This window comes from Accipiter gentilis, chromosome 15 (assembly GCF_929443795.1).
Source record: "Accipiter gentilis chromosome 15, bAccGen1.1, whole genome shotgun sequence".
NCBI lineage: Eukaryota > Metazoa > Chordata > Aves > Accipitriformes > Accipitridae > Astur > Astur gentilis.
The window spans coordinates 31,573,386-31,861,743 of NC_064894.1; the positions used below are offsets into that span (position 1 = coordinate 31,573,386).

Here is a 288,358-nt window from a genome sequence, read left to right on the forward strand (position 1 = left end):
CAGTAAGTTGTAACAGAAAGCCGCAAAGCTGGAGTAACACCTACAACGAATAATCCCATCACAGAGAACAACACAGTTAAAAGATGCTATTTTGTGTTCCCTACTGTACATATACCTTTCTTGTCTTCTACTCCATACAGTTCCTATGCTCACAAGCTATCGCGTCTTTTAATATTTTACTATCCTGAGAAAAACCTACATCTATAGCAGACTCATGATTATTCTTAATGTAAAGCACACAGTATTTAAGCTTAAGGAAGCCAGTCTCAGACTACAAGGACTTTCAGTGTATCTTACATATTCAAAAGTATACACTTCTGGGATACATAAAGCTTTTTTTTTTTCTTTTTTTTTTTCTTTTTTAGAACATATCTTTTAATGCCAAAAGGTAACAGCCACTATTAAATTTTCACTTAAATGCAACCTGAATAGCACTGCAGACACGGCATACAAAGATCACCTACAGACAGTTATGTACACAGGTCATCAGATGTACCAGCTAAAGTTTACCACTTCTCTATTTTTTTATTTTACTTTATTTATTTATTTATTTACAACTGGACTGACATAGCTTTTAACATTTACTCATTTTGGCAAGTAACCATGCCATGAAACAAAGGCAAATGTACACATGTACTGGAACAAACTTATTGGAACCTAAAATTTGTTGTTTTTTTTTTTCCCACAAATAAAAAAAGGCTTATTCCAAAATATATTAAAACAAATTTGTTCAAAGCAATTCCAACAACATGCACCCGATTGTCTACCTTCTACCCTTCTTTTTAAAAATATTACGGATGTTCTTTGATAAAAGGCACATTTGGCAGCTACTAAAATTATGCATCTGTCATATGTTTTTATATTTTATTTTATTTTTCCCTTTCAACTTTTCAGCCACCCAGTACAGGATTTCACATTTGCTGGCTAGAAAGTAAAAGGGGGGGGGGGGGGGTGTAAAAAAAAAAGTTACTTACTCTTTACTTTGTTTGCCTTACAATGCTGCAGCAGTTACCTACTTAATGAACTATTTTCCACTGAAGGCAAAAGGGAACTTTGCTCACAGTTGACAGAAAAATGCAGTTAAGGGTGTTTTTTTAATGGAAAATAAGGCATGGAATTTACAAAGTAAGTTAAAAGTGCTTTTGTTTTTACAACTACATTGAGCCATAGGTTTCTCTCCTTAATGAATAAGAGCTACAAAGACTTCAGCCCATGCATCATCTAGGTCTTGAAATGACAATTCAACTAAAAAAGGGTATTTTGAGGTGGGGGGACAACCCATAAGAATCTGCAAACTTTTAATATAATCTTAAAACAGTCTTTCTGAAAAAGTCCATCCTTGCTGGCTGGAAAATGCAGCAAGGAGAAAGCCAAGGAGGGACTTTTACTGCAGCAAATGGCACTCCTCACAGCAGCAAAGCATTAAGAAACATTTAACTTTCATACAGTTTGTAAGACAAATATTAATGAACAAGGGGCTCTTTCTAGTTGAGCTTAAATTGCAGCAATGCTAGAAATACCAGTAGCAGAGGCTGCCTCTGTAAAATGCCACACTAGGTTGAGACAACAGCCACAAAGAAGGGAACTGATGTTTATTATAATGCACTGGTGTTGCCACAGAGCCTGCTGTGATGCAAATTTGTTCCAGCACCTCTTCAGGCTGAAAAGAAACTTCCTTGTATATAAGAAAATAAAGCCTTCTCCCTGAAGCACAATAATCTACCACCTTCAATGGTGGTACCTCCAGTGACATGACCGAGCTTGAATCAGACCCAATTCAACAGAAAGTCTCATTTAAGATACACACAGAAGAAAAACAATTAAACATCCCACAATGTCAATCTAAATCTTGAAGAATCTAAATCCAGTGCACTAGCATAAACATACTCTTGAGACAGACACTCCCTCCCTGATTTAAGAGGGGGCATATTAGAGAAACAGGTTAGCCCATACTGGAGATGGCTTCTTGAGGATGGAACACTCAAATGCTTCCACCGTATCAATGCTAAAGCAGGATAATGTTCTCCGTTAGCAGACAGTTACAGAAAAGCTCCACAGGGGCTGCTGAATGTCATGACAACAGCATGTACCTTGGGGTACATGTACCAGGCAGCGCCAATAGCTGATTTTCCATACAGCATGCTGAACAGAAGTAAATGCATGGCACTTGCAAAGTCATAGAATAGTTTGGGTTGGAAGAGACCTTTAAAGGTCATCTAGTCCAACCCCCCCCCTGCCATGAGTAGGGACATCTTCACCTAGATCAATTTGCTCAGAGCCACGTCCAATCTGACCCTGAATGTTTCCAGGGATGGGGCATCTACCACCTCTCTGGGCAACCTGGGCCGGTGCATCACTACCCTCATTGTAAGATTTCTTCCTTGTGTCTAGTCTGAATCTACCCTTTTTTGCTTTAAAACCATTACCCCCTGTCCTATCACTGCAGGCCCTACTAAAAAGTCTGTCCCCATCTTTCTTACAAGGCCCCTTTAAGTATTGAAAGGCAGCAATAAGGTCTCCCCGGAGCCTTCTCTTCTCCAGGCTGAACAACCCCAACTCTCAGCCTTTCCTCACAGGAGAGGTGTTCCAGCCCTCTGATCATTTTTGTGTCCCTCCTCTGGACCCGCTCCAACAGGTCCATGCCTTTCCTGTGCTGAGGACTCCAGAGCTGGACACAGTACTGCAGGTAGGGTCTCACCAGAGTGGAGCAGAGGGGCAGAATCACCTCTCTGGACTTGCTGGCCACACTTCTTTTGATGCAGCCCAGGATACGGTTGGCTTTCTGGGCTGTGCATATTGCCGGCTCATGTCCAGCTTTTCATCCACCCATGCCCCCAAGTCCTTCTCAGCAGGGCTGCTCTCAACGCCTTCATCCCCCAGCCTGTATCGATACCAGGGGTTGCTCCGATCCAGGTGCAGGACCTTGCACTTGGAATCCTAGCACTTCCGAATTCGCAGAGGGCTTTTCTGAGCTAACACACAACCATGACACTCTGGAAGAAAATGAACAAACCCAAGTTAGACTCCATTGTTGCACTAGACTATATATAAAGTAGAGGTGAAAAAGCACAAATTGTTACATACTGCACCTATGAAGTTCTGACCTCTGTAACCCTGCCTACACAGTCTGCAGTTGTTCAGGCTGACTTTTAGCCATACATCAGCACTGTAGAGTAATACAGCAACTCACCTAGCTTCTACCTAGCATGTTTCATTGTCCAGGCCACATCATCATCCCAGGCCACACCAGACCATTCAGTGTCATTTTACTAAGGAGACAGATAGCATCATTAAAATTATTTCATTTTCTATGTGAAAAATATTGTCACTAATGTAAGCATAGTCCAAAGAAGAAGTCATTCCAGATTAAATAATTATTAACACAAATAAAGCTGTCATTAGACAAATCAGTGGCTTAGCAGTTGTACTCAAAAACTCCTATGCTAAATGCAACAGGTTTGATTCTTAACCTGTCTTCCCCATTTGCAGCTGAGTCAACGCTGTGATTTGTACACTCTATGACTGACCCATTCTGCTGTGCTCCAAAGCACATTTAAGTTAGGTTCTTCCATGGTGACCATTATCACCTGTTTTCTGAGTACCCGACCAGTATCCTCAATCACAAAGATGTGAAACAGCATTCCCCATTTCACAAAGGGGAACAGAGACCTATTGACATTCAAGAGATCTGTTCATTAGCAGGATCCATGTGAGGTCTCTCCTAGCTGAGCAACCTAACCAGTGATTCAGTTATCATTCCTTCTGCCTCGTCTGCCTTGGCTGCAAAATAGCACAGACAGGAACATACAGAAGAAGGGATACATATCAGGAAGTCTAAATTCAAGGAGTTTTCCCTGGTAATCCACTGACAAGCTACTAATTTAGAAGACATTGCCAACAGTATGCCCATCACTGTGTTTACATCCAAAGAACTGACAACCTAAACCATGCCTCCTGTAGCTTGAGGGTTTTTACAAAGCTCCCATACAATATTTTCCTCTGAACCCAAAGTTTAGAGATCTTCACTTTTTTCTTCTTCTGCCAGGAAAATGTTTCAAAACAAGGTTGTTAAAGACATCAGAGAAGGAATACAACAGAAAAATTTCAACATTTGACTATGATGAAAACTGCTGTTCTTGTTGATGAAATCAGAACACTTTCTGAAATGTAATGACCACACTAAAGGAACAAGGGGCACTGATCAACGGCATTGCAGAAAGCATTAAAAAAGGTGATTTCCATCATCATTCAACTAACAGCATCTCTAATGACACAGCTTTCTAAGACACTGAAAGGTATTCTTCTTCCAAAGAAGAAATGTGATAGTATTTTACTGTGACCTGTGAGCCATATTAAGTGAAGACGAGATACTTTATGCTTCACATACATACTGTAGTGGAGATTATAGAGCTTCTTTTCTCCAATAACTGCCACGCATTACTGTCACAGTATTGTCTCAAGTTGAAGAGCAGTACATGGTTTTATAGATAATCCGTGTCATGATACTTATACCAGTGCATGTTCCATCATGTGTATTTTGGACAAAGAAAACTACCGTAGAGATTAATACAAGTTTGAATTTTTATAACAAGTGTCATACAGGAGGTATGTGAGAAGTTTTATAATGTATAATAATTCACTTTGGGAGTAACCTGGCTTCTCAAGTATTACTAAATTATTACTTTGTAACACATGCCAAAACAGACTTCTCTTTAGACTCTTTATTACTAAAATACCTACACTGAACTAGGAAAAATATATACCACAACACGTGCTTTTATCCCCTTCAGTGCTTAACTGAAAAACTGAGTTGTACATTTGTCTGTGTAATAATTTAACGTATGTCAGCCAAACATATCTGTATCTTTATTTCAATTAAATTAAAAACAATCTGCAAGTATATTTATGCAACGTTCACTATATACACATGATTTATGCAACTGCAAGGCAATTCTATGTATGCTGATTAATCTATTGTTAGTAAAACATGACAATAGCTATGGAAGTTGACCAGTGAGTGCTCCTTTTCACAAGTGAGTGTTTTCATGGCATGACTGAAAAAGAATAGCTACTAGCCATGAAATGGATTATCAGTAAACCTTAAAAAGAACGTGACATAACTTAGCAGAGATTAACAGTCTTTTAAATGTAGCAGTATATTTACTTCAGATGATAGTGCTGCCTTTTAAAAAAAATTCGCTGTTATCTTAATGATGTAAGACTTTCATCTGCTCTATCTAAAGAAAGCAATAATTAGACATTATGCTTCCTGGCAAAAATTTATTTTTGAACTGGCACCATAATATTTCAGAAAATAATAATAAAGTACCTCTTTGGTGAAGCCTAGGTACCCCCTACTACTCATTGTAACAACTTGTAAACAGGACCGTAATACAGTGCTTTGCCTTAATTCTAGCTCGGTTAGGTACCACAGATCTTCCTCACAGTCCTTCTCGTAATTTTAGGAAGGTATTTTAAAGCAGGGAGTAAAGCAAAGGAAAATTAAGAAGGATATAAAGTTCCCTGTTTGAGATTTAAAAAAAGTGCATAATGTTTTCATTCCAAAAACTGTGCCTCTGTATGGAACTGATGGATACAAGACTGTTTTCCTTCCTGTACTGGACATTATTGATCATCACACAAACACAGTCTCTGCGCATTGGCCAAAGAAGTCTCTCAAGTCTGTTTTCTGGTACAATCAGTTGTCCAATTACTTTAAAACAATGTCCTGCATACTAAAACAAGAATAGCAAGTTAACCGGTTTTTCCACTAGAATGTCTGTTTTTGCAATTCCATTTCTGTACACTGCATTTCCAATCTACTAGAGAGTCTTTAGTGTTTGGCATACACATCCCAACTCCTTGGCACCACCAGGTTCAGTGCATCCATTGCCAGCAACAGACGTAGCACCTCGAAAATGCGACTCCCAGTGCAAGGCACAGTTCAGGAGGAGTGGGCATTCTCCAGCAACGGTGGTCCGTCTCGATGCATCGATGGGTGTGTGTGCTCCCTTTTGTAAGTTTTTGGAGGAAGCTTTGGGATATGTTGAGAAGTGCTTTGTCGTGGAGGAACAGGTGGTCCAGCAACAGAATGGAGGTCCATGTCCTGCGGTATCAAAGGTGGTGATGGAAGATGCCTCCGTGCTACATGTGGAGAAGGTGTCTGAGGGGGAGGGGGAGTAAACGGAGATGGACTGTTTGGGAAAAAGGTGTTACCAAGTTCGCTTTTTCTCCCCAGCGGTGGGGGTTGGAGGTGTAGTGGTGAGCTAGAGAAAACATCTGGAGTTCGCACAGGTTCTCGCGGTGGTAACACAGGAGGGCTTTCAGGAGGGTCAGAGATGCAGGTCCGGTCAGGCACTGAGTACCTTGGTGAATACACTTTAGACGTTGGTTGCCTAGGAGGGATTGCTGGTGGGCTGTCCAGGTGCGCAGAAGTAATCTGAGGTATACAAACATTTCATTCAATAAAATTTTAGAGTGGCAGTAAAGAACAGGACCCTGCTGTGAAATGGAAGCAGAGCTCCTGCCCCACAGATTGCTCTTATCCAGTTAAAGAGGAGGCACAGCAAGCAGGTGCAGAATGAAAATGGGGAGTAGGGAAGCAAAAGGGAGTGGCGGCACCTGAAAAACATGTTTCTCACAGATGTGCAGGGGGAGAGCAGGGGTGTATCAATACATGAGTTAACAGCCAAGGATGGAAGGAATGAAGATGCAGAGTGGGACAAAGGCAAGGCAAAGAATGGTCAAAGCAACAATTTCCATGCTAGTTCCAGGTCTGCTGGCTGCATAGGTCTGGATATCTTCCACCACCTCCCCAGTAACAAGTACCTGGGGTGGGTAATAACACCAGATATTTCTCCAAGAAAATGAGGAAAAGGGACAGGCAGGTGATGCTGAACAGGGAAAAAAATAAACTACACTCAGTAGATGGAATTCAGTAGCCAGAATTATTGAAGCGAACAGTTCCCAGGCTGCAGACCACAGTGACAGAGTAATTAGTCTCCAACACCCTATCACGTATACGATGTTTTCAATTACATTTTGATAGGAACGTGATGTGTTAAACTCTGCTGGCTGACAGCAGTCACCTGTAGTCTGAAAACAACAACTTGCTGAAGAGCCACATACAAGCCCTCTTCAAAGACATACATGCTCCAAAGTAATTTTGAGTGGGATTTTCAAATCCACCCAGTTCTCTGAAGTCACAAACCAGCTCCCACTGAAATAAAGAGACATTTGACACTGTCTGCAACAAAGGCTGGATCAGATCCCAAATGCCAGACAAATACAAAAGGAAAATGTAGCAATGGCTCAAGCAGGCAGGCAGACAGGACAGGTAATCAAGAAGAGAAAGAAAGCACTGAGTGCCACAGCATCAGGGTCAAATATTCCAATGAACCTTTTCAAGAAGACTGAGGTGTGTACGTCACTTTCCATCATTACTTTTCTTCAGTTCTTCACCCCCACTCATATACCCCAAATTGATACCCTGGGACAATTATCACAGACGGAAACATCTGCCTGAAGCCTCAAGTTCTCACAGGCAATGTAAGGGCCTGAGCATAGCAGATTGGTAGACAAGAGACATTTCTAACCCTAAATTTAGGTCCCATTTTTTAATTTTCATTTGTTTGGTATCAGGACATAGTGAGGCAGAGCTGTGAAGGCCTGAAATACATGGCTGCTTACTATTTCACAACAGTTCTTCAAAAATACCTGTACTATCTTTAAGAGTTACTTTTCTATCATACCCTGGCCTTTGCTCCCAGAAAAAAATGCCCTTTTTTCTCCTTACTTACTTTTGATGGGGAGGATTCAGCTGGGGCAGACTCTGGTCTTCTTCGTGGAGGAACTGGAGGGGGAACATGAGCTTCATCTGAATTTTTGGTAAAGTTTATGGATGACACAGAAGCAGATCCTAGCGGATGTAGAAAAATAAAAGAAAAAAAAAGTCCTGATAATGATGAACTTTCATTTGACTTGGTGTATTTCCTTTATTGCTGCCAATAAAGGTGTCATATATAATAATCGCTCATAAAAAGCAGCATGAGTCAAGAAGGTGTTAAAGAAAGACAATGAAACAGCCCTCTAACTTTCAGCTTCCATACAAATTGCTTTTCTGAACTGCAATCATCTCTGTGGCCATCAGTTCCTGCACATGACCAGCCTGATCTTCTTTATGACCAGGTGACCCACCTAGTGCATGAGGGAAAGGCTGTGGACGTTATCTACCTTGACTTCAGCAAGGCCTTTGACACTGTCTCTCGTGGCATACTCCTTGAGAAGCTGGTGTCTCATGGCTTGGACACATGTACTCTTCGCTGGGTGAAAAACTGGCTGGCTGGATTAGCCCAGAGGGTTGTGGTGAATGGGGTGAAATCCAGTTGGTGGCAGGTCACAAGTGGTGTTCCCCAGGGCTCGGTGTTGGGCCCCGTTCTGTTTAATATCTTTATCAATGATTTGGATGAGGGGATTGAGTGCACCCTCAGCAAGTTTGCAGATGACACCAAGTTGGGAGGCAGGGTCGATCTGCTTGAGGGTAGGGAGGCTCTACAGAGAGATCTGGACAGGCTGGATCGATGGTCTGAGGCCAATTGCATGAAGTTCAACAAGGCTCAGTGCTGGGGCCTGCACTTAGGTCACAACAACCCCATGCAGTGCTACAGGCTTGGGGAAGAGTGTCTGGAAAGCTGCCCAGCGGAAAAGGACCCAGGGGTGTTGGTTGACAGCCAGCTGAATTTGAGCCAGCAGTGTGCCCAGGTGGCCAAGAAGGCCAACGGCATCCTGGCCTGTATCAGAAATAGTGTGGCCAGCAGGAACGGGGAGGTGGTTGTTCCCTTGTACTCAGCACTGGTGAGGCCGCACCTCGAGTCCTGTGTTCAGTTTTGGGCCCCTCACTACAAGAAAGACATTGAGGTGCTGGAGCGTGTCCAGAGAAGGGCAACCCAGTTGCTGTGGGGCCTGGAGCACAAGTCTTATGAGGAGCAGCTGAGGGAGCTGGGGCTGTTTAGTCTAGAAAAGAGGAGGCTGAGGGGAGAGAGACCTTATCGCTCTCTACAACTACCTGAAAGGGGTTGTAGTGAGGTGGGTGCTGGTCTCTTCTGTCAGGTGGCTGGTGATAGGATGAGAGGAAATGGCCTCAAGTTGCAGCAAAGGAGATTTAGGTTGGATATTAGGAAAAATTTCTTTACTGAGAGGGTTGTCAGACACTGGAACAGGCTGCGCAGGGAAGTGGTTGAGTCACCATCCCTGGAGGTATTCAAAAAGCATGTAGACAAGGTACTCCAGAACATGGTTTAGTGGGCATGGATGATGGTTGGACTAAATGATCCTAAGGGTCTTTTCCAACCTAAATGATTCTATGATTCTACATTCTTAAGTAATCCTCAAGACCAAAACCACACCACAAAGTTGTTCTTGTATCACAACAGCACTAAAACAGTATCCTGAACCTGCAGTTGATGGGCCAACCCAACAATGAAGAAATATCTTCTGAAGAGGTATTCCAGAGACCTGGCTTAGACACTGCAATGTCACTGCTCTGCTAAGCAACTTCTGCTTTTAGCAAGTTATTTCACCTCCTAGTGGCAACCAGCTGAACACAGGACTAACCTTGTACTTCCTTTGAAAGTCCTCATCCATGAAAGGAGGCTAATATCCACTATCAGTTACTGAAAGCACACCATAAAATATGAGCTACCTTGTATGTTGATGAAGACAGAAGAAAAATAGGCGTGGTGGGTTCCAACAGATTTAAAGCAGGGCAATACTGATTTTAAGTTCTGCAGGAAAACCATCCATGTGCACTGAAACCAACTGGGAATGGCAGACAGCAGAATAAGGCACCCATAAAACATTCACTTTTATTCTCATTGTTCACTAAACAGATACTCACCAAATACATTCACCACACACACACATATATATATATATGTGACAGCAAATCCCACAAGTGTTTGTTTGGGACATATATAGGCACTAGTGATATATCTCTGCCTTCTGTTTTGACAGTTTCTCCAAAGACAGGTAATGCTATCTATGTAACACACCTAATTCTGTTCCCTTTCTCCCTTTACAATAAAACCTTAGTTAAAAAAAAAAAAAGCAATAAAACACACTGAAAGTTTTTGCTGCCGCAAGGGGACAAAAGCAACTATTCCTATACTCACTAAGACTAAACATGATTTCAGCTGTTTAACGCCACAAAAGCTAATATGCACATTCTTGGTAGACTATCTATTAACACCTACTTGCATGAAAAGGACTTGAAGGATCTGAGTCAAACACACTGCAGGCATCTGTAGTACTTGAAGTAGCAGAAGCAGGGGGGGGTGTCAACGGTGTTCGGGGAGAATTTGGTGCAGATGCTGTTGTTTCAGTCTCGCTCTCTGGGATGCGGCTGTAACTAATTTTCCTTGGCTCCTGTTGCAGGGGTGTAGGATGTCTCATGGTACCTGGCCTTGGGTTAGAGGGACGAACACCTGGGGACTTGAGAGGATAGCTGTATTTTTTGGGCTGAAATGACAAAAAAAGATCATATCAAACAAAATCAAAAGGCCACAAGATCACCTAAATGTAGCTTCATGTTTATGAAGTTAGAGATCTAAAATGACTTCTGCTATCTGTGAAAGACAAACGTAAGCATTCTTATAAAAAATTAAAAAAAAAAAACCTTGAATACTAACAAATCTTGGTGGAGGCTTGACGTTTCGTGGCTCTATCTCTAGTGACTTGTTGAACAGATAATCTGTAAATTCTGTCTCCATGCTGTTTCCCATTGGATTCAGGTTTTCAAAAAATCTCTGAAATACAAGAAGGAAGTAGCTTAGCACTGTTTGTTTCTACTGCACAAACGATCCCAACTGTTCCAGAGAAGAGAGAAAATGCTGGAGTCAGAAGTAATGATAGATTTTTAAGTTATTAAGTCTGTTTGTTGCCAGCCCTTTGCTGGGCATTGCTACTGCTATGCTTGGCCTGAAAACCAACTGTGCAACTACCGAAAATACTTTCTGCAGTGCAAAAATCAGACCAGGTTAGCTCAAACACCTTCAGAAGCAGCTGTATGTAGTCCATCTTTACACTGACGCAGGGAAGACTGCTAAAAAAAAGAAAGACTAAAAGAAGATGGAAAAAAAAAAGAAAAGAAAGAAGAAAGGAAAGCAAACAGAGAGAGGACTGCTTAGAATACACCACAGACCAAGGAGAACAAATGCCAGAAGAAAGAAAAATGTGAGCATCATCACTGCCAACACATGATGTAAACACAGTGCTATCAGGTAAACCTGGAAACATAAAGGCAGTGTAACAGAGGAGGAAAAAGACAACTGGGCTCGCTGGACAAATTAACGCAACTTGAGTGAAGGACGGTGAGAATCTGGTAGTTTTGTTTCTGTTTAACACTGGTAAGATCTATCTACCAACATCCCAATAGCTGGGGGAAAAAGAAGCCCCCAAAACCCACCAAACTGCAAGCATTGAGCTTTCTGCCCTTTCCTACAGTGAGGCCTGAGAGCGATTTTATGACAGGCCTTCTGCTCATCTCTGATTCTGTCCAACTGAATCTGTGTGAATTCAGTCTATCCTTATGGTCTATTAGCTTACAGTCACCACAAAAGCAGCTCAGTGCATGGACTCAAGGAAATAATGCCACTTACCCTGATGTCAAATTCCACTCTTAAACAATATGGCTGGTTCTGGTACTGCTGTATCTCTCCTGTTATTTCAGCTACTTTTCTTCTCTTGCTGAAGTTTATAAGTTCTTTCCCATGTCGCTTTAGAAATTCAGGGTTGCCTTCTTCAGTTTTCAAAATGTTAGTTAAGTAAATCCCTACAGAGCATACAGAACAGGTTCTCAGCATATAGTACAAAACAAGGAGGAAGCCACATGACTGGAACACAAAGAATTCTTAAAGAATTTAATTTGTGCACTCTAATTATTTAGAAAAACTGTTAGGGTCAATAAGAGAATTTCACCTAATTTTCAAATATGGGCAACAATTTAAATATTTTAATATGCCTCTTCCAGAAAGCTTTCTTTTTTGCCTCAAAATCTCAAAGTTTATGCATCTTCCTACTGTTTAGGAAGCTCAAGCAACTGAACACTATCTGCATTTTGCAAGACAAGAGTATGCTGAACTCAAGTGCTTTCTCTCAACTGTTCTGCCTCATTCAGCTCTACTCCATTAGAGACCCCTGCTAAGCTCAAAAAAATTATTTTCAGGTTTTATTCTTCTGTTCCACTCTCCACTCCTGGCTTCATAATTGCACTGAATCATTTGAAGATTAGAGAGAAAAGAGTGCTCTCGAGTCCACAGATAATATATCAGAACTGTCATTATGACTCTTCTAAGTACAACTTGAGAGAAATAACTGAAGCTATTCACATGTGATCCTGCTAACCTCTATTCATCTCTGAAGCAGGACAGAAGGTTTCTTAGTTGATTTTATCTTTCTTTGCAGAGCTCTGGAGTATATCTTTCCCCAATCTGTAAAAGGCCAAAAAAGCCATCACACTATTTTCTTTCAGTTTTGGCCTAAAGCTCATGCTGGGCAAGTGTAATGTCCAGAGTTAGAACTGATCTTCAGCAAACTTCCAAGTAGCTTGCTGAAGAACAGGAATGCCATGTGCTTAACTTCAGTTTGCTAAACATCAGAAATTCCAAGCAATCTACTTGAAAGAAGAACTGTTAAGTCTGATGATAAAGAAGAAACTTTCTTCCCAAACCCTGTTTTTATAGAAATAAGACTTTTTAATAGAAATAAGACTCTAGTTATAAGAAACTATAAAAATGAAAACTCTAGTTTTAGTTCTTGGATGAGGAAGGGGTTCCTTCTTTCTCTACTAATCAGTGGCAATAATATTTCTATTGTGAACACCTTCCATTTAAGGCATTTATGGTCACAACACAGTTCAAACCACATTCAAAGTAAAAATGAGTAAATATGTAAATAAGATATCACAGATATACTTTTTTTACTGCAAATAGCATCTGCAATTAATAGTAACTTAATTTTTCTTTCACATACATGCAATTAATGTCTGGGCACCTGAAATTCAAACCCAACTGTCCTTTTAAAACTGACTTCTCATACTCTGTTTAGTGCCCTAACTCAATACTTTCCAAACGTTTATGCATGACACAGCTCATTCAAACCAAATGTACTTACCAAAAAAAGGCACACAAGGAGGATTAATGGACCTGAGTTTTGCCAAGTATTTCTTATAATGATCCTCACTCAGCTCATAAGCTTCTTCTAGTATCTTCTTCTGGCGACTTGGAATTTGCTAAAAAGATATGAAACAGGTTGTTTGGAAAGACAGAGTAAAGGTGTAGCCCAACAACAATACTGAGAGTAACGGTCTCCCACTGATATATTTAAGTCAGTGACCACGAGGACAGTGCCCCACCACCTCAGGATCTTGCTACCTTTTTCTGCCTTTCTTAAGTGAGGATGATTTCTTGCTTCTGAAACTAAGAAAAACCCCCTCTCTGTTACACCCCAATTGATTCATTTGTTGGGGGATTTACCTTCCTTGCTCCTTCTTTGAAGGACACGCTTATTGAACAGACAGGCTTTTAGTGTAGCTAAGGTGCACTGCATTATACTTCCATACCAAAAATGGGAAACATTTCACTGTACCTCAAATGTGTGATCCAACCTATATACTGCTGCGGAGTTCATAGCACTGACAATCTCAAGGACACCATTAAAGTTGTTTAGCTCTTGAAAAACTTGCAGGATCTCAATTATCCGGCTCACTACAATTACTCTTTCCTCTAGGTTTTCTGTTTCTACAATGCATCTAAATACACAAGAACATTTGATTTTGTATTAAAGCGTTCGTGAGTTTTCCAAAATCAAATATTAATTCGTAACACAAACAAGTATGAAAAGTTTATCAAATTACTTGACATGGTTTTGCAAATGTTTAGAGAATAAACATTTGAAAATATTCTAAGAATAAAAAGCTGAGACCATTATGGTAAAATTCTCACAGGGACCAGTTGTAGCATCTAAATGTGACTTAGAACTGGAATTTTCCCAGAACAGAATTTTTCACACTATACTTCTGAATGGACTGTAAATGTCCAGAAATGGAGTAGGTGCAGATTCATGAAAGTCACTTACTTTTCAAACCACAAAGTGAGGTTAGTTGTATGCCTTATCATTTTGAGAAGGTTGGGAGAATTAATTTCTTTATCTTCCTTTGTCCACACACTTCCAACTAGTTCAGATGGCTGCACAGCTCTAGAAAAAGATGCATATATCAAAAATAATTAAAAGCAGGAAAGAAGATATTATTCTCCCTAAACCTCTTTATTTCCAGTGAATTTGGAATTAATATTTGGAAATATATTCTTAAGGTATCACTTCTCTTCTGTAATGTTAGGCTCCCCACACGACTAAGTGACTGGTATTTCTACGCTTATTCTTTAGTGTGTAAATATTTCTTAATTTATGTGACTATTAACCATCTCTGTTTATCTAAATGAAGAATGAAGTCTACATCTCATTCACCATAATAAAATGTGAGCTTCCAACGCCTGAACAACCTCTCACAGACAGCTGGTAAGATCTGACACGGTCCATAATTTGCTTCACAAACTAGGATATGAAGAAAACTCATCTGATTAATGTTCATACTTCTCAAAGGTTGACCTACTCGGAAAATATCAAGAGAAACCTGCAGCACAATGCAATTAACAGTATGCATCAGTCACATGTACTGCATGTTAACTTGGGGAGGATAAGAGAAATACTGTTTTTTAAATTTTTTTCTGAAAAAATAGCAATTAGTATACAGCATTGGTAAAGTCCCTTGACCTACCGTGGGGCTTCACAGCAGGGGCCCGCAGAAACAATTTCATGCTGGAGAATATTTTGGTTTGTGTCATGTGTTTTTCAATGGAGGAAAGTTACCTGTAAAAATCTGACTCAAGTAAAGTGAGCTGCCGAGCAATTTCTATTGGATGCAAAGTGAGCAAGTCAAAAGTGTCTGTGTGTCCTGGTTTGCTTATGTGCCACTCAATCGCCGGAGGTGGGCTCTCAAAAGTAATGTTGTGACTTGGCCCAATGGCTTGTGCCTGCTTTTTCCGGTTGATTATCTTTGTGATTGATTCAACCCATTTCTTCATCGCTTTGCCTGGCACACAGAGAGAAAATTACTATTTAGTTAGTCTTAATACTGTTTCTTCAAAGAGGTCAGTATAACTGAGAAATCTTTGGATTTAAACCCCAAACCTACTAAATTAAAGCAAGCATATATTCTTTAGAAGTGCTTACTTAAGTGGTGTTCTCACACAAGCCTCAAAGCATTTGAACATATAAAGAATTCCTCAACAGCCAATGCTGAGCATGCCAAGTTCAGAATAACTGAATTTGAGCAAGCACAATTCAGAACACTCAAATTAGGTTCCTGCTCCGAATCAGGTGTTTTCCTTTCTTTTCTGACTTCGCAGTGAGTTTATGGGAACTCTTGACTAAAATGCACTTCTGTAAACACCCTGAACTTTATACTTTGGGCAAAAGTACACTCTTACCATAGAACCACAGAAGGGCAAAATAAAAAACAGGGAAAAGCTTCTCCCTCTACTGCATTTAGCATCAAAGCTCACAATAAAACCCAAAGGCCAAATGCCTGTTTAGCTCTACACCATAAGAATTTCAGGCACAAGACAGCAAATCCACTGAAAATTTACCAGTAATCCACATTAAACTAATTCTCCCCCTCTTCTTAATTGCTAAATAACCATTAAATACTTCTCTAACATAATATTTTCCTATGAACTGCTCCTGTAGCTGTCTCAGTTTTTCTTACAAGGGAACAGGAAAGAGCTGTAGAATCACAACTGGAAGGTGTCCTACAGGTCTAACATGCACTGTGAAACAGCTAGAAAACCCTTGCTTCAAAGAAATAGTGGTTTCCACCATCAAACTTTTACAAAAATTACCCCTGTGTATAGTTTAGGAGGGCAATCAAAGCAGTTACTCTGTCCTGATCATTACTCAGTTCTTACTCTTTTGCATTATTTCAGTCCCTTTGCAACAAACCCAATACTGATTTATCAGGATGTAAATAACATTCTTTGTTCTGAACAGGGGCCAGACTTCCAATAATAGTTTGTTGTGGTTTTTTTTTTAAATTAAAGTTTATTTTATGTTCTTTGTGAACTATTTAATAGGCAGTCAGTCCTGTTTTTCTTTATCTGCTCAGTGAAAGGAAAAGTGATCCTATTCCATACCTTTGAAAAGGGATGCTTTATGATAAATGCCAGCATTTAAGAAACCATAAGTACCTCTTACTGTTCCAATGAATTCCTCCAAACGTTGCAGAAGATCCGCATCTCTTTCAAAGTCATAGAAGTGGTGTTCTACCCAGTGTCGACATACATTTAATACTCTGCAAAAGTAAAGGATAAGTAAGCACTCTACAATATGGTGTATCTTCATGTCTAGCATTTCAAGGCTTTTACTAGGTGAGGGCTCACAGGAGTATCAGAATCAGCACACCAAATGCAATTATTCTACTGTTTGCATTTAACCAGCAACCAGCTAGAAGCATTTTTCTACTTTGAATTTAAAGAAGTCATAATAATGCTATTGTTCATAAAAAGAACATTATCTAAAATGTTCTCTGCCTACACCTTTGTGGCACGCTTACACTGTATAGCCTTGCAGAAACATGAATTTAAAAAAAATGGCTAGTGGAAGAAAGTAATTTGCACACCATAGTCTAAAACTCAGCACAAGCCTTTCCCAAGACTTTTCATGCCATGAGTTCGAATTTCCACCAGGTTTTCAAGTAGCAAGGTCAAAATGGCTGACTGCCGATGCACACTCTCTATCAAGGCATCTACAAGAAAGGCTGCTGGTATCGAAGAGCCACTGGATCCAAAAGATAGTACTTGAAAAGACTTAAAGGAAGTCAGTTTGGCTCACACTGATGAAATACTCACCGTAACTGCACAGGCTGAATGTACTCTTTCCTAAATCTTTTTAGCTCTGCACTAAGAGGCTGGTCTCCGTTCTCCATAGCAATACGATCAGCTTCTGTTGGCTCAGGCTCTGGAATTTCAAATCTAGCACAGAAGATGGGTATAAGCACTAGGCTCCTATTAACACTAATCTTGCTCACAGCATGCATGAATAAGATGTTGATTAAAGATAGCTAGAAATTCAGAACATTTCCGCATGTCAGAATCTTGGTAAGCACATATGAAGATTTGCTAAATTCAATAATAATACAGATTTCAAAGACAAAACCATGGGATGCTGGAAGTTACTGCAGCTACCTGAACAGTCCTAAAGCTTCTGGATAGAACTTGCACATTTCACTTGCAATCCTTGAATTTGACAACTTTTTAAAAAGTGTTTGGAGTGAATCTAAACCAACTGGAAAACAAGAATCTTACAAACTCTACTCCAAGTAAAATTTTGTTTTTTAAAAAAATAATTAAAATTGCACTTTGTATGAACAATATTTTTAACGGTGGCATACCTTTCTATTAGCAGACTCAGCAACTCTTGAGGTTTACAGAAGGATCTATATGTTGTGAGAAAAGTCCGAACAAAGTTGGGATCTAAGACAAAGAATAATTTTATGCTCAAGTCAGCAATTACCTGATTTTTTTTATACTTTAAAATAACTTTAAATATCCTTTAAAATTAAGGATGCCAGCCTATCAATTTACAGAGAAGATGATGTAAACCAAAACTGCTTTGGTAACAATTCAGAACCTCTTAAAATAGCACTACAAATCAAAATTCAAAACAATTTTTATTCTGTTGAAAATTCAAAACAATGACTTTTTCTTCTGCTTCAATTATTAAAAGACTGGATTTTTTTTCAAGAACTTTGAAAATAATGAATAGATGATTTTATTTATGAGCCATCTAGTAAACAAGTTTGGTTTTGACAATGATTGGGACAAGATAACTCAAAAGACACAGTGAGTAACTTTGCATTGGATAGAAATAGCCTCTTCAAGGGAAGAAGGTTTTCCCTAAAGTGGTACAACTGATAACAAGTCGTGGTTGAAGGCAGGCTAGGTATTTTTTCAGCTAACTGACAGCTATACTTTGAGGTTATATTTAGTTCACTTCAAGAAAATCAACAGATTACATATCAGTTCATTAAAAATACTCAAGTGAGTTTTAAAAACAAGCAAATATTCAAAACAGAAAACCAAAGTGCCTCCCTTAATTACAAAAGCAAAACCATTTGTTTTCAAGTATGAGGAAATGCAGCGACAGCACGCTGGCACTGCACAGAACTGACTAGAAACAAGGTTAACACTGTTATGACTGAACAAAATTAATGAGCGGGTTGCAATGGCTTTGCATATTAAATCCATATACAGATTTTAAAAACAAACCCCAAATGGTAATTTTTCTAACACAGAGTGGCTGAAGAGGAGCACACAGGACTTGAAGCAAGAGTTTCTATAGGCTGTAATGAATAAAAAAACCCCGCCTGCATTATTTGACCTAACACTTATTAAGCCATTAGACTTGTTTCCTGGAATAGGGGGGTTTAAGAGCTTTTTTAAAATCCTCCTTAACTATTTACCAGCTTCTTTTCCATTTGAATGAACATTCTACCTTTCTTAGATCCTACTAAGCTCTTCATTTGGGCAACAGTTTACTGTAATGGGTCACACAGATTAACCCGATTAACCGTGTATTGCATAACACAGCATTTCCTTGCATTTCTGTTCTATGCGAATTCCCATTTCTTAAACAATTGACTATCTGCTTTACCATCCCTCTGTCCTTCATTACTCCCTTTTTCTTATCATAACGCCTCTCCCGCCTCTCCTTGAAACTGTACAGACAAAAATCCTTTTCAAAGGCAAAACTCCACATCCTTTTGCACAAAGCATGTCATCCCTGTCCCCATCAACCTCATCACAAAAATACACAATTTTTGTTTTCCTAAAAAACAAGTATAGAAGTAAGCACAGTAACTCTGTTTTCACAGCTTGTATTCTGTACACAGCATCCACCCTAAATAGATTTTTTTTCTACATGAAAAAGAAAGCCTCCATGGCAATTAACATTTTCAGATCACTGCAAGCTCTGAGTCATAGCTATTGTTATTTACAGGTAGGGTCAGTGTTCAAATCCACAATACATATTGAATTTCAAATAGAGTAGATCAGAAAACCAAATCTAACCTTGTTATCTTACTAGCAAAATCTGTAACTCAAAATAGTGTACAATATACGAGTGTTAAAAAAAATACAGACAACACTAGTTAGTCAGGATGTCTGCTCGTGTGATAATTCTCTCTTCAATACAGCCAATTTGAAAGCTAAAAAAGAACAATAACTTGTTCTACAAGGATTTATAAATAATCACCCTTGAATTCCTTAAGAAAGGAAACGGACACTATGATGACGCACAAGCACTCTTAACATATCAAAGCTTTAAAAATAGAAGAGCACTGCCCTATAGATAAAAAAAAAATTGCCACGACTTTCAAATCTTGGTACCACCTAACCCAGCTGCCTTTAAACAAGAGTTGCGCAAAGGAGATCATGAACGCAGAAACACATTCAAACAAGTGAAACCCACCAGAATATGTAAATAGGGTCAGAACCTGAATTTCTAATCGAAGGGCAGTTTCTCTCATGTAAAAAATATATGGAAAGCTGCTTTTACAGAGGAGATTTCTCCGTTTTACTGCTCCGCAGCAGGATGGTTTGGACAGTCTCCCGCGCCTTGCAGCCAGGTGGCCGTCAGGGCCGTCCTCCTGCCCCAGCAATCACAGTGGCTGGACACCTCCTACTCCCGGCTTCGTTAGAGCTAGGCTACCAGGCTGTCCCTGTTCCACATTGAAAGAGAAGTATTTCAGCTGATAAGCTGGTTTGTGCATTGTCAGGACGTGAGGGAAGAAAATTAAAAGGTCCAACACCCCTATCTACAAATGAGACAGACTGTGTGGATCTTCACAGATGACCAAAATGTCGAGACCCGATTTGACCACTGCCTGAACACAGCCCATATACTCCTCAATTTGCAACTAACTGAACTGCTCCTCGGCTACTTGCAACAAATTGGTACTACCTCTGCAATTATATCCGTTCATTGTACCTTATATTATTTGACCTACAAAGATAAACAAGAGAATAGTCACAGCTATGGTAAATACTGTCTTTAGACTGTCAGATCAAGGGCTGCCATAACCAGCCACACCATATTTGAGAAAAGTCACCTCAGAAAAGTGAGGGCTTGCTATTCTGACATATGAATATAAAGTCAGTAAGTTCTTTTAAGATTACAATCACGCATACACAGTCCTACATGGGGCAAGAAAAACACTTCTACAGTCTGTAGCTGTTGGGCTAGACATCACCAGAGTACTCATCCTCCCATGTCTCCAAGCAAAACAGAAGCCTTGAACTCAGCTGCTAAGTGTACAAAAGGAGCTAAAGGGTTACATGGAAAGTTGTTGCCCTACTCACTGCATCTCATAAAATGCAACAAAACACTGAATGATTTACATAGTAAATGGACCTTGTTTCCTGTACAACAGAGTGTTTTTTGGCTGAGTCACTATATCCCTACTTCTTTGTTTCCCTGGAAAATACAGTACAGAATAGTTAGAACGATGACATTTTTCCTCACAGAAAACCAATTATCAAACAGAAGGTATAGAATGAAAGAGTGTTGAGAAAAGACATGCAAGCTAGCAATTCGGCATCAGGTCCATGTATGTTACACTAACATCTTTAAGGCTACACAGACAGGCTAAATATATCACAAGACAAATATTTTTATTCTTTTGGTCAAAGACTCTCTGCCTATCTCACAGTACCCATGGTCTCAGTTTTGCCATACAATAGTTTGGTCAATGTCACACATACCTACAACATTAGGCTTCAGGCAACCTACTTCAAGCTTTACCAAATAGGGGCTGTTACAAGCAGGGATTTAAATGACTGTGAAAGAAGGTGGATCTTATCAGTTGATCTGAATTCTTCCTTAATGTCCTATGTGCTAGAAAGGCCAAAAAGACATGCAGATGCAAAAAAACAATACAAGACACTTATTTCAACAAGCCACAGTTCTTTAAGAACAGCCCTTTCTGGTTTATGGAACTGGAGAATGTAGTTTGTGGGTCCATGGACAGAGCCGATGCATGGAGAGCACTGCTAGCACCTGGAGCAACACCAAGGCTACGGAACCTAAGTCCCAGTGCGTATGGAAAGGGCAATTCTTGAAGGCGTGTAAGTTAGCCAAAGCAAAGCAAATGTTCACAAGGGCACTAATGAAGTACTATTTTTGCTAATCCTCTGCCAAATACAATGCTAGCTTTCAAAAAAAAAAGAAAAAAGTATCTTCCTTTCTCTAAGGCTGAATTGTTTTATTTTAACTTCCAAAACCCTAAGATTATGTCATAAATCATGTGTGTTAAAATTCAAAGCCAAGAGCTAAAAGTTTATAAAATTACAAGAAAATGAAGACAGGCACAAAACTGCTTTGGTAAAAGCTGCCAGCACGATATTGCATTTGGGTTTCTAATAAATGTCAGGAAAGCTCAACTGAAGGAAATGTGGAAAGAGCAATAAAAGTAACGGAGTAAAGAGACGTATTTACAAGCATTTTAAAAACAAACAAAAGCAGTAAACTGCACTAATTATATTCTGCTTACTCCCCACTTCTTCCAAGCAAATATTCCTGGTCTATGCAGCGTACCCAGGAGTGTGCTGCAGAACAATAATTTAGGATAATCAGAGTATAAAGAGTAAAAAGAAAGGGGGGGGGGTGGAGAAAAGAATCTATAGCTGAATATGAGAAGCACTAATACCAAGATGCATGACGTTTTAGAATAACTGACATACAGGTAGAATCAAAAAAATAACAACAATTCCAAACCCAAAACCCAAGCCCACACTTTTCAGCACAGCTTATGAAAATCCTGGAAAATTATCAATAAAAACTCCACACACTGAAGTTGGACTGGATGGTCACATAAATGCCTTCGATGTCTTCAACACAGAAACCTGAAGTCAAAAGTCCTTAAATCAAGTTCCCACTGATATTCTGATTAAGGTGAAGTTCCAAGGCCAAATTATGCAAGTGACTGCTTCTGGCAAGCTGATATTTGGTCTTTTCATTACATGCCTCCATGGACACAGGTAATAGTTGATAAGAGTACAACTGGAAACACTGGACCCATAAATCTCCCCCACAATGCTGGTGGTCCATGTGCCACCCAGCTTTGGAAGTCTCGAGGGACGGCAATTCCTGTAGCTTGGGGCATACAGGAAAAATATTGTCTAGAGCACAATTCCTGCAGGCCCCCACCTCCTCAGGTCCCTTGCATGAGAATAACGTTATGCACATGCATACCCCACTACATTCAGCAAAACAGGAGTCGTATTTTTAACTGCTACAGCGATACATATTTAGATCTCAAAACCTTAACTCAAAAAGCATGTTAGAATATGTGCACTGCAAAGCACAGTTGCTTTCCACACGCTTTATGTATTTTGCTGCATGTATTTAACACAGAAAGAGAAGCACAAACTAGTCACCACCTTGAATTTTGGCTATATAAATGCAGTGCCTCACCTGCATACATGTGGTAAGTCAGCCTCTCAATGAGCTTGACAACAGTTCCTGCCTTGATGATGGGGATTCCAGATTTGGGCTGCATGTTTTCTTCAAACACAATATTCTCTTCAGAGTCGGGTTCTGCAAATCTATAAAGCTCAGGATTTGGAAATCTCATCTGCTCCTCTTTTTCTTCCTGCAACATTGTTACATCCAACATCCTTTCCAGCGTGCTTCTATACTGCAAAGATATCAGTGCTGCCATCCAGTTGTTTTTCTCTTCAGCTGATTTAGCAGCAAAAATAACACTGTTCTCATCTTTTAAGATTATTTCAAAAGCATGTCTGTACTCATTAGTGTCGTCTTTATCGTTGATTTGTACCTTTCGCATGAAGAACTTTTCTTTTAGACGATATTCTGCATTGCTAGCACCAGGAAGTCTTGGCTGGCCGTGATTTGACTTACAGCAAATCATCAAGCCATCAAATAGAAATATGTGTCTCTCATGCTTTGCTCCTACACGTGTGAGTGTTCCTTCCATGATGAACTCATTACAGCATTGTCCAATGTCCTTACCCTCCCAACCATCAATATTTTTCTGGATTTCATTCATTTTCTTAATTGCTAGCTGCTTCCCCTTCATCTGCTGAGTATAGAACCGGCATGCAGATTCACTTCAGTGAAGGATGGGAGAAAGGGAGCCTGTTAGTATACATGTGTTTAAAAACCACAACCACCAGTAACAGCAAAAACACAAGATCATCTTTCTGAGTGACAAGAATTCCACTGAGAATGCAGTTTCAGCACTCAGTATCAGCACCATTGCAAGCCTTGACTGTTTCTCTTAAGTACCTCATCTGATGAATTTTCTACTTATCTTCTATGCAATAAATGTTTTACCTAAACACAGGCAATCAGAAGCAGGCAAACTGTTAGTGCTTCTTTGCCTAACAAATCACTCATTTCCATAGCCAACAAAACAATTTTAGACCACATTAATTTGAAAGAAGCACATTCAGAGAAAATAAGCTGTTAAATACATTCATGTCCAAGTCTAAAGATTACACTTTGCAGCACAGAATTTGTTTGGCAAAGGAAATACTGAAACAATTTTAAGAGCAAAAGCAAAGTTTTAACATGTTTAAATAACTGCACAAATATTAACATTAAATCAAACAGCAGATAGTATAATCCAAGGATTTGCTATAATAGTGCAATCAAGTACTAGTTATCTATGCATCTATTTCTGTTACCCAGTGATAATTTTAAATAGCCATTGCACAAAAAACTCTTCAGATTAATTAGTTTCAAAATCAAGAACATTCCCTTTCTAATCACACAGAAATGTACTTCTACAATATTTTTAGGTGGATATTTATTATCTGAGCATAATTTACCCACAAATGCTATAACTTTCTTCTTACCAGCGAATTCTCAGAACATCTCAACTACCACCAGTATGCAAGGACACATAGAAATTAGAACGCTTTTAAAACAATAACAAATTATCTTGGCTTTGATGTCACTTCCTCTGAAAAAGCAGGCTTGTCACAAACTATTTTGTTCATTGTTTACTAAAAGAGGAAACTGGGAGCCCTGGATTTATAGCAAAGCATTAAGAGCAGAGAGCAGGAAAAATGGAAACATGTTTACCTAAGCCTTCGTTTTGCAAGACTTTTGGAGCATATCCGTTCCATACTGCTTTGAAGATTTAGTAGGGCAGTTATTGCTTGCTTTAAGCACTCTTTATCCTCTTCATCCTCACTTTTTTCTTCCAATTGCTGTGAACATTGAAAGTCAAATACAAAAAGTGTTACAAGCCTTTTGGTATGTGCAAAGCCAGGAGTTTGACCTAGGAAGAAGAAATACAACCATCTGCTGATTTTGCATGCTCCTGCTTGTTATTAAAGTTAATGAAATAACCAGGTGCATTACTGACACAAGTGAGACAGACAACTGTCGGCTAAGAGCTTAATCTCAGTAAAATTAAGAGCAGCAGTCACTAGTTCCCCAGATACAGACGCACCCAGGCACACATTATTTACCTCAAAACTAGTTTGATTTACCTTACATCTCCAAAAAAAAAGAACCCATCAAAGATGTTAAATCTTAAGAGAAACAAGTGAGGAAGGAGATCCCCATACATATAATTTTACAGCACAAGATCAAATCTGTGGGATGTCTGTATGTTTGTAAAACGTACAAACGCTCCTGTAACAGGCAAGCAGGACCAAAAGCTAAGCAAAATTCCTTGATCGCATTTATAAATATAAGATTACAAAGGCTCACACCTCACTAACAACAGCCTAATCAGTAATTCAGGTTGGGAGGGATCTTGGAGATTATTTTATCCAACCTCCAGCTCAACTGCAGGGCCAACAGAGACCAGGTTGCCTAGGGCCATATTGAGTTTTGAATTGCTGTAGGGATGGAGAGGCCACAACCTTTCTGGACAATGTGTTCCAATGTCTGAAATACCTCATGGTGAAAATTTTTTTTCCTGATAGCTTATCCAGGATTTCCCTTATTGACTTTTCATAGGGGAATATGTGGAAGCACTATGCAGCTGAGAGAAGTATTTCTCTGCCCTCCCCACCCCACAGTCAAAAACAGCAGGAAGGTTTCCCCTCCTCCTTAGCCTCCTTTTCTCCAGAATGAATAAGCCCACTCCCCCAGCTTCTCCTTCATCACGTGCTCCGTTCCTCACGTCGCATTGACAAGCCCTTCCAGCTCCAGTACACCAACATCAACAGGAAGCCTGAGCTGGCTGCAGCTCTCCCAGTACTGAACAGGTAGGAACTGCCACTTCCCTCAACACGATGGCTGCACGCTTGCTAATGCAGCAGTACAGGCCTTCGCTGCTGTAAGGGTGTTCTGCTGGCTTGTGTTCAGCTTATCATCCACAAGGACTGTGATTTTTTTCACATAAAAAAAGTCAAAGAGGAAAAGCAACAACCAGAGGGAGGATGGGGAGAAGTAAATGTTCTTCCTCCATGGAGAGGTTGCTTGGCTGTTCATCAGAAAATATGGGGGCATCTAACGATGGCCAGCTTGTAAAACCAGATAGGGGCTTATGCACCCTGAATACACAGATACCTTAATGCCTTCACATACTAACTCAGCTTTTCTTAAAGGACAAAAAAAATATAATAGTTATAACCTAAAACTGGACAAGAAGGGTTAATACTAGTATTCTGTGCCTAACTATCCCTGTGACAGATAAGTTTTATAAAACAAGATCTGCCACGTTTTTAGCCTAGATGTTTAAGATTTTCATCTTAAATCTTTGTTTCACATTATAGTTAGTGAAAAAAATTGTACAGCTGTGGCTTACACATAAAACTGAGATAATTATTTACAGGATTATTAAGAGACAAGCATTTCAGACTATTACACAGACTATTACACACCAAGAACTGGTTCCACACAATTGAAAGATTGGTTTTGATGGAAGTAGTACAAATGAAGCAACAGGCTGTGTGGACCAGAATAAGACACCCCTGGAAACAGTGTAAATGTGCTGTTTGCTTCCAGTGTGAAATGGAAGTATTGTCCTCCAAAATCCAACTGAACACAACATATTCATATTTAACATTTGAATGGGTCACAGAATAGCATTAATTTTTTCCCTGATAAGAGTTGATAATTCACTGCAATAGCTATCAATGCCAAGAACTACTTTATTTGCATTCTTAGCCATAAGGATGACAACAAGGTTTATCTATCTAGGCAGCTTTGGTTCACGTAGTGTAATCTGTCATACTCTTGACCTAAGCAGCATTAGACATGAGTGCCTACTCATGAGACAACCACTGAAATAGGCCTGACAATGCACCACAACAGGAGTTACTTCCCCAAAGGTCTCAGGGAGAATATATCACTCCAAGAAGGAACAGATGACCCTCGTTTTATATTCCTCTACTCTCTAGATTTAACACAGAGGTATCATCTTCCCTTTGCTTCAGTCGTGCAGATCATCTAGGTTTAGAGAAGACTTCAGACAAATGAGGCAGGCGCAGCACCACTGGCAGGAGTCCTGAAAGCAAGCTAAGAAAAACATTTAACTACCTCTAAGATTTTGCATCTTTCCCGCACAAGAGTTCAAAGGAGGCTCTTTGCCTTGTGCACTGCCTCTTTGCCAACTTCCATCAAAAGAGTTTAGCTTTCCTGTTATCTCTGGGTAGCTACTCTTCAATAACAAACAAGATTGTTTTAGCCTAGTCTTGAAAACAAGCCTTATTAGATCCTACAATATTCTGCCATTTGCTTGTAAAGGTACCACAGGAGACATGGTAAGGAGAAAAAGGCATGTAAAAGACAGGACAAAATTGGTGGAAACTAGGCTCAACATACAATAAAGCTTATGAAATTATTTCCTTATTTTTAATGCTGTCTGTATAACCTAAATGCTCCACACTAACACAGATGCATGATGCCTAGCATAAGGCAGAACAAAAATGGCCCATATCCCAAAAGAAGAAAGTTTTTGAAATTCAGAAAAATCTCAAAAGAAACCCACACAAGTGTAGGCTAACATGTATAAGGGGAGCACTAAACCAAACAGATAAATAAGCCCCTATAATCAGGAATATTCTCAATGTAGCACCATATCAACTCGAATACCTGGAAAAAAATTACTCCCTGTACACTCTCTTCAGAAACATATTGGTGCAGATTAATGTTCATTACTGCAAATCATTCTGCACCATTGTTGTTTACAAAATGCCTTTTACAGTAATTTCCCTCTAGTTAGAAAAATTTTGGTATTCATCACAGAAAAGTCCATGTCCAAAAGCAAAACATGTTTGTGTACAGGGCTGGAGAGCAAGAAACTGTTTGAGGCTAACATTTCCCCACCAGGACCCACTGGAAGCAACCCATATTTCCAACTGTATATACAAACTAAATCAATGTCCAGTGAGTGTAATTAAGCTCCACATTTAACATTTAGAAAGTAGTGTGTAGAATTACGTCTCTTCTCAAGTGTACGACCAACACAAATGGCAAATCAGACAGTGCTGTGAACTACTATGGAGACACTTTTTCTGCACACAGAAAAGGAATTTGAAAGTTTATATTCTAGCATTCTATAATTACCATAAACTGCTATCAAAAACAGTCTTAGTCAGAACCGAGCTTAAATTACAGCAATGACTTTCATCTTACACTGGCCCCAGACAGTTTGGAAGAGGAGTTTATGGAAAGTGAAATGGCAACACTGGAAACACAGCCAAGTTTCTCTGCAAATCCCACTGATTCTTCTATAGCTGTGCAGTGCCCCCTAATGAACAAATCACATAGATACTAAATAAAAGTGTGCCTTTTTTTTATTTTTAAAATAAAGTGTCCTGTGAAGAATACTGTATTATTATGGGAAGGAGATGCAGATTTCTGATTATCAATAGTATTAATTGTTGTGTTTATTAAAAAACTTATGAGAAAATATTGGTTTGTAATGACTGCAATGATTCACAATACTATAGGCACGGTATGCTGGCCATTCCAGGAAAACAAACTTGGAAAATAAGACTGCTAAGGCAAGTTTCTAACAAAAAAAGTACTCTACATTCTAGGCTACACGCTCTGAAGAGATATCAAGAAGTGGAAGACAAGGTATTTTGTTCTACCTGTTGCATAAGATAAGGATTAGAGATTTATAAAATCAGGAAATTCCAAATGGATACAAAAGAAATCCTCCTCAATTGGTACAAAATTAGACTATGTTATTCCTTCTCTTATACTGTCAGGGAAACATCTATCTAGAAAGACAATGACAGAAAAAACATTTATACTTATGATGAGAATATGCAGGTATAACAATACTAGTAGGTGTCATGCATGATGCATATAAAATCTTGTACTTCAGGGCTTATATCACAATCTAGACTTCTGCCTTCCTAGAATATTATTCTAAATCTAACCACTGAAATTTGTGAACTGCAGGTTCCCCAATTAATCTGGGAGGAGAGATCACAAATCAGCTTCTATACACAAAAGACAAAACAGCATATGGGAGGCAGGGAAATCACAGTTGAATTTTCTTAATTTAAGCTTAACCCAAGATCATTTGATTGTAGGTGCTAACAATACTTAGTGCCCTCAAAACATTAATCCACGAAGTTTAGCGCATAAGTGGTCCCATGTTACAAGTGGAAGCTGCACACTGCAGTACTCAGAACAATAAGCTCGAACTAGTGCTGCTTCAGAGAAACCTCTTCAAAACCCAGTACGTAATTTCTTCAGACATGCTGAAGCCCAAAGCAAGGCAACAAAACACTTGCATGGCTGGTAAAGCAAGCCTGATCTGTAGTGTGACCTAGCTATCAGCTCTGTAGGGAAATGACATGTAAGTAAGCAACATTCGCAACAACTTGAAGTGCACCAACACTAGTTACTCCAGCTTCTGTTCTAATGCATCATCATTTTCTTCAACATGTTTCTAAGAACGGGGTACCTACCAAGAGGTAATGCTGAAACGGGCTATTTTATGATCAAGAATAAAAATGAACAGAGTTTCTCGACTTGACAAATGCAGGCAGGCAGGTCTGCTGGCCTTTTGCCATAAAACAATCCTGGAAGCTGGCTCAATAGCATTGAGTTGCCCAAGAGCTCTTTCCAACTTTTTGCAATTCCTCCAAATAACAAAAAGCCTCAGCCCAAACCAGTAGTATGCTGTGAAAAAAGTGCTCTCATACCCAGAAACTTTGATTTTTAGAAAGCATCAGGAAATCATCTGGAACAGCAAATGGGGACAACTGCAGGGAACACGATACACTTCTGGAAAATGCTAGCAGTCTAAAAGGCACTTCACACCTGAAGCTTAAAGGAAACTCCATGTGCCATAATTCTGGACATACTTACATGGCTTTAATGCTTTGACACTTCAAAAATCATTTTGTTTTCATAGAAACTCAGTCAATCTTGAGCACAGTGCAGTAAAAAAATGCATACATTTATATAACTGTTTATTTAGATGTACATTACAGCAGCAGTGTTATTTGCATTAAGAGTGGAACAGAACTTAATTTATTACTGAAGTAATGGTAAAACCTTTTTCTCCACTCAAAGTTTAACTATGCCTTCTCAGTTTAGTTTTAAGAAGTTACATTAAATCACATAATCTTACATAAACATGTCAGATATCAAACCTCAGATATCAGATAAATAGTTACAAAAAGCTTCCAGCATTCTCTCAGAAGTACATTTTAAAAGGGAAGCAAAAAAAGCCCTCATCTTTTATTTCACATTAAGTTTTAACTCACATGATGTAAATATGGTCAGCCCATTAGGAAGCATACTGTACAAGTAAAGCATTAAAACTGAGGAAAATAAGAAGCATTTCAACTTTTAGTACAAGCTTCACAGTTCTTTCACAGCTTGACTATGTGACTTAAAATAGATCTCAAAGATATGTGAAAATTTAAGTACATCAAACTTCACCTGAGCCCAAAAAAGTGAAACCACTTGGACTAAAGAAACATGAATTATGGAATTGCTACTTTGATTACTCAATGTGGATGCTCTTATTTGGGGAAATGAAATTAAAATAAGTGTTTCAGAAATAAATTACACTACTCAAAGTGCCACTTTTCAAATCAGGATGGACACTGAGGAAAAATCAGGAAGAGCTATTCAGAAATGTGTACCACAAAGAAGTCTGTCAGTTGATGTTTCACCAATTCAACAGTTCAAAGTTTTCTGTAACAGGTTTCTTATGTGGCCAATTTACCACTAGCATTCCCATGAATTCCCAGCCTGTCAGCAGACCGTATTTCAGATTAGGTCTGCTCAAGTGCTACTGCAGCCTGCTAGGTATTTCAACTGGTGTCTGCTCAGCAGGAAGTGTATTTTTGCTCTCAGTTTCTGCAACTGGGAAGGGATTCATGTATGTGAGCAATTCTCATTGAGCTTACACAACCAACATTTCCTTCATCAAGGAACAGATACAAAAACAAAGTCTTGCTTTCAAGTAAGTTCCTTGATGTTCTCATAAAACCATTTCCTAAACATTCAGACTTTTTGTAGGCTACTAGCTGCCATATACACATTTTATATGCCCAGACTCCATTACTAGTGAAATGGCTACTTTGTTCACAGGAGGCCTTGTCTTCTCAGAGTATGGAAAACCCATTTGGTCTGCATTCTTCAAAAATATGGTTTGGCTTGGTTTTTTTTGCATATGCTGATGTCTCTTCCACAGTGGATTCATTACCTTTCTGCAACAAATGTACAAGTTCACACAGATCCTTCCAGAGCCTTCATGCTCTGAAATTCTCTTCTTTCTTACTGTCACTTTGGTTTGTCTCATCATTATTAGCAGACCTGCAGAATACATTAGAAATTTAAAATTCATAATTAAGTTCATAACATTTAGTTAGATCAGTATTCGAAATATCACAAAATATTTACCTATGTGCTTCCACACTTGTAATTGAGGTCTTCCATTTTCTTCCCCCAAATTTTCCATCATAGTAAAGACAAATTCAATTTGAAAACATCTTCCCTTTCTCTTTTATAATTCCAAAGTAGATTAAAATCCACTTTCACTGCTTCGACACAATTCAAGTCTGATCTTTCCCAGCCAAGATTGGAAGGCTGTAAGCTCAACTGGATGGCACCTCTATGTGTGGATAGAAATGTATGAATTTTTGAACGCTACGTAAGATGAATTCACGATTTCAGAGATCATTCTGGGAAGCAACAGTAGAACCCTGTTGATTTTAAGAGGAACCCTGCTTAAGGAAAAAACAGCAGAGGAAATGAGGAATGACAAGCAGAATCCCATCTGTAGACTTGGTCTACAGAAACCATGAATACAGCTTGTTTTACTTGCGTTTGTTACTTCCTACATCCTTCCATCAGTTTCCACTGAAGATATCAAAGTATTGACAGAAAACACAGACCTCCACTGCTATAAGAGCAAACAGAGAAAGCATGCTGGTAGTGGGACTAAATCCACAACTCCACATCCAGAAACATTTCCAATGAAGAAATCAAGTATATGAAAGTCTCAACCGTAGTGCTACCTCTCTCCAAGGATCCCCCTTTTGCACAGAAGGTGACAGGAATGGAGGCAGGAGATGAGGACAGGGAAATATACTACTGCTATTAAAAGACTATACAGCAATACAAGTGTATCAAGGACTATATCATAACTGCCAGTCACAAAAACTAATGTCATCCTATAGGAGTTGCAAATCTCAGCTACAATAAGCTTCTTAACATTCAATTCTTGATGGATTGTGTCAAAACTTTTATTTGGGGGGGGGGGGGGGGGGGGGGAAGGATCAAAATTTGTCCAAGTTCCTGTAACAACCATCTATTTTCATGAGAGCTTGGCCTTGGGTGTTCAGCATAAACTGCTGCCATGTAAGCTAAAGAGCTATCTACCATCATTAGCAGCAGTCATTGAAAACCAGAACAGACCACCAGCCCCAGAGAATAGCCTGCCCCAGTACAGCTCTCTTAATTCCCACAGTACCAGGGAGAATTTGCCTTGCAGGTATTCCTAGAAAATGGATCAGAAAGCAGGACTCTGGAACCCTACAGTTAAGCACATAAGTGAAGTCAAAAGTTGGAGTTCAGTTAGTGCTTCATTTGACTCCCCAAAGAGGGCATCATCTAGGTAAGAACAGTCTGGCGCTGTGCCATCCTACTCCCTGCTTCAAGATATCAAAGTACAGCATTTGTTGGTCTGGCAGCAGATTGACAATAACACAGCTCAAGTGTCACTGAGGTCTGTAAGCAAAGTGGAAGGAGGAATTTTTTACTTTTGCTTTTGTTAGACTTTATCCACCTTTTGCAGAAAAGCAATTTTGGCAGGATAATGGAAAGAGATATTCTCCAAGGTAATTACTTCTCATTAGAAAATTCCCTGGAAAGACAACTGCTTCTCAAAAGCCCAGATACATCCTGTGTAAAAAGAAAAAAGCTATACAACAGAACATACAGCCCCATCACAACTCCATAACAGATGACATAAGTCATGTTGTCAAGTTGACAAATAAAGTGATACACATGCGCATATATGTATCTCTGATACAAACACATAGGAAATCCATCAATGAGCACCACAGCTAGAAAGAAAAAATTCAACAGATTAAGTAACTTTTTCAATTAAAGAGTTACCTCAGAGAGCCTAATTAGTTAGATTAACAATAACCAAGTTTGTGGAAAAAGTGCACACACACGTGTGACCAAGTTTTATTCTCCCCTATCATCTTCCCTCTGGCTGCCAAACACACAGCTGACTTAGAGCATAAACTCACCAGCATTTAAAGGAGAAAAGCAAGAGAATTGTCAATGAAACCACACAAGCAAGAAAGAAGTATGGAACCTCATTTACCTGGCTTATCACCTCCAACTTCTACTATAAGGCACAACTTCTGCTCCTTTACAATACTGAAGTTGCAATATAAGTCTTCATAGCTTAACCACATGAAGAAGTTGCTTAAATTTTTCACCTACTGACATATTCTAGGAAATCTCTTCTTAGACTTGAGACCAATTTTACATCACCCCAGCTTTTTCTCCCAAGAAACACTCAAACACTTTGCAGTCCTTATCATGCACTAGCAACAGTTTGGTCAAGCTACATTTCCTCCAGCAGATAGGCCTTCATCTGTCACAGAGACATAAAATTGCACATTATCTCCAGTGGATTTAAAAAAAAGTCATCCTCATCTGCAGTTACAAATAGAAATGCATGTATAACAGTAATACTTCTGCTTTTACATTTATTTCAAAACAGTATTGTACATACAAGTTACTGTGTTTGGAAAGAAACACACCAAAGTGATTTCAGAAAATAAAATCCTTTGCTAGCACCAAGTAAATACTTTCTTAAAATAATTCATAGCTAGTCTGAATTTGTGATTTTTTGTTTTTAATTGAAGACTTTAAGAATCAACTAAAGCAAGAGAATCTGTTAATTACAGTGCCTGTACCAAATACAAGCAATGCAGACAGTGTTTTGAGACAATGATCTACAATTGCAGATATTGTAAAAACTTTGCAGACTGCCAAAGTTCAACTAATTGAGAGTCAGTGGTTCTCCATGCTGGCCTGGGTTACATGAGTTACAGATGGGATTGCAAACCAACTTCATTATATTTGTTACACTCTGGACCATGAGCCTGGCTGAAAGAAGGCTGAGAATCAAAGTGAAGTGAAAGCCCAAAATAGTTTGACATGTGTTACCCAACACAACACACACAGCAAGAGACTTACAGAATCAACCTAAAGATACTCCAGTCCTAACCTACTAACATTTCACCACCCCATGCCTTCTCCAACAACATGTAACAAATTCAATACCTTCAGGTTGGGAAAGTGTGGTTTCTCATCTTGGAAGACCTTGTCAAACCAGATTTTTTTTTTTAAGTTACATTAGCACAGTGAAAGAAAGACAAAAAAAGTTTAATTGAGGAGTATTTCTACTTGAGCTGAATTGCCAGTCAGTAAAGACTAGCAAGTTATTTACCATCTAAGAACAAAGTTTGAAAAAATAAATAAAACACACTAGATGCTGTTGCAAAATGAAAGCATCCTGAGAATTTAACATCATTATAGGTAGAATTCCAACTAAAAAGTATTTGCAAAGAGACAAGAAGTTTCCATTCAGAAGTCATGGAAGCCAAGTCTGCACTTGGTTTAAAAAAAATTAAAAAATTAAGAAGATCAAATCTGCCTAGCTCTCCTGTTTTTCAGAACATATTATTTTATCTAAGCAAAGTTTATATATGCTTTGAGCCATTCCTACTTGGAAAAAAAGGAATTTTAAAGTAAATTTCTATTTACCCAAAGAAATGAAAGAGTATCACACATGCACACAAATTTACAGCATCTGAAACAGTGCCCAATTCAATTTAAATATCTTGTAAACTTCTTTCTTCAATCACCCAAGGTGGTAAGTAACCGCACTATTTGTACCACCCCACCTTTCACTTAAGAGTCCACGTTTCTATTCACAGAATTCTATGATTCTATGATTTAGAAAAGCCCATTCCCACTATCTGCAAATCTGCAGAAAAGCACAGTCTCATATGAAGCTGATATTTTATATAGTTAGTTTCTTATATAAAAGTTTGGGGACTTTCATGTTGGTTGAAGGAAAACACAGCCCTTAGTCATATGCTAGCAACAAAGTTACAGCGAGGAGCTTCAGCTAAAAATAGAATATGTATTTGTGCATTCCTGGTGCCCTGCCAAACTTCAGGAGGGCTTTAGTTTCTAAATAGGATAACCATCAGTGGATAGAAATTTATTTTTTTTGTAATCTGCATAGTTAGAAGGTAACTTTGAGAAGCATTTTAAATAGATAACTTCAAAGTACGCAAGATTACACAACATAGCTTAAAGAAAAATGCTAACCCCTTTATCCTTAAGTATATCTACATTCAACAGAAATAAAGTGGGTTATTCCACATACTAGTTTGCCAACATTTTGTCTCTTGGTATAAAGAGATCCATTTTCATAGCATTTTAAACTTGATTATTCATAGATATGCCTGCAATCACTAAATCAGGTCTCTCACCATACAAAAGAATTCAATACAACCTTGCATCAGTGAAATTGTCAAGATTATATGGCTAAATTCTACCAATACCCTTCTGTGGCAAATACCCTTCCATAAGGCCATTTTTAAGTATAACCAAGCTGGAATCTGTTTGAAGATTCCAGATATAAGGAAGAAAATGTTACTGCCATCAGAGACTACTTGAGGGAGGAATTCATATGCTGTGTGCACATATATGTACTAATTGACAGATGAAGCTACTGCCATGAGAGCTACTATCTTTCTCTTCATGTGCTCCTATTATCCATCATAGCCTATTACACGTATCGCATCTGACAAACCACAGTGATGGGTGTCTCACTAAAATGTGAGATGAGCCACACAGCGGGAAGAAAACCTGGAAGGTTATCATATACAGAACAAAATCCAACCCAACAGTATCAGATTTACACAGGGTGGAGGGTGTGTGTGTAGAGCATGAATAAGAAAAGACAAGAATTTTACATGAAGCGTCGGTAAGGAAGGAGTTACAAAAAAGATTGATAACCTTGGGCAGTTGGGCTTAGCTTAGACTCCAGTTTGCCCTAAAATAGGCAAACATGAGCTGCTCCCTACTTCTGTAAGCACACACGCTCTCTTTCCCCCACTAAAATTACCAATGACAAGAAGCAACCCAGGATGCCCGTGCGTCAGACGACATTAATCCTTCATGCTTTGCCTATTACATAAGACAATACCATGTTCACATGCAAGTATGCAAAGCCACTAGGTACTGCATTTTGAGACTGTGTGATAAAAGTATGAGCAGAGAAACCTTATGTCTGTGCAAGTCTTTATCATACAAAATGCAGACAAGCTGCACCCGCACCTCCCTTCCAATGGACTGTCATGAAAGGAAATGCTAAATGTCTGAAAAGTCAGACCAAACCCATGAGCTAGACAAACAGATCAAGCATACATTTCAAAATTTTACAAAAGCATGTTAAACTAGATAAGCTACGTGCCCAAGCTGTATGTGTAGATCTAAATCAGTAAAAATGGTGTTAAAACTGTAGACTCTTAGACTCAAAGATGACCTAACTACTGGGTTATCCTGAGACAACTAACCAACCATTCAAGAAAAACACACCCCAGATTTCTTCAAACGAGATTTTTTTTTTTTTTTTTTTTTTTTTTTTACTTCTGATCCAAATTTCCCAAAGTAATTAAGTTTGGAACATTGTATCCCTTATAAGTTTCCATTAAGTACAAATGAAGATTCTATTAGAAAGTTTTCCTCAAAATGCTCTACACTCCTTAAAGATTATTATTCAGTGCTGACTGGTAAATGCCCCAGAAAAATATTCGGTAGCAATTTTCTTTACATGTGTATGTTAGAGTCTTTACTGTTACCCTATCAATGTGAGGTCTCATCACAAAAAGCCCAAGAAGTGTATATATCAACCAAACCTTCCCTTTGAAGGAAGGATAGCACCTTTACAACCACCATGGGATGTGCATTGCAAGAACGCTGAAGCTTTTATGAAAATAAAATTAAGTTTGAAGGGAAATCTTACTGTTATTTTAAATTTACAAAGTAACAGTTTGAGAAAGCCTTGGACATTTTCTGTAATACAGCCATTTGCCATTATCTCTTACCGCTGTTGAAGCAACCACTCCAAGAATATGAGTACCTAGATCTCCATTGCTTTCTAAATTAATAGAAACTTAATTATTCAACACAAATCATTAGCTGCTGTAAAACTTCCATGAAATTACAAGCTGATATTCAGTTAGTTACAGCATGCACCAGAGCATATAGCCTTTTCTTTCATCATAGCAGTTTTATTACTCACATTCTAGTAAGAAGTTTTACACCTAACAGAGCACACAAAGCTCTGGTATCAAACACTGAGAACTGTGAAAAAAACATCAGGTTGACACAATGTTCTTACTTTTAGCAGTTCAAAATAATGAAGACAGTGGTAAACAGGGGCAAGGAGCAGCCGGGGTAGAACATACTGAACAGCTTCTTTAAAGCCTTCACCTATTGACTAGAAACAAAATAAGTTTCAGTCTTAAAACAATAAACATAATGAAGCAACAATATAATGTAATTAAAGTATTATCAATAATATGGCTCACTTAAAAGAAAGTTACCTGTAAATAAAATGCTGCTCCTGGCTTTGATAACTGACTTAGAAAATGATCATGAAAACCAGGGCGCAAAATATCTTGTGCATATGATTCATACGGATCAAATGCTAGCTCCTAAGAAGAAATACAGAACAATTTTATAAAACCGATTTAATATCTAAACTTCGTATTTCTTAAAGAGAATACATACACTACATAGCAGAGATTTTTCTGCATACTTTTTCCAAAACACCTATAGAGAAGAATCAATACTTGTACGTGCACAGAGTCATGGAGTAGTTCAGTCTAGAAGAGATCTCTGGAGGTCAAGTGGTGCAATTTCCTCTTTGAAGCAGGGCCCACCTCAGGGTCAAAGCCAGACTGAATGTCAAAGCTAGCTAAGGTTGCCCAGGGTCTCATCCAGTTGAGTTCTGAGTACCTCTAAGAACAGAGGCACCAAAGCCTCTCTAGGCAGCCTATTCCAATGTTCAGTTGTTCTCATTGCAGATTTTTTCCCCCAGTATCTAATCAGGATTACTCTTTTTACCATTCACATGCTCTCTCTCATCTCACCTCACAGTTCTCTACTGTGAACCTCCAATTAGATCCTGCCTCAGTCTTTTCTATGCCTTCCACTCAGGTAACTGAAGGCAGCAATAAGATCTCCTTCCTCAGACTTCTCTTTTTCCGACTGAATAAACCCAGCAATCTTAACCTTCTTTGTATATCACGGGCCTCAACTCCTTAATCATCATGGCAACCCTCATGTATAAGTGTGTCTTGTACTAGGAAGACCAAAACTAGACACAGTATGCCAGATGTGGTGTCAAGTGCTACACAAAAATGATCCCTCAACGTGCCAGCTGCACTTTTCCTAATATAACCTAGTAGGCAGTTCGCCTTCACTGCTGATTCCTGAGGATCTCCACAAGCCCTGTCACAGTACTGTGCCTCAGCCTGGCAGCTGGACCATTGCATGGGGTTGTTTGGTCCCAGGTGCAGAACTTCATGTTAGCCTTTACTCAACTCTGTGAGGTTCTTGTAGGTCTATTTCTCCAGCCTGTCAGGTCCCCCGAGAAGTCCTGTCCTCCTGTGTGTCTCCCCACAATTTGGCATCACCTACCAACTTGATGAGGCAGACCTTCTCCCACAACACTAATACAGACATTAAACAGTATCAGTCCCAGTATCAAACCCTGAGGAATGCCACTAACCACTGGCCACCAGATGGACTTTGTACTGCTGATGACAGTCCTTTAAGCCTGTCAGTCCTGCCAATTTCCCCACCCACTCTAACTCAACTAGCTAGTCTACATCTCACCAAGCTGACTATAAGGATAAAATGAGAGACTGTGCTGAAGGCCTTGGTTAAGTTCAGATGCTCTTCACTTTGTCCATGGAGCCAGCCATCTCCTCTTAGAAAGCAGTCAAGTTGGTCAGGTAGTTTGTCCTTTGGAAATCTGTGCTGCCTGTTGCCAATCACCTTCTAGTCCTTCACATTGCTGGATGTGAATTCCAGAAAGATTTGCTAATCTTCTTAAGGACTGAGAAGCTGACCAGTTTCTAGTTTCCAGGATCCTCCTCATCAGTCTTTTTGAGATTGAGAATAACGCTTTATCTCCGGTCACTGGACACCTCCATAGATCACCACTAAATTTCAAGAATTCTAGACAGTGGCCTTGCAATGACATCAGCCAGCTGCCTCAGCATCCTGTCCTGCCCCAGACTTGCAAATATCCACCTTAGATCAACAGTCCCTAACTTGATCTTTGACTTTCACCTCTCTCCCTCAATCTTTAGTAGCAGGCCTAACTGGGAAACCTAGAAGTACATCTTTCCACTAAAGACCAAGCAAAGGAGACTTGAGTACCTTAGTCCATTCCATGTCCTCCAGCACAGGGTCTCTCACCCCATGAGCAAAATAGCTGCATTTTCTACCATCTTCTTTTTCACACTATTTTACCTATACAAGCCCTTCTTGCCTTGCTTCACATTCCTCAAGTTTAACTCCAGCTGAGCTGCAGCCCTCTTAATACCATTTCCACCTGCCTAGACAATGCTTCTACATTACACCGGGGAAGCTCATTTCTTTTTGAATCATAGAATCATTTAGGTGGGAAAAGACCCTTAGGATCATTTGAGTCCAACCATAAACCTAACACTGCCAAGTCTACCACTAAACCATGTCCCCAAGCACCACGTCTACAAGTCTTTTAAATACCTCCAGAGATGGTGACTCAACTACTTCCCCGGGCAGCCTGTGCCAGTGCCTGATAACCCTTTCAGTGAACAAATTTTTCCTAATGTCCAATCTAAATCTTCCCTGGTGCAACTTGAGGCCATTTCCTCTTGTCTTATCGCTTGTTACTTGGGAGAAGAGACCAACACCTACCTCGCTACAACCTCCTTTCAGGTAGTTGTAAAGAGCGATAAGGTCTCCCCTCAGCCTCCTTTTCTCCAGACTAAACAACCCCAGTTCCCTCAGCCACTCCTCACAGGACTTGTTCTCTAGACCCTTCACCAGCTTTGTTGCCCTTCTTTGGACATGCTCCAGCACCTCAATGTCTTTCTTGTAGCGAGGGGCCCAAGTTTGGTTAAACAGGAAATTCCAAACTGCATTTGTCCTTGCTTCCTGACACACCTACCCTTTTTCTTAAGGGCTGGTGCTTTGAACACACTGCCTTTGAAAATAAACCAGCTCTCCTGAGCCCTTTCTACCCTCAAGACAGCCACCAATGTCGTCCTGCCTCCCAATTCCCTGAATAAGCTAAGTCTGCTCTCCCAAAGCTCAGGTTCTTCAGTCTGCTCATCTCCCGCACTTTTCTCAGGACCTTTAACTCTACCATCTCTACCACCTGCAGCCAAGCCTCCCATTAGCTACGATGTTCCTACCAGTTCTTCCTTGTTCATGAGGAAGAGATCAAGTGCAGCACCTTTCTTAGTCGGCCCATCAGCATGTGCCACAAAAAACTGTCCCCAGTGTTCTCCAGAAATCTTCTGGATTACTTGAAACACAGTCAGTTGTCCACCCAGCAGACATCAGAAAGGTTATTCTCCCAAGAGAACCAGGGCCTGTGATAAGGAGAGGTCTCCCACTTGTTTTGAGGTGGTTTTGACCACTTGTCAACTGAGCAGTCTTTGCAGGAGAAGCTTGACCACAACATGCCCTTTGGTGGCCTTCTCTGATCCTGATCCTTAAGCATTCAGCCAGCTCATCATTCATTCTGTAACAGAGCTCCATGAATTTGAGCTCATCATTTGTTAAGCATCCTGGTCTCATCTTCCCCACCTGTCCTTCTTGAGTGCCTGTATTCATTCATACAGCCCTCCATCATGCAACCCTTCCAGCCATGTCCCTAATTCCAGTCACATGACAGCTCTGCAACTGTGCACAGACTCCCAGATCCTCTGATCTGTACATGGGCACATGCACCCCAGGGAAACAGACACTTCAGATGAGCCTTTGGTCATTCCACCTTCTCAGGAGGAAGGTTAAAGAGCCTTTGTTGTCATGCTTTCCGTTGTGCATGTCCCCTTCTCCTCTTAATTCTTCTATTTGCAAGCTTTTGTCTCCATTGAATAACAAGCCTAGTTCAAAAGCCCTCCTCACCAGCTTAGCAAGTCTGTTGGCAAAGAAGCCCTTGTTCCACTTTGTCTTTCCACAGCAATCCTGATCTGCAGCCGATTTACAGGATACCTCCATTTCTGTTGAAGTCTAGTCACAGGTGTTTTGTTTCAGGGTTCCACCCCCACCCCCAGCTCTCTAAAGTTTAAACAGCCCTATAAAAACTGAGGTTTAGAGACTAAAAAAGGTAAAAGCACTCTCAAAAATGGGCAGTCTGTTCATTATGGTGGGGCTGGAAGAAGAGATCTCAACCTAATCAAAGGCAGCTAGAACAGAGATGCACTTAGCATCTTAGTGCAAGTCATTAAAATATATATGAATAGCAAAAAAAACCCCAAGTATTTTCTTACCTCCGCCATGTCTTCAAAACAGCTGCCTACTAGCGGATGAGGACTACCTTCATCTGTCATTTCAACAGTGTCTTCTATATGACCCAATAACTTCACACTGAGTTCATGAATGTCTGATATACGACTAAATATATTTTCCACATCCTGCAAAAAGCGACAGAACCAGACAAAAATCAACTGGGAATTGGACACAATTCTAAGAGGAAGAATGTTATGTGCAAAGCTACTCTGTTATGTTATGAAAGTCAAGCACTTCCTTAAATAGAACAATATTTTTAAATGTATTTTATTATATATTTTCTGTATAATTTATATAAGATCATAGAATTTATTTTTAAAAGTATTACTATATATATATGTATAAATATGTAAAAATTTACAATGATTCAAACATGGCAAAGAACAACAGTGACAAATCTTAAATTACAGGCCTGCAAGTGAATATAGTAAACTGCGTGGTTTCTTCCACAGTTCTACAAAACCCATGTTTCCCCACAAGTGCTCCTTTACTATTTCCATTTCAGTACTCAAGACAAGTGCTTCCTCTGCTATTGACATGTTAAACTGGACAACAGTGAAGTTCTAGAAGTGTTCACCTAGATTTACAGGAGGGTTTTTTTTGTTTGTGGTTTGTACAATACTTACATGAGATGAAAATAGTTTGGAGTTGGAGGCATATGGTTCCCTAAAAACTCTGATAATGAGATTTAGTTCCCTTATATATTGTCGAACCTCTGCCATAAATGACTTCACTAGGTCATAATAGGTTTGCTCCCCTGAGGTGGAGGGTTCCTCATCAGATAAAGTTAGTGCACTTAAATCTTCTACATCTTGATGGAACATATCCATTAATACCTAGGTGGCAAAGAGGGGGAAATCCACAAAGTGAGAACTTCTTTCCAAGATCTACCAGTAAGTTACCAGTAAAGGAAATCCATTATTCCCACAAAATCAGACTGATCAGCAGTTAAGTATTATCATTCTGCAATTGGTTAAGCATTACAAAATCAATATACATTGCTATGAATTTGCAAGTCATTATTTGCATTGGCAATTTTTGAAGAATTCCCAGTCATTTAGACCAATCCAGGCATCTCGCCAAGAACGCGGTCCTAAAATCACTTCCAATTTTAAGAGGTCTATGAAGTATACAGACACATTTAGCTGCATTCTATTACTCTGAATTAGCTGTGCATAATCTAAGTTTCTGCAGATAGTACATTATCTGAAGTAAAAAAGTGTGTGCATTTTGGCTTTTCAGCTTTAGCTTTAACAGGAAGTCACACATGACCGTGCTCAGAACCCTGTAATCTATCTGCAATGAATACTGGCTTGCCCATACACTGTATGTGGCCTGGTTTCTGTCCTTAACTCCTGAGTTCTCTTGTTAAAACAGACCCTTGAGGAAGGGCACCAGCTTCAGAAAAGCTGGCAGTCACATTGCAGAACTACACAGACAGAAGGACCTCTAAATGACTACCAGTGGTCTCAATTCATACCCAAGCAAGGCTTACCAAACACAAGCAGTTAATAACTTTAACTTCCCAAGAAAAGTGGATCATGGAACACTTCTGCCAAATGTGGTATCTGAGCCAGGAGTCGTTACAATGACTTAGCAAGTGGCAAACAGAAATCACACTTTGGGTTGTTTCTGTAATACTCAAAGAACTTCTTAAAGGTAAACTAAGTAAGTTGACCGCAAATTAGTAAGAGGCATCCTAATTTGAAATATCTTCAGCAGAAAGAAAACCTAGAGTGTCCACAATCTACAATGATGTAGCAAATCTTAACAAGCCAGCATAAGATGTAGTTCAACATACAAGATGACTTTGTCCTGGGATAGACAGATGGGACAGTATTTATAAACAAACCTGCAACCCTTCCAGGAAGCCACAAAGTGTATCAAGCAATACAAAATAAATGAGAACTTAAGTGCTGCTTGCTAGCCTCCCTTCCGAACAGACAGAGGTAAAGCCATGGCAACCTAAGCCTGTTACTGCAGAGACTGACATGACTGCTGTCAATCACTGAAAAGACTGAGGAAAAGACTGCAGGATCAAAGCTGTAAATACCCCTCTGAGAACCACAGGAGGGAAGGCTAACACATTAAACATGAGCTAGAGTTTTAAAATGGCAGAAAACAGAATGAAAAAAGTGTTTTTCAAAATAATTACAGAACTGGAGATCAAGAATTAAACTTCTGAATGAGCCACAACAAACATGACATTTACCCTGGTATTTACAGTAGAAGTCTTCTTTCTTTAAAGCATGTTACAGACAGCACTCCAGAAGACGTCAGTTAACCAAGCTGTTGACTACCGATACTAGACAAAGGAACTATTCTGCAAGAGAATACTTGGGGATCTATAAGTTCAAGAGATGGTCTGGTAGGTTCTTCAGACTTTAATGTTGGAGAAACACACCTACCTAGAGCAGTCATTCTTCACCCAGGTCTTGTCCTAACACTCCTCAAAAATATACAGGTCTAGTGAGGAGGTACATGGGCACACAGCAGGTTCTTTCTCTTAGTGAGTCAAAGGTCCCTGCTACACACCCTGGTCTTAAGCTTCTCTGAAAGCAGAACAATGAACATTTTGCATTAAGACTGACTTCTTCTGAAACTCTAAAAACAGAAGGCAATTCATCTTTCAAAGCCAGTGAATGTACAGGAAACTCAGGTTATAAGGAGAATCCTAACTAATTCTGGGGAATGCGACATTATAGGGTCACTACTGTAAGAAATTACATGGAATAATGCAGGTATTCAAGGATTCCCCAACATTTGTAACTTTACTTCACAGACGCAGTTCTAGCACATAACTGAGCTAGAAGATTCCAGGCTGTATTCACAGGGTGTGTATCTCACTACTATGAAATACACAGAAACAAATTAAAGTAACTGTACCCCAGATATTGAATTTAGAGCAATTAGAAGCACAAGCAGATAGTAGAAGAAAAACAGCTTGCGTTTTAATGGAGTTTGCTTTTTGCAGACAAGGCAAAATTTTCCAGATGGATGGCACAAAAGCAAGTGTGAAAGTGCTTGAGAAAAAAATAGCACACAGGGCCAAGAAACTGTTCTGGTTGTTTTGTTTCAAAAAATAAAAACAAGCAGAACACATGTTATGGGTATGAACATAATATACTATGAAGTTTCTCAATGTAACTGTAAAGAAAACACCTTGGGAGCACCTTTCAATGACTTGTTCTGCTGAGGCAGTAAACCAACAGGCCTGCTTTAGAGCCTTTCAAAAGTTTCTTCTGTGTACATATCAAAGAGTTCCTCCAATGCAATGTAATGGTAGTTCCTAAATCAACTTCTTCACAGCTCTTCAGCTCACCACCTTTCCTAGGACAGAAAAAAGCATGCAGCAACAGCACTTGTTCCTGTTACTATTCTATGACAAGTATTGACACATACACCTTCAAACCCTGCCCTAATGACCCAGGCAGATATGCCCAAAAGCAAGAGTGACCAAGATTACTGTCCTGACTGAGAAGTACTTGACTCTTCAAGACCTCACCAGGTATCTTAAAAGAGAGTAAAGAAAGGTGAAGAAAGTAGGATGAAAAAAAAAGCAAGCAGGAATGAGACAAAGGCATTCACTGAAACGATCCCAACCAAAGATATTAACACAGAACAAGACAAAATACTGGAAAGAGATGATGAATCTGAAAATCCCTAGACTTCAGCAATATTAGAGATCCTTAAGTCCTATCCCTTAAAGGATTAAACTTCAAACTTTGTTTTTTAAACAATGGAAAAGTTGAGATGCCACAGAAGCTAAAGTGCAAAGGCACCTGAAAGACAGACAGGGGCCCTTGCTCTATCACTGCTGGAAAGAGAGGTGGTTCCTGACTGAATCTAATGAATCTTCCAAAGCTACAGAAAACACTACCTGCAGATAAAAATATGGACCGCTAAGGAGGATTAGGCTGAGATGCTAATGCAGATAGGTTTTTTGTTTTAAAATTCTGGACCATCAAAACACTGCTTTTTACATGCAATACAGTCTTACTTATTTTGGGAGAACACCCAAGCTTAATTTCAGCCTTCTTTTTTCAAGCTCCACTGTTACAGCTTAGGAATGTTAAATTTTTAAGTTAGTGCTGCTTCTTAATTATTTTTAAAGCATTTGCATATTACTGACATTAGGCAAGTGATATCGAAAGGAAGAGAGATTTAACTATTAATAAGCACAAGCAACAGCTCTGTACGCTCAACTAGCTTTTTGGTACCTTTGCTCTATTACTGGAACCACATTTTATGGCAGTAATTTCTTCTTTCAAAGGTACAACACTCCATGTACTCAATAAGGAATAGACAACGTCCTCTCAAGACTTAACTAAAACTTCCCATGAACATGAGAAACAAGAGTTAGGCTTACCTTATCAGCACACATTGCCACTTTAATATCTTGTTTTGTTATCTCATAATGTCTTATATTCCGCACATAATTCCCAACCAATTTTAAGATGTCTGCAGAAATGTATTCTAATACTGCCACTATGTAAACAGACACTTGATGGTCAATTTTGTAGCCTAGAACTTCCTGAAAGGAAAAAAAATAAGCATTCCACTGTTACTCAGTCAATGAAATACACACCATAGGTTACAACTAAAACCAGTAAGTTTACGACCCTACTCAGTAAACATTCACCACATATCCACAGTCTATTTTAGTAATAGAAACACAGCAGTCCGTAGGCCTAGAAAAGAAAGAGCATCTTTGTAGATGCTGGTCTATTAACCATGGAAGTGACAACAGCCAATAACTATACTAAAAATCTCACTTAAACAGTTAGGGCTATTTCCAGAAGTTTCTTAAGCATTTTCTTAGTCATGCAAAATGAAACAAGAACAATCAAATTCATAGCAAATGAGTTCTTGGCTTTGTTTGTCCAAGAGAGAATTAACTAATTTTTAAGTGAAAAAGAAATATATGCAATTAACTAAACTGGAACACTTAAAATAAAACTATGTAACACACACAGATATTCTTAATTCTTTTTGTTTACACTTCAGGCAGCGTACAGACATTACATGAAACAAAGGTGTCAACTCCTAACTGCATTCTAAAAGCAAGATTACATCACTGCTTACCTTTAATAAGGGATGGATTTTTTCTACTGGGAGAGATAACGGATTTCTTCGTTTCCTCTTCTCAATAGCAGACTGGGCATCAGCTATTGCCCACTTATCAATAGGATGGGGAAAACTTTTTTGAACACGATCCTTAAAAAAAACCAAACCAGGACTAAAGGGTAAATGCACAATCTGAATGAGCTTAGTAATATTACTACATTATCAAATCACTTTCCATTACTTAAAGTTTGCTTATGTTAGTACATCAACTATAAAATCTTGTACAACATGTGTAAATTTTATCATTTTGCTACATGCTGCTCACTACATTCGTAAGGCTGTATCAGACTATCATTATCACAGAATAACCTAGTGCTCAAAATTTGAGAAATGCCAGAATTAAGTTGCCATTGCAGGCACAATTTGTTCTCCCTGTGCACATGCCTGGTAATTCAGCATTTAAATATGTGGCTGCATTTCATCCTAGCACTTTATTCCCTGTACAGAATGGTCACTGAATAAGGTATGAGTTTTCTGTTTCACCTTCACTGATCAGCACATGGTCCAGACTGTATACATGCAAGCTGCTCTGACAACAGCAATGAACTTAATAAGAAAAAAGAGAACACCCGACAGCACCCACATATTTTAAAACAGTTTCATAGTCTACAGTTGGACCATATATGCCCCAGTTTATTTACTCCTTCCAGCAGTGAGGGTGCCTGAGGACACCTACACTCTCCCACGTACTGAACAACTCTCTTACTGAAACTCACACACAGGTCTCTGGACCGTTGAAAAGCTTCACTGTTTTTGGTGGCCTTAGTGTTCAGAGATGTCGGAAATCTAATTTCTCAGATAACTTCACACTTCATTTTTTCAGACCGCAGTTCCCACTGACTGTTTCAGTTGCAAGTGCTCACTTACGTAAGTATGAACCCCATTTGAGCAACCATGAAATGAGGGAGATGAAGTTAATGACCACTTACAAAGAGCTGGTACAGGACAAAGTACACAAACAAAAACTTTCTGACAAAAAACTGGGATGGAATACAATTCTATGAAAGTGGCACCCAACTTTCCAAAGTACAGGCTTTTCTTTTTCTCCCCTCATCATACCACTTCTGCAAAAGGAAAGCAGAGGTCCTACCAAAGAAAAAGTCTCATTCACTATCTAATACCAATTCACTCCCCTAACGTAGTCCAGCCTGCTGATTGAACAATGAAGGTCTCCTGGGGGGAAAATAAATGTGTATGACCACATAACTAAAGACAGCATCATTATGCTTAAACAAAAAGGGGGTAAATTGAGGTTGCTTGATCATCTCCAATTCTTGCATTTCTCATTCTGACTTCACAGCCGTAAGACTCATAATGCGATGCTGTGTGTCAGGTTTTTTATTAGCAGTGTTTAAAACACAGCATTAAACAATCTTCCACAACTTCTTGTCTCTTGAGCTGCCAGACCAGAATAATGTTGCAAAGCAGGACAGCCGTTTAAAGGGGACACTGGAACACCATTAGAGGTGTCAGTGTTCAAAAGAGAAGAGGAAGGATGAAATTCATAAATCTTGAGCTCAGAAACCGCTTTGTTGTTTGGTTTTTTTTAAGAGGTTTTGGGGGTTTCGTTTTTGGGGTTTTTTTTTGCCATCCGTCCACTTCTCTCAGAACATGAGGAAGTTGCATCTTGTTTTGTTACCTAACCTGGCACAGGCACAGCCCCTGAGTACTGGAAACCAACAGGCACAATACATATGGAATCTGCAGCTTGGCACCAAAGTCTTCCAATTATGGTTAAGCACAAAGGGCTACCAAGATATTCATGGGTTTAGAAGCTTAACTCATTTAGCTCAACGAATTTGTTTCTCAGCTGGAGAAACTCTTCTCAGATCAAGCCCTCTTCTCAAGCATCAAGCTGCTTTTCTGAGCAATGGTGGTTGTAGATCTTTGAAAAGGTAACTGTAAGAGAAGAGGTTTCTATATAGAGGAAAGAAGTGTTCCTCAACTCATTCTGAGAAAGTGACTGAACTATTTTTGTTCAAATTTCTGGGACAGTGCAGGGTATATCAGCCTAAATCATCGCGCTGAGAAAGCAGCACAGAGCCTCAGACTAAGCAGCTACAGTTTGCATACAATATCAGTGGGGAAAAAAGGTCTTTTGAAAGGAACCAGTCAGTTTTATGTACACAAGTTACACTTACTATCCATTATACAGTAATACAGTTCAGAGATAGTTTTACTGTGCATTGAACAACAAATTCAATTGATAGGAAAATCAGTTATTAGGTAACTCAGCAGGCTTTATGCAAAAGGTTCTGCTACCTAAAGATACATAATTACTGCTTTCCTTTTTACATTGTGAAATGATTAATATATTTTCACGTAACAGTTCAAATTACAGATTCGTAATAATTATTCTCTATACCTCTACATCCAGAAAACTTCTTGGTTGGGCTTGACACAACATACTTAACAACTGGAGAATTAACTCCTCCACATACTGTAACGCATCTTCAGTAGAGGAAAGTTTAGGATGGACTTGCACCTGAACCTACAGGAAACAGAAGAATTCAAGCTTTGAGTTTTGCTCTTCCCCAAACCACGTGCTTTACTTGCAAAAGAAAGGTGACAAAAGAAAGAGCCAAACAGCTCAAAAAAATCCAACCCAAAACATAGCTGTTAACGCACACCAGACAAACATGACTGAAACACTCATCTACACCTGATAGAAATACAAATCTCAAATGTTAAATGTACTCAAATTGCTGTGACATTTTATGCCAAGAAAACAGCTAATTAATAACGCTGCTTAGCAGTGCAATTAAGAAAACTGTTTAAAAACCTGCATATATTTATCTTTCTCCCATAGTTCTTAAACCACTGTTTGTACAAGACATTTTAGACATGGTGTTTTTTCCCTTCCGCAACTCATTGTTTGTCACTCAACCCACAACAATGAAATACAGAATTTTTTTCAGAGAGCGCACTACAGAAACAGCAATGATTTCAGCAGTATTTAGCCTTCAAATTATTTAATCTATTCTCAATTAGCTCTCACTAGAACAAGATTGGTTTAGGAGTTTTGTTTCCATACTGATTTTTTAAAAAGATGTCAGCTCTAGAGTAAAAAAAAACTTCAAAAAAGGCCACAGTGCTGTCCTGGCATTAAGTGGCAGTTCAGAAGTTCTGAAAGTTTGGTCTACACACGTTTACTATTATGTCATAAGTGTCTGTAAATTCTTACTGGTGTAAATCCACAGAGGCACAATACTTGCTCCTCCCATTATTTTTCCAGACAGCCATTTAACTTCTTAAACTTCTGTAGTTCACAAAATAGCACAGTTTTAACCAGTTTAAATTTTAGGTATGCAAAGCTCACAGTGCTTCAGAGCTTAAACAGACAGGCAGTTTAATCTCAATCCTACATCGATGGCAAATATTATGCCAAAGCAAGCTGACTGCTAACTTTCCCAACACATATTTCAAGACCCATTTTCATCATTTTATCATTCCACTGCACACAGCTCAAAATGCCTCCATTTCTCTCAATCACTAACACAAAAGCTTAACCACCTTAAACTAAAACCCAACAATCTGTCTCATCCAAATATTAAACCCATGTCTATATTCAAATAATGGTGCCATAATTATTTAATTTCACACCTGAGTTCATTCCTGTTTGCAGTTACAGCAAGAATTAAATATTATGAAGTTCAAACACACAACAGCCTCTAATAGAAATCCACTTGCCTGCTAAGGCACTCATTAGCTTGAAAACTTCATGTCCGGGCATAGTCCTGGTGCTCATTTAACTGCTGTTGAGGTTTAAGTACGCTAGATCATGCATTTAGTTTCTTGCAGATTGCATACCCTTATGCAGCAGGTCTTAAAAAACATCTCCAGAAGTTACTGCTTTTTTCACTTAAAGGCAGTCTGGCAAAAATAGAACAGGATAACTTCTCTTCATTTGACTAGCTAACACAACTATTTTGATTATGCCAACAGTTTCATTTTTCCCAAGAACTCCACCATGCATAGCTAGAGTGTGTTTGTGGAGGTACCCGAGTAACAGCACGCCCAGCAGTCCCAATCATTATTTACAATTCAAACACTGACATCTGAAATACTGTACCAGCTTGGAACATCTTAACACCAGAAATTACAGATTTGCAGAAGTATGCTCCTAAAGATCAGAGCTGATCTGAGCTGCCTTGAATTATTTTTTTAAAAGTCAAACTGAACAAATTTGTATTATATTCTCCCGGCAGTATACTCTAGCACTTTGTATTTTAAGAAGTGTTAAATTACCAAGTCAATCCGACAGCAAAAATACAGAGCATGATAAACCAGAGTGACGAAGAGCAGCCCCATTTTCTCCTTTATTTAGAAAACAGATTGTAAACTTAAATAGCCTCATCACAACTCTTTCAGTCTGTAACACAAAGTCTATAGGAATAAGAACAAGCAAACAAAAACACCACATCAGGCCATGACCTGAAACATTACCCATAGTCAGCCGAAACAGTCAACAACAATAACCTACTCCTAGTTAGGGAGATGAAGCTCCATTTTTCCTAAGTGTTTATGTTTGGGGGCAATTACATCATTCTTCTCAAAGGCCATCGTCTTCTGGCATTATCAAGCTCTACTTTAGTGGAATATCCATCTCAGGCAGAGAAAAACATCATGCGGTGCCATTGGCTTGCCAGTGTACTTTATCTATATTAGGTAAGTAATAAATAAGCTTCGCTGCTACTTAAGTGAGATTTAGTATCATTTAGGGTTCAAAGTCATCAAGCGAAAGCAAGAAAACAACTAGGCTAATAAGGAAAACTACAGGATAGCTTGGTGTACAATTATTGTAGAAACGTGTAATTTTAGCACCCGCACTACCATAGTACCTAAGGTTCCCATCAGGAGTGAAACAGTGTTATTTGAGGGTACTCAAAGCAAGTCCCAAGAAGTCCATTATCTAAGACACGATGCAAGACTGGGTAAGATGCAAGATTTAGTAAGGGAAGACAAGAAATGAGAACATCTGTTAGCATACACCATCACGTGACCGGTTTCAAAAAAGATCAAGTTACCAGGGGGTTTCCATCTTTCTCATATAGTCAGCTCAGATTTTAAATTAAAAAAACTGGGCCACCCTGCCTTGCCACCCTTGAAAAGAAGAAGCATGGCTTGAATCCCACCAGATCCTTCACAATCCTATCTTAGGCATCCACATGATAAAAACAGACTAACTTCTGAAGTGTAGTGATATTTAGATAAGATTCTTATCTAAACATTTAACCTCTCCCTTAAATAATGACAGAACCCATCCCTTCCCTTCTACACCCCCCCCCAAAATGTCTGTCTTATGATAAGGGAAATTACTAAAAGAGCAGCTTAAGATCTTTTCATAAAAGCTTCAATTCTTCGAAATACCACAATAAATTCCAACAGGCAAATACAATCTACATCAACTACAAATCCCTGCCTCCATGGCTCCGTTCTCACTCAAGTCATCTGATAACTTTTTGATAACTTTTTGGAATGTTCAATCTTCTCAATCTTTTTTAATTCTCAAAAGGGAAACAACCAGGATTCTCTTTATTTGAAGATAAGCACAGCCAGCATTTCTTGAACAGCTTTTCATGCTCCATTGAAGAACACAAGCAGAGACAAGCAGTATCCACTTAAGAAAATTTGTAGTGCTTCAGGAAAATTCTATGATATGACCACTTGGCTTATTTTTTTTCTTCCTTCAAAACAACAAAAGCAAGGAATTTCTATCAGGAATGGCAACAGCTTAAAAATTAGGCAACCATAAATCTAAAATGCCAATAAAAGTCAATGAAACCAACTGAAAAAAAAATGTGCTTAATGAATAATACAAATATATCTGATCTTACTTTATAATCCTTAGCAACTTATTTTATATAAAGTTTTCTCAAACCATTCCTTTCAAACTCTACATAATAAGTTAGAATATAAACACTCCCACAAGCCTCAATGGGAAGCAGTAGGGACCTAGACCAAACCCAGGAACAAATTTCAGTTAAAGGACTGCAGGGGGAACAGCTTCAGCTTACACAGAGGCTTAGTCTCCAACTGGTCCAACACAACTCCTAGGCTGGTCACAAGATGACACAAACCCAAGTCTAGATGGACACTCAGCAGCTCATTCTGCACTAGAATGAGGCATTTGATAACAGATAAGAAAGCAAGACCCACACAGTGAATTTAACAATCTGATTGATACTAAACCACACTTCCTTAGCAACAGTTTTCAGTTACCTCTTCCTCACGCAGCCATGAGGAAAAGCCTAATTTCTATCAATTGTAAAGCTGAAAAATTTCAACTTGCAATGAAAAAACCTCTCCAAAGACTTCTTAAAGCAACTTCACATTACAAAAAACCACAACAGCGTAATGCTCCCAAATAATCATTTAACAATCAACACAATCAGGCTAGTGTTTCTCAGATCTTCCACTAGAAAAATCCTACATGTGAAAGGCTGCAGAGAGAACAATACTGAACTGAGTCCCATCAGGAGCAGCAGAAGCTCCAGCAGCTTCAAAAAAGCATGTAACAGAAGGAAATAATTCTAAAGATACATAATAAACTGAAATAAAAATGAAGCACGTACTGTTGGTTAGAGATAATTTTTTTGTATCTGGGCAAGACTAAACATCTGCTGGGATTCTGGCAAGAAGTCACAGTATGACTCAAAACCCAACGCCTGCTAAAGAACAAGTGTGCTTCACGGCTGAGTACAGGTACTGCCACGCTGCCAGTCTTCCTTGGTGGCAGCTGAAGTGCTTGCAAGAAAGCATCTAAAGAAAAGCACCCATCATATTTACCACAGCATTTTGATAATAAAATGGATGAACCTGTAATAAGACGACAGGCCAAGCTGTTTTCCAAACCACTATCAGACAGAGTGAAACTTTACTGATTATAAGCATTTTTCTAAACCTTTGCAGGTGCAGTTTATTCAACAGATTATTAGCAGAAATGAGCTGGCCACAGAGCAGGTTTTTCTGAGGGGGAGGGAAGAATTTTCTTCACTTCAGTAACTTTGAAAGTCTTCGCTAATGTTATAACCCTTATTTTTACTCAACATATCTTTTGATCATCTTCCCTCCGTGAGTACAAAACTACTGACAAGCAACTGCTTAACACTGAAACACTCCGGGATGAAATATTTTATGTACAGCTTGCATGGATGAGTGTTCTCATAGCGCAAGCGCAACATCAAAAGGCTTTTTCTTCTATTCTTGTACATCACAGCTGATATTTGGCAACCCTGCCCATGTTTTGTTATCCTGATCAATGAAAAATCCAGTAAATTAAACCAAATACAAATGTCTTGGATCCACACTTCAATAACAATTCGCTGAGGCCACAAGACTCAGATTTTTTTTCCAACATTTCTTTTGATGTATCAAGGCAGCAGTATTATACTGCACCAGTGAGCACGTGAAAAAACTTACAGTAAAGACTTGAACCATAGGAGGATCTTATATCCTCCACAGCCATCGGAAGAACAGAGAACCCAAAGCAATCAGAAATTAAGGATGTTCTACATCTGCAGTGAAGCAGTGCCAAGAGTAAGAAGTGCCATTCTGAGTAGCAAGTGGCAACTGGACTGTCATCTGTTTGAAGAACTAGGTAATTAAAAGTCAGGTAGAAATATCTTTGTAGGCCACAGCTTCCTGAGCACTCCGTAGTCACTGAAGCAGCTTTTCTCGCCTCTTTTGCTCCATGAAAGGTATAGAAGACTGACTACACAATACATGGAGTACCTGGAAGCACACCATCTGGAAAAGTTTCCTTAACCGCAGAAGCAAATCCCCCTCAGCTGTCAAGCCACATCAGTCCAATCATTTTGACCACAACAAATTCTGACAGCACCCCTTATTAATCGCTCAACTGATTCAAAAGAACTTGAGGTACGCAAACAATGGAACATCTGTAGAGTAAGAAAGTTCCTTTGTTTTTCTCAATCATTGAATTGCTTAAGGTACCACTCAGTAAGAATGACACACTTTCTACTGTAAAAAAACAACATATCAGGGAAGAAGCAAGTCATAGGCATGCACAGAAATTCTGACTGCATAAACAAGAGTTATACAACCAAGGTGAAGCCACAAGGAAAGACGTTTAGGAAAAACTATCCAAAAGGTTATGACCAGAATGAAGTGTATAAATTCCCTACGGAAGGAACACCAGTGTTGGAAGAGGCATCACTTTGCAGGTGTCCCTTCTGAGTCCATTTTCCAAGGTGTTTTAAAAGCCATGTATCTCCATCTCCAGCCACCCAAGAGCTCTGGTGTTTCATGTGACTTGAATCCTCTTGTCTTCAGCCCCAGCATCTCACCTTCTGTCCATCTCTGCAACTACAATTTCAGACACCAGCTGTTATTCTTACTTCCTTTTCTTGTACCTCATCACGATTACTGTCTTTCATCAGCAACCAAGGATCTCTGTAACACTCCTCTTTTACTGCTTCAAAACAACAGTGACCAGGCAAAGAAGCATCTCAGTACACATCATTTTCTTCCTAATTGAGTGCACTGGAGTCTATCTTGACAGCATCTGAAGGAGAATCGGAAGAAAAGGGATTATATTATGAACTGAATGGTACAAGAGCTGCTTTTTGCACATGCAACTGTTAAATGCGAATACAGTTCTATTGCTAAAGGTTCACATCTAATGAAACACAAGGCACGCCCTCCTAAGAACTCAATGTAGGGAGAGATTTACTCTTACTACATATTCCTGGGTTTGTTGCTTGATAAAAAAAGTAGAATCAAAATAACTCATTGGGAAAAAGAAAGCCATTTGCAATGACTCGACAACACCTGTTTTTTAAGAAAGTGATTCCAAGGCTGTAGTTTTGAGCTCTGCATTACAAGCCAACTCACAGTTACAAAAGGGCAATGGCATTTTAATGATTCAGTCCACGTGTGGCAGCTTTCCCCAACAGCTGCGAACGCTCCATCCTGGTGTATATACTTCAACAATGTTAAATTAAATGCCACTGTCCTCATCAGAGATATTAATTCAACATAGGTCTTCCCAAACTATTAAGTCTCATTTCCACCTATCCTGTTTGTGCATCTACGTGGTTTCAAGGTGTTCAGAAAGCAGCTTGCTGTCACTACCTGAGAATGAGTGTCAGCATCTGGTCAGCTAACGGATGGGGGGGAGAATGAAAGGTTCTCCGCTACTAACGACAGGATGTGCATGAGCTTCAGATAATCTGACTCCTACTGAGATAGCATGCTCTGGCAATTCAGCAGACAAAGCTACAAGGCACTAGTTTCCCTCCAGGACGGTTCTGCCCTTTGACCTCACTGGTGTACGTTGCCACATTCTGTACTTTACTAGTCCCACATGCTGGCCTCCAGGTACAGCTCAAGTCTCTGGGTAGCAGAGCAAGGGGTCAGCATCTCAAACCCAGTGGGCTCCAAAGCTGCAGTACCGCACCTGTCTTTTGAGCAACGACAGATGATTGTCAAAGCAAGTACACTGCAATGTTCATGGTTTTACCTGCCACCTATGACAGGTTCATTACTTTTAGCCCTTTAGCAGGGCTAAACACCCTAGTCCACACTACCTGTATCTATACAAGTTAGTAAAATACCCAATTTGGTTTCTTCATTAATGAAGAAGCCATTACGATAACAATTTAATATTTTCATCTGTCATTTAGTTTTCCTGTAACTCAAGTATTTGGCTGTTCAGTAAAGCAGGTGGCAATACGGACAGATTCTTCATTTCTACCTTTACTGGGACAGCAACAGTAAGCAGAAGAAGACTATGCTTCTGGAGCACAGGGGGCAACAGCCTGAGAGAAGATAAGAAACAGGCGGTGATCTCATGAAGAGCTGAGGTTAAAAAAGTTAACACCTGCCAGACAGTTGCGAGTTTGAGCGTGCAGCCTTCCAAACTAACTCCACCTCACTCCTGCCACCCCTCTACCCACAGTAAGAAACAGAGCACAGCACAACTGAACCAAGACAACTATACCTTGCAGGGCCAGTCTGTCATCCTTTGTAGCTTGTCATCGTTGGCCTTCTCTGTTGACTTCAGACTCCAGAATTCCTTCTCCACCCCACCCCCCCCCAAGGAATTTATCCAACCCCATCAGCAAGCCTCTTTAATGCAGGGCGACTCCACGAATGGCTTGTCCATTGGGAAGAAATCTTGTGCTTCAGATGTAGCAAGTAATTCCAAAGTCTTAGCTCATACTTGCCTCGAATCCTCACTCTACATCCTCCAGTAATTAGCACTTAGCGTCATTCCAGATTTGACAAACCTCTGCTACACCATGAAATAAACCATCCTCCAAAGGAATGAGCTCTTGCTGGTTGAGACCTTGGGTAGCTCCAGTTTCCAAGCAGGCTTCAGTCAGATGGCTGTCCAAATGCTTACAAGCACCGCAAGAAGCAGCGAGTCGTACCAGTTAGTGCCGAAGTATAGTTTCAAAGAAGTGACTGCCGATCAGGGATAAGACATTAACAGTACACGCTACGTACTGACGAGACAAGAAGACTTCCAAAAACTGGATGGAACAGCACAGTGTTGGAGACCTCAAGAAGCACACCCAGAAAAGCAAGGCAATACATTGCAAGAGAAAATTAGGAAGAAATACTGAACCAGTACAACTGCAACACTTGAGACTTCCAACCCATACTGGAGGATGCAATGGTTCAACTAGCCCTAGGAGCAAGTCTTTTACACAAAAGTTGCAGTTAGTCACTGTAACTAGACAGACTCATAAAGCACTGCTGTGTACGACTACAAAGCGTCCAGTTCTGCAATCTGAAGCCAGTTCAAGCAACAGTGTCAGAAACCTCTTGCTTCTTAAGACTTCTACTTTCTGGACCCTGGCTGCAGAAGTGGAAGGGGAGCCCTTGCCATTTTTTCTCTCTTTCAAATAAATTCTTTCCATGCCACAGGCACAAACTTCACCATCCTGAGGGAGCAGGACTTGCGAGCCTGTCCCAATGAAGCCTTCTCAGCAAAAAGGCGTTTAGGCTAAGACAACCTTAACTAAAAGTCATTAAGCCCGAACACTAATTAACCAAAACTCTCTCATCAGTTCCTCATAACGATCCCCCCCCCCCCCCGCCCCCAGCCGTGTCACTCCTGGGCGCTAAGGGAGCCTAGCAGAAACCCGCAGCAGCCCTGCCTGCTTCCTTCTCGGCGGAGTGGGGGGGGAAGGGGGGCGTCCCTGAGCCGCTTTTCACCCACACGGCTCCGTCCGCCAGAGCATCGCCCCAGCGCGGCTCCCTCCGCCGCCGAGGAGCGCCGTCCCCGCCGTCCTCCTCAGCACCGCCACGGGCCGGGATAGGCGCCCGCCCGGCAAGGGCGGAGGCGCCGGCCGACCCCCGCCAAGCCCCAGCGCCCGCTCCCCCCGGCTCGGGCGAGGCGCCGGCCGCGGCCCACCCCGCGCTGACACCGGGCCCCGGGCCGAGCGCCCCGCTCCCGCGGCCCTGCCCGCCGAGGGCGGGCGGGCGGGGACGACCCCGCTCCCCCTCACCTTCTTGAGGGCGGGCACCAGCAGCCCCCGCCACTTGGGCGCGTTCTCCTCGCTGAAGAACTCGTAGAGCAGCGGCTGCGCCTGCATGGTGGGGCCGCCGCCGGGCCCGGCCCGCTCGGGGGAGGCGGGCGGGCCGGGGCGGGCCGGGCCGGGCGCCGCGAGAAGGGCTGGGCGCCCCTCAGCAGGAGGCCCGGCGGCCGCCCGCCGCCGCCGCCGGCGGCAGGCCCGCAGCGGCGGGGGCAGGCGGCGGCGGCTGCCGCATTCCCCGCCCCCGGCTCTCGGTGGTCGCCCCGGGGCGAGCGGGGGGGCGGCGGGAGGGGGCGGCAGGCGCGGGGTCACGCGGCGGGCCGCGAGGGGCGGGGTCGGGCGCCCGGAGCGCGAGCGCCGCCGCCGCCGCCTCCCCGCTCGCCAGGCTCCAGCCCTCGCCCGCAACGGCTGAGCGGCCGCGGCGCAGGCGCGGTTGCGGCGGAGCCCCGCGCCTGCGCGCCGGCGACGCGTGGTCCGGGCCTTTCTCCGGCGGAAGTAGCTTCAGGAGGCGGCGGCGGCGGGCCCCGCGCGCCCCCTGCCGGCGGGCGGCACCGCGCAGTGCCGCCGGGGGCGGGTCCCAGGCCCGGCCCGGCCCGGCCCGCACGGAGCGACCGCAGCGGGGCGGGGGGGGCCTGCGATCCCCGCCGCGCTGCCTCCGCCGGCCGCCACGCCCCCTCCTTCTGTGCAGCCCCGGCTCGGCCCTGCCGCCGACAGCCGCCGGGCGAGGCCGCGAGAGCGGCGCCCAGCCGGGGCAGGGCCCGGGAAGGGGGCGGGACGCTGGGGGGGAGCCACGGGGACCCCCTCGGAGGCCTGGGGAGGAGAGAGGGGCCGCGGGGCCGTGGCGCGCCTCGGCGGAGCTGCGCTCGGGCGGGCGAGGCCCCCTCTCTCGGCTAGCGCCTCTGCGGGCGCGCCGACCGCGACGCCCCCCGAGGCTTTGCTCCCCGTGGGCCACCGCTGATCTCGCCGCCAGCTTCTCACCAGCCTCCCTTCCCGGGGCGAGCCGAAGCACAAGGAGACGGAATCGGCCTGTGACTACCGCCCGCTGGGAGCTGGAGGCGGCCGGTGGGGTGGAGGCGTCGCTCTTCTCTGGAGAGCGGTGTCACTCCCTGCTTGAAAGACGGCGTCCTCTCCCATGGGGACCAAGGTGGGAGAGGAGTAAACGCCCCGTTCAAGCAGCACAAGAACACCCTCCGAGGGTGGAAAGTAAGCCTGGTTCTTGGAAAAAGGGCCAGAAAAAGGAAAGCCAGCATGCACGGAAAGCCTGGAGGTTTATGCAGGACAAAGTCCACGGTGGTCTGCGGGACCTGGCAGGGCAGCGGGAGGAGGATGCTGCTGGAGATGAAAAGCAAATCGATGTGCTCTGCTTGGCAAGGCAAGGGGCCAGGGAGAGCCCGAGGACCAGAAGAGGAAATAGCGAGCTGCTGTTGGGGAGCACAGGGAGGGAGGTAGAAGTATGCAAACCTCTGCTGGTCACTGGAAGGAAGGTTTAGGACCGGCTTCCTGGCTGGGAGGAGAGCAAAGTACCCACACAGATTGCTTGGACAGAGACTGCCGAGTCTCCCTTCGTCTCAAGGGCTGGTCATGCAGACACACGTCAGGAATGGTATGCGTGTTGGGAGGCTCACTTAATTAGTGTTTGTGAAGCGCGCTGAGGACAGGCGATGTTCTTGAGAGGCTGAGCAGTACCTTGGCAGGTAACGGATGGAGCCTCTCAGAAAGAGCTCTCTCTTCACCCTGCAGCTCTTGCTCAGCCGTTTTTCCTCCAGACGGATACTGCTGTCTGAATGAGTCAGACTTCTGCCTTGAGCTTGCTGGAACAAGGATGAAAGGCAGGAATATTCACGTCTCAGAGCTATTTGCGTGGTCTAGCAGCCTGCCTGTGCATTCAGGGGACACCAACATAGCATCTCATAGACCGTGGAGCTGTTGCACTCGCTGCCTTATAATGGAAAATCAGTCTGTTGAAGTTTCAATCTTCAGCTGCTCCCAAGTCCATGCAACACTGGGTGCACCAGCTGCACCAGTGCTCTGCTCTCCAGCCCCTCCCTTTGGAGACGAAGATGCCAGGACTCCTAAATACCAGTGAATGGTCTACAGTGTCTCTTTCCTTCAAACAAGACAGCGTTGGGTAACGTGAGGCTGCAGGCACTGTGTTCGGTCAGTTCAAACATTCAGTAAGGCCACAGGACAGTCCAGGCCTGAGCACTTCCTCCACCCGTAGCTGCCAGCTGATAGCCTTCCTCTCCTGGCATTCGGTGCTTTTTCAGTGCCCCTGCCTGGGGGCATCCCAGGTTTATTGGCAGTGACAGGGCAGTCTGGGTTCCTCACTGGCCTTCACCTGATCGCGTTCATTCATTTCGTTTGCTGCATGGGAGGGTGCAGTTTTGCTTGGAAAGCAACTGAGCAAGACTTAAGTATCTCCAGGGCTGTCTGAGGAGCTGTTGCTTCACTGTTCATGGCAAATAAACGATGGTGGGGTTGGAAAAAGTCCCATGGGTCTGCTGAAGGGCAGAGCACAACGGAGAGCAGTAGGATGCTGTTTGCCCAGCACTGGCATTGCACCCCATCCGTGGAGGAGAGCACAGGCAGGCAAAGTGCGGTCAGGCAGAGGTGCTGGTGGTTATCGTGTACAGATACGCGCATCTCCACACCGAGGGTGTCTAAGGACCCGGAGGAAGGACTGCTGCCACGTGGGTGCTCTTGCAGTGCAGGCTGTTGCAGGGAAGAGCACAAAGTTGAAAGCTGGGGGGCTGCTTTTGTAGGGGCGTAGTGACAGAGGAGTTGAATCACGAGGGGACGGGAAGCTCAGTGGCACGGGGAGGTGCAGGGAGCCAGGTGGTGGGACGACCTGCCCTTCTGTCAAGAAGTGAAGATGAGACTCACTGCTGTTGCTGTCAGGAGCAGAAACCAAATGCCACAACCAGCGCAGCAGTGCCTTCACAGGGGTGTACAACGTCTGTGGGTGGCACAGGGACACTCGGGATCCTCCAGTGCTGCTGGAGGAGGGAGAGGAGGACAAGGTGGAGGGTTGTGGCAGCCCTTCACCATACTGTCCTGAGGGCTGGCCTAGCAACAGGGGCTTACAAAGAGCAACAGCACCCCTTTGACCCCAGCAGCTGCTGGGGGGAATGCGAAGCACCACCACCAGGAGGGACTGCCAGGAGCTGATGGTGTACTCCTGTATTCAGCCTAGAAGACACTGCTAGGAGTAGCTGGCTGTCAGAGCAACACAAGGGGGACCTGAATTTGAACGTGTTGGATTTAAAGTAGTTGTAAAGGGAAAATCTGCACCCAAGGAGGGAAGATGACCTCTAGCAACAGTAATGGAGCTGTGTTGCAGAGGGTGATGCTGAGCAGACAGCGAACCCAGCATTGCCATCCACAGTGAGGACTTGAGAGCCCACCAGTGTCCATGTCCCCTCCCCAGACACATTGTCCCAGCTCCTTCTGCACCCCTCAAGAGATGACACAGGCCTGAAACTTGACTCCTTATGACCTGTATTTTAGATCAGCCTAGAGTGTTTCCTTGAAGGGAAGCAAGAGGTTTTGGCACATTCCCCGGTTTTACCAGCTTCTTTCCCCACCTTTTCACGTAGATTCCTTCAAACACCAGCAGTGCTATTGCTAAAGCTGAACCCTGTGGAGTGTAAGAAACACCCCCTGCCTGGGGGACGCATCCATCTCCATCACTGCTTGCAGCATTGCTGGGTTCCCCCCAGCCCAATTGCAAGGTCCCAGTAGCAAAGCTACAAGGAACAGGCAGCCAGCAACATGTGCTTTGCCTTGCACAGCTCTTAATTTCAGTTTTAAGGTCAGTGGGATGCAGAACTGGAATCGGAACCCCCTACTTTGTCAGGTGACCAGATCCTGTTTCTGACAGGGGTAGGCAGCACCCCATGAAGAGATGTGCAACAACAGGATAAAAACAGTGTTCGTTCCCCTGTCCTCCCAGCTTCCAAAAGCACTTCTGCAACAGACCAAAACAACCCCACTTCTTTGTTCTCTTTAAGAAAGCTCAGTTTGGACTGAGACCCAAGCTCAGCCCCTGCACTGATCAAACTTTGCTGCCAGGTTGGCAAATGCCCCATCGCAACACACTTCCGCCTGTTAGTGGCTAGGACTGCTAGCTACAAGCCAGTGATAGACAGCAGCCAGAGTGCATGGGGCTGGGACGATAAGAGAAAAAGGGAAGCTGCATAGGTTGTTAGAGAAGCCATGTCAACTAGCTGTAGGCAGAAGCCTTACTCTAATCTCATCGTGCCTCCGATTTGGTTTCCTGGCTCTAGCTGTGTTCCTGTCAGTCAGCCACATGCTGATCCCAATCTTGCATCAGGATGGGGGTAGTGGAAGCTCCTGCTGAGCACAGCTCAAGGAAACTTTCAGTTCACGGCAACTGCTGGTCTTGCGAAGGAGACATTTTCTCTTCTGGACATCCAGGCGCCTGGGCTCAGCTGAGGGCAGCTGCCAGACAAGGAGCCAGGCAGCTGGGGATGGGGGAGAGACAGTTTTGTGGCACAGACGCCAAATTCTGCAACAGGACAATTCGTCAAAAAGCAGGAATGCTTTGCTCTTTCCTTGTCTTTCAGGCTGGAGAGCAGCATATGGAAAGCAAAGCTGTCCTGGCTATACCAAGAGATTTGAGACAAGCCTGCCCTAGCACAACGCTCCCCTTCTTCCCACATGCCATTACCCTATCCTCTTTATTTTTAGCTCTTCCAGCTGCATCCCAGCATGCATCCTTGTACCAAAAATGCTCAACCAGAGTAAAACCCAGTATCCCTTAGCTCCTGTTGCCTGCAATTCAGCAACAGCCCAACAGCCTCAAACAGCAAGACACTTGGCCACAGCTGCTGTAGAAAGCCCACAGGAGGAAGCATGTTTATAGCACATCAGCTATACTGTACTGGATTAAAATTTAGCTACTTTCTGCACATCAAAGTGAGGAATAGTCCATGGGAGGCAGGATGGAAATGCCCCTTGGGTGGCAGCACAAGCATGCTGTGAAACACACACACACACACACACACACACACACACACACGTTCTCCCCTTTTCTGAGAACTCAGCTTCTCAGCTGTGGGGCTTGCATTACCACTGCTCCCACAGGGCGGATCTGAGGTTCAGTGCAAGGGAACAGACAAGATGAGGCCAGCAGAGGCAGCCAGCTCCAGTCTCATAAGCAGGAAAAAAAAGCCCTGCTGAAAAAAAAGCAGGTGATGGAAAGAAGAAATCAATCAAGCTGGAATTTGGAAAGACTTCTCAAATACATATAGCCATTGCCTACAGCCAAAAGGGTAGTAATGTCTACCCTTAAGTGCTAGTCTAAACTGAGTTGAGCTCCAGCGGTCTGACCATTCATACATTGAGAAATGCCCAGCTGCTTCTGTGTTTGGCACAAACATTTAATAGCAGAATTCAAAACTCAATATGTTCCATTTTAGTCTTATGTGGAAAATTAGTGCAGGTGATAATCTTAATTGTACAACAACATGTTAAAAAAGTTTATTTTACATTATATACATTAGGGAACATATTTCAAAGCATTACCCATCACAACAATAATGCAGGCCATAAATGACTTTAAATTTAGTTTGGTTTTAGTGTATATTATCACAATAAAATATAAAGAACATATACAAAAAAAGGAGTCAAATGTGTGCATTTTACTAAAACTTGGCATTTACATACTCCATTGGAAAATAGCAATCAAAAATACTTCTGATCAAAACTAAGTTCCTGTGATGCATAGTAACCATTATATTGTTTGAATGAGGTAGTAACTAAATTATTTTGGCCATGTGTTAACATCCTAAATCAAGAAGAGTGTGAAAATGGTTGTAAGGCCAAAAAAAAGTCAAAATGGCAACATCTTTGAGCCATTTCCACAATGTGGAATGTTGCTCCTTTTCACTGTGATATGAAACCATTTAGTAAGACCAACAGTAATACCAATTTTTAATCATTCTATACACTAATAATTCAAACACCTATTGCAGTGTTAGAGCCAGGTACCACTAGTCTGGGACTGACACCCAACCAGAAAGTATTGTTTTCAAGCATAGAGAAGTAATCATAAGGAGAGTTTTAATTAAATACAAAAATACAGGTGTTTAGCTGGTTTGTTTCACAAAGAAAACTACCCAAGTAAACTAAAAAAAGAACTTTGAAGCCCAAGTCATATCCACAAAGTCACAGCTTACCTTTGTGACTAAATACATCACATCTCAATACGTTGTGCAAACATAAACACCAGTGTGTTGCATCAAAATTAAAACAAGATTGTAATCTGATTACAGCCTTGGTTACGATTTCTAAAAGTTAAGATTTACTTGTATTAGTAAATTACAGATAATAAAATACAATAGTGTTGTTAAATGTACTATATTTGTTGCTAGCATCCCACTTTATAATAAACACAAGAAGTCCTTAAAATAGTACCCCGATTTCTTTTTTGCATCCTCAGTGACTTTTACATCTGTACAGGTAAGACACTTGTACTTAACAGGAGGACTGCTATCTACAGAAGGTCAGTGTAGGTCTTCAGCAAGAAGTTTCACTGAAAAATACTGCATATGTACAAAGATTACATAACAGTAAATTAAGCACTTCTGTGGTATCATAATGCTTATGTGTCCATACCACAAACAATTCTCATCTTCCTCTTATGCCACAATAAATTATAAAGTAACTGAAGTGGGGTTACTGCAGCTTTTGTGCAATTTCAGCCAGCCATGAATGCTGCTGCAGTAGGAGTGTTCTCTTGTCATGGTCAGCTGCCTGCCATGCGCTGTTCTCAGTAACTGTTCTCATGCCCTGCCAGGATATACAAATTGCTGTTGGCTGTTGGGTTATCCGTCGGCCTACTCTCCAGGACCACGACCCTAAAATGAAAATAAAAAAGCCACAACATCAGGTAAGCCTTCATTTAAAAACACCCCTGGATATTACTGTAAATATTGTCTCCCAGGATCTATTTGACCAGTGGTCATTTCTCTTTCCCTGGACACCTCTAGTCCAAAAGCTGCTCAAAGCAAGGCCAACCTCAAAGCTGGCTCAGTGTCTTGTCCAGGCAAGGTCTCCAAGGATTTCCCACAGCCTCTCCAGCCTCCTACTGCAATGTTCAACCACCCTCACCATGTTTTTCCCTCTTTTATCCAGCTGGAATTTCCCTTGCTGCAATGTATGCCTGTTGCCTCTCATCCTTTCAGTGGGGGCTTCTGAAAAGGGTCCATCACTCAGCTACTGCCTGGGCTTCTGCTTTCCTGGAGCTTTGCAAAGCTAACCCATTAATCAGGTTCCAGTTCTGGAAGTCATTAGTCTGCCCTTTGCCATTGGACATGACAGATAACAAAACTGACTCTTCTTTGAGCATTTCTAGCCCTTCCCTGAGCCCATGTAACCTAAATCCAGAGAAACTTCCTCCAGCTCTGAAAGTCCCAGAGACAAAGACCTGCAGGCTGAGAGAGTCCTCGAGGAAAGGACTGCTACGTGCAGAATCTTCTCTCTTCCTCTTTTCTTGCCACCCACTTTTGGCCAGCATTGGAGACAGGAGACTGGGTTCACTGGACCTACACTACAACTGCAAAGACCATTAGGGATGTCCTACATCAGACCTTTCACTTCAAAGGAGAGAAATTAGCAGTCACAATACTGTTTCACAAACTATTTGAGATTTTTTAATCAGGCAAGAACTGCTAGAACTGCTAAATGGACCAGGATGTTCATGATTTAATTCTCCTCCACAAACACCCTGAAGTGAAGAGATTGTGGGAAATTCAAATCCATCTATTGTGCATTCACCCAAGGAGAGGCTGCTTACTTCAAAACTATCGCTCAGAAAACCTACCCTCTGCTCCATGTGCTGCACAAAGGGAATGACACCTCATGCCATGAAGCATTCCCCGCTCACCAGGGGAAAGCAACATGCAAGCTCTTATCAGACTGATGTCAGGTTTTTGGCTTTTCAGAACCCCAGTTCCTATGAACTGCCTAGGAAGTGAAATGTGTTACTGGAAAAAGGTTTCACAGCTCAAGCACAAATTATGACAGTGCTGCAAGCAAAATGGTATCTGAAGAAATTGGAATTAATGTTTATTGCAGTGCAAGGTCTTTAAACACTGTTTTAGACTTGAGAGACTATTAGTGCAAGCCAGAAATAGATGAAACTGTATTTGGGGAAGAGGACATTATTTTTCCAAGGCAATCATTTGCAATGTCATGCTCCATTGTGAAGTCAGACTCGTTTTTAAATTGAGCTGTGCTGTCTCTCAACAACTAAGAGAAATGACATCACAAAGCTGAGCTCCACGCACACCTCACTGGAACAGAGAGAGTAAAACCCTCAGGTCATACAGGAGTATTACTTTCCACTACCCATTATGAAAAAGCTATCAGGTATTGCATGTAAGGCAGAATCTGCAACCCCCAGCCAACAAATATCACTGGTAGCCAGCCAACAAAGCCACAGCACCATTCACTGCTGTTGATGTTTTGAGTAATTACAGGGCTGTGCATCAAGCTTGGAGGAGCAGAATATGGGGAAAGCCTTTGGTTGATGCGAAGCTCTTTTGGTAGTTCTAAGATGCCACAGGAGAGCAAGTTTACCACAAGTGGTATAAGACAGAAGCAATTCTCAAAAGACAAAGAAAAAAGAAAGCCTATCTTGGCACTTCATATGAATAAATTACTGGTGAAACTGTCACATTAGCATGCACTCCCCAGAAGACAAAACATCGCCTGTTTTCATGGCTGTTACAGAAGTACAAAGTTTGACAGCAGGGCAGAGAAAGTTGAGAAAGTCAGTGACACTCCTAAATAGCAGTTACTGACTTGGCAAGCTGGTGTCTGGTGGGTCAGACAGGCACAGTGCTAGTGTCCTGCAAAGTGGATGCCAAAGAACAGCTATGCTGGGAATTATCAAGAGCTCTTACAAGACCTGAGCTGTCATGCTGGGAGGACAACTGGTGGAGTTCCTTTCTAGGGGTAAAAGTGAGATATTTAAATTAAGTTGGTTTTTTTTTTTGCATTTGTCTGAAGAAGTAGATCTTGATGAGCTACTCCAGCAGAGCATCTGAAAGTAAAGATTTCACCAAGTTAAACAAAAGAATTACAGCACAAAAAGAAAGACACTCCTGGAGATTGTAACTGCAGCCAAATAGGAGCTTGCTAGCATGGGTAATTACTTCTGGAAGCCCACAAACACTTTTAGAAGGTTTTTGGGTTTTGTTGTTTGTTTTTTTAAATTAAGAAAGAGAAATAAACTTGAAGGGCTGAAAGGTAGACATGTACACAAAGCAATGAGTAAGATGGCTAAAAAAGGAATTGCAAGAAACAAGCAAAAAGAACTTTTACAAGGTAGGAGGATCACGCATTAGTCTTCTATTTTATCATGCCATGTTCACTTCTCTTCATACCTGTCAGATCCCAGAAGCCTGAATATCCTCGTATTATCAGAAATTTCTTGTGTGATCTACAAAACAAAAATAAGATGTTAAGTGCATAAGTGTTTTTTATTAAAATCAACCTAGAGAAAATAATTGACTATGACTGATGTTACCAATTTACTGCTGACTGAAATCCACTAGAGAATTTAATGCAACTGCCATTTTAAAATGAGATCTAGAAGTTTTCTGTGATTCCTACACATTATTTGAATTCCTCAAGTAGCAACTGCAAGCACAACAGCAAGTCTCAGCGTTGCACAGCATCTGAGCTACCAGTGCAATTCCCTTTACAGCCATGACCGAAATAGGTAGCTGTAGGTTGCAATTTGTCTCACTCGAGTAGATATCCAAAATCGGTCAGGTAAATCACACATAAAATGCATTTTATTGAGATTCTGAATCATAGTAATGATGCAATAAATTAATATTCTGAAAACCTTAACAAGGAAACAATCTAATTTGTGGTACTTATGCCCATTGTCAAAATACTATGTCTTCTTTTCACATTTCAGACTAGTGCAATAGAGCTTTGTTTACTGTGGGTGAATTATACTTGTGTGATACATCTTTATGATCACATGAATACCAAAGCACCAAAGAAAACATCATGTTAATCAAGTCAACCAAAGCCCACTGCATACTCCAAAGGATATCAAGTCACACTGTGAACAGGTAGCAGTGTTTACAAAGCTCCTTTTCTACACAGCCACATTTCACATTCTTGGGAAAAGAAGAGAATCTTCTCTCCTTCCCAGATCTTTGTAGCGTTAGCTGACTTGGTGAATTCACTTTTGGCACAGAGAACTTGCAAGAGAATTTTAATTCACAACAACGAAGTTCCCCACTTTGTTAAGAAAATTACTTCCTGCTTGTTGTGGGGCTCAGTCTGCACAATCTTGGCCCAAATTTTGAGTGTTGTCTCAGAATTCATATAGTTCCCTGTTTCATTCTTCCCACTTAATCAAACCACTGTAGAAAGTCATGGTGGTGGAAGGAAACAACTTTGCAAGCAGCTCAAACTATCCCCCATTAAACCAACTGATAGCAGATTACGGAATCTGAACTAATCATGTCTTCAAAGACAAACACGCTGCGAAGTTAGGCTCGTCAGGTTTTTGTCCTGTGTAACCACTTCCTACACACTATACAGTATAAAATTCCCCCAAAGTAATGAATATGGTCAAGATCTGAGCCTGGTAATACAGGCTTTACACTACAGATGAAAATGAGTTTATTTTTTTCTTAATAGCTGTGGCTAGTAGGACAGCCAGGAGAGATAAGGAATTTTAAAAGGCCTGAGAGCTTACCCTAGACATGTTCTACAGAGGAAGAAATTTGGGTGGCTTGCTTTCTGACAACAGCTCAGTTCTGCCTTCTGTTCTTCATTTAGGTTTTTGTTTGACAGAGTTGAGAAGGTACTTGTAGGGGTTGAACTATGTCTAAAAACTCACATCAAACTGGCTGAAAAAAGGGACTACACAGAAATTTTAGAAAAAAGTCTTTAGGTCAATCTGACATTTTTCTCCTGAGAACGGAAAATATTTCCTGTGAAAGCTGAGCACTAAAACCTTCAAAGTATTTGTAAGCCAAGCGAACATGGAAGAGACTAAAAAACAACGGGGAACTCATTCGACACTGTGACAAAAAGCTAAAGCTCAGCAGTGCAGCATGCAACCACTGGCAAAGCCCAAATTTTGGTATCCATGTGTGAGAGGCTAAGGGACTGACACTGGTCTTCAAAGCAATTTAAGGTGAAGAAGATTAATGTTACCAAGAATTAGGCTTGGATATTTTCTATGGCATCATGACCCAGTCCCTTGCTGCTTTCTGCTTTCTTTGACAGGGGATCTTGGGTAGCTTCACTGATTAGTTTGCAGCTTATGAAACATGCTTAGAATGAGACTCCAGCTTCCAGGTCTAATCTAGGAAGTTACTGAAATGTTTTACTCTTTTTCAGACCATAGCATTGTGCATTTATCCTCTACCTGGCCTATACTAGAAGCTAGAATGTGAAGTGAAATGCAGTACTCACCTCATTTGATCGAAAACTCCTTCCTTGCATGCCGTGTTTCCAGAATGCTAACACGCTGTCTTGTAGACAGACTGGTAACAAAGAATACTGGAATCAGTTTTGAGGCATGATATCAACTCATGCTTTTAAGGGCAAAAGCACGACTGCAATTTTGAAATTTGTACATGTATGTTTTACTCTATGACATTCACCCACACAGACTGCAAAATGTCTCACAGGAATCGCTGAACCTGCCTCAGAAATAGCTGCATTTATATATTCATTTGTTTAATGAGTGGTGTTTAAAAATATTCTCACCTAATCAGAAAAAGTTCTGAAACTGTCCTTTTGTCTAGTCCTAAACATGTCCTTTCCTTTGAACAGGAAACCCCTCCTCATTCTAATACTAACAGAAAGTATATATTGAATTTTAGCAGAAAAGTTACAGGGATACTGCACTGACATTCTTCACTTTCCCAGCAACTATTGGCTCACATGGTCCTTCTGCAACAGCAACACAAAGCTTCAGAGCCCTCTACTTCCCAGCCCTTCCCCTCATCACAAACACGGAGAACAGGCACCTGCATATGAACCCTGTGAAAGGCAATGGTTCTAGGGCCTTCCTCAAAGAGAGGGCAAGCGTGTAGGTCCCCAAGGAGAATCTGTCCCATGTGCATCCAGCACCCTGCCTCTGGGCAGGTATGCAGGAAAGAGAGCAGAGATCTTTGGAGACACTATCAGGCCACAACAGGACACTGGTAGCTGGTTTGTGATGAGCAGAGAGGAATACAGCACATTCAGAGGTTCCACAGTGAGCAGCTTCAAGTATATGTACTCCTTCCTTCCTTCCATTCCTAACTAAGAGGAACCATAAAAGTAGTGTTTTCCATGACAATGTTTTTTTGTTCTCTCCTCTGTGGGGCATTATGTTTGAAGTGCCTGAAACTTTAAAGCTTCTCCTCAGAAGTAACTTCCCTCCAACTCATTATTTTTGTTCACACTGTTCCTCGTCTTCTGGTGCTACCCTTAATCTGTGCACACATCCTTCCTCATCCCTCTTACAAAAGCACGTGATACAATCCAGGTATGTAAGCCCTGAGGAATTGTCAAAATAAACGTATTCTGTCTTCGTGTTTCACAAATCTAATTCATTCAGATTCTTCACAAGAAAACAAAATTTACGTAAAGTGTGACTTATCGTATAATTTAGTCTTTGAGCTGCTTTATAAAAAAGGACTGTGGGACCACACACGCAGAATGAGTTAGCCACCAGTGATTCACAGAGTTATGTAGATTGTGTTAAGGTATTCCTTTAGAGGCTGAAGGTCTCCATCATATTCCCAAGACACTTAGCCTAATCAGGGATGACTCCAGGGTTATTACTCCATTCCAATAGCTCCTAGGGAAGCATGTTACATAGCATGCTGAACCCTTCACTAAGCCTTCTCACACAAAGTGAAATGTGTGAGATAAGTGTCTCAAATGCCAAAGACTTGACAGTTAGCATCTCTAATTCTGTACTGTAACAGTAAGTTAATCATAGAATATCTTGACTTGGAAGGGACCCATAAGGATCGAGTCCAACTCGCCGCTCCTTGCAGGACTACCTAAAACTAAACCATACGACTAAGAGTTTAGTCCAGACTCTCCTTAACCACCCTCTCAGTGAAGAACCTTTCCTTAATGTCCAATCGGAACTTTCCCTGACACAGCTTCATAACATTGCCTCATGTGCTATCGCTGGTCACCAGGGAGAGGAGATCAGGACGCCCCCCTCCCCTCCACTGCCCCCCTTGAGAAAGGTGTAAACTGCAATGAGAGCACCCCTCAGACTCCACTTCTCCAAGCTGAACAAGCCAAGTCACCTCAGCCGCTCCTCCTAAGTCTTGCCCTCGAGACCTTTCACCATCTGGGTCACCCTCCTCTGGACACACTCTTAGTAGTTTCATGTCCTTCATAAACTGAGGTGCCCAAAACTGCACACAGTGCTCGAGGTGGGGCCACACCAGTGCAGTGTAGAGTGGGATAGTCACCTCCCTCGACTGGCTAGCGATGCTGTGCTTGATGCACCCCAGGACACAGTCGGGCCTTTCAGCTGCCAGGGCACGCTCTTGACTCCCCTTCAGCTTGACATCAACCCAAACCCCCAGATCTCTTTCTGCAGAGCTGCTCTCCAGCCTTCTTGTCCCCAGTTTACCCCATCCCAGATGCAGAATCCAGCACTTGCTCTTGTTAAATTTCATATGGTTGGTGATTGCTCAGCTCTCTAGTCTATCCAGATATTCAATATTAATAATGAAATCCAACTTACCTATTGATTCAATCTGAAAGTCAAATGTGAGCTCTGATGACAGTTTGCGGCTGGATTTTAACCTGCCTTGCAGATTCACTATTTTTATGCAGCCTAGACAATAAACAGGATACGTCAACCAAGAATTGATCTTCAATATATGACCTAATTTGAAGACAGACAGTATGCATGTACATGCATACGTATATATTTAGTTGATACTAAAACTTACAATCCAAACACACCAAAATGGTATCCCTCTCCAGCTGTGTTACATGTACAACACTTGTCTCTGTAGTGTCTATAAAAAAATGACAGTGTTAGTTCATAACATAAATTAGCATGAAATTTGAAATGGAACTTCTAGAGATTGAGACAATTTAATGGGTTAGTGTGGTTTTATCTACTTAAAATAATCATCTTACCAGTGACATTTCTCTTCTCTTAGAGAGGCATGTCCACTTATCCAACATGTTGACTGTGACAGGAAAACTGAAGCTGTAATATTAAAGTATGGACTTAATCCAGCCTTTTCTGAGCCATATCACAAAAGCAAACTCATGTGTACATTGTTTTCCCTTTATTCTCTCTTGGTGCCATTTAATATTGCTGTTGCAAAAAAAGGCAGATACATGAGACTGTCCACACTAAACCTGAACGCTGTTTCATTCCATTTTTCTTCTGCCTTTATTTCTAAATCTTGCTAGGGACTTTCATATTAGTACTTAACTCCTGCTGCTATTTTCAGACATTCCATCCCCAGATCTTCCAAAAATAGGGGAACATTTCCTTCTCCAAACTTTTAAAAGAAGGGTTACCTTCCTCTCTTCTGGGTTACAGCTGCAGCAGTCTCCATCACAGCAAACAGGGGGATCTGACCCGTGATTAGTGGACACGTCAACTCAAAAGAGAAATGTAGTTTTGGTCCATTTTTTTAACACAAAATTACACAGAAAGCAGCTTTTACTAATTCGGCATTACTGCCAGCGATTCTGTAGGCATTCTTTCATACAGAAAAGAGAAACTCATTAAATCTGTTAGAGATAAGAAATTAGAGCATGTTACCTAAAATACAAAAGCAGCTTTCAGTTAAATAATAAAATCCATGGTCCTGTTGAGAAGCAAAGAAACTCCTCAAGGATGATAGCAGAAATGTGCTCCTTGAGATGGTCCCTCCATCTCTTTTTTGCTGTTTGTTTTGGAAGCCATACATTTATGATCTTAGCCAATTTCTAATGCATGATCTTAACCAAAGGTGGATATAGCCATGATGAAAGCATGCAACAGAAGGACTGGAGGATATACATCTGTGCCACCACATTATGCGATGTGGAAACATGCACTGCACTGGCTGAAGCTAACAGGAGAAGGATGGGAAGGGGAGAAACCCCCTGCAGTAAGTCTCTGCCAGATGACTTTATCAGACATCTACAAAAAAAGTCAAATGTCAAACAATGAAAACTACTATTTGACAGAAGCTATTTGTGACCATACGGTACACAATTTCCTCATTTAAAAAACACTGAAAAATCTGTTTCATTGTATTATTGCTCTCCTGCCAGCAGGGGACAGGAATAAACTAATACAACATGAGGGTTTAAATTAGAGTCAAACAAATAGGAGAAAATGACAACATAGACACAACATGAGAACGCACAAATGATTCAAGGAAGGTAAAGTAGTATTTTTGGAAGGCACAAAGCAATGTTAAATTTTGCACATTAAAAAAAGGTACAGGGTAGGGATTACTATTCTTGTATTTACACACTGATGCAGACAATACTGAGAGAAGAATGACAACAGGACATAATGGGTCAAAGAATTTCTCTCCAGCATGCTACTTTTATGGACTCTACTGAAGTCACAGTTACATAATATAGATGTGTGAGTTTGAAAATAAAATGCACTAACCCTGAAGTAGTTAAGTGCATTAATTGGCCATCCACTAATCACTTTTGTAACTATGCTTTAAACTGTCAAAATCTGACATACTTTTCAGCAACAAGAAAGTCAGCAGGCATCTTCCTAATGGAAACTGTTCTTTTTAGTCAATTCCATGGTACACAATCAGCAGGACTCATACACATATATATGCCAGCAGAGGGCTATATGCAAGTTCATCATGGATCAAAAAGGGCTTGATGTCTGGTAATAACAAAGCTATTTACTGCTTCTAAACCTGCAAGGCATGACTGGGCTCAGCTCACTACTTTACCTAGTTTTATGGGGGGAACGTTGTAACTCTAGAAAAGTAATTCTTAGCACACTTCCTTCTTAAGAGAATTTCTACTGTTGCTCAGATGGTGGCCTCCTCACAGCACCCAGACCAGTGACAGACATGGACAGGTACTTGGTTCCTGCTAACAGTGGTCCTAATCCTTTTTGCTTTCCATAAACATTGGGAGAATAGAAATATGCTCTCTCTCAGCAGGCAGCTGATAACACCATTTCTAACCACACTGGCTTATTGCAGGAGAGCCAAACCACACCTACAGATATGTTGAAAGAAATCACTCAGAGTGCAATTCTATTAAAACCTATTGAATAAACAGAAATCATGGTGCCAGGGTAGAGCACAGAACAGCGCAATGGATAATAGTCAAGTACAGCCTTATTTATGTAAATGCAAGGAACCACAACTCCATCCTCTGCTATACTCAAAATATCAGGAAATCCAATCAGTCAACAAGTAGCAACGTGCAAAAAAGTGCATGTGGAAGCAGGTACAACCAGATACCCCTTTAAACAGAGAACTTAGAACAATCACTTAGCCTTAATGATTTAACCATTAGTTTCTTCAAAGGAAACTACCTTTCTAGTGCTTCAGCTATAATAAAAGAGCAAGTAACATTTCTGAATGCTATTACAACAGCACACAAACCTGTTTCTGTAAACCACGAAGAGGTAGAATTTGGGTTGACAGTCTCAAACTTTACCACCTGGTTGAAGTCTTTTCCTCTGCTGACACCGACACAAACTAAAGGGAATTCCTGCTCAGGGACTACCAGCATTTCAAACAATCTCAGTGGACAAGGTACAGGAAAATCTATGTGCTAGATTAAGAAACAAAAATAGATATTAGACAGGAAACCAGTTTAGTCGAAGTTGTTATTAGCTATTTAAACTGTATGGTAAATTTTATGCCATACATTTTGTAACATTAAGTTTACTTCTTCAGACAACAGTAATTGATACATACAAAAAGCCTGCATTAAGAAGTTTAGAAAGTCTTCATGACAATTCAGTTAAAATAAGACGGGATGTCTTTCGTCATGTATGTCCTGTACAGCTGTCTACAGATGACAAGAGTCCTATACCCATCATTGCTCTCCCCACCTATGGAGTCTCTAAGCCCTGTTTCCCAGGCTGAACAAGTTATAGCAGCTGCCTCTACAAATGTTAAGTCCAACCTGGCTCTGTCTTCAGGTGGTGTCAGATGGGGAGATAACAAGTATTTCTGAGCACCTCCAGTGTCACAAAGCATAGAATAAGTGGCCACCTTCTCTCTAGTATGGGAGCAAGCCCTCTGTCAACCCATGTTATCACTCCACCATGTCTTAGTCCATCAGCCAGAGTTTTTTTACTGTGCAACTAAAAGGCAATGCTCATGGAGAGAAGGGCTTTGTTCTTCAACTGAAGCGCACCACAAAAACAAGAACATTCCTATAAATATTTTTAGTCAGTTAATACTTGTTACATATTTAAATAGCTATTTTCATTGGAATTTAACAGAAACCAAGAGAAAAGTCTAATATCTCAAGAAATGGCTAATATTCTTAACAAGTCATTACAAGATAAATAGAAATTAACATGAGAGTATTTAATCTTATCATAATATTACCTTGATTAACATAAATTTTTGCATTGGTTCAACCCATTCTAACAAAACAATGCTAGACTGTAGTGCTCCACAAAGGTACTTGTGGCCTGTGTAGGGATTCCTCACTGCCAAAAAAAGAGAGGTAGAATACATTAGTGTACTAAGCAAATACAAATTATAAACAATTTCCAACTAAATAACAGTCCATACACTTTTGGAAAATACCCACCACTGCCACTCTAATCTTTTATATAAGGAAGCTCCTGAAAAGTCAACATCCACACTACGAAAATGGTGACAATGAGCATACTGGAGCAGGGGCTGCCCTTCCACTGGGCACGGACAGCTAGTAGCTGGTGCCAAATAAGCTGTAATAAACACCACTCTCACAAGAGTGCTGTGGTATGTTTCACCTCTCCAACTCAAAATAAAGTTTATTGGTTTTTTTAATACTGCTAGGTGGGATTTAGTATTTTATATGGTCTTTAAAAAAATAGTTAACTGCATACGTATTTGAAGTATCTTGCTCCACCATGTTGGTTTGCCTAAGCTATCTTCAAATCATCATGAGAAGCTTTTAAGAATAGCTTTTTCTATGACATACAGACAGTTACCCAGCAGGCACTGAACAATCACTGTCACTTGATAACTGCTTAGCTGCCTTCCAAGCACTGTCACAGCAAGTCTGAAATCCAGCTCCATTTTTCTGATGAACACTTCTAGATCAGCAGGAAATTCAGTTTCTTTTACAGTGACATAATTTATTTCCACTCAACTGCTCTTCTTCTATTGTTTGTCAGAACTCAATTAAAAATTGGAAGAGGACAGTAAAGTTGCAAAATTGGGCACTGAAATCTGAAGTTTCACAACTTCAGTTCTACAGTATTAACAAAATTTTGCTCCTTAAGCACTGCCAGCATATCCATTACAATGAACAAGCCTTACTTCACACTTTGTACAACTACATCTAAAGACCAGATTTTAAAGTGTAGTAAAGTGACTGTGGGCCATCAGGCAGTTAACACCACAGTTCACATAAGGAGCTTCCACAATCCAGTACTATCTACATAAGTGAGATACGCTCATGCTACCTTACTGCCAAGGAAATCCACTAGCAATCCCTTGGCACCTTAAACATCAAAGCTTAATTTCATTAATCCAAAGTTCCCACTCAACATCGGTCACACTGACTGCAAACTGCAGAAAATAACACTTTGCATGACTCTTAGTAAGGCTGAACTCAGCAGCAGAAACCAAAACCATGCAATTACCAACACCTGTAAGGCGGAGAAACAAGATCAGAAGTTCCCATCTTTTTCTGCCTCCTGTGGCACTGTTGCTTTCCCCAGGCCAAAGGGATACCTATCCCAGCAGGAATGGAGGCTCAGGCTGCACATAAGTAGGGCAAGAGAGGGGAATCTATAATTTCTCCCCTGGGACCTGCCTTTTGGAGCTGCCCTTCTTGACATCATGAATTACCACTTACACCTATCAGGCAAGAAGGACTCCAGGCTTATTAAGTTATCTCTGAATGCCAGGACAGCAGACTCCCCCTCATAATGCCAAGTCCCATGGCACTCTTGTTAAATTCTGTGCCTATTAGTACAGAAATCATAAGATTACAAAAGAGTACACCACCAGGTTTCTCATTTCAGAGATCTAAAAACATATGGACTTCCGAATTAATTTTCATGTCAGAAAGCCAGCATTGGTACCTACTCTGATCCCTGTCACTCCACCCCTTCAGGTGTTCCCTTCAGCATCCATTAACACTCACAGCTTCACTAGATGCCTCAATTAGGGCAAGACCTGGACATACACAATACATATCATTAACACCCTACCACACCCTAGAGAATTTGTATCCCAGAAAAAGTCAAGCTTTAACAGGTGAGCCAGACAAAGTAGTGATAAAAAAAAAAATCAGACATTTCAGCAATATTGGGGAGATTTTTGTCAGGATAAATGACAGGTGCTCACTTACCACTGAGTCTCTGAAAATCTCCTGTATAATACAACTCCTTACACCAAACACCTGATTATGGAACACCAGGTAAAACATTTCCAGGTACGAGAGCCTGACACCAAGAGATCATCCATAGCTATTTTTCCTGTTTGTTTTTTGTTTGTTTGTTTTAACCTATCTGCCCCCACCCCTCTTAAAACATGTCTTAACACAGTACAGCTTTGACACTTGGAACACACTATAATGGCTTCAGAGACAACACTGTCCTCAAATAATTGAAAATACTCCTTGCTTTTTATCATCCAATATTGGTAACTGGAACTTGTGCTAGGGAGTCAGGCTACTTAAGCCTGATGGTAACTTCAAGTTACTCCATCCATGGAGATTACGTTCTTCCTGCAGGCTGGTTTAGATTTGACATTCTGCTTCTCCGCATTTCTTGAGAATTGTCTTTAAATATAAAGAGTGTAATGAGAAAGCTTTCACTGCTTAAATGCAAGGACTAACCTGAATGAGCTCACTGTCTGCAAATGCATAGTTTTGTAATAATGACAGAAGTCTCTTTTCCCTTTACCTCCTAAATCTGACTCAGTAATCTTATACTGCCACCATTTGTACTGCTTCTTGGCATTTATTCTGCAGATCTTTACTTACCAACACAACACTTCTGACACCATTTAGTATCAGGAATTTTTGTAGACACTGCAAACTTCCTACAAGATATAAACACAAAATTACTGATCAGCTAAAACAATTGAATTAATTTGCTTTTTAGAGTTGTTGATGGGAAAATTATATTTGCCCCCAGAAAAACAAAAATATATTTATTTGTATATTTCTTCTCAAAATGATATGCCTAGAACATACATGGTGATCGCTCTGTTAGCGCTGAGATCCTGCTCAGTTCTGCACCATTATAAATGCAGTTAAAAGTGAGTAATGGAGAGGAATATGTACCTCAATACCTTCAAGCATAATTTACCACTCTCTCTCTCGCTATTTAATTATATGTATTTATACACATGCCTGGATAGTCTATTAGTACTCCCATGATCATTCTTTTTTGTAATGCTGTAACTTATTGCATCTTGTGCTGGATACTACACAGACAACAAAGTCCACTCTTGTCCCAAAGACATTTTAGGTCTAAGACATGACACATGGACCCAAGAGGTGTAGGAAATGGTGCCGTACCGGATCGCTTGCTGGGCCACAGTTCTTGCAAACTAACAGCTTAAGTTTTGCTAAACTTTTCATAGGCAGCACAGCATGTGTTTCAAGAGGAGGTCTGAAGAAGACTGGAAGGCAGCTTTGCAAGAACTTCTCATGTTGCAGGGGCTGCTCCCTGAGAAATTGTGAAAACAATTACTTGAAAATTTATCAGATAAGCCAGGGAAGATGTTATTTGCTGGTAATGGGAATCAGTATTTCTACACAGACTAGAAGATGACAGAAAGTATGGAGATAGGCCACAGTAGCCTTGACAGTAAAAAGAACTAATTTGATGCTGTAGAAAAGATGGGAATAAGTAGAGTGATAGATGCTGCACAGCTATGAATTGGGAAAATACTTGGATAGCATTTCAAATGAAGCTGTCCAGAAGGGACTGATAATACAGCAGGACTGAGCAGCATGAAAACTGAGTCCTGGCCACAAATTTTGGTTGGAAGTAGTCATGGAAGGAACTGCTCAAGGACACTCAAGGGAAAGAAGCTGGAAAAGAGACTTATCACAGATATATTTTTTGCTACTGAATGTTTGCCTACCAAGTATCATAAATTGAGCTTAGACCATTTTGCAGATGAATATATGAACCTTACAAATTACTCTGAATTCTACTTTGCTTTGCATTTTCTCTACCAAAAACTTCGCTTTTAACATATCTATGTTTTTCATGTAGCACCCTTCATCATGGTATTCAGGGACTTGCTGAAGAATACACTTTGTGGTCTGGTAGAAAAAAAAAATTATGCTCTTCTACATACTTCAAATGTACTACTTCTGCCTGGCTAAATGTTCCTGCCTTGATACCTCACAGCAAGGGATAAAACAGCAAAATGGATTATCTACACGACTCTGTCCTGCCTTTGAATGACTAGCTTGGCACTCATACATTCAGGTTGTACTGCATTGTTCTTGGGAATTGACATGACTGGACAAGAAATTTTCTGAGCCCTCTGCAACTTAGATGAGGTGTAATTCCACACTGAATGTAGTCTGAAGGTTTTCCTCACATGATCCTTATGATAATTATGGTTGTTAGTCCACTGCTGATGCCATTCTCAAGCCAAAGTCATCCAGGCAAAGTTAGTTTGGAAGAGAGAAGAACAGAACAGTGGTGCAGGCACACATAAGACAACGATTCAAAGCACAAATTATCTCTCAGGTAATTAGAATTTAGCCTCTAGGAGGAATATAATTTTCAGACAAGTGTTGCACCATTATGTTTGCAGGTGACTGAACAAGAATCCTTTCCTGAATCCAAGAATGAAATGTTAATAGGCTGTTAATAAACCAAAGGTAGAAGAGAATCAGGTCTTCTATAATAGTTTCCTAACAGAAAGCCTATTATATGAGAAGAACCAGTGATTCATTATGCACTTTAAGAATCAAAGGTTTCTCTGCAAACTAGACTAGGGTTACTACCTCCTCCTCTTGGATTTGAATGGGCTCCTAGGGCTTGTTTGGCAGCCAGCACTGTACTCAGTCTCTGGGATTTTGTATGTGCTTGTTAGTAAAGCACACACAATGCTGGCCAGCAAAAAATAACTAGCCAATGATGAATGTCAAATCTGTACTCCAGTGCTACTTTTCCCAGCTTTCAAAATAACCAATGAGTCCCATTCCCTCTGCAGTAAGAGATTACACATCCCTGCTTTTTTTTTTTTATTAAATAGAATGGAAAGATAGTGCCCAGAGTAACTAATGTAAGATCACCATTTGTACTTGCCTGAAATATCACAGGTACAATACTAACCCTAGATTTTGTTTAGCATCAAGTACAACCAGGATTTACCATACCAGACTATAGCTGAAAAGACCTATGCCCAGAAACAAAAGGCTTCATGACAAGAAGGTAAGATGTACCAAAACCCATTTCTCTAATATGAGGATATTCACATCTTGATTTGTGTAAATTTAAGGGTCTACCCTCTGATTAATGCCCATATGAATTATTCATGGCGATCTGTGAACAGAGCTCCACATTATTTGGTATCCCCAGATTTTCACAAGCATATCCTGAACTCCCAGGATTAAGATATTCTGATATCTCTGATAACGTGTATTTACCTGGGAAGTATTCGGTCAGGGAGTTTGTGTGCTGGAATAGCAACAGGTAACTTTTGCATTTGCCTTGCATAATCAAAGAGTCCTGGTAGATTATGGGAATAAAGCTGAGAAGCTTTACCTGGAAATTAGAAAACAAAAACACACTTCAAATACGAAACCAAATGTTTACCAGCACTACCACTCAAAGTTAGCACAGTAACTTACCAGATATTGATAACAAGCAATTGTTCATGACATATAACCACGTACACCTTCGAGGAAATAGCTGATAAATGGAAGGAAAAACAAAGAAGGAAAAGCATTCAATTTGATATACACAAAATGTGAGCACATTAAGTCAATCAATTAATATCTGCATAGATGACAGGACCAAACTAATATTGACTTGCTTTTTATAGCAGAAATTAGCTTAAGCCAAGTAATGTTTACCTGGATTCCAGAGTTAATTCCGAGTAAATCTTAGGCACACACACTATATTTAACATACACATTAACATTTAGACTATTAGCATATTTTATATTAATGTCTTCAAGTATACTATAATTAGCCCACAAGATGTCATTATAAAGATCAATCAATTTTCAAAAACTTTAAAAACCATCGAACTTTTTCTTTCAAAGGAGAAAGGCATAACAACATAAACTTCAGTAAACAAAGCACAGTCAACAAACAATGACCATTCTAAAGCCTGTGACAGTCCAAATCTCTTGAAACAATTAAAACTAGCACTCAAAGGGACTCTCCACCTGCATATGATTACGCATTTCACTTAACTGATCAAGGAATGCAACAGACTGTCAAGGCAGAATTGTTATTTGTCAAATCCCACAATTACTATAAAGATGGGACTGAAACCGACAAGACATCCTTTAAAAAAAAACAAAAAAGATGGATTAAAAAAAAGGTACTTTTTTCCCCTCTCACAACTTCTGGAGCTTGTTGCCACAAGAGGTCATGGAGGCAGAAAGTATCAACAGCATATACGAGGGATTAGACATACTCATGTCCAACAGGTCCATAAACGGACACAAAAACAAATAGGCAGGGATCCTCCAACATCCCTGATTCAATGACTGCAGTGGAGTTGGAAGAGAACAGACAGCAGACAGTGGTAAAGCTCATGGGCATTTCCTACTGCCACTTTAGAAAATAGCTTACTGGGCTAGACAGACTCAGGAGGACATTTCTTTTGTTGTTCTTAAAACAACAACACCACCACCACCACCACACCAAACCAAAACTCCGCCCCCCCCCCAACAACCAAACAAAAAACCCTCATGAAACCAGAACAAAAAAAAAACCCAAACCACAACAAACCACCTCACTGCTGGGTTATTAGAAAGATTTGAAGAGATCTGTAAATTAATTGAAACATTTTTCTGCCAAAGAGCAAGATATTCATCTTGATGCTGTGCTAACTCCTGCAAACGTGTTATTTCTGCTTTGTCCATTACTGAAGTAGAATGTAGTGAAAAAAGACAAGGATACTACTTTTGCTTTTACACTGAATTGTATCAGACCTAAAGAGTAAACAATGAAGTGAAACACAGAACTTGAAAATGTTATTAAAGCCCTATTGCCTTATATCATAAATAACGATGTAATAAACGATTAGCACAGAGGGTGCACTTCTGTTCCAGAAGTCTTCTCATAACCTAAACACACTAAGAAAAACCTACGGTAATAATCCACCAGCCTGGCTGTATCCAAATGTAATGTGCAAGTTTGATCTTCTGTAGCTGCATAAGCATATTGCGACTTAGTAGGTTTGGATCTGAGGATTAGAGAAGAATAGCAATATTCAAATTTGCAGATTGATTGACCTGTCACTCATTCCTCCTGTTCCACACATGATGGGCTGTTTTTACAAGCATCTCTTCTCATCTCCAAGTGCTTATTAAAACATTTCCCTACAAGCTCACTAGGCAACGCACTACAGAACATGGTGCTTAGAAAAAACGAGGACGGATATGAGAGCATGAGTTTCATTACACCTATTCTCCTTGCCAATTTTAAAAAACCCACCAAACAAAACCAAAAGAAAAAAATGAAACAAAACTCTTGTTGGTCTACCTGGCCTACAAGAATTACTGTATTAGTTAATGATACTTGTCAGAGTAAGTTTTACAACTGCAGTGTAGCAGCAGAGCGTTACCTGAGCTAAGTTTTAACTAGCTAACTCAAGCACCAGTATGATTATGAGTTATACAGAGCTCAGTGCAAGCTATCTAGGCCGCCTTCTCAACACAACAGACATATCTACAATGTCTGGACCCTGGAAGATGAACAAACACCAGTGCCTCCAGCTTACAGTGTGAAGGCTGTCCTTGCAAATTCCTCCATCTTGATGGCAGATGCATAGCTCCCTAAGTTAGGGAGAAGGCAGGAAAGAAAACAAGTCTCTTAGAGACTAACAAAAGAGCTGGAGAAGACAACATACAGAAAAGCCTGCAATTGGCATTTCCCCCTCCCCAGTATCCTCTCAGAAAAATTACTATTTATAAGATTCTGCAAAGACAGAGTTTTAATTGGCATTCAGTAAGCTGAGTCTCATCAGCAAAGCTGCTTTTAAGACCAAAAGAATGGAATCTAGCATATAAAGAATCTCCTTGCTTCCCTGTAGCTGAAACACAACATTTGTTGCAAATATTCTGTCTTGTAACAAAGCTTTAAAGAAAATAGAAATTTTAATCAAAAATATATCAGTGAAATTCCATACTATTTAACAAATCATTTAAATGCAGGACAATGCACTACAATGAAGTTCAACACATTGGTATACGCAGATCTCCTACGTAAACATGGTTCAGCCTACAAAAAACTTAAACTTGACTGAAAGGTATCGTCAATAGTAAACATTTAAGGTAATTCTCAGTGTAGCTAGTGCCTATGTAACTGTAGTGAAGACAATTTTTACAAGGATTATACAACATTAATCTGAGTGGCTAAAAAAAGTGATAAAGATCTACTTTTTTCCAAAATATCAAAACAGAAATATACCTGCTCCATTGATGTTTCATGAAGTTCATTGAGGTTCAGTGTGTAAATACCTTCTTCTGCACCAAATATCAAGTACTGATCTGCAAACACAAACAAAACCAAAAAATCTAGAAATCCTGATTTAAGGGGGGTGTGTTTTATAAGAGTATGCAGCTCTTTACAAAATACAGACTTAAACCAACTACATACATTGAAACAAACCAACCTATAATAGTCACGGTACCTGAAAGCATGGAAAATTAACCTTCCTAAGAAAGCTTAAATTTGTGGATGGGGCTGGTTTAAGACATTAGGAAAGATCAGTCTTTTTTTTGTGACTGACAACTGGAATAAAAACCAGCAGTGATACAACCATAAGCAAGAATTCATGTCAATAATTTCCTCATGTATGCATTATCCTACTTAGACATTTCCATATATTTTGTGACATATTCATAGCCTTCTTTTGGGGTACTTCAACAGAAGTACTGACTAGAACATTTTCTCAGTACTTGGGGATGCCTCGCTTCTTGAATATAAGTAATACCCTGGATTGCTTTTAGGCATGCAAACAAGACAGACATCTCATATTGAGATGATGTCAACTGCAAAAGATTTGACTTCTTTAATGCCAGTTTCTAAAAAAACTAAGTATTTTCTTGCTTAGGGGCTCAGTAGCATGTCTATACAGCCTATAATCAGAAGGTGAAATTGCATGCAATGCGAGTACAATGTTACCAATTATCCCTTTTATCAGGCTATATAATAAAGCACTAAAATAAACCCCTAAGCACTAAAATAAACCTGTAGGACCAGAAAGATTGGCAGGGGGCAAATAAAGTGAGTGATAAAGAAATCAATCTCAACTAGAACATCCAGAAGGCAGATTTAAAAAAAATAAATAAATTAGGATTGGCATCTTTTAGACTAAAAAGTTGATAAGAGTCTTGAATCAAAATGAAAAAACGTTTTTTTACCTTTAATATGTAATTTGTTCTTTTTAATCAAAGCTGAAAACTGCACCCCACGTATCTTAACATAATTAAAAAAACACATTGAATTTCAGCAGTGGCACAATTAAAGAACTGCTTATATCAATAAACATATTTTACAATATGTCTATTTTAAAAGGAATAGCCTTGCTCATTTAAGCACTCTTGATATCTGAGGAGAGGACAATATGGGTAAAACATGCATAATATACTACCTCTTGTATCTGGATTTATCCATGATGTTGCACAATGAATTTTTAATGGACAGCCATTGAAAACCTTTGAAAAGCAAGCACCCATCTGTAGAAGTAAAAGCAATTAAAAATATACATATGAAAAATGAAAAGGTGACATTTCCAATAGGATGATTTTTACTTGTCCTGGTTTCAACTGTGATAGAGTTAATTGTCTTCCTAGTAGCTGGCATAGTGCTATGGTTTTGAGTTTGTTATGAGAAGAATGTTGGTAACACTGATGTTTTCAGCTGTTGCTATGTAACACTTAATCTAAAGTCAAGGATTTTTCAGCTTCTGATGCCCAGCCAGCAAAAAGGCTGGAGGGGCACAAGAAGATGGAAGGGCACACAGCCAGGGCAGCTGATCCAAACTGGTCAACAGGCTATTCCATACCATGTGATGTCACACCCAGTATATAAACTGGGGGGAGTTGGCCTGGGGGGAATCGCCACTCGGGGACCAGTTGGCAGGTGGTAAGCAATTGCATTGTGCATCACTTGTATATTCCAATCCTTTTATTATTACTATTGTCATTTTATTAGCGTTATCATTATTAGTTTCTTCTTTTCTGTTCTATTAAACTGTTCTTATCTCAACCCATGAGTTTTATTCTTTTTTTTTTTTTTTTTTTCCCAATTCTCTCCCCCATCCCACTGGGTGGGTGGGAAGTGACTGAGCAGCTGCATGGTGCTTAGTTGCTGGCTGGGGTTAAACCACAACATTACTTAATGTAGTAACAAAAGGTTAAGAGTAGTTTCATTTGCCATGTGGAAAATAACCTCATCCAGACAAGCTGACAAAAGGAATTTTTTTTAAGTTATTTTTTTTCCTTTGTGTGCAAGACTTTCCTGAACAAACATACCAGAATTAGCATTTCAGAATTAGCTCTTAAATTAACAGTCTAAGCACATACTTATTACAAAGTTGAGAAACCTGAAAAACGTTCCTGAATTTCATTACTTTAGTAAGTCTCAACAGAGAAACTTTATTCTTGCCATATTCCACACACTTAAAATAAAAGTCTAGGTCATGCAACAATCACAATCTTAAGTCTCAGATTTTCTATTAGTTGTTTCAAATTTACTTATTTTCAATATTGTTTGCTTCCTAAAGGGAGACCTGTGGTAGAAGATTCACACCCCTTGTTCAGCATCACCCTTAAAAACTCAGTTTGCCTATTAAGCAAGTATCTTGCATAGTATAATATAATCAACTTCTCCACCTTCCCCCTAGTGAAGTGCAATCATTTGTAGGCATTTATAATATTTACTAAAATTTGCTTCAAGATGACAGAAAAGCAAAAGCCAGGGCTTCCTCCTTTCCCCTCAAGCATCAACATAATAATTACCCATCCTATTTGGGGTACCAGCTGATCAGTAGCACTGCACATGAAAAGGAATGATACAGTAGTAACCAACAATTAGTAAAGTGAAATGTTATCATTTATCAAATGATGGTCAAACGTAAGGACCAGTCACAGGTAAGGGTTGTCATCTTGAATATAAGCAGGTATCACCTTTACGCAAAGCTACATACACTGTAATACAGCTACAGAATGGCAATGGTTTTACTTTATATTAATACTTTGTGAATTATTATCAATCTATAAACTGAATTAACAAAATAGCTCTTGTGTTAACATTTGGGCAATTATTTGTTTTTGTTAACCTGTTGCTGAATAAGAAAGTCTGCACACAGTTCAGTCACTTCTGAACATAGTTTAGTTTAATAAGAAAAGAAAAAGAACTTCATAATTAACCCTTTAAAATGAAAAAGAGCAGAAATTAGACCCTTCTTCGTGCTTTGGACATCTCTCACTCTTGCATCACTATCAGGAAGTTCATGAGTTTGTCTGAATGTACTTATGTGAGGAAAGAATCAAATTCATTGAGGTAATCAGTAAAATCTGAAAGACCCCATTACACAAAGACAAGGGGAAAGACTTCAGCACTGCTAGTACCACTGCAGAAGGCAGTGCCAAGGCAGGGAGCTGGCTGCTTGCTAGACAATGAGATAATCCTTCTGCAGGTGTAAGAACAGAAGTAAGAAAAGATACACGTGAGGCAGGAACATGAGAAGATACTGACACAGAGTGACCTCAAGGTACTGACAGCTTCAATATTGTCAAATCCCTCAGCAGCAAGGAGTCTGAAGGAGGGATGGTATCAAGAAAAACAATAAAGGGATGGTTTTAGTGGTTTTATGGAAGCCTGTTTCCAAGTGTGCAGGGCACAAAGACACTCAACAGAAAACACACCAGATGACACTCAAAGCACTGATCTAGAATACTGGTGTTCCTGCTGCTCCTGTAACCACCTATGCAATTCTCCTTGACCCTTTCCAAGCACTGAAGAGAGAGAGATGCTGCACAATGGAGGGAAGCTGTGCTCATTGCTAAGACCTAGTTGAGCTCTGCAGTAATAAGTCAGATAAGAAAGGAGGAGATGGAAATCAGAAGAGACTAATCATTTTCCTCTGGCCATTCTCAGTCCTGATCTCAAGAAAGCCTGCAGAGCCAAGATGCTGCTGCAAATGCCCCAGAAGGGTAAACAGTGCCTGAGGGTATCATCTCTTAATATCAAACGAATCTCAAGGATACAGCTTAAAATCAGACAAATTATTAAACTGAGTCGCTAGTGGGGGGAAAAAAACCCCACAAACATGAAATAAAAGGTTGAAGCAAGGCTGCTTGATCTGACTGCTGCCATGGAGGCATTTAAGTCTCAGGGGAATTTCAGCAGGCAAGGCATTCCCTCACTGGTAGGATCTAACAGGTCTCCCTGTGCTGCAGGGAAAAACACATTACCAGACTGCGTTATTAAGAAAGTTGAACAAAATCTCTAGAGTCACAGGCAACCATGCATTTTAAACAGAGACCCAGAACATCTAACTATGTGAGAGGACAGCGAGAACACAAAACACTTCTTACCATTTGGCAGCATACTTAAAAACCACAGAGCAAAAAACCCCCTAACAAACAAGAATCAGAACAATGATGTCCCACAGAAAAAGAACATAAGAGATTGAAATATCGTCAAAGTTTTACTTGCTGTAGCAGGGTGTTTGTTAAATAAAACTCCCAGGTGATGTCAGGATGCAAAACATGCTCCACAACAGAGAAAAGTAAAAAGTCCAGTAATCCAAATGACCTGGGAAAAAAAAACCCTTCCTTACCCAAATTTTCATTATTCGGCAACTGATGGAGACAGCAGGCAGAGAGGAAGATGTGAAGTGCCAAACAGATCTTCAACAATTAACAGGAAGGTTAGAAAGTTTGTTATACATAAAAGGTGGGGTGTGATAAGGGAAGAGAGGGGAAAGACTTTCTAACCTAAGAACCAGCAGAACCAGAGAATTAGTGCACTACAAAGATGCATGAACATGCAAAGAACAGTCCAATATCCAAAGACTCATTTGATCAGCTTCAGAAGTTTTCCTATTTTAGTCAGTCTCTTGTTACAGCTTCATTATATTAGCAACTCACAGTCATTCCCTGATGGCCTGTCCCTGAAATTTGTGGCAAAAGTTCAACACATATGACTTCATTTTGAGCTATTTTATTTTCTACTCTTTTTCTCATTCCAGTCACCAAACCTATCTTATTTTCCCCTCCCCATGATGATTCAGTTCTTTTGAATGCTAAGAGTGCTTCCAAATTTCTGTCACCTGCTAGTTTAAAGTACGCACTCCTAGGCCATACATTTAGTTTATTAAAACAGGATTGACCTCAATAAACGATGCTAAACACATCAAGTACTCAGAGCTAAACAATCCTGTGCATTTATGCAAGAGATTACAGTTCTAAGGAACAGAAGTATGACATCTACCTTAACCTGTCCTGCTTGTCTAAAATGGATAGGAAGCAAAAACCAGTATCATTTGCATTTACACACCCTTGTAGCAATTTTATCTTCTTATCTAAAGAAGAGAAACTGATCTGGCTTAGGACTAGCGCAACAAAAAGGTTAGTTTAAAAGTCAGATGAATCCCCTATTTGGTGCACAGCTCAACTACATGAATGCATGCTCCAGCACACAAGCAGGAGAGCGGTAAGGGCAGAAACAAACGACCAAGAAGGAAAGACTGGCTATTCAGATCACAGTGCTGGCTAAAAGCACAGTGACAAGTCCATGCAGGTATTACAATGAAATTCTACTTTGCTTTATGTTATGAAGGTACACATAGATAATCTAACAGTATTTCCAGCCCTAAGGCATATACGAATCCTATCTTCAGAAGTTTTGAAACTTAGAGCTGCATAGTATAAACTTCGAGGTATCTGCAATTTCTGAGAGGCATTAGGTCCTCAGATCAGCAAGTACCTTCAGTACACTGAAAGTACTTCTGTGACATCAGTCACAGAACTCTCATTCACTTTTTAATGAAGCAAGCAAACAAAAAACCTTCCAAAATTTACTTCAAGAGCACAAAATCAAGAGCAATTTCTGAAATACCATACCTGTGGCTTAACATTTCCAAGACATAGTGACTTTTATATTTAAAAAAAATAAATACTACAAACATTCAAAAAAATGTACTCTCTCAGCTTTAGTAAGAAGACTTGTCCTGCTTCCAACATGTATTTGTATGACTCAGTAATACTCACGTGTACTTTAGGTGTGGGAGGAAGGCCATTACTAATTGGTTTCTAGAAAACAAAAGTTTAAAAGTATGTTTACACTCACATGCACACATATGCATGAACATGCATATTCTCTCCCCACACTATAGGATAACCAAAATACAAGTCTAAAAAAAACTTTTTTGAATGCTGTTAAAAGCACTTGATAAATAATTGAGCATAATTATATTAGGAGAAAATAAAAAGCCAATATTTCTATCTACATAAGAAATAGATACAAAACTCTCTCCCTGCAGTTAGGTTTGTGGGTTTTTTTTAAGACAATAGAGTTGTGTTGTATATTTCTACAGTACACTAAATGGAAGGCACTAGGCACCTACTGGGACACTCTGCTGTGTCCAGCATCTCATATACTAGATCTGAAAGCCATGGCTAAGCTTTGGCTACAGTCCCACTTTTAAGCATGATGTTAGGCTACAGACCTCCCTTCCAACCAATGCTTCCATTAATTCTGTACGAGTTTGCTAACTACATGTCTCTAGTGACCACACACCACAAATTACCAGTATAATTTTCTTTCATTAAAACCTCTGCTATGGTTCCCTAATATCTCCTCATTGAACGTCTGCAATTCAACTGGACAGTCTATTGCGCAACATTTTCACATTACAATGATGCCTGAAAGAACGCCATACCCAGCAATACAAAGTTTAAGCAATATTGCAGCAATTGCTCAATTGTTCAATATTACAAGCAGTGTTAAACTCTATCAATCAGTCCTAGACCCACTTCCCTGTATCAGTATCAATTTCTCCTAGTAAAACATGCTTCCAACAAAATGCATTTCACAGGTAGTACAGGAAACTTCAAACACACAATTTCAAATGCCAAGTTCAAAGCAGTTCAGGAAATCATACTTTCTAAAGTACTGCCAGTATTACTGGCACTTCCTTAAAGCAAAACAAAAACACACACAATGGTTTCTACTCTATTTCCTCTTCACTTCTCTCAAAAGAACAGCATTTCCAACCTCATCCTTAGAAGAAGTCTCTAAAGAGTGCAGTTTCATGTTACATTTAGTCTGATCTAACTACAGATTTCCCACTCTCTCCCATCTCACATTCCCACTTTTGTATCATAGTAATAGAGTAACCACTCTAGAAGCCATTTTGCTGCTTTGATGGAAAAACTCACTTGGAAGAGGAGAAAGGGATGCAGGAATATTCCCTTTCCTCAGCTCACAGCTGGATCTGATTACATGTGGTGTAAAACTGCATTCTCTCCATGAGAGCAACTTCACATAAATATATACATAGCTCAAGTCTGACACTAAACCCAAGCTGCTAGACCTGGAAACCCGGAGCTCTGGAGGCCAGCAGGCAAACAGCTTACATATCTGGACCCTCAATCTACATTTCTCCACCTTTTTTCCCCATGAACACCAAAACCCCCATATGCCTACATCTGGAATAGGAGGACCTCATTTGGGAACAGCCCTGATTCAGCTCCTTTCCCAGGGCCAACAAAATCCTCCAACAAGCCATCAGGTGGCAGCACATTCCTTAATTTCCTCATTTGCTTAAATAGTCATTGCTCAGTTCAACACATTACATCTCTCTCACAGGATCTTGTTCTCATTACATCTCTCAAGCATGTGAATACAAGCAAGTAAATCTTGTATATCCACATTTATGTTAGTTTCTAATGAAAATTAAATACCGACTCAAACTTCAGCTTAAGACTGTATCACAACTACAGGATCTAGCAAAACTGTGCTTTGAGTCAAAGTAAACAAGATGCCACCCATGAAAATTCCTGAAAAGCATGCCTGCTCCTCTTCACTGAGCATGTTAAACAGTTGAGACAACTTTAAAACTACACCTAGAAGCTTAAATACCTACCAGTATTTCCTTCTTTTCTTTCCTTGAAAAATTAGTGTCTCTAGCTTCATTCTGTTGATGTGGTGATCCCTCTCTTTCACCATTTAATTGTACAGAAGTGACTCCATTACCTAGAAAGATTCATATTTAGAAATGTATTCTTCTACCTTCAACTCAAAGAGTAGTCTAGCCTAAAAACAAATTTGAAGGTAATTAATATAACAAATCTAATGTGGGCATAGAAAGGGATGCAGTCACAGTTATGAGGCAAAATGCATTTAACATACTAAAGAATAGCTTCGCTACAGCTAATGCTTCAATTATTGATTCTTTATAAATAGCCTTGAGGCACTTCTTAGCACTGGATGCTTAAACATTACAGTCAAATCTGCAACTGCAGTACTAAATATGTAGCAAGGCAGACCTAGCAAGATAGCAATTAAGAGTCAGACATTAAGCTTGCTTAAAACAAGCCAGTCCAGGACAACTCTCAAACCATGAGGCTTTAACAAAAGCATAAAAGGAACAGCCTGAGCAAACAGTAAACACACAGTTACCTGCTATACCACCCAACTCAGTTCACTACATATAAAGGCAAACTTTGAAAGCAAAACTCTATTCTTGATGCATCAAATAACAACATTTGACACACAGGGCCAGAATCTGAAACCTATATACAGGAAAACTTTTTTTATACCCTGTGACAATCCTGCTACACCACATTATAAGCCTAGTGCTTCAAAAAGCAACTGTGTCACCAATGGCATCAGTAGGAATCGTGTCAGTGACTTTCCTAGAAGGTACATTTGACTCTCTTAAGAGTCTAAGCATGCTTTCTTCGTGCATTTTGGTTTTCACGCACTTTCTGTTACTTGCCCACCAAAGAAAAATTACCACAGTACATTTTAATGTGTGCACAGGTGAGGATGTAGAGATAAAATCACATTAGATTATTTAGGAAATATTTGTATACTTCTTGGTGTCATTTTTATTACCTAAAGCATTAGATTTCTGTGGAGGTAACCGAGGAGGTGGCGGTCTGGGTGGAACCTGAGATGCAGATTTTGCTGGACTCTCTGATGTTGGGCATCTCTTGATTGTCCCTTGATTATCATTTTCAGAAGGATGAGTTTCTTGGGGGATAAAGATGGATTTAGGCTGAAAAAGACACAGTAATAATAAAAACATAATGAAAAAAGATTCAAAGCATCCATGCTACTTCTCAATGAGGAAAAAACCCAAAACATGTGCAGTATTTGGATCCTGGAATTTTCACAAGTAAATTGGTAAAGCAACTTGTTCTGCCATGCAAATTTCTTTCAAAAAAAACCTAGAAGAAAATGCATAGCAATAAGGAAAACCTTGTTATCAACAAAGGATGAATTCAAAATCATTATATTCAAGTCATGCATTAAATTATTGGGCATGTGAAAATGTCACTGTTTATGACTACAGATAACCAAACCAGACATTTAAGTAGAAACTAGGGAACATTGAGTGATATGGCCAGAACTTTGTTTAAAGAATCCCAAACAGGGATGTAACCACATAGAGCAATGTAGTTGAGACACTGGCTGCACTAAATGCTGCTTGCAAAACGCTTCTCAGTTATGCAAAGATAGATAGTGCAGGAGGGTAAATAATCATACCTGCAGTTTTTGCCTGAGGAACTGACAGTCAGACAAAAAAAACTAAGGTTTTTTTTCTTTTGCTTTTTGCTCATATTAAGATAACTTCAGTGTGAGAAGATTCACTTACTCTTCAAGTGGCTGCATGCAAAACCTAATCTGATTCAGGCATGCCTCTGAAGAGCAATCAGACATCAAAAGTTAGCAAGCAGATGCTTTATTTGGCAGCTCTTTATTAAAAATGACTTGCAGAACTAAATTTTTTTAACTACCCAATTTATTCCTTCTGAAGTATTCGAAGTGCAATTAGTCAGAAACAGCACTTTCACACTGACAAACACCCTACAGTGCAAGACTTCATGCAGATTTGCAATTAAAGGCTACAAACGTACAGGTCAACCCCCTGGATATACCCTTGACTTAAAACTTGATTCAAGTCTTCAAGTCATGACACAAGTAAGAGAATCATCAGTATAGTAATTTAGACACTTCTGCATTCATTTATTTAAAGTGCCCTTTTATTCTGGGCAACAAAATCCCCCTCACTTACCTTTGGGGGTAAAGGAGGTGGCACTTTAGGCTTCATAGTAGCACTATAAAGAAAAGAAAACAGATTGTTATCCAGTGTAGCTCTTTGAACCTTGTATTGCAGTGTTCAAGAGGATACAGAATTTTATAAATGCCATACAAATAAACACCATTAACTTGTCAACAGCACTATTACATCAAATAACTGCATCACAAATAGTTTCAAACATTTTGTTATTGCTGTGCATACCACAGATACTACCCAAAAACTCAAGTATCACAGATCCTCCCTAGAGAGCACAAAGTGACACGATCTGATTTATTGAAGAGGCACATACTTGTGCAGAAAAAAGTAGGGAGATGCAGAGCAGGCCTGGTATTTACTCTGTTGAAAGGAAAAAGATTTAGGATATCAGTGAGTGTTTTTTAAAGGGCCATCTGTAGGTATACAGGGCAAAGGGGAGTTACAAGAGAACTGATGAACACCATCCCTTGAGAAATTTACTACTGACTTCTTGAGAAAGCCTTACATATGAAAGCAAAATCCATCTGCAATGGACAGCTAGCCTACTGTCTGGGTTGTTTTGTTTGTTTTGGGTTTTTTTTCCATAAGTTTCTTTTTTTCACAGAAATCTTGGGAAAGACAACTTTGTAACACAAGAACAATTCAATGGCTTGGCTCAACGGTACACGATATCAGCAGCAAACAAGAAGTCTGAAGCATCAATAGCATTCTTCCTCTGCTGGTTCTGTGTTTTAAAGAATATGTTGCATTTAAAAAAAAAATCCTAAATTCCTGAATTCTTTATATTTCTAAAAACTCTTACACTGTTCTGTTTCCTAATCTTTTGGAACAGAAAAATTATTTTCATTAAATAAATTAGGAAAACAGCTGTGAAAACTTGACATTCTTGCACAATATTTTCCTTATTTTTAAATTATGTTCCAAAGTTTTGGGAAAATATCCAAGTAGTAAGATATCTATTTGCTTGTTTACAGATCAACAACTTGTCTGCTTTGCTTCATTCTTTTCAGAGTTTCTGTCCTGGCATATTATCAGTTGCTTTTATTTCAGAGAAGCTGGAAGGGGACTTCCAAGAATGGGTTACCCTGTTGTGCACTTCAGCTGCTACGGTGGTGGAGATTATCTTCTCTTCATGACATGGGACCAAGCTTAAGTCCTCAGTCATGTGTGTCCAAGCTCCATTTGTATTTTCTTTCATATTCTTCGCTGCATCTCAGACAGCCATCACAGTGTTACTGGGCAGCCAAACATAAAAAACAAAGCCAATGATTTGGCATAAATGTGACAGATGTTTATACAAGGGACTGTGTGCCCTGGTTTCAACAGCAAGGTTTATGTGCAATTTGTCACTGCTGATCACGCAGGGCAGTGCCCCAATAATTCCTGCTTTCCCAGCTTCCATAACCAGGAAGTTCAAGCATCATCAGCTTTGCTGCACAATGAGAAAAAGAAATATCAAAACAATAAAAATTATTAAATGGAGATAATTTTATACTGTTCCCTGAAGTGTGTGGATTCTCTGCTGCTATGAATCACCCAGCTTCAGAGTCATGCAGTGGCATCAGTTTGGACTGGACAGCATACAGCTGCTTCATTATTTTGTTCTGGGTCTGAAGGGAGAAGTGACCAGTGTCACATGTGCTCTTCAATTGCAGCTCCATCTCACAGAATATAAAATCAAACAAAAGCCTTGAATCTTCAGTGGGCTCCAGAGAAAAATATCTGAGACCGAGCTGATGAACCAACATATTGCAGCAGAGCTCTGGGCTCAAGGAGATACCAAGAGGAAAGGCACAGATGCAGAATCTGTCTGATCCAAGGTTGAGGCATTCAAGGCTTACTCCTGTGCTTTCAGGAAATTGTCAGGCCCTCTCTGTACGGCAAGAGTACCTAGGATGAAATACGGAAAGAAGCAAAAAAACACCAGGACTTCTTTGGAAGGCCACTGGTGACGGTCCTTAGGGTCAGATGAACTGGAACCTCTCTGGAAGCTATCAGGTTCTTTCTTGCTTGACCTGAAAAAGAAAACCCACAGAAATACAACAGCGACAGAAGCAGCTGAAGCCAATGCTGTCTAAAAGTTCTGATGGAGCTTGTGGAAGGAATAAGGATCTCAAAGCACTGGACAATGAAATCAGTGCAAGCACTTCAAGAGAGCAGGAATCAAGGGGTTCCAAGCCCTGGAACATTACTGAATTTGATGATACTGGCTGCAGAGCAAGGGGTGGGTGTGTGTTGCAGAAACATTAAGCAAAAATGAACAGAGCTGTACACAAAAAACATCCAGAAATTAGTATGGATGGAAGAACCAAGCTGAGCTGGCTTGCAGCAGCGCAGATATCCAGTGCCTCTTCACTGAAGGCCAAGAGAGTGGAGCTGGCAGTATGGAGTTATAGGGGACTGTTACATCCTACAGGCCAGGAAGCCCAAGTTACCATTACCAAGGTCTATCCAGCTATGAGCAAAGTGGGTTCTCAGCTTGATCCAAATGTAGGGAAGCAAATCAATGAGTGGCATTATCAACCTCTTCCTCTCAAAGACAAGACACAGGAGCTTCATATTATTGATGAACTGTGTAATCAATCATGCCTTTAATCAACCACTTAAGAAATCCTTCATATTTCATTATTAAGGAATTAGCAAGGGAATAGAGCCTGCTAAAAACTGACTAAAAATAATTCTTCTTTTATAAATATCATTTGTTTCAAACACCAAACATAATTGTGTTTTGAGAAGTTGATCATGAAACAATGCAAGTTTAATGTATCGACATTAAACTTGTATTGTTCAACATTTTTCACCTAGCCGACATCAGACACTATCAGTAGCTTTACCCTTCTTGAAGGGGGCTGTTCTTCATGCTCAGTACAGTAATAAAAAACACTGCCTTTGTTATAAAAGAACAACAGTAAAATAACTCAAGAAAAGAGAGACAGACATATTTTGGTTCTCTGTAAAGATATAGATGCAATAGATAACACGTTTTACAGGTTTCTGGTATGAAGAAACAGCTTTCAAAATTATCCATTAACAGTAAGTAAACAAGAATGCTGTCTCAATGCCATCTTTCTTTTCGGTCTTTACATCAGATTTATTTAGGAATGTAAATTTCCACATACTGGTGTGCATTTTAAATTGTTTCAGTTCTCATCTGTCAATCAAAAAGAGCCCAAGAATACTTATATCAGTGGAATTTAATATGAGCATAATTAATTTAACACATGCCTGTTGATACTGCTTTTGCAGTCACATAACCTTGCTCTCTCTGTGGTAAGGGAGCCAGTTCTATTCCAAAATCAAGTATCCATACAAGTATCCTCCTAGCTAAGAATGTGGACAGAATAAACTCAATCATCTAGAGAAGATAATTATATATATATATTTATGTATTTTTAATGAGCTTATTTAATATACATTCATCAGTTCTAAAGAAGACACCAAGACTGGGGACAGAAATTACTGGCTTAATGTAACTATGCCAAGATTTTGTTCAATAATAGAAGATAAAAGGACAACGGCATCAAGCAAGAAACAAGATATTTTTTTCCCCCCTAATTTATCACAAGCTTATCAGCACAATAAGAAAACTTCTAGTGATGGAATCTAGGAACAACATCAAATGCCTATCTTTAAAAATGCTATAGAAGAAGACTAATACTGAACTATTAGGGATAGAACATGATTCAACTTTTTAAAAAATTTTCATCTATTCAAGAATCAGCTTTTCTATATATTTATTTATTTTTACAAGAAGAAAGGACTTACTGTTTAGCATCATCGTCTGCATCATCATCATCTTCTAAATGTGCCACATGACCCCTAAGAAAATGAACAAGGTACTATGGCTGAGTGAGTTGTATTAAAATTACCTTGGCTATGTGAAAAAAATTTCAGCTCAAGGGCTCTCTAACAGAAATTTACTGTCTTTTAGCTTTTTATCATTATTATTCTTCTCTAAAGCACAGCTGCAATCCAGACAACTAAGCCTCTCCCATATCCTCTCAGCAGCTACAGGTACAAACAAGAACTAGTCGTGACAGACATAAGAAATCAACGCACAAATGATTTTGAAACACATAAGAGGGGTAAAAAAAAAAAAAGAGAATAAAATTACCGCTGATGCAGTTCTTCTTCAACTGATTTTAAGAGACTCCTTCAGCATTAAATAAGAATAAGAACACAGTTTAATTGTGGCACACAAACTTAGTTATCAAAAGCCAGGGCAAATGCTCCTATGATTCTATCAGTAATTAATCAAAAGCATGTTATTTCAGCTGGCTTTCAGAACATACATTGAACATCCACATACAAATGAACATAGCTGCATTTTATATATACATACACATTATTTTTTTAAATTATTATTTATTTTTACACAACACACTTTCATATGCATTTATTAATGTAGTGCTATTAAGTGCAGTGGCCCTTGTTCCTGGCACTGTAAAACAAGGACTGTCTTAGCTTGATCCAATTTAAAACAAATCCACACTATCCAAGTAAATCATAATTATAAAAAATAAAAATCAGACTAACAAGAGGATTAAACTATTGTTGGAATATATTCATTCTACCCTAGTTAATTTTTGTAACATTCTGAATTTCTTCATTTTTGTGTCTTTGTCTGAAAACACAGCCAGGGAGGAATAGCAGGCAAAACACAGGGATAAAAACAACAGGATTTCAGAAGATATCAGTATTGGTATTTGCCCCAAGTAAGAGATTGCGTGAAAGATATCATGTTCTATGCTTAGATTTTCTGCATTTTTTTTTAATGCCATTTAATTTAGCAAAGTAAAGCTAGGCATCCCAATTCTGACATGCATAAATGTAATTAGGAAATTGGGTGGAAAGGAAGAATTACATGGAAAACTATTTCATATGATTAATATAACAAAATTATTAAATGTATGAACATGAAGTTAAAGACTTTGCTGAGACAGGTAAGTTTTATTTTTTAAAGCATCCATAACTGAATGTTCCTAGTGCCCTACAACATGAAGAAGGGCATAAAGCAATGTCAAAGAGCAGCACTGGTAGTTCCTAGATGGGGTAAAATTGTGCTCTGTGGGACCTATCATGCACAACATTTTATTAACAAGCAGACCAATATAATGGCTCTTAAAAGGAGGCTTACAGCACCATAGAGACCATATGGTCAACACAGCCTCAAATACTGAAAAGTGCTGTAATTCTGTGCCATTGAAATTACTATTATTTTAGCAATAAAGAGTGATTTTGGAATTGTAGCCGATATAAACAAGCTTGACATTTTACTACATCCATTTCGGCTAATTTGTGATTTTTATATTAAAGGTCTTGAATTAAAGACACAAAACGCTGTTGCTTACTCACTTATTTGCACCCAAGAAGTAGCCACACTGAGGACCATGACCATATTCTTCTAGCTGTAGATCCTACAAATACAAGAGAACGGATCGTTAAGATGTACAGGTAAGCATCAAACACATACCCTGTGTCATTCTGCTGTTATCCCCCCTGCCACACCTGAGCTACCAAACGAGCTCATTCCTCTGCCCTTCCTGACTCCTCACACCACTCTCAGGCCCATCACACCCCAAAATCTCCTCTCTGACAGTTTGCTGCATCTCTAATTCCTTTTAAAACTCTGACCATAGCGCCTTCCTTGGACACACACATGCTTTACTCAAGTCAGCTGCAGAAAAGGGTACAAAACAGCAAAAATAATATAATAATCAAAAAAAAAAGAAGAAAGAAAGAAGAAAAAGAAAAAGAAAAAAAAAAAAGGACTTAATGATCTGCCAGACCCCATACAGAACCCAGCATCCGTCACTGGCACACTGTAGTATTCATTTCAGATGGAGAGTAGCTCTGGCAGGGAGTCTGAAATGCCTCTAGCACATGGGGATGTTAAAGAAATAAGGCAAGAGGACAGTTAAAGTGTTTTTATAGCTCTGGTTATAGCAATACATATTTTAAGGATAACTATGTATGTTCTCATGTACACTTTAAGATCACCTTTTGTATAAAAAAATACAGCATTAACAGCAAAGTCAAGCACTCAAGCAATCATGGAGCATGGGCTACTTAGAAAAAGAAGTGGCAACAGGCCTCCAACACTATTATTCAACAGACACTGTATGACATACAAATTTAATGCATTAATGGCAATACCACGTTGAAACACCATCAAATCTGCATCTGCCAGGAGGACACTGCTATAATTACAGGGTATTTTTTAATTCAGGTGGATCACAGCAAGAAAAATCTGAACATAAATTTGCTCCCAAAATGCTGAGTGTATTCACCAGGAGAAATGAGTTATTGATCACTTAAGGTAATGATAAATGGAGCTCCATCGCTCCTTTCCAGGAAACATTTTAAAGGTCTCCCAACATATTCTGTCAAACAGGCCTTTCAGCTGCAACTCGTATCAGAAGCATGCCATCCTTCAGAAAGATGCCCAAATACCCAAGCTATAAGAGCAATAAGCTTGGATTAGACAACAACTCCTCATGGGGCTGACCTCTCAAAAGGGTATTTTTGAAAATCAGAGGAAAAGTCTCACACTACATTTGCCAGTACTCCTAGCTGATGAAGTAGAAGCCACTGCAGCTTTCAGTTCCAGACTGAAGGGCAATCACTTTAATACAAAGCTATGCATATTGTTTTCTGCTCAGTGAGGAGTTCCAGGTTGTCTACTGCACCCTCAGTTCTGCTCTGTAAAGCTAAGTAGTAGTTTCCACATAGGTGTTTCTACCACAGCTGTCAGTAGCTTTTGATTGCTTCAGTGACTTTCCATATTTTCCCAAAACAAGTGAGATGCTGTGGAAAAAGCAGTATGTAACTGATAACTACTTGATATGAAAGAACGCATAGATCAGAGGGTTGAATAAAAATGCAGAGGCAAGTCTGATGCTGGCATTTACTGAACCACAGAGAGACTGACTTTTCAATCTTCATACCAAACTTATTTGTTACACATCTTCCTTCTAGAATTAAACTAAGAAACCCCCAAACCACCAAATCCCATCCCCTTCTATGGAACTGACTCACAAGGGCCACCTGACTTTCCCCCTAGACATCTTTCAGTGGAGCTAGAAAGTTAGGTGGCAGGAAAGAAGGGCGCAAGTGGCTGTGCCGGCAGGAAGGAAGGCTTGTTTCCCTCCAGGAATGTGTCCCAGGGTCGGGAAGGTAGCAGGTGGAAGGGGTCAGGCCTCAGTTGTGGGTATCTTTGATCCCTTCCGCTATCCTTATCTTCCTTCTTCACAGTTTTATCCTCCTCCTATGCCCCAATCTCAACTCCTCTGACTCCTTCTCCTTCCCTCAGGAAAGGCCATCCTAGGCCCTTGGCAATTTCAGTCTCTTCATCACTCCCAATATCTGTCACCTTATCCAGGCAATTCCCTTCTGCTGGTCCTCACCACCAGTTGATGCACTCGAATCCACCACAAAGAAACACAGATTAAACTTGCTTTACTCTGAGTACTTATACTACTTCTATGCAATCTCAAAAACTTCCACATGTAAGCACAGGTATTTTGAAGATTCAGACTCTAGTGCAGAAAATAACAAGACTGGAAACATAAGATGTCACCAGACTCACAAACAAGGAGGTTAAACAGGTTGTGTGAGTCTATGTAAGAAGATGCCAGAACAAAGACTGGGAGGCTGTTGAGAAAAATAACTCCAGATCAGTATAATGAAATCTGAGATTTTCACCTTGAAGTGACAAGCATTTTGTCTGCATGTTGCAAAATCATATTACTCAAAAGTGGGAAACAAAGATCTTATGCTGGGCAGAGCCAAAACATCTGTCCATTTTAATTTACACACTGAGCAATGTAGAGTTATATATATAGAGAGTACAGCAATGACAGGAAAATTGGTAAAAGAAAATAAGCAAACCCCCCTAACACATAAGGAGCCTTCATCTGTCATCAGGCTTTTAAAGCCTCACCGGCATTTTCTTTATGAAAAATGACATCTGCTAAAATTACTTATGTTTAAATACTTTAAAAGGACAAAAGCTTTGCTTTGATTCAGTTTAGTATTGTGCAGCTAATTAGCATTTATTTGACTATGATTCTAATTGGATATGTATATTTTTTTGCCTTAACTAGCTTGTTAGTGTTCTTCTAAGCCCTTTAAATATTGCTGGTTTTCACTCCAAATGTGGGGTGAAGTAATCCATTGCTAGGGAAATCCCTTCTTTTATAATCTTGACAGATAAATACTGAGTGCTAGAGAGCTTTTAAAAAGTGCAATACATTTTTTCTTGTACCATCTATGCCAAATATATCCAGAAGTTATATAAACCTTCTAGCTACGTATTTGATACAAAATCATCAGTAAATATTGCATGTGTCCTGTAAAGCCTCCAGTGAGCTGTTATGCTTTATCAGAACAACCAGTATAACCAGATTTTTTTAAAGCCAAACATAAAGGTATTGTTTAACAAAACAGAAATCTTATCAGTATATGGATTCCCACTGGGAAGAACTGATTAACATTAATTACTAAATGCAGCAATTTGCTTAATAAAAGCTGCTACCTCTCCTGCATCCCTAAAGTAACCCAACAACTTTATGAATCTACATTAGTATTTTCATTTAACATACATACAATGCCGATTAGTTAATTAAAATTCTTTTTAGATCAGGCAACATTAACAGAGAATAAATCTGAGTGACTAGACAGATATTTTCCAAGAGAATATTGAGATCTACAGCCAGTAGGAATAAGAAGAGGTCAATGATCTTGGTGTTGAATTAAAGATGCAACCCCAGATTATTCTGCACTCAGCCTCAGGTTACCAACAAACCATTCCTGAACCACCACAACTGTGCACAAAACAGAGTGCTATTTGCTGGCAATGATCGCTTTGGAAAAAAGGTAATACAGGGAATAGCTATCAGGTCTTCTCAACAGCCTGGATAATATTAAATGAAGAAGTCATGCACAAAGACAAATCTCACCTTCAGATAAATCACATGTGCGAAGTAATCAATGACTAAAAATAGCATAAAGATTTCCTCAAAGCAAAGACAAATTTGGTGGTAAGGCCATGCTATGAAACAAATTCTGCAAGAATGATCAAATGTACAATACCTTCACCGGTTTAAATTTCAAGAACTGCTATTTATTTTCTGCAGAATTTCATGATTGATTAATTGTTACTGTAACTTTGACAGTCTTATGTTCCTAATTTGTTCTGTAGGGCTGAGCTGTACTGGAAAACTATTTTTAGATGTTCAGTCCTTCAAAAAACAAAACTGAATATATACAGTGAACCAGCAATTCACAGTTACTTCCTACATTTGCTGTTCCTGAAATCTAGTGAGAAACAAGATCATCTGAAATGACAAAATTAAAGACTTTAAATCCACAAAGTGCTGGGGAAGTAACTCTGAATTTCAAAGACCACAAGTCACCTCTGGACTACTAACATATCAAACAAGGCTGCACATACACATCTCTATTTGTCAGTAAAATCATTAAGCAATTCTTACCACATTGCTTCATAACAGAGGATGTTAATTTTAAAAAGAGCCTAATATTACCTAAAGCATATGCTATACTTTTAATGCCTTTATTTAAAAAGTACATTCTTGAATTTCTTTGGATAGCTTAGCACATCAGAAATACCAAGTTATATGTATATTTTCTTAAACATGCTAAATATAATTCTTCCCTGGCAACTAACTGAGGTTTTACTGTGCATTACTGCTACACAACCACTGTTCACCTGCCTTTTCCATCGTATTTCAGTTTTTTGTGCATTTTGTCTATGAGTGTCCACTTGGTACAAACAGCACTATTTCATACATGTATAATGGAACATCACTACCCTAGCTAGCTACAGTAAGGCTTCGACACAACAGGCAATTGTACACAGCATTTTTAAACTCCCTCCTACCAATAAAGTTGCTAGCATCTCATTTTCTCAATTACTTTTGCCGAGGCAGAAAATACCCAAAACATACTGGGAAGAAAAAGAAAGGAAAACCCACATCCCAAACCCTTAGGCACTTTTCCCCCCATTTCCACTTATATTCTTCTGATCTTAAGGACCATGTATCATTCGTCCCCTAAAATGGAACAAATTATGTAGACTCTCTCTGAAATTCAGCATTGATAGCTAACTAACTCTAAAAAGATATTGCAAGTAAGTAGGATAGGAGTCTTCATGGTTTGTAACAAAGGAAAAGGATATGTATGCACGTGTACAAAGAAAAAGGCTTCTGGGCGAAGTTCTCTATTATCTATGTTGATCTCTTGAATTCAATCTTTCCCTACCAATATTCTAGTTTTTCTGCCACAAGTAATTAACTAACATAGAATTGACATGCTGGAACATTGCATTCCTAAAATTATTACCAAAATCTATTACAAATTATTAAACACAGAATATATTTATAAGCCAAAACAAAACCCAACCATGGCCAAGTTATTTAAATAGGACCAAATATATAGATGCATCTAGCAAATACAACAGTGCAGACTGCACGGTAACTGCAAACCTCTTGCTGAATTCTTTGCTAAAAGAAGTCTAAAATGAACGCTAAGTTCATAACAACAGAAAATAAATGTAGGTTGGAACCTGAGATATCAAATCCAAGTTCTGTTCAACTCTGTCACTTTCTAAAACTGTAGAACTCAACGCTTTCCACTGTGTGTTGAATACTCCAGACTAAGTTAAAGTCCAATGCAGAAACATTTAATTTTACCCCTAACACAAAGAAAAATAAAAAATCACTAGCTATAGGGTTACAAATTGGTATGATGCAGACTAGGACCAAGCAGAAGGCATCTAAGGTGCTCAGGTAGCTGACCTACCTTATTATGAGACCACTCTCTAACATCTAACAGACAAACAAAACAACAACAAAAAAAGTGGGCTGCTAGTCAGAGGAACCTCAACAAGCTGGAAGAGTACGCAACAAAGCCCCACAGGGTTTAACAAAGCCAACTGAAAAATCCTGCAGCTAGGACAGACCAACCGCATAGACAAGAGGCGGCTGAGGACAAGCTAGCCAGGGGCAGGACGGACAACTCTGCAGAAAAGGGCTTGGAGGTCCCAGCAGACAGGGAAGGGACTACACATCAGCAGCACACACTTGCGGTATAGCTGGCCAACCACAGTGAAGCCAGAGGGGGCTACCCCCTCTGTTTGGCACTTGGAAGGCCACATCTGCATGTGGTGTCCAGTTCTGGGCTTCCCAGGACAAAGACATTGACAGGTTGTAGGGGAGCCAGCAGAAGGCCGCTGTGATTGTTCAAGTGACAGAGTAAATGACACAATAGGGAATGCTGAAAGAACAGACCCTTTGTAGCCCGGAGAAATTAACTGCTACCTTCATCTATCCCACACAGTGTTACAGAGAAGACAGAGCTAGACTCTTCTCAGGTGCACACTGAAAGAACAAGAGGCAATAGGCACAAATGCCAGCAATGCAAACCATGGACACAAGGAACCAACTCCTCCCCATGGGAGCAGTGCAACAGGGACAGGGCCTAGAGATGCTCCGTTGTCTCCACCTTGAGATGGATTCAAACTTCAACTGGACAAGCCCAAAGTAATCTCTGGATCTAGCTTGGAAGCTGCCCCTGTTTTAAGCAGGAGTAGGCTAGAGATCTCCAGGGGTTCCTTCCCACCTCATCTTTTTGGGAGGGGATTCACTGATGGTATTTATAACTTAATAAGATATGCAGCTCAGTCTACGGTATATGAACTGGAATTATTTTCCAGCTCACTATGAAGGGGAAGAAAGATTTTTTTTGCCACAATATTTCATTGCAGATCAGGATAACCTGAATAAAAATATTTTTATTTGCTCAACATGACCTTTTGTTTTGAATCAGAACAGCAGTAAGCTCTGTTTCTGAGAAATGGGGCTTCTGGGACCAGAGGACAAATTCTCAGATTCCCCTTGACAGACCCCACCACTCAAAGTACAACAGGTACCTCCAAGAGGTGGATACAGTTACACATACAGCAATAGCTCTGCAGGAGCTGGGTTTAACAGCCCTTACTACTGGCTTCTTTTTACCCCTTGTACCTCCCTCCACCACGCTGACACAGCCATTTGCAATGCCACACAGGGAACCCAAACAGGGAACTGATCTGGTGGGAAAAATAATAACCTGAAAGAAGTTGCATGGTTTTCCTCATATCTTCATTTTCCAGGATGTCATATACTTGAGACTACTTCTGAACATATGCTTAATTATAGCAAAAACATTTCAACTGATGGAAGTTTGGTCCTACTATGCCAACTCATGTAGATTCCTGAGACTGTCATCATGGTGGCTGCCGCAATACAAGATAAACAGTCATACATTTAGTTAGCCATTGGATTTTCAGGTGCTTCTCCCAGGATCAATAGCATAAAACTTAAAAATTGTTCTAGAACAAAAGGTATACATTTTTTTAGAGACGATTACTTTGATTTAAACTGAGCTCACTGCAGATGCAATGCTCAGCTCTGTATCCAAACAACTGCTTTTAAAGTGCACAGAAAGACAGTGAAAAATATGAAAGAAGCATTTGTTTGAGGTCTACCCTATGTAAAGTCTAATATGCACATAAGATAAGACTTTTTTTTAGAGTCCAGCATACCTCTGCTGCTCCTGAGGCAAAGGAGGTTGTCAGAAAACAGCTGCCAAAACACAGTGCAATAACCAGAATAGGAACATGAGGCACTTGAAATGACAAGAAGGAGCATGTGCAAGAAAATCAAACGATGGAAGGTACCCAAGTAAGTTCCCAAAAACCTTGCTGTCTAGTTGCAGAAAAAGTAAAAAAGATCTACCCTGACTAAAGAGAAGAGCCTTGCACCTAGCGCAAAATATTGTAACTTATTTAGGTATGAATCAAAGGCGTATATCTGTAGAAGATCAAAGAGAAGTACTATCTTGTCCTTGTCTATCTGCCATTTGCATGAAGGGATACTGGGGTCTGGACACTGAATTTTCCCTGCAAACGAGACCTGTACTGAATTTTTCCATTCTTCTGGCACATCCAGGTAGCTGTTGCAGGAACACAGAGGCGGAGAGACGGGGAAGAGGAAAAGGAGAGCAATGATTTTTAATGGTAACCACATCGTAGGTGTCAAATTTTTAATAGATAATGCACATGGTGACTGCATACACATATGGATATGATCAATCCAGGTGTGCAAAATGCTAGGTGATATGTAAAAATACTCTCACTCCCCAAATTTGTTTTCAACCTCGACTGTATACCTTTTATGACTCACGCTGCTCAAAATACACCCCAATTTATGGGTTTTGGTGGTTTAGGGGTTTTTTTTGTTTGTTTGGGGTTTTTTTGTAGGATCTTAGAGATGCATAGCTCTGCAGAAGAGTTGTTGCTTATAAGGTATTTTTCTCACTAAACATATCTGAAGCCAATATTGTCAAAAAAAGAAGGGCAGAGCGGGGGAAGGCAAGAGACAGAAAGAGGAAGTCCGATTAGTATGTCCCAGTACACAAAAGAAGAATGAACCAACTACTAAATATTTCTTCCAATTTCCAGAAAGATTCGGTCTTACTGGAAAAATCTCACAAATGGGCAAAGCATTACCACCAAATCAGAATTCTCCTCTATCATTCACAATGAGCACAGGAGGTTGTGAAGAAAGCAGTGAAACACAGAAAGTGCTGTCGATTGACTTAAAAAACCCTCTCATGATTGTGACACCAATAGCACTTTATAAGCTTTATCATAGTAATCATTTTTAAAGAGTGTATTGAACAGCATGGGACAAAAGAAGGATGGGAAAGGACAGTCCAGTTAGGAGACGTGTTTATTCATCTCTTAGACCCACAGATACTAGGCTAGCAAGATATGAGACAACACTGAACATAACCTGAAAAAGATAGATTTTAAAGAGTGTTAAACTGAAAAGATGAAACCAAAAGCAAACCAAACCAAAACCAGAGCAATTGCACAGGATGGAGGTGTTCTCACCTCATACAGAGAACTCTAAGGTACTGATCTCAAAAAAATTTGTGAAACACTTTTATAATCAAGCAATACAGGCAGTTCCTTCCAAGAATGGGGAAGACAGTCTAAGCTCTCAGTAACTATGGTATTGGCAGATTCAAGTCACACCAAACCAACTGATGCTAAAACAAACAAAAAATCCAAACCAAAAACCATCACATAAAAACCAAAACAAGACATGCCCAAATACCCCAGTTTTCCATTTTCCCCTCAGTGCACTTATATTAAACATCTCACAAATCAAAGAAAGTTAGCAGAATAATGCTCTTCATCTAGTAGAGAATGTTGCTTCATTTTTTTCAACAGTACATGAAGATGTCCAAGATTTAAAAGCATTACTTTTCTAACTGCATAGTGCCTAAAGAGCAGAGAAATAAGAAAACTCACTTTCTAGAGTAATTTCTACACTGCAATGCTAACAACCAAATATTTCAGCAGTACAGTTAAGAGAAAATTTGGAAAAAGTATCAGACTATAAACAATGCCAAAAGCCATTGAAAACACTTGTGACCCCACTTTGTTATTTGTATTAAGTGTATATTCATTCTGTAACATAATTACCATCTGGAGAATTCAGAGACTTACATTTATATAATTTTGTCATCTTTCATGGGCCTATTTAAAGGAACTACCAGCCAAAAACATGAAGAGAATGCCTCTTCTATTTTTAATCACCCTCCAAAAAATTAACAAGTTATGCATTGTAAGGCAGTTAAATAAACAAATTAGAATAAGTGCATAATACTGAGCCCCTTCTATAAAGGTGATTCAACTAAACACAAATACAGGTTAAATAATTTCAATGCTGTACATACTAAGCATTCCTTCCTACATCACAGAAACACACATATAGACTAATTCTCATATTGAATGGCTTTTACACAAATGAAAAAACACCAGTACAACAACAGGACAAAACATGAGCTTTGAAAAAGGAAAACAAAGACAAAATTAACACTGACAAAGAAAGGCATAAGATGAAAAATACCAGGTTAGATCTTGCAGTGTAGTATATTTCTTCTGAATTGCCCAAAAAATCGCTACTGTCAGGCTGTTTATTAGATAGAGACCAAGAAACTCAAGTTACTTACATTGCGACTGAAAGCCAGATACACATAAAGGGAAATTTGCTTGCTAAAAAAAGTTGTTAGTTGAAACTCAAACCATGTTAAGACAGTTCCGGGAATAGGGCTAAAACACAGCTAAGGTTATGGTCACATTACCAAACACTACCAAATCACACCAAAATAATGAACTTTTGTTCATCACCTAAGCTGTGGTAATGAGCAACAAACTGCCTCAGTAAGAGGTATGTACCAGCTCAATCTCTCAGTACACCACCTACAATAACTCATCATGCTGCAGTGGTCCAGTCCTTTGGCTTGTGCACTCATACCTGTAAGTAAATAAGCTCAAAATTTAAGCATGCTTTAGTGAGACAGAAGCAAAAGGATGAGAAGAACTGCTTTAATGCATTGTTACTGCTAGAGGAAGAGACGAGCATCTCTTGCTCCTGTTTACATTTAAAAGACTTTCTCTCCCAGAGCATGTAGATTGTTACAAACTTCTCCCTCATCCTGCTTTGTGCTAAGGCTCTTTGCTAAAGCATCCATTCTTTGAATAGATCTCATTTGCTTTTGACATGCCAATTCAAATTGTCCACTGATTCTATATCTAATGACAAAATATGTTTTTTCTTTGGTCTCTAGACCCAACATAATAATTTTCAAAATCACAGCTCTGTTTTATCTGAAAAGGATGTATGAGGTCTGCACACTTCATTCTGATATGGGCAGTGGAGCAGTTAATTTCCCTCTTCAGAAAGATCCAAACAAGCAGTTAGAGATATTCCTTACAGACAGGGAGACGAGGCAAGTTCTTTGGACAGGTTTCAAATATGCAAACTCTGACAGGAATAGAAAACACGAAGAGATTTCCTTATCAGCAGAATTGATCTGGATCATTCAAGTCCCTTCTTGGAGCAGCAAGAGCTTCTGAGATGCCAAAGTGCAAAGGTCCTGATTGCTATTGCACAAGGTATGAAAAGGCTCCATTCCTCCCTTCCAACAACATCGGCCAAAGAAGTGCTCTCAAGAGTTGTGCTTTAATCTCTGCAGAAGATCTCTCTCCCCAGATTAGCAACTCGGTTTCCTAAGGTGCAGTGAAAACACCCCTCTGCCCCATGAATTTGTCCACTAACTGGTTTGTACAGTCAGTGACTTATAAACCAAGAAAGAAATGGAAGAAGTATTTTTAAAACTTCAGCTTCTCCATTAACATCTTTCTGCAATTATGATTCTGTGTGTGTATAAATAAATAAAATTCTTAAGGAGCAAAAGCATTGTATTTTCTTCATAATCCAGACAATGCAATAGGGAAGCAAAGCCAGGATAACTTGGAATCAGTTAGAAAATCATTTTAAGTAATGAGTTTATGGTAGAAACATTGACTTCATTACCATATTTAGAAACACTTGTATAACTAGGGCTCCTAAATGATGTTGTTATGCAGTTATGTCAAGGTCTAAATAACATATCTGGAACAATTGCCTAAGTCCTGCATATGATTTGGTAAGCTATTCTCCTCCATCTCAAACAGCCACCAGAACCTGCAGACTACCTGTCCAACCAGTTGATGAGAAAGAGCAAGATTATATATAACCTCATACACCCAGAGCCAGCTGACCCACTACCAAAAGACAAGTCACCAGGAAGGAGATTTTGGTACAACTAAAGAGCAATACAGGGAAATCTACATCAGAAATCCCACTCACAAGCGGTTTGTAGACCATAGAAGAGGAAGTACATTCCTAGGTACACACCCTCCCGAAAAATCAACTCAGACCAAAGCCAATGGCCCTCCCATCTATGTACTCAGCCAACTTCTCCACCTTAACACCTGCCTTAGAAAAACAAAGAGAACACAGAAGTCTGCAGTAAGGAAGCAAAGGAATGTCTTTTTTACCAAGGAATGTGAAGAAACTGCCCAAGTGCACAAATGTGGAAAGCAACAGTCTCTATAGAAGAGAGGAAGCTACTGCAATTGCATGTGAGACAGCACAGACACCTTTTCCCTCACTGCTTGAGTTCTCATACCCTTTGTACTGATGGATCCATATGAATAAAACATTGGCAATATACCTTTACACAATACATCAACTGCCAGACTCAGTGTGGCTCAGGTGTGATGCAGGGCCACAGAAAGATTGTGTGGGAAAACAACCACCCCACAAAAATCCAATTTTTTAAAATGCATCATACCTCTTTCCCAGACTCTCAATTGTATTATTTCCATTATCAATCATCATCAATACAAGCACAGGGGAAACAATTGAGTAAGCACGACAACTCTACAATTAAAAAAACAGCTCAATAAAGGGAATGATATATTTGGCAATGAGGTATAAAGGATAGGGGAAACCCGCAAGACAAAGGGCTGTTGCTTAGCTCATACATCACACCTGGCAGAGCCCACAAATAAGGGGTCTTGCTGCATAGTGTAATGGCATCAAAAAATTTAGGACCAATATGTTATGACTTGTCAGAAAAATCACTACCAAGTTTAGTAGAGCTAAGGAAGCATGCTACACATCTTGGATTTCTCCTCATCCACAGGTGTTTGCGGGGAATAATGGGCAAAGCATAGCCCATGCTGCTTGTTACTCACGAATTCATGATGTGGTTCTGTCTCTTTCCTCAAGGGTGGATCAAATTTTACTTGACCAACTAAAGAGGAGACAAAGAAAACAAGAATTTAAGCTGGGCTGTAATTAGACAAAATTCAGCTCTAAAGGCCAACAAAAAAAGAAAAATCCAGTTTAATGAGTCAATCATATCCCCACTAATGGAAACTTCTGACGAATGGACATACTGAACTTGTGCTGGCTAGAAACTAATTGGCAGGGAAAGTACTCTTCTATCACAAAGGTAGCACCATCACCATTTGCCCCACCTGCTCATTAGAAAGATCAGGGAAACCATTCAGCAAATAGGGCAGTGAAGTGCCCTCTTTAGAGAAGCAATACAGCTGTAATTTGTAGAAAAAACATATCCATTGTGTCAATTTGCTTTTGGATCTGTTGTTCTGGGAGATTCACTAGCACTAAAGAGCCTTGAAAGAAATTTGGAGAGAGCTAATCACATCTTCTAGGACAGCTTTTTGGTCAATATTCTTTAACACTCCTTCCCTCAATTTTAGCTTAAGAAAAGACAACTAAAGCTCCAAGTATTGCTCTGATTCAATTCAAGCAAAAGAACGACTACAATTTGGGGGATGGAGTCTGCTTTTAACGGCCAGTGATCAACCTCCTCCTTTCCCAATTTCTGCATTTATGTTTCAACTGAAAAGGAAAACCTACAACAAGATACTAAATTAAGGAAGAAAAACATTCCTCTGTTATTGGAACCTATACCTGTAAGTAAAACAGCGTAAGTTTTTATTTTCCTATATATCACTAAAAATGTTTCTATATATGTCAGATACCCAGAATACAAGTTGAAATAAGTTAACATCAATGATTATTTTAAGAATATTTCACGTTGCTTTACACATGCTTACAGTTTATTTCAGAGCGTGTCTTTTCTTCTCTCACGTTTCTACTTGTCGAATGAATTCTATGAGGCACTACAAGAGGCTAGAAGAGAGAGAAAGATAAAATACTTCAATACCAAAATATACTCACTTGAAGCCAGTATTGCATACCTAGTTTTTAGCAGGTTTCTTTAGCATAATATCAAAAAAGAAAGAAAGAAATCAAGTGGAAGCTAAAAATAAAGATTGCCATGTATGGTTTTCTACATTAAAGTTAGAACTATTTGGAGACATTTTAGCTGTAGAGTGTCTTCAACTTCAAGATAAGGGTTTTTTAAACACTGGATTTGAGCAAATTAAGACAATGCTGGCCAGTGTTTATCTTTGCTGAGATAACATTTCCTTTTTACACCTTTCAGTTTAAGGGTATTGGTAGTTTCCAAAATAAGCAGTAAGACTAAATCTGACTTACTGGCAGCATTTCTTTTCTTTAGTTACCCCAATCATTTTCCCAGCTTCTAACCAAACCTGATTCCTAGAAAGTCATCAATTAGTTTCTTTAAGTAGATGAGAAACTTATCTAGCCTGAGGTTTTCAGAGTTGAATAGAAGGGACTATTCCTAGTACTCGTGGTGTGTGGCAAGATTGATGCCATCATTTCTACAAATTCACCTTCATATTTATGTTCCACTTCTGTTTTTTCCCTGGATTTCCATTTACTTCTCTACAGGATGATGCGTCATGAACTTTAAGACTTGGCTTTCTTTTCTTTGCCTCTGTTGAATTTTCTCTGTTCCTTCTACATCTGCTACTGCAGGTTCTCTTAGAAACCATAACTTAAGGTTTCTTAACAAGAGTAAAACAACAGCTAACTGTTATATACAATCAGGCCCCAAAATTAGCAACATAAATACTAACAGTGTGCTCTCAGCATGTCTTCTGCAATGAAATTTTACTCTTCAGGGGAAAAAAGTTAATTCTCCATGATATTAGCCCAAGTAATCTCTGAAAAGAGCATGATTGCTAGATTTCTGTGTTGAATATGTGCAAGCAAAACAATTTTTAAAGCAATCTGACACCATAGTGTCAGAAGTTTGATGCGCTGGCATGTTAGCTTTGCTTTTATATATGCTAATTAGAATCTACACTTGGCAGCTTTTGACTATGAAGTGATGACAGTTAGAGAACTTCAACTGCTGTACACTCAAAGAGTCACGAATAGCTCAGCAACTGTTTATCCCTGAAATATTATCTGAAAGCATTACTTCTCTTCTCCCCTTTTCATTGCACACTACTTCCTTCCTTTATATTAGGATCCAACACATATGTACATAGTGTTTCATCTCCCATTTATGCTCACTTTGGTCTTTTTTGAAACTGGAGAGCCTTACAGACTGTGTGTATGTATTTTCTCCTACATATCTCACAGGCAGTTTTTAGTTTCTTGTAACTTATGCCAATTCTCCCCTTCCTTAATTCTAGTTTGTCTATTGTGCATTCTTTTGAACTTCAAAAATGCTTTGCTATAGCTCAGAACGTATTTCAAGGTTTGATCTGGTTTTCTACTTCAGTTACTTCAAATGCTCTAAGCACTAAAAGGTTGCTTATTTATAATCTCTTGTTAAGAGGCATTGCCCACTTGCACATGATGCGTGCGCATCTGTAATGCCAGCATGAGAATCCCAACTGTAGTGGGGGTGGGAGTTATTTTTGCCTTTGCAGCGATATTGCGCAAGTTCCTTGCTTCCTGCCACAGACATTTGTCCTACACAATAGGCAGAGCCTGCCCTTACACCTTCTTCTTCCATGACCAGAGAATTACTGGAAGGAGTCAAATCCTCATCTCTTGGTCATGAGGACAAAGTCTTCAAGTCACCCTGAAAGACCTATGCTGACAACAAACTGATACAAACAGCTGACATCCAAGCTGTGCGAGAGGACAAAGTAATGTAGGTAAACTTCCCAACACAAATGCCATTTGGGCACAATTTTATTCATGGTACAGATCTCAAGAGCAATCTTATCCCCAAAACTTTGTGTGCTAAGGATAAACCATGAGCACTTTCTTCTTTACAACCTTTTCAGCTAATATCACATCCATCATGGGAGTCACTGTCGCAGAAACGTGGTGAATAGGCAGTTGCCAGCATCTCCAAAGGTTTATTCTTAAGGGAGTGAAAGCAGAGTCCCAAATGGAAATCCTGTCTTTGACCAAATGGGAAACCAAATGAGGTCCTCCATGACTTGGCGTAGAGAAAAATACTCAAAATGTCAGTTACAGATATTGCTGCCAAATGAATAATGACTGTATCACAGGGAGACCTTTTTGATTATACCCAAATAACCTGTTCGTGTGTTTTTAAGTTTAGCTTTTACACATTAAACATTTCACCTTTGTCTGAGTTTAGAATGATTTAAAGATGTAGTACAGCATTCCTCAAAGAAGTGGCTAATTCACATCTTAATCTCTACCTCACCCACACAACTCTGCAGACTATCCAAGCAGCAACAGATAGCATCCCAACAAAAGCAGCACAGGCCAGGTGAAGAGTTGTCATCACAGCAGACAACAGAATTGCCTTCAAAGACCACCAACAGCCAGAAGAGCTCTCTAACCTCAAATAAGAAAACACCAAAAAACCCCGAAACACAAACACCACCCCCATCTCTCCCTCTCCAAGAACCAAAACTCCAAACTGGGGAGCAGGTCTGAAGCTCAAGATTCTCACCAGTGTTGTTTGTACCATGTTACCTTGTACAAGGTAATGTTGCTTCTGTCATTTTTTGATGGATGCATTCAGCTGACTGCCACAAGTATAGGAGTGGTCAATCCCCAAGTTTGGATTAACATCTCCAGCTGCCTCTGTGAACAGGCAGGTATTGGAGAAAGTTGAACCGTGTATAAAAGAAGCACGTACCCTCCTTATTCCTTTCGGTTTATTATAGGAAAGACCACAATGCCAACAACTGCTTTGCCTGTGGCAAGATTCTTTATGAGAAATACAGACCTTGCTCAAGATGCATCAGATAATTCATTATTACCGGCTTTATTCACAGAGGTGAGTTCTAGACTTGCTTATTACAAAATAAATATTTCCCAAGTGTCACTATCAATCTCATCTTACAGGTTGATTAATGGAAAATTATCTGGCAACATGGTTAGGGGAGAAATGAGAAGAGACATCTAAGTTGTCTACCCAGTGAAAATGATCCAGCACCACAGAAAACGGTGTTTGAAGCTCACTGGAGAGCTCAAGGCCATATGATGAACAACAACGGAGAAGTATCATTATGCCTAGCACAAAAGTCCACGAATGCAGCAGGAAACCCTCAGCAACATAAGGTAAACAACAAATGAACTAACATCTGAAAAAATGCCTATCAAAAGTCATGCAAGCAGCTTGCTTGTCCTCCATACTGTCAGCCAGACCAGCTCCTTTACAAATGATGAAAATATGCATTTTCTCTGATCACTGCTGTAAGGTTGTTTTCTCTTCATTTTGCCCCCAGACAAGGCATAGCTTTTTCCTCTGATACCACACTTCATTATGGGATGACTGATAAGTAATACACTAGGCAACAGAAGAGCGTTCTTAATTCTAAGTCAGAAGGGACATAAAAGAGCAAACACTATTTTGAAAGCTACAAGTAACTGTCAATACAATGTGTACTGAAGTGACTCCATACAGGAAGAGAAGAGAGATTCTCCACCTCAGTGGCCCAAAATGAATGTCAAAATTCTTTCTGAAAAGATACACCAGTGACACAGGGGAACAGCACATCAGGGTTTCAGTACAATTTCCAGGAAAGCAGGGGAAGACTCACAGGGCAAGCTACTCTGATCTCAGCAGCTCACTCACAGGAAGCACACTAAAACCAGCTACCTTTGTTCTTCTGACAGCTCATGAAAGCTTTGTTTTTTCTGGTTTCTACAGAAATATCACTTTAACAGGCCTCAGAGCTCTCTATTGCCACTGAACAGAAAGAGAACTAAAGGACGCGTGATAGAGCTTATGGTGAGACGATCAGAGAGTTCCTCAGTGCTGTCTCCATCAGGAATCAGACACTTTTCTCTTAACACTGACATGAAAGTCAACCACAGTAAGGGTTTTCTTGCCTGTTTAACTCTCCTAAACATTTTTTTTAACAGAAAAATTTACTAAGTGTGCACCACTATCGGCAATTGCTTTTAAAAGTACTGACTATTCAATCCTTATGCCTTCCTCTCCTTCCCTCCCATTTAGGAAATATGTAAACTTTGCACTCTACAATACAAAAAAGATATATTTCACTTTGGCTTCTTTCCACATTTATTTCTTTTAGCTTCTAAGGAAGATAAATTTGGTGCATGTCAACTTGTCTTTGCTGTTCCAGAAGGTAAAAGCTCATTTAACTTGTAAAATCTGAAAACTAGTAGTTAAAGTAGTTGCTTCTTTTCAAGTGTTTTCCTTTGACGGCATTTTTAGACTAGTTTATCCATTTAAAAAACAAAACAAAAACAAAACACAAGTATGCAATTAATGAATCAATGGCATTTCTGGCAAAAGGATTAATTTTTTTCCTCCAAAAGAGATCATCAGTTAGGAAACTGTAAACAGTTGGGAAGTCTTCACTAACATACAGTTAAGTACAAAGACAGGGGGCAGTAACAGAGTATGTTTTCTCTTATTTATGGAAAAACTTCAGTCCTGCACTATTTATCATTTAACATAAGCATGCTATTTTTTCCCTGCTGTTAAAGCAGAAAATCAGAAACTTTGCCTCTGACAAAACCTTAAGTGAAAGCAAGTTTCAGAGTATTCTAAGATAGAAAATATAATCTGCAAGAAACACATAGCAAACCATTTGAAAAAAAACCAACTACAGCATCATTCTCTTCTCATAAGAAAGTAAATTAGAAACAAAAAAACAAGTCTACAGAGGCATAAAGTGATTCTTATGAATACTTTCTTTGCAGATGAATGGAAACATAATTCCAGAAAGAAACAGAAAGAAGAATGCATGACAGAACTCACAGCTGGAGAAGTAGTCCACATTTACTGTTGCAAAATTGTTGAAGGACAAAAATAAACAAAATTTTAAAGTGTTTACATCTCTTTCTCTTTGATCTTCTTTCCTCCAAATATAATGAATTTTGCTAAGTGCCTGTACACGTGACAGAGCAGCACAACCAAAAGTAAAAGCAATCCTCGAGACTATTCCCAGATCACAAAACATTCTGTGGCTCAATAAATCATAATAATTTAGTTTTGTTGGCAAATGAAAACTTAACCTGATTCTGTGATTAAAACATATTCCTACCTCAGGATCATCATCATCAAAATCATGGTAAGTGGAATGATCAGGATTATTCATTTTATCCAAAAGTTCAATAGCAAGACTTCGATTTAACGGTTGGGTAACAAAAGGATGCTGAAAGACAGAAGGAAAAACACATTAAAATTCCAACCACTCATATTAAGCTTATTCTAATAACTTAAAAATCCCATACATGAATTTATACCTGTAGTAGCTTTTCAGCTGTAGGTCTTTTTTTAGGATTTTTTGTAAGTGCCATTTTCACAAAATGATGGAAACTATTGGACCTGTAAAACGAAGCGGTAAACTTTAGAATCAATTGCTCGGTGAAATACATGATCATTATCTACTGAAACAGAAAAGTACTTACCATTTCATTTTGTCCTTTAATTTAGGAGGCTGGAAGTTGCTTTTTGTCATTAGAAAAAGCGCTCTGGAAAAAACCAACAGTATTTCTGTGGCTTACATTGCAAAACATACACAAGATGAATTATTAAATACATTATTTAGTTGGCAGGAAGAAGTCCATCAGTTTAAGAGATGCTACCTCAACAACACTACACATTTATGCACCAAAAAGAGTTGCTACAATTTCTATCACGTACATTCAGAACTTACAACCCAGTATCTTTGCAGCATCCCCAAAGACCATAAGCACACATAGCCACCACTCCAAACAGATTATTTTCAAAGCTGTATTTACACACGAAGCTTTAACTCCTTACTAACCTCATTGGATGTAGGTCAAACATTGGAGGCTGAAGTTCAGCAAGCTCTATAGCAGTTATTCCAACTGCCCACAGATCACAGAGTTGGTTATAGCCACCTTTTCTTTCTACTGCAGCAACTTCTGGTGCCATCCTAAAGAGTAAAAGACATTTTTAGATAAACTTTGCACCACAAATCAAACGTTGTTCTGTATGCAGCAGTTCACTACTCTTTTCCTTAAAGCTCTCAATCTGTGAGCTAACAGCATATACATTTATATGCATGGATATATATATGTATGTGTAAAAAGTTATGTAATGTATACATGAAGTTTTCCTCAGTCATCTTCTAGTAACTAATAGGCAGTTTCCAAAACAGCTATTTAGCAGTAACTGGACAAAACCAATCTCTCTCTGACTTTTTTTTTTGCAGGCACACAGCAAACTACCACTCAACAACCAAAGAGCCTAAGGTATAATTATTCAACTACAGTAAAATCCAAATAATATCCAAATATACACATTGCCCCGGAAAGTGATCAACTGACAGTGAAGAGAAGAAGTCTAACAACAACAACAAAAAAGTAACAAAATGACAGCAAAATGGCCTCAAGTTGTGCGAGGGGAAGTTTAGACTGGATATTGGAAAAAGTTTCTTTACTGAAAGGGTTGTCAGGCATTGGAACAGTTTGCCCAGGGAAGTGCTTGAGTCACCATCCCTGGAGGTATTCAAAAAGTGTGTGACAAGGCACTTCAGGACATGGTTTAGTGGGCAAGGTTGATGGTTGGACTCTATGACCTTAAAGGTCTTTACGACCCTAAATTATTCTATGATTGTATCCTGAGAACATGAGACCTGAAGACTCATTGTCACCTCTGCACAGAACACTCCTTGTTTGTAGTCTGCCTTACTGCAATGTCAGAAGGCCTCATGTAAGTTAACAAAGTAGTTTCACATCCTCAGGTGGCAAAAATTAACAAACATAACTGACACATAAATAGGAATACCTAAAGAAAATTATTTACTAGGCGTTGCCACGTTTTGAATGGATTTGAATTTTGAATGGAAAGTGAATTATGGATTTGATTGTCCTACATAGTCATATCAGATGGCAAAGTTTAAAAAAAAATATTTTTTTTTAGCTTTTAATTTTATTAGTCCAGATCACCCAAAAATTAGCAGTGGAACTGGAGACGTAACTCAATATAGGTAAGACAGATTAATGTCACTTAATAAGTGCTCCAATAAAGCAGCAGACAACATCTCAAATGATGCATTATTTAAACAGTGACATCCTTATCCGTAGATCTGAAAATATCCCCAGGTTTGGTGATACAACTTATTCCAAGCCTCCATAGCTAAACTACATTTACATAAATTTCTTTGAGAGTTCATAAAAAAACCCCAATCACTCTAAATCAAAAAGGAGGGAGTTAGTAAGGTAGAGGGGGAACATGGGATAACTTTAGAAGGACATGGAGGAGGAGCACAAGGGTAAACAGCAGGGTTACTAGAACTAAAGACACTGCACAGCAGTTTTGCCCTTCATTTCTCTCTCCCATCCAAGCACCATAGCCTTACCTGCCCAGACATCTCTAATGATCGCTAAAACTTTCACACTGCCTGTTTCCAACTAAATTTTTTTCTCTACAATCTCAACAATTTTGCTTCCTTGCTTCTCCTTTCAAATCTCTGAGAAGCTCTGCAAAGAAAACCTGGTGCTTTTCATCAGCATTTAACCTATGTAATGCTTTCAAAGTTATTGTTTAAGGTTATGACATGTCATTTGAGAAGCGTGGCAAAATTTGGAAGTTTACACAGTGATACAGGCTAGTACTAAAGTCACCTAGACGTCTTAGGAAAGAGAGACACAAACCAATTACACAATCATGACTGATGGGTGTTTGTGTTATTCTGAAAGGGAAGTGAATCCATGCTTTGGCATGACTTACATTGCAGAAGAATGCTAAAAATGCTATTTCAGGACTGAATACTTGGATGTAGGATTTTTCTCATTGTATACATTTTTATCTTGTACCTACTATGCTGTCAGACAACAGAATTTTGAATATCTTTCTGGGAAATGCACAACAAACATGCTATTTTACAGCAAAGAATGTGTGCCATTTACTTCAAGGCAAAAAGGGAACAACCACTTCCAGTACAGAGAGGAGAAAATAAAATGCTGAACTTCAGAAAAGATAAATTATGTAAACTAGGTTACTGAGGGAAGAATAAAGTTGCAGTACAAATAGAAAAGAAATGTACTTTTAAATTCAATCAGTTTAGGCAAATAAGGGGGGCGGTCGAGAAACTGGCTTAGAGGAAACATTTCACAAGTGGCAAAAGAATCTGTGGAGACAAACAAATGAAACTCATTATCAGCTTAAGAGTTGCAGAAAAGCAGTATCTAGGGTGGAGGGGAAGAAACAAAACACCAAAATGGAAAATCAGGGAACAAAAAAAATTTAAGATCAGCATTAAAAACAAGCAAAATTGTTTATAGTTTTGAAGTTTGATTAAATTGAGATATATTAGTCAACAGTGATAGCAGCACACAGCCAGCCTTTCAATTTTTCAGAGCATTACAGCACTTTCTCTGATACTCAGTAAATTCAGGATTTAGCGTAAGTAATACAGATACGATCACTAGAAAGTTTGACACAGCTTTTAGTGATTAGTCTACCCAGAAAGTGATGTAGTATGCTTTTATCACAATTTTTCAACAGTATTATATATACGTTACTATTATATTAGTGGCCAAGTAAAACACGGTTACCAATACGGGGTGCCAATGAATGACTTCCTTTTGGCAATTGTAGCTGTAATCTGTGCAGATACTCCAAAATCAGCTATTAAAAAAAAAGTAAAACCAAAACAACAGTTAATAACTGATTTGATGTAAATGTTAATGAACATAAGTTCGGTTTCCCACTGTAAGAGTTCCTTAAATATATTGGAAATATCTAACAAAAAATAAACAACAAAAGCAAATAATGGAAACTTGGTGTATCTCAGGTACCATCAGTCAGCTCCTCTCAGTCAGCTGCGAAATATGCAGACTGCACACAAACATGACCCTTATCAACACAAGAAAGAACAGGCTAGCACGGAAGCCCTAACAGTTACGTGCAGTGTTTTAATATGATAAAAGACATCATTTAGTATTATCCAAGAGATTCTTTCAGGTAATATTTCAAGGCACATTTCACACTTAAGCACTCTGGATGGTACATTTTATTAAAATTTTATAAAAACCCGTGATTTGGTTTTTACCTCCCCCTTACAACATCAGAAAGTCTTTTACTTCAGTGTTCCAAAACTACTCCAGTTACTCCTCAGACGCTAACTGGATGGTGCAGTTAGATACTAACCAGCAAGAGAAAAAGAATTCTGATATTCACTAATTCCTTACATGAACTATTACATCATTAAACAAAATACAGAAGACTGCTTCTTTGAGCACATAAAAATCTGTTAATAACTCTAAATTGTATTAACTCACCTAATTTTACATGTCCATTATCCGTTAAAAGGATGTTTGCTCCCTTAAAAGAAAAGTAAGCATACTTGAATTAAAACATGCAGATTCCTCCAATACCATATTTAAAAAAAAAAGTAAGATCTTACAGCAAACTAGGGGCCAAAGACAAACCAAGGATTGTGTGTTCAAGAAATCTGCAGCCTTACCAAGGAAATGTTTGTGAAATTAGCAAGTTGCCATTCTGTTATATAAAGAAACTTGGATATAGAGGGTTCTCCTTAATTTTTAGTTTAGTACTCTTTTAGCCTATGGTACTACAGAGTTCCATTGTACACAAAACCCCTCTCAAAAAGCAGAATATGATTATTTGGCTATGCTGATGAATTCTTACTTATTTACACTGACTGAAAGGAAATAGGAACTCTAAAGGTCAAAGCGGAAGTTATTTGATTTTCTTTTCATATGTAAGAGCTGGCTTTGTCTTGAGAACCATGATAATTATAACTATAGCCTTAAGGACCTGCCTTAATATTCAAGTGTTTAGCAAAACTATTTCCGTACTTATGCAACAAAGATTCTGTTAGTGCTATATTTGAAGAGTTCGCTGTTGTGTGGCTATATGTACCACTCACTTCAGTTCAATAATCAAAACTAACCTGAAGCGGTAGTTGGTACCATAAAATTACAACATAAAAGGACTGAGAACAAACCTGATTTGAAGTCTGAAATCAGGTACAGTTTGAGTTGAGCGAAGGCTGGAGCTGGCTCAACACATCTCCAAATGTCAGCACTGCCCATAAACTAGATGGAATTGCAGCACAGATCAGCCTCCAAAAAACTATGTTTTTACAGATTATGGCTTTTCACAGAGAAGGAAAAGTCAGGCCTGCAGTAGAATGCAGCTTACTTTGGCAAATGTCACACAAGTATCATTAATGAGCGTTATAAACAGAACTTGGTAAATAGTGTGACAGTCCGGTTAACATGCTCTTGCTCACCTTTCAAGACTAACAGGATAGATACTCTAAATATGTAACTTAACTACTGAGGGAAACAACCATAATTCAACAGTCAGGAGATCTGCAGATGAAGATAGTATTTTTCCATGCTCATGTGAACAGCATTTTTTTAAAAAAAAATTCTCAACGTAAGCACTGTAAGCATTTTTTATCAGCACAGTTCTGTTTAGAAACAGGTTATCTATGCACTGTATCGTTAAAAGCATCATTTTGCATTCTATAAAGTATAATGAAAAAAGTTTAATTTTTGTATCCAAAGTAACCTTTCATTCAGAAATTATTTTTATGATTGCTCAAACCCAAATATCCTTCTGCAGTCAATGAGAACAACTTGGAATCAGGCTGCATTAAGGCATCTACCGTTGAAGCTACTATGGACACTGTATCCCTAGTCTGAAAAAAAACAAATCAACCAAACAAAACCAACACCCCACACAACACAAAGGAATATGATAATTTACTGTCAGATTTCCAGGAGAAAGCCTGCCAAATTTAAGCTGCACTCTGAGCAAGAGTTTGGAAACACAAACAGTAACAAGTAAAACTCCAGCAACAAAAAGTCAACAGGAAGCACCAGAAATAAAGTGTAACAGAGAATTTAATCTGAACAAGCCACCTTTGATACAGCTTTGTTGAGATGAAGGTTTGAGTAAGTCTGTTACAAGCCTGACTTGCAGTGCCCTCTCCAATTTCAGCATGCAAGGGAGGGGACAGAAGTAGTCTCCAAGAACCACACAGAACAGCAGCCACTGCCCTGCATCTGCTCACCAAGAAAAGAAGCCAAAGCAACAGCTCTGCTCGCTAGCTGGTTCAAAGAGAAGGGTATGTCAAGCTTCTTGGAAAGGTGTGCTCCCGACACTAACTGATGCCCAAATTTTACAGTGCTGGTCTAAATAAGTAGTATGTTGAGCTCCAATTAAAAGAACAAACTATTTCCATGCATGCATTTTAAAGAAAGATTTTCTTTTTCTTCCCTATGCAGAAAATTTTATTCTAATAGATAGAAAATCCTACATATTTAAAAATATCCCCCAAATTGATACATAACAGTAAAGACCCACCAGAGGTAATGTAGTCCATTTGAAAAACACCAAAATTCCCTTCAGTTTTTACTTACCTTGATATCTCTGTGCATTTTTCCTTTACTGTGAAGATAATATAGTCCCTGCATAAAATATTTGGATAATAATTTAGTCCAATATTTTTCATTTTATATACATTTCTTTCTTAATTACCAGACATACTTAGGATCCAATTCAATCACCTCAATGACTCACTGACTGAAGAACATTCTCGTATTTCAGTGTATCCAAACTGCATTTGCAAATTCAATACATGTAGTAGCATAGTATCTAAAACACAGGATAGATGGAAAGAATACCAGTCATCACAACTCTTTTAAGAAAAGCACTCCCTGATGAAGTTTTCCTCTGGAGGTGGTAACTGTCACCTTTTTAGACCAAGTTAATTACTTTTAAATTGCCTGACAGTCTTCTATTCAGCAGTCAGATTACTGGATACCTAGTGCAGTTATCCCCTATATCGTTACACACTTCAGTTAAGTCTAGAAGCATGCTAGCAGGCAGCATTTCAGGTCTAACACAGGAGTTCAACTCTAATTCACGGATTTCTGCAGAAGCATTAGGCTGTCCTTCTGGGTCGTGATGACAGTACCAAAACGTTTTAGGACTCAACTTGAGTTAGAAACTTTAAGTTTAAATTCTGGAAGAATTCTATGAAACCAAATCCCTGTGTGACAAATCACAGAGCACAACACTTTTGACACTCCAGGCTCATCTCTCAAATTCTCTTCCAGGGGTAAAACGACATAAACATCTTCCTCACTCTGCAGTCATGAACCTCCATAAAGACTACGTATTCATGTGATCCATGTCAAGATAGAATTTTTTTTTTTCCCCCAGCTCATGCAAGAGCTATTGATTGCAAAAATCAATTAGGATTGTTTTCAATTAGCAGCATTTTCATGAATGGTCCTAAATATACTAACAGGAAAAAATGAGGAAACAATTACTTAGGTGACTTGGTACTTGAGAGTTGCAAGTGAACGACATAGTACAGATAGACAACAATGCCACTGAAGATACAGTTTTGGGCTATTTTTTTGTCAGTTCATGAAAATCCAAATGCAATGTAGCTGAAGTGCTAATCAGTTACAAAATTCAACTCCTTAAATAAACTAAAAAAGAAAAAAACGCACTCACAGATGTTTTAAGCTGTTTCTCTGGGGGAAATGACTAACAATACCCAGTTGGTCCAATCGTTTTTCAGAGTCATCACTGCAGGCATACATGCAGACCACAAAATTGGACTTGATTTGCTTTTGGGACAGAGCATCTATCTGACGATTGCAACAACTGGCATTATCTAAAAGAGTCCCATGTACACTCCTAGCCTTTAAATCTCTGAATGCTATTGGCACAGAAAGCCCAACAACTCACTCCTTACCACTGCTGTGGAAGAATTTGAGGTGACCATTTTCAAAACTGAATGCCTCGAGGCAGGTACTTTAAAGGCCATATTTAAAGGACCTATATTTTCAGAATCAGTCTCACTGATTCCAACCAGAACTGATAGTAAGTATTTTTTGAAAACAGACCATTTAATGGGCTTCTAAATATGGAGATCAAACACTAACTTTAGGCATTCAAGTGAAACTCCAGATTCATGAAAACTGATGGCAAAATTGACATTGGGTAAATTACTTTTATGGATGGACAGATGGCCTATATTCTCAGACTTCTTATTAGGAAAAGCAACTGCAGCATTGTAAGTTACAACAAGATATCAGAAACTATATACATTATATTTGGTCAGAGTGTTATAAGCATGTATTTACAGACAACTTTAAAATATTCAAAAATGGGTCCATGGCATAACACTTAGAAAATACATACAAAGCAGCAAGTTTCCTTCTCACAAGCAATTTACATACATTAACCAGGAAAACTTCCCACACGATAAATAATGATATCATAAATTCCATTCTCAACTATTGAAACACACCTCCATACTCTGAGGAGATTATGGATTGGATGGATGGACTATTCAGTGGATAAGGAATTGGCTGGATAGTTGTATACAGAGAGTAGTGGTCAATGGCCCAATGTCCACATAGAGATCAGTGACAAGTGGTGACACTCAAGGGTCCGTATTGGGACCAGTACTGTTTAATATTTTTATCAATGATATAAGACAGTGGGATCGAGTGCACCCTCAGCAAATCTGCAGATGACACCAAGACGAGTGGTGCAGTTGACACACCTCAGGGAAGGGATGCCATCCAGAGGGACCTGGACAAGCTCGAGAAGCAGGCCCATGTGAACCTCAATGAGGTTCAACAAGGCCAAGTGCAAGGTCCTGCACCTGGATCGGAGCAACCCCTGGTATCGATACAGGCTGGGGGATGAAGGGGTTGAGAGCAGCCCTGCTGAGAAGGACTTGGGGGCATGGGTGGATGAAAAGCTGGACATGAGCCGGCAATATGCACTCACAGCCCAGAAAGCCAACCGTATCCTGGGCTGCATCAAAAGAAGTGTGGCCAGCAAGTCCAGGGAGGTGATTCTGCCCCTCTGCTCCACTCTGGTGAGACCCTACCTGCAGTACTGTGTCCAGCTCTGGAGTCCTCAGCACAGGAAAGGCATGGACCTGTTGGAGCGGGTCCAGAGGAGGGACACAAAAATGATCAGAGGGCTGGAACACCTCTCCTGTGAGGAAAGGCTGAGAGTTGGGGTTGTTCAGCCTGGAGAAGAGAAGGCTCCGGGGAGACCTTATTGCTGCCTTTCAATACTTAAAGGGGGCTTGTAAGAAAGATGGGGACAGACTTTTTAGTAGGGCCTGCAGTGATAGGACAGGGGGTAATGGTCTTAAAGCAAAAAAGGGTAGATTCAGACTAGACACAAGGAAGAAATCTTACAATGAGGGTAGTGATGCACCGGCCCAGGTTGCCCAGAGAGGTGGTAGATGCCCCATCCCTGAAAACGTTCAAGGTCAGGTTGGACGTGACTCTGAGCAAATTGATCTAGGTGAAGATGTCCCTACTCATGGCGGGGCGGGAGGGGGGGGGGGGGGTTTGGACTAGATGACCTGTAAAGATCCCTTCCAACCCAAACCATTCTATGATTCTGTAAGAAAAAAAGGGTTTAAAGGTTCAAAACCCAAAACACTCATAGCTGCCACGTAAGACTTCACTGTAAGGAAAAAAAAGCCATGTCATAGAAGTCAGCAAACTCTGGCATAGCATAGGGAGATGGTAAATGGCATGCCAGGGAGCCAGCTCAGGGACAGAGCTATCTTGAGAGAGTGTTTAAGAACGGCAGCAGCTCTAAACTGATGGCATTCAACACATTTGCATTCACTAGAAGCCAAGAACTGCGCTCTCACATGGAACCAAGACAGCCACCAAAAAAAGCTGTTTCTGATTAAGTTTTACTGGTGAACTGAACCTTTAATTTAGGAAAGAAAAATGAAAGCTAGCATGCCCATGAGGAGAGGCTGGTGACCTTAATTTGAACATCTCAAGTACACAGGCAATTTTTTTTTTTTCTTATTGGCACAGATCAACTATTGGATATGCAAAACTGAGTCCTTAAATTTTCCTTCAAACTTGCAATAACTAATTTATACCACAAATACGGATTAATAAATATGCTGCTTTCCCCCTTTAAAAACAAAAATAGAATTAACAGCAGAAAGATGATGACAGTTTTCTTCAAATGATCCAGCATAATTTGAGGTTATGCAATTATACAAATTAGTGCTAGGCTATAATACAGGACCTCCTCAGAGGTCTGAGAAAAATGCTAAGCCATCCAAACACTGTACTTCCATGGCATCACACATATTTGTAGCTTTTAATGTAGAAGTATTAAAAGCTAAAAATAAAAGTCAACCACAAGAACCTGTAAACACACTACCTGTAGTGTTTCTCTGCTAACATAGGCAATCTGCTGTTCTGAAAGTGGTCCAGTCACTGAAATAGAAGGGAAAAAAAATTTTCTCAAAATCAGGTAAGGTACTGCCCATTCCAAACCCATACCTCAATCACTTCCATTCACACTGATAGGATCTTACACTAGAAGCCTCAAAGTAAATGTGTAAGTAAACTTTCCCCCCAGACTGAGCATCCCAAAGACCAACAAATATTTTCTTAAACTCAAAGATGTCTCGTCCCATTGGAATGGAAACTACTAACTCCTTCCACATATGAATCTCAAAGTAATTAAGAGGAAAAAGAAACAGAAGCAGTGATTTAAGCACAACTCTTTCCCCTGCACAAACCCATTGTGTCCTTTTATGCAGGGCTGGACTTCCAGCCCAATGACTCAGGGCTGCAGTAAACTCTGCCCAGTCCCCGTTGAGCCCTAGGAAGTTCCTTCTATCCTCTGCGAACTACTCTCTCCTTCCGTCCTTCCCACTGCCACGCAACCTGCTCTCTCTTGCCTGCAGCCATGTGACCCGCTCTCTGCAGCTTCTCAAGCCTTTTCTGCATGAGCTACCAGCACTGTTGCTCCTGGGCCTGCCACACCATGCACCTTCTTAAACTCCCTCTGAGCAGTCTCAGCAGCTTCCTGCAGGGTTACACTTCATTCAAATCTCTTAAAGGAAAACAATTAAATTCTTAACAAATACATAAACCAAACACTGAACAGCAAGCAATGAATGGCCTGTGACTTGTCCCCCGTCACTGGACTTTGATCCTGAAATTAAAGGGTTTTAAGACCAGGAAATGCAGTCCTCACTGCAAGCTTCTCAGGTTTTGCAGAGAAAACAAATAGAAAAGTTGGATGGGGTTTCTCGAAGGAAACTGAAGGAGTAGGGAGTTAAAAATGAAACAAGATTTAAGCACCTAAATGCTCAGCTTCTACAAAACCCACAACCATAATATAAATTAGTATCATGCAACATCTAGTTTCAAAACAGGTCTAGATCCATCTTCCCTTTTCTGAAAGAAAAGCTCCAAACCCACATAAAACAAAATATATTAGCAGCCAGAGTATGTAGTTCTAGGCACGTATGTTTATTTTGAGAAATTTAATTCTGATTAATTTAACTTAAAATTACAGATGCCTATAGTTCAATTGGAATAAGTCTCTTTGGAATGTAATTAAAATCAGAAAAGAACCTTCCACTCTAACTACCAGCAGAGAAGCCAAAAATCAGCTGCAACAGGAAACCACTCCTGTACGACATCTGTTCAGGCATTTATGTGGCATGAGCTCATTTCCTACTCTACAGGTGTTCCACATAACAAAACCTATTAGACACAATGCTTTTATCAAAACTAGCAAAGATGTAAAGGATCAACAAGGCCATACTCAATGACTATGTCATGAGCATGGTGTGAACTTGTGAATTGGTGCCTTGTTTTAATTGCACCCAAGTTAAACATTAAAAGGTATACAAGCTGTTTACGCACAAGAGAAGGATGTGAAGATCCCAACATGTACAATCTTCACAATTTAGAATATGGACGGATTTCCTGTCTGAAAAACATCACCTGAGAACCACAGAGCCGTTACTCACTTGTAGCATACTCCCTTCCTAAGCAAGTCTTAATTCCAGGGCAGTAAAATCCCTCAAAACTGATTTTATCTCTTGAAAACCAGCAAGCAGTTGACTGATCCTCTCAATGCAATAGATTCACACACGCCCCTTGTTTCTTTGATCACTCATTGCACCTAAGCCTAAAGCAAATATATAGGCCACCTTTGCTTTTCACATGCCATGCATCCAGCATTTAAAAATACCCACAAAACACACCTCTCATGGCACTACTGCTACAGAAACATAGAAAAGATCGCTGTTTACAAAGGACAAGAGCATGCACGCTAATCAATCCACTTACCTAGGTATCTGTAGGCAGTGGTATAGATTATACCAGAGTAAAGTTCAAAAGCTCAAAACCAAAATGACTATGAAGTAAGACATCACATCAGAATATTTTTTTTTTTAATTTTTACAATACAATATTGTCCAGTTTTACAGCCTTTGAGAAGCAGTGATGGGTATATGAGATACTGAAGGAAGGAAATAACTTCTGCTGCTCAAAAAAAATCCCCACTATAGCTGATTTTGTTTAAAAAACCCCAAACCCAACCCCAACCAATTATGTAAATACATAAGCTAAAATTGACCTTCAGTGGATTATTACGTATATGAAATTCAGGATTCCTCCTCTCTGATTCCAAAACACTGTAATCATCTCCATTTTTGAAAATAAGCTTTACTTAGATTTTAAGGAATCTTGACATACAGTCCTGACATACCATGATAAATATCCTGTAGAGAGCCACCTCCACAAAACTCCATGCAAATCCATAGCTTGTCTCGTCTAAAAAGTGAACAAAACCATTCATTAGCTGTCAGATTTGAAAACAGCATCTGTAAAAGATGAGCCAGAGGACCCAAACATTATAAAGCACAACACAACAAGCTCCGTATTATGAAAAGTACAAGTCAAATAATGAATATGATTCAATCTTTGTGATACTTCACTGTCAAAATACTAACTAATGAAATACCCCAAATATTCCAGGGTTTATTGGAGCAACAGAAACAGTATTAGTGAAATGTTCACACTGATATTTGTTGAATTTTTACTGAGAATAGAGAGAAAACAAATGTGGGTTCTTATTTCATCCTCATTTTCACTTCTCCACTTTTTTCAGAGCAGAGGAATTAACACACACACACACAAAAACCAAACAAAAAGCCCTAGGGAGATCTCTCAGCTCAATTTCTTTTACAACAAATAGAGTGCAACTCTAGCACTTGAGTCAAAGCAAGGCAGAGTGGAGCCCATGGTGTGGGTAAGTGCCTTCTCAGATGAAGTCTTTTCCCTCAAAAATACCTATACATATCTTTGGTGGCAGCAGTCAGAACGAAGTTCTTTAGGTTCCTCTTACCGAGGGGAATCAATTCAGTTTGACTTGCTATACCTCCATAAAAGGTGCTTTCTAAGAATAGACAATGGGCTGAAGGATTCAAAGGTATCTTCTATTACAGACACTAAATTCTATTTTCACTTATTAATTTTCACTGCTAAGACAGATGTATTGCATGTGGCCGCAGAAAGGCATTTTGGAGAGCAGAAAATCTGGGACGTGCCTAGTCATTCCTGGCCATCAAAACACACAGGACAGAAAAATCATATACAACCACCTTTGGGCAGAGTGGGACACAGGACAACCAAAGGGAAGACTGGCGATTGTTCTGCAGCTTGCCCATGACCCCTGGTCTTGGGTTTCTTGCATTCATAAGGCTCTGTTAGAATAGCTGAGACACTCCTGTGGGAAATGCCAACATTCATGGAAGTGTTTTGCAAGGCAATGCTGTAAATGCTGAGCTTATCCCCTGAGCTGCAAACTGCAAGTACTTCTCACCAGCAGGTAACAGCTAGTACAGCTGCTGTTCCAAGGAAGAACTGTCTTTCTTGGATCTCCTCCCCTTTTATGTCCATAGTCCACATGGTCCTCAAAGCTACACCCCACCTGCTTCCTCTCGTGGTGGGAAAGGTATTGTTCAGGCATTACAGGGGTTTTAAGCAACAGAAGTCCCTGGCTGTTAACTCCATACACTTCTAGGGGTTAATTAAAGCACTGCTTGAAATAATATGAAGGCTTTCCACTGAAAGAACTGATCAGACACAGAAGCAATGTGAGTGCCTGTGAAAGAAAACAGAATTAGCAATGACAACAGGGGAACATGAGTGAGAAAGAAGCACTGAAGAGATAGACATCTGTAAGTCCCTTGTTTATTCCCCACAATAATGCAGGACTCACACTTTTGGGGGCACTGGGCTCATGAAAGCCACTCTTTCCCATGTGGCTGCATCCTGTTTGATGCCAAGAGCAGCAGCAGCGTGGAAGTGGGAAAAAGCCAGGACAACCCCAGCAGCCTTAGGACAGCAGCAGAGAGCACTCACAAAGTAAGAGACATGAAGTAGATAAGTGCTGTAAATTCACACCTTCACTTAGTGGGCATTAACTTCCCAGTGTGGAAAAGCCCTACAGAAAAGGAAAAAAACATAAGAGGACCAAAAGAGATCACATTTCTAATTCACTATCTAGCCTTTTATTACTGTGCCCGAGTGCTTTGACACAGATGAAGATCCACGTAATCAACAGTAACAGTGTACACAATTGTCCACGTCTGCAGAGAATATGGCAAGCACAGCAAACAGAACAGGATCAACAGTACCATTTAGTGTCTGTAACTTATACCGAGGCTAACAGCAAGGCAGAAGTTCGACTGCCTGAAAAATCCATACATAAACAGAAGAAAAGCACGGGTAACAGTATGCTGATAAGTGCCAAGTATAGGATGATGGTATTTTCCTTACCGTTCTTAGCAGTTAAAAGTACTTGGAAAATAAAAGGTCAGACAAAGAGAGGCCTCAAAGATAGCCATTCGATTGGCCAGACAAAAGAGAAACACTACACCAAAGAAAGGGGAGGAGACCAAACAAGAGCACAAGAAAAGTGCCAAAATATATATTTGCCAAAATTTCATTCTGTGTCTACAAAAGGTATATTTTGATACCCTGAGACGAGAGGAAAACTGTTTTAAAAAAAAAAACAAACAAGAAAAAGCACTCCCAGCCTGAATACAGCATCATGAGAAGAGGCACCATTTCAATAAAAAAATTTTAAAGAAAGTTGAATGCCACAATATTTGCTTACAGTCTGTTTTCACATGAAATCTTAAAGTCATCTGAAACAGCTTTTTATTAGTTATACTAAGCAATCTGTTCCCACTATGACTAGTTAAAAGAAGCAGCTGGAAGACAACTGGGATACATTTGTCAGTGCTTCTACAATGCAAATAATCTCACCTCCAGAAACAAACACAAATGGAACCTTCACATTCTGGTCAGAAGTTCATATGTTAGAAAAACAGCTTGGGGTAATTTCAACAACACTGCAGAGCCCCAGCCCTCCCCTCTGCAACTCCTCACTTCTTTCTTCTAAATTTGTCTTCTGAAAAGGTTTATAACAATGACTTTCAGGTTTGCACAGCACACCAGACAATGTCACACATCAAGAAAAACGTCGACAACTTCCTTCCCAGTACTGCAGACAGGTACAAATAAAGTCATCACGTGCAGTGGAGGACATCTTAACATACAAAAAGGTGCTCTCTTCCCAAACAGAGGCAGGCTTTGAGGTTGGCAGGAAGACTAAGGAGGTGCAATAGAAGGGTGGGACACTACGTGGTCCCAGCCACACAACTTTCAGTATATGCAACATCTATTTAAGAAGCTTAGCCACCATAACACAGAGTTTCCAAATACTGCCTTTAGGAGATCACAAGATCCCTTGCCAACTTTACCACCTGACAATCTGTAATCAGCTGTCAAACAGACTAGTAACTCCACAATTCTCAAAAAATTTTAACATGACTTTGAGGTATGTAGCAGTATTAAGAATTGACTGTTCACGCACAAGAAAAAGCCTGCCAGTACTGCAAAGAATGGAATTAATGCACAGTTTAGGTTAACTTTCAAATTAACTGTAAAGATTCAAAACTGAAGTGCAGACAATCCTAGTTTGGAATACCAAGTCCCTACATGTACACATGCTCTATCTGTATACACACCCGCACAAACTTGTGCATAATGCAGCTCACAGACCAGCTCAGCATTAAAAAAAGCATTCAGGCTGCCAAGACAAGCACCTTTCAAGATATGGGATGCCAGAACAGCATGGCTCGTTGATTTTATCTTCAGGCTTTGATCCTTTCCTGCACACGTATACACGACAATGCAAGCAGTACACAATCACACACTCCCAGCCTCACGCAGTGTAGCATGCAGATGGTGTTCCATCTAATGGGCTAGTCAATGGCTTGCTTTCCTCTTTGTTCTCATACTTGCACAGTGCATTTCCACTTAATCTTATTCTGAAAATACATTTGCTCTTGGAAACTTCGTTCATGCTCCACACTAAACTATGTCTGTGAAGTACTAATATGACCAGCTTTTCCACTACAGACCTTTGAAATGACTATAAAGCAAACATAATTCAAAACACAGATTCCATTGACTTGAATCACATCTGTCAGCATGCAATACTTTCACTCATCAGACAAAAGCTAACAAGACACTCATACTGAGAAAGATGCAATGAACACCACCAGTGATAAAACATGGTTTCATTGAGGGTCCAGGGCTATTCAGGACACTGAATGGCAGGGAGAAGAAACTCCTCAGGACAGCATTAGTCAGCTGAGCTTCTGCATGAGACCTCTCCTTCTCCTCTAGCATTTATTGCCAGGACTTTCTCTCTTCCCCAACACCGCCTTCAAGTTCTGGCACACTCAACCTGTCCAATTTCAGTTTGCTCCAACTACACAGACATTCAGCATCAGCACCACAAAGCGCTCCACACTTGCTATTTCAATGTCCTGTCCCAGCTCACCCCAGAACAAAACAAGGTACAAGCAAGTCAGGGAGCACATGGTAGCTCTTCTGTAGCACTGCAAACATGCAGGGAACCAGATGCTGCTGGCTAGAAAAGAAACAGTAACTGGGATTTCCTAAGCTCTAGTTGATCTAGAAAGAAAGTAAAAGAAATGCAGTGTTTCAGAAGATAACTTGGTCAAATTGGAAAGGATTTTTAAAAGGAAAATAAGCCCTCCAAATACAAGAACCAAATTCTGTCACATATTCTTTCTCCAAAAGATGGTAATTTGTTGTTGAAAGCCTTTCATTGTACCAAGATTTTTTCAAGTGAAAATACCATCCATATCTTCCCACCCCCAATCCAAAAGCACTTGGTCTATATTGCTGAAAAGCTTTTGGCTGCAGCAGATAGCCATTATGGAAAATTTCAGCTGGAGTTGCTGATGTCTAGTACATGTATGAGTAACTCAACTTCGCATCTTCCCACTATGAATAGGGTCTAGCAAACTTCACAACACACAGAGCTACCATGTCCCACCTATATTGTCCCCAGGCAGACAGAACATACTTGAATACCTGAAAGGAACAAGAAGCCTCTGCTGTAAAGAGCATCATGACTTTTCAGAGCCTTTTAAAAGCTTTATTACATGGCTTGATATGCCTAAAATTATGATGTTGGGTTCACAAAAATCCAGCATTAAAAGGTCTAGTCCTTGAATATCAAGCAATTGCTATATCTAGCATAAAGCACTTGTCAGGATGTATTAAAAGGAATTATAATAGCAAATGTTATTAGAAATTAGCCATCAATTTTCTCAGAACTGAGACTTTGTATGGAGTACAAGTTCACTGTACTTGTAACAAGTAAGCATAATACCTTGCAAAAGGAATTACACAAAAGAGTAATTTACATATTTACATATGCTACATTAAGTGTCCTAAACAACTCTGAAGCTCAAGAGAGAAAAGCAAAGATAAAAGGGCTAAAATATCAACCATTTTTAGATTTCAAAACAAATCTAAAATACAAATCACCAGTGGGCTTTTTAACGGCCACATTGTCCTTAAAACTTAACATAGCACTACTACTGTTAAGCAAGGAAAAAAAAAAACCTTTTCCTCATTTCCCCATAAGATTCAATTTTGAGTTCTCAGACAATTTAACATGCCAACACCAGTTAAGTCAGTACATTTCTGAGAACTCTATCTGTATTATGCAATATTTATACTTCCCAAAGTTTTGCAAATTTAAGAGACATTTTACTGAAACAGATTTTAAAGATACTATATACACAGACTCTTTCTTCATACTTGTCATACTTCTGCTTAACTTTCCATTTACATATTAAATTCAAAGCTTGTAAGTGACAACTCATTTCCAAGGAAACTTGACTACATGGTCACTGAAAGTTTTTGCTAAGAAAACATTATTTATAGAGAGACACTGTAGTAAACAGAACAGACTTTAAGGTAAATGAAAAAAATAACATACAAGTGCATAATACGTATTTGGTAATTTAAGTTTTGCCTAAGTCACCTTATAGACCTGTCCTTTACAAGGAGATAGAGAGGCATTTTTAAGTGAGCAAAAGAAACAAACTGTACCTGAGATAGCTGCCAAAATAAGCAACAATGTTTGGATGTTTACAGTCTTTCATCATAATGATTTCCTGCTGCACAACAGCAAAATCTTCTCCTGAAAAGCATAAAAATGAATATTTTCATTGGCCTGGCTCATACTCACATCTCAACTAGACTTGAAGTACATGTTCATAAAATAAAAATTTTGAGTAATTAAAACTAATTATGTGCCAGTTTCACAGACATATAAAGCAGATGTAAATATTTATTAGCAAGGGCTTAGCAATAAGTAACTATATTCTTAAGAAGTTTCATTGTGGGCCAGATGGACCTCACATCTGCTATCTGACAGCTCTTATGATATTGGTCATAGCTCTTTCTAAAGTCTTTATCTTTCTGGAGACCCTGCTGTGTCCATCTGCATATGTCCTGCCAATAGCCCAGGTTCTTAAAAACACAACAAAACTTTGCTATTTTTGGCCACATAACCAACACCCATTAGATCATCTTCCTGAGAAAAAACATTCAATAGTACACCACTGCTGCAACTTTTCAGTAAACTCAGTAAGCATATAAATTTATGGACTGTGCCTAACGTATGTCCACAGAAAACACTAACATAGATGTGGCATTTATCCGAGTCTTACCATTTGGTACCTCGGTTGTCCCTGTCTTTCTACAAAACATTCTCAGCAGATGTGTACACTGAGAAAATCATGTATGCAACTGAAAACCCAACATTTCTGTTTTGGGGCTGTTGTGCAGGGGATTTGTGGGTAAGTTAAAGATGGAATGCAAGAAAGATACCAAATGTAAGAGAATGCCAGTAAAAGATATTTGACAGCCTTTTTAATTTTTTATTAAGAAATACATGTCAAACGCTCTTTTGCCGTTCAGTATCTTATACTGGGGGTCCTCTGAAATTTCATAAGTCATAAGGGCAAATTATAGCTAGTCTGGTATATTATTTCTAAAGTTCTTCTGAAGTTCGTTTAGTTACTATACACAGTTCATAAAAACCAACTCATTCTTACTAACCTCAAGGACTTCATAGGTGAAACAAGCCCTGAAGGCCTAAACCAACCATTTAACTTCATGACTAACTTAAGAGACTCTTTAAGCAAGTTCAAAAAACAGGAAAATTCAAAGTATGTCAAAATTCTCCTTTTAGTGTACTACTGTAGCACACTTCAGCATAACCCAAAAGAGCTTTTAAGCCAGAAGCCAAAGCTATTGTCTAAAAAGTTGAATATAGACACTAAGCTCATATTTATCAATTGCTGCAACTCAAAATCACTTCTCAAATATGGCTGTTAATAAATTTCAAATGTAACAACAAATTCCACCAGAACTGGCCAAGCTGTTACCGAAGAAAATGTTTTAAGTTTCTCCCAATACATCAACACACTGGTGACCTATCCATTTGGTTCTTTTTAACCAGAAAACCAATATTTTATTTAACTGATAGCAAATTTCAAACCACAAGCTGCAAGTTAACATCACAACAGACTGTCTACTATCCATGGTGTATTGCTGATGGCTTGCTATAACCTGGCTAGACCTTTAAACATACAAACCCTGAAACGCAAACAAGAAACTATTTTCATATATGGACAGGTATCTCCATGAAAGGACACAATTCCTCCAGTATTTGACCAGTGTTTTCATTGCATCCAAAATATTTAAGTAGCATGAGCTTTAGAGTAAGTGCCTAAACATTAACCATTATTCTTCACACTGTCACCAAATCTGCAAAACTTGCAAAGAAAGCCAATGCCATGGTTATGGAACACGGACACCGCCTGTCTGAAGCTGCATCAAGCCTCTACAGCAACTGGAATTGACAACTACAGAGAGAAAACTGAGCTTGCTGAGCAAACACAGGGTAGCTAAAGCGCATTCTCTGTACACCACTCAGGTATTTAAAGGCTGCCAAAAATATCTGATTTAACTGCAAGATGCCAGTTGTTATCCCCATCAGCACAGCATGAAGGCAAGTTACCCCAGCTGCAGTGCTTCCCATCTCAGATCACACACACAGCATGATTCTCCAAGTGCTACTCAGCACAACCCATACAACACATTTTTCAACCAAGTCACTTCATACTTTTGAAAGTGGTAGTCAGCTAAGTAAGAAGTTGTGTTATTTTAAAGGTTGACATCATCTGAGTCTTCTGAGTCCTATGGTTCTTTCCACACTACACAAGTCTCCTTCCCTGTTTTATCTTTGCCGTTCCAGAGGGAGACACAGCACAGCTGCTTGGCTTAGCTGGACTGGTAACCCACATCACGCACAGCCAAGTACTCCAGCAATGGGAACTGTCATAAAAAGCCAAAGCAGCAGAACTAGACAACGTAATCTGAGACCACAACTTTCAGTGTGAATAAAAGAAGTGTGATGAACACACACTTTTGGAACTACATAGTTAACATATTGTCCTAAATTTTTAAATGTGCATGCATTATATAAACACAGCATTTCTAATCGCTTCCAAAATTGTAAGAGGAAAAAAGGAAAGAAGCTAATAACTTCCTTCCCTTCTTACCCGCATAGACCTTAAGGATCAAACCAGGCAGTGGTTAAAATATCACACACCACCCCCACAACATTAAACCTTGAAATGGAACACCAACTGTTACAAGTTAATAAAAAAGTGTGGACATTTTACTTCCCAGATTACCATACTCTTGTTCAACAAGTCTAACCATATTAATAAAAGAGCATTTGCAGGCTGATAACCGATCTGTAAGGCATATGTACTTTGTAAAATCAGAACATAACTACAGTTCAAGCATAAATCTAGCATACAATGAAGTCCTAATCAAAGTCTCCAAGAAAATTTCAGGAAATGCACTCAATTTGTAGATACTAGCATTCACCTCTTTCACCCTTCCTTCTTTGTCTTTCTCCCTCGATGCTTTTTCCAGGTGAGGAGTTCTCTGCCTTGCTGTCTTCCTCATTCCTTTTGTACTATACAGGGGGTTTTATCACATGGGTTGAAAACATAGTACTTAGGACAAAACCCACAACTCTCACTGAAATTTCAGTCAGCTTCCCTTTAACTGTTCTCCAGTTATGTTTTTTTTTCCTGTCCCATCATGCTTGTCATGCTTGTTATTTCCTAGAACAGTGTATTTTGTCCTACACTAAACGGCAACAATTATCCCTTCTTTCAATGAGTGGACTCAATTGATTTTTGCATAATTGTATCTTCAGCATGAAAATATTTAGTTTCTGTAGCCTATTCCAGTTAAGAAACACTTACCTGGTTCTAGTTTTATTACTTTAATTGCTGCTAGCTCACCAGTGTTGACATTTCGAGCCTACGAACAACAAAAAAAGAAGAATATTTAGAGCAAGAATATTTAGAGCAGAACACAGCAACTAGCTCTTGCATTCTCAACTTGACGTTCTCTGACAACATGGAGTAAAAGAACAACCGAGATACACAAGGTTCTAAAACAGTGAAACTACTTGTTGGGGCTTGGGGGAGGTGTTTAAGCAAAAACAGCCTCAGGAGGAGCCAATAAATATACAAGATGTTTTAATTTGTGTTTCGTGCAAGGTTACAATTTTTTTTTTTCCAAATACACCATTCATTTATTTTTTATTGGGCTTAGAGCATATAGTTTCATTAGATAAGCATCATTATCGAGTTCCGTTATATCCAAAACACTCAAACTACTTATTTAAAATAATCCACATCTGTGCTTACTGACAGTGAACCAAACTCGCATGCTCTTCTCTAGTACGCGTTTGTAGGAAGAACTCTTCCAACAAAACTTCTCATCCTGGATTTATTTTCTAGCAATAAAGCAAGCTATCTCAAAAAAATATCCCACTAGGCAGCTAATTTGTACTGTGAAGCTTTAAGTATGTTCAGGAAACTCTACACTGCCACACAACAGTCCTAAATTATGCAAGTCCTTGACCATGCTGTACTTCCATATTAAAATCCATACACAAACCGACCACTGAGATATAGACTGCAACGCAGTTAACAACATACACAGATCTCACAGCAGACAAGCAGGGCCCAGGAAGCGTAGAGGGCTGTACCCTGCAGTGTATGCGACTGCTTCCAAGACTCCCACAAGAGCGATGCAAAGCTTCCTGCTCATTTCACTATGTGCCCCTTGGTCCTTACTCTCTGCCACTGACAGCATCCTCCCCTTGCTGCAAGGGTGCGAAAAAACACAAGCCAGTAAACAAAAGAGTTTGAGAGCATTCCCCTCATATAAACAGCATCTCTGTGGCCAACTTCAGCAGCAACTACTCAGCAACTTAACTGCATTTTGTACAGGGCTCTGTCATGCAAAGTCTACACTCTACAGAGCAACCAAGGAAGCTAAATTTTTAAAAAGCCATTAAGTAACACAAATTATGGTAATAATGACTTCTCTTCTAGAACTGTTGCATTTGACTACTAACTGAAAACTGAGGAGCCACTTGCCCAGTGCTTTCAGGATACTTCAGTGGCCCCGCACCCAGCTATGGATGGGGAGAGGGCAGCAAAGCTGCTCCCCAGCGTCAAAGCAGTAGCTCCTGAAGGATGCTCAGCTACAGCTTCTCCTCTCCCCAGGGGAGTCTTGGTACCCAGAGCTGCACTGTGCTGGACCACCATTGCACCAACTGCCATGCCCACTCTACCCCCTACACAGGGCACAGAAGGCAAGACCAGTCCTGCTTTTGCTTTTTCACCCCATCCATTTTCAAATTAAAAAAGGCCAGAATCACAGAATTCAATGACGCAGATAGGTGCCCACCTTTACAGTGGCTAATGGTCTCATTTAAGTCACTTTAGAAGCTCAAGGCCTCACAACCTTTATTGACTGACCATGAGACTCACCAAATACTGTAAGGTATTGATTCTTAACATGGCAACTTAAGAGCTGGTTGTGGAACCACAAGTGGAAGGAAAAAAACCCTAAGAGTATAAAAAAAATAGTCAGCAATAGTCTGGAAATGAATGCAGTATATATTTCTGTGTTTAGAGATCTACCCAGGTCATTCCTAGTACAGCCGATCTCAAACCTCTCACTATTCCTTGGTGTGGCAATGCTCTTCTGCAACGCTGGGAGGGAATACCGGCATTTGCAAATAATTTACAGGCCAATGGTTATTAATAGATCCTGAAACCAGTGGAAATCCTATAAAAGTCAAGGAGTAGTCAAAACTTGATAGATTGTGAGAAAAACAGTCAAAAGAAAAAATTTCTCTGGCAGCCTTCCCTTTAAGTCATTATTTGCTCACCCCACCAATGGCAGCAGTGTCTCCACTCATCACTGTATGGTAGAAAAAAGACACTAAAAACATTAATAGCAAAAATAGGAGTTCCCTTTATCTGTACCAGAGAATGAAAGCAACACATGAGAAAGTGGCACCACTGAAGCATGAGCTAGGATTTTTATTCTTTATTTCTTTTTCCAACACATTCTTTTCATAGCGAGAAACAAACACAGAGGCAAGATGTTAATGAATCAAAGGCCAGCATTTTTTAACTTCCAAGATTAACAAGAAAAATTACTGAAGCTTTAACAAAGACCTGAGACTATCAGGGAGTCTTGTTTATACTTAAAGACCCGTTTTGGCGCAACTTGGGCTACTAAGGTAATCAATGAGATACAACTGTAGTGGACACAATTGAGGACATCCTGAAGTTATGCATCCTGCCTGCTGCCAGGATGTGCAAGCCAAGCTGGAAAAATTTCACAGGCTTCAGGAACACTGCTAGTCTAACAAATAACATTTGGTTTTCTTTTCTTTATTTTTAACAATACTGTGTCCAGCTGTCAGGAATTTGTTTCTCTGACTATGGCTCCATAGGTCACTACACTCTGCACAGTGCTATGGCTACTAAAGCAAGATAGAAGGCAGGTAGGGGCTAGTGACAATTTTGGAACAAATCTGATCAAAACATATGAGGATACTCATCACAAAGTCTTATGTGATGGTGATGCCAAAAAATATCAATAGTAGACAGACAGATCTATAGATACATCTGGAGCAGGACATGCAAAAACCCAGCCAAAGGAACAAAGTCCAAGCAGCAGGCAACCTTGCCAAACCTGCGCTCTCCACATCTCATGGCTGATTCAGCCCCCTGCCATCACAAAGGGATTTCTTCTTCACTGTCACGTTCTCAAAAGAACTGTTCAAAATGGTGGGCAGGAAAGAACATTGTGTCTTTTCACCTTCAGCTTAGGCACTGCTTCCTTTCTTCAACACCAGCAGTGGTAGGACTCTTCGGCCAGCTAGTCATTCTCTGGACAAGTATCTGCCTGGGCTCATGAAAGCAGGAAAGGAGGAACAAAACCTGATTTAATGCAGGTCACCAATGTCTTCAGGAACAGCAGGCTACCAACTGCTTACGGGCATAAATTGTTACTAAAGAACACTACTTGAAGTTGATAATCTGAATAAGTTATCACTTTGCATCCTATTCCATTTGGGTTATTAGCATCGAAGGTGGTGTAAGAATATGAATTGCCTTTGTTAATCTGAGTATATAAAAGAGAGATTATTCTGATTGTAGTGACATGAGAGTTCCTTGCAAGGGATGAAGATTAGGTACTCCGACAGGTTTTACAAGATCTCAAACATCTTTGAAATCATCAGTTAGAAACAATTCCTTGCCTAAGCTCACATGAATGAGAGACTGAGAAAGACTGAAGTACCATACGCTTTTCAACAAGTGTTGGAGCTGGCTCTGACTCTTAATTTGAGGGTGCTTGCATGCATACCATATAATAGCTCAGTATGTTGAGGATACTGCCTTATGATTTCATTTAGCATAATCACACCAAAGTTGCCAATTACTTATGGGTTTTTAGAGTGGAGCATCAATAAAGAATAGCTGGCTGCAGAACAATTTCAAATGAGTATTTTTGAGTCGGCAAATGCAACCGAAAATTTCAGAGGCTTATGTAAAAAAACCACACTTTCATTTTTTTGTTTCCACTTGCATCTCAAGTGCTGGAACTCCCAGCTTTTGTGATGAGGTTAACAGCAATAGCTAAGAGTTCTTTCTCCCATCCCTGCTTCCACGATCAGGAGCCTGCAACTAATTCCTTCAAATGCAGATTGCACTAAGTCAATGGGAATGCATTACACAGGTCTTCCAGAAGCAAAGATCAGCCTACAATGCCTGCATCTACACGCAGTCACTTTACTAAATGTACACAGCATTTATACAATGTCTGTTCTGGAAAACCATATAAGGATCCTCACTCTACCAGCAGCTAAAACAACAATACTCTTCCAGAGATCTAGATTGCCATATCTGGGGAGGAGTTAAAAAAAAAATAATCCACCAACCACTAAGTCAAGCTGGAGAAGCACTACCTAATTAAACAGGAAATAATTACTAGTGCCTCTGACAACAGCAGAATATCAGATCAAAACGTTATATAAAAAACTGCCACCCACTAGAAGTAAAAGCTAGAAAAATCCAGGTTTTGTTGTTATTGCGTTATACAAAAATTCCTTAACCAAAGTGACTCAGAACTGGAAAGACCTTATTATTCTGAAATAGAGAAGGAAAGAGCAATGCAGCAGGGCTGTACTTGGATGGGCTCTATTTGGGAAACATCAGCCAAGCAAAAGACATGTATGGTGTGTGTCTGTAAAGAAAAGGAGGGGAAAGAAGAAAAGGAGGAGGAAGGCTAGTATTTAGCACTGCCCCTAATATATGCCACAACAGTAGAATCATAAGGAGAATTCTGTGCAGCTGAACCAGGATAGACATAAGATCCAAGGACGTAAATCTCTTGCCAAGTTTATATTTGTCCTTCAAATGGTAACTGGTAATATAAAGCATATAATGCTGCAACAAAAACCAGGCCAAAAAGCGAAGTCTACAACAGTAACAACAGGTGCTTCTGTTTTTGACTGCTTCCTACGTGAATCGTTGAACAAAATGTAGATGAGTGATTTCTAAACAAGTTGCTACTTCACGGGATAACTGGTCCCAGGGCATAGACAGGCTTCCTAACCAGGATTAGCTCTGCTTTCAGGAAAATGCACCTGAACAGCTTCCCAACCCCCTTGTTTCCAGCACTACGGCCCTTCTCTTCAGCCTCTCTCAAACCCACACGACTCCCCCAGGAGCTGATTCAACTCTCCAAGTCAGCAGAAACCCACCTGCCTCCCTTTTTTGGGCGAGTTTTCTGTCAGGTTAGCTAACCACACTGGCCCAGGCATCTCACTGAGCATGGGAGCTAACGCGAAGTGGCAAGACAGCCAGGAGCAGGGTAGGGAATTGCCCCTCTTGGGCAACAGTGAGCTGTTACATCAGTTCAGCCCATCCTACAAAGTCACAGATGTAATTAACAGGAATTGAACTACTAAGAATTATGCCAAAAATAATTAGGTTCCACATTCTGGTAGGAGGCATGATACCAAAACACAACAGCTACAATTTTAGGAAGCAATGCTTTGATAAAGGTGATGTTAAACAAAAAGATCTGAAAGTAAGGCAAACAAAAATCCCTACGCAAGGCATGGATTCTTGGTTAAGGAAACTACAGTTACAGAAACTAAGCCCTGTAGTACTTACTTAGGACACTAAAAAAGGGATGGCAAAACACCCACCCCTCTCTGCCTGCTCTCTGTCTGCCTAACAAACTTCAAAAGACAATTAAAGCTGAAATAGAGCCTTTGAAACAGACATTTATTCCTAGCAAAGTCAAAAGGAGCTTCAACAGCTGTAACGCCAATCAAGAAGAAAGGAAGACTAACATGCCTATCAAAAAAGCACACAACTAAAAGGCACAGTCTCAATATTTCAGAAGCAGCAAAGCTGTAGAGGAATTGATGCCTTACTGGATCACACCAGGAAAGAGGAGAAAGGGCATGCGTGTGGAGATTTGTTGTGTAGGACTCTGCAAAATGGGAGTTCACCAAAATTCAAGTTCATCTGTTCTGGACACATTATCTTCCAGCAACACACATGAGCCCTACCAGAAAACAGAGATTACAAAACACAGTGGAGAGCAGAAAGCTGTAAGTATTCCCCAGAGATAGCCACAGAATCCAAGTGTTTTAGCGTGAAGCAGTTAAGCTGGTAGCTACATGACTTCCCCCACACCAAAGCCAACTCCCATGCCAAAGGGCTGGGGCTCAGAAAATCAGGCTTTTTCTTTTTTTAAAATGAGACCTCAAGCACAGCGCACCCTACCAAGTTCTGTGTCTTCATTTGTCAACTGGCTGAAGCCATAAGTGACAAGGAACTGAAATAAGGCAGAAATGGTATAACAGATACCTTTGCAGGAACAATACTCTCACTAATCATCACAACTATTTGAATTTCAGTAAAGGGGAAAGTAAAAGTACAATGCTGAAAATCTTCAGAAGGGTCCACCTTCAAATGGTGAATGACCTGTCAGATGGCAAATGAAGTTCAACCTTTATTAAACCAAAACAATTATTTTTTTTCCCCAAGATATGCTGTGATATGAACTAATCGTATGAACAAAAGGAATGGACCTACAATCACCTCAGAATATACTTCAAATCTATGTGCAGTTACTACCAAAATCAAAGGTATTAGGATGGGGGCAAACAGGAAAATTATAGCATTATTATTAACATGATCTCTGTCAGAATACCATGTGCAGCAATTCTAACCCAACCCCCAAAAGAATGGCATACATTACAGAGGGCCTGGGACCAGGGACAATTAGAATGGCAATTTCGTACTAAGAGACAGAAAAGTCTTTCTAAATGAGACATGGAGTAAACACAGAGCAAACAAAAATTAAGCACCACATCATTTAACTCTAGCAATATTTCTTGAAACTGAGCAGGACAGGACTGTGCCTCTATCACAACCAAAAAAAGTAACTCTTCTTTTACACTTTGCTGACCACCCTACGCAATTAAATTCTTTGCAACAGTGAAATACAGAAACACAAAAGACAGAAATGACTTGTACAACAGCATAACTATTTTTCACCCTTTCTAGCAGGTGTCATTTGGGACAAGAATATTTGACAGAAACTGAAGGTGAATTCTGACATGTAACTGTAATCAGAAAAGCAATTTTGCTATCAGTCTCTAAACTAGACTTTAGATGATGATAAATTACTTGACGAATAAGTTTACTGAGACAAAACCACCCAAATGAAAATGTGATATGCAACACTCAAGAATACTCAAATTCCAAAAAAAACACTATTAGCAGATTGTCTGTCTGTGTTTTGTTACAGATACATCAACCATTTGACAAAGTAGTAACTTGATTTCACCATTAACTTTAGCAGTCTTGACATCTCCGTACAACTTAAACTTCTCATAAGAACTTTGCAATATTAATGTTTTAGCTATCTATTGTGGCAACATAACTTCACTGAAAAAAAATGTTAAAACCCAAACATCATCTCTCTTTCAGACTCTCACTGAAAACGGTGTTAGGTCCAGTGTTTATGGCCCTGGGATATATTAAGAACATACATCAGTAATCCAGATAACACTTCATCTCCTACAATCAAACTTGCACTGGTGCTAGTTAGAGGAGACACATTATTGTTGACTGTGCATATTTGATAGAGAGCTAATGCAATGAACAAGTTACCCATTAACTTTCTTGCGATGAATTCGTTATCGTCTTCTCCAAAGCCTCTTTGAAAGCTGAACTTGGGTTGGAGGGCAGATAATTATAAAATATTGGTTCAAGCCAAAAATCCATACTTCCAGTGCGCTAGCACATTTCCGGGTACCAGCTAAACAGGAGGACTCATAGCAGCAGGATTGTATCAATCTGACCCATATCCTTGCTCCCTTCAAGTCTCCATAGTTCAGTCCACACCAAGGCTCTTACTTCAAATTCTAAGATGTCCAGAGTAGAGACTCTGCCTTTTTTTAAATATATATACACATATAAAATTTATTTTTTAAGCAAATCAAACATTTAATCCACGTCCTGTTGTAGCTCAGTTCAACTAAAATGGAGCAAGGAAGTAGATGCCAGTCTGCTCTGCTTTCAGCTCCTCAACACTTTGCCAGGAAAGCAGGTTAAAGAAAGGTCAGCATTTAGCAAGAATGTCAACATAACAAGACTGTCATCTTATTAAGGCAGTAATCCCTACCTACTGCAGCAGAAACACCTCCCTACATGGCTGTCCCTGCTAAGGGGGGGGATCCACAATTTACAAAGAATAGTTTGAAGCTGTCCAAGTAGATCCAGTGCTTGGATCCACTCTGCTGAAATCCCCCCACTGATGAGCACCACTATCACACGGCTAATCTCAGCTTCACACAATTATTTCATCAACCACAAAGTTCACCTACAGACAACAGGTTGAAGCAAATGAAAGAGGCTTTATGAAACCCCTCACAAATTTAAGATAAAGCCTTAGTAAGGTCACATGTGGATGACTTATGACTATATTACTTCCTCTCTGCCACATTAAAAGTGACCAGCTTTCATTATTATTTTGGGGCTACTTTATGCTCCACTTTGAAGGTGCATTGGGCAAGACCTTGCCTCAAAATGAAACAGACAATAGTCCATCCAGGAGAAAAGCACATCTCATTTCCCTACACTGTCCACATCAGAAAGCACTTGCCTCTCTCTCATCTAGAAGAAATAAATAATTATAATACCAGCCTAGTATATCCTGGTCCTGATATATCACCTTCTATCTCAGCTGTCACAGGCAGATTGTAAACATAAACAAATTCACTCAAACAAAGCCTCAAACAAAAGTCACAAGCAGTGCCAAACACTGGCCACTTAGAGAGCACCAACCGAAGGTTACTGCAATGTAGGTATGCTAATCATCTAGAAAACCTTGACAAACCCAGTGAAACTTAACAGGTTTCAGATGCATATGGAATTGCAACAGTAAATATTCACTCCATGGTTAGAGGTAATGTCCTTAAGATTAAACTGTAAACACAGATGACTTGGCTAATTCATATCCATCAAAATCATGTACAGAACACTGCAAAAAATCTGACTGATAAGGTATCAGAGAGTCAACAGGCCAGTTAAAAAGTGCAACAGAAACAGAGCTGAGCACATCAAGATAACAGTTCGCAGAAAAACAAAAAAACAGAGCATAAGGAAAGTAGACATAAAACATCAGCATAGTACACAAATACTCAAAGAAAGCTGGCAAGGTGGGGAAAACAACACGAAACCCCCTTTAAATTAAACAATTAATAAAGCAGGGAATTAGCACACCAAGAGTGAGTAACAAGAGGATTTAGGTCCTGAAACTTTCATAACATTCAAGTGATCTGAGATTAAACCAAAATTGCCCCAGCCCAAACAAGACTTCATTCTAGATGCATTCACTTAAGAGTCAAAGGCAGCATCAGCGCCAATTCTGTGCACCTCAAATTGTGGAATGGCTTTAAATGTTTCCCTACAACCCTACCTACCAATGCAAGTTTTCTTAAACACACATGCTTACCCGGTGATGACACAAACAGACCAGAAGACACCTGGAAAGCACACAGTTAAAGTGATGCTTCCAACTGGCTGCACACGACAAACTTCAGTTCACCCCTCTGCTCTGTCACCAACCAGGAGCAGATAACAACCAGTGTCATCCTACCTGAGGGACAGGCTGCCGCATCCCATCAGGCAAGAGTTCAGCTGGATAAACAAATAAAAACATAAGCTGCAGAGCAGAGAAAAAACTCAAAGTAGGCTATAAAGCCCCAAAAGCCAAACTTATGTTCAGCTACTGTTGCTTTAGCTTTGGTTTTCCTACGTTTCTGAATTTATGATAGGATCATGAAAGATTCTCATCCTAAAAGACACTTTTCCTGACTCCCCAGTTTGCCCTCCGACTGGTCAGCCTCACGTTTTACAGAGACGCAAGCACAAAACACTAGTATTTCCATCCAAAACAGCGACGGGAGCAGCAGCCGGGGTGAACCGCCCTGCTCGCCTTCAAGCACACGATTTAAAGCGACATCGGAGCTGGAAACGAGCGAGCGTGCGCTTCCCGCACCCCCACAGCCCTCGGCTCGGTCTGGAGGGGAGCCGAGCCCCAGGCTCCGCCCGTGAAACAGACGCCCGAGCCGGCACCCAGCAGTGGCAAAAACCGGCTTCTGGCGGGCTCCACGGCTGCAGGAAGCCGGGAGAACGCCACGGACCCCAAGCACTAGAGGCGGCCCCCTGGGGTCGCCCCCTCGCATGGGCCGGCCAAGCGGGAGACGCGGCCGGGCCTGCAGCACGGAGAGGCGCGGGGGGCAGGGCCCCTCCGCGGGGCAGCTGGGGGCGGACAGGCCGGGCGCCCACAGGCCGGGCGCCCACCCGCCCCCACCAGCACTGGGGCCGGTGCGACGGGGCAGACCCCGCTAAAGGGGGGGACGAAGGACGACCTCGCCGCCCGCGACCGCGGGAGACCCCTCAGGGCCGGGAGGGGGGAGTGTGTGGGGGGGTCTCCTGGCAACAGAAGCCCCCCTCAGATTTTGGAGGGGGGACCGGCCCGGTTGCGTGGCAACAGAACCCACACCGGGACGACGACGACAGCCCTCCGCCACCCAGAACGCGGTGCCGCATCCACCTTGTAGACGTCGCCGTAGGTGCCACTGCCGATGCGCTGGATGAGCTCGAAGTCCTCCTGGGGGTTGCGCCGGGACAGGTCGCACACCCGCCCGCCGCCGCTCATGGTGCCAGAGCACGACCCCGCTCGGCCGCAGCCCCCCAGGCCGGGGGAGGAGTGGGGGAGGGAACCCGACACCGGAGCTCTCACCGCCTCCCCCCAGCCCGCTCCGGCAACATGGCGCCGCAGCCTCAGCTCCGCGCAGGCGCGAGGTACGGTACGGCACGGTACGGTGCCCCGCCCCGCTCCTCCGCGGCGGCTCTTGCGCCTGCGCGGGCCGGCACCAGGCGGGGCGGCCTTTCCTGCGCATGCTCCCGCCGCGCTGCGGCCACCCGCTCCGCTCCACGCGACGTGCGGCGGGCGGGCGCGGCGGGTCCCGCCCGGTTCCCCCCGCCCCCCCCTCCCCGGTACGCTGCTCCGCCCCGCCCCCTCGAGCTCCCAGCCCCGCCCCCCGGCCCAGGGTGGGCGTGTGAGGAGCGCTCCGCCCTCGGCACCTCCCTCCGCTTCCGCTTCCGCCTCCGCCGGCAGCGCGCCGCGGCCGTGTCTCAGCCCGGGTGCGCCGGGGCTGCTGCTGGCGCCGACCGCCGGTACGACACCGACCCGCGGCGGCACCGGCGGCGCTCGCAAGGGCGGCTGCCGCTCCGCCGCTTCCCCCACCCCGGGCTGCGCCGGCCGGTCTTCGCCACGCACGCCGGGCTGTGGCGGCCCCGCTGCTATCTGGGCATCGACTCCCGCCTCGACGGCCTCGTCCGCAGGGGGGAGCGGCGCTGCCGGCTCGGGGACCCGCCGGGTTCAGCCCCTATGCGTGCAGCCGGGGACCCAAAAAGCCTGCCCCGTGCCCGTTCACCGGGATCCCTCCTCCCCTCCCCCCCCCGCCCCGGGAAAGACAGCACCCGAGCATGCAGCCGGCACCCCCCAGAGCCAGCACGGGAACCGCAGTCCATCCCCGGAGCCCGCGTACGCAGCTGGGGATCCGCAAATTGACCGGCCCCAGTGCATGCAGCTGGGGACCCCTGCAGCACCCAGGGGACCCTGCCACGCTGCCCCCGTGCACCGGGGACCACCTCCCCTCTCCCCTGGTGCCCAGCCCCTGGTCTCCAGCTTGGGACACGGCACTTCTGTGCATGGGACCCCAGCGCTCCCTGCCCCAGTGCACAAAACTGGGAACCCGCTGGGGTCCCAGCATTGCCCAGTTGCCCACAGTGCCAACTCCTGCGGGAGCTCCTGGGGCCCTTGCCAGCTCTTGTGGGGTATCTGTCCTTCCCCAGCCGGGCATGGGAACCACATGTTATGGATGTGCCCGCATCTGCACCATGCTGTGCACCCACCGGTCCCCTGCACCGTGGGCACAGCATCTGTGCATACCTGTCCAATGAACCCTGGTTGGGCAACGTCTTCCCCTCACCTGCAAGACTGCTTCACCTTATTTTGTGACTTTTTGGAGTGTTGTGCATGGCCCCACATGACAAAGTGTGCACCGCCTTTCCTCTTACACCAGCGCTGCTAGTCCCACTTCCACTCCCATCTTGCACGTGAGTTTCCAGCGTGGTGGTGTAGGCATGTGGGTTCTTGCCTCTATCCCTGGCCCTCACCCCCTCTATGCAGGGAACAAGTGCCAGACAGCTGTGGGAAGGCCTCTCCCCAGATGTGCAACCCCTGGAGCATGGCTCTGCGGCATGTGGCTCCTAGGCACCTCTTGGGCTCTTTAAGGGTGAACCAGGCATGGCTTTTCCAACCATGCTCCTGCTGCCAGTGACTGATGGGTGAAATAAGAAGAGTGGGTCAAGGGGGGACTTTGGGCACAAAGATGCACCATCTGCTCATCACCCCTGCCAGCCTTGCCAAGGATGTTGCCACGGGGGACCCTCCTCTCCACTGAGAAGGTGCATGGCCCCATTTCAATGTGTGATTATCAGAGCAGAGAAGCAGCTGAGGGGGTTGAGCTCTGGCAGGTGTAGCAGTGATGGCTCTGAAATTGCATAATGTCTGTAGGTGCATTTGTCCCTCCAGCTGCCCTGGGCCATGCAGTTCTGTCCTTGGCTTTGTTTTTATGACTTTTGCTCTCACCAGTAAAATGGTCTCAAACCTGCCAGAATCAGATTCAGGCCACTGTGATTTTTCCTGGCACGTGACCAAGGTTTTTTGGGGCACGCTGTGCTGCTTTCTGCTAAGGAAGAGCCGGGACAGGCAGCGGGCATAGATTAGCTGGATGGGGCTGCCACAGATGCTCCAAGAGCTGATCCAAGGGGACTGGACTCTGGGACAAGTTCATGAGTAGCAGCAGCTCTGAATGAGCTATGGAAGGAAATGCCAGGGAGTTTGAGCTCTGTCCGGAAAGGCTAACAGACATCCTGTTGCGGAGCACCAATAACCTCGTCACCTGCCTGCTCTTGCCTCTCAGTCTTCATTTTTATCTCATTAGAGGGGAAATGGGTTATAGTTTTTCCCATGTTACATCCTTGACAAGTTCTGCTTGGGTGGAAATGGTTATGAATGAAGCAAGCAGGGTTATTTTTCCCCTTAAATCCTGCTTTCTATCCATGGCAGCTGCCTGCGCTTCCCCCGTTCTTGTAAAAACACCCACGGGTTTCTCTGGGAGTGTCTGTGTCCCTTCTCCTTGCTAAGAGAGATGGAACTGAGAGATGTGCCATCCACTGCCTTCAGACACAGGTCAGATCAAATGGGTGTTGGGCATCATTTCCTTCCCTAAGCTTTGGAGTGACTTCTGCTTTCTCTTTTCCCTCCTATTCCTTAGATGTGGCTATGGTAGGACAGTCAAGCCATATGCTGCAGGGAGGCAGACTGGGCTTCTCTTCAGCACTGTTCAGAAACGTCAGACAAATTAGATAAAACTGCATTTAGGTGTTAAACGTTTTTGTGACAGTTCAGCCAATGCTCTTGCTTTAAGAGTTCTTCTGGAGATGGTGGGGGATTTGCTGTGACATTTGACTTCTGTGCCTCCAGGGATCACAAGCCCCAGCTGTAGTCAGTGGCACCCCACAGCCACAGAAAATACCTTGCTGAGGCTGTATGCCTTGTTATTTCCAGCTGCATTCACAATCCATCCATTCTGCTGCTGCTGCTTACATCCAAAATGCCACTTAGTGCTCTACAGCCTTAAATACTGGCCACTGCTTGAAGCAGGAGCACTGGCTCCTCAGCCGGCATGTGTTGGCAAGCTCCACCTGGGTGACACCAATGCAGTTTGCCGTGGTTGGAGACCTCTTCCCACCCCTCCGTCATCTTTCCATTGCAGATGAAAGGGTGAGGTGCTGCATCTGACAGTGCTGTGGAGGGAAGGTATGGCCTGGGGCCAGCCTGTCCCTTTCACTTATGGGACTGGAGCCACGGTGAGACAGAGGGTGTCCTTACGGGGCCACAGAGCACCTGCTTGAGCCTGGTGAGATTAGTCGTGGAGGCAGGCAAGTGCTTTCTGGAATGCTGATGTCTGCCTTGGTCGGGGGAATAGCTGCAGTTTGTGTCAGTCCCAGGGCAGGTTGATAATGGTTGTAAGCTGTGCCCCAAAGAAAGCGTATGAAGGAAAGTTTAAATTTAGAGGGCCCAGTTTGCTCCAGATGTGAGAGGCCCATGTACACAAGTCCCATCCTAGTATACTCCTGTTGCAGTCACTCCTGATGTCCAGGGAGAAGAGCTAAGCCTCAAACTTTTAGGGATGACTCTAAGAGCATAAAAAAGCAGCAGTACAACCTGGACATTTTTCCCCTCTCCCTAAACATGAAGCTTTTTATGTTGTGCTTCACAGATAAAAGAAGATAAATCTTTCCAGCATGACATTGACAGTCTGAAGACTTGGCTTCTTCAGTGGTCTCTTCCTCTTTAACATCTCCCCAGAGCAGCTGTCCATCCCCTGGTCCCTCCTGACAGCAGCCAGCATCTCTTGGGTACCACTTCCTTGCAGTATCTGACATTGACTCTCATCTGTTCTGGTATGCCTTTCACTGGTTGCTCCCCGTTCAGCTGAGCAAGTCTATCTCCACCCTGCCAAGCACCCAGCACTCTGGCTCAAGGAGGGGCTTCCATCCAGCATGAGAGCCTTTGCACTCCATTCCTAGTTTATCTGTAAGCAGCCACACAGCCTGAGACTGCCTGTTAAAGCAGCCACCTCTGTGGTGTCACGCTGAGGAGCAAGGTGCCAGTGACAGCTCCTGCCGGTATTTGCTCTGTGAAGAATCCAGAAGGCAAAAATGCCTTTTGTCATGGTTTCAGCCCAGCCGGCAACAAAGCACCAGGCAGCCATTCACTTGCTCCTCCTGCTGTGATGGGATGGGGAAGAGAAAATCTAACGAAAAGCTCGTGGGTTGAGACAAGGACAGGGAGGGATCACTCAGTAGTTATGGTCACAGGCAAAAGACAGGCTCAACTTGGGGAAGAAACAAAATCAATTTAATTTACTACCAATCAAATCAAAGGCTATGAGGAAGTAAAACCCAACCTGACAACACCTTCCCCCCGGGGAGCCCTCCCGCCTTCCCGCCTCAACTCCACTCCTGCTTCTCTCTACCCCCTCCCCACCAGCAGCACAGGGGGACGGGGAATGGCCTTGGGGTCTGCTCATCCCACCTTGGCTCTGCTGCTCTTTCCTCCTCAGGGGGAGGACTCCTTGCTCTTCCCCTGCTCCACTGTGAGGTCCCTCCCATGTGAGACAGTTCTTCACGAACTGCTCCAGTGTGGGTCCTTCCCACGGGCTGCAGTCCTTCAGGCACAGACTGCTCCAGCACGGGCTTTCCCACGGAGTCCTGGCCATTTTGGGCAGCCTCCGCTACCCTGCTCCTCTCCACAGGCTGGGGGGGACAGCCTGCCGCCTCCCCGCAGGCTGTGGGGGCATCCCCTCCTCCCCCGCTCCTCCTCCTTCCCTGACCTCGGGATCCGCAGAGGGGTTCCTCTCACGTCCCACTCCCCCGACTCCCTCACGGGGCGTTCCCCTTCGGAAATCTCTTCTCCCAGAGGCGCTACCGCTGTTGCTGAGGGGCTCAGCCTGGGCCAGAGGCGGGTCCAGCTCCGAGCCGGGGGAGCTTCCAGCAGCTTCTCATAAGGAACCACCACTGCAGTCCCTCCCCTGCTACCAAAACCCCGCCACACAACACCAAAACATCTTTTTTCAGGGAAATGGTGCCCCAGGGCAGCAATGGCTGCAAGGCTGAGGTAGGGCACGTCTCCATGGTGTTTGCCAGATGGTGACCCTTTGGGTATACTGATCGGTGGTGCAGCATGTGACAGCTGGAATCCAGCCAGACCCCTGCACTGCTTTTTCCTTCCTCTCTCCACACCTTGGAAAAAATTAAAGCTTGCACGAGTTCCAGCCCACCTTCCCCCTCCTTCCCGCTCCCCTGCAAGTTCCATGGTTCAGCCAACACTGCCACTGGCCAGCACGGGCTGCTTGGGAGAAGTTGGTGATAGCCAGTTCCCAGCAGGCAGGGTTCCTGCCCACGATTTTGCATTAGTCAAAGCACTGTTTCTCCTGCTGCAGTGCAGGCCTTTTCTGGGAAGGTTCTGTCTTTGCCAGGAGAGGCACAAGTATAGCATGAGAGGAAAACACTGATTGCCTTGCCTTTGCTCAGCAGCCCAGTACTACCCATTTCCCCATGCTTCTACATGTCTGTGTGGAAATACTCATCTGTGTCTTTCAGAGAGAAACAGTATCGTTTTGGAAGGGGCAAGGGGGAGGGAAGAAGTCAGGCTCCCGTGTAATAGATGATGTTTTATGAGTGCTGCTGGCCCTCTGTGGTCTTGGGAGGATTCAGGACACGGGCGCTGGTACTGGGAGAAGCTGGGCAGAGCTAATTACTCAGAGGAGAAAGGGTGGGCAGGAGCTGAGCAGATGGTAAAAGGATGGGGAGGAGGACAGCAAGTGACAAGGACTAGCTGTGGGAAAGGGGGTAATTCCCAGCACTGGGAGGGGACACTGGTGCTGGTTACCTGGTGTGGGAACGCCTCATCTTCCTCTCTGGCAGGCATCGCTCAGAGATGCACTGCTATCAAGTACCACTTTTCCTAGCTGGTATATTTGCATAACATCTGCTTCAACCTGATGAAGATGATCCACCAAGATGAATGGCATTTGCACCGTAAGTGTTCAGCATGGCCCACTCCTCCCTGGTGAGGCCCATGGCTCCTGCTCTCCCCTTCACGTGAAAAATGCAACGAGACACTAGTTTGCAGAGGAGGGGGCTGAGGAGGCAGGATCCCACCAGGCCCCCAACCATCAGCAATTTCACCCTCATTTTTACATGCAGGCCAGCATGGTCGGTCGAGGAAAGTGTGAACACCACACACAACGGTTTTTAAGCTTGTTGAATGTAACCTGCTCTTTGCCACCTTTCACAGGCACATCACCTCCCCCCTTGCCTCTCCAGGGGTCTGCAGACACCAGCTTGAGAACCTGCATTCTGGTGTCACCAGAAAAGGTCCAGCAGGAGAGGTAGCAGAAGCTGACGACAGAAGCCAATGACAGAAGCCCTGTGCTAAACAATTATGGCAGACCCTGTCTGCATGGAAACTCCCTGGCATTTAGGAACTGGAGCATTTCTGTCCATCCAGGTTACTTTAAATTTAAACTCTAGAAGGAAATAGAGAACAAAGAGTGTATCACAGTGTGTCTGTATAAAACCATGTTGCACCCACATCCTGAAGGTCATATGGCTGAAGCCATATGATTATATGGTTCATATGATAGTGGGAAGTTTATAGCACATCTACAAAACCACTAGTTTGTAGCAGCCTTGCTACAGTACCACTTTCTACTTAAGAGGTACTCACTGGCAGGTCTGGGATTATGCCTACTGTGGGTCTGCCTGGCACAGGGCAGCTGCACTCCTGGCTATTTCTAGGTGTCCCTCCACTTCTTCCTGCAGTGGAAGGCTTGTCCATCGTAATCCCCGCTCTTAATTTCTTGGGTTTGGTGCAAACAGACTTGAGAAAGATCACAGCGCATGGCTGCAGATGTTCTTCTCTGCGAGTGCATCATGGCAGCAGTCAGCTTCTTCTGGGAGGAAAGCCTCACCCGGCGCATTGCAGGTCTGCTGTTCCTGGGGACAGGTAATGAGTCGTTCTAGCATGCTAATTATGGATGAAGGCTTCACCAGTTTTCACTTGGATAGGCAGCATGCGCTGCCAGTGAGTGGAGCATGCCTTCCCTTCTGATCTCCAGTTACTGTGCCGTGCTTGAAGCGAGTCGCTTACTCATACAAGTGGAATAACCAATAATTAGAAACATAAAAACCTGTGAAAAATGTTCTAGGCCTCATGCAGCAGCAGGAAAGGACCACGGGGCTAAAACAACTGCTCCCTCGTCTTTATGTATATAGCGATCTCTCTCTTCTCCAGAATGGAATGGTCCCTTGCTGCAGTGGCAGTCCTTGATGGTGGACTAAATATTTCTTTTAACACTGAAGTAGGAAAGAGAAATACTTTAAAAAAAAAGTCTTAGTCATAAAATTAGAGGTTGTTTAGAGGGGAAGGAAAGTAAAATCCATGAACATGAATCCAGCATGAGTTTGAACCATCCAAACTCACGAGGCTAAGCACACCACCTTTTCTTGTGCCAGAGGAAAAATTTTGATTTGAGAGGCTGTAACGCTATTTTTTTTAATACACCTGGAAAGCACAGGCCTGAGGAAGGGCTCATTGTTGCATGGGTAATTTAGCTGCTTAATGAAAAACACACACAGCCTAATGAAAAGTGGCCCAACAGAAACCCTAGGCTGGGAGAAGTGTGTCGGCAGAGAGCTGGGGAGTGATTTAGCCTGAATGGTTCCCCTGCAGAGGTATGTGGAGGGCCACCTGTGGAGGTTGATTACCTGCTCAATAACCTCCAGATCAGATATACACGCAGCGCATGCAGAACAATTTCCGCTAGCTGCTCTGAGCAGTGCAGCAGGCTCTGCTCCGGCAGAGGGGATTCATCATCATGCCAGCTTGCACAATGTAATTGTGTCCCGTGGGTCAGATCTGATCACAGAGGCTTTGGCTACCTTGCTCTATTTGAAGGGCAGGCAGGACTGAAGTCACAGAGGAGACTCTCCTATTCTTAAAAGTAGCAACCAAGAAGTTTGCTGGATGCAATTCACAACCACAGAGCTATGGCTTAGCCTTGCATAACTGGGTAATACAGGAAAACTTTATGAATGCTGGTAATTATCACCTGTGTGCTACCCAAGATAAATTATACCAATAAAGCTGGGTGCAACTTATTTGAGTAGTAAGGCCTAACATTTATTTTGTTATTCATGCTATGCTACATCTCAAAATAACAATATGATTATTTCATTTACAGGAACATTTTGCATTGTATCTCTGTGCACTTATGCAGCCAGCACATCATATGACCTAAACCACCTCCCCACATTCATCTCTAATCTTCCCAATGATGTAGAATATGGATACAGCTGGTCTGTATTTTGTGCTTGGTGCAGTCTGGGATTTACAGTAGCAGCTGCGTGTCTTTGCACAGCTTACCCATTTGTTAGCAGGGACATTATGCAGCCTCCGTGTGACTGCCCACCTGCCACTAACACCCTTCAGTGATGGCTGAACAGTATTTTTCAGGACTTACTCGAAGAAGCAGAAGTGAAGGGAAAACTCAACTCAGGATTCCAAGCACAAAAGGCTGATTCTTCAAAATCTGACCACCACATTTTACTGGTTCAGCAAGCTGTTCTTCCATGCTGCCCAGCAGTGAGATTTGAAAAGGAGACAGCTCTCAAAGGATGGAGGTAGCTCCGTATTAGATGCTTCAGTTCAGCATGCCAAGTCCATGCAGAGGAAGATATTTGCACTGGAAGGTAAAGGGAGAGGAAAGTTGCTGTAATAATTAAGGGCTATTTCTGTTTTTCAAGGATCTGTACATAAAGAAATTAAGGAAAAAGCACTGTTGCCAAATGAATCCTAGTCAGAATTATACCCCCTTCCCCAGGGCATCATCTATAATGATTTAATTCACCACCTTCCACATCTGACCCTAAAGGAAGGCTGCCCCTCTCCTTCCAAAATGCCCACACAGACCTTTTTCATTTAAATCAATGTGTATCTGTGTCTCTTTGTGCATCCTTTGTACATGAAGTTCCCGTGTAATTTGTAAATAACCAGGATTTCCATTCTGAGAACCCAAGCTGCACTGTGAGAAAGATTAAATTACTCCTGCCCATTCCTGGATGCTCTCTTGGTTATGAGGCATTTGTCAAGCTACAGTATCTGTAGTAAAATACCTGCCTCTGTCAAAAACATTTGTGTCAACTGCAATTTCACGGCCTGTAAGTCAGAGAAAACTCATAAACCAGGAGGGTCATAGCCTGGACAGTGCTTGCAGCAAGCATCCCTACAGGGCAGTGCACCTTCCTGGAAGTAGAGCCCCAGAAAATCTCTCCTGTTTGAGCCAAGAACCCACCCATGGCAATAGAGGGATGGGGAGATGCAAGAAAGGGAGTGGATTTGTATTTTCCAGTGCTTAATGGCAGGGACACATGAGTTAACAGATGAGAGCGCCATGCTATCTATCACACAGCGCTCAAGCTGACAGAGCCCGTTAGTCCCCACAATTAAGAGACTTCAGTGCTATGTTGATGCATCTGTCACAACTCATCCAAAGCTACAATCCTCTGCTGTCACCTAAAAGCCACTGCATGGCATCCATACATCCATCGTTGCCAGAGCAGTGTTTCACACCTGCTGGGCACAGGGAAAGAGTTGGACAGGCCCCTGGAAGGTCCCCCAGGCTGCCTTGCAGAGGGCACAGGCTCTGTCAGGAACGGAGCAGACCCTGCTGAGGGAGCACAGTGATCACAGAAGCCAATTCTGCAGTAAGGGTGGATGGTACAAGATGAACACAAAAGGGAATGGTGGGGGGAAAGGGTCAGATACAGAGTATTGTGAGCTGGGAAGAGAAGAAGGGAGATGTGAGAGAAAGGTTGGTTGAAGGGCAAAGTGATGGGAGAGGAAGGAAAGGAGGGTGAGAGGTAAGGGTGGTGAAAAAGAGAAGTATTGCCTTAGCACAATAACCATCAATTAAATGACAGCAGAAGAAGTCAGTGCCAAAGTAGGCTGAGAAACACAATCATACAACGTAGGCCAAACCCCAACAGATCAATTAATTGATCTGGGAGCAATCAAGATGCCAGGAAGCAATGGCAGGAGAAACCAGCATCAGCACTAAGCACAGCTTTGGGGCCAACCTTCCCTGCATTTCTCTGCTTGGCTTCACCACCGAGCACAGAGCAGCCTCTCTCAGCGAACAGTTAGGTCCTGTTGGAGTCAGCTCATACCTGTTTACGTGGTTGTCTGTGGTGGGTTGACCCTGGTTGGATGCCAGGTGCCGACCAAAGCCACTCTATCACTCCCCCTCCTCAGCTGGATGGGGGAGAGAAAATATAACAAAAGGCTCGTGGGTCAAGATAAGGGCAGTTTAATAAAATGATAGTAAAGGTCGCGCGCGAAAGCAAAGAAAAAACAAATGATGTTACTCTCTACTTCCCATCAGCAGGCGATGTCTGGCCACTTCCCGGGAAGCAGGGCTCCAGTACGCGTAGTGGTTGCTCCAGAAGACAAAAATGCCCCCCCCCTTCCGTCTCCCTTCACTTAGCTTTTATATCTGAGCTGACGTCATATGGTATGGAATATCTGTTTGGTTAGTTTAGGTCAGCTGTCCTGGTTATGTCCTGTCCCAGGATCTTGCCCTGCCCCAGCCTGCCATTGAGGGGAGGGCAAAAATGTTGGAGAGACAGCCTTGATGCTGTGCCAGCACTGCTCAGCAGTAGCCAAAACACTGGTGTGCTGTCAACACCTTTCTAGCTACTGATGCAGAGCACAGTGCTGTGAGGGCTGCTATAGAGAGTACTAACTCCATCTCAGCCAGACCCAATACAATCTCCACCCCTTATTCCATACCATTTGCGTCCTGCTCAGGTCCCACATAATTTAATACAGATATCTTCTAACCATACTATTGTATTTAATTCTCATTACTGAAATCCTTTCTTACCAACACTTACAACTGAAACTACATACTTAAACCACTTTTATACCCAACGTACAGATTTATACATTCTTATTAATTACTATCCCCTGTCCTTTAAGAGATAGATATTCCATGGGCTTCTTCCACTCCTTCAGATGTTCACACAGAGGTTATGACTTGGGCCCCATCCATCAAGATGAGTGGTCAGGACAGGAGAAGCAGTACGTTCAATCGTTGGGCACCAACGCCGGCTTGGTTTGGGTCACCGATGCACTTGTCTGGTTCCTTGCAAAGTTCACTCCTCTGTAGTTCAGGTCATTCCTGCTACATTACTTCCTGCAACATACAACTCACAGCACAGATTATTTTTCCCCCAAGGTTAAATGTCCTTGAGGCACACACTTCCCCCTTCCCCCTACCTTGCCTGAGTCCTAGCAAGAGCCCATCTCTAGTGACCTGGTGGAGAGGGACCTACAGCACTCCTTTAGCACCTCTCACGTTTTGACACTCTCTGGGCAGCACCAAAGCTTGGCTGTAGCTACCTAAGCTAGTATGTGAGGTCTGAAAATCAGAGAGGGAGGTGATGCTATGTGGGAGAGCTGTGACCATGACCGCAGAAGAACAGGAGTTGAGGGCTAATCACTCAGAAATCACTCTCCAGCCCGTTAACAAACTAAACATTGCGCAGGCTCATAGAAGTACACGGGTGACTGTCATTACATCTGCCTCCATATTAGAGGGATCAGCACTGTAAAAATACCTGCAGTTAGCAAGTATTCATGTTGCATTTATGAGCATTTTCATTCCAGTACACACATTATGAAACAATATTATCGTGGTAGGAAGGCTAGGTACGTATTCCAGCAAGGAAGACTGCTTTGCTGCTATATTAATACCTTATATTATAGTGCAATAATCCTGTGCTCTACAGAGTCTCAGACTGCTTCATTGGAGGGGGAAAAAAAAAAATGTATTGCTTTAAAAGGCTTGCAGTATTGGGTCAATACTGCAGATCTTGCAGCAAATCCTTGAAACAACATAAACTCACCATGCTCATCTGAGCCTATCCAAAAAAGTATTCACCGTGGCCAGACCAAGGGTTCTCTGCTGTGCCTGGCTAATTCAACAGCAGGGCACCCTGCTTGGGAGAACCAGTAATCCTCAAACATAGCATTAAAGAAGGTGAGACAAAGGCTACAGAGACTTTTGTGAAACTGAGCATAAGAAGAGAATCATACCTTCCTGAGCCTCCAAAGAATTTCTACAAGATCTTAGATATTTCTGCAATGACTTCAGGAGATAATCTTACAGCAAGTGACTCCTAACAGAATTTTCAGATGCCTTTAGGAATAAGGACGGACTCTAGTAATCTCTCACCCTCATATGCAGTCTCGAGAAAGCATGTGCCTGAGAAACAGAGGAAAACCAGACTGAGGAGATGGGGAAGTCGAGAACGTTATCTGCAGTAGCTGCTCTCGTTCGACCAGATCAAGACTGGCAGAGTGTTAGCAGAGGTACGGAATAGATGTGAAAGCCTCCGACATTTCTGCCCAGCGGGTAACACTGTGGGATGTAAATGGTAAGACTGCGTGCATTTTTTTCGCAACACAGTAAAAAGTGAAGTTAAAAATACCAAATCCATCAGACCGAAAAGATTTCCATCCTACTCAAGTTATGAGAGGAAAAAATCCTCTCAGGAGATTGAAGGAGAGGTACTCCATAAACACGCACATCTGTGGTTCCCAACCCCATCGTTCAAAACTTCTGTCATCAGTTTATTTTCTCCCGTGGGTCTTCTCCAATTCAGTAGCTGTCACTCCAGTGAAAACCACAACACAAAGCTGACATTTATTGAAGGTGGGCAGGGCCCTGTGAACTCTACTGTGGCACTGCAGGTGAATCTAAACATCATCTTTACTCACAAATTTCCATTCAGTTCAGTGAAAGCAGAATTGCCTCTGAGGTGTGGGAATAATAAAGAGAAAATTCTCCTTTTGGTTGCACCTAAGAACAGGCTTGCAGAGGCGCTGGTGGGAAGCCTGCTGGAAACCAAGGGGCCGTGTGGGAGTCAGGGAAAGCAGATTATGCTTTCCACCACCTAGAAAAGCAGCATGTGGATGGGGGAGGAGGAGCGAGCAAGAGAGGAGGAGCTGAGACTTTGCCAGACGAAAAAGGAGGGCCCCGTGGTGCTGACCACCCAGGAGTGCTCCGGGATGTCACGGGGAGGCTGGCACGCTGGTTCGAAGCACAGACCGCTTTCCCCTGCTCCTTTTCCATGCGGGCACCAGGACACGGTAAAGCAAAACCCGGGCAAGGTCGAGCAGGACTTGAGTGGCACGAGTGAAGGGGACAGGTGCCCGAGCGATCTTCTCTTCTGTCCTGCCAGTCAGAGGTAGGGGTGCGTAATCGAAAAAGCCAGTCGAAGAAACTCTGAGGCTCAATTTTGGAGTTTTAGAAAGCAGGCATTCTTTATTGCAGCGCTGGATGCACTGGGGGGGTAGTTCCTCCTAGTGGGCATACCGTTACCTACAGCAAGACAAGCTTATATGGTTCTAATCATATACTTATTAATGTTATCCTTTGGGCATGCGCAGTGTGGCTCATCTCTTTTTCCTAGTTAGCTGGCCTCGGCAGGTTTTAATGGCTGGATGCACCAATGTCTGTCCCAGCGGCAGGTGGGGTCAGGGCTCTGCCCTTCGTGAGACCCCCAGCTCCCGGAGTGGCGGCTGGAAGATGGGTAGGTCAAAGGACCCTGATGGGAGCCCTGCAGGGCCTCATCCCTTGGACCGACGGGCACCTTCCCTTGTCACACAGAGTATCTCATGGGCTGGAAAAGGGATGCTCTGGAGAGCTTCTGGCAAATCTCTGGAGAAGAGCTTCTCCCCGCCCCTCTCCCAGGGGCTTTCTCGGCTCTGGTGCCCTTCCCAAGGACAGCCCCACAGGTGGGTGCAGCCAGCATGGCAGGAAAGAACAGGCTGTTTCCCGGTGCCCCCCGCGCTCCCTCCCCGTCCCACACAGGCACGGAGTGGTTCTGGAGAAAGAGCTTTTAAAGGGAAAGACAAAAGAAAAGGTCCCACCAAAGCTGCTCTAAACCCACCCTACCCCCCACCCACCTCCCAGCCACCCCCTCAACCCCCCCCAACCAATCCACCCCCCTCCCCTCCCACCCCCCACTCCCCCCATCTCCATCTCAACCCCGTCTGATCCCCCCTCACACCCCCATGTCGTCTGCCAGAGCCCTGCGCTTGCTGGGTGGCATTGGCAAGGAGCTCTGCGCCTGCCTCTTCCTCGGCTGCTCTGCCGTGGCAGACGGGGATGGTGGCAGGTCCATCCCCGCATCCTTCCACGGCTCCTGGGGCTCCATCCCGACGATGTTAAATATGTCGACGCTCAGCGTGGTATAGGAGCTACTCTCCTACCCGAGACACGCTATCCCTGTGTTTGTTGAGCTGCCAGAAACAGTGTCACACACCCGTGTGAATCCTGTGTTCCAAAGTGAGGCCTTTGGAAGAAAGGGCTAATGCAAACCAGCCAAAGGGATCTTCTCTGTAGGGCTAAGGCAGCATTTTGCCAAAGAGTCGCCTGCTGCTCCAGGGTGTCCCTTGCCACCTGCTGACTCTGACATTTCTGTTGTAGGCACCCGTTGCTTTGGCTCCAACCACCCCAGGGACCACAGTAGACTCACTGGGATGCACAGAAGGACTAAAGAGCGTTTCAGAGGAAAGAAGGTAAAATGAGTCAGCTTTGGGTAAATCAAGAACTGATTCTAGTTGATCCTGGCTTTACCTACCTAATCATACTGTAGGATGGAAAGGTTTGCAGGCTCCCCCCCAGGAAAAGGAAAACGGAAAGAAAAGAAAGAGAAAACAGGCCTGGGCAGAGGAGGAGGAATGCCAACGAGAAAAGAAAAGAAGGAAGAGAGAAAGAGATGGGGACTTAAAAGAAGCAGGAAGGTCCAGCAGGTCAAGAAGCCCAGGTGTGTACCAGGCTCTGCTGCCCATCTTTCCCAACTCTCGGCGCTGCTGCAAGTCAGTCCGACCCGCTGGCAAGGGACGGTGCTGCGCGGGGCTTGGAAATAACTCCATGGCTGCAAAATCATGAGTGCAAAACTCCAACTCCATGAGTGCAAAATTATCGTAGCGTTTCCCACCTGCCTCGTGACCTGCCCCAGATTGAAGATTTTTGGGGTTTGATTTTTTTTTATATTTTTTTCCTCCTCAGGTAGTAGGAAGTCAGGTTTCCCAAAGTTTTGGGGGTTGGGGTTTTCAGTTTGGATTTTTTCCCCTACCTTCTGCGCATTATGTGCTCGAGTGGAAAGTAGATTCGAATGAGGAGCTTCCTTTTGAGGACTAAAGGATGCCTCAGTGCCTTGTTGCCGTTGTAGCTGTGCGTGTAGCTGTAGTAGCAGACATCTCTTTTCTTATTTTTAATATTATTATTATTATTTTTAGGTTTTGACTTAAACCAACCCTTGTCCGCCTAATTAAGCTTTTTTTATTGTCTGACACCAGATCTCACAGGGACAAACACAGCAGCAGTATCTAAGCAAGGGATCAGGCTGCATGTGCTCAGAGGAGTGGTGGGATTTGGTTAAGCAGCCTTAATTTGTGGATGTCTGCAACTCTTGCATCTCACGTTACGGCCCTGTTTGCGATGCCCCTCTCACCTCTGGTTTCTCGCCCCAGGTACGGTCCACAGTGAGCGACTTTGCTGTTTTCCTCACCATCGTCATCATGGCGCTCCTTGACTTTGTGCTTGGGATCCCATCACCGAAGCTCCAGGTCCCCCATGCGTTCAAGGTAACGGGATGTTTTGGCACATGGGGGTGCCACAAGGTGATGCCGGGGCAGGGCAGGGCTGAGTCTGGAGGAGATGCTGGTGGTGTGACCATCTCCTCTTCCACCTCCAAGTGCCTTGCTTCCTCCTGGAAACGAGAAGATGGCCCCAAAACTAGATACCTACGGGGGAAGTATCTAGAGGTGCTTGCAAAGAGGACACTGGCACTGCTGAAGCCCACGGGAGAGGGGGACATGAAGCCAGGGCTGGGAGGTGCTCTGACACAGGGAGGGAGGGGAAAATGAAAGCCAGTGGAGTGCCTGGGCTGGGAGATGATGCTGATGTGTGGGTTTTGTTGCAGCCTACCAGAGACGACCGCGGGTGGTTCATCAACCCCATAGGACCCAACCCTTGGTGGACGGTGTTGGCTGCGCTCGTCCCAGCTCTGCTCTGCACCATCTTGATATTCACGGACCAGCAGATCAGTGCCGTTATTGTGAACAGGAAGGAGCACAAGCTGAAGGTAAGGGCCTGCGAGAGATGACCCCAGCCCCAGCCCCTTCTGGGCTGCAGGTCTGGGGAGAAGCTCTTATTCCCGATGCTTTCTGAAGGCATTGGTCTGGGACAAGGTCAGGCTGCGTGGCAGGATGCTCTCCTGGATTAACGATGATGCAGGGAGCAAGTGACAGGGCAGTTCAGATGAGCAACCTTTTGGAGGAGCAAATTAATCTTGGAGCAATAGAGAATCGTGTTTTTGTTTTAAAATGGCAGCAGCAGCAGGTGTGGGGAATGAATTGTTTTGATGCCCTGTCAGGGATAACTCAGAGTCACACCTTCCTTGCAAGTGGTAGAATTTTCTTTGTGAATGAAAAAAATGGTTTGGTGATTTTGGGTTGTGGGTGTTTATTTTTTGGAGAAGTATGTATCGCACAAGCTCCCCATATCCCTTGTTTCTGAACTCCTGCCAGATTTTCATGCCAGGTGCTTGTGCAAAGCCTGCATACACCCTTACTTGTTTCCATTTCTTGTTTTGAATTCTGAAGAAGTTGACTTGTGCTCGAGCAGGGTTTGAGTCTGACTTGCGACGTTATCCTTGCTCTTGTGCTATGGGATGCTCTGTTTCTTGTTTTCCTGCCTGCAGAAAGGATGCGGGTACCACCTGGACCTTTTCGTGGTGGCCGTGATGCTCGGGGTGTGCTCTGTGATGGGGCTGCCCTGGTTTGTGGCTGCGACCGTCCTGTCCATCACCCACGTGAATAGCCTCAAAGTAGAGTCTGACTGCTCAGCTCCAGGAGAACAACCCAAGTTTCTGGGGATACGAGAGCAGAGAGTCACTGGCTTGCTGATCTTTGTGCTCATGGGCTGCTCTGTCTTCTTCACTTCTGTGTTAAAGGTGAGAGGAAAATGCAAACCACCCAACAACCGCGAGCTTGTTGGAGGTTACCGAAAAACAGTCCCCTCTCTGCAGGCCTGAGTAGTTAGTTGTGGAGCGGAGGAGGAGGAGGTGATCCCAACCCTTGGGGCTTGACCCACGGTGGGAACCAGCCTCGGTTAGGCTTTGCAGCCCTTCAGGCCCCCGTTTGGTGTGCTCGAAGCGAGCGAGCGATGCAACTGCTTGAATTTTCGGGTGTCTTTCAGGCCCGCCCATGTTTATGGGTTACAGTTGAGCATATTCAGACCAGCACATCTGCTCTCTTTCAAACAGGCAGCCCTGCTCTCTTTCAAACAGGCAGCCCTTTCCTGGCTGCAATTTGCTCCCCAAATGCCCCGGAGCAGCCGTTCCCAGGAGCTAAACACACTGAGGTCATCCCCGTGGGCTTCTGTCCTGGGTTCAGCTGGGATAGAGTTAATTTTTACAGGAACCTGGGAGGTGGGGGTATAGCCGGGACAGCTGACCTGAACTAGCCAAGGAGCTATTCCATACCATGTGACATCCTGCCCAGTATATAAATGGGGAGCGGGCCGGGGGGTGGTCTCTGTTTTCGGTGGGGGAAGTGGCGGAGCGTCGGGTCCCGGGTGGTGAGCAGTTGCACTGTGCATCACTCTTTTTGTATACTTTTTTTTTCATTAGTGCCGTTGTTGTTGTTGTAATCTCTTTTGTGTTTGTCCCAGTAAACTGCCTTTATCTCAACCCTCGAGGTTCCAGGTTTTTTTCCTTTTCTCTCCTCCGTCTCCTCCCCATCCCACCGGAGGGGGGCGGAGGAGTGAGCGAGCAGCTGCGTGGTCCTTTGTTACCGGCCGGGCTGAAACCACGATAGTCCTTTTTGGCGCCCAACGTGGGGCAGAAGGGTTGAGATAACGACAGATCTGGCCAGAGCGTGTTGAAACAAATTTGCCAAACGCATTTCTTAGATATATAGATGTTAGTCACAATGTTGTTTCATTTGTTTACATGGTGGCGTTTTGTAAGCTCTTATATGCTCTATGTATTGCCTGTAGTTGCGTATCTCATCTCTGGGAGAGTGATTGGGATTATCATTTTGCTGTACTGGGCAATGTCGACTTATGAAATGATTACATCACTGGTCATGAGGTTAAGCTGGTATCTGTATGAGGCAGTGATAATATTTCCATACTTTGGGCGCCTTCTGTCGGATTTTATTGGTAATTACACCCAATCCATGGGGAAATTAGGGGGGGATACCTCCCCCCGTCCGTTCACCTCCCTTTTCTCCTTCCGACTAATTACAACAGCTTTTGAGAATTTTGAATATCCTTGGGATGCACAAGCCAGTGTGCTGTTAGTGCTATGCCTCCTGAATATGTTTCAGGTCTTCTTTAGGGCTACAAAAAGGCTCTTTAAGAGTACCACTCAGAGATCTCCCCCAAAGCTGGATACTCATGGGTGGCACGGCATGTGGGAGCATATGGGCAAGTATCTAGAGAACTTCTCACTGCCAGTGACTTGGAAGTTCACTCCCGAACAACTACAGAACCCTTATGAAGTGACAGAATATTTGAAAGAAAAATGCTGTGGCTATTCCAAAGACATACAACTCGCCTCACTGTGCTGGGCCCTGGCCAGTATCTACCAAACACTGCTTGATATTATGCAGCACCCTCGGGGGGAAAAAGGGGAAAAGATGGAAAACAGGACAACATGCACCGTGGCTACCCAAACCCTGACAACAGACACCGTGGCTGCCCCTACCCCGACAACAAGCACCGTGGCTGCCCCTACCCCGACAACAAGCACCGTGGCTGTCCCTACCATGACAACAGGTACCATGACTACCCCTACCCTGGTGACAGACACTGCAGATAAACCAGAGAACCAGCCTGTGCCAGTATCAGTCGCCCCTGTACAGAAAAAGAAACACACAAAGAAATCAGTTCGCTTAGCGAGAGATGAAGATGAACCAGGGTCATCGCGAGAACAGGAGGTAGAGGCAGAACCTGAAATAATTACCCGATCTCTATCCATGAGTGAGTTGCGTGACATGCGAAAAGATTTTAGCCGCCACCCAGGTGAGCACATTGTGACCTGGCTGCTCCGATGCTGGGATAGCGGGGCTAGTAGTGTGGAATTAGAGGGTAAGGAAGCCAAGCAGTTGGGATCTCTGTCTAGGGAAGGGGGCATCGACAAGGCGATTGGGAGAAAAACACAAGTCCTCAGCCTCTGGAGGCGACTTCTGTTAGGTGTAAAGGAAAGATACCCCTTCAGGGATGAAGTTACATGTCACCAAGGCAAGTGGACCACCATGGAGAGAGGTATCCAGTACCTGAGAGAATTAGCCGTGCTGGAGGTGATTTACAATGATACAGAAAATGCGCAGTCACCCACAGATCCAGATGAAGTCCAATGCACACAACCCATGTGGCGGAAGTTTCTACGAAGTGCACCACCAACCTATGCCAACTCATTGGCAGTAATGTCCTGGAGAGAAGGCTATGGACAAACGGTGGATGAATTGGCTGTCCAACTCCGGCAATACGAAGGGAGTCTCTCTTCCTCCCTACGGGCCTGTGTCTCAGCTGTAGAGGAGTTGTCCCGAGAGTTCCAGCAATTCAAAGTGGATCTGTCCTCCTCCTCACCTGTACAGGCCCGCATCGCAGTTATTGGGAGTAAGCGTTCCTCTGCCCAAGAGAGAGGAGAGAGAAAGTACACTCGACGGGCTAACCTGTGGTTTTACCTGTGTGACCATGGAGAAGACATGAGGAAGTGGGATGGAAAACCCACTTCAGTCTTGGATGCACGGGTACAGGAGTTGCGAGAAAAAGCAACCAGAAAAGAGAATTCTTCTTGGAAAACTGCTGCTCCAGTTTCCCGTGAGCAGTCCCCCAGACGCAGTAGATGGGCTGATCTCATTTCTGATCCCCTTGAAGGGACTTCTGATTTACGTGTGCAGAAAGTGAGTAACGGATATTCTAACCAGGATTAGAGGGGCCCTGCCTCCAGCCAGGTGGAGGAGAGGGACAACCGAGTCTACTGGACAGTGTGGATTCGATGGCCTGGCACATCGGACCCACAGGAATATAAGGCTCTAGTGGACACTGGTGCACAATGTACCCTAATGCCATCTAGTTATAAAGGGGCAGAACCCATCTGTATCTCTGGTGTGACAGGGGGATCCCAAGAGCTAACCGTATTGGAAGCTGAAATGAGTCTAACTGGGAATTTGTGGCATAAACACCCCATTGTGACTGGCCCAGAGGCCCCGTGCATCCTTGGTATAGATTATCTCAGGAGGGGGTATTTCAAGGACCCAAAAGGGTACCGTTGGGCCTTTGGTATAGCTGCATTGGAGATGGAGGAGATTGAACAGCTGTCTACCCTGCCGGGTCTCTCCCAAGACCCTTCGGTTGTGGGGTTGCTGAAGGTTGAAGAACAACAGGTGCCAGTTGCTACCACGACAGTGCACCGGCGACAATATCGCACCAACCGAGACTCCCTGATCCCCATCCATAAGCTGATTTGCCAACTGGAGAGCCAAGGAGTGATCAGCAAGACTCACTCACCCTTTAATAGTCCCATATGGCCCGTGCAGAAATCCAATGGGGAATGGCGACTCACAGTAGATTATCGTGGGCTGAATGAAGTCACGCCACCGCTGAGCGCTGCTGTGCTAGATATGTTAGAGCTTCAATATGAACTGGAATTGAAGGCAGCTAAGTGGTATGCCACAATTGACATTGCTAATGCATTTTTCTCCATTCCTTTGGCAGCGGAGTGCAGGCCTCAGTTTGCTTTCACTTGGAGGGGCGTCCAGTACACCTGGAATCGACTGCCCCAGGGGTGGAAACACAGCCCCACCATTTGTCATGGACTGATCCAGGCTGCACTAGAAAAAGGTGAAGCTCCAGAGCACCTGCAATATATTGATGACATCATCGTATGGGGCAACACGGCAGAAGAAGTTTTTGAGAAAGGGAAGAAAATAATCCAAATCCTTTTGAAGGCTGGTTTTGCCATAAAAGAAAGTAAGGTCAAGGGACCTGCGCAGGAGATCCAGTTCTTAGGAGTAAAATGGCAAGATGGGCGTCGTCAGATCCCTGTGGACGTCATCAACAAAATAGCAGCTATGTCCTCACCGACTAATAAAAAGGAAACACAGGCTTTCTTAGGTGTTGTGGGTTTTTGGAGAATGCATATTCCAAATTACAGTCAAATTGTAAGCCCTCTCTACCAAGTTACTCGGAAGAAGAACGATTTTAAATGGGGGCCTGAGCAACGACAAGCCTTTGAACAGATTAAGCAGGAGATTGTTCACGCAGTAGCTCTTGGGCCAGTCCGGACAGGACAAGATATTAAAAATATGCTCTACACTGCAGCTGGGGAGAATGGCCCTACCTGGAGCCTTTGGCAGAAAGCACCTGGGGAGACCCGTGGCCGACCTCTGGGGTTTTGGAGTCGGGGATATCGAGGATCCGAGGCTCGCTATACTCCAACTGAAAAAGAGATCTTGGCAGCATATGAAGGAGTTCGAGCCGCCTCAGAAGTGGTTGGTACTGAAACACAGCTCTTCTTAGCACCTCGACTGCCAGTGCTGGGCTGGATGTTCAAAGGGAAAGTTTCCTCTACGCATCACGCGACTGACGCCACGTGGAGTAAGTGGATCGCACTGATCACACAGCGAGCTCGCATAGGAAACCCCAGTCGCCCAGGAATGTTAGAAGTGATCACGGACTGGCCAGAAGGCAAAGATTTTGGAATGTCGCCAGAGAAAGAGGTGACACGGGCTGAAGAAGCCCCGCTGTATAATAAACTGCCAGAAAATGAGAGGCAATATGCCCTGTTCACTGATGGGTCCTGTCGCATTGTGGGAAAACATCGAAGGTGGAAGGCTGCTGTATGGAGTCCTACACGACTAGTCGCAGAAACTGCTGAAGGAGAAGGTGAATCGAGTCAGTTTGCAGAGGTGAAAGCCATCCAGCTAGCGTTAGACATTGCTGAAAGAGAAAAGTGGCCAGTGCTCTATCTCTATACTGACTCATGGATGGTGGCAAATGCCCTATGGGGGTGGCTACAGCAATGGAAGAAGGGCAATTGGCAGTGCAGAGGTAAACCCATCTGGGCTGCCGCACTGTGGCAAGATATCGCTGTTCGGATAGAGAAGCTAGTGGTAAAAGTACGTCACATAGATGCTCATGTACCCAAGAGTCGAGCCACTGAAGAACATCGAAACAACCACCAGGCAGATCAGGCCGCCAAGATTGAAGTGTCTCAGGTGGACCTGGACTGGCAACGTAGGGGTGAACTATTTATGGCTCAGTGGGCCCACGATACCTCAGGCCATCAGGGAAGAGATGCAACATATAGATGGGCTCGAGATCGAGGGGTGGACTTGACCATGGACACTATCGCACAGGTCATCCATGAATGTGAAACATGTGCTGCAATTAAGCAAGCCAAGCGGCAAAAACCCCTGTCGCATGGAGGGCGATGGCTGAAATATAAACAGTGGGAGGCCTGGCAGACTGACTATATCACACTCCCACGAACACGCCAAGGCAAGTGCCATGTGCTTACAATGGTGGAAGCAACCACTGGGTGGCTGGAAACATACCCTGTGTCCCATGCCACTGCCCAGAACACTATCCTGGGCCTTGAAGAGAAAATTTTATGGCAACACGGCACCCCAGAAAGAATCGAGTCGGACAACGGGACTCACTTCCGAAACAACCTCGTAGACACCTGGGCCAAAGAACATGGCATTGAGTGGGTGTATCACATCCCTTATCACGCACCAGCCTCCGGAAAAATTGAACGGTACAATGGACTGCTGAAAACTATATTGAGAGCGATGGGGGGTGGAACTTTCAAGCATTGGGATACACATTTAACAAAAGCCACCTGGTTAGTTAATACTAGAGGATCTGCCAATCGGGCTGGCCCCGCCCAACCAAGAGTTCCACATACTGTAGAAGGGGATAAAGTCCCTGTAGTGCGCATGAGGAGTATGTTAGGAAAGACAGTCTGGGTTAGTCCTCCCTCAAGCAGAAGCAAACCCATTCAAGGGGTTGTTTTTGCTCAAGGACCTGGGTACACCTGGTGGGTGATGCAGAAGGATGGGGAGGTTCGATGTGTACCTCAGGGAGATTTGATTTTGGGAGAGAATAGCCAGTGAATTGGGCTGTATGATATTTAACTGCTAAATAACCTGCCAATGCATGTCATTGTATCTATAGTGTCTATATGCCATATCAAGGGTATTATTGTGAGAATTATCCAAATGACTACAGGATGGACTTTTGAAACTGAGCCAAGTACAACAGCGATAGAACTTGAACTGGCACCCACCAATTTCCTCAAGATCAACATCTTCGACCTGCAGACCAGGGGCATGAGTTACACCAAATGTACTAGCCACAAGTTCCAGAGGCAGCGTACAACAACCCAACATCTCACACCATCTTTCTCTTATCCTGAAGAACTGTTACAACAGATAGAGCCCCAAAATCGATGGACACATTAGAGGGATAGCCCATAGGCTAAAGGAACACCGTGTGTGTGTGTGCGAGGTCAGGGGGTGGAGTCCATATACTTATATATAAGACAAGGAAAGTTGTAGTGGTTGATTGGGAAAAAAAAAAAAAAAAAGTAAGATCTGGGCATGATGTAGATGGTATAGAATAAGGGGTGGATAATGTCCTGGGTTCAGCTGGGATAGAGTTAATTTTTACAGGAACCTGGGAGGTGGGGGTATAGCCGGGACAGCTGACCTGAACTAGCCAAGGAGCTATTCCATACCATGTGACATCCTGCCCAGTATATAAATGGGGAGCGGGCCGGGGGGTGGTCTCTGTTTTCGGTGGGGGAAGTGGCGGAGCGTCGGGTCCCAGGTGGTGAGCAGTTGCACTGTGCATCACTCTTTTTGTATACTTTTTTTTTCATTAGTGCCGTTGTTGTTGTTGTAATCTCTTTTGTGTTTGTCCCAGTAAACTGCCTTTATCTCAACCCTCGAGGTTCCAGGTTTTTTTCCTTTTCTCTCCTCCGTCTCCTCCCCATCCCACCGGAGGGGGGCGGAGGAGTGAGCGAGCGGCTGCGTGGTCCTTTGTTACCGGCTGGGCTGAAACCACGACAGCTTCCTTGCATGTTCCTCCCACAAAGTAATCTCGTCTCTAGGCTAAAAGGAAGCCTGTGGCCTTTGCCTGTTGCCCCAGGAATAGGCAGAAGTGTTTCTTCTACCGCCAGAGAATGCGGCATAGGGTAGCACGGGTGAAATCGCCCATTTTCCTCCAACCTTTCTGGAAAATAGGATTATTCTGAGGAGAGGTAACTCCCAAGTTTAGCCTAAAGCAGAGCCTTAGCTCACTCGTGCGCACAAAATGGCAAAAAAATGGTTAAAATCTGACCCATCTCTAAGCCTGAATGGAAGCTGGAAAGCTTCAAGCAATTTTAGGCAGTGCCTGTGGAAGAGGATGGTAATACTGAAAATGCAATATGGAAAAAGAAATGATTGCATTCCTTTTTTTTTTTCCTTTCCCCCCCGCAGTTTATACCAATGCCTGTGCTTTATGGCGTCTTTCTCTACATGGGTGTGTCATCGCTCAGAGGAATTCAGGTACGGACTCTTTTACAGTGTGCAGCATGTCAGCTCCCTGGTATTTTGTCTCCGTAGCAGCAGGGAAAAAAGCAGTGGCATGGGAAAAGCTTCTCGCAGAGCAAGCAATGAAACTCTTTTGTGTAAGAAAAAGATTGGTGGAGGTACAGGAGGTATATAGGGCTGGGAGGACCAGGCAAGTTCAGCGCTCTCTGTTGCAGGGTTTAGGGCAGGTCAGTGTTTGTTTACGTGAAAGCGGGGGAATTCAGTGCAAAGAGAAGGCAGTTTCTACCACTGGTGGAAATCCTCGCGGGGGGATTCAGTGGGCTGAGAAATGCTAATAATGGAATGGCATGGAATAGTTGCCGTTTGGTGGGCAGCTCTCAGGGGCAAGCTGGTTGCTAGATGGAGCGAAGGGAAAATGGATGCTGCTCCCAGGAGGAACGCGGTGGGATCCAGGATTTCTGACGGCAAGCGAGATGCTGCAAAGTGCCTCCGCATCTCGAGAGGGCCAGAAACTTGCCGCAGTCCCAAGGTGGCAACCTTTCCCTTTTATTTTGCAGTTCTTTGATCGCTTGAAGCTGTTTTGGATGCCGGCGAAACACCAGCCGGATTTCATCTACCTGCGGCACGTGCCCTTGCGAAAGGTGCATTTCTTCACGGCGATCCAGCTGACCTGCCTCGTCCTGCTCTGGACCATCAAGGTGTCCCGTGCCGCCATCATCTTTCCCATGATGGTAAGAGCTGCCGCTGCTCGGCAGCGGGGTGTTTGCAGCGTTGGAGTGAGAGGTGGCATCATCTCTGAGCTCACCGCATCTTCCCTCTTATTCGTGAAGGTTTTGGCTCTCGTCTTTGTCCGGAAAGCGATGGATTTCTGCTTCTCAAAGCAAGAGCTCAGCTTTCTGGATGACCTTATGCCAGAAAGGAAGAAGAAGTGGGACGATGCCAGAAATGAAGCCAGAGAAGAAGAAGAAGAGGTAAGGCTTGCTGGGTCCTCGGGGCTGGACATCTCCGTCGGGCTGTGAGATTGCCTGTTTCTCTTACAGCTTGTCTGGAAATGTTGGGGGAAGATCAGCACTCAATTGAAATAGATCCCAGTAGCCTGGATCCCACGTTGTAACCTTTGTTTCCTCAAGTAGCAGTGAGCTGAACAGTTGAATACAGGTATAATTTTTAAAATGAGTCATTTTTCACAAAGGTCATTATCATTATGATGATTATTATTAGATACTGCTGCTGCTGCTGCTGCTGCTGCTGCTGGCAAGACTTGCTCATAATTGTGTTTTGAACACACGATCCCCCTGCCCCGAAATCTTTGGAGTGAACGGTTTCTCCCCTGCTGCACTAATACCTATAGCTGCCAAGGGGCAGAAGGGGAGGGCAGACTGCTAAGTTTGTGCTGGGCATTCAGCTTATCTCCACTTTGACCAAAGACAGAGAACGTGATTTGTCCCTTTTTTACATCAGGAGCCCAGGAGGGCAATGGAAACTGCTGCTGCTGCAAGTTCAGTTCAGCTGAACGTGGGGAAGACCAGTGACGTGGATATCCCAAAGCAAAGCAGTGACAGGTAAAGCCCCACCAAGCGCCAGGAACCCCGGCAAGATTAGCTTGAAGGTGTTTGGCAGAGTTTTCTCCACTTGCCTCTTTGTGGGGCATCCCACAGAAACCAGCAGGCAGCTTGGTGGGAAAATCAAATTCGGGGGCAGGGCTGCAGGAGGCGATTGCAGGGCTCTGACCCCAACCAGAGTGGCTGCAGCACTCGCTTTTGACCCCCAAACCTTGCCTCATCAGTGCCTTTATGGTAGCTGGAGATCCTCATACTTACACATGAGGAGTTGCAGGCGTGATCTGTACCAGAAGTGGCTTAGGAACCCGGACCGGGGCTAAGCCCCAGCAAGAGCCTTTGCACAGAGCTGTTGCTCTGCAGCTCCCCGGCTTGCCTCCCAAAACTCCTCATCCAGCAAAACCTCCCACACTTATGCAGAGCTTTGATTCTCGGGGCTCTGCTGTTCTTCTTGCTGATGCTAATGCCCTTGGTGGCATCAGTTCCCATAATCATGGATTGCTATGTAAAATATTTATTGCAGGACTGATCCTTCTGAGATTATTATCCTGGATGAAATGTCACAAATGACCGTATGGAAGGCTCTCACTTTGAAGACGGAAACTCTTTGAATCCAGGGAGGAAAAAGGTAAAGGATTGCACGTGAATGTGTCCGTGCTCCTCTGCAAGCGACAGCGCACGCCTACGCTTTTCCCACGCTTTGGCTGGCAAGGCTGAGCAAATGGCCTGTCCCTGGGAACAGCCAGTGAGGACTGTGGCATGCAAACCAGCTCCTCTCTGCTGGGGTGGTCCCCCGAACAGGGCTGAATCAGCAGCAGGTGGCAGGTCTTCCACTGATGATGCTCTCCCTCTTTTTCTCTTCCCTTCACCTTTCCCCACTCCCGCTTTTCATGTTTAGGAATCTTGACTTTGAAGGAGAGGAGTGAGAGCATGACTCGAGGATGTGCCAACGCAGACAGAGGGAGAAAGCGCTTTGTTTCAGTTGGAGGATTCCCATTAAAGCCATGCAGATGTTTTCAGTTATCCTTGGTGTGCTTCAGGTCTCTAGACCAGCAAGCTGAGGTGAAGGTCACAGTCAAGGGGAGTTTGGTGGTGTTAAGTCTGTGTGCGTACGTGTGTGGGTGGGTGTGGGTTTGTAGTGGTAGAGGGACTGCTACTGCTTTATCATTCAGTGCTCTTCTTTTAATACCTAATTCCTCCTCTTTTTTTTCCCCTCTTTTTTCGAAATGTAAACTGGGAATGTCCAAAATAATTTTCTGCTATATTTGATGCATTCTCCACTTTCTTCTTCATCACGACCGGGTTTTTGGTCTGGTTTGGGGTCCTAGCTTTAATTCACTCTTATGTCTCTTACCGGTACAAGAGGGATGCCCTCTGTGGCAGGGCAGCATGGAGAGCGTCCGAACAGTTGGCCTAAGGTGAAAGAAAAGCATTTGCTCCCTGCGCTCCAGTTTTACCTTTCTTGGTTGGTTTGGAAAGTATCACAATAACGTGTGATGAACTGACCATAAACCCCATTCCCCGTCCCCCTGTGCCACTGGGGGGGGTTGGTAGGGAATCCGGGAGTGAAGTTGTGCCTGGGAAGAAGGGAGGGGTGGAGGGAAGGTGCTCTGAGATTTGGTTGTATTTCTCATTACCCTGCTCTGGTTGATTTGTAATAAATTGAGTTAATTTTCCCCAAGCGGGGTCTCTTTTGCCAGTGATGGTAATTGGTGAGTGATCTCTCCTGTCCTTATCTCGACCCACAAGCTCTTTGTTATATTTTCTCTCCCCTGTCCAGCTGAGGAGGGGGAGTGATAGAACGGCTTTGGTGGGCACCTGGCATCCAGCCAGGGTCAACCCACCACAGGGGGAAATGATGTACTTAAGAAATTATGTACTTAAGCCACACGAAAAAGGCCACAAAGGTCTTGTGAAACAAGATCCCCTTTGTATGATCAACGCATGCCTTGCTAACAACTGTGCCCCTGAAGAAGAACTGAAAGACTGAGAAGAAGGGAACATCCTACTCCAGGAGGCGCCAAAAAGTTGAATAATTACTAATAGGCATGAAGTTAGAAACATCTTTGAAAACTGGAGGAAAGGTAAAGAAAGGTGGCAGGGGGAGATCATGACCACCAACTCAATTCCACACCAAAAACACTTACCCCCCCACTCTTCTTGAGCATGCGCTGTAGAAGAAAAGCACACTGGACCTTTAATTACAAGCAGGGAAACTGTAGCCCAATAGAAACTGTGCGAGATAAGCAACTCCCAGCAATAGTTTTGGGAAGAACTTTGGAAATCAAATATGTATAACTGAACTGTATAAATTGCTTGCCTGTTTAGGCATGAGGGGTGCTAGCATTGCGGATTACCACCTAGCCCCCATCTTTGCGTAAACATGAACTGGAATAAAACACCTCTGCTCTGTGTTTATATTGGCATTTTGCACCCCGGGTAAACGACCCCACTTTTGGGACAACAGTGGGGCAGGCAAAGCACCGCATCCCGCAGGCCAAGGGGCTCAGGCACCCACGCCACTGCCGGAGGACTGCCGGCAAGAGGTTTGGCATCTGGAGAGGGGCTGCTGGGCCAGGGTGCCCAGGCACCCACCCCACTCCCCCAGCCGCAGCCACGAGTGATCTCAGTGCTGGAGCAGAGGCCGTAGCAGCTGCCTGTGCCCAAGCCTGTCCTGAGCGGAGGGAAGACTTTGCTGGCGAGGAGCAATCCAGTGAAGGCATTGCTGAAATTGCTGGGCTTGAAGTTGCTGCCGGGCCAGGAGGGTGCCGAGGGGTCCTTGTGCAGCACGTCCTGCTCCAGGGGCAGCAGCTCCCAGGCCAGCAGCAGTCTGCTGGGGGGGACGCTCAGCAGGGACTTGGGGATGGGGACCCATGATACCGAAAAGCCGGTCGAAGAAACTCTCCAAGACTCATTTTGGAGTTTTAGAAAGTAGGCATTCTTTATTGCAGCGCTGGGTGCACAGGGTCCACCTAGCATGCGTGCCACAGCTTCAGCACAAGCAGGTTATATGGAGTAACTAATTACATATTAATCAGATTAGTATACATAGACATAAAAATTATTGTAACTGAGTATCATAGGACTGCCTACATCTGATCACACGCAACGGTTCTTCATTTGAGCCGAAGGGCTGCTTTTGCGACCACCAATCCATTTCAAATTCTGTTGGCTGACCTTCAAGTCTTGTTTGTCATCCTTGTTCATTGATCTTGGAGCTTAACATGGTTTCAGTCATATATGGTCAGTTTCAATATTAATCTTATCTAATGTACAGGAACATCCAGTCATAAGAGCAAAGAACTGTAAAACATAGGAGTGGGTTACTAACTCTACTAGTTAATTACTTGGCTACACTTCTGTCTATTTTTTCAATCATAGTGTTAGTATAAGATTTCTAATAATCATTTACCAAATCTCCCTTTTACAGTCACCTAGCAGCAAAGCAGTTTCCATGGCTGGTACAAAATATTAAAACCAACAAATATTTAGACATACCATACAGAATGTATGGACGTATGCTATCACCCACCGCCTCACTTTGGTGCCCTCCTCATTCACCTCCAGCAGCTCCGAGAACTGCAGGGTGTAAAGCGTCAGCCACCAGTCATGCGTCAGGTATTTCACCTGAGGGACAGAGGGGGCCACTGCGTCACTGTGAGTCTCCCCAGGCAGGGGCCACCCTAAACCCATCATCCAGGCAGGCTGCAACCCCATCAACCTGAGGTCATGGCAAGGCAATATCCCCCATTCAGGATTTGTGGGAGAAGGTCGCCTGTGCTCCTAGACCATGGCAAGAAGACACAGCTTCCCTGGACATCACACCACCAGTGCTTCCCTGCAGTTTTTTAGTTAAGGCATGATCTCTCCCAGAGCAGCCTAGGGGAACCACGGGCAGAAGAGGCGAACCCAGCCCTGGGCTTGAGGACTGCTCACCGCTTCCCCAGCCACCCTCCCTGGGTGGAGAACTGCTGCAGCACGTTGAAGGCAGAGAGCAGGGCCCAGCTCTGCACCACCAGCGCTTTGCCAGGACACAGGCAGCCTGAGCAGAGCCTGGACCTCCCCGTACACCTCACTGCAGACAGCCAGAGCACATCCTCCATGTGGAGGCCACTTCCCACCCCGGCTGGCCAACGCAACGCGCTGCCTACCTTCTTCAAGGACGTCAGCAGTTTCATGCTGACGAAGCCCATCTTGTTCTTCGGGATGTGTTTCAGGAGGAAAGCATCCTTGGTCAGGTTCTCGTCAGAGAGGGGGAATTCCACCTGGGACACAACCCTCCTGGCCAGCTGCCAGTCAGGGACGGAGTAGCTGCAGTCCAAGAGATCAGCCCCCAGAACATCGCTCGCATCGCAGAAGCTCCCGGCAAAGCAGCAGGGACACAGGTGTGACTTGGTGGCCTTTGGGATGTGCAGCACTGCCCGGTCCCAGCCACAGCGGTGCAGATGGCAGAGTCTTGAGGAGCGGGGTGGCTCAGCTGCGCTCTGAAATGAAACGGAGTTTTATGCTTTTAGAAGCGCGCTTGCCTTCACGCCCCCAGCATTGCTCCCTGCCACAAGTTACACAGCAGATGGCCTTGCACAATCTTGCAGCCAGAGGTGCCTCACGAACAGAGCGCAATCTCTTTAATTACCAGGATACAGGCCAGGAGAGATCTTTGGCCTCCGGTTCACGGCAGTTGTCCCAACTCCCGCAGGCCGCACACTGTTCACACAGCGGGAGCGAGAGGCCTGTGTCCTTGGTACCCTTGGGGTGTCCTTGCTAGTGCCGAATCCTCCCAGCACGAGGAGGGGATGTACTAACCCCATCCCTGGGGTCCCGTAGAGCGCAAACAGCCCCAGCGCCCCGACACCGGACGTTGGGCAGAATCCAGTCCTTTTCTGGGAGCACGCAGTGGCAGGTATCATCTTCTCCGGGTGTCACGCACCCAGGGAAAGCGCCACTCCCTCCGAGGGGGATCCAGAGCTGCTGCTTTTCCCATCAGGAGACTAAAAGACCTGACAGCACTACTGGAGCGAGGGCTGGGGGAAAGTGTGCCACCGAGCGACACCGCGTGACCTTCCTTCGTGCCCTCGAGGTCCTTTTTCCTATTTCTGCCTCGCTCCGGTCAACACAGCGAACAGAAGCGCGGGCAACAGTCACAAACGCATTTGCCATCTGGCGCAAGGAGGCTGCAGCTGCAGCTTGGTCCCCGCTCGGCTCGGCTGAATCAACTTGTTCTTCTTCCCCCACCGGAAAAATACTGTTGAAAGCAAAGAGCATTTGCACCCGCAGACCCCGAGAGCCGCCTGTAGGCCCCGGGGGCACCCCAGCCTCCCTTAAACCTCTCCCTCCCCAGGAGGAGCTGGGGAGGCTCTTGGGGGTGGGGCGGAACACAGGGACCACCCGCATTCCTTCCAGGGAGACGCCAAAGAGTCCTTAGCAGCCAACAGCCAGAAGGGACCATGCCGCGGCCACCAACGCAGCTCCCACTGCCTGGGCCCTGGGGCCCCCCGGCGCCCCAGCTTTTCCAGTCATTCGTGCTCCCCAAAACCTTCTACCCTCGAGGTAGGGACCGACCCCAAGCCCCGCAGCCCAGGGATGCTCTTGGGGGGCAAGAGCAGAGGTGACCGCCAGCCATCGCTCCTGTCTCATTCTCTTAGGCTCAGCCAACCTGTGCCACCTGCTCGCGCAGGAGCAGCCCTTCCCTGCAGCCCGGGCCCCCCAGGCACCACCAGCAGGTATGGCACCCCAGTCTGCTCTGGCACCTTCGCCATCCCCATCACACCCGTTCCCCCGGCACTTTTCGCATGGGGGTTCAGCAAGCCCTGGTGAGCATCCTTGCCCTCGCCCGGGCGGCGCGTGCCCAGTAAAGCCCATCTGCAGAGAATTCCCCAAATATTTGGGGCCACCTCTCCCCTTTCACCTCCTAGATGCGAGTCTCCTCCCCGATTTGCAACCCCATCCCACCAGCACAGCGGCTCACCCCGTGGGGATTGCCCCGTCCACAAGCTCCCCACACACCTGGCCCAGAGCTGGGGGATGTCGGCCATCGGGACCGGCTCGGCGGGTGCCCCTGGACAGTCCCCCCAGCCCAGCACGGCTCCCCCTCACCCACACAGGTCTGCAGAGGGCTCCATGTGGCTGCCTCTTCGACCCCCGGGTCTTCCGCATCCAGTGGACAACCACCGACCCGCCTCCACCAGCCACCGCCACGCTCGGCCAAGGTGCCGCTTCACTGCCGGGTGCTGCCCTGTGGGGTCCCGGGGGCTGCAGGGCCCCCCTGGCCTGGGCAGCCCCAGGGACCCCCCAGGGCCAACCACAATACCTTGTACCCTATGAAAATCAGAGGAGTGGGGTGACCCCAGCCCCTCTGGAGCTGCCAGTGTCCATCCCTGGCACCAGCACAGCGAGGGGCAGTTGGCACAGATCAACATCCCCAGCACAGCCACCCCTGCGGGGCACCCCCGGGCAGCAATGTCGCCCCCAGCCCCTGCGCAGCTGCCCACAACCAAGCCCTTGGGGACACTGCAGGCGACCTTGCAGTGTCCGAGGAGATGCTCCTGGAAGAGGCCCTAAGGCTCTTCAGCTGCTCCCTGGATGGAATGGGGGTCAGCCAGGACAGTCCCAGCAGTGGACCCATGCCTGGGGACTATGCTGGCACCAGCAGAGAGGGGAGACGAATGGCCCCAGCCCCCCCCGCAATGCCACCGTCCCCCTGCAGCCTGTTCACAGGCACAACAGGATTTGGGACACGGGCTTGCCCAGAGCAGGAACATCTCATGGATCTCGTCCTCGGCAGAGCCAGTTTCCGAAAAGGCACACGTCTGGATCCTTGTCCCACACGGAAGGTGGCAGACCTGAAAGCTGTTGCTGGTCTTCACCGTCCCCCTGCAGCCTGTTCACAGGCACAACAGGATTAGGGACCCGGGCTTGCCCAGAGGAGCAGGAACATATCATGGCTCTTGTCCTCGGCAGAGCCTGTTTCCGAAAAGGCACACGTTCGGCTCCTTGACACACAAGGAAGGTGCCAGCCCTGAAAGATCTTGCTGGCCTTCACCGTCCCCCTGCAGCCAATTTACAGGCACAACAGCACTGGGGATGTCTGCTTTCCCAGAGACTCAGCATCTCTTGGTGCTCGTTCTTGGCAGAGCCCTTCTCAGAAAAGGCAAACGTACGGCTCCTTCTCTCAGAAGAAAGTTGCCAGCCTTGAAAGCTCTTGCTTGGTTTCACCGTCCCACTGTAGCCTATCTTTAGCCGCAACAGCACTGGGCATCTCTGCTTTCCCAGAGACTCAGCATCTCATGGTGCTTGTTCTCGGCAGAAACTTTGTCTGAAAAGGCAAACGTCTGGCTCCTTCTCCTAGAAGGAAGGTGCCAGCCCTGGAAGATCTTGTTGGTGTTCACCGTCCCCCTGCAGCCTATCTTCAGGGAAATCAGCACTGCGGATCTCTGCTTTGCCAGAGACTCAGCATCTCATGGTGCACGTTCTCGGCAGAACCTTTTTCAGAAAAGGCAAACGTCCGGCTCCTTCTCCCAGAAGAAAGGTTCCAGCCCAGAGTGCAATTGCTGGTCTTTACCGCCCCCTGCAGCCTATCCACAGGCACAACAGCACTGCGGATCTCTGCTTTCCCAGAGACTCAGCATCTCATGGTGCTCGCTCTCGGCAGAGCCTTTTTCTGAAAAGGCAAAAGTCTGGCTCCTTCTCCTAGAAGAAAGCTGCCAGCCATGGAAGATCTTGCTGGTCTTCACCGTCCCCCTGCAGCCTATCTTCAGGGAAAGCAGCACTGGGGATCTCTGCTTTGCCAGAGACTCAGCATCTCACGGTGCTCGTTCTCGGCAGAGCCTTTTTAAGAAAAGGCAAATGTCCGGCTCCTTCTCCCATAAAGAAGGTGCCAGCCCTGAAAGCTCTTGCTGGTCTTCACCATCCCCATGCAGCCTATCTTCAGTCATAACATCAAGGGGCGTCTCTTCTTTCCCAGAGACTCAGCATCTCACGGTGCTCATTCTTGGCACAGCTGTTTCCGAAAAGGCAAACGTCCAGTTCATTCTCCCACAAAAAAGGTGCCAGCCCTGAAAGCTCTTGTTCGTCTTCAATGTCCCCCTGCAGGGGGACGGTGAAGACCTGCAAGAGCTTTCAGGGCTGCCACCTTATGTGTGGGACAAGGAGCCGGACGTTTGCCTTTTAGGAAACAGGTTCTGCCGAGGACGAGAGCCATGAGATGTTCCTGCTCTGGGCAAGCCCGGGTCCCAAATCCTGTTGTGCCTGTGAACTGGCTGCAGGGGGATGGTGAAGACCAGCAAGAGCGTTCAGAGCTTGAACATTTTTTCTGGGAGAAGGAACAGGACGTTTGACTTTTCGGAAACATGCTCTGCCAAGAATGAGCACCGTGAGATGCTGAGTCTCTGGGAAAGAAGAGACGCCCCTTAATGTTATGCCTGAAAATAGGCTGCACCGGGACGGTGAAACCAAGCAAGAGCTTTCAGGGCTGGCTCCCTCTTTATGGGAGAAGGTGCCAGACGTTTGCCCTTTCAGAAAAAGGCTCTACCGAGAACGAGCACCGTGAGATGCTGAGTCTCTGGGAGAGCAGAGATCCCCACTGCTGTTGTGCCTGTGGATAGGCTGCAGGGGGACGGTGATGACCAGCAAGATCTTTCAGGGCTGGCACCTTCCTTGTGGGAGAAGGAGCCAGACGTTTGCCTTTTCATAAAAAGTTTCTGCCGAGAACGAGCACCGTGACATGCTGAGTCTCTGGGAAAGAAGAGACGCCCCTTGATGTTATGCCTGAAAACAGGCTGCACGGGGACGGTGAAACGAAGCAAGAGCTTTCAGAGCTGGCTCCTTCTTTATGGGAGAAGGAGCCGGACGTTTGCCCTTTCAGAAAAAGATTCTGCCGAGAACGAGCACCATGAGATGCTGAGTCTCTGGGAAAGCAGAGTACCGCAGTGCTGCTTTCCCTGAATATAGGCTGCAGTGGGACGGTGAACACTAGCAAGATCTTCCAGGGCTGCCACCTTCCTTGTGGGAGAAGGAGCCGTAAGTTTGCCTTTTCTTAAAAAAGCTCTGCCGAGAACGAGCACCGTGAGATGCTGAGTGTCTGGGAAAGCAGAGATCCACAGTGCTGTTGTGGCTAAAGCTAATCTACAGGGGGACCGTGAAACCAAGCAAGAGCTTTCAGGGCTGGCACCTTCCTTGTGGGAGAAGGATCCGGACGTTTGCCTTATCTGAGATATCTCTGCCGAGAACGAGCACCATGAGATGCTGGGTCTCTGAGACAGCAGAGATCCCCAGTGCTGTTGCGGCTAAAGATAGTCTACAGGGGGACGGTGAAACCAAGCAAGAGCTTTCAAGGCTGGCAACTTTCTTCTGGGAGAAGGAGCCGGACGTTAGCCTTTTCAGAGAAAGGCTCTGCCGAGAACGAGCACCGTGAGATGCTGAGTCTCTGGGAAAACACAGATCACCAGTGCTGTTGTGCCTACAGATAGGCTGCAGAGGGATAGTGAAGACCTGCAAGAGCTTTCAGAGCTGGCACTTTCCTTGTAGCAGAATTAGCAGGACGTTTGCCTTTTCAGGAAAAGGCTGTGACGAGAACGAGTACCGTGAGATGCTGAGTCTCTGGGAAAGCAGAGATCCCCACTGCTGTTATGCCTGTGGATAGGCTGCAGGGGGACGGTGATGACCAGCAAGATCTATCAGGGCTGGCACCTTCCTTGTGGGAGAGGGAGCCACACGTTTGCCTTTTAGGAAACAGGTTCTGCCGAGAACGAGAGCCATGAGATGTTCCTGCTCTGGGCAAGCCCGTGTCCCAAATCCTGTTGTGCCTGTGAACTGGCTGCAGGGGGACGGTGAAGACCAGCAAGAGCATTCAGGGCTTGAACATTTTTTCTGGGAGAAGGAACAGGACGTTTGCCTTTTCAGAAACATGCTCTGCCAAGTATGAGCACCGTGAGATGCTGAGTCTCTGGGAAAGAAGAGATGCCCAGTGCTGCTTTCCCTGAATATAGGTTGCAGTGGGACGGTGAACACTAGGAAGATCTTCCAGGGCTGCCACCTTCCTTGTGGGAGAAGGAGCCGTAAGTTTGCCTTTTCTTAAAAAAGCTCTGCCGAGAACGAGCACCGTGAGATGCTGAGTGTCTGGGAAAGCAGAGATCCACAGTGCTGTTGTGGCTAAAGCTAATCTACAGGGGGACCGTGAAACCAAGCAAGAGCTTTCAGGTCTGGCACCTTCCTTGTGGGAGAAGGATCCGGACGTTTGCCTTATCTGAGATATCTCTGCCGAGAACGAGCACCATGAGATGCTGGGTCTCTGAGACAGCAGAGATCCCCAGTGCTGTTGCGGCTAAAGATAGTCTAAAGGGGGATGGTGAAACCAAGCAAGAGGTTTCAAGGCTGGCAACTTTCTCCTGGGAGAAGGAGCCGTAAGTTTGCCTTTTCAGAAAAAGTCTCTGCCGAGAGCGAGCACCATGAGATGCTGAGTCTCTGGGAAAGCAGAGATCTGCAGTGCTGTTGTGCCTGTGGATAGGCTGCTGGGGGACGGTGAAGACCAGCAAGATCTTTCAGGGCTGGCACCTTCCTTGTGGGAGAAGGAGCCAGACGTTTGCCTTTTCACAAAAAGTTTCTACCAAGAACGAGCACTGTGACATTCTGAGTCTCTGGGAAAGCAGAGATCACCAGTGCTGTTGCGGCTAAAGGATCCCCAGTGCTGTTGTGCCTGTGGATAGGCTGCAGGGGGACGGTGAAGACCAGCAAGATCTTTCAGGGCTGGCACCTTCCTTGTGGGAGAAGGAGCCAGACGTTTGCCTTTTCAGAAAAAGGCTCTGCCGAGATCGAGCAACGTAACATGCTGAGTCTCTGGGAAAGCAGAGATCCCCACTGCTGTTGCGGCTAAAGATACGCTGCAGGGGGACGGTAAAGACCAGCAAGATCTTTCAGGGCTGGCACCTTCCTTATGGGAGAAGGAGCCAGACGTTTGCCTTTTCACAAAAAGTTTCTACAGAGAACGAGCACCGTGACATGCTGAGTCTCTGCGAAAGCAGAGATCCCCAGTGCTGTTGCGGCTAAAGGATCCCCAGTGCTGCTGTGCCTGTGGATAGGCTGCAGGGGGACGGTGAAGACCAGCAAGATATTTCAGGGCTGGCACCTTCCTTGTGGGAGAAAGAGCCAGACGTTTGTGTTTTCACAAAAAGATTCTGCCGAGAATAAGCACCGTGACATGCTGACTCTCTGGGAAAGCAGAGACCCCATGGCTGTTGCGGCTAAAGGATCCCCAGTGCTGTTGTGCCTGTGGATTGGCAACAGGGGGACGGGGAAGACCAGCAAGATCTTTCAGGGCTGGTAGCTTCCTTGTGGGAGAAGGAGCCAGACGTTTGCCTTTTCAGAAAATGGCTCTGCCGAGAACGAGCACCGTGACATGCTGAGTCTCTGGGATAGCAGAGATCCCCAGTGCTGTTGCAGCTAAAGATAGGCTGCAGAGGGATAGTGAAGACCTTCAATATCTTTCAGGGCTGGCACCTTCCTTGTGGGAGAAGGATCCGTAAGTTTGCCTTTTCAGAAAATTCTCTGCCGAGAGCGAGCAATATGAGATGCTGAGTCTCTGGGAAAGCAGACATCCGAGGTGCTGTTGTGCCGGTAGATAGACTGAAGGGGGCGGTGAAGACCACCATTTGCACTCAGGGCTGGAACCTTTCTTCTGGGAGAAGTAGACGGACGTTTCCCTTTTCTGAAAAAGGCTCTGCCAAGAATGAGCACAGTGAGATGCTGAGTCTCTGGGAAAGAAGAGATTCCCAGTGCTGCTTTCCCTGGAGACAGGCTGCAGTGGGAGGGTGAACACTAGCAAGATCTTCCAGGGCTGCAACCTTCCTTGTGGGAGAAGGAGCTGTAAGAATGCCTTTTCTTAAAAAGGCTCTGCCGAGAACGAGCACCGTGAGATGATGAGTGTGTGGGAAAGCAGAGATCCACAGTGCTGTTGCGGCTAAAGCTAGTCTACAGGTGGACCGTGAAACCAAGCACGAGCTTTCAGGGCTGGCACCTCCCTTGTGGGAGAAGGAGCCGGACGTTTGCCTTATCTAAGATATCTCTGCCGAGAACGAGCACCATGAGATGCTGAGCCTTGGGAAAGCAGAGATCACCAGTGCTTTTGGGCCTGTGGATAGGCTGCAGGGGGCGGTGAAGACCAGCAATTGCACTCAGGGCTGGAACCTTTCTTCTGGGAGAAGGAGCCGGACGTTTGCCTTTTCTGAAAAAGGCTCTGCCGAGAACGAGCACCGTGACATGCTGAGTCTCTGGGAAAGCAGAGATCCCCAGTGCTGTTGTGCCTGTGGAGAGGCTGCAGAGGGATACTGAAGATCATCAGTTTCTTTCAGGGCTGGCACCTTCCTTGTGGGAGAAGGAGCCGTAAGTTTGCCTTTTCAGAAAAAAGCTTCTGCCGAGAACGAGCACCGTGACATGCTGAGTCTCTGGGAAAGCAGAGATCCCCAGTGCTGTTGCGGCTAAAGAATCCCCAGTGCTGTTGTGCCTGTGGATAAGCTGCACGGGGACGATAAAACCAAGCAAGAGCTTTCAGGGCTGGCTGCTACTTTATGGGAGAAGGAGCCAGACGTTTGCCTTTTCATAAAAAGTTTCTACCGAGAACGAGCACCGTGACATGCTGAGTCTCTGAGAAAGCAGAGATCCCCAGTGCTGTTGCGGCTAAAGGATCCCCAGTGCTGTTGTGCCTGTGGATAGGCTGTTGGGGAACGGTGAAGATCAGCAAGATCTTTCAGGGCTGGCACCTTCCTTGTGGGAGAAGGAGCCAGACGTTTTCCTTTTCATAAAAAGTTTCTGCCGAGAACGAGCACCGTGACATGCTGAGTCTCTGGGAAAGAAGAGACGCCCCTTGATGTTATGCCTGAAATGAGGCTGCACTGGGAGGGTGAAACCAAGCAAGAGCTTTCAGGGATGGCACTTTCTTTATGGGAGAAGCAGCCGGACATTTGCCCTTTCAGAAAATGGCTCTGCCGAGAACGAGCAGCGTGAGATGCTGAGTGTCTGGGAAAGCAGAGATCCACAGTTCTGTTTCGGCTAAAGCTAGTCTACAGGGGGACCGTGAAACCAAGCAAGAGCTTTCAGGGCTGGCACCTTCTTTGTGGGAGAAGAAGCCGTAAGTTTGCCTTTTCAGAAAAAGGCTCTGCCGAGTGCGAGCACCATGAGATGCGGAGTCTCTGGGAAAACACAGATCTCCATGCTGTTGTGCCTACAGATAGGCTGCAGAGGGATAGTGAAGACCTGCAAGAGCTTTCAGAGCTGGCACTTTCCTTGTAGCAGAATAAGCAGGACGTTTGCCTTTTCAGGAAAAGGCTGTGCCGAGAACGAGTACCGTGAGATGCTGAGTCTCTGGGAAAGCAGACATCCGCAGTGCTGTTGTGCCTGTGGATAGGCTGCAGGGGGACGGTGATGACCAGCAAGATCTTTCAGGGCTGGCACCTTCCTTAAGGGAGAAGGAGCCAGACGTTTGCCTTTTCAGAAAAAGTTTCTGCCGAGAACGAGCACCGTGACATACTGAGTCTCTGGGAAAGCAGAGATCCCCAGTGCTGTTGTGCCTGTGGATAGTCTGCAGGGGTACGGTGAAGACCAGCAAGATCTTTCAGAGCTGGCACCTTCCTTGAGGGAGAAGGAGTCAGACGTTTGCCTTTTCAGAAAAAGGCTCTGCCGAGAACAAGCACTGTGAGATGCTGAGTCTCTGGGAAAGCAGAAATCCCCAGTGCTGTTGTGCCTGTGGATAGGCTGCAGGGGGACGGTGAAGACCAGCAAGATCTTTCAGGGCTGGCACCTTCCTTGTGGGAGAAGGAGCCAGACGTTTGCCTTTTCAGAAAAATGCTCTGCCGAGAACAAGCAATGTGAGATGCTGAGCCTCTGGGAAAGCAGAGATCCCCAGTGCTGTTGCGGCTAAATATAGGCTGGAGAGGTATAGTGAAGACCTTCAAGAGCTTTCAGGCCTGGCACCTTCCTTGTGGGAGAAGGAGCCGTAAGTTTGCCTTTTCAGAAAAAGGCTCTGCCGAGAGCGAGCACAGTGAGATAATGAGTCTCTGGGAAAGCAAAGATGCCACTGCCGGTGTGCCTGAAGATAGGCTGCAGGGGGACTAGGAATAGCAACAAGATCTTTCAGGGCTGTTAGCTTCCTTTTGGGATGAGAGGCCGGACGTTTGCCTTTTCGGAAAAAGTCTCTGCCAAGAACAAGGAAGCTGCCAGCCCTGAAAGATCTCGCTGGTCTGCACTATCCCTCTGCAGCCTATCCACAGGCACAACAGCACTGGGGATCTCTGCTTTCCCAGAGACTCAGCATGTCACGGTGCTCTTTCTCGGCAGAAGCTTTTTTTTGAAAAGGCAAACTTACGGCTCCTTCTCCCACAAGGAAGGTGCCAGCCCTGAAAGAAACTGCTGATCTTCACCGTTCCCTTGCAGCCTCTCCACAGGCACAACAACACTGGGGATCTCTGCTTTCCCAGAGACTCAGCATGTCACGGTGCTCGCTCTCGGCAGAAGCTTTTTTCTGAAAAGGCAAACTTACGGCTCCTTCTCCCACAAGGAAGGTGCCAGCCCTGAAAGAAATTGCTGGTCTTCACCGTCCCCCTGAAGCCTCTCCACAGGCACAACAAAACTGGGGATCTCTGCTTTCCCAGAGACTCAGCATGTCACGGTGCTCGTTCTCGGCAGAAGCTTTTTTCTGAAAAGGCAAACTTACGGCTCCTTCTCCCACAAGGAAGGTGCCAGCCCTGAAAGAAACTGCTGATCTTCAGTATCCTTCTGCAGCCTATCCACAGGCACAACAGCACTGGGGATCTCTGCTTTCCCAGAGACTCAGCATGTCACGGTGCTCTTTCTCGGCCGAAGCTTTTTTTTGAAAAGGCAAACTTACGGCTCCTTCTCCCACAAGGAAGGTGCCAGCCCTGAAAGAAACTGCTGATCTTCAGTATCCCTCTGCAGCCTATCCACAGGCACAACAGCACTGGGGATCTCTGATTTCCCAGAGACTCAGCATTTCACGGTGCTCGTTCTCGGCAGAAGCTTTTTTTTTGAAAAGGCAAACTTACGGCTCCTTCTCCCACAAGGAAGGTGCCAGCCCTGAAAGAAACTGCTGATCTTCAGTATCCCTCTGCAGCCTATCCACAGGCACAACAGCACTGGGGATCTCTGCTTTCCCAGAGACTCAGCATGTCACGGTGCTCTTTCTCGGCAGAAGCTTTTTTCTGAAAAGGCAAACTTACCGCTACTTCTCCCACAAGGAAGGTGCCAGCCCTGAAAGAAACTGCTGATCTTCACTATCCGCCTGCAGCCTATCCACAGGCACAACAGCACTGGGGATCTCTGCTTTCCCAGAGACTCCGCATGTCACGGTGCTCGTTCTCGGCAGAAGCTTTTTTCTGAAAAGGCAAACTTACGGCTCCTTCTCCCACAAGGAAGGTGCCAGTCCTGAAAGAAACTGCTGATCTTCACTATCCGCCTGCAGCCTATCCACAGGCACAACAGCACTGGGGATCTCTGCTTTCCCAGAGACTCAGCATGTCACGGTGCTCTTTCTCGGCAGAAGCCTTTTTCTGAAAAGGCAAACTTACGGCTCCTTCTCCCACAAGGAATGTGCCAGCCCTGAAAGAAATTGCTGGTCTTCACCGTCCCCCTGAAGCCTCTCCACAGGCACAACAGCACTGGGGATCTCTGCTTTCCCAGAGACTCAGCATGTCACGGTGCTCTTTCTCGGCAGAAGCTTTTTTCTGAAAAGGCAAACTTACGGCTCCTTCTCCCACAAGGAAGGTGCCAGCCCTGAAAGAAACTGCTGATCTTCAGTATCCCTCTGCAGCCTATCCACAGGCACAACAGCACTGGGGATCTCTGCTTTCCCAGAGACTCAGCATGTCACGGTGCTCTTTCTCGGCAGAAGCTTTTTTCTGAAAAGGCAAACTTACGGCTCCTTCTCCCACAAGGAATGTGCCAGCCCTGAAAGAAATTGCTGGTCTTCACCGTCCCCCTGAAGCCTCTCCACAGGCACAACAAAACTGGGGATCTCTGCTTTCCCAGAGACTCAGCATGTCACGGTGCTCTTTCTCGGCAGAAGCTTTTTTCTGAAAAGGCAAACTTACGGCTCCTTCTCCCACAAGGAAGGTGCCAGCCGTGAAAGAAACTGCTGATCTTCAGTATCCTTCTGCAGCCTATCCACAGGCACAACAGCACTGGGGATCTCTGCTTTCCCAGAGACTCAGCATGTCACGGTGCTCTTTCTCGGCAGAAGCTTTTTTCTGAAAAGGCAAACTTACGGCTCCTTCTCCCACAAGGAAGGTGCCAGCCCTGAAAGAAATTGCTGGTCTTCACCGTTCCCTTGCAGCCTCTCAACAGGCACAACAACACTGGGGATCTCTGCTTTCCCAGAGACTCAGCATGTCACGGTGCTCGCTCTCGGCAGAAGCTTTTTTCTGAAAAGGCAAACTTACGGCTCCTTCTCCCACAAGGAAGGTGCCAGCCCTGAAAGAAACTGCTGATCTTCAGTATCCTTCTGCAGCCTATCCACAGGCACAACAGCACTGGGGATCTCTGCTTTCCCAGAGACTCAGCATGTCACGGTGCTCTTTCTCGGCAGAAGCTTTTTTCTGAAAAGGCAAACTTACGGCTCCTTCTCCCACAAGGAAGGTGCCAGCCCTGAAAGAAACTGCTGATCTTCAGTATCCCTCTGCAGCCTATCCACAGGCACAACAGCACTGGGGATCTCTGCTTTCCCAGAGACTCAGCATGTCACGGTGCTCGTTCTCGGCAGAAGCTTTTTTCTGAAAAGGCAAACTTACGGCTCCTTCTCCCACAAGGAATGTGCCAGCCCTGAAAGAAATTGCTGGTTTTCACCGTCCCCCTGAAGCCTCTCCACAGGCACAACAAAACTGGGGATCTCTGCTTTCCCAGAGACTCAGCATGTCACGGTGCGCGTTCTCGGCAGAAGCTTTTTTCTGAAAAGGCAAACTTACGGCTCCTTCTCCCACAAGGAAGGTGCCAGCCCTGAAAGAAATTGCTGATCTTCACCGTTCCCTTGCAGCCTCTCCACAGGCACAACAACACTGGGGATCTCTGCTTTCCCAGAGACTCAGCATGTCACGGTGCTCGCTCTCGGCAGAAGCTTTTTTCTGAAAAGGCAAACTTACGGCTCCTTCTCCCACAAGGAAGGTGCCAGCCGTGAAAGAAATTGCTGGTCTTCACCGTCCCCCTGAAGCCTCTCCACAGGCACAACAAAACTGGGGATCTCTGCTTTCCCAGAGACTCAGCATGTCACGGTGCTCGTTCTCGGCAGAAGCTTTTTTTTTGAAAAGGCAAACTTACGGCTCCTTCTCCCACAAGGAAGGTGCCAGCCCTGAAAGAAACTGCTGATCTTCAGTATCCCTCTGCAGCCTATCCACAGGCACAACAGCACTGGGGATCTCTGCTTTCCCAGAGACTCAGCATGTCACGGTGCTCGTTCTCGGCAGAAGCTTTTTTTTTGAAAAGGCAAACTTACGGCTCCTTCTCCCACAAGGAAGGTGCCAGCCCTGAAAGAAACTGCTGATCTTCAGTATCCCTCTGCAGCCTATCCACAGGCACAACAGCACTGGGGATCTCTGCTTTCCCAGAGACTCAGCATGTCACGGTGCTCTTTCTCGGCAGAAGCTTTTTTCTGAAAAGGCAAACTTACGGCTCCTTCTCCCACAAGGAAGGTGCCAGCCCTGAAAGAAACTGCTGAACTTCACTATCCACCTGCAGCCTATCCACAGGCACAACAGCACTGGGGATCTCTGCTTTCCCAGAGACTCAGCATGTCACGGTGCTCGTTCTCGGCAGAAGCTTTTTTCTGAAAAGGCAAACTTACGGCTCCTTCTCCCACAGGGAAGGTGCCAGCCCTGAAAGAAATTGCTGGTCTTCACCGTCCCCCTGAAGCCTCTCCACAGGCACAACAAAACTGGGGATCTCTGCTTTCCCAGAGACTCAGCATGTCACGGTGCTCTTTCTCGGCAGAAGCTTTTTTCTGAAAAGGCAAACTTACGGCTCCTTCTCCCACAAGGAAGGTGCCAGCCCTGAAAGAAACTGCTGATCTTCAGTATCCTTCTGCAGCCTATCCACAGGCACAACAGCACTGGGGATCTCTGCTTTCCCAGAGACTCAGCATGTCACGGTGCTCGCTCTCGGCAGAAGCTTTTTTCTGAAAAGGCAAACTTACGGCTCCTTCTCCCACAAGGAAGGTGCCAGCCCTGAAAGAAACTGATGATCTTCAGTATCCTTCTGCAGCCTATCCACAGGCACAACAGCACTGGGGATCTCTGCTTTCCCAGAGACTCAGCATGTCACGGTGCTCTTTCTCGGCAGAAGCTTTTTTCTGAAAAGGCAAACTTACGGCTCCTTCTCCCACAAGGAAGGTGCCAGCCCTGAAAGAAACTGCTGATCTTCAGTATCCCTCTGCAGCCTATCCACAGGCACAACAGCACTGGGGATCTCTGCTTTCCCAGAGACTCAGCATGTCACGGTGCTCTTTCTCGGCAGAAGCTTTTTTCTGAAAAGGCAAACTTACGGCTCCTTCTCCCACAAGGAAGGTGCCAGCCCTGAAAGAAACTGATGATCTTCAGTATCCTTCTGCAGCCTATCCACAGGCACAACAGCACTGGGGATCTCTGCTTTCCCAGAGACTCAGCATGTCACGGTGCTCTTTCTCGGCAGAAGCTTTTTCTGAAAAGGCAAACCTCTGGCTCCTTCTCCCACAAGGAAAGTGCCAGCCCTGAAAGCTAATGCAGGTCTTCACTATCCCACTGCAGCCTATCCACAGGCACAACAGCACTGGGGATCTCTGCTTTCCCAGAGACTCAGACTGTCACGGTGCTCGTTCTCGGCAGAAGCTTTTTTCTGAAAAGGCAAACTTACGGCTCCTTCTCCCACAAGGAAGGTGCCAGCCCTGAAAGAAACTGCTGGCCTTCACCGTCCCCCTGAAGCCTCTCCACAGGCACAACAAAACTGGGGATCTCTGCTTTCCCAGAGACTCAGCATGTCACGGTGCTCTTTCTCGGCAGAAGCTTTTTTCTGAAAAGGCAAACTTACGGCTCCTTCTCCCACAAGGAAGGTGCCAGCCCTGAAAGAAACTGCTGAACTTCACTATCCACCTGCAGCCTATCCACAGGCACAACAGCACTGGGGATCTCTGCTTTCCCAGAGACTCAGCATGTCACGGTGCTCGTTCTCGGCAGAAGCTTTTTTCTGAAAAGGCAAACTTACGGCTCCTTCTCCCACAAGGAAGGTGCCAGCCCTGAAAGAAATTGCTGGTCTTCACCGTTCCCTTGCAGCCTCTCCACAGGCACAACAGCACTGGGGATCTCTGCTTTCCCAGAGACTCAGCATGTCACGGTGCTCGCTATCGGCAGAAGCTTTTTTCTGAAAAGGCAAACTTACGGCTCCTTCTCCCACAAGGAAGGTGCCAGCCCTGAAAGAAATTGCTGGTCTTCACCGTCCCCCTGAAGCCTCTCCACAGGCACAACAAAACTGGGGATCTCTGCTTTCCCAGAGACTCAGCATGTCACGGTGCTCTTTCTCGGCAGAAGCTTTTTTCTGAAAAGGCAAACTTACGGCTCCTTCTCCCACAAGGAAGGTGCCAGCCCTGAAAGAAACTGCTGATCTTCAGTATCCTTCTGCAGCCTATCCACAGGCACAACAGCACTGGGGATCTCTGCTTTCCCAGAGACTCAGCATGTCACGGTGCTCGCTCTCGGCAGAAGCTTTTTTCTGAAAAGGCAAACTTACGGCTCCTTCTCCCACAAGGAAGGTGCCAGCCCTGAAAGAAACTGATGATCTTCAGTATCCTTCTGCAGCCTATCCACAGGCACAACAGCACTGGGGATCTCTGCTTTCCCAGAGACTCAGCATGTCACGGTGCTCTTTCTCGGCAGAAGCTTTTTCTGAAAAGGCAAACCTCTGGCTCCTTCTCCCACAAGGAAAGTGCCAGCCCTGAAAGCTAATGCAGGTCTTCACTATCCCACTGCAGCCTATCCACAGGCACAACAGCACTGGGGATCTCTGCTTTCCCAGAGACTCAGACTGTCACGGTGCTCGTTCTCGGCAGAAGCTTTTTTCTGAAAAGGCAAACTTACGGCTCCTTCTCCCACAAGGAAGGTGCCAGCCCTGAAAGAAACTGCTGGCCTTCACCGTCCCCCTGAAGCCTCTCCACAGGCACAACAAAACTGGGGATCTCTGCTTTCCCAGAGACTCAGCATGTCACGGTGCTCTTTCTCGGCAGAAGCTTTTTTCTGAAAAGGCAAACTTACGGCTCCTTCTCCCACAAGGAAGGTGCCAGCCCTGAAAGAAACTGCTGATCTTCAGTATCCTTCTGCAGCCTATCCACAGGCACAACAGCACTGGGGATCTCTGCTTTCCCAGAGACTCAGCATGTCACGGTGCTCGTTCTCGGCAGAAGCTTTTTTCTGAAAAGGCAAACTTACGGCTCCTTCTCCCACAAGGAAGGTGCCAGCCCTGAAAGAAATTGCTGGTCTTCACCGTTCCCTTGCAGCCTCTCAACAGGCACAACAACACTGGGGATCTCTGCTTTCCCAGAGACTCAGCATGTCACGGTGCTCGCTCTCGGCAGAAGCTTTTTTCTGAAAAGGCAAACTTACGGCTCCTTCTCCCACAAGGAAGGTGCCAGCCCTGAAAGAAACTGCTGAACTTCACTATCCGCCTGCAGCCTATCCACAGGCACAACAGCACTGGGGATCTCTGCTTTCCCAGAGACTCAGCATGTCACGGTGCTCGTTCTCGGCAGAAGCTTTTTTTCTGAAAAGGCAAACTTACGGCTCCTTCTCCCACAAGGAAGGTGCCAGCCCTGAAAGAAACTGCTGATCTTCAGTATCCCTCTGCAGCCTATCCACAGGCACAACAGCACTGGGGATCTCTGCTTTCCCAGAGACTCAGCATGTCACGGTGCTCTTTCTCGGCAGAAGCTTTTTTCTGAAAAGGCAAACTTACGGCTCCTTCTCCCACAAGGAAGGTGCCAGCCCTGAAAACTAATGCAGTTTTTCACTATCCCTCTGCAGCCTATCCACAGGCACAACAGCTTTTGGGATCTCTGCTTTCCCAGAGACTCAGCATGTCACGGTCCTCGTTCTCGGCAGAAGCTTTTTTCTGAAAAGGCAAACTTACGGCTCCTTCTCCCACAAGGAATGTGCCAGCCCTGAAAGAAATTGCTGGTCTTCACCGTCCCCCTGAAGCCTCTCCACAGGCACAACAAAACTGGGGATCTCTGCTTTCCCAGAGACTCAGCATGTCACGGTGCTCTTTCTCGGCAGAAGCTTTTTTCTGAAAAGGCAAACTTACGGCTCCTTCTCCCACAAGGAAGGTGCCAGCCCTGAAAGAAACTGCTGATCTTCAGTATCCTTCTGCAGCCTATCCACAGGCACAACAGCACTGGGGATCTCTGCTTTCCCAGAGACTCAGCATGTCACGGTGCTCTTTCTCGGCAGAAGCTTTTTTCTGAAAAGGCAAACTTACGGCTCCTTCTCCCACAGGGAACGTGCCAGCCCTGAAAACTAATGCAGTTTTTCACTATCCCCCTGCAGCCTATCCACAGGCACAACAGCTTTGGGGATCTCTGCTTTCCCAGAGACTCAGCATGTCACGGTGCTCGCTCTCGGCAGAAGCTTTTTTCTGAAAAAGAAAACTTTCGGCTCCTTCTCCCTCAGGGAAGGTGCTAGCCCTGAAAACTAATGCAGTTTTTCACTATCCCTCTGCAGCCTATCCACAGGCACAACAGCTTTGGGGATCTCTGCTTTCCCAGAGACTCAGCATGTCACGGTGCTCGCTCTCGGCAGAAGCTTTTTTCTGAAAAAGAAAACTTTCGGCTCCTTCTCCCTCAGGGAAGGTGCTAGCCCTGAAAACTAATGCAGTTTTTCACTATCCCTCTGCAGCCTATCCACAGGCACAACAGCTTTGGGGATCTCTGCTTTCCCAGAGACTCAGCATGTCACGGTGCTCGTTCTCGGCAGAAGCTTTTTTCTGAAAAAGAAAACTTTCGGCTCCTTCTCCCTCAGGGAAGGTGCTAGCCCTGAAAACTAATGCAGTTTTTCACTATCCCTCTGCAGCCTATCCACAGGCACAACAGCTTTGGGGATCTCTGCTTTCCCAGAGACTCAGCATGTCACGGTGCTCGTTCTCGGCAGAAGCTTTTTTCTGAAAAGGCAAACTTATGGCTCCTTCTCCCACAGGGAAGGTGCCAGCCCTGAAAACTAATGCAGTTTTTCACTATCCCCCTGCAGCCTATCCACAGGCACAACAGCTTTTGGGATCTCTGCTTTCCCAGAGACTCAGCATGTCACGGTGCTCACTCTCGCCAGAGCCTTTTTCTGAAAAGGCAAACTTACGGCTCCTTCTCCCACAGGGAAGGTGCCAGCCCTGAAAACTAATGCAGTTTTTCACTATCCCTCTGCAGCCTATCCACAGGCACAACAGCTTTGGGGATCTCTGCTTTCCCAGAGACTCAGCATGTCACGGTGCTCGCTCTCGGCAGAAGCTTTTTTCTGAAAAGGCAAACTTACGGCTCCTTCTCCCACAGGGAAGGTGCCAGCCCTGAAAACTAATGCATTTTTTCACTATCCCTCTGCAGCCTATCCACAGGCACAACAGCTTTTGGGATCTCTGCTTTCCCAGAGACTCAGCATGTCACGGTGCTCGCTCTCGGCAGAAGCTTTTTTCTGAAAAGGCAAACTTACGGCTCCTTCTCCCACAGGGAAGGTGCCAGCCCTGAAAACTAATGCAGTTTTTCACTATCCCTCTGCAGCCTATCCACAGGCACAACAGCTTTGGGGATCTCTGCTTTCCCAGAGACTCAGCATGTCACGGTGCTCGCTCTCGGCAGAAGCTTTTTTCTGAAAAGGCAAACTTACGGCTCCTTCTCCCACAGGGAAGGTGCCAGCCCTGAAAACTAATGCAGTTTTTCACTATCCCTCTGCAGCCTATCCACAGGCACAACAGCTTTGGGGATCTCTGCTTTCCCAGAGACTCAGCATGTCATGGTGCTCGCTCTCGGCAGAAGCTTTTTTCTGAAAAGGCAAACTTACGGCTCCTTCTCCCACAGGGAAGGTGCCAGCCCTGAAAACTAATGCATTTTTTCACTATCCCTCTGCAGCCTATCCACAGGCACAACAGCTTTGGGGATCTCTGCTTTCCCAGAGACTCAGCATGTCACGGTGCTCGCTCTCGGCAGAAGCTTTTTTCTGAAAAGGCAAACTTACGGCTCCTTCTCCCACAGGGAAGGTGCCAGCCCTGAAAACTAATGCAGTTTTTCACTATCCCTCTGCAGCCTATCCACAGGCACAACAGCTTTGGGGATCTCTGCTTTCCCAGAGACTCAGCATGTCACGGTGCTCACTCTCGCCAGAGCCTTTTTCTGAAAAGGCAAACTTACGGCTCCTTCTCCCACAGGGAAGGTGCCAGCCCTGAAAACTAATGCAGTTTTTCACTATCCCTCTGCAGCCTATCCACAGGCACAACAGCTTTGGGGATCTCTGCTTTCCCAGAGACTCAGCATGTCACGGTGCTCGCTCTCGGCAGAAGCTTTTTTCTGAAAAGGCAAACTTACGGCTCCTTCTCCCACAGGGAAGGTGCCAGCCCTGAAAACTACTGCATTTTTTCACTATCCCTCTGCAGCCTATCCACAGGCACAACAGCTTTGGGGATCTCTGCTTTCCCAGAGACTCAGCATGTCACGGTGCTCGCTCTCGGCAGAAGCTTTTTTCTGAAAAGGCAAACTTACGGCTCCTTCTCCCACAAGGAAGGTGCCAGCCCTGAAAGAAATTGCTGGTCTTCACCGTCCCCCTGAAGCCTCTCCACAGGCACAACAAAACTGGGGATCTCTGCTTTCCCAGAGACTCAGCATGTCACGGTGCTCTTTCTCGGCAGAAGCTTTTTTCTGAAAAGGCAAACTTACGGCTCCTTCTCCCACAAGGAAGGTGCCAGCCCTGAAAGAAACTGCTGATCTTCAGTATCCTTCTGCAGCCTATCCACAGGCACAACAGCACTGGGGATCTCTGCTTTCCCAGAGACTCAGCATGTCACGGTGCTCGCTCTCGGCAGAAGCTTTTTTCTGAAAAGGCAAACTTACGGCTCCTTCTCCCACAAGGAAGGTGCCAGCCCTGAAAGAAACTGATGATCTTCAGTATCCTTCTGCAGCCTATCCACAGGCACAACAGCTCTGGGGATCTCTGCTTTCCCAGAGACTCAGCATGTCACGGTGCTCGCTCTCGGCAGAAGCTTTTTTCTGAAAAGGCAAACTTACGGCTCCTTCTCCCACAGGGAAGGTGCCAGCCCTGAAAACTAATGCAGTTTTTCACTATCCCCCTGCAGCCTATCCACAGGCACAACAGCTTTGGGGATCTCTGCTTTCCCAGAGACTCAGCATGTCACGGTGCTCACTCTCGCCAGAGCCTTTTTCTGAAAAGGCAAACTTACGGCTCCTTCTCCCACAAGGAAGGTGCAAGCCCTGAAAGATCTTGCTGGTATTCACTATCCCTCTGCAGCCTATCCACAGGGACAACAGCTTTTGGGATCTCTGCTTTCCCAGAGACTCAGCATGTCACGGTGCTCGCTCTCGGCAGAAGCTTTTCTCTGAAAAAGAAAACTTTCGGCTCCTTCTCCCTCAGGGAAGGTGCTAGCCCTGAAAACTAATGCAGTTTTTCACTATCCCTCTGCAGCCTATCCACAGGCACAACAGCTTTGGGGATCTCTGCTTTCCCAGAGACTCAGCATGTCACGGTGCTCGCTCTCGGCAGAAGCTTTTTTCTGAAAAAGAAAACTTTCGGCTCCTTCTCCCTCAGGGAAGGTGCTAGCCCTGAAAACTAATGCAGTTTTTCACTATCCCTCTGCAGCCTATCTTTAGCCGCAACAGCTTTTGGGATCTCTGCTTTCCCAGAGACTCAGCATGTCATGGTGCTCGCTCTCGGCAGAAGCTTTTTTCTGAAAAGGCAAACTTACGGCTCCTTCTCCCACAGGGAAGGTGCCAGCCCTGAAAACTAATGCAGTTTTTCACTATCCCTCTGCAGCCTATCCACAGGCACAACAGCTTTGGGGATCTCTGCTTTCCCAGAGACTCAGCATGTCACGGTGCTCGCTCTCGGCAGAAGCTTTTTTCTGAAAAGGCAAACTTACGGCTCCTTCTCCCACAGGGAAGGTGCCAGCCCTGAAAACTAATGCAGTTTTTCACTATCCCTCTGCAGCCTATCCACAGGCACAACAGCTTTGGGGATCTCTGCTTTCCCAGAGACTCAGCATGTCACGGTGCTCACTCTCGCCAGAGCCTTTTTCTGAAAAGGCAAACTTACGGCTCCTTCTCCCACAGGGAAGGTGCCAGCCCTGAAAACTAATGCAGTTTTTCACTATCCCTCTGCAGCCTATCCACAGGCAGAACAGCTTTGGGGATCTCTGCTTTCCCAGAGACTCAGCATGTCACGGTGCTCGCTCTCGGCAGAAGCTTTTTTCTGAAAAAGAAAACTTTCGGCTCCTTCTCCCACAGGGAAGGTGCCAGCCCTGAAAACTAATGCAGTTTTTCACTATCCCTCTGCAGCCTATCCACAGGCACAACAGCTTTTGGGATCTCTGCTTTCCCAGAGACTCAGCATGTCACGGTGCTCGCTCTCGGCAGAAGCTTTTTTCTGAAAAGGCAAACTTACGGCTCCTTCTCCCACAGGGAAGGTGCCAGCCCTGAAAACTAATGCAGTTTTTCACTATCCCTCTGCAGCCTATCCACAGGCACAACAGCTTTTGGGATCTCTGCTTTCCCAGAGACTCAGCATGTCACGGTGCTCGCTCTCGGCAGAAGCTTTTTTCTGAAAAGGCAAACTTACGGCTCCTTCTCCCACAGGGAAGGTGCCAGCCCTGAAAACTAATGCAGTTTTTCACTATCCCTCTGCAGCCTATCCACAGGCACAACAGCTTTGGGGATCTCTGCTTTCCCAGAGACTCAGCATGTCACGGTGCTCGCTCTCGGCAGAAGCTTTTTTCTGAAAAGGCAAACTTACGGCTCCTACTCCCACAGGGAAGGTGCCAGCCCTGAAAACTAATGCAGTTTTTCACTATCCCTCTGCAGCCTATCCACAGGCACAACAGCTTTGGGGATCTCTGCTTTCCCAGAGACTCAGCATGTCACGGTGCTCGCTCTCGGCAGAAGCTTTTTTCTGAAAAGGCAAACTTACGGCTCCTTCTCCCACAGGGAAGGTGCCAGCCCTGAAAACTAATGCAGTTTTTCACTATCCCTCTGCAGCCTATCCACAGGCACAACAGCTTTGGGGATCTCTGCTTTCCCAGAGACTCAGCATGTCACGGTGCTCACTCTCGCCAGAGCCTTTTTCTGAAAAGGCAAACTTACGGCTCCTTCTCCCACAAGGAAGGTGCAAGCCCTGAAAGATCTTGCTGGTATTCACTATCCCTCTGCAGCCTATCCACAGGGACAACAGCTTTTGGGATCTCTGCTTTCCCAGAGACTCAGCATGTCACGGTGCTCGCTCTCGGCAGAAGCTTTTTTCTGAAAAGGCAAACTTACGGCTCCTTCTCCCACAGGGAAGGTGCCAGCCCTGAAAACTAATGCAGTTTTTCACTATCCCTCTGCAGCCTATCCACAGGCACAACAGCTTTGGGGATCTCTGCTTTCCCAGAGACTCAGCATGTCACGGTGCTCACTCTCGCCAGAGCCTTTTTCTGAAAAGGCAAACTTACGGCTCCTTCTCCCACAGGGAAGGGGCCAGCCCTGAAAACTAATGCAGTTTTTCACTATCCCTCTGCAGCCTATCCACAGGCACAACAGCTTTTGGGATCTCTGCTTTCCCAGAGACTCAGCATGTCACGGTGCTCGCTCTCGGCAGAAGCTTTTTTCTGAAAAGGCAAACTTACGGCTCCTTCTCCCACAGGGAAGGTGCCAGCCCTGAAAACTAATGCAGTTTTTCACTATCCCTCTGCAGCCTATCCACAGGCACAACAGCACTGGGGATCTCTGCTTTCCCAGAGACTCAGCATGTCACGGTGCTCGCTCTCGGCAGAAGCTTTTTTCTGAAAAGGCAAACTTACGGCTCCTTCTCCCACAAGGAAGGTGCCAGCCCTGAAAGATCTTGCTGGTATTCACTATCCCTCTGCAGCCTATCCACAGGCACAACAGCTTTTGGGATCTCTGCTTTCCCAGAGACTCAGCATGTCACGGTGCTCGCTCTCGGCAGAAGCTTTTTTCTGAAAAGGCAAACTTACGGCTCCTTCTCCCACAGGGAAGGTGCCAGCCCTGAAAACTAATGCAGTTTTTCACTATCCCTCTGCAGCCTATCCACAGGCACAACAGCTTTGGGGATCTCTGCTTTCCCAGAGACTCAGCATGTCACGGTGCTCGCTATCGGCAGAAGCTTTTTTCTGAAAAGGCAAACTTACGGCTCCTTCTCCCACAAGGAAGGTGCCAGCCCTGAAAGAAACTGCTGATCTTCAGTATCCTTCTGCAGCCTATCCACAGGCACAACAGCACTGGGGATCTCTGCTTTCCCAGAGACTCAGCATGTCACGGTGCTCGCTCTCGGCAGAAGCTTTTTTCTGAAAAGGCAAACTTACGGCTCCTTCTCCCACAAGGAAGGTGCCAGCCCTGAAAGAAACTGATGATCTTCAGTATCCTTCTGCAGCCTATCCACAGGCACAACAGCACTGGGGATCTCTGCTTTCCCAGAGACTCAGCATGTCACGGTGCTCGCTCTCGGCAGAAGCTTTTTTCTGAAAAGGCAAACTTACGGCTCCTTCTCCCACAGGGAAGGTGCCAGCCCTGAAAACTAATGCAGTTTTTCACTATCCCCCTGCAGCCTATCCACAGGCACAACAGCTTTGGGGATCTCTGCTTTCCCAGAGACTCAGCATGTCACGGTGCTCACTCTCGCCAGAGCCTTTTTCTGAAAAGGCAAACTTACGGCTCCTTCTCCCACAAGGAAGGTGCAAGCCCTGAAAGATCTTGCTGGTATTCACTATCCCTCTGCAGCCTATCCACAGGGACAACAGCTTTTGGGATCTCTGCTTTCCCAGAGACTCAGCATGTCACGGTGCTCGCTCTCGGCAGAAGCTTTTTTCTGAAAAAGAAAACTTTCGGCTCCTTCTCCCTCAGGGAAGGTGCTAGCCCTGAAAACTAATGCAGTTTTTCACTATCCCTCTGCAGCCTATCCACAGGCACAACAGCTTTGGGGATCTCTGCTTTCCCAGAGACTCAGCATGTCACGGTGCTCGTTCTCGGCAGAAGCTTTTTTCTGAAAAGGCAAACTTATGGCTCCTTCTCCCACAGGGAAGGTGCCAGCCCTGAAAACTAATGCAGTTTTTCACTATCCCCCTGCAGCCTATCCACAGGCACAACAGCTTTTGGGATCTCTGCTTTCCCAGAGACTCAGCATGTCACGGTGCTCACTCTCGCCAGAGCCTTTTTCTGAAAAGGCAAACTTACGGCTCCTTCTCCCACAAGGAAGGTGCCAGCCCTGAAAGATCTTGCTGGTATTCACTATCCCTCTGCAGCCTATCTTTAGCCGCAACAGCTTTTGGGATCTCTGCTTTCCCAGAGACTCAGCATGTCATGGTGCTCGCTCTCGGCAGAAGCTTTTTTCTGAAAAGGCAAACTTACGGCTCCTTCTCCCACAGGGAAGGTGCCAGCCCTGAAAACTAATGCAGTTTTTCACTATCCCTCTGCAGCCTATCCACAGGCACAACAGCTTTTGGGATCTCTGCTTTCCCAGAGACTCAGCATGTCACGGTGCTCGCTCTCGGCAGAAGCTTTTTTCTGAAAAGGCAAACTTACGGCTCCTTCTCCCACAGGGAAGGTGCCAGCCCTGAAAACTAATGCAGTTTTTCACTATCCCTCTGCAGCCTATCCACAGGCACAACAGCTTTTGGGATCTCTGCTTTCCCAGAGACTCAGCATGTCACGGTGCTCGCTCTCGGCAGAAGCTTTTTTCTGAAAAGGCAAACTTACGGCTCCTTCTCCCACAGGGAAGGTGCCAGCCCTGAAAACTAATGCAGTTTTTCACTATCCCTCTGCAGCCTATCCACAGGCACAACAGCTTTGGGGATCTCTGCTTTCCCAGAGACTCAGCATGTCACGGTGCTCGCTCTCGGCAGAAGCTTTTTTCTGAAAAGGCAAACTTACGGCACCTTCTCCCACAGGGAAGGTGCCAGCCCTGAAAACTAATGCAGTTTTTCACTATCCCTCTGCAGCCTATCCACAGGCACAACAGCTTTGGGGATCTCTGCTTTCCCAGAGACTCAGCATGTCACGGTGCTCGCTCTCGGCAGAAGCTTTTTTCTGAAAAGGCAAACTTACGGCTCCTTCTCCCACAGGGAAGGTGCCAGCCCTGAAAACTAATGCAGTTTTTCACTATCCCTCTGCAGCCTATCCACAGGCACAACAGCTTTGGGGATCTCTGCTTTCCCAGAGACTCAGCATGTCACGGTGCTCACTCTCGCCAGAGCCTTTTTCTGAAAAGGCAAACTTACGGCTCCTTCTCCCACAAGGAAGGTGCAAGCCCTGAAAGATCTTCCTGGTATTCACTATCCCTCTGCAGCCTATCCACAGGCACAACAGCTTTGGGGATCTCTGCTTTCCCAGAGACTCAGCATGTCACGGTGCTCGCTCTCGGCAGAAGCTTTTTTCTGAAAAGGCAAACTTACGGCTCCTTCTCCCACAAGGAAGGTGCCAGCCCTGAAAGAAACTGCAGATCTTCAGTATCCTTCTGCAGCCTATCCACAGGCACAACAGCACTGGGGATCTCTGCTTTCCCAGAGACTCAGCATGTCACGGTGCTCGCTCTCGGCAGAAGCTTTTTTCTGAAAAGGCAAACTTACGGCTCCTTCTCCCACAAGGAAGGTGCCAGCCCTGAAAGAAACTGATGATCTTCAGTATCCTTCTGCAGCCTATCCACAGGCACAACAGCACTGGGGATCTCTGCTTTCCCAGAGACTCAGCATGTCACGGTGCTCGCTCTCGGCAGAAGCTTTTTTCTGAAAAGGCAAACTTACGGCTCCTTCTCCCACAGGGAAGGTGCCAGCCCTGAAAACTAATGCAGTTTTTCACTATCCCCCTGCAGCCTATCCACAGGCACAACAGCTTTGGGGATCTCTGCTTTCCCAGAGACTCAGCATGTCACGGTGCTCACTCTCGCCAGAGCCTTTTTCTGAAAAGGCAAACTTACGGCTCCTTCTCCCACAAGGAAGGTGCAAGCCCTGAAAGATCTTGCTGGTATTCACTATCCCTCTGCAGCCTATCCACAGGGACAACAGCTTTTGGGATCTCTGCTTTCCCAGAGACTCAGCATGTCACGGTGCTCGCTCTCGGCAGAAGCTTTTTTCTGAAAAAGAAAACTTTCGGCTCCTTCTCCCTCAGGGAAGGTGCTAGCCCTGAAAACTAATGCAGTTTTTCACTATCCCTCTGCAGCCTATCCACAGGCACAACAGCTTTGGGGATCTCTGCTTTCCCAGAGACTCAGCATGTCACGGTGCTCGTTCTCGGCAGAAGCTTTTTTCTGAAAAGGCAAACTTACGGCTCCTTCTCCCACAGGGAAGGTGCCAGCCCTGAAAGATCTTGCTGGTATTCACTATCCCTCTGCAGCCTATCTTTAGCCGCAACAGCTTTTGGGATCTCTGCTTTCCCAGAGACTCAGCATGTCATGGTGCTCGCTCTCGGCAGAAGCTTTTTTCTGAAAAGGCAAACTTACGGCTCCTTCTCCCACAGGGAAGGTGCCAGCCCTGAAAACTAATGCAGTTTTTCACTATCCCTCTGCAGCCTATCCACAGGCACAACAGCTTTTGGGATCTCTGCTTTCCCAGAGACTCAGCATGTCACGGTGCTCGCTCTCGGCAGAAGCTTTTTTCTGAAAAGGCAAACTTACGGCTCCTTCTCCCACAGGGAAGGTGCCAGCCCTGAAAACTAATGCAGTTTTTCACTATCCCTCTGCAGCCTATCCACAGGCACAACAGCTTTTGGGATCTCTGCTTTCCCAGAGACTCAGCATGTCACGGTGCTCGCTCTCGGCAGAAGCTTTTTTCTGAAAAGGCAAACTTACGGCTCCTTCTCCCACAGGGAAGGTGCCAGCCCTGAAAACTAATGCAGTTTTTCACTATCCCTCTGCAGCCTATCCACAGGCACAACAGCTTTGGGGATCTCTGCTTTCCCAGAGACTCAGCATGTCACGGTGCTCGCTCTCGGCAGAAGCTTTTTTCTGAAAAGGCAAACTTACGGCACCTTCTCCCACAGGGAAGGTGCCAGCCCTGAAAACTAATGCAGTTTTTCACTATCCCTCTGCAGCCTATCCACAGGCACAACAGCTTTGGGGATCTCTGCTTTCCCAGAGACTCAGCATGTCACGGTGCTCGCTCTCGGCAGAAGCTTTTTTCTGAAAAGGCAAACTTACGGCTCCTTCTCCCACAGGGAAGGTGCCAGCCCTGAAAACTAATGCAGTTTTTCACTATCCCTCTGCAGCCTATCCACAGGCACAACAGCTTTGGGGATCTCTGCTTTCCCAGAGACTCAGCATGTCACGGTGCTCACTCTCGCCAGAGCCTTTTTCTGAAAAGGCAAACATACGGCTCCTTCTCCCACAAGGAAGGTGCAAGCCCTGAAAGATCTTCCTGGTATTCACTATCCCTCTGCAGCCTATCCACAGGCACAACAGCTTTGGGGATCTCTGCTTTCCCAGAGACTCAGCATGTCACGGTGCTCGCTCTCGGCAGAAGCTTTTTTCTGAAAAGGCAAACTTACGGCTCCTTCTCCCACAAGGAAGGTGCCAGCCCTGAAAGAAACTGCTGATCTTCAGTATCCTTCTGCAGCCTATCCACAGGCACAACAGCACTGGGGATCTCTGCTTTCCCAGAGACTCAGCATGTCACGGTGCTCGCTCTCGGCAGAAGCTTTTTTCTGAAAAGGCAAACTTACGGCTCCTTCTCCCACAAGGAAGGTGCCAGCCCTGAAAGAAACTGATGATCTTCAGTATCCTTCTGCAGCCTATCCACAGGCACAACAGCACTGGGGATCTCTGCTTTCCCAGAGACTCAGCATGTCACGGTGCTCGCTCTCGGCAGAAGCTTTTTTCTGAAAAGGCAAACTTACGGCTCCTTCTCCCACAGGGAAGGTGCCAGCCCTGAAAACTAATGCAGTTTTTCACTATCCCTCTGCAGCCTATCCACAGGCACAACAGCTTTGGGGATCTCTGCTTTCCCAGAGACTCAGCATGTCACGGTGCTCGCTCTCGGCAGAAGCTTTTTTCTGAAAAGGCAAACTTACGGCTCCTTCTCCCACAGGGAAGGTGCCAGCCCTGAAAACTAATGCAGTTTTTCACTATCCCTCTGCAGCCTATCCACAGGCACAACAGCTTTGGGGATCTCTGCTTTCCCAGAGACTCAGCATGTCACGGTGCTCACTCTCGCCAGAGCCTTTTTCTGAAAAGGCAAACTTACGGCTCCTTCTCCCACAAGGAAGGTGCAAGCCCTGAAAGATCTTCCTGGTATTCACTATCCCTCTGCAGCCTATCCACAGGCACAACAGCTTTGGGGATCTCTGCTTTCCCAGAGACTCAGCATGTCACGGTGCTCGCTCTCGGCAGAAGCTTTTTTCTGAAAAGGCAAACTTACGGCTCCTTCTCCCACAGGGAAGGTGCCAGCCCTGAAAACTAATGCATTTTTTCACTATCCCTCTGCAGCCTATCCACAGGCACAACAGCTTTGGGGATCTCTGCTTTCCCAGAGACTCAGCATGTCACGGTGCTCGCTCTCGGCAGAAGCATTTTTCTGAAAAGGCAAACTTACGGCTCCTTCTCCCACAAGGAAGGTGCCAGCCCTGAAAGATCTTGCTGGTATTCACTATCCCTCTGCAGCCTATCTTTAGCCGCAACAGCTTTTGGGATCTCTGCTTTCCCAGAGACTCAGCATGTCACGGTGCTCGCTCTCGGCAGAAGCTTTTTTCTGAAAAGGCAAACTTACGGCTCCTTCTCCCACAGGGAAGGTGCCAGCCCTGAAAACTAATGCAGTTTTTCACTATCCCTCTGCAGCCTATCCACAGGCACAACAGCTTTGGGGATCTCTGCTTTCCCAGAGACTCAGCATGTCACGGTGCTCGCTCTCGGCAGAAGCTTTTTTCTGAAAAAGAAAACTTTCGGCTCCTTCTCCCACAGGGAAGGTGCCAGCCCTGAAAACTAATGCAGTTTTTCACTATCCCTCTGCAGCCTATCCACAGGCACAACAGCTTTGGGGATCTCTGCTTTCCCAGAGACTCAGCATGTCACGGTGCTCACTCTCGCCAGAGCCTTTTTCTGAAAAGGCAAACTTACGGCTCCTTCTCCCACAAGGAAGGTGCCAGCCCTGAAAGATCTTGCTGGTATTCACTATCCCTCTGCAGCCTATCTTTAGCCGCAACAGCACTGGGGATCTCTGCTTTCCCAGAGACTCAGCATGTCACGGTGCTCGTTCTCGGCAGAAGCTTTTTCTGAGAAGGCAAACGTCTGGCTCCTTCTCCCACAAGGATAGGTGCTAGCCCTGAAAGATCTTGCTGGTATTCACTATCCCTCTGCAGCCTATCCACAGGCACAACAGCTTTGGGGATCTCTGCTTTCCCAGAGACTCAGCATGTCACGGTGCTCGCTCTCGGCAGAAGCTTTTTTCTGAAAAAGAAAACTTTCGGCTCCTTCTCCCACAAGGAAGGTGCCAGGCCTAAAAGCTAATGCAGCTCTTCACTATCCTCCTGCAGCCTATCCACAGGCACAACAGCACTGGGGATCTCTGCTTTCCCAGAGACTCAGCATGTCACAGTGCTCACTCTCGCCAGAGCCTTTTTCTGAAAAGGCAAACTTACGGCTCCTTCTCCCACAAGGAAGGTGCCAGCCCTGAAAGATCTTGCTGGTATTCACTATCCCTCTGCAGCCTATCTTTAGCCGCAACAGCACTGGGGATCTCTGCTTTCCCAGAGACTCAGCATGTCACGGTGCTCGCTCTCGGCAGAAGCTTTTTTCTGAAAAAGAAAACTTTCGGCTCCTTCTCCCTCAGGGAAGGTGCCAGCCCTGAAAACTAATGCAGTTTTTCACTATCCCTCTGCAGCCTATCCACAGGCACAACAGCTTTGGGGATCTCTGCTTTCCCAGAGACTCAGCATGTCACGGTGCTCGCTCTCGGCAGAAGCTTTTTTCTGAAAAAGAAAACTTTCGGCTCCTTCTCCCTCAGGGAAGGTGCTAGCCCTGAAAACTAATGCAGTTTTTCACTATCCCTCTGCAGCCTATCCACAGGCACAACAGCTTTGGGGATCTCTGTTTTCCCAGAGACTCAGCATGTCACGGTGCTCGCTCTCGGCAGAAGCTTTTTTCTGAAAAAGAAAACTTTCGGCTCCTTCTCCCTCAGGGAAGGTGCTAGCCCTGAAAACTAATGCAGTTTTTCACTATCCCTCTGCAGCCTATCCACAGGCACAACAGCTTTGGGGATCTCTGCTTTCCCAGAGACTCAGCATGTCACGGTGCTCGTTCTCGGCAGAAGCTTTTTTCTGAAAAGGCAAACTTATGGCTCCTTCTCCCACAGGGAAGGTGCCAGCCCTGAAAACTAATGCAGTTTTTCACTATCCCCCTGCAGCCTATCCACAGGCACAACAGCTTTTGGGATCTCTGCTTTCCCAGAGACTCAGCATGTCACGGTGCTCGCTCTCGGCAGAAGCTTTTTTCTGAAAAGGCAAACTTACGGCTCCTTCTCCCACAGGGAAGGTGCCAGCCCTGAAAACTAATGCAGTTTTTCACTATCCCCCTGCAGCCTATCCACAGGCACAACAGCTTTTGGGATCTCTGCTTTCCCAGAGACTCAGCATGTCATGGTGCTCGCTCTCGGCAGAAGCTTTTTTCTGAAAAAGAAAACTTTCGGCTCCTTCTCCCACAGGGAAGGTGCTAGCCCTGAAAACTAATGCAGTTTTTCACTATCCCTCTGCAGCCTATCCACAGGCACAACAGCTTTGGGGATCTCTGCTTTCCCAGAGACTCAGCATCTCACGGTGCTCACTCTCGCCAGAGCCTTTTTCTGAAAAGGCAAACTTACGGCTCCTTCTCCCACAAGGAAGGTGCCAGCCCTGAAAGATCTTGCTGGTATTCACTATCCCTCTGCAGCCTATCTTTAGCCGCAACAGCTTTTGGGATCTCTGCTTTCCCAGAGACTCAGCATGTCATGGTGCTCGCTCTCGGCAGAAGCTTTTTTCTGAAAAGGCAAACTTACGGCTCCTTCTCCCACAGGGAAGGTGCCAGCCCTGAAAACTAATGCAGTTTTTCACTATCCCTCTGCAGCCTATCCACAGGCACAACAGCTTTTGGGATCTCTGCTTTCCCAGAGACTCAGCATGTCACGGTGCTCGCTCTCGGCAGAAGCTTTTTTCTGAAAAGGCAAACTTACGGCTCCTTCTCCCACAGGGAAGGTGCCAGCCCTGAAAACTAATGCATTTTTTCACTATCCCTCTGCAGCCTATCCACAGGCACAACAGCTTTTGGGATCTCTGCTTTCCCAGAGACTCAGCATGTCACGGTGCTCGCTCTCGGCAGAAGCTTTTTTCTGAAAAGGCAAACTTACGGCTCCTTCTCCCACAGGGAAGGTGCCAGCCCTGAAAACTAATGCAGTTTTTCACTATCCCTCTGCAGCCTATCCACAGGCACAACAGCTTTGGGGATCTCTGCTTTCCCAGAGACTCAGCATGTCACGGTGCTCGCTCTCGGCAGAAGCTTTTTTCTGAAAAGGCAAACTTACGGCTCCTTCTCCCACAGGGAAGGTGCCAGCCCTGAAAACTAATGCAGTTTTTCACTATCCCTCTGCAGCCTATCCACAGGCACAACAGCTTTGGGGATCTCTGCTTTCCCAGAGACTCAGCATGTCACGGTGCTCGCTCTCGGCAGAAGCTTTTTTCTGAAAAGGCAAACTTACGGCTCCTTCTCCCACAGGGAAGGTGCCAGCCCTGAAAACTAATGCAGTTTTTCACTATCCCTCTGCAGCCTATCCACAGGCACAACAGCTTTGGGGATCTCTGCTTTCCCAGAGACTCAGCATGTCACGGTGCTCACTCTCGCCAGAGCCTTTTTCTGAAAAGGCAAACTTACGGCTCCTTCTCCCACAAGGAAGGTGCAAGCCCTGAAAGATCTTCCTGGTATTCACTATCCCTCTGCAGCCTATCCACAGGCACAACAGCTTTGGGGATCTCTGCTTTCCCAGAGACTCAGCATGTCACGGTGCTCGCTCTCGGCAGAAGCTTTTTTCTGAAAAGGCAAACTTACGGCTCCTTCTCCCACAGGGAAGGTGCCAGCCCTGAAAACTAATGCATTTTTTCACTATCCCTCTGCAGCCTATCCACAGGCACAACAGCTTTGGGGATCTCTGCTTTCCCAGAGACTCAGCATGTCACGGTGCTCGCTCTCGGCAGAAGCCTTTTTCTGAAAAGGCAAACTTACGGCTCCTTCTCCCACAAGGAAGGTGCCAGCCCTGAAAGATCTTGCTGGTATTCACTATCCCTCTGCAGCCTATCTTTAGCCGCAACAGCTTTTGGGATCTCTGCTTTCCCAGAGACTCAGCATGTCATGGTGCTCGCTCTCGGCAGAAGCTTTTTTCTGAAAAGGCAAACTTACGGCTCCTTCTCCCACAGGGAAGGTGCCAGCCCTGAAAACTAATGCAGTTTTTCACTATCCCTCTGCAGCCTATCCACAGGCACAACAGCTTTGGGGATCTCTGCTTTCCCAGAGACTCAGCATGTCACGGTGCTCGCTCTCGGCAGAAGCTTTTTTCTGAAAAAGAAAACTTTCGGCTCCTTCTCCCACAGGGAAGGTGCCAGCCCTGAAAACTAATGCAGTTTTTCACTATCCCTCTGCAGCCTATCCACAGGCACAACAGCTTTGGGGATCTCTGCTTTCCCAGAGACTCAGCATGTCACGGTGCTCACTCTCGCCAGAGCCTTTTTCTGAAAAGGCAAACTTACGGCTCCTTCTCCCACAAGGAAGGTGCCAGCCCTGAAAGATCTTGCTGGTATTCACTATCCCTCTGCAGCCTATCTTTAGCCGCAACAGCACTGGGGATCTCTGCTTTCCCAGAGACTCAGCATGTCACGGTGCTCGTTCTCGGCAGAAGCTTTTTCTGAGAAGGCAAACGTCTGGCTCCTTCTCCCACAAGGATAGGTGCTAGCCCTGAAAGATCTTGCTGGTATTCACTATCCCTCTGCAGCCTATCCACAGGCACAACAGCTTTGGGGATCTCTGCTTTCCCAGAGACTCAGCATGTCACGGTGCTCGCTCTCGGCAGAAGCTTTTTTCTGAAAAAGAAAACTTTCGGCTCCTTCTCCCACAAGGAAGGTGCCAGGCCTAAAAGCTAATGCAGCTCTTCACTATCCTCCTGCAGCCTATCCACAGGCACAACAGCACTGGGGATCTCTGCTTTCCCAGAGACTCAGCATGTCACAGTGCTCACTCTCGCCAGAGCCTTTTTCTGAAAAGGCAAACTTACGGCTCCTTCTCCCACAAGGAAGGTGCCAGCCCTGAAAGATCTTGCTGGTATTCACTATCCCTCTGCAGCCTATCTTTAGCCGCAACAGCACTGGGGATCTCTGCTTTCCCAGAGACTCAGCATGTCACGGTGCTCGCTCTCGGCAGAAGCTTTTTTCTGAAAAAGAAAACTTTCGGCTCCTTCTCCCTCAGGGAAGGTGCTAGCCCTGAAAACTAATGCAGTTTTTCACTATCCCTCTGCAGCCTATCCACAGGCACAACAGCTTTGGGGATCTCTGCTTTCCCAGAGACTCAGCATGTCACGGTGCTCGCTCTCGGCAGAAGCTTTTTTCTGAAAAAGAAAACTTTCGGCTCCTTCTCCCTCAGGGAAGGTGCTAGCCCTGAAAACTAATGCAGTTTTTCACTATCCCTCTGCAGCCTATCCACAGGCACAACAGCTTTGGGGATCTCTGTTTTCCCAGAGACTCAGCATGTCACGGTGCTCGCTCTCGGCAGAAGCTTTTTTCTGAAAAAGAAAACTTTCGGCTCCTTCTCCCTCAGGGAAGGTGCTAGCCCTGAAAACTAATGCAGTTTTTCACTATCCCTCTGCAGCCTATCCACAGGCACAACAGCTTTGGGGATCTCTGCTTTCCCAGAGACTCAGCATGTCACGGTGCTCGTTCTCGGCAGAAGCTTTTTTCTGAAAAGGCAAACTTATGGCTCCTTCTCCCACAGGGAAGGTGCCAGCCCTGAAAACTAATGCAGTTTTTCACTATCCCCCTGCAGCCTATCCACAGGCACAACAGCTTTTGGGATCTCTGCTTTCCCAGAGACTCAGCATGTCACGGTGCTCGCTCTCGGCAGAAGCTTTTTTCTGAAAAGGCAAACTTACGGCTCCTTCTCCCACAGGGAAGGTGCCAGCCCTGAAAACTAATGCAGTTTTTCACTATCCCCCTGCAGCCTATCCACAGGCACAACAGCTTTTGGGATCTCTGCTTTCCCAGAGACTCAGCATGTCATGGTGCTCGCTCTCGGCAGAAGCTTTTTTCTGAAAAAGAAAACTTTCGGCTCCTTCTCCCACAGGGAAGGTGCTAGCCCTGAAAACTAATGCAGTTTTTCACTATCCCTCTGCAGCCTATCCACAGGCACAACAGCTTTGGGGATCTCTGCTTTCCCAGAGACTCAGCATCTCACGGTGCTCACTCTCGCCAGAGCCTTTTTCTGAAAAGGCAAACTTACGGCTCCTTCTCCCACAAGGAAGGTGCCAGCCCTGAAAGATCTTGCTGGTATTCACTATCCCTCTGCAGCCTATCTTTAGCCGCAACAGCTTTTGGGATCTCTGCTTTCCCAGAGACTCAGCATGTCATGGTGCTCGCTCTCGGCAGAAGCTTTTTTCTGAAAAGGCAAACTTACGGCTCCTTCTCCCACAGGGAAGGTGCCAGCCCTGAAAACTAATGCAGTTTTTCACTATCCCTCTGCAGCCTATCCACAGGCACAACAGCTTTTGGGATCTCTGCTTTCCCAGAGACTCAGCATGTCACGGTGCTCGCTCTCGGCAGAAGCTTTTTTCTGAAAAGGCAAACTTACTGCTCCTTCTCCCACAGGGAAGGTGCCAGCCCTGAAAACTAATGCAGTTTTTCACTATCCCTCTGCAGCCTATCCACAGGCACAACAGCTTTGGGGATCTCTGCTTTCCCAGAGACTCAGCATGTCACGGTGCTCGCTCTCGGCAGAAGCTTTTTTCTGAAAAGGCAAACTTACGGCTCCTTCTCCCACAGGGAAGGTGCCAGCCCTGAAAACTAATGCAGTTTTTCACTATCCCTCTGCAGCCTATCCACAGGCACAACAGCTTTGGGGATCTCTGCTTTCCCAGAGACTCAGCATGTCACGGTGCTCGCTCTCGGCAGAAGCTTTTTTCTGAAAAGGCAAACTTACGGCTCCTTCTCCCACAGGGAAGGTGCCAGCCCTGAAAACTAATGCAGTTTTTCACTATCCCTCTGCAGCCTATCCACAGGCACAACAGCTTTGGGGATCTCTGCTTTCCCAGAGACTCAGCATGTCACGGTGCTCACTCTCGCCAGAGCCTTTTTCTGAAAAGGCAAACTTACGGCTCCTTCTCCCACAAGGAAGGTGCAAGCCCTGAAAGATCTTCCTGGTATTCACTATCCCTCTGCAGCCTATCCACAGGCACAACAGCTTTGGGGATCTCTGCTTTCCCAGAGACTCAGCATGTCACGGTGCTCGCTCTCGGCAGAAGCTTTTTTCTGAAAAGGCAAACTTACGGCTCCTTCTCCCACAGGGAAGGTGCCAGCCCTGAAAACTAATGCAGTTTTTCACTATCCCTCTGCAGCCTATCCACAGGCACAACAGCTTTGGGGATCTCTGCTTTCCCAGAGACTCAGCATGTCACGGTGCTCGCTCTCGGCAGAAGCCTTTTTCTGAAAAGGCAAACTTACGGCTCCTTCTCCCACAAGGAAGGTGCCAGCCCTGAAAGATCTTGCTGGTATTCACTATCCCTCTGCAGCCTATCTTTAGCCGCAACAGCTTTTGGGATCTCTGCTTTCCCAGAGACTCAGCATGTCACGGTGCTCGCTCTCGGCAGAAGCTTTTTTCTGAAAAGGCAAACTTACGGCTCCTTCTCCCACAGGGAAGGTGCCAGCCCTGAAAACTAATGCAGTTTTTCACTATCCCTCTGCAGCCTATCCACAGGCACAACAGCTTTGGGGATCTCTGCTTTCCCAGAGACTCAGCATGTCACGGTGCTCACTCTCGCCAGAGCCTTTTTCTGAAAAGGCAAACTTACGGCTCCTTCTCCCACAAGGAAGGTGCAAGCCCTGAAAGATCTTCCTGGTATTCACTATCCCTCTGCAGCCTATCCACAGGCACAACAGCTTTGGGGATCTCTGCTTTCCCAGAGACTCAGCATGTCACGGTGCTCGCTCTCGGCAGAAGCTTTTTTCTGAAAAAGAAAACTTTCGGCTCCTTCTCCCTCAGGGAAGGTGCTAGCCCTGAAAACTAATGCAGTTTTTCACTATCCCTCTGCAGCCTATCCACAGGCACAACAGCTTTGGGGATCTCTGCTTTCCCAGAGACTCAGCATGTCACGGTGCTCGTTCTCGGCAGAAGCTTTTTTCTGAAAAGGCAAACTTATGGCTCCTTCTCCCACAGGGAAGGTGCCAGCCCTGAAAACTAATGCAGTTTTTCACTATCCCCCTGCAGCCTATCCACAGGCACAACAGCTTTTGGGATCTCTGCTTTCCCAGAGACTCAGCATGTCACGGTGCTCGCTCTCGGCAGAAGCTTTTTTCTGAAAAGGCAAACTTACGGCTCCTTCTCCCACAGGGAAGGTGCCAGCCCTGAAAACTAATGCAGTTTTTCACTATCCCCCTGCAGCCTATCCACAGGCACAACAGCTTTTGGGATCTCTGCTTTCCCAGAGACTCAGCATGTCATGGTGCTCGCTCTCGGCAGAAGCTTTTTTCTGAAAAAGAAAACTTTCGGCTCCTTCTCCCACAGGGAAGGTGCTAGCCCTGAAAACTAATGCAGTTTTTCACTATCCCTCTGCAGCCTATCCACAGGCACAACAGCTTTGGGGATCTCTGCTTTCCCAGAGACTCAGCATGTCACGGTGCTCACTCTCGCCAGAGCCTTTTTCTGAAAAGGCAAACTTACGGCTCCTTCTCCCACAAGGAAGGTGCCAGCCCTGAAAGATCTTGCTGGTATTCACTATCCCTCTGCAGCCTATCTTTAGCCGCAACAGCTTTTGGGATCTCTGCTTTCCCAGAGACTCAGCATGTCATGGTGCTCGCTCTCGGCAGAAGCTTTTTTCTGAAAAGGCAAACTTACGGCTCCTTCTCCCACAGGGAAGGTGCCAGCCCTGAAAACTAATGCAGTTTTTCACTATCCCTCTGCAGCCTATCCACAGGCACAACAGCTTTGGGGATCTCTGCTTTCCCAGAGACTCAGCATGTCACGGTGCTCGCTCTCGGCAGAAGCTTTTTTCTGAAAAAGAAAACTTTCGGCTCCTTCTCCCACAGGGAAGGTGCCAGCCCTGAAAACTAATGCAGTTTTTCACTATCCCTCTGCAGCCTATCCACAGGCACAACAGCTTTGGGGATCTCTGCTTTCCCAGAGACTCAGCATGTCACGGTGCTCACTCTCGCCAGAGCCTTTTTCTGAAAAGGCAAACTTACGGCTCCTTCTCCCACAGGGAAGGTGCCAGCCCTGAAAACTAATGCAGTTTTTCACTATCCCTCTGCAGCCTATCCACAGGCACAACAGCTTTGGGGATCTCTGCTTTCCCAGAGACTCAGCATGTCACGGTGCTCGCTCTCGGCAGAAGCTTTTTTCTGAAAAGGCAAACTTACGGCTCCTTCTCCCACAGGGAAGGTGCCAGCCCTGAAAACTAATGCAGTTTTTCACTATCCCTCTGCAGCCTATCCACAGGCACAACAGCTTTGGGGATCTCTGCTTTCCCAGAGACTCAGCATGTCACGGTGCTCGCTCTCGGCAGAAGCTTTTTTCTGAAAAGGCAAACTTACGGCTCCTTCTCCCACAGGGAAGGTGCCAGCCCTGAAAACTAATGCAGTTTTTCACTATCCCTCTGCAGCCTATCCACAGGCACAACAGCTTTGGGGATCTCTGCTTTCCCAGAGACTCAGCATGTCACGGTGCTCGCTCTCGGCAGAAGCTTTTTTCTGAAAAGGCAAACTTACGGCTCCTTCTCCCACAGGGAAGGTGCCAGCCCTGAAAACTAATGCAGTTTTTCACTATCCCTCTGCAGCCTATCCACAGGCACAACAGCTTTGGGGATCTCTGCTTTCCCAGAGACTCAGCATGTCACGGTGCTCACTCTCGCCAGAGCCTTTTTCTGAAAAGGCAACCTTACGGCTCCTTCTCCCACAAGGAAGGTGCAAGCCCTGAAAGATCTTGCTGGTATTCACTATCCCTCTGCAGCCTATCCACAGGGACAACAGCTTTTGGGATCTCTGCTTTCCCAGAGACTCAGCATGTCACGGTGCTCGCTCTCGGCAGAAGCTTTTTTCTGAAAAGGCAAACTTACGGCTCCTTCTCCCACAGGGAAGGTGCCAGCCCTGAAAACTAATGCAGTTTTTCACTATCCCTCTGCAGCCTATCCACAGGCACAACAGCTTTGGGGATCTCTGCTTTCCCAGAGACTCAGCATGTCACGGTGCTCGCTCTCGGCAGAAGCTTTTTTCTGAAAAGGCAAACTTACGGCTCCTTCTCCCACAGGGAAGGTGCCAGCCCTGAAAACTAATGCAGTTTTTCACTATCCCTCTGCAGCCTATCCACAGGCACAACAGCTTTGGGGATCTCTGCTTTCCCAGAGACTCAGCATGTCACGGTGCTCGCTCTCGGCAGAAGCTTTTTTCTGAAAAGGCAAACTTACGGCTCCTTCTCCCACAGGGAAGGTGCCAGCCCTGAAAACTAATGCATTTTTTCACTATCCCTCTGCAGCCTATCCACAGGCACAACAGCTTTTGGGATCTCTGCTTTCCCAGAGACTCAGCATGTCACGGTGCTCGCTCTCGGCAGAAGCTTTTTTCTGAAAAGGCAAACTTACGGCTCCTTCTCCCACAGGGAAGGTGCCAGCCCTGAAAACTAATGCAGTTTTTCACTATCCCTCTGCAGCCTATCCACAGGCACAACAGCTTTGGGGATCTCTGCTTTCCCAGAGACTCAGCATGTCACGGTGCTCACTCTCGCCAGAGCCTTTTTCTGAAAAGGCAAACTTACGGCTCCTTCTCCCACAAGGAAGGTGCCAACCCTGAAAGATCTTGCTGGTATTCACTATCCCTCTGCAGCCTATCCACAGGCACAACAGCTTTGGGGATCTCTGCTTTCCCAGAGACTCAGCATGTCACGGTGCTCGCTCTCGGCAGAAGCTTTTTTCTGAAAAGGCAAACTTACGGCTCCTTCTCCCACAGGGAAGGTGCCAGCCCTGAAAACTAATGCAGTTTTTCACTATCCCTCTGCAGCCTATCCACAGGCACAACAGCTTTGGGGATCTCTGCTTTCCCAGAGACTCAGCATGTCACGGTGCTCACTCTCGCCAGAGCCTTTTTCTGAAAAGGCAAACTTACGGCTCCTTCTCCCACAAGGAAGGTGCCAGCCCTGAAACATCTTGCTGGTATTCACAATCCCTCAGCAGCCTATCCACAGGCACAACAGCTTTTGGGATCTCTGCTTTCCCAGAGACTCAGCATGTCACGGTGCTCGCTCTCGGCAGAAGCTTTTTTCTGAAAAGGCAAACTTACGGCTCCTTCTCCCACAGGGAAGGTGCCAGCCCTGAAAACTAATGCAGTTTTTCACTATCCCTCTGCAGCCTATCCACAGGCACAACAGCTTTGGGGATCTCTGCTTTCCCAGAGACTCAGCATGTCACGGTGCTCGCTCTCGGCAGAAGCTTTTTTCTGAAAAGGCAAACTTACGGCTCCTTCTCCCACAGGGAAGGTGCCAGCCCTGAAAACTAATGCAGTTTTTCACTATCCCTCTGCAGCCTATCCACAGGCACAACAGCTTTGGGGATCTCTGCTTTCCCAGAGACTCAGCATGTCACGGTGCTCGCTCTCGGCAGAAGCTTTTTTCTGAAAAGGCAAACTTACGGCTCCTTCTCCCACAGGGAAGGTGCCAGCCCTGAAAACTAATGCAGTTTTTCACTATCCCTCTGCAGCCTATCCACAGGCACAACAGCTTTGGGGATCTCTGCTTTCCCAGAGACTCAGCATGTCACGGTGCTCGCTCTCGGCAGAAGCTTTTTTCTGAAAAAGAAAACTTTCGGCTCCTTCTCCCACAGGGAAGGTGCCAGCCCTGAAAACTAATGCAGTTTTTCACTATCCCTCTGCAGCCTATCCACAGGCACAACAGCTTTTGGGATCTCTGCTTTCCCAGAGACTCAGCATGTCACGGTGCTCGCTCTCGGCAGAAGCTTTTTTCTGAAAAGGCAAACTTACGGCTCCTTCTCCCACAGGGAAGGTGCCAGCCCTGAAAACTAATGCATTTTTTCTCTATCCCTCTGCAGCCTATCCACAGGCACAACAGCTTTTGGGATCTCTGCTTTCCCAGAGACTCAGCATGTCATGGTGCTCGCTCTCGGCAGAAGCTTTTTTCTGAAAAGGCAAACTTACGGCTCCTTCTCCCACAGGGAAGGTGCCAGCCCTGAAAACTAATGCATTTTTTCACTATCCCTCTGCAGCCTATCCACAGGCACAACAGCTTTTGGGATCTCTGCTTTCCCAGAGACTCAGCATGTCACGGTGCTCGCTCTCGGCAGAAGCTTTTTTCTGAAAAGGCAAACTTACGGCTCCTTCTCCCACAGGGAAGGTGCCAGCCCTGAAAACTAATGCAGTTTTTCACTATCCCTCTGCAGCCTATCCACAGGCACAACAGCTTTTGGGATCTCTGCTTTCCCAGAGACTCAGCATGTCACGGTGCTCGCTCTCGGCAGAAGCTTTTTTCTGAAAAGGCAAACTTACGGCTCCTTCTTCCACAGGGAAGGTGCCAGCCCTGAAAACTAATGCAGTTTTTCACTATCCCTCTGCAGCCTATCCACAGGCACAACAGCTTTGGGGATCTCTGCTTTCCCAGAGACTCAGCATGTCACGGTGCTCGCTCTCGGCAGAAGCTTTTTTCTGAAAAGGCAAACTTACGGCTCCTTCTCCCACAGGGAAGGTGCCAGCCCTGAAAACTAATGCAGTTTTTCACTATCCCTCTGCAGCCTATCCACAGGCACAACAGCTTTGGGGATCTCTGCTTTCCCAGAGACTCAGCATGTCACGGTGCTCGCTCTCGGCAGAAGCTTTTTTCTGAAAAGGCAAACTTACGGCTCCTTCTCCCACAGGGAAGGTGCCAGCCCTGAAAACTAATGCAGTTTTTCACTATCCCTCTGCAGCCTATCCACAGGCACAACAGCTTTGGGGATCTCTGCTTTCCCAGAGACTCAGCATGTCACGGTGCTCGCTCTCGGCAGAAGCTTTTTTCTGAAAAGGCAAACTTACGGCTCCTTCTCCCACAGGGAAGGTGCCAGCCCTGAAAACTAATGCAGTTTTTCACTATCCCCCTGCAGCCTATCCACAGGCACAACAGCTTTGGGGATCTCTGCTTTCCCAGAGACTCAGCATGTCACGGTGCTCGCTCTCGGCAGAAGCTTTTTTCTGAAAAAGAAAACTTTCGGCTCCTTCTCCCTCAGGGAAGGTGCTAGCCCTGAAAACTAATGCAGTTTTTCACTATCCCTCTGCAGCCTATCCACAGGCACAACAGCTTTGGGGATCTCTGCTTTCCCAGAGACTCAGCATGTCACGGTGCTCGCTCTCGGCAGAAGCTTTTTTCTGAAAAGGCAAACTTACGGCTCCTTCTCCCACAAGGAAGGTGCCAGCCCTGAAAGAAACTGCTGATCTTCAGTATCCCTCTGCAGCCTATCCACAGGCACAACAGCACTGGGGATCTCTGCTTTCCCAGAGACTCAGCATGTCACGGTGCTCTTTCTCGGCAGAAGCTTTTTTTTGAAAAGGCAAACTTACGGCTCCTTCTCCCACAAGGAAGGTGCCAGCCCTGAAAGAAACTGCTGATCTTCAGTATCCCTCTGCAGCCTATCCACAGGCACAACAGCACTGGGGATCTCTGCTTTCCCAGAGACTCAGCATGTCACGGTGCTCTTTCTCAGCAGAAGCTTTTTTCTGAAAAGGCAAACTTACGGCTCCTTCTCCCACAAGGAAGGTGCCAGCCCTGAAAGAAACTGCTGATCTTCAGTATCCCTCTGCAGCCTATCCACAGGCACAACAGCACTGGGGATCTCTGCTTTCCCAGAGACTCAGCATGTCACGGTGCTCTTTCTCGGCAGAAGCTTTTTTTTGAAAAGGCAAACTTACGGCTCCTTCTCCCACAAGGAAGGTGCCAGCCCTGAAAGAAACTGCTGATCTTCAGTATCCCTCTGCAGCCTATCCACAGGCACAACAGCACTGGTGATCTCTGCTTTCCCAGAGACTCAGCATGTCACGGTGCTCTTTCTCGGCAGAAGCTTTTTTCTGAAAAGGCAAACTTACGGCTCCTTCTCCCACAAGGAAGGTGCCAGCCCTGAAAGAAACTGCTGATCTTCAGTATCCCTCTGCAGCCTATCCACAGGCACAACAGCACTGGTGATCTCTGCTTTCCCAGAGACTCAGCATGTCACGGTGCTCTTTCTCGGCAGAAGCTTTTTTCTGAAAAGGCAAACTTACGGCTCCTTCTCCCACAAGGAAGGTGCCAGCCCTGAAAGAAACTGCTGATCTTCAGTATCCCTCTGCAGCCTATCCACAGGCACAACAGCACTGGGGATCTCTGCTTTCCCAGAGACTCAGCATGTCACGGTGCTCGTTCTCGGCAGAAGCTTTTTTCTGAAAAGGCAAACTTACGGCTCCTTCTCCCACAAGGAATGTGCCATCCCTGAAAGAAATTGCTGGTCTTCACCGTCCCCCTGAAGCCTCTCCACAGGCACAACAAAACTGGGGATCTCTGCTTTCCCAGAGACTCAGCATGTCACGGTGCTCTTTCTCGGCAGAAGCTTTTTTTTGAAAATGCAAACTTACGGCTCCTTCTCCCACAAGGAAGGTGCCAGCCCTGAAAGAAACTGCTGATCTTCAGTATCCCTCTGCAGCCTATCCACAGGCACAACAGCACTGGGGATCTCTGCTTTCCCAGAGACTCAGCATGTCACGGTGCTCGCTCTCGGCAGAAGCTTTTTTTTGAAAAGGCAAACTTACGGCTCCTTCTCCCACAGGGAAGGTGCCAGCCCTGAAAACTAATGCAGTTTTTCACTATCCCTCTGCAGCCTATCCACAGGCACAACAGCTTTGGGGATCTCTGCTTTCCCAGAGACTCAGCATGTCACGGTGCTCGCTCTCGGCAGAAGCTTTTTTCTGAAAAGGCAAACTTACGGCTCCTTCTCCCACAGGGAAGGTGCCAGCCCTGAAAACTAATGCAGTTTTTCACTATCCCTCTGCAGCCTATCCACAGGCACAACAGCTTTGGGGATCTCTGCTTTCCCAGAGACTCAGCATGTCACGGTGCTCACTCTCGCCAGAGCCTTTTTCTGAAAAGGCAAACTTACGGCTCCTTCTCCCACAAGGAAGGTGCCAGCCCTGAAACATCTTGCTGGTATTCACTATCCCTCTGCAGCCTATCCACAGGCACAACAGCTTTTGGGATCTCTGCTTTCCCAGAGACTCAGCATGTCACGGTGCTCGCTCTCGGCAGAAGCTTTTTTCTGAAAAGGCAAACTTACGGCTCCTTCTCCCACAGGGAAGGTGCCAGCCCTGAAAACTAATGCATTTTTTCACTATCCCTCTGCAGCCTATCCACAGGCACAACAGCTTTGGGGATCTCTGCTTTCCCAGAGACTCAGCATGTCACGGTGCTCGCTCTCGGCAGAAGCTTTTTTCTGAAAAGGCAAACTTACGGCTCCTTCTCCCACAAGGAAGGTGCCAGCCCTGAAAGAAACTGCTGATCTTCAGTATCCCTCTGCAGCCTATCCACAGGCACAACAGCACTGGGGATCTCTGCTTTCCCAGAGACTCAGCATGTCACGGTGCTCTTTCTCGGCAGAAGCTTTTTTTTGAAAAGGCAAACTTACGGCTCCTTCTCCCACAAGGAAGGTGCCAGCCCTGAAAGAAACTGCTGATCTTCAGTATCCCTCTACAGCCTATCCACAGGCACAACAGCACTGGGGATCTCTGCTTTCCCAGAGACTCAGCATGTCACGGTGCTCTTTCCAGCAGAAGCTTTTTTCTGAAAAGGCAAACTTACGGCTCCTTCTCCCACAAGGAAGGTGCCAGCCCTGAAAGAAACTGCTGGTCTTCACCGTCCCCCAGAAACCTCTCCACAGGCACAACAAAACTGGGGATCTCTGCTTTCCCAGAGACTCAGCATGTCACGGTGCTCTTTCTCGGCAGAAGCTTTTTTCTGAAAAGGCAAACTTACGGCTCCTTCTCCCACAAGGAAGGTGCCAGCCCTGAAAGAAACTGCTGATCTTCAGTATCCTTCTGCAGCCTATCCACAGGCACAACAGCACTGGGGATCTCTGCTTTCCCAGAGACTCAGCATGTCACGGTGCTCTTTCTCGGCAGAAGCTTTTTTTTGAAAAGGCAAACTTACGGCTCCTTCTCCCACAGGGAAGGTGCCAGCCCTGAAAACTAATGCAGTTTTTCACTATCCCTCTGCAGCCTATCCACAGGCACAACAGCTTTGGGGATCTCTGCTTTCCCAGAGACTCAGCATGTCACGGTGCTCGCTCTCGGCAGAAGCTTTTTTCTGAAAAGGCAAACTTACGGCTCCTTCTCCCACAGGGAAGGTGCCAGCCCTGAAAACTAATGCAGTTTTTCACTATCCCTCTGCAGCCTATCCACAGGCACAACAGCTTTGGGGATCTCTGCTTTCCCAGAGACTCAGCATGTCACGGTGCTCACTCTCGCCAGAGCCTTTTTCTGAAAAGGCAAACTTACGGCTCCTTCTCCCACAAGGAAGGTGCCAGCCCTATCCCTCTGCAGCCTATCCACAGGCACAACAGCTTTGGGGATCTCTGCTTTCCCAGAGACTCAGCATGTCACGGTGCTCGCTCTCGGCAGAAGCTTTTTTCTGAAAAGGCAAACTTACGGCTCCTTCTCCCACAGGGAAGGTGCCAGCCCTGAAAACTAATGCAGTTTTTCACTATCCCTCTGCAGCCTATCCACAGGCACAACAGCTTTGGGGATCTCTGCTTTCCCAGAGACTCAGCATGTCACGGTGCTCGCTCTCGGCAGAAGCTTTTTTCTGAAAAGGCAAACTTACGGCTCCTTCTCCCACAGGGAAGGTGCCAGCCCTGAAAACTAATGCAGTTTTTCACTATCCCTCTGCAGCCTATCCACAGGCACAACAGCTTTGGGGATCTCTGCTTTCCCAGAGACTCAGCATGTCACGGTGCTCGCTCTCGGCAGAAGCTTTTTTCTGAAAAGGCAAACTTACGGCTCCTTCTCCCACAGGGAAGGTGCCAGCCCTGAAAACTAATGCAGTTTTTCACTATCCCTCTGCAGCCTATCCACAGGCACAACAGCTTTGGGGATCTCTGCTTTCCCAGAGACTCAGCATGTCACGGTGCTCGCTCTCGGCAGAAGCTTTTTTCTGAAAAGGCAAACTTACGGCTCCTTCTCCCACAGGGAAGGTGCCAGCCCTGAAAACTAATGCAGTTTTTCACTATCCCCCAGCAGCCTATCCACAGGCACAACAGCTTTGGGGATCTCTGCTTTCCCAGAGACTCAGCATGTCACGGTGCTCGCTCTCGGCAGAAGCTTTTTTCTGAAAAAGAAAACTTTCGGCTCCTTCTCCCTCAGGGAAGGTGCTAGCCCTGAAAACTAATGCAGTTTTTCACTATCCCTCTGCAGCCTATCCACAGGCACAACAGCTTTGGGGATCTCTGCTTTCCCAGAGACTCAGCATGTCACGGTGCTCGTTCTCGGCAGAAGCTTTTTTCTGAAAAGGCAAACTTACGGCTCCTTCTCCCACAAGGAAGGTGCCAGCCCTGAAAGAAACTGCTGATCTTCAGTATCCCTCTGCAGCCTATCCACAGGCACAACAGCACTGGGGATCTCTGCTTTCCCAGAGACTCAGCATGTCACGGTGCTCTTTCTCGGCAGAAGCTTTTTTCTGAAAAGTCAAACTTACGGCTCCTTCTCCCACAAGGAAGGTGCCAGCCCTGAAAGAAACTGCTGATCTTCAGTATCCCTCTGCAGCCTATCCACAGGCACAACAGCACTGGGGATCTCTGCTTTCCCAGAGACTCAGCATGTCACGGTGCTCTTTCTCGGCAGAAGCTTTTTTCTGAAAAGGCAAACTTACGGCTCCTTCTCCCACAAGGAAGGTGCCAGCCCTGAAAGAAACTGCTGATCTTCATTATCCTTCTGCAGCCTATCCACAGGCACAACAGCACTGGGGATCTCTGCTTTCCCAGAGACTCAGCATGTCACTGTGCTCTTTCTCGGCAGAAGCTTTTTTCTGAAAAGGCAAACTTACGGCTCCTTCTCCCACAAGGAAGGTGCCAGCCCTGAAAGAAACTGCTGGTCTTCACCGTCCCCCTGAAACCTCTCCACAGGCACAACAAAACTGGGGATCTCTGCTTTCCCAGAGACTCAGCATGTCACGGTGCTCTTTCTCGGCAGAAGCTTTTTTCTGAAAAGGCAAACTTACGGCTCCTTCTCACACAAGGAAGGTGCCATCCCTGAAAGAAACTGCTGATCTTCAGTATCCTTCTGCAGCCTATCCACAGGCACAACAGCACTGGGGATCTCTGCTTTCCCAGAGACTCAGCATGTCACGGTGCTCTTTCTCGGCAGAAGCTTTTTTTTGAAAAGGCAAACTTACGGCTCCTTCTCCCACAAGGAAGGTGCCAGCCCTGAAAGAAACTGCTGATCTTCAGTATCCCTCTGCAGCCTATCCACAGGCACAACAGCACTGGGGATCTCTGCTTTCCCAGAGACTCAGCATGTCACGGTGCTCTTTCTCGGCAGAAGCTTTTTTCTGAAAAGGCAAACTTACGGCTCCTTCTCCCACAAGGAAGGTGCCAGCCCTGAAAGAAACTGCTGATCTTCAGTATCCCTCTGCAGCCTATCCACAGGCACAACAGCACTGGGGATCTCTGCTTTCCCAGAGACTCAGCATGTCACGGTGCTCGTTCTCGGCAGAAGCTTTTTTCTGAAAAGGCAAACTTACGGCTCCTTCTCCCACAAGGAATGTGCCATCCCTGAAAGAAATTGCTGGTCTTCACCGTCCCCCTGAAGCCTCTCCACAGGCACAACAAAACTGGGGATCTCTGCTTTCCCAGAGACTCAGCATGTCACGGTGCTCTTTCTCGGCAGAAGCTTTTTTCTGAAAAGGCAAACTTACGGCTCCTTCTCCCACAAGGAAGGTGCCAGCCCTGAAAGAAACTGCTGATCTTCAGTATCCTTCTGCAGCCTATCCACAGGCACAACAGCACTGGGGATCTCTGCTTTCCCAGAGACTCAGCATGTCACGGTGCTCTTTCTCGGCAGAAGCTTTTTTTTGAAAAGGCAAACTTACGGCTCCTTCTCCCACAAGGAAGGTGCCAGCCCTGAAAGAAACTGCTGATCTTCAGTATCCCTCTGCAGCCTATCCACAGGCACAACAGCACTGGGGATCTCTGCTTTCCCAGAGACTCAGCATGTCACGGTGCTCTTTCTCGGCAGAAGCTTTTTTTTGAAAAGGCAAACTTACGGCTCCTTCTCCCACAGGGAAGGTGCCAGCCCTGAAAACTAATGCAGTTTTTCACTATCCCTCTGCAGCCTATCCACAGGCACAACAGCTTTGGGGATCTCTGCTTTCCCAGAGACTCAGCATGTCACGGTGCTCGCTCTCGGCAGAAGCTTTTTTCTGAAAAGGCAAACTTACGGCTCCTTCTCCCACAGGGAAGGTGCCAGCCCTGAAAACTAATGCAGTTTTTCACTATCCCTCTGCAGCCTATCCACAGGCACAACAGCTTTGGGGATCTCTGCTTTCCCAGAGACTCAGCATGTCACGGTGCTCACTCTCGCCAGAGCCTTTTTCTGAAAAGGCAAACTTACGGCTCCTTCTCCCACAAGGAAGGTGCCAGCCCTGAAAGATCTTGCTGGTATTCACTATCCCTCTGCAGCCTATCCACAGGCACAACAGCTTTTGGGATCTCTGCTTTCCCAGAGACTCAGCATGTCACGGTGCTCGTTCTCGGCAGAAGCTTTTTTCTGAAAAGGCAAACTTACGGCTCCTTCTCCCACAGGGAAGGTGCCAGCCCTGAAAACTAATGCAGTTTTTCACTATCCCTCTGCAGCCTATCCACAGGCACAACAGCTTTTGGGATCTCTGCTTTCCCAGAGACTCAGCATGTCACGGTGCTCGCTCTCGGCAGAAGCTTTTTTCTGAAAAGGCAAACTTACGGCTCCTTCTCCCACAGGGAAGGTGCCAGCCCTGAAAACTAATGCAGTTTTTCACTATCCCTCTGCAGCCTATCCACAGGCACAACAGCTTTGGGGATCTCTGCTTTCCCAGAGACTCAGCATGTCACGGTGCTCACTCTCGCCAGAGCCTTTTTCTGAAAAGGCAAACTTACGGCTCCTTCTCCCACAAGGAAGGTGCCAGCCCTGAAAGATCTTGCTGGTATTCACTATCCCTCTGCAGCCTATCTTTAGCCGCAACAGCACTGGGGATCTCTGCTTTCCCAGAGACTCAGCATGTCACGGTGCTCGTTCTCGGCAGAAGCTTTTTCTGAGAAGGCAAACGTCTGGCTCCTTCTCCCACAAGGAAGGTGCTAGCCCTGAAAGATCTTGCTGGTATTCACTATCCCTCTGCAGCCTATCCACAGGCACAACAGCACTGGGGATCTCTGCTTTCCCTGAGACTCAGCATCTCACCGTGCTCGTTATCGGCAGAAGCTTTTTTCTGAAAAGGCAAACGTCTGGCTCCTTCTCCAGCAAGGCAAGTGCCAGGCCTGAAAGATTTTGTGGTCTTCACCCGCCACCTGCAGCCTATCCACAGGCACAACAGCACTGGGGATCCTTTAGCCGCAGCAGCACTGGGGATCTCTGCTATCCCAGAGACTCAGCATGTCACGGTGCTCGTTCTCGGCAGAAGCTTTTTCTGAGAAGGCAAAAGTGTGGCTCCTTCTCCCACAAGGAAGGTGCTAGCCCTGAAAGATCTTGCTGGTATTCACTATCCCTCTGCAGCCTATCCACAGGCACAACAGCTTTTGGGATCTCTGCTTTCCCAGAGACTCAGCATGTCACGGTGCTCGCTCTCGGCAGAAGCTTTTTTCTGAAAAGGCAAACTTACGGCTCCTTCTCCCACAGGGAAGGTGCCAGCCCTGAAAACTAATGCAGTTTTTCACTATCCCTCTGCAGCCTATCCACAGGCACAACAGCTTTGGGGATCTCTGCTTTCCCAGAGACTCAGCATGTCACGGTGCTCGCTCTCGGCAGAAGTTTTTTTCTGAAAAAGAAAACTTTCGGCTCCTTCTCCCTCAGGGAAGGTGCTAGCCCTGAAAGAAACTGCTGATCTTCAGTATCCCTCTGCAGCCTATCCACAGGCACAACAGCACTGGGGATCTCTGCTTTCCCAGAGACTCAGCATGTCACGGTGCTCGCTCTCGGCAGAAGCTTTTTTCTGAAAAGGCAAACTTACGGCTCCTTCTCCCACAAGGAAGGTGCCAGCCCTGAAAGAAACTGCTGATCTTCAGTATCCTTCTGCAGCCTATCCACAGGCACAACAGCACTGGGGATCTCTGCTTTCCCAGAGACTCAGCATGTCACGGTGCTCTTTCTCGGCAGAAGCTTTTTTTTGAAAAGGCAAACTTACGGCTCCTTCTCCCACAAGGAAGGTGCCAGCCCTGAAAGAAACTGCTGATCTTCAGTATCCCTCTGCAGCCTATCCACAGGCACAACAGCACTGGGGATCTCTGCTTTCCCAGAGACTCAGCATGTCACGGTGCTCTTTCTCGGCAGAAGCTTTTTTTTGAAAAGGCAAACTTACGGCTCCTTCTCCCACAGGGAAGGTGCCAGCCCTGAAAACTAATGCAGTTTTTCACTATCCCTCTGCAGCCTATCCACAGGCACAACAGCTTTGGGGATCTCTGCTTTCCCAGAGACTCAGCATGTCACGGTGCTCACTCTCGCCAGAGCCTTTTTCTGAAAAGGCAAACTTACGGCTCCTTCTCCCACAAGGAAGGTGCCAGCCCTGAAAGATCTTGCTGGTATTCACTATCCCTCTGCAGCCTATCCACAGGCACAACAGCTTTTGGGATCTCTGCTTTCCCAGAGACTCAGCATGTCACGGTGCTCGCTCTCGGCAGAAGCTTTTTTCTGAAAAGGCAAACTTACGGCTCCTTCTCCCACAGGGAAGGTGCCAGCCCTGAAAACTAATGCAGTTTTTCACTATCCCTCTGCAGCCTATCCACAGGCACAACAGCTTTTGGGATCTCTGCTTTCCCAGAGACTCAGCATGTCACGGTGCTCGCTCTCGGCAGAAGCTTTTTTCTGAAAAGGCAAACTTACGGCTCCTTCTCCCACAGGGAAGGTGCTAGCCCTGAAAACTAATGCAGTTTTTCACTATCCCTCTGCAGCCTATCCACAGGCACAACAGCTTTGGGGATCTCTGCTTTCCCAGAGACTCAGCATGTCACGGTGCTCGCTCTCGGCAGAAGCTTTTTTCTGAAAAGGCAAACTTACGGCTCCTTCTCCCACAGGGAAGGTGCCAGCCCTGAAAACTAATGCAGTTTTTCACTATCCCTCTGCAGCCTATCCACAGGCACAACAGCTTTGGGGATCTCTGCTTTCCCAGAGACTCAGCATGTCACGGTGCTCGCTCTCGGCAGAAGCTTTTTTCTGAAAAAGAAAACTTTCGGCTCCTTCTCCCACAGGGAAGGTGCCAGTCCTGAAAACTAATGCAGTTTTTCACTATCCCTCTGCAGCCTATCCACAGGCACAACAGCTTTGGGGATCTCTGCTTTCCCAGAGACTCAGCATGTCACGGTGCTCACTCTCGCCAGAGCCTTTTTCTGAAAAGGCAAACTTACGGCTCCTTCTCCCACAAGGAAGGTGCCAGCCCTGAAAGATCTTGCTGGTATTCACTATCCCTCTGCAGCCTATCTTTAGCCGCAACAGCACTGGGGATCTCTGCTTTCCCAGAGACTCAGCATGTCACGGTGCTCGTTCTCGGCAGAAGCTTTTTCTGAGAATGCAAACGTCTGGCTCCTTCTCCCACAAGGAAGGTGCCAGCCCTGAAAGATCTTGCTGGTATTCACTATCCCTCTGCAGCCTATCCACAGGCACAACAGCACTGGGGATCTCTGCTTTCCCAGAGACTCAGCATCTCACGGTGCTCGTTATCGGCAGAAGCTTTTTTCTGAAAAGGCAAACGTCTGGCTCCTTCTCCAGCAAGGCAAGTGCCAGGCCTGAAAGATTTTGTGGTCTTCACCCGCCACCTGCAGCCTATCCACAGGCACAACAGCACTGGGGATCCTTTAGCCACAGCAGCACTGGGGATCTCTGCTATCCCAGAGACTCAGCATGTCACGGTGCTCGTTCTCGGCAGAAGCTTTTTTCTGAAAAGGCAAACTTACGGCTCCTTCTCCCACAAGGAAGGTGCCAGCCCTGAAAGAAACTGCTGATCTTCACTATCCCTCTGCAGCCTATCCACAGGCACAACAGCTTTGGGGATCTCTGCTTTCCCAGAGACTCAGCATGTCACGGTGCTCGCTCTCGGCAGAAGCTTTTTTCTGAAAAGGCAAACTTACGGCTCCTTCTCCCACAGGGAAGGTGCCAGCCCAGAAAACTAATGCAGTTTTTCACTATCCCTCTGCAGCCTATCCACAGGCACAACAGCTTTGGGGATCTCTGCTTTCCCAGAGACTCAGCATGTCACGGTGCTCGCTCTCGGCAGAAGCTTTTTTCTGAAAAGGCAAACTTACGGCTCCTTCTCCCACAGGGAAGGTGCCAGCCCTGAAAACTAATGCAGTTTTTCACTATCCCTCTGCAGCCTATCCACAGGCACAACAGCTTTTGGGATCTCTGCTTTCCCAGAGACTCAGCATGTCACGGTGCTCGCTCTCGGCAGAAGCTTTTTTCTGAAAAGGCAAACTTACGGCTCCTTCTCCCACAGGGAAGGTGCCAGCCCTGAAAACTAATGCAGTTTTTCACTATCCCCCTGCAGCCTATCCACAGGCACAACAGCTTTGGGGATCTCTGCTTTCCCAGAGACTCAGCATGTCACGGTGCTCGCTCTCGGCAGAAGCTTTTTTCTGAAAAGGCAAACTTACGGCTCCTTCTCCCACAGGGAAGGTGCCAGCCCTGAAAACTAATGCAGTTTTTCACTATCCCTCTGCAGCCTATCCACAGGCACAACAGCTTTGGGGATCTCTGCTTTCCCAGAGACTCAGCATGTCACGGTGCTCGTTCTCGGCAGAAGCTTTTTCTGAGAAGGCAAAAGTGTGGCTCCTTCTCCCACAAGGAAGGTGCTAGCCCTGAAAGATCTTGCTGGTATTCACTATCCCTCTGCAGCCTATCCACAGGCACAACAGCTTTGGGGATCTCTGCTTTCCCAGAGACTCAGCATGTCACGGTGCTCGCTCTCGGCAGAAGCTTTTTTCTGAAAAGGCAAACTTTCGGCTCCTTCTCCCACAGGGAAGGTGCCAGCCCTGAAAACTAATGCAGTTTTTCACTATCCCTCTGCAGCCTATCCACAGGCACAACAGCTTTGGGGATCTCTGCTTTCCCAGAGACTCAGCATGTCACGGTGCTCGCTCTCGGCAGAAGCTTTTTTCTGAAAAGGCAAACTTACGGCTCCTTCTCCCACAGGGAAGGTGCCAGCCCTGAAAACTAATGCAGTTTTTCACTATCCCTCTGCAGCCTATCCACAGGCACAACAGCTTTGGGGATCTCTGCTTTCCCAGAGACTCAGCATGTCACGGTGCTCACTCTCGCCAGAGCCTTTTTCTGAAAAGGCAAACTTACGGCTCCTTCTCCCACAAGGAAGGTGCCAGCCCTGAAACATCTTGCTGGTATTCACTATCCCTCTGCAGCCTATCCACAGGCACAACAGCTTTTGGGATCTCTGCTTTCCCAGAGACTCAGCATGTCACGGTGCTCGCTCTCGGCAGAAGCTTTTTTCTGAAAAGGCAAACTTACGGCTCCTTCTCCCACAGGGAAGGTGCCAGCCCTGAAAACTAATGCAGTTTTTCACTATCCCTCTGCAGCCTATCCACAGGCACAACAGCTTTGGGGATCTCTGCTTTCCCAGAGACTCAGCATGTCACGGTGCTCGCTCTCGGCAGAAGCTTTTTTCTGAAAAGGCAAACTTACGGCTCCTTCTCCCACAGGGAAGGTGCCAGCCCTGAAAACTAATGCAGTTTTTCACTATCCCCCTGCAGCCTATCCACAGGCACAACTGCTTTGGGGATCTCTGCTTTCCCAGAGACTCAGCATGTCACGGTGCTCGCTCTCGGCAGAAGCTTTTTTCTGAAAAGGCAAACTTACGGCTCCTTCTCCCACAGGGAAGGTGCCAGCCCTGAAAACTAATGCAGTTTTTCACTATCCCCCTGCAGCCTATCCACAGGCACAACAGCTTTGGGGATCTCTGCTTTCCCAGAGACTCAGCATGTCACGGTGCTCGCTCTCGGCAGAAGCTTTTTTCTGAAAAAGAAAACTTTCGGCTCCTTCTCCCACAGGGAAGGTGCCAGCCCTGAAAACTAATGCAGTTTTTCACTATCCCTCTGCAGCCTATCCACAGGCACAACAGCTTTTGGGATCTCTGCTTTCCCAGAGACTCAGCATGTCACGGTGCTCGCTCTCGGCAGAAGCTTTTTTCTGAAAAGGCAAACTTACGGCTCCTTCTCCCACAGGGAAGGTGCCAGCCCTGAAAACTAATGCAGTTTTTCACTATCCCTCTGCAGCCTATCCACAGGCACAACAGCTTTGGGGATCTCTGCTTTCCCAGAGACTCAGCATGTCACGGTGCTCGCTCTCGGCAGAAGCTTTTTTCTGAAAAGGCAAACTTACGGCTCCTTCTCCCACAGGGAAGGTGCCAGCCCTGAAAACTAATGCAGTTTTTCACTATCCCTCTGCAGCCTATCCACAGGCACAACAGCTTTGGGGATCTCTGCTTTCCCAGAGACTCAGCATGTCACGGTGCTCGCTCTCGGCAGAAGCTTTTTTCTGAAAAGGCAAACTTACGGCTCCTTCTCCCACAGGGAAGGTGCCAGCCCTGAAAACTAATGCAGTTTTTCACTATCCCTCTGCAGCCTATCCACAGGCACAACAGCTTTTGGGATCTCTGCTTTCCCAGAGACTCAGCATGTCACGGTGCTCGCTCTCGGCAGAAGCTTTTTTCTGAAAAGGCAAACTTACGGCTCCTTCTCCCACAGGGAAGGTGCCAGCCCTGAAAACTAATGCAGTTTTTCACTATCCCTCTGCAGCCTATCCACAGGCACAACAGCTTTGGGGATCTCTGCTTTCCCAGAGACTCAGCATGTCACGGTGCTCGCTCTCGGCAGAAGCTTTTTTCTGAAAAGGCAAACTTACGGCTCCTTCTCCCACAGGGAAGGTGCCAGCCCTGAAAACTAATGCAGTGTTTCACTATCCCTCTGCAGCCTATCCACAGGCACAACAGCTTTGGGGATCTCTGCTTTCCCAGAGACTCAGCATGTCACGGTGCTCGCTCTCGGCAGAAGCTTTTTTCTGAAAAAGAAAACTTTCGGCTCCTTCTCCCACAGGGAAGGTGCCAGCCCTGAAAACTAATGCAGTTTTTCACTATCCCTCTGCAGCCTATCCACAGGCACAACAGCTTTGGGGATCTCTGCTTTCCCAGAGACTCAGCATGTCACGGTGCTCGCTCTCGCCAGAGCCTTTTTCTGAAAAGGCAAACTTACGGCTCCTTCTCCCACAAGGAAGGTGCCAGCCCTGAAAGATCTTGCTGGTATTCACTATCCCTCTGCAGCCTATCTTTAGCCGCAACAGCACTGGGGATCTCTGCTTTCCCAGAGACTCAGCATGTCACGGTGCTCGTTCTCGGCAGAAGCTTTTTCTGAGAAGGCAAACGTCTGGCTCCTTCTCCCACAAGGAAGGTGCTAGCCCTGAAAGATCTTGCTGGTATTCACTATCCCTCTGCAGCCTATCCACAGGCACAACAGCTTTTGGGATCTCTGCTTTCCCAGAGACTCAGCATGTCACGGTGCTCGCTCTCGGCAGAAGCTTTTTTCTGAAAAGGCAAACTTACGGCTCCTTCTCCCACAGGGAAGGTGCCAGCCCTGAAAACTAATGCAGTTTTTCACTATCCCTCTGCAGCCTATCCACAGGCACAACAGCTTTTGGGATCTCTGCTTTCCCAGAGACTCAGCATGTCACGGTGCTCGCTCTCGGCAGAAGCTTTTTTCTGAAAAGGCAAACTTACGGCTCCTTCTCCCACAGGGAAGGTGCCAGCCCTGAAAACTAATGCAGTTTTTCACTATCCCTCTGCAGCCTATCCACAGGCACAACAGCTTTGGGGATCTCTGCTTTCCCAGAGACTCAGCATGTCACGGTGCTCGCTCTCGGCAGAAGCTTTTTTCTGAAAAGGCAAACTTACGGCTCCTTCTCCCACAGGGAAGGTGCCAGCCCTGAAAACTAATGCAGTTTTTCACTATCCCTCTGCAGCCTATCCACAGGCACAACAGCTTTTGGGATCTCTGCTTTCCCAGAGACTCAGCATGTCACGGTGCTCGCTCTCGGCAGAAGCTTTTTTCTGAAAAGGCAAACTTACGGCTCCTTCTCCCACAGGGAAGGTGCCAGCCCTGAAAACTAATGCAGTTTTTCACTATCCCTCTGCAGCCTATCCACAGGCACAACAGCTTTGGGGATCTCTGCTTTCCCAGAGACTCAGCATGTCACGCTGCTCGCTCTCGGCAGAAGCTTTTTTCTGAAAAAGAAAACTTTCGGCTCCTTCTCCCACAGGGAAGGTGCCAGCCCTGAAAACTAATGCAGTTTTTCACTATCCCTCTGCAGCCTATCCACAGGCACAACAGCTTTGGGGATCTCTGCTTTCCCAGAGACTCAGCATGTCACGGTGCTCGCTCTCGGCAGAAGCTTTTTTCTGAAAAGGCAAACTTACGGCTCCTTCTCCCACAGGGAAGGTGCCAGCCCTGAAAACTAATGCAGTTTTTCACTATCCCTCTGCAGCCTATCCACAGGCACAACAGCTTTGGGGATCTCTGCTTTCCCAGAGACTCAGCATGTCACGGTGCTCGTTCTCGGCAGAAGCTTTTTTCTGAAAAGGCAAACTTACGGCTCCTTCTCCCACAGGGAAGGTGCCAGCCCTGAAAACTAATGCAGTTTTTCACTATCCCCCTGCAGCCTATCCAAAGGCACAACAGCTTTGGGGATCTCTGCTTTCCCAGAGACTCAGCATGTCACGGTGCTCGCTCTCGGCAGAAGCTTTTTTCTGAAAAAGAAAACTTTCGGCTCCTTCTCCCACAGGGAAGGTGCCAGCCATGAAAACTAATGCAGTTTTTCACTATCCCTCTGCAGCCTATCCACAGGCACAACAGCTTTGGGGATCTCTGCTTTCCCAGAGACTCAGCATGTCACGGTGCTCGCTCTCGGCAGAAGCTTTTTTCTGAAAAGGCAAACTTACGGCTCCTTCTCCCACAGGGAAGGTGCCAGCCCTGAAAACTAATGCAGTTTTTCACTATCCCTCTGCAGCCTATCCACAGGCACAACAGCTTTTGGGATCTCTGCTTTCCCAGAGACTCAGCATGTCACGGTGCTCGCTCTCGGCAGAAGCTTTTTTCTGAAAAGGCAAACTTACGGCTCCTTCTCCCACAGGGAAGGTGCCAGCCCTGAAAACTAATGCAGTTTTTCACTATCCCTCTGCAGCCTATCCACAGGCACAACAGCTTTGGGGATCTCTGCTTTCCCAGAGACTCAGCATGTCACGGTGCTCGCTCTCGGCAGAAGCTTTTTTCTGAAAAAGAAAACTTTCGGCTCCTTCTCCCACAGGGAAGGTGCCAGCCCTGAAAACTAATGCAGTTTTTCACTATCCCTCTGCAGCCTATCCACAGGCACAACAGCTTTGGGGATCTCTGCTTTCCCAGAGACTCAGCATGTCACGGTGCTCGCTCTCGGCAGAAGCTTTTTTCTGAAAAGGCAAACTTACGGCTCCTTCTCCCACAGGGAAGGTGCCAGCCCTGAAAACTAATGCAGTTTTTCACTATCCCTCTGCAGCCTATCCACAGGCACAACAGCTTTGGGGATCTCTGCTTTCCCAGAGACTCAGCATGTCACGGTGCTCGTTCTCGGCAGAAGCTTTTTTCTGAAAAGGCAAACTTACGGCTCCTTCTCCCACAGGGAAGGTGCCAGCCCTGAAAACTAATGCAGTTTTTCACTATCCCTCTGCAGCCTATCCACAGGCACAACAGCTTTGGGGATCTCTGCTTTCCCAGAGACTCAGCATGTCACGGTGCTCGCTCTCGGCAGAAGCTTTTTTCTGAAAAGGCAAACTTACGGCTCCTTCTCCCACAGGGAAGGTGCCAGCCCTGAAAACTAATGCAGTTTTTCACTATCCCCCTGCAGCCTATCCACAGGCACAACAGCTTTGGGGATCTCTGCTTTCCCAGAGACTCAGCATGTCACGGTGCTCGCTCTCGGCAGAAGCTTTTTTCTGAAAAAGAAAACTTTCGGCTCCTTCTCCCACAGGGAAGGTGCCAGCCCTGAAAACTAATGCAGTTTTTCACTATCCCTCTGCAGCCTATCCACAGGCACAACAGCTTTGGGGATCTCTGCTTTACCAGAGACTCAGCATGTCACGGTGCTCGCTCTCGGCAGAAGCTTTTTTCTGAAAAGGCAAACTTACGGCTCCTTCTCCCACAGGGAAGGTGCCAGCCCTGAAAACTAATGCAGTTTTTCACTATCCCTCTGCAGCCTATCCACAGGCACAACAGCTTTGGGGATCTCTGCTTTCCCAGAGACTCAGCATGTCACGGTGCTCGCTCTCGGCAGAAGCTTTTTTCTGAAAAGGCAAACTTACGGCTCCTTCTCCCACAGGGAAGGTGCCAGCCCTGAAAACTAATGCAGTTTTTCACTATCCCTCTGCAGCCTATCCACAGGCACAACAGCTTTGGGGATCTCTGCTTTCCCAGAGACTCAGCATGTCACGGTGCTCGCTCTCGGCAGAAGCTTTTTTCTGAAAAGGCAAACTTACGGCTCCTTCTCCCACAGGGAAGGTGCCAGCCCTGAAAACTAATGCAGTTTTTCACTATCCCTCTGCAGCCTATCCACAGGCACAACAGCTTTGGGGATCTCTGCTTTCCCAGAGACTCAGCATGTCACGGTGCTCGCTCTCGGCAGAAGCTTTTTTCTGAAAAGGCAAACTTACGGCTCCTTCTCCCACAGGGAAGGTGCCAGCCCTGAAAACTAATGCATTTTTTCACTATCCCTCTGCAGCCTATCCACAGGCACAACAGCTTTGGGGATCTCTGCTTTCCCAGAGACTCAGCATGTCACGGTGCTCGCTCTCGGCAGAAGCTTTTTTCTGAAAAGGCAAACTTACGGCTCCTTCTCCCACAAGGAAGGTGCCAGCCCTGAAAGAAACTGCTGATCTTCAGTATCCCTCTGCAGCCTATCCACAGGCACAACAGCACTGGGGATCTCTGCTTTCCCAGAGACTCAGCATGTCACGGTGCTCTTTCTCGGCAGAAGCTTTTTTTTGAAAAGGCAAACTTACGGCTCCTTCTCCCACAAGGAAGGTGCCAGCCCTGAAAGAAACTGCTGATCTTCAGTATCCCTCTACAGCCTATCCACAGGCACAACAGCACTGGGGATCTCTGCTTTCCCAGAGACTCAGCATGTCACGGTGCTCTTTCCAGCAGAAGCTTTTTTCTGAAAAGGCAAACTTACGGCTCCTTCTCCCACAAGGAAGGTGCCAGCCCTGAAAGAAACTGCTGATCTTCAGTATCCCTCTGCAGCCTATCCACAGGCACAACAGCACTGGGGATCTCTGCTTTCCCAGAGACTCAGCATGTCACGGTGCTCTTTCTCGGCAGAAGCTTTTTTTTGAAAAGGCAAACTTACGGCTCCTTCTCCCACAAGGAAGGTGCCAGCCCTGAAAGAAACTGCTGATCTTCAGTATCCCTCTGCAGCCTATCCACAGGCACAACAGCACTGGGGATCTCTGCTTTCCCAGAGACTCAGCATGTCACGGTGCTCTTTCTCGGCAGAAGCTTTTTTCTGAAAAGGCAAACTTACGGCTCCTTCTCCCACAAGGAAGGTGCCAGCCCTGAAAGAAACTGCTGATCTTCAGTATCCCTCTGCAGCCTATCCACAGGCACAACAGCACTGGGGATCTCTGCTTTCCCAGAGACTCAGCATGTCACGGTGCTCTTTCTCGGCAGAAGCTTTTTTCTGAAAAGGCAAACTTACGGCTCCTTCTCCCACAAGGAAGGTGCCAGCCCTGAAAGAAACTGCTGGTCTTCACCGTCCCCCAGAAACCTCTCCACAGGCACAACAAAACTGGGGATCTCTGCTTTCCCAGAGACTCAGCATGTCACGGTGCTCTTTCTCGGCAGAAGCTTTTTTCTGAAAAGGCAAACTTACGGCTCCTTCTCCCACAAGGAAGGTGCCAGCCCTGAAAGAAACTGCTGATCTTCAGTATCCTTCTGCAGCCTATCCACAGGCACAACAGCACTGGGGATCTCTGCTTTCCCAGAGACTCAGCATGTCACGGTGCTCTTTCTCGGCAGAAGCTTTTTTTTGAAAAGGCAAACTTACGGCTCCTTCTCCCACAGGGAAGGTGCCAGCCCTGAAAACTAATGCAGTTTTTCACTATCCCTCTGCAGCCTATCCACAGGCACAACAGCTTTGGGGATCTCTGCTTTCCCAGAGACTCAGCATGTCACGGTGCTCGCTCTCGGCAGAAGCTTTTTTCTGAAAAGGCAAACTTACGGCTCCTTCTCCCACAGGGAAGGTGCCAGCCCTGAAAACTAATGCAGTTTTTCACTATCCCTCTGCAGCCTATCCACAGGCACAACAGCTTTTGGGATCTCTGCTTTCCCAGAGACTCAGCATGTCACGGTGCTCGCTCTCGGCAGAAGCTTTTTTCTGAAAAGGCAAACTTACGGCTCCTTCTCCCACAGGGAAGGTGCCAGCCCTGAAAACTAATGCAGTTTTTCACTATCCCTCTGCAGCCTATCCACAGGCACAACAGCTTTGGGGATCTCTGCTTTCCCAGAGACTCAGCATGTCACGGTGCTCACTCTCGCCAGAGCCTTTTTCTGAAAAGGCAAACTTACGGCTCCTTCTCCCACAAGGAAGGTGCCAGCCCTGAAAGATCTTGCTGGTATTCACTATCCCTCTGCAGCCTATCCACAGGCACAACAGCTTTGGGGATCTCTGCTTTCCCAGAGACTCAGCATGTCACGGTGCTCGCTCTCGGCAGAAGCTTTTTTCTGAAAAGGCAAACTTACGGCTCCTTCTCCCACAGGGAAGGTGCCAGCCCTGAAAACTAATGCAGTTTTTCACTATCCCTCTGCAGCCTATCCACAGGCACAACAGCTTTGGGGATCTCTGCTTTCCCAGAGACTCAGCATGTCACGGTGCTCGCTCTCGGCAGAAGCTTTTTTCTGAAAAGGCAAACTTACGGCTCCTTCTCCCACAGGGAAGGTGCCAGCCCTGAAAACTAATGCAGTTTTTCACTATCCCTCTGCAGCCTATCCACAGGCACAACAGCTTTGGGGATCTCTGCTTTCCCAGAGACTCAGCATGTCACGGTGCTCGCTCTCGGCAGAAGCTTTTTTCTGAAAAGGCAAACTTACGGCTCCTTCTCCCACAGGGAAGGTGCCAGCCCTGAAAACTAATGCAGTTTTTCACTATCCCTCTGCAGCCTATCCACAGGCACAACAGCTTTGGGGATCTCTGCTTTCCCAGAGACTCAGCATGTCACGGTGCTCGCTCTCGGCAGAAGCTTTTTTCTGAAAAGGCAAACTTACGGCTCCTTCTCCCACAGGGAAGGTGCCAGCCCTGAAAACTAATGCAGTTTTTCACTATCCCCCAGCAGCCTATCCACAGGCACAACAGCTTTGGGGATCTCTGCTTTCCCAGAGACTCAGCATGTCACGGTGCTCGCTCTCGGCAGAAGCTTTTTTCTGAAAAAGAAAACTTTCGGCTCCTTCTCCCTCAGGGAAGGTGCTAGCCCTGAAAACTAATGCAGTTTTTCACTATCCCTCTGCAGCCTATCCACAGGCACAACAGCTTTGGGGATCTCTGCTTTCCCAGAGACTCAGCATGTCACGGTGCTCGTTCTCGGCAGAAGCTTTTTTCTGAAAAGGCAAACTTACGGCTCCTTCTCCCACAAGGAAGGTGCCAGCCCTGAAAGAAACTGCTGATCTTCAGTATCCCTCTGCAGCCTATCCACAGGCACAACAGCACTGGGGATCTCTGCTTTCCCAGAGACTCAGCATGTCACGGTGCTCTTTCTCGGCAGAAGCTTTTTTCTGAAAAGTCAAACTTACGGCTCCTTCTCCCACAAGGAAGGTGCCAGCCCTGAAAGAAACTGCTGATCTTCAGTATCCCTCTGCAGCCTATCCACAGGCACAACAGCACTGGGGATCTCTGCTTTCCCAGAGACTCAGCATGTCACGGTGCTCTTTCTCGGCAGAAGCTTTTTTCTGAAAAGGCAAACTTACGGCTCCTTCTCCCACAAGGAAGGTGCCAGCCCTGAAAGAAACTGCTGATCTTCATTATCCTTCTGCAGCCTATCCACAGGCACAACAGCACTGGGGATCTCTGCTTTCCCAGAGACTCAGCATGTCACTGTGCTCTTTCTCGGCAGAAGCTTTTTTCTGAAAAGGCAAACTTACGGCTCCTTCTCCCACAAGGAAGGTGCCAGCCCTGAAAGAAACTGCTGGTCTTCACCGTCCCCCTGAAACCTCTCCACAGGCACAACAAAACTGGGGATCTCTGCTTTCCCAGAGACTCAGCATGTCACGGTGCTCTTTCTCGGCAGAAGCTTTTTTCTGAAAAGGCAAACTTACGGCTCCTTCTCACACAAGGAAGGTGCCAGCCCTGAAAGAAACTGCTGATCTTCAGTATCCTTCTGCAGCCTATCCACAGGCACAACAGCACTGGGGATCTCTGCTTTCCCAGAGACTCAGCATGTCACGGTGCTCTTTCTCGGCAGAAGGTTTTTTTTGAAAAGGCAAACTTACGGCTCCTTCTCCCACAAGGAAGGTGCCAGCCCTGAAAGAAACTGCTGATCTTCAGTATCCCTCTGCAGCCTATCCACAGGCACAACAGCACTGGGGATCTCTGCTTTCCCAGAGACTCAGCATGTCACGGTGCTCTTTCTCGGCAGAAGCTTTTTTCTGAAAAGGCAAACTTACGGCTCCTTCTCCCACAAGGAAGGTGCCAGCCCTGAAAGAAACTGCTGATCTTCAGTATCCCTCTGCAGCCTATCCACAGGCACAACAGCACTGGGGATCTCTGCTTTCCCAGAGACTCAGCATGTCACGGTGCTCGTTCTCGGCAGAAGCTTTTTTCTGAAAAGGCAAACTTACGGCTCCTTCTCCCACAAGGAATGTGCCATCCCTGAAAGAAATTGCTGGTCTTCACCGTCCCCCTGAAGCCTCTCCACAGGCACAACAAAACTGGGGATCTCTGCTTTCCCAGAGACTCAGCATGTCACGGTGCTCTTTCTCGGCAGAAGCTTTTTTCTGAAAAGGCAAACTTACGGCTCCTTCTCCCACAAGGAAGGTGCCAGCCCTGAAAGAAACTGCTGATCTTCAGTATCCTTCTGCAGCCTATCCACAGGCACAACAGCACTGGGGATCTCTGCTTTCCCAGAGACTCAGCATGTCACGGTGCTCTTTCTCGGCAGAAGCTTTTTTTTGAAAAGGCAAACTTACGGCTCCTTCTCCCACAAGGAAGGTGCCAGCCCTGAAAGAAACTGCTGATCTTCAGTATTCCTCTGCAGCCTATCCACAGGCACAACAGCACTGGGGATCTCTGCTTTCCCAGAGACTCAGCATGTCACGGTGCTCTTTCTCGGCAGAAGCTTTTTTTTGAAAAGGCAAACTTACGGCTCCTTCTCCCACAGGGAAGGTGCCAGCCCTGAAAACTAATGCAGTTTTTCACTATCCCTCTGCAGCCTATCCACAGGCACAACAGCTTTGGGGATCTCTGCTTTCCCAGAGACTCAGCATGTCACGGTGCTCGCTCTCGGCAGAAGCTTTTTTCTGAAAAGGCAAACTTACGGCTCCTTCTCCCACAGGGAAGGTGCCAGCCCTGAAAACTAATGCAGTTTTTCACTATCCCTCTGCAGCCTATCCACAGGCACAACAGCTTTGGGGATCTCTGCTTTCCCAGAGACTCAGCATGTCACGGTGCTCACTCTCGCCAGAGCCTTTTTCTGAAAAGGCAAACTTACGGCTCCTTCTCCCACAAGGAAGGTGCCAGCCCTGAAAGATCTTGCTGGTATTCACTATCCCTCTGCAGCCTATCCACAGGCACAACAGCTTTTGGGATCTCTGCTTTCCCAGAGACTCAGCATGTCACGGTGCTCGCTCTCGGCAGAAGCTTTTTTCTGAAAAGGCAAACTTACGGCTCCTTCTCCCACAGGGAAGGTGCCAGCCCTGAAAACTAATGCAGTTTTTCACTATCCCTCTGCAGCCTATCCACAGGCACAACAGCTTTTGGGATCTCTGCTTTCCCAGAGACTCAGCATGTCACGGTGCTCGCTCTCGGCAGAAGCTTTTTTCTGAAAAGGCAAACTTACGGCTCCTTCTCCCACAGGGAAGGTGCCAGCCCTGAAAACTAATGCAGTTTTTCACTATCCCTCTGCAGCCTATCCACAGGCACAACAGCTTTGGGGATCTCTGCTTTCCCAGAGACTCAGCATGTCACGGTGCTCACTCTCGCCAGAGCCTTTTTCTGAAAAGGCAAACTTACGGCTCCTTCTCCCACAAGGAAGGTGCCAGCCCTGAAAGATCTTGCTGGTATTCACTATCCCTCTGCAGCCTATCTTTAGCCGCAACAGCACTGGGGATCTCTGCTTTCCCAGAGACTCAGCATGTCACGGTGCTCGTTCTCGGCAGAAGCTTTTTCTGAGAAGGCAAACGTCTGGCTCCTTCTCCCACAAGGAAGGTGCTAGCCCTGAAAGATCTTGCTGGTATTCACTATCCCTCTGCAGCCTATCCACAGGCACAACAGCACTGCGGATCTCTGCTTTCCCTGAGACTCAGCATCTCACCGTGCTCGTTATCGGCAGAAGCTTTTTTCTGAAAAGGCAAACGTCTGGCTCCTTCTCCAGCAAGGCAAGTGCCAGGCCTGAAAGATTTTGTGGTCTTCACCCGCCACCTGCAGCCTATCCACAGGCACAACAGCACTGGGGATCCTTTAGCCGCAGCAGCACTGGGGATCTCTGCTATCCCAGAGACTCAGCATGTCACGGTGCTCGTTCTCGGCAGAAGCTTTTTCTGAGAAGGCAAAAGTGTGGCTCCTTCTCCCACAAGGAAGGTGCTAGCCCTGAAAGATCTTGCTGGTATTCACTATCCCTCTGCAGCCTATCCACAGGCACAACAGCTTTTGGGATCTCTGCTTTCCCAGAGACTCAGCATGTCACGGTGCTCGCTCTCGGCAGAAGCTTTTTTCTGAAAAGGCAAACTTACGGCTCCTTCTCCCACAGGGAAGGTGCCAGCCCTGAAAACTAATGCAGTTTTTCACTATCCCTCTGCAGCCTATCCACAGGCACAACAGCTTTGGGGATCTCTGCTTTCCCAGAGACTCAGCATGTCACGGTGCTCGCTCTCGGCAGAAGTTTTTTTCTGAAAAAGAAAACTTTCGGCTCCTTCTCCCTCAGGGAAGGTGCTAGCCCTGAAAGAAACTGCTGATCTTCAGTATCCCTCTGCAGCCTATCCACAGGCACAACAGCTTTGGGGATCTCTGCTTTCCCAGAGACTCAGCATGTCACGGTGCTCGCTCTCGGCAGAAGCTTTTTTCTGAAAAGGCAAACTTACGGCTCCTTCTCCCACAAGGAAGGTGCCAGCCCTGAAAGAAACTGCTGATCTTCAGTATCCTTCTGCAGCCTATCCACAGGCACAACAGCACTGGGGATCTCTGCTTTCCCAGAGACTCAGCATGTCACGGTGCTCTTTCTCGGCAGAAGCTTTTTTTTGAAAAGGCAAACTTACGGCTCCTTCTCCCACAAGGAAGGTGCCAGCCCTGAAAGAAACTGCTGATCTTCAGTATCCCTCTGCAGCCTATCCACAGGCACAACAGCACTGGGGATCTCTGCTTTCCCAGAGACTCAGCATGTCACGGTGCTCTTTCTCGGCAGAAGCTTTTTTTTGAAAAGGCAAACTTACGGCTCCTTCTCCCACAGGGAAGGTGCCAGCCCTGAAAACTAATGCAGTTTTTCACTATCCCTCTGCAGCCTATCCACAGGCACAACAGCTTTGGGGATCTCTGCTTTCCCAGAGACTCAGCATGTCACGGTGCTCACTCTCGCCAGAGCCTTTTTCTGAAAAGGCAAACTTACGGCTCCTTCTCCCACAAGGAAGGTGCCAGCCCTGAAAGATCTTGCTGGTATTCACTATCCCTCTGCAGCCTATCCACAGGCACAACAGCTTTTGGGATCTCTGCTTTCCCAGAGACTCAGCATGTCACGGTGCTCGCTCTCGGCAGAAGCTTTTTTCTGAAAAGGCAAACTTACGGCTCCTTCTCCCACAGGGAAGGTGCCAGCCCTGAAAACTAATGCAGTTTTTCACTATCCCTCTGCAGCCTATCCACAGGCACAACAGCTTTTGGGATCTCTGCTTTCCCAGAGACTCAGCATGTCACGGTGCTCGCTCTCGGCAGAAGCTTTTTTCTGAAAAGGCAAACTTACGGCTCCTTCTCCCACAGGGAAGGTGCTAGCCCTGAAAACTAATGCAGTTTTTCACTATCCCTCTGCAGCCTATCCACAGGCACAACAGCTTTGGGGATCTCTGCTTTCCCAGAGACTCAGCATGTCACGGTGCTCGCTCTCGGCAGAAGCTTTTTTCTGAAAAGGCAAACTTACGGCTCCTTCTCCCACAGGGAAGGTGCCAGCCCTGAAAACTAATGCAGTTTTTCACTATCCCTCTGCAGCCTATCCACAGGCACAACAGCTTTGGGGATCTCTGCTTTCCCAGAGACTCAGCATGTCACGGTGCTCGCTCTCGGCAGAAGCTTTTTTCTGAAAAAGAAAACTTTCGGCTCCTTCTCCCACAGGGAAGGTGCCAGTCCTGAAAACTAATGCAGTTTTTCACTATCCCTCTGCAGCCTATCCACAGGCACAACAGCTTTGGGGATCTCTGCTTTCCCAGAGACTCAGCATGTCACGGTGCTCACTCTCGCCAGAGCCTTTTTCTGAAAAGGCAAACTTACGGCTCCTTCTCCCACAAGGAAGGTGCCAGCCCTGAAAGATCTTGCTGGTATTCACTATCCCTCTGCAGCCTATCTTTAGCCGCAACAGCACTGGGGATCTCTGCTTTCCCAGAGACTCAGCATGTCACGGTGCTCGTTCTCGGCAGAAGCTTTTTCTGAGAATGCAAACGTCTGGCTCCTTCTCCCACAAGGAAGGTGCCAGCCCTGAAAGATCTTGCTGGTATTCACTATCCCTCTGCAGCCTATCCACAGGCACAACAGCACTGGGGATCTCTGCTTTCCCAGAGACTCAGCATCTCACGGTGCTCGTTATCGGCAGAAGCTTTTTTCTGAAAAGGCAAACGTCTGGCTCCTTCTCCAGCAAGGCAAGTGCCAGGCCTGAAAGATTTTGTGGTCTTCACCCGCCACCTGCAGCCTATCCACAGGCACAACAGCACTGGGGATCCTTTAGCCACAGCAGCACTGGGGATCTCTGCTATCCCAGAGACTCAGCATGTCACGGTGCTCGTTCTCGGCAGAAGCTTTTTTCTGAAAAGGCAAACTTACGGCTCCTTCTCCCACAAGGAAGGTGCCAGCCCTGAAAGAAACTGCTGATCTTCACTATCCCTCTGCAGCCTATCCACAGGCACAACAGCTTTGGGGATCTCTGCTTTCCCAGAGACTCAGCATGTCACGGTGCTCGCTCTCGGCAGAAGCTTTTTTCTGAAAAGGCAAACTTACGGCTCCTTCTCCCACAGGGAAGGTGCCAGCCCTGAAAACTAATGCAGTTTTTCACTATCCCTCTGCAGCCTATCCACAGGCACAACAGCTTTGGGGATCTCTGCTTTCCCAGAGACTCAGCATGTCACGGTGCTCGCTCTCGGCAGAAGCTTTTTTCTGAAAAGGCAAACTTACGGCTCCTTCTCCCACAGGGAAGGTGCCAGCCCTGAAAACTAATGCAGTTTTTCACTATCCCTCTGCAGCCTATCCACAGGCACAACAGCTTTTGGGATCTCTGCTTTCCCAGAGACTCAGCATGTCACGGTGCTCGCTCTCGGCAGAAGCTTTTTTCTGAAAAGGCAAACTTACGGCTCCTTCTCCCACAGGGAAGGTGCCAGCCCTGAAAACTAATGCAGTTTTTCACTATCCCCCTGCAGCCTATCCACAGGCACAACAGCTTTGGGGATCTCTGCTTTCCCAGAGACTCAGCATGTCACGGTGCTCGCTCTCGGCAGAAGCTTTTTTCTGAAAAGGCAAACTTACGGCTCCTTCTCCCACAGGGAAGGTGCCAGCCCTGAAAACTAATGCAGTTTTTCACTATCCCTCTGCAGCCTATCCACAGGCACAACAGCTTTGGGGATCTCTGCTTTCCCAGAGACTCAGCATGTCACGGTGCTCGTTCTCGGCAGAAGCTTTTTCTGAGAAGGCAAAAGTGTGGCTCCTTCTCCCACAAGGAAGGTGCTAGCCCTGAAAGATCTTGCTGGTATTCACTATCCCTCTGCAGCCTATCCACAGGCACAACAGCTTTGGGGATCTCTGCTTTCCCAGAGACTCAGCATGTCACGGTGCTCGCTCTCGGCAGAAGCTTTTTTCTGAAAAGGCAAACTTTCGGCTCCTTCTCCCACAGGGAAGGTGCCAGCCCTGAAAACTAATGCAGTTTTTCACTATCCCTCTGCAGCCTATCCACAGGCACAACAGCTTTGGGGATCTCTGCTTTCCCAGAGACTCAGCATGTCACGGTGCTCGCTCTCGGCAGAAGCTTTTTTCTGAAAAGGCAAACTTACGGCTCCTTCTCCCACAGGGAAGGTGCCAGCCCTGAAAACTAATGCAGTTTTTCACTATCCCTCTGCAGCCTATCCACAGGCACAACAGCTTTGGGGATCTCTGCTTTCCCAGAGACTCAGCATGTCACGGTGCTCACTCTCGCCAGAGCCTTTTTCTGAAAAGGCAAACTTACGGCTCCTTCTCCCACAAGGAAGGTGCCAGCCCTGAAAGATCTTGCTGGTATTCACTATCCCTCTGCAGCCTATCCACAGGCACAACAGCTTTTGGGATCTCTGCTTTCCCAGAGACTCAGCATGTCACGGTGCTCGCTCTCGGCAGAAGCTTTTTTCTGAAAAGGCAAACTTACGGCTCCTTCTCCCACAGGGAAGGTGCCAGCCCTGAAAACTAATGCAGTTTTTCACTATCCCTCTGCAGCCTATCCACAGGCACAACAGCTTTGGGGATCTCTGCTTTCCCAGAGACTCAGCATGTCACGGTGCTCGCTCTCGGCAGAAGCTTTTTTCTGAAAAGGCAAACTTACGGCTCCTTCTCCCACAGGGAAGGTGCCAGCCCTGAAAACTAATGCAGTTTTTCACTATCCCCCTGCAGCCTATCCACAGGCACAACAGCTTTGGGGATCTCTGCTTTCCCAGAGACTCAGCATGTCACGGTGCTCGCTCTCGGCAGAAGCTTTTTTCTGAAAAGGCAAACTTACGGCTCCTTCTCCCACAGGGAAGGTGCCAGCCCTGAAAACTAATGCAGTTTTTCACTATCCCCCTGCAGCCTATCCACAGGCACAACAGCTTTGGGGATCTCTGCTTTCCCAGAGACTCAGCATGTCACGGTGCTCGCTCTCGGCAGAAGCTTTTTTCTGAAAAGAAAACTTTCGGCTCCTTCTCCCACAGGGAAGGTGCCAGCCCTGAAAACTAATGCAGTTTTTCACTATCCCTCTGCAGCCTATCCACAGGCACAACAGCTTTTGGGATCTCTGCTTTCCCAGAGACTCAGCATGTCACGGTGCTCGCTCTCGGCAGAAGCTTTTTTCTGAAAAGGCAAACTTACGGCTCCTTCTCCCACAGGGAAGGTGCCAGCCCTGAAAACTAATGCAGTTTTTCACTATCCCTCTGCAGCCTATCCACAGGCACAACAGCTTTGGGGATCTCTGCTTTCCCAGAGACTCAGCATGTCACGGTGCTCGCTCTCGGCAGAAGCTTTTTTCTGAAAAGGCAAACTTACGGCTCCTTCTCCCACAGGGAAGGTGCCAGCCCTGAAAACTAATGCAGTTTTTCACTATCCCTCTGCAGCCTATCCACAGGCACAACAGCTTTGGGGATCTCTGCTTTCCCAGAGACTCAGCATGTCACGGTGCTCGCTCTCGGCAGAAGCTTTTTTCTGAAAAGGCAAACTTACGGCTCCTTCTCCCACAGGGAAGGTGCCAGCCCTGAAAACTTATGCAGTTTTTCACTATCCCTCTGCAGCCTATCCACAGGCACAACAGCTTTTGGGATCTCTGCTTTCCCAGAGACTCAGCATGTCACGGTGCTCGCTCTCGGCAGAAGCTTTTTTCTGAAAAGGCAAACTTACGGCTCCTTCTCCCACAGGGAAGGTGCCAGCCCTGAAAACTAATGCAGTTTTTCACTATCCCTCTGCAGCCTATCCACAGGCACAACAGCTTTGGGGATCTCTGCTTTCCCAGAGACTCAGCATGTCACGGTGCTCGCTCTCGGCAGAAGCTTTTTTCTGAAAAGGCAAACTTACGGCTCCTTCTCCCACAGGGAAGGTGCCAGCCCTGAAAACTAATGCAGTGTTTCACTATCCCTCTGCAGCCTATCCACAGGCACAACAGCTTTGGGGATCTCTGCTTTCCCAGAGACTCAGCATGTCACGGTGCTCGCTCTCGGCAGAAGCTTTTTTCTGAAAAAGAAAAATTTCGGCTCCTTCTCCCACAGGGAAGGTGCCAGCCCTGAAAACTAATGCAGTTTTTCACTATCCCTCTGCAGCCTATCCACAGGCACAACAGCTTTGGGGATCTCTGCTTTCCCAGAGACTCAGCATGTCACGGTGCTCGCTCTCGCCAGAGCCTTTTTCTGAAAAGGCAAACTTACGGCTCCTTCTCCCACAAGGAAGGTGCCAGCCCTGAAAGATCTTGCTGGTATTCACTATCCCTCTGCAGCCTATCTTTAGCCGCAACAGCACTGGGGATCTCTGCTTTCCCAGAGACTCAGCATGTCACGGTGCTCGCTCTCGGCAGAAGCTTTTTCTGAGAAGGCAAACGTCTGGCTCCTTCTCCCACAAGGAAGGTGCTAGCCCTGAAAGATCTTGCTGGTATTCACTATCCCTCTGCAGCCTATCCACAGGCACAACAGCTTTTGGGATCTCTGCTTTCCCAGAGACTCAGCATGTCACGGTGCTCGCTCTCGGCAGAAGCTTTTTTCTGAAAAGGCAAACTTACGGCTCCTTCTCCCACAGGGAAGGTGCCAGCCCTGAAAACTAATGCAGTTTTTCACTATCCCTCTGCAGCCTATCCACAGGCACAACAGCTTTTGGGATCTCTGCTTTCCCAGAGACTCAGCATGTCACGGTGCTCGCTCTCGGCAGAAGCTTTTTTCTGAAAAGGCAAACTTACGGCTCCTTCTCCCACAGGGAAGGTGCCAGCCCTGAAAACTAATGCAGTTTTTCACTATCCCTCTGCAGCCTATCCACAGGCACAACAGCTTTGGGGATCTCTGCTTTCCCAGAGACTCAGCATGTCACGGTGCTCGCTCTCGGCAGAAGCTTTTTTCTGAAAAGGCAAACTTACGGCTCCTTCTCCCACAGGGAAGGTGCCAGCCCTGAAAACTAATGCAGTTTTTCACTATCCCTCTGCAGCCTATCCACAGGCACAACAGCTTTGGGGATCTCTGCTTTCCCAGAGACTCAGCATGTCACGGTGCTCGCTCTCGGCAGAAGCTTTTTTCTGAAAAGGCAAACTTACGGCTCCTTCTCCCACAGGGAAGGTGCCAGCCCTGAAAACTAATGCAGTTTTTCACTATCCCTCTGCAGCCTATCCACAGGCACAACAGCTTTGGGGATCTCTGCTTTCCCAGAGACTCAGCATGTCACGCTGCTCGCTCTCGGCAGAAGCTTTTTTCTGAAAAAGAAAACTTTCGGCTCCTTCTCCCACAGGGAAGGTGCCAGCCCTGAAAACTAATGCAGTTTTTCACTATCCCTCTGCAGCCTATCCACAGGCACAACAGCTTTGGGGATCTCTGCTTTCCCAGAGACTCAGCATGTCACGGTGCTCGCTCTCGGCAGAAGCTTTTTTCTGAAAAGGCAAACTTACGGCTCCTTCTCCCACAGGGAAGGTGCCAGCCCTGAAAACTAATGCAGTTTTTCACTATCCCCCTGCAGCCTATCCAAAGGCACAACAGCTTTGGGGATCTCTGCTTTCCCAGAGACTCAGCATGTCACGGTGCTCGCTCTCGGCAGAAGCTTTTTTCTGAAAAAGAAAACTTTCGGCTCCTTCTCCCACAGGGAAGGTGCCAGCCATGAAAACTAATGCAGTTTTTCACTATCCCTCTGCAGCCTATCCACAGGCACAACAGCTTTGGGGATCTCTGCTTTCCCAGAGACTCAGCATGTCACGGTGCTCGCTCTCGGCAGAAGCTTTTTTCTGAAAAGGCAAACTTACGGCTCCTTCTCCCACAGGGAAGGTGCCAGCCCTGAAAACTAATGCAGTTTTTCACTATCCCTCTGCAGCCTATCCACAGGCACAACAGCTTTGGGGATCTCTGCTTTCCCAGAGACTCAGCATGTCACGGTGCTCGCTCTCGGCAGAAGCTTTTTTCTGAAAAGGCAAACTTACGGCTCCTTCTCCCACAGGGAAGGTGCCAGCCCTGAAAACTAATGCAGTTTTTCACTATCCCTCTGCAGCCTATCCACAGGCACAACAGCTTTGGGGATCTCTGCTTTCCCAGAGACTCAGCATGTCACGGTGCTCGCTCTCGGCAGAAGCTTTTTTCTGAAAAAGAAAACTTTCGGCTCCTTCTCCCACAGGGAAGGTGCCAGCCCTGAAAACTAATGCAGTTTTTCACTATCCCTCTGCAGCCTATCCACAGGCACAACAGCTTTGGGGATCTCTGCTTTCCCAGAGACTCAGCATGTCACGGTGCTCGCTCTCGGCAGAAGCTTTTTTCTGAAAAGGCAAACTTACGGCTCCTTCTCCCACAGGGAAGGTGCCAGCCCTGAAAACTAATGCAGTTTTTCACTATCCCTCTGCAGCCTATCCACAGGCACAACAGCTTTGGGGATCTCTGCTTTCCCAGAGACTCAGCATGTCACGGTGCTCGTTCTCGGCAGAAGCTTTTTTCTGAAAAGGCAAACTTACGGCTCCTTCTCCCACAGGGAAGGTGCCAGCCCTGAAAACTAATGCAGTTTTTCACTATCCCTCTGCAGCCTATCCACAGGCACAACAGCTTTGGGGATCTCTGCTTTCCCAGAGACTCAGCATGTCACGGTGCTCGCTCTCGGCAGAAGCTTTTTTCTGAAAAGGCAAACTTACGGCTCCTTCTCCCACAGGGAAGGTGCCAGCCCTGAAAACTAATGCAGTTTTTCACTATCCCCCTGCAGCCTATCCACAGGCACAACAGCTTTGGGGATCTCTGCTTTCCCAGAGACTCAGCATGTCACGGTGCTCGCTCTCGGCAGAAGCTTTTTTCTGAAAAAGAAAACTTTCGGCTCCTTCTCCCACAGGGAAGGTGCCAGCCCTGAAAACTAATGCAGTTTTTCACTATCCCTCTGCAGCCTATCCACAGGCACAACAGCTTTGGGGATCTCTGCTTTCCCAGAGACTCAGCATGTCACGGTGCTCGCTCTCGGCAGAAGCTTTTTTCTGAAAAGGCAAACTTACGGCTCCTTCTCCCACAGGGAAGGTGCCAGCCCTGAAAACTAATGCAGTTTTTCACTATCCCTCTGCAGCCTATCCACAGGCACAACAGCTTTGGGGATCTCTGCTTTCCCAGAGACTCAGCATGTCACGGTGCTCGCTCTCGGCAGAAGCTTTTTTCTGAAAAGGCAAACTTACGGCTCCTTCTCCCACAGGGAAGGTGCCAGCCCTGAAAACTAATGCAGTTTTTCACTATCCCTCTGCAGCCTATCCACAGGCACAACAGCTTTGGGGATCTCTGCTTTCCCAGAGACTCAGCATGTCACGGTGCTCGCTCTCGGCAGAAGCTTTTTTCTGAAAAGGCAAACTTACGGCTCCTTCTCCCACAGGGAAGGTGCCAGCCCTGAAAACTAATGCAGTTTTTCACTATCCCTCTGCAGCCTATCCACAGGCACAACAGCTTTGGGGATCTCTGCTTTCCCAGAGACTCAGCATGTCACGGTGCTCGCTCTCGGCAGAAGCTTTTTTCTGAAAAGGCAAACTTACGGCTCCTTCTCCCACAGGGAAGGTGCCAGCCCTGAAAACTAATGCAGTTTTTCACTATCCCTCTGCAGCCTATCCACAGGCACAACAGCTTTGGGGATCTCTGCTTTCCCAGAGACTCAGCATGTCACGGTGCTCGTTCTCGGCAGAAGCTTTTTCTGAGAAGGCAAAAGTGTGGCTCCTTCTCCCACAAGGAAGGTGCTAGCCCTGAAAGATCTTGCTGGTATTCACTATCCCTCTGCAGCCTATCCACAGGCACAACAGCTTTGGGGATCTCTGCTTTCCCAGAGACTCAGCATGTCACGGTGCTCACTCTCGCCAGAGCCTTTTTCTGAAAAGGCAAACTTACGGCTCCTTCTCCCACAAGGAAGGTGCAAGCCCTGAAAGATCTTGCTGGTATTCACTATCCCTCTGCAGCCTATCCACAGGGACAACAGCTTTGGGGATCTCTGCTTTCCCAGAGACTCAGCATGTCACGGTGCTCGCTCTCGGCAGAAGCTTTTTTCTGAAAAGGCAAACTTACGGCTCCTTCTCCCACAGGGAAGGTGCCAGCCCTGAAAACTAATGCAGTTTTTCACTATCCCTCTGCAGCCTATCCACAGGCACAACAGCTTTGGGGATCTCTGCTTTCCCAGAGACTCAGCATGTCACGGTGCTCACTCTCGCCAGAGCCTTTTTCTGAAAAGGCAAACTTACGGCTCCTTCTCCCACAGGGAAGGTGCCAGCCCTGAAACATCTTGCTGGTATTCACTATCCCTCTGCAGCCTATCCACAGGCACAACAGCTTTTGGGATCTCTGCTTTCCCAGAGACTCAGCATGTCATGGTGCTCGCTCTCGGCAGAAGCTTTTTTCTGAAAAGGCAAACTTACGGCTCCTTCTCCCACAGGGAAGGTGCCAGCCCTGAAAACTAATGCAGTTTTTCACTATCCCTCTGCAGCCTATCCACAGGCACAACAGCTTTGGGGATCTCTGCTTTCCCAGAGACTCAGCATGTCACGGTGCTCGCTCTCGGCAGAAGCTTTTTTCTGAAAAGGCAAACTTACGGCTCCTTCTCCCACAGGGAAGGTGCCAGCCCTGAAAACTAATGCAGTTTTTCACTATCCCTCTGCAGCCTATCCACAGGCACAACAGCTTTGGGGATCTCTGCTTTCCCAGAGACTCAGCATGTCACGGTGCTCGTTCTCGGCAGAAGCTTTTTTCTGAAAAGGCAAACTTACGGCTCCTTCTCCCACAGGGAAGGTGCCAGCCCTGAAAACTAATGCAGTTTTTCACTATCCCTCTGCAGCCTATCCACAGGCACAACAGCTTTTGGGATCTCTGCTTTCCCAGAGACTCAGCATGTCACGGTGCTCGCTCTCGGCAGAAGCTTTTTTCTGAAAAGGCAAACTTACGGCTCCTTCTCCCACAGGGAAGGTGCCAGCCCTGAAAACTAATGCAGTTTTTCACTATCCCCCTGCAGCCTATCCACAGGCACAACAGCTTTGGGGATCTCTGCTTTCCCAGAGACTCAGCATGTCACGGTGCTCGCTCTCGGCAGAAGCTTTTTTCTGAAAAGCCAAACTTACGGCTCCTTCTCCCACAGGGAAGGTGCCAGCCCTGAAAACTAATGCAGTTTTTCACTATCCCTCTGCAGCCTATCCACAGGCACAACAGCTTTGGGGATCTCTGCTTTCCCAGAGACTCAGCATGTCACGGTGCTCGCTCTCGGCAGAAGCTTTTTTCTGAAAAAGAAAACTTTCGGCTCCTTCTCCCACAGGGAAGGTGCCAGCCCTGAAAACTAATGCAGTTTTTCACTATCCCTCTGCAGCCTATCCACAGGCACAACAGCTTTGGGGATCTCTGCTTTCCCAGAGACTCAGCATGTCACGGTGCTCGCTCTCGGCAGAAGCTTTTTTCTGAAAAGGCAAACTTACGGCTCCTTCTCCCACAGGGAAGGTGCCAGCCCTGAAAACTAATGCAGTTTTTCACTATCCCTCTGCAGCCTATCCACAGGCACAACAGCTTTGGGGATCTCTGCTTTCCCAGAGACTCAGCATGTCACGGTGCTCGCTCTCGGCAGAAGCTTTTTTCTGAAAAGGCAAACTTACGGCTCCTTCTCCCACAGGGAAGGTGCCAGCCCTGAAAACTAATGCAGTTTTTCACTATCCCTCTGCAGCCTATCCACAGGCACAACAGCTTTGGGGATCTCTGCTTTCCCAGAGACTCAGCATGTCACGGTGCTCGCTCTCGGCAGAAGCTTTTTTCTGAAAAGGCAAACTTACGGCTCCTTCTCCCACAAGGAAGGTGCAAGCCCTGAAAGATATTGCTGGTATTCACTATCCCTCTGCAGCCTATCCACAGGGACAACAGCTTTTGGGATCTCTGCTTTCCCAGAGACTCAGCATGTCACGGTGCTCGCTCTCGGCAGAAGCTTTTTTCTGAAAAGGCAAACTTACGGCTCCTTCTCCCACAGGGAAGGTGCCAGCCCTGAAAACTAATGCAGTTTTTCACTATCCCTCTGCAGCCTATCCACAGGCACAACAGCTTTGGGGATCTCTGCTTTCCCAGAGACTCAGCATGTCACGGTGCTCGCTCTCGGCAGAAGCTTTTTTCTGAAAAAGAAAACTTTCGGCTCCTTCTCCCACAGGGAAGGTGCCAGCCCTGAAAACTAATGCAGTTTTTCACTATCCCTCTGCAGCCTATCCACAGGCACAACAGCTTTGGGGATCTCTGCTTTCCCAGAGACTCAGCATGTCACGGTGCTCACTGTCGCCAGAGCCTTTTTCTGAAAAGGCAAACTTACGGCTCCTTCTCCCACAAGGAAGGTGCCAGCCCTGAAAGATCTTGCTGGTATTCACTATCCCTCTGCAGCCTATCCACAGGCACAACAGCTTTGGGGATCTCTGCTTTCCCAGAGACTCAGCATGTCACGGTGCTCGCTCTCGGCAGAAGCTTTTTTCTGAAAAGGCAAACTTACGGCTCCTTCTCCCACAGGGAAGGTGCCAGCCCTGAAAACTAATGCAGTTTTTCACTATCCCTCTGCAGCCTATCCACAGGCACAACAGCTTTGGGGATCTCTGCTTTCCCAGAGACTCAGCATGTCACGGTGCTCGTTCTCGGCAGAAGCTTTTTTCTGAAAAGGCAAACTTACGGCTCCTTCTCCCACAGGGAAGGTGCCAGCCCTGAAAACTAATGCAGTTTTTCACTATCCCTCTGCAGCCTATCCACAGGCACAACAGCTTTGGGGATCTCTGCTTTCCCAGAGACTCAGCATGTCACGGTGCTCGCTCTCGGCAGAAGCTTTTTTCTGAAAAAGAAAACTTTCGGCTCCTTCTCCCACAGGGAAGGTGCCAGCCCTGAAAACTAATGCAGTTTTTCACTATCCCTCTGCAGCCTATCCACAGGCACAACAGCTTTGGGGATCTCTGCTTTCCCAGAGACTCAGCATGTCACGGTGCTCGCTCTCGGCAGAAGCTTTTTTCTGAAAAGGCAAACTTACGGCTCCTTCTCCCACAGGGAAGGTGCCAGCCCTGAAAACTAATGCAGTTTTTCACTATCCCTCTGCAGCCTATCCACAGGCACAACAGCTTTGGGGATCTCTGCTTTCCCAGAGACTCAGCATGTCACGGTGCTCGCTCTCGGCAGAAGCTTTTTTCTGAAAAGGCAAACTTACGGCTCCTTCTCCCACAGGGAAGGTGCCAGCCCTGAAAACTAATGCAGTTTTTCACTATCCCTCTGCAGCCTATCCACAGGCACAACAGCTTTGGGGATCTCTGCTTTCCCAGAGACTCAGCATGTCACGGTGCTCGCTCTCGGCAGAAGCTTTTTTCTGAAAAGGCAAACTTACGGCTCCTTCTCCCACAGGGAAGGTGCCAGCCCTGAAAACTAATGCAGTTTTTCACTATCCCTCTGCAGCCTATCCACAGGCACAACAGCTTTGGGGATCTCTGCTTTCCCAGAGACTCAGCATGTCACGGTGCTCGCTCTCGGCAGAAGCTTTTTTCTGAAAAGGCAAACTTACGGCTCCTTCTCCCACAGGGAAGGTGCCAGCCCTGAAAACTAATGCAGTTTTTCACTATCCCTCTGCAGCCTATCCACAGGCACAACAGCTTTGGGGATCTCTGCTTTCCCAGAGACTCAGCATGTCACGGTGCTCGTTCTCGGCAGAAGCTTTTTCTGAGAAGGCAAAAGTGTGGCTCCTTCTCCCACAAGGAAGGTGCTAGCCCTGAAAGATCTTGCTGGTATTCACTATCCCTCTGCAGCCTATCCACAGGCACAACAGCTTTGGGGATCTCTGCTTTCCCAGAGACTCAGCATGTCACGGTGCTCACTCTCGCCAGAGCCTTTTTCTGAAAAGGCAAACTTACGGCTCATTCTCCCACAAGGAAGGTGCAAGCCCTGAAAGATCTTGCTGGTATTCACTATCCCTCTGCAGCCTATCCACAGGGACAACAGCTTTTGGGATCTCTGCTTTCCCAGAGACTCAGCATGTCACGGTGCTCGCTCTCGGCAGAAGCTTTTTTCTGAAAAGGCAAACTTACGGCTCCTTCTCCCACAGGGAAGGTGCCAGCCCTGAAAACTAATGCAGTTTTTCACTATCCCTCTGCAGCCTATCCACAGGCACAACAGCTTTGGGGATCTCTGCTTTCCCAGAGACTCAGCATGTCACGGTGCTCGCTCTCGGCAGAAGCTTTTTTCTGAAAAGGCAAACTTACGGCTCCTTCTCCCACAGGGAAGGTGCCAGCCCTGAAAACTAATGCAGTTTTTCACTATCCCTCTGCAGCCTATCCACAGGCACAACAGCTTTGGGGATCTCTGCTTTCCCAGAGACTCAGCATGTCACGGTGCTCACTCTCGCCAGAGCCTTTTTCTGAAAAGGCAAACTTACGGCTCCTTCTCCCACAGGGAAGGTGCCAGCCCTGAAACATCTTGCTGGTATTCACTATCCCTCTGCAGCCTATCCACAGGCACAAACAGCTTTTGGGATCTCTGCTTTCCCAGAGACTCAGCATGTCATGGTGCTCGCTCTCGGCAGAAGCTTTTTTCTGAAAAGGGCAAACTTACGGCTCCTTCTCCCACAGGGAAGGTGCCAGCCCTGAAAACTAATGCAGTTTTTCACTATCCCTCTGCAGCCTATCCACAGGCACAACAGCTTTGGGGATCTCTGCTTTCCCAGAGACTCAGCATGTCACGGTGCTCGCTCTCGGCAGAAGCTTTTTTCTGAAAAGGCAAACTTACGTCTCCTTCTCCCACAGGGAAGGTGCCAGCCCTGAAAACTAATGCAGTTTTTCACTATCCCTCTGCAGCCTATCCACAGGCACAACAGCTTTGGGGATCTCTGCTTTCCCAGAGACTCAGCATGTCACGGTGCTCGTTCTCGGCAGAAGCTTTTTTCTGAAAAGGCAAACTTACGGCTCCTTCTCCCACAGGGAAGGTGCCAGCCCTGAAAACTAATGCAGTTTTTCACTATCCCTCTGCAGCCTATCCACAGGCACAACAGCTTTGGGGATCTCTGCTTTCCCAGAGACTCAGCATGTCACGGTGCTCGCTCTCGGCAGAAGCTTTTTTCTGAAAAGGCAAACTTACGGCTCCTTCTCCCACAGGGAAGGTGCCAGCCCTGAAAACTAATGCAGTTTTTCACTATCCCTCTGCAGCCTATCCACAGGCACAACAGCTTTGGGGATCTCTGCTTTCCCAGAGACTCAGCATGTCACGGTGCTCACTCTCGCCAGAGCCTTTTTCTGAAAAGGCAAACTTACGGCTCCTTCCTCCCACAGGGAAGGTGCCAGCACTGAAACATCTTGCTGGTATTCACTATCCCTCTGCAGCCTATCCACAGGCACAACAGCTTTTGGGATCTCTGCTTTCCCAGAGACTCAGCATGTCATGGTGCTCGCTCTCGGCAGAAGCTTTTTTCTGAAAAGGCAAACTTACGGCTCCTTCTCTCCCACAGGGAAGGTGCCAGCCCTGAAAACTAATGCAGTTTTTCACTATCCCTCTGCAGCCTATCCACAGGCACAACAGCTTTGGGGATCTCTGCTTTCCCAGAGACTCAGCATGTCACGGTGCTCGCTCTCGGCAGAAGCTTTTTTCTGAAAAGGCAAACTTACGGCTCCTTCTCCCACAGGGAAGGTGCCAGCCCTGAAAACTAATGCAGTTTTTCACTATCCCTCTGCAGCCTATCCACAGGCACAACAGCTTTGGGGATCTCTGCTTTCCCAGAGACTCAGCATGTCACGGTGCTCGTTCTCGGCAGAAGCTTTTTTCTGAAAAGGCAAACTTACGGCTCCTTCTCCCACAGGGAAGGTGCCAGCCCTGAAAACTAATGCAGTTTTTCACTATCCCTCTGCAGCCTATCCACAGGCACAACAGCTTTTGGGATCTCTGCTTTCCCAGAGACTCAGCATGTCACGGTGCTCGCTCTCGGCAGAAGCTTTTTTCTGAAAAGGCAAACTTACGGCTCCTTCTCCCACAGGGAAGGTGCCAGCCCTGAAAACTAATGCAGTTTTTCACTATCCCCCTGCAGCCTATCCACAGGCACAACAGCTTTGGGGATCTCTGCTTTCCCAGAGACTCAGCATGTCACGGTGCTCGCTCTCGGCAGAAGCTTTTTTCTGAAAAGGCAAACTTACGGCTCCTTCTCCCACAGGGAAGGTGCCAGCCCTGAAAACTAATGCAGTTTTTCACTATCCCCCTGCAGCCTATCCACAGGCACAACAGCTTTGGGGATCTCTGCTTTCCCAGAGACTCAGCATGTCACGGTGCTCGCTCTCGGCAGAAGCTTTTTTCTGAAAAAGAAAACTTTCGGCTCCTTCTCCCACAGGGAAGGTGCCAGCCCTGAAAACTAATGCAGTTTTTCACTATCCCTCTGCAGCCTATCCACAGGCACAACAGCTTTGGGGATCTCTGCTTTCCCAGAGACTCAGCATGTCACGGTGCTCGCTCTCGGCAGAAGCTTTTTTCTGAAAAGGCAAACTTACGGCTCCTTCTCCCACAGGGAAGGTGCCAGCCCTGAAAACTAATGCAGTTTTTCACTATCCCTCTGCAGCCTATCCACAGGCACAACAGCTTTGGGGATCTCTGCTTTCCCAGAGACTCAGCATGTCACGGTGCTCGCTCTCGGCAGAAGCTTTTTTCTGAAAAGGCAAACTTACGGCTCCTTCTCCCACAGGGAAGGTGCCAGCCCTGAAAACTAATGCAGTTTTTCACTATCCCTCTGCAGCCTATCCACAGGCACAACAGCTTTGGGGATCTCTGCTTTCCCAGAGACTCAGCATGTCACGGTGCTCGCTCTCGGCAGAAGCTTTTTTCTGAAAAGGCAAACTTACGGCTCCTTCTCCCACAGGGAAGGTGCCAGCCCTGAAAACTAATGCAGTTTTTCACTATCCCTCTGCAGCCTATCCACAGGCACAACAGCTTTGGGGATCTCTGCTTTCCCAGAGACTCAGCATGTCACGGTGCTCACTCTCGCCAGAGCCTTTTTCTGAAAAGGCAAACTTACGGCTCCTTCTCCCACAAGGAAGGTGCAAGCCCTGAAAGATCTTGCTGGTATTCACTATCCCTCTGCAGCCTATCCACAGGGACAACAGCTTTTGGGATCTCTGCTTTCCCAGAGACTCAGCATGTCACGGTGCTCGCTCTCGGCAGAAGCTTTTTTCTGAAAAGGCAAACTTACGGCTCCTTCTCCCACAGGGAAGGTGCCAGCCCTGAAAACTAATGCAGTTTTTCACTATCCCTCTGCAGCCTATCCACAGGCACAACAGCTTTTGGGATCTCTGCTTTCCCAGAGACTCAGCATGTCACGGTGCTCGCTCTCGGCAGAAGCTTTTTTCTGAAAAAGAAAACTTTCGGCTCCTTCTCCCACAGGGAAGGTGCCAGCCCTGAAAACTAATGCAGTTTTTCACTATCCCTCTGCAGCCTATCCACAGGCACAACAGCTTTGGGGATCTCTGCTTTCCCAGAGACTCAGCATGTCACGGTGCTCACTGACGCCAGAGCCTTTTTCTGAAAAGGCAAACTTACGGCTCCTTCTCCCACAAGGAAGGTGCCAGCCCTGAAAGATCTTGCTGGTATTCACTATCCCTCTGCAGCCTATCCACAGGCACAACAGCTTTTGGGATCTCTGCTTTCCCAGAGACTCAGCATGTCACGGTGCTCGTTCTCGGCAGAAGCCTTTTCTGAGAAGGCAAAAGTGTGGCTCCTTCTCCCACAAGGAAGGTGCTAGCCCTGAAAGATCTTGCTGGTATTCACTATCCCTCTGCAGCCTATCCACAGGCACAACAGCTTTTGGGATCTCTGCTTTCCCAGAGACTCAGCATGTCACGGTGCTCGCTCTCGGCAGAAGCTTTTTTCTGAAAAGGCAAACTTACGGCTCCTTCTCCCACAGGGAAGGTGCCAGCCCTGAAAACTAATGCAGTTTTTCACTATCCCTCTGCAGCCTATCCACAGGCACAACAGCTTTGGGGATCTCTGCTTTCCCAGAGACTCAGCATGTCACGGTGCTCGTTCTCGGCAGAAGCTTTTTCTGAGAAGGCAAAAGTGTGGCTCCTTCTCCCACAAGGAAGGTGCTAGCCCTGAAAGATATTGCTGGTATTCACTATCCCTCTGCAGCCTATCCACAGGCACAACAGCTTTTGGGATGTCTGCTTTCCCAGAGACTCAGCATGTCACGGTGCTCGCTCTCGGCAGAAGCTTTTTTCTGAAAAGGCAAACTTACGGCTCCTTCTCCCACAGGGAAGGTGCCAGCCCTGAAAACTAATGCAGTTTTTCACTATCCCTCTGCAGCCTATCCACAGGCACAACAGCTTTGGGGATCTCTGCTTTCCCAGAGACTCAGCATGTCACGGTGCTCGTTCTCGGCAGAAGCTTTTTTCTGAAAAGGCAAACTTACGGCTCCTTCTCCCACAGGGAAGGTGCCAGCCCTGAAAACTAATGCAGTTTTTCACTATCCCTCTGCAGCCTATCCACAGGCACAACAGCTTTGGGGATCTCTGCTTTCCCAGAGACTCAGCATGTCACGGTGCTCGCTCTCGGCAGAAGCTTTTTTCTGAAAAAGAAAACTTTCGGCTCCTTCTCCCACAGGGAAGGTGCCAGCCCTGAAAACTAATGCAGTTTTTCACTATCCCTCTGCAGCCTATCCACAGGCACAACAGCTTTGGGGATCTCTGCTTTCCCAGAGACTCAGCATGTCACGGTGCTCGCTCTCGGCAGAAGCTTTTTTCTGAAAAGGCAAACTTACGGCTCCTTCTCCCACAGGGAAGGTGCCAGCCCTGAAAACTAATGCAGTTTTTCACTATCCCTCTGCAGCCTATCCACAGGCACAACAGCTTTGGGGATCTCTGCTTTCCCAGAGACTCAGCATGTCACGGTGCTCGCTCTCGGCAGAAGCTTTTTTCTGAAAAGGCAAACTTACGGCTCCTTCTCCCACAGGGAAGGTGCCAGCCCTGAAAACTAATGCAGTTTTTCACTATCCCTCTGCAGCCTATCCACAGGCACAACAGCTTTGGGGATCTCTGCTTTCCCAGAGACTCAGCATGTCACGGTGCTCGCTCTCGGCAGAAGCTTTTTTCTGAAAAGGCAAACTTACGGCTCCTTCTCCCACAGGGAAGGTGCCAGCCCTGAAAACTAATGCAGTTTTTCACTATCCCTCTGCAGCCTATCCACAGGCACAACAGCTTTGGGGATCTCTGCTTTCCCAGAGACTCAGCATGTCACGGTGCTCGCTCTCGGCAGAAGCTTTTTTCTGAAAAGGCAAACTTACGGCTCCTTCTCCCACAGGGAAGGTGCCAGCCCTGAAAACTAATGCAGTTTTTCACTATCCCTCTGCAGCCTATCCACAGGCACAACAGCTTTGGGGATCTCTGCTTTCCCAGAGACTCAGCATGTCACGGTGCTCGTTCTCGGCAGAAGCTTTTTCTGAGAAGACAAAAGTGTGGCTCCTTCTCCCACAAGGAAGGTGCTAGCCCTGAAAGATCTTGCTGGTATTCACTATCCCTCTGCAGCCTATCCACAGGCACAACAGCTTTGGGGATCTCTGCTTTCCCAGAGACTCAGCATGTCACGGTGCTCACTCTCGCCAGAGCCTTTTTCTGAAAAGGCAAACTTACGGCTCATTCTCCCACAAGGAAGGTGCAAGCCCTGAAAGATCTTGCTGGTATTCACTATCCCTCTGCAGCCTATCCACAGGGACAACAGCTTTTGGGATCTCTGCTTTCCCAGAGACTCAGCATGTCACGGTGCTCGCTCTCGGCAGAAGCTTTTTTCTGAAAAGGCAAACTTACGGCTCCTTCTCCCACAGGGAAGGTGCCAGCCCTGAAAACTAATGCAGTTTTTCACTATCCCTCTGCAGCCTATCCACAGGCACAACAGCTTTGGGGATCTCTGCTTTCCCAGAGACTCAGCATGTCACGGTGCTCGCTCTCGGCAGAAGCTTTTTTCTGAAAAGGCAAACTTACGGCTCCTTCTCCCACAGGGAAGGTGCCAGCCCTGAAAACTAATGCAGTTTTTCACTATCCCTCTGCAGCCTATCCACAGGCACAACAGCTTTGGGGATCTCTGCTTTCCCAGAGACTCAGCATGTCACGGTGCTCACTCTCGCCAGAGCCTTTTTCTGAAAAGGCAAACTTACGGCTCCTTCTCCCACAGGGAAGGTGCCAGCCCTGAAACATCTTGCTGGTATTCACTATCCCTCTGCAGCCTATCCACAGGCACAACAGCTTTTGGGATCTCTGCTTTCCCAGAGACTCAGCATGTCATGGTGCTCGCTCTCGGCAGAAGCTTTTTTCTGAAAAGGCAAACTTACGGCTCCTTCTCCCACAGGGAAGGTGCCAGCCCTGAAAACTAATGCAGTTTTTCACTATCCCTCTGCAGCCTATCCACAGGCACAACAGCTTTGGGGATCTCTGCTTTCCCAGAGACTCAGCATGTCACGGTGCTCGCTCTCGGCAGAAGCTTTTTTCTGAAAAGGCAAACTTACGGCTCCTTCTCCCACAGGGAAGGTGCCAGCCCTGAAAACTAATGCAGTTATTCACTATCCCTCTGCAGCCTATCCACAGGCACAACAGCTTTGGGGATCTCTGCTTTCCCAGAGACTCAGCATGTCACGGTGCTCGTTCTCGGCAGAAGCTTTTTTCTGAAAAGGCAAACTTACGGCTCCTTCTCCCACAGGGAAGGTGCCAGCCCTGAAAACTAATGCAGTTTTTCACTATCCCTCTGCAGCCTATCCACAGGCACAACAGCTTTGGGGATCTCTGCTTTCCCAGAGACTCAGCATGTCACGGTGCTCGCTCTCGGCAGAAGCTTTTTTCTGAAAAGGCAAACTTACGGCTCCTTCTCCCACAGGGAAGGTGCCAGCCCTGAAAACTAATGCAGTTTTTCACTATCCCTCTGCAGCCTATCCACAGGCACAACAGCTTTGGGGATCTCTGCTTTCCCAGAGACTCAGCATGTCACGGTGCTGACTCTCGCCTGAGCCTTTTTCTGAAAAGGCAAACTTACGGCTCCTTCTCCCACAGGGAAGGTGCCAGCCCTGAAACATCTTGCTGGTATTCACTATCCCTCTGCAGCCTATCCACAGGCACAACAGCTTTTGGGATCTCTGCTTTCCCAGAGACTCAGCATGTCATGGTGCTCGCTCTCGGCAGAAGCTTTTTTCTGAAAAGGCAAACTTACGGCTCCTTCTCCCACAGGGAAGGTGCCAGCCCTGAAAACTAATGCAGTTTTTCACTATCCCTCTGCAGCCTATCCACAGGCACAACAGCTTTGGGGATCTCTGCTTTCCCAGAGACTCAGCATGTCACGGTGCTCGCTCTCGGCAGAAGCTTTTTTCTGAAAAGGCAAACTTACGGCTCCTTCTCCCACAGGGAAGGTGCCAGCCCTGAAAACTAATGCAGTTTTTCACTATCCCTCTGCAGCCTATCCACAGGCACAACAGCTTTGGGGATCTCTGCTTTCCCAGAGACTCAGCATGTCACGGTGCTCGCTCTCGGCAGAAGCTTTTTTCTGAAAAGGCAAACTTACGGCTCCTTCTCCCACAGGGAAGGTGCCAGCCCTGAAAACTAATGCAGTTTTTCACTATCCCTCTGCAGCCTATCCACCGGCACAACAGCTTTTGGGATCTCTGCTTTCCCAGAGACTCAGCATGTCACGGTGCTCGCTCTCGGCAGAAGCTTTTTTCTGAAAAGGCAAACTTACGGCTCCTTCTCCCACAGGGAAGGTGCCAGCCCTGAAAACTAATGCAGTTTTTCACTATCCCCCTGCAGCCTATCCACAGGCACAACAGCTTTGGGGATCTCTGCTTTCCCAGAGACTCAGCATGTCACGGTGCTCGCTCTCGGCAGAAGCTTTTTTCTGAAAAGGCAAACTTACGGCTCCTTCTCCCACAGGGAAGGTGCCAGCCCTGAAAACTAATGCAGTTTTTCACTATCCCCCTGCAGCCTATCCACAGGCACAACAGCTTTGGGGATCTCTGCTTTCCCAGAGACTCAGCATGTCACGGTGCTCGCTCTCGGCAGAAGCTTTTTTCTGAAAAAGAAAACTTTCGGCTCCTTCTCCCACAGGGAAGGTGCCAGCCCTGAAAACTAATGCAGTTTTTCACTATCCCTCTGCAGCCTATCCACAGGCACAACAGCTTTGGGGATCTCTGCTTTCCCAGAGACTCAGCATGTCACGGTGCTCGCTCTCGGCAGAAGCTTTTTTCTGAAAAGGCAAACTTACGGCTCCTTCTCCCACAGGGAAGGTGCCAGCCCTGAAAACTAATGCAGTTTTTCACTATCCCTCTGCAGCCTATCCACAGGCACAACAGCTTTGGGGATCTCTGCTTTCCCAGAGACTCAGCATGTCACGGTGCTCGCTCTCGGCAGAAGCTTTTTTCTGAAAAGGCAAACTTACGGCTCCTTCTCCCACAGGGAAGGTGCCAGCCCTGAAAACTAATGCAGTTTTTCACTATCCCTCTGCAGCCTATCCACAGGCACAACAGCTTTGGGGATCTCTGCTTTCCCAGAGACTCAGCATGTCACGGTGCTCGCTCTCGGCAGAAGCTTTTTTCTGAAAAGGCAAACTTACGGCTCCTTCTCCCACAGGGAAGGTGCCAGCCCTGAAAACTAATGCAGTTTTTCACTATCCCTCTGCAGCCTATCCACAGGCACAACAGCTTTGGGGATCTCTGCTTTCCCAGAGACTCAGCATGTCACGGTGCTCACTCTCGCCAGAGCCTTTTTCTGAAAAGGCAAACTTACGGCTCCTTCTCCCACAAGGAAGGTGCAAGCCCTGAAAGATCTTGCTGGTATTCACTATCCCTCTGCAGCCTATCCACAGGGACAACAGCTTTTGGGATCTCTGCTTTCCCAGAGACTCAGCATGTCACGGTGCTCGCTCTCGGCAGAAGCTTTTTTCTGAAAAGGCAAACTTACGGCTCCTTCTCCCACAGGGAAGGTGCCAGCCCTGAAAACTAATGCAGTTTTTCACTATCCCTCTGCAGCCTATCCACAGGCACAACAGCTTTGGGGATCTCTGCTTTCCCAGAGACTCAGCATGTCACGGTGCTCGCTCTCGGCAGAAGCTTTTTTCTGAAAAAGAAAACTTTCGGCTCCTTCTCCCACAGGGAAGGTGCCAGCCCTGAAAACTAATGCAGTTTTTCACTATCCCTCTGCAGCCTATCCACAGGCACAACAGCTTTGGGGATCTCTGCTTTCCCAGAGACTCAGCATGTCACGGTGCTCACTGTCGCCAGAGCCTTTTTCTGAAAAGGCAAACTTACGGCTCCTTCTCCCACAAGGAAGGTGCCAGCCCTGAAAGATCTTGCTGGTATTCACTATCCCTCTGCAGCCTATCCACAGGCACAACAGCTTTTGGGATCTCTGCTTTCCCAGAGACTCAGCATGTCACGGTGCTCGTTCTCGGCAGAAGCCTTTTCTGAGAAGGCAAAAGTGTGGCTCCTTCTCCCACAAGGAAGGTGCTAGCCCTGAAAGATCTTGCTGGTATTCACTATCCCTCTGCAGCCTATCCACAGGCACAACAGCTTTTGGGATCTCTGCTTTCCCAGAGACTCAGCATGTCACGGTGCTCGCTCTCGGCAGAAGCTTTTTTCTGAAAAGGCAAACTTACGGCTCCTTCTCCCACAGGGAAGGTGCCAGCCCTGAAAACTAATGCAGTTTTTCACTATCCCTCTGCAGCCTATCCACAGGCACAACAGCTTTGGGGATCTCTGCTTTCCCAGAGACTCAGCATGTCACGGTGCTCGTTCTCGGCAGAAGCTTTTTCTGAGAAGGCAAAAGTGTGGCTCCTTCTCCCACAAGGAAGGTGCTAGCCCTGAAAGATATTGCTGGTATTCACTATCCCTCTGCAGCCTATCCACAGGCACAACAGCTTTTGGGATCTCTGCTTTCCCAGAGACTCAGCATGTCACGGTGCTCGCTCTCGGCAGAAGCTTTTTTCTGAAAAGGCAAACTTACGGCTCCTTCTCCCACAGGGAAGGTGCCAGCCCTGAAAACTAATGCAGTTTTTCACTATCCCTCTGCAGCCTATCCACAGGCACAACAGCTTTTGGGATCTCTGCTTTCCCAGAGACTCAGCATGTCACGGTGCTCGCTCTCGGCAGAAGCTTTTTTCTGAAAAGGCAAACTTACGGCTCCTTCTCCCACAGGGAAGGTGCCAGCCCTGAAAACTAATGCAGTTTTTCACTATCCCCCTTCAGCCTATCCACAGGCACAACAGCTTTGGGGATCTCTGCTTTCCCAGAGACTCAGCATGTCACGGTGCTCGCTCTCGGCAGAAGCCTTTTTCTGAAAAGGCAAACTTACGGCTCCTTCTCCCACAAGGAAGGTGCCAGCCCTGAAAGATCTTGCTGGTATTCACTATCCCTCTGCAGCCTATCTTTAGCCGCAACAGCTTTGGGGATCTCTGCTTTCCCAGAGACTCAGCATGTCACGGTGCTCGCTCTCGGCAGAAGCTTTTTTCTGAAAAGCCAAACTTACGGCTCCTTCTCCCAGAGGGAAGGTGCCAGCCCTGAAAACTAATGCAGTTTTTCACTATCCCTCTGCAGCCTATCCACAGGCACAACAGCTTTGGGGATCTCTGCTTTCCCAGAGACTCAGCATGTCACGGTGCTCGCTCTCGGCAGAAGCTTTTTTCTGAAAAGGCAAACTTACGGCTCCTTCTCCCACAGGGAAGGTGCCAGCCCTGAAAACTAATGCAGTTTTTCACTATCCCTCTGCAGCCTATCCACAGGCACAACAGCTTTGGGGATCTCTGCTTTCCCAGAGACTCAGCATGTCACGGTTCTCGTTCTCGGCAGAAGCTTTTTTCTGAAAAGGCAAACTTACGGCTCCTTCTCCCACAGGGAAGGTGCCAGCCCTGAAAACTAATGCAGTTTTTCACTATCCCTCTGCAGCCTATCCACAGGCACAACAGCTTTGGGGATCTCTGCTTTCCCAGAGACTCAGCATGTCACGGTGCTCGCTCTCGGCAGAAGCTTTTTTCTGAAAAGGCAAACTTACGGCTCCTTCTCCCACAGGGAAGGTGCCAGCCCTGAAAACTAATGCAGTTTTTCACTATCCCCCTGCAGCCTATCCACAGGCACAACAGCTTTGGGGATCTCTGCTTTCCCAGAGACTCAGCATGTCACGGTGCTCGCTCTCGGCAGAAGCTTTTTTCTGAAAAGCCAAACTTACGGCTCCTTCTCCCACAGGGAAGGTGCCAGCCCTGAAAACTAATGCAGTTTTTCACTATCCCTCTGCAGCCTATCCACAGGCACAACAGCTTTGGGGATCTCTGCTTTCCCAGAGACTCAGCATGTCACGGTGCTCGCTCTCGGCAGAAGCTTTTTTCTGAAAAAGAAAACTTTCGGCTCCTTCTCCCACAGGGAAGGTGCCAGCCCTGAAAACTAATGCAGTTTTTCACTATCCCTCTGCAGCCTATCCACAGGCACAACAGCTTTGGGGATCTCTGCTTTCCCAGAGACTCAGCATGTCACGGTGCTCGCTCTCGGCAGAAGCTTTTTTCTGAAAAGGCAAACTTACGGCTCCTTCTCCCACAGGGAAGGTGCCAGCCCTGAAAACTAATGCATTTTTTCACTATCCCTCTGCAGCCTATCCACAGGCACAACAGCTTTTGGGATCTCTGCTTTCCCAGAGACTCAGCATGTCACGGTGCTCGCTCTCGGCAGAAGCTTTTTTCTGAAAAGGCAAACTTACGGCTCCTTCTCCCACAGGGAAGGTGCCAGCCCTGAAAACTAATGCAGTTTTTCACTATCCCTCTGCAGCCTATCCACAGGCACAACAGCTTTGGGGATCTCTGCTTTCCCAGAGACTCAGCATGTCACGGTGCTCGCTCTCGGCAGAAGCTTTTTTCTGAAAAGGCAAACTTACGGCTCCTTCTCCCACAGGGAAGGTGCCAGCCCTGAAAACTAATGCAGTTTTTCACTATCCCTCTGCAGCCTATCCACAGGCACAACAGCTTTGGGGATCTCTGCTTTCCCAGAGACTCAGCATGTCACGGTGCTCGCTCTCGGCAGAAGATTTTCTGAAAAAGAAAACTTTCGGCTCCTTCTCCCACAGGGAAGGTGCCAGCCCTGAAAACTAATGCAGTTTTTCACTATCCCTCTGCAGCCTATCCACAGGCACAACAGCTTTGGGGATCTCTGCTTTCCCAGAGACTCAGCATGTCACGGTGCTCACTCTCGCCAGAGCCTTTTTCTGAAAAGGCAAACTTACGGCTCCTTCTCCCACAAGGAAGGTGCCAGCCCTGAAAGATCTTGCTGGTATTCACTATCCCTCTGCAGCCTATCCACAGGCACAACAGCTTTTGGGATCTCTGCTTTCCCAGAGACTCAGCATGTCACGGTGCTCGTTCTCGGCAGAAGCTTTTTCTGAGAAGGAAAAAGTGTGGCTCCTTCTCCCACAAGGAAGGTGCTAGCCCTGAAAGATCTTGCTGGTATTCACTATCCCTCTGCAGCCTATCCACAGGCACAACAGCTTTTGGGATCTCTGCTTTCCCAGAGACTCAGCATGTCACGGTGCTCGCTCTCGGCAGAAGCTTTTTTCTGAAAAGGCAAACTTACGGCTCCTTCTCCCACAGGGAAGGTGCCAGCCCTGAAAACTAATGCAGTTTTTCACTATCCCTCTGCAGCCTATCCACAGGCACAACAGCTTTGGGGATCTCTGCTTTCCCAGAGACTCAGCATGTCACGGTGCTCGTTCTCGGCAGAAGCTTTTTCTGAGAAGGCAAAAGTGTGGCTCCTTCTCCCACAAGGAAGGTGCTAGCCCTGAAAGATCTTGCTGGTATTCACTATCCCTCTGCAGCCTATCCACAGGCACAACAGCTTTTGGGATGTCTGCTTTCCCAGAGACTCAGCATGTCACGGTGCTCGCTCTCGGCAGAAGCTTTTTTCTGAAAAGGCAAACTTACGGCTCCTTCTCCCACAGGGAAGGTGCCAGCCCTGAAAACTAATGCAGTTTTTCACTATCCCTCTGCAGCCTATCCACAGGCACAACAGCTTTTGGGATCTCTGCTTTCCCAGAGACTCAGCATGTCACGGTGCTCGCTCTCGGCAGAAGCTTTTTTCTGAAAAGGCAAACTTACGGCTCCTTCTCCCACAGGGAAGGTGCCAGCCCTGAAAACTAATGCAGTTTTTCACTATCCCCCTTCAGCCTATCCACAGGCACAACAGCTTTGGGGTTCTCTGCTTTCCCAGAGACTCAGCATGTCACGGTGCTCGCTCTCGGCAGAAGCCTTTTTCTGAAAAGGCAAACTTACGGCTCCTTCTCCCACAAGGAAGGTGCCAGCCCTGAAAGATCTTGCTGGTATTCACTATCCCTCTGCAGCCTATCTTTAGCCGCAACAGCTTTGGGGATCTCTGCTTTCCCAGAGACTCAGCATGTCACGGTGCTCGCTCTCGGCAGAAGCTTTTTTCTGAAAAGGCAAACTTACGGCTCCTTCTCCCACAGGGAAGGTGCCAGCCCTGAAAACTAATGCAGTTTTTCACTATCCCTCTGCAGCCTATCCACAGGCACAACAGCTTTGGGGATCTCTGCTTTCCCAGAGACTCAGCATGTCACGGTGCTCGCTCTCGGCAGAAGCTTTTTTCTGAAAAGGCAAACTTACGGCTCCTTCTCCCACAGGGAAGGTGCCAGCCCTGAAAACTAATGCAGTTTTTCACTATCCCTCTGCAGCCTATCCACAGGCACAACAGCTTTGGGGATCTCTGCTTTCCCAGAGACTCAGCATGTCACGGTGCTCACTCTCGCCAGAGCCTTTTTCTGAAAAGGCAAACTTACGGCTCCTTCTCCCACAGGGAAGGTGCCAGCCCTGAAACATCTTGCTGGTATTCACTATCCCTCTGCAGCCTATCCACAGGCACAACAGCTTTTGGGATCTCTGCTTTCCCAGAGACTCAGCATGTCATGGTGCTCGCTCTCGGCAGAAGCTTTTTTCTGAAAAGGCAAACTTACGGCTCCTTCTCCCACAGGGAAGGTGCCAGCCCTGAAAACTAATGCAGTTTTTCACTATCCCTCTGCAGCCTATCCACAGGCACAACAGCTTTGGGGATCTCTGCTTTCCCAGAGACTCAGCATGTCACGGTGCTCGCTCTCGGCAGAAGCTTTTTTCTGAAAAGGCAAACTTACGGCTCCTTCTCCCACAGGGAAGGTGCCAGCCCTGAAAACTAATGCAGTTTTTCACTATCCCTCTGCAGCCTATCCACAGGCACAACAGCTTTGGGGATCTCTGCTTTCCCAGAGACTCAGCATGTCACGGTGCTCGCTCTCGGCAGAAGCTTTTTTCTGAAAAGGCAAACTTACGGCTCCTTCTCCCACAGGGAAGGTGCCAGCCCTGAAAACTAATGCAGTTTTTCACTATCCCTCTGCAGCCTATCCACAGGCACAACAGCTTTGGGGATCTCTGCTTTCCCAGAGACTCAGCATGTCACGGTGCTCACTCTCGCCAGAGCCTTTTTCTGAAAAGGCAAACTTACGGCTCCTTCTCCCACAAGGAAGGTGCCAGCCCTGAAAGATCTTGCTGGTATTCACTATCCCTCTGCAGCCTATCCACAGGCACAACAGCTTTGGGGATCTCTGCTTTCCCAGAGACTCAGCATGTCACGGTGCTCGCTCTCGGCAGAAGCTTTTTTCTGAAAAGGCAAACTTACGGCTCCTTCTCCCACAGGGAAGGTGCCAGCCCTGAAAACTAATGCAGTTTTTCACTATCCCTCTGCAGCCTATCCACAGGCACAACAGCTTTGGGGATCTCTGCTTTCCCAGAGACTCAGCATGTCACGGTGCTCGCTCTCGGCAGAAGCTTTTTTCTGAAAAGGCAAACTTACGGCTCCTTCTCCCACAGGGAAGGTGCTAGCCCTGAAAACTAATGCAGTTTTTCACTATCCCTCTGCAGCCTATCCACAGGCACAACAGCTTTTGGGATCTCTGCTTTCCCAGAGACTCAGCATGTCACGGTGCTCGCTCTCGGCAGAAGCTTTTTTCTGAAAAGGCAAACTTACGGCTCCTTCTCCCACAGGGAAGGTGCCAGCCCTGAAAACTAATGCTTTTTTTCACTATCCCTCTGCAGCCTATCCACAGGCACAACAGCTTTTGGGATCTCTGCTTTCCCAGAGACTCAGCATGTCACGGTGCTCGCTCTCGGCAGAAGCTTTTTTCTGAAAAGGCAAACTTACGGCTCCTTCTCCCACAGGGAAGGTGCCAGCCCTGAAAACTAATGCAGTTTTTCACTATCCCTCTGCAGCCTATCCACAGGCACAACAGCTTTGGGGATCTCTGCTTTCCCAGAGACTCAGCATGTCACGGTGCTCACTCTCGCCAGAGCCTTTTTCTGAAAAGGCAAACTTACGGCTCCTTCTCCCACAAGGAAGGTGCCAGCCCTGAAAGATCTTGCTGGTATTCACTATCCCTCTGCAGCCTATCCACAGGCACAACAGCTTTTGGGATCTCTGCTTTCCCAGAGACTCAGCATGTCACGGTGCTCGCTCTCGGCAGAAGCTTTTTTCTGAAAAGGCAAACTTACGGCTCCTTCTCCCACAGGGAAGGTGCCAGCCCTGAAAACTAATGCAGTTTTTCACTATCCCTCTGCAGCCTATCCACAGGCACAACAGCTTTGGGGATCTCTGCTTTCCCAGAGACTCAGCATGTCACGGTGCTCGCTCTCGGCAGAAGCTTTTTTCTGAAAAGGCAAACTTACGGCTCCTTCTCCCACAGGGAAGGTGCCAGCCCTGAAAACTAATGCAGTTTTTCACTATCCCTCTGCAGCCTATCCACAGGCACAACAGCTTTGGGGATCTCTGCTTTCCCAGAGACTCAGCATGTCACGGTGCTCGCTCTCGGCAGAAGCTTTTTTCTGAAAAGGCAAACTTACGGCTCCTTCTCCCACAGGGAAGGTGCCAGCCCTGAAAACTAATGCAGTTTTTCACTATCCCTCTGCAGCCTATCCACAGGCACAACAGCTTTGGGGATCTCTGCTTTCCCAGAGACTCAGCATGTCACGGTGCTCGCTCTCGGCAGAAGCTTTTTTCTGAAAAGGCAAACTTACGGCTCCTTCTCCCACAGGGAAGGTGCCAGCCCTGAAAACTAATGCAGTTTTTCACTATCCCTCTGCAGCCTATCCACAGGCACAACAGCTTTGGGGATCTCTGCTTTCCCAGAGACTCAGCATGTCACGGTGCTCGCTCTCGGCAGAAGCTTTTTTCTGAAAAGGCAAACTTACGGCTCCTTCTCCCACAGGGAAGGTGCCAGCCCTGAAAACTAATGCAGTTTTTCACTATCCCCCTGCAGCCTATCCACAGGCACAACAGCTTTGGGGATCTCTGCTTTCCCAGAGACTCAGCATGTCACGGTGCTCGCTCTCGGCAGAAGCTTTTTTCTGAAAAGGCAAACTTACGGCTCCTTCTCCCACAGGGAAGGTGCCAGCCCTGAAAACTAATGCATTTTTTCACTATCCCTCTGCAGCCTATCCACAGGCACAACAGCTTTTGGGATCTCTGCTTTCCCAGAGACTCAGCATGTCACGGTGCTCGCTCTCGGCAGAAGCTTTTTTCTGAAAAGGCAAACTTACGGCTCCTTCTCCCACAGGGAAGGTGCCAGCCCTGAAAACTAATGCAGTTTTTCACTATCCCTCTGCAGCCTATCCACAGGCACAACAGCTTTGGGGATCTCTGCTTTCCCAGAGACTCAGCATGTCACGGTGCTCGCTCTCGGCAGAAGCCTTTTTCTGAAAAGGCAAACTTACGGCTCCTTCTCCCACAAGGAAGGTGCCAGCCCTGAAAGATCTTGCTGGTATTCACTATCCCTCTGCAGCCTATCTTTAGCCGCAACAGCTTTGGGGATCTCTGCTTTCCCAGAGACTCAGCATTTCATGGTGCTCGCTCTCGGCAGAAGCTTTTTTCTGAAAAGGCAAACTTACGGCTCCTTCTCCCACAGGGAAGGTGCCAGCCCTGAAAACTAATGCAGTTTTTCACTATCCCTCTGCAGCCTATCCACAGGCACAACAGCTTTGGGGATCTCTGCTTTCCCAGAGACTCAGCATGTCACGGTGCTCGCTCTCGGCAGAAGCTTTTTTCTGAAAAGGCAAACTTACGGCTCCTTCTCCCACAGGGAAGGTGCCAGCCCTGAAAACTAATGCAGTTTTTCACTATCCCTCTGCAGCCTATCCACAGGCACAACAGCTTTGGGGATCTCTGCTTTCCCAGAGACTCAGCATGTCACGGTGCTCGCTCTCGGCAGAAGCTTTTTTCTGAAAAGGCAAACTTACGGCTCCTTCTCCCACAGGGAAGGTGCCAGCCCTGAAAACTAATGCATTTTTTCACTATCCCTCTGCAGCCTATCCACAGGCACAACAGCTTTTGGGATCTCTGCTTTCCCAGAGACTCAGCATGTCACGGTGCTCGCTCTCGGCAGAAGCTTTTTTCTGAAAAGGCAAACTTACGGCTCCTTCTCCCACAGGGAAGGTGCCAGCCCTGAAAACTAATGCAGTTTTTCACTATCCCTCTGCAGCCTATCCACAGGCACAACAGCTTTTGGGATCTCTGCTTTCCCAGAGACTCAGCATGTCACGGTGCTCGCTCTCGGCAGAAGCTTTTTTCTGAAAAGGCAAACTTACGGCTCCTTCTCCCACAGGGAAGGTGCTAGCCCTGAAAACTAATGCAGTTTTTCACTATCCCTCTGCAGCCTATCCACAGGCACAACAGCTTTGGGGATCTCTGCTTTCCCAGAGACTCAGCATGTCACGGTGCTCGCTCTCGGCAGAAGCTTTTTTCTGAAAAGGCAAACTTACGGCTCCTTCTCCCACAGGGAAGGTGCCAGCCCTGAAAACTAATGCATTTTTTCACTATCCCTCTGCAGCCTATCCACAGGCACAACAGCTTTTGGGATCTCTGCTTTCCCAGAGACTCAGCATGTCACGGTGCTCGCTCTCGGCAGAAGCTTTTTTCTGAAAAGGCAAACTTACGGCTCCTTCTCCCACAAGGAAGGTGCCAGCCCTGAAAGATCTTGCTGGTATTCACTATACCTCTGCAGCCTATCTTTAGCCGCAACAGCACTGGGGATCTCTGCTTTCCCAGAGACTCAGCATGTCACGGTGCTCGTTCTCGGCAGAAGCTTTTTCTGAGAAGGCAAAAGTGTGGCTCCTTCTCCCACAAGGAAGGTGCTAGCCCTGAAAGATCTTGCTGGTATTCACTATCCCTCTGCAGCCTATCCACAGGCACAACAGCTTTTGGGATCTCTGCTTTCCCAGAGACTCAGCATGTCACGGTGCTCGCTCTCGGCAGAAGCTTTTTTCTGAAAAGGCAAACTTACGGCTCCTTCTCCCACAGGGAAGGTGCCAGCCCTGAAAAATAATGCAGTTTTTCACTATCCCTCTGCAGCCTATCCACAGGCACAACAGCTTTGGGGATCTCTGCTTTCCCAGAGACTCAGCATGTCACGGTGCTCGCTCTCGGCAGAAGCTTTTTTCTGAAAAGGCAAACTTACGGCTCCTTCTCCCACAGGGAAGGTGCCAGCCCTGAAAACTAATGCAGTTTTTCACTATCCCTCTGCAGCCTATCCACAGGCACAACAGCTTTGGGGATCTCTGCTTTCCCAGAGACTCAGCATGTCACGGTGCTCACTGTCGCCAGAGCCTTTTTCTGAAAAGGCAAACTTACGGCTCCTTCTCCCACAAGGAAGGTGCCAGCCCTGAAAGATCTTGCTGGTATTCACTATCCCTCTGCAGCCTATCCACAGGCACAACAGCTTTTGGGATCTCTGCTTTCCCAGAGACTCAGCATGTCACGGTGCTCGTTCTCGGCAGAAGCTTTTTCTGAGAAGGAAAAAGTGTGGCTCCTTCTCCCACAAGGAAGGTGCTAGCCCTGAAAGATCTTGCTGGTATTCACTATCCCTCTGCAGCCTATCCACAGGCACAACAGCTTTTGGGATCTCTGCTTTCCCAGAGACTCAGCATGTCACGGTGCTCGCTCTCGGCAGAAGCTTTTTTCTGAAAAGGCAAACTTACGGCTCCTTCTCCCACAGGGAAGGTGCCAGCCCTGAAAACTAATGCAGTTTTTCACTATCCCTCTGCAGCCTATCCACAGGCACAACAGCTTTGGGGATCTCTGCTTTCCCAGAGACTCAGCATGTCACGGTGCTCGTTCTCGGCAGAAGCTTTTTCTGAGAAGGCAAAAGTGTGGCTCCTTCTCCCACAAGGAAGGTGCTAGCCCTGAAAGATCTTGCTGGTATTCACTATCCCTCTGCAGCCTATCCACAGGCACAACAGCTTTTGGGATGTCTGCTTTCCCAGAGACTCAGCATGTCACGGTGCTCGCTCTCGGCAGAAGCTTTTTTCTGAAAAGGCAAACTTACGGCTCCTTCTCCCACAGGGAAGGTGCCAGCCCTGAAAACTAATGCAGTTTTTCACTATCCCTCTGCAGCCTATCCACAGGCACAACAGCTTTTGGGATCTCTGCTTTCCCAGAGACTCAGCATGTCACGGTGCTCGCTCTCGGCAGAAGCTTTTTTCTGAAAAGGCAAACTTACGGCTCCTTCTCCCACAGGGAAGGTGCCAGCCCTGAAAACTAATGCAGTTTTTCACTATCCCCCTTCAGCCTATCCACAGGCACAACAGCTTTGGGGATCTCTGCTTTCCCAGAGACTCAGCATGTCACGGTGCTCGCTCTCGGCAGAAGCCTTTTTCTGAAAAGGCAAACTTACGGCTCCTTCTCCCACAAGGAAGGTGCCAGCCCTGAAAGATCTTGCTGGTATTCACTATCCCTCTGCAGCCTATCTTTAGCAGCAACAGCTTTGGGGATCTCTGCTTTCCCAGAGACTCAGCATGTCACGGTGCTCGCTCTCGGCAGAAGCTTTTTTCTGAAAAGGCAAACTTACGGCTCCTTCTCCCACAGGGAAGGTGCCAGCCCTGAAAACTAATGCAGTTTTTCACTATCCCTCTGCAGCCTATCCACAGGCACAACAGCTTTTGGGATCTCTGCTTTCCCAGAGACTCAGCATGTCACGGTGCTCGCTCTCGGCAGAAGCTTTTTTCTGAAAAGGCAAACTTACGGCTCCTTCTCCCACAGGGAAGGTGCCAGCCCTGAAAACTAATGCAGTTTTTCACTATCCCTCTGCAGCCTATCCACAGGCACAACAGCTTTGGGGATCTCTGCTTTCCCAGAGACTCAGCATGTCACGGTGCTCACTCTCGCCAGAGCCTTTTTCTGAAAAGGCAAACTTACGGCTCCTTCTCCCACAGGGAAGGTGCCAGCCCTGAAACATCTTGCTGGTATTCACTATCCCTCTGCAGCCTATCTTTAGCCGCAACAGCTTTTGGGATCTCTGCTTTCCCAGAGACTCAGCATTTCATGGTGCTCGCTCTCGGCAGAAGCTTTTTTCTGAAAAGGCAAACTTACGGCTCCTTCTCCCACAGGGAAGGTGCCAGCCCTGAAAACTAATGCAGTTTTTCACTATCCCTCTGCAGCCTATCCACAGGCACAACAGCTTTGGGGATCTCTGCTTTCCCAGAGACTCAGCATGTCACGGTGCTCGCTCTCGGCAGAAGCTTTTTTCTGAAAAGGCAAACTTACGGCTCCTTCTCCCACAGGGAAGGTGCCAGCCCTGAAAACTAATGCAGTTTTTCACTATCCCTCTGCAGCCTATCCACAGGCACAACAGCTTTGGGGATCTCTGCTTTCCCAGAGACTCAGCATGTCACGGTGCTCGCTCTCGGCAGAAGCTTTTTTCTGAAAAGGCAAACTTACGGCTCCTTCTCCCACAGGGAAGGTGCCAGCCCTGAAAACTAATGCATTTTTTCACTATCCCTCTGCAGCCTATCCACAGGCACAACAGCTTTGGGGATCTCTGCTTTCCCAGAGACTCAGCATGTCACGGTGCTCGCTCTCGGCAGAAGCTTTTTTCTGAAAAGGCAAACTTACGGCTCCTTCTCCCACAGGGAAGGTGCCAGCCCTGAAAACTAATGCAGTTTTTCACTATCCCTCTGCAGCCTATCCACAGGCACAACAGCTTTGGGGATCTCTGCTTTCCCAGAGACTCAGCATGTCACGGTGCTCGCTCTCGGCAGAAGCTTTTTTCTGAAAAGGCAAACTTACGGCTCCTTCTCCCACAGGGAAGGTGCTAGCCCTGAAAACTAATGCAGTTTTTCACTATCCCTCTGCAGCCTATCCACAGGCACAACAGCTTTGGGGATCTCTGCTTTCCCAGAGACTCAGCATGTCACGGTGCTCGCTCTCGGCAGAAGCTTTTTTCTGAAAAGGCAAACTTACGGCTCCTTCTCCCACAGGGAAGGTGCCAGCCCTGAAAACTAATGCATTTTTTCACTATCCCTCTGCAGCCTATCCACAGGCACAACAGCTTTTGGGATCTCTGCTTTCCCAGAGACTCAGCATGTCACGGTGCTCGCTCTCGGCAGAAGCTTTTTTCTGAAAAGGCAAACTTACGGCTCCTTCTCCCACAAGGAAGGTGCCAGCCCTGAAAGATCTTGCTGGTATTCACTATACCTCTGCAGCCTATCTTTAGCCGCAACAGCACTGGGGATCTCTGCTTTCCCAGAGACTCAGCATGTCACGGTGCTCGTTCTCGGCAGAAGCTTTTTCTGAGAAGGCAAAAGTGTGGCTCCTTCTCCCACAAGGAAGGTGCTAGCCCTGAAAGATCTTGCTGGTATTCACTATCCCTCTGCAGCCTATCCACAGGCACAACAGCTTTTGGGATCTCTGCTTTCCCAGAGACTCAGCATGTCACGGTGCTCGCTCTCGGCAGAAGCTTTTTTCTGAAAAGGCAAACTTACGGCTCCTTCTCCCACAGGGAAGGTGCCAGCCCTGAAAACTAATGCAGTTTTTCACTATCCCTCTGCAGCCTATCCACAGGCACAACAGCTTTGGGGATCTCTGCTTTCCCAGAGACTCAGCATGTCACGGTGCTCGCTCTCGGCAGAAGCTTTTTTCTGAAAAGGCAAACTTACGGCTCCTTCTCCCACAGGGAAGGTGCCAGCCCTGAAAACTAATGCAGTTTTTCACTATCCCTCTGCAGCCTATCCACAGGCACAACAGCTTTGGGGATCTCTGCTTTCCCAGAGACTCAGCATGTCACGGTGCTCGCTCTCGGCAGAAGCTTTTTTCTGAAAAAGAAAACTTTCGGCTCCTTCTCCCACAGGGAAGGTGCCAGCCCTGAAAACTAATGCAGTTTTTCACTATCCCTCTGCAGCCTATCCACAGGCACAACAGCTTTGGGGATCTCTGCTTTCCCAGAGACTCAGCATGTCACGGTGCTCACTGTCGCCAGAGCCTTTTTCTGAAAAGGCAAACTTACGGCTCCTTCTCCCACAAGGAAGGTGCCAGCCCTGAAAGATCTTGCTGGTATTCACTATCCCTCTGCAGCCTATCCACAGGCACAACAGCTTTTGGGATCTCTGCTTTCCCAGAGACTCAGCATGTCACGGTGCTCGTTCTCGGCAGAAGCTTTTTCTGAGAAGGCAAAAGTGTGGCTCCTTCTCCCACAAGGAAGGTGCTAGCCCTGAAAGATCTTGCTGGTATTCACTATCCCTCTGCAGCCTATCCACAGGCACAACAGCTTTTGGGATCTCTGCTTTCCCAGAGACTCAGCATGTCACGGTGCTCGCTCTCGGCAGAAGCTTTTTTCTGAAAAGGCAAACTTACGGCTCCTTCTCCCACAGGGAAGGTGCCAGCCCTTAAAACTAATGCAGTTTTTCACTATCCCTCTGCAGCCTATCCACAGGCACAACAGCTTTTGGGATCTCTGCTTTCCCAGAGACTCAGCATGTCACGGTGCTCGCTCTCGGCAGAAGCTTTTTTCTGAAAAGGCAAACTTACGGCTCCTTCTCCCACAGGGAAGGTGCCAGCCCTGAAAACTAATGCAGTTTTTCACTATCCCTCTGCAGCCTATCCACAGGCACAACAGCTTTGGGGATCTCTGCTTTCCCAGAGACTCAGCATGTCACGGTGCTCGCTCTCGGCAGAAGCCTTTTTCTGAAAAGGCAAACTTACGGCTCCTTCTCCCACAAGGAAGGTGCCAGCCCTGAAAGATCTTGCTGGTATTCACTATCCCTCTGCAGCCTATCTTTAGCCGCAACAGCTTTTGGGATCTCTGCTTTCCCAGAGACTCAGCATTTCATGGTGCTCGCTCTCGGCAGAAGCTTTTTTCTGAAAAGGCAAACTTACGGCTCCTTCTCCCACAGGGAAGGTGCCAGCCCTGAAAACTAATGCAGTTTTTCACTATCCCTCTGCAGCCTATCCACAGGCACAACAGCTTTGGGGATCTCTGCTTTCCCAGAGACTCAGCATGTCACGGTGCTCGCTCTCGGCAGAAGCTTTTTTCTGAAAAGGCAAACTTACGGCTCCTTCTCCCACAGGGAAGGTGCCAGCCCTGAAAACTAATGCAGTTTTTCACTATCCCTCTGCAGCCTATCCACAGGCACAACAGCTTTGGGGATCTCTGCTTTCCCAGAGACTCAGCATGTCACGGTGCTCGCTCTCGGCAGAAGCTTTTTTCTGAAAAGGCAAACTTACGGCTCCTTCTCCCACAGGGAAGGTGCCAGCCCTGAAAACTAATGCAGTTTTTCACTATCCCTCTGCAGCCTATCCACAGGCACAACAGCTTTGGGGATCTCTGCTTTCCCAGAGACTCAGCATGTCACGGTGCTCGCTCTCGGCAGAAGCTTTTTTCTGAAAAGGCAAACTTACGGCTCCTTCTCCCACAGGGAAGGTGCTAGCCCTGAAAACTAATGCAGTTTTTCACTATCCCTCTGCAGCCTATCCACAGGCACAACAGCTTTGGGGATCTCTGCTTTCCCAGAGACTCAGCATGTCACGGTGCTCGCTCTCGGCAGAAGCTTTTTTCTGAAAAGGCAAACTTACGGCTCCTTCTCCCACAGGGAAGGTGCCAGCCCTGAAAACTAATGCAGTTTTTCACTATCCCTCTGCAGCCTATCCACAGGCACAACAGCTTTGGGGATCTCTGCTTTCCCAGAGACTCAGCATGTCACGGTGCTCGCTCTCGGCAGAAGCTTTTTTCTGAAAAGGCAAACTTACGGCTCCTTCTCCCACAGGGAAGGTGCCAGCCCTGAAAACTAATGCAGTTTTTCACTATCCCTCTGCAGCCTATCCACAGGCACAACAGCTTTGGGGATCTCTGCTTTCCCAGAGACTCAGCATGTCACGGTGCTCACTCTCGCCAGAGCCTTTTTCTGAAAAGGCAAACTTACGGCTCCTTCTCCCACAGGGAAGGTGCCAGCCCTGAAACATCTTGCTGGTATTCACTATCCCTCTGCAGCCTATCCACAGGCACAACAGCTTTTGGGATCTCTGCTTTCCCAGAGACTCAGCATGTCATGGTGCTCGCTCTCGGCAGAAGCTTTTTTCTGAAAAGGCAAACTTACGGCTCCTTCTCCCACAGGGAAGGTGCCAGCCCTGAAAACTAATGCAGTTTTTCACTATCCCTCTGCAGCCTATCCACAGGCACAACAGCTTTGGGGATCTCTGCTTTCCCAGAGACTCAGCATGTCACGGTGCTCGCTCTCGGCAGAAGCTTTTTTCTGAAAAGGCAAACTTACGGCTCCTTCTCCCACAGGGAAGGTGCCAGCCCTGAAAACTAATGCAGTTTTTCACTATCCCTCTGCAGCCTATCCACAGGCACAACAGCTTTGGGGATCTCTGCTTTCCCAAAGACTCAGCATGTCACGGTGCTCGTTCTCGGCAGAAGCTTTTTTCTGAAAAGGCAAACTTACGGCTCCTTCTCCCACAGGGAAGGTGCCAGCCCTGAAAACTAATGCAGTTTTTCACTATCCCTCTGCAGCCTATCCACAGGCACAACAGCTTTGGGGATCTCTGCTTTCCCAGAGACTCAGCATGTCACGGTGCTCGCTCTCGGCAGAAGCTTTTTTCTGAAAAGGCAAACTTACGGCTCCTTCTCCCACAGGGAAGGTGCCAGCCCTGAAAACTAATGCAGTTTTTCACTATCCCTCTGCAGCCTATCCACAGGCACAACAGCTTTGGGGATCTCTGCTTTCCCAGAGACTCAGCATGTCACGGTGCTCACTCTCGCCAGAGCCTTTTTCTGAAAAGGCAAACTTACGGCTCCTTCTCCCACAGGGAAGGTGCCAGCCCTGAAACATCTTGCTGGTATTCACTATCCCTCTGCAGCCTATCCACAGGCACAACAGCTTTTGGGATCTCTGCTTTCCCAGAGACTCAGCATGTCATGGTGCTCGCTCTCGGCAGAAGCTTTTTTCTGAAAAGGCAAACTTACGGCTCCTTCTCCCACAGGGAAGGTGCCAGCCCTGAAAACTAATGCAGTTTTTCACTATCCCTCTGCAGCCTATCCACAGGCACAACAGCTTTGGGGATCTCTGCTTTCCCAGAGACTCAGCATGTCACGGTGCTCGCTCTCGGCAGAAGCTTTTTTCTGAAAAGGCAAACTTACGGCTCCTTCTCCCACAGGGAAGGTGCCAGCCCTGAAAACTAATGCAGTTTTTCACTATCCCTCTGCAGCCTATCCACAGGCACAACAGCTTTGGGGATCTCTGCTTTCCCAGAGACTCAGCATGTCACGGTGCTCGTTCTCGGCAGAAGCTTTTTTCTGAAAAGGCAAACTTACGGCTCCTTCTCCCACAGGGAAGGTGCCAGCCCTGAAAACTAATGCAGTTTTTCACTATCCCTCTGCAGCCTATCCACAGGCACAACAGCTTTTGGGATCTCTGCTTTCCCAGAGACTCAGCATGTCACGGTGCTCGCTCTCGGCAGAAGCTTTTTTCTGAAAAGGCAAACTTACGGCTCCTTCTCCCACAGGGAAGGTGCCAGCCCTGAAAACTAATGCAGTTTTTCACTATCCCCCTGCAGCCTATCCACAGGCACAACAGCTTTGGGGATCTCTGCTTTCCCAGAGACTCAGCATGTCACGGTGCTCGCTCTCGGCAGAAGCTTTTTTCTGAAAAGGCAAACTTACGGCTCCTTCTCCCACAGGGAAGGTGCCAGCCCTGAAAACTAATGCAGTTTTTCACTATCCCCCTGCAGCCTATCCACAGGCACAACAGCTTTGGGGATCTCTGCTTTCCCAGAGACTCAGCATGTCACGGTGCTCGCTCTCGGCAGAAGCTTTTTTCTGAAAAAGAAAACTTTCGGCTCCTTCTCCCACAGGGAAGGTGCCAGCCCTGAAAACTAATGCAGTTTTTCACTATCCCTCTGCAGCCTATCCACAGGCACAACAGCTTTGGGGATCTCTGCTTTCCCAGAGACTCAGCATGTCACGGTGCTCGCTCTCGGCAGAAGCTTTTTTCTGAAAAGGCAAACTTACGGCTCCTTCTCCCACAGGGAAGGTGCCAGCCCTGAAAACTAATGCAGTTTTTCACTATCCCTCTGCAGCCTATCCACAGGCACAACAGCTTTGGGGATCTCTGCTTTCCCAGAGACTCAGCATGTCACGGTGCTCGCTCTCGGCAGAAGCTTTTTTCTGAAAAGGCAAACTTACGGCTCCTTCTCCCACAGGGAAGGTGCCAGCCCTGAAAACTAATGCAGTTTTTCACTATCCCTCTGCAGCCTATCCACAGGCACAACAGCTTTGGGGATCTCTGCTTTCCCAGAGACTCAGCATGTCACGGTGCTCGCTCTCGGCAGAAGCTTTTTTCTGAAAAGGCAAACTTACGGCTCCTTCTCCCACAGGGAAGGTGCCAGCCCTGAAAACTAATGCAGTTTTTCACTATCCCTCTGCAGCCTATCCACAGGCACAACAGCTTTGGGGATCTCTGCTTTCCCAGAGACTCAGCATGTCACGGTGCTCACTCTCGCCAGAGCCTTTTTCTGAAAAGGCAAACTTACGGCTCCTTCTCCCACAAGGAAGGTGCAAGCCCTGAAAGATCTTGCTGGTATTCACTATCCCTCTGCAGCCTATCCACAGGGACAACAGCTTTTGGGATCTCTGCTTTCCCAGAGACTCAGCATGTCACGGTGCTCGCTCTCGGCAGAAGCTTTTTTCTGAAAAGGCAAACTTACGGCTCCTTCTCCCACAGGGAAGGTGCCAGCCCTGAAAACTAATGCAGTTTTTCACTATCCCTCTGCAGCCTATCCACAGGCACAACAGCTTTGGGGATCTCTGCTTTCCCAGAGACTCAGCATGTCACGGTGCTCGCTCTCGGCAGAAGCTTTTTTCTGAAAAAGAAAACTTTCGGCTCCTTCTCCCACAGGGAAGGTGCCAGCCCTGAAAACTAATGCAGTTTTTCACTATCCCTCTGCAGCCTATCCACAGGCACAACAGCTTTGGGGATCTCTGCTTTCCCAGAGACTCAGCATGTCACGGTGCTCACTGTCGCCAGAGCCTTTTTCTGAAAAGGCAAACTTACGGCTCCTTCTCCCACAAGGAAGGTGCCAGCCCTGAAAGATCTTGCTGGTATTCACTATCCCTCTGCAGCCTATCCACAGGCACAACAGCTTTTGGGATCTCTGCTTTCCCAGAGACTCAGCATGTCACGGTGCTCGTTCTCGGCAGAAGCCTTTACTGAGAAGGCAAAAGTGTGGCTCCTTCTCCCACAAGGAAGGTGCTAGCCCTGAAAGATCTTGCTGGTATTCACTATCCCTCTGCAGCCTATCCACAGGCACAACAGCTTTGGGGATCTCTGCTTTCCCAGAGACTCAGCATGTCACGGTGCTCGCTCTCGGCAGAAGCTTTTTTCTGAAAAGGCAAACTTACGGCTCCTTCTCCCACAGGGAAGGTGCCAGCCCTGAAAACTAATGCAGTTTTTCACTATCCCTCTGCAGCCTATCCACAGGCACAACAGCTTTGGGGATCTCTGCTTTCCCAGAGACTCAGCATGTCACGGTGCTCGTTCTCGGCAGAAGCTTTTTCTGAGAAGGCAAAAGTGTGGCTCCTTCTCCCACAAGGAAGGTGCTAGCCCTGAAAGATATTGCTGGTATTCACTATCCCTCTGCAGCCTATCCACAGGCACAACAGCTTTTGGGATGTCTGCTTTCCCAGAGACTCAGCATGTCACGGTGCTCGCTCTCGGCAGAAGCTTTTTTCTGAAAAGGCAAACTTACGGCTCCTTCTCCCACAGGGAAGGTGCCAGCCCTGAAAACTAATGCAGTTTTTCACTATCCCTCTGCAGCCTATCCACAGGCACAACAGCTTTGGGGATCTCTGCTTTCCCAGAGACTCAGCATGTCACGGTGCTCGCTCTCGGCAGAAGCTTTTTTCTGAAAAGGCAAACTTACGGCTCCTTCTCCCACAGGGAAGGTGCCAGCCCTGAAAACTAATGCAGTTTTTCACTATCCCTCTGCAGCCTATCCACAGGCACAACAGCTTTGGGGATCTCTGCTTTCCCAGAGACTCAGCATGTCACGGTGCTCGCTCTCGGCAGAAGCTTTTTTCTGAAAAAGAAAACTTTCGGCTCCTTCTCCCACAGGGAAGGTGCCAGCCCTGAAAACTAATGCAGTTTTTCACTATCCCTCTGCAGCCTATCCACAGGCACAACAGCTTTGGGGATCTCTGCTTTCCCAGAGACTCAGCATGTCACGGTGCTCACTCTCGCCAGAGCCTTTTTCTGAAAAGGCAAACTTACGGCTCCTTCTCCCACAAGGAAGGTGCCAGCCCTGAAAGATCTTGCTGGTATTCACTATCCCTCTGCAGCCTATCTTTAGCCGCAACAGCACTGGGGATCTCTGCTTTCCCAGAGACTCAGCATGTCACGGTGCTCGTTCTCGGCAGAAGCTTTTTCTGAGAAGGCAAACGTCTGGCTCCTTCTCCCACAAGGAAGGTGCTAGCCCTGAAAGATCTTGCTGGTATTCACTATCCCTCTGCAGCCTATCCACAGGCACAACAGCACTGGGGATCTCTGCTTTCCCTGAGACTCAGCATCTCACCGTGCTCGTTATCGGCAGAAGCTTTTTTCTGAAAAGGCAAACGTCTGGCTCCTTCTCCAGCAAGGCAAGTGCCAGGCCTGAAAGATTTTGTGGTCTTCACCCGCCACCTGCAGCCTATCCACAGGCACAACAGCACTGGGGATCCTTTAGCCGCAGCAGCACTGGGGATCTCTGCTATCCCAGAGACTCAGCATGTCACGGTGCTCGTTCTCGGCAGAAGCTTTTTCTGAGAAGGCAAAAGTGTGGCTCCTTCTCCCACAAGGAAGGTGCTAGCCCTGAAAGATCTTGCTGGTATTCACTATCCCTCTGCAGCCTATCCACAGGCACAACAGCTTTTGGGATCTCTGCTTTCCCAGAGACTCAGCATGTCACGGTGCTCGCTCTCGGCAGAAGCTTTTTTCTGAAAAGGCAAACTTACGGCTCCTTCTCCCACAGGGAAGGTGCCAGCCCTGAAAACTAATGCAGTTTTTCACTATCCCTCTGCAGCCTATCCACAGGCACAACAGCTTTGGGGATCTCTGCTTTCCCAGAGACTCAGCATGTCACGGTGCTCGCTCTCGGCAGAAGTTTTTTTCTGAAAAAGAAAACTTTCGGCTCCTTCTCCCTCAGGGAAGGTGCTAGCCCTGAAAGAAACTGCTGATCTTCAGTATCCCTCTGCAGCCTATCCACAGGCACAACAGCACTGGGGATCTCTGCTTTCCCAGAGACTCAGCATGTCACGGTGCTCGCTCTCGGCAGAAGCTTTTTTCTGAAAAGGCAAACTTACGGCTCCTTCTCCCACAAGGAAGGTGCCAGCCCTGAAAGAAACTGCTGATCTTCAGTATCCTTCTGCAGCCTATCCACAGGCACAACAGCACTGGGGATCTCTGCTTTCCCAGAGACTCAGCATGTCACGGTGCTCTTTCTCGGCAGAAGCTTTTTTTTGAAAAGGCAAACTTACGGCTCCTTCTCCCACAAGGAAGGTGCCAGCCCTGAAAGAAACTGCTGATCTTCAGTATCCCTCTGCAGCCTATCCACAGGCACAACAGCACTGGGGATCTCTGCTTTCCCAGAGACTCAGCATGTCACGGTGCTCTTTCTCGGCAGAAGCTTTTTTTTGAAAAGGCAAACTTACGGCTCCTTCTCCCACAGGGAAGGTGCCAGCCCTGAAAACTAATGCAGTTTTTCACTATCCCTCTGCAGCCTATCCACAGGCACAACAGCTTTGGGGATCTCTGCTTTCCCAGAGACTCAGCATGTCACGGTGCTCACTCTCGCCAGAGCCTTTTTCTGAAAAGGCAAACTTACGGCTCCTTCTCCCACAAGGAAGGTGCCAGCCCTGAAAGATCTTGCTGGTATTCACTATCCCTCTGCAGCCTATCCACAGGCACAACAGCTTTTGGGATCTCTGCTTTCCCAGAGACTCAGCATGTCACGGTGCTCGCTCTCGGCAGAAGCTTTTTTCTGAAAAGGCAAACTTACGGCTCCTTCTCCCACAGGGAAGGTGCCAGCCCTGAAAACTAATGCAGTTTTTCACTATCCCTCTGCAGCCTATCCACAGGCACAACAGCTTTTGGGATCTCTGCTTTCCCAGAGACTCAGCATGTCACGGTGCTCGCTCTCGGCAGAAGCTTTTTTCTGAAAAGGCAAACTTACGGCTCCTTCTCCCACAGGGAAGGTGCTAGCCCTGAAAACTAATGCAGTTTTTCACTATCCCTCTGCAGCCTATCCACAGGCACAACAGCTTTGGGGATCTCTGCTTTCCCAGAGACTCAGCATGTCACGGTGCTCGCTCTCGGCAGAAGCTTTTTTCTGAAAAGGCAAACTTACGGCTCCTTCTCCCACAGGGAAGGTGCCAGCCCTGAAAACTAATGCAGTTTTTCACTATCCCTCTGCAGCCTATCCACAGGCACAACAGCTTTGGGGATCTCTGCTTTCCCAGAGACTCAGCATGTCACGGTGCTCGCTCTCGGCAGAAGCTTTTTTCTGAAAAAGAAAACTTTCGGCTCCTTCTCCCACAGGGAAGGTGCCAGTCCTGAAAACTAATGCAGTTTTTCACTATCCCTCTGCAGCCTATCCACAGGCACAACAGCTTTGGGGATCTCTGCTTTCCCAGAGACTCAGCATGTCA

The 288,358-nt window shown here is 45.7% G+C and overlaps 4 protein-coding genes across 16 annotated transcripts; 2 read left to right on the forward strand and 2 right to left on the reverse strand.

Moving 5' to 3' along the window:
- Positions 1-544: 544 nt before the first annotated feature.
- SOS1 (SOS Ras/Rac guanine nucleotide exchange factor 1) lies at positions 545-57,929 on the reverse strand. Of its 8 annotated transcripts, XM_049817836.1 has the most exons (24): positions 57,798-57,871; positions 56,282-56,844; positions 54,693-54,844; positions 48,683-48,808; positions 46,276-46,407; positions 45,560-45,724; positions 41,817-42,026; positions 41,172-41,315; positions 37,221-37,331; positions 37,016-37,114; positions 24,217-24,344; positions 22,582-23,237; positions 17,501-17,582; positions 16,959-17,081; positions 16,299-16,402; positions 14,923-15,145; positions 14,131-14,250; positions 13,642-13,804; positions 13,168-13,285; positions 11,655-11,827; positions 10,686-10,802; positions 10,251-10,515; positions 7,800-7,918; positions 545-6,439 (listed from the first exon to the last, which is right to left on the reverse strand). In XM_049817836.1, exons 3-24 carry the CDS (start codon positions 54,714-54,716, stop codon positions 5,945-5,947), a joined length of 3,897 nt encoding a protein of 1,298 aa, XP_049673793.1. In that variant the 5' UTR covers positions 54,717-54,844; positions 56,282-56,844; positions 57,798-57,871; the 3' UTR covers positions 545-5,944. The 8 variants fall into 8 exon arrangements, 7 of the variants coding, with proteins under 7 accessions (XP_049673793.1, XP_049673794.1, XP_049673796.1 ...); XR_007508198.1 differs by lacking the exons at positions 54,693-54,844; positions 56,282-56,844 and having other exon boundaries at positions 545-2,993; positions 3,191-6,439; positions 57,798-57,929; XM_049817837.1 differs by lacking the exon at positions 56,282-56,844 and having other exon boundaries at positions 57,798-57,860.
- Positions 57,930-63,205: 5,276 nt separating this feature from the next.
- Positions 63,206-149,290, reverse strand: MAP4K3 (mitogen-activated protein kinase kinase kinase kinase 3). Of its 6 annotated transcripts, none has more exons than XM_049817845.1 (34): positions 149,056-149,290; positions 138,798-138,855; positions 135,556-135,646; positions 129,815-129,879; positions 127,463-127,518; positions 123,646-123,693; positions 121,531-121,573; positions 120,805-120,877; positions 118,047-118,178; positions 117,688-117,750; positions 117,523-117,604; positions 117,321-117,431; positions 112,047-112,122; positions 111,156-111,214; positions 108,478-108,540; positions 98,852-98,913; positions 97,611-97,649; positions 97,262-97,315; positions 93,494-93,536; positions 92,311-92,473; positions 91,337-91,446; positions 89,460-89,501; positions 84,833-84,917; positions 83,647-83,726; positions 80,850-80,910; positions 80,646-80,757; positions 78,009-78,067; positions 75,410-75,513; positions 74,450-74,621; positions 71,801-71,869; positions 71,590-71,682; positions 69,300-69,370; positions 67,238-67,293; positions 63,206-64,705 (listed from the first exon to the last, which is right to left on the reverse strand). In XM_049817845.1, exons 1-34 carry the CDS (start codon positions 149,158-149,160, stop codon positions 64,618-64,620), a joined length of 2,688 nt encoding a protein of 895 aa, XP_049673802.1. In that variant the 5' UTR covers positions 149,161-149,290; the 3' UTR covers positions 63,206-64,617. The 6 variants fall into 6 exon arrangements, 5 of the variants coding, with proteins under 5 accessions (XP_049673802.1, XP_049673801.1, XP_049673804.1 ...); XM_049817844.1 differs by having other exon boundaries at positions 80,646-80,763; XM_049817847.1 differs by lacking the exon at positions 108,478-108,540 and having other exon boundaries at positions 80,646-80,763.
- On the forward strand, positions 149,272-157,638 carry TMEM178A (transmembrane protein 178A). Its single transcript, XM_049817685.1, is given in 7 exon segments — positions 149,272-149,311; positions 149,555-149,841; positions 150,335-150,344; positions 155,067-155,180; positions 156,024-156,042; positions 156,044-156,150; positions 157,388-157,638. Coding segments are annotated over 7 exon segments (828 nt in total).
- A 7,658-nt stretch (positions 157,639-165,296) lies between these two features.
- Positions 165,297-174,536, forward strand: LOC126046055 (electroneutral sodium bicarbonate exchanger 1-like; the record flags this gene model as incomplete). The annotated part of the gene is made up of 4 exons (XM_049817903.1): positions 165,297-165,362; positions 165,981-166,232; positions 173,776-173,844; positions 174,387-174,536. Coding segments are annotated over exons 2-4 (429 nt in total), but the record flags the coding sequence as incomplete, so codon positions are not given.
- Positions 174,537-288,358: the final 113,822 nt, after the last annotated feature.

Coding starts and splice junctions, on each gene's coding strand:
- SOS1 (XM_049817835.1), bottom strand. CDS start 57,884: ATGCAGGCGCAGCCGCTGCTCTACGAGTTCTTCAGCGAGGAGAACGCG. Junction 23,238..24,216: donor CTTGCAAAACGAAGGCTTAG/GTAAACATGTTT, acceptor CCTTCACTGAAG/TGAATCTGCATGCCGGTTCT. Junction 7,919..10,250: donor TTCAAGTCCTTTTCATGCAA/GTAGGTGTTAAT, acceptor TACATCCGCTAG/GATCTGCTTCTGTGTCATCC.
- MAP4K3 (XM_049817844.1), bottom strand. CDS start 149,160: ATGAGCGGCGGCGGGCGGGTGTGCGACCTGTCCCGGCGCAACCCCCAG. Junction 135,647..138,797: donor AGTAATAAAACTAGAACCAG/GTAAGTGTTTCT, acceptor TATGCTTTTCAG/GAGAAGATTTTGCTGTTGTG. Junction 117,432..117,522: donor CAGCTGAAAAGCTACTACAG/GTATAAATTCAT, acceptor TCTGTCTTTCAG/CATCCTTTTGTTACCCAACC.